The following is a 227,281-nucleotide window of genomic DNA, read 5'->3' on the forward strand; positions in this document are numbered from 1 at the left end:
CAATCCCCTTGGGGAACCAGGCCAAACCTCATTGTAATCAGCCTTCCTTTGGTGATGCGGGGCTCTGCTAGAGCGACCAACTCTTCCCCTGCTACAGTAGATTGGGGTGAACAGAAATGTTCACCCCAATCTACCGCTCGAAATGAGGCTGGACATGGCAGATTACCTCGTGATATAATACAAAGGCCAAGGCGTAAGCGCATTTGCGGCGCCGATGCCAAAAGGAGAAAGAGTGCGATAGAGGCAGGAGTGGCAGCAACTATAAGTGCACCCTCCTCCTCCCCCACTCCACCTCCAACAACAAGGGCACTTCCTGCGGTGGGCGCCAAGAGCTCCGCTTTGAATAAAGGCAAGGAACTGGCTGCCCTTGCAGGAAAGCGCCCTTTCTTAAGCACCTCCACGTAGGGTCCATCAAGAAGGCTGAACAAGCCGCGCAACGATAGTAATGTCGCTGCATCTTCCAAAACCTTCACGAAAGCTGCCATGAGACACCTCAAGGTTGCCAAAGAGAGTGTGTGTTGCGAGTCTTGGCCTTCACCTGCCTGTGACCTGTCCTCCTGGGGAGGATGTACAATGGGTCACATGTGGCCTAAGTGCTGTGGGTCTACACTCACCCTTCTTACTCTACAGATACAGATACAGAAGGGGAACTTAAAATCAATTTTTTCAAGTTCCCTATCTCTAAATGATAAAGTTGAAATACCGGTCACTAGTTTGAAAGTAAATTTTTTCCACAAAAACCTACCTATTATTGAAATCATCATCAACCGTTGTTTGTTACAGTTACTTTTTATATCGTTTCGTGTTAGGAATCACACGTTAAAAGGTAAGACCTCGTTAGTCCTTAGCTCGCACAAGTTTCTCAATTTCTGAGAGTTATCGTTCGTATGGGGGCGACAGCTGATTAACGGAAAAACAGATTTTAAACAGACAGATTTTAAACAGTGACGGTTCCTATATATCTCAAAGCTGAAGAATATTTTCAGAGTTTTTTGAGAAGGACATTTTTTGTCTTTCTACACATTCATCTTGATAAAAAAGGTGGGAATCTTTCAAAGAATGAAAAGAAGCAAGCACACACTGAAAGCAAAAGCTTTCTCAAAACAGCTACTTTCACATAAAGATTGAACTACAAGAAAAAAAATACTTTCGAAACATAAAATTCAGTATTTATATAAGAATATAAACACACAATTTTATACCAAAAAGCCTTATCTCTATTCAACTTGTGTTCCAGACATTCGTTATGGAATTGAATCAGACATCATTCACAGGATTCCCACACAATATAGTAAATGAAAGATTTCACTTACATAGAACATACATAATATTTCTCTGGTTGCGTTTGTAATTATTATAAATATAAACAAGGGGCTTTAGGAATGGAAACTTTGTTACTGCTAATAGGCCTTGTACAATTTTCAATTTCTACACCTCCAAAGACGTCTAGAAACCCTTTTCTAATGTACGGGATCATTGATTTCAAGCATTTCCAATTTATTTTGAGGCCGTGCTCTAAGGTATATTGAGCGACAATGTCTAATTCCAAATTTCCCTTTTCCATCATCCTGTATTTAGGGTAACACTCGTTAAAGGTTTAATTCCTCGAAAACTTTAATCAATCCGTTGGTGTATTTTGGTATCTCCAAAGTCAAGAAAGCACGAAGAGACGAATTAATGTATCCATTGTGTTCTGAGGATATCAATCACTTTCAACTATTTCGAAATATAATATCTGGGCTGAAAAGTTCCGGATCTAGAAAAAAAACCTGTTTTTTTCAAATTGAGGTCTGCCAACAGCCAGTAGTCGATGGGAGCCAAATCTGGCGAATACGGTGGATGTGGGAGCATATCAGAGTTCAATTCATGTAGTTTTGTCATTGTTTTGATTGACTGATAACACGGTGCGTTGTCTTGCTGGAACACATTTTTCTATTTGCCAGATGCTGTCGTTTTTTGCAATTTCACCCTTCAAACGCTCCAATAATGCTGTATAATATACATAACCTTTCCAGCCAATTTTTATGCTTCCGGGCGCTTGGACGAGGTTCACCACTTGCTCTCCACTCAGATGAAGATCGTTATGATTCTGGTCGGGGAATGATGGAGTCATGTTTTATCTATTGTGACATATCAATGCAAAAATTCCGATTTGTTATGTTCAAACATGGCCAAACACTACTCAGAATGATCAACGTTCTTGTTGTCGGTCAAAAATGAGCACGCGCGGCTCCCACTTTGAACAGAGCTTTCTTATAGCCAAATGCCAACACGTTTTTTCGATATCTTCACAATGTCAGCTAACTTACGCAACTTCACTTTTCGATCATTGAAAAAGATTTCGTGGATTTAGTTTATGTTTTCTGGTGTTACTATGACCACGTAGAAAAAAATGGCCTGGAAGAAGAACAGAATAAACGCAAATCTAAAAAGCAGAAGGAAATTATGAAGGTACAAGTGAAGAAAGTGAAAATAAAGGTTTTGGTGGAATCAGAATCATCTTCTGAAGACGAGTACTTTTGCTTAGTTTGCACTGAACCCTTTAGCAATAGCAAACCGAACGAACATTGGATTAGGTGCAGTGTGTGCAAAATGTGGTCACATGAAGATTGCACTGAGGGAAACTCTCCTTATATCTGCCATAATTGCGATTCTGATAGTGAATAAGTGATCATTATTACATCAAGTTATCTAATGTTGTTTTATTAATATGTGTTTGCATTTATATTTTTTAGAGATGTTTTTTGTAGTCGAATGTATGTTCATATTTTTCTTTAAACAATTAGATCAGACGTGTTACAACTTACCCCATATGGTGTTGCTTTTTGCCCCGGGCCGGGGCACATTGTAACAATGGGACAACTTTATTTAAAATGTGGTTAGAGGTCTATTTTACGTATATATATTTGACAAGTTGGCCAAATATTTAAGAAATAAATCACGAAAATTAGAACCAGATTGAAGAAATCGTTATCGAGAAAAAAAAATTGTAAACTTTTTTTGTTACAACCTGCCCCGATCTCCCCTATTCAGGAAACTGTTATTGAGATAAAACACCCAAGGGGTTTGGACATATCATTTATTTTTGCATGTGCAATCTACACTTTTTTCTGAAAACTTTTTATTGATGTATTTCATTATTTATTTGTAAATGGGAGAACCCCTACCAATACATAAAAATAATACAGCTTTCCTTGAAAGTAATTACAAAGTAATATACAAACCTAATGCTCAAGTGTAAATGATTTTATACCTTTAGAAGTTTCTCATTTTCTATATAATTATAGTTGCGTTCACAAGGTTGGGTCATTCCCGCCAAAAGTTTTTTGCTGTCTTGCTCGACTTATTTTGATTGAACAGTGAGAGAGTGAATAACTTTTGCCGGAAATGACATCTTGGATAAAATTAATAGGAACAAAGCGGTAAAAAACAAAAGATTTCAATTTTTACATTTACACTATTACCTGTGCTCAGAATCGCACGCTAAAAGGCGATACCCGTTAATCACAAGTTTAAACATTTGATGATTTTTGTTCGTAGAGGGCATCAGTGAAGCAGTTATTAATTATAAACGACATGAGCCTAATTAGTGACGTCTTTGACAGCATTATACTATTAATAGATGAAGTTCATCTGGTGAATAAAGAAACACGCGTTTCCTTTTTCATTTTATGGAAGTAAAGTAAATCTTTGCCACAGAATATGATTAGAATAAAGTATCTGTGAAAAAACTGTCCATGGCAATAAAGAGGAAGGAATGTTCGGACATCAGATTCATTTTATGCCAGAGTATTCAATTCTATATATCAAGACAAGAGATCCAATTGTGGTTATTCTCCACTGAATTTGTATCAATTAACACGTTATTTCATTCCCACAAAAATAATGGTAATCATCCAACGTAACTGAATTGCCATGAATTCCTAATGGGAGAACAAACTGGGAATTTCTAGGACGACTCTCAGTCGTTTTTTCAACTAAATTTGTTATTTAGTATTCCCGTAAAGTCCGTCATCCATTATCGTTTCAAAAATAGATTTCATTTCGATATTCTCGATCCTCTAAGGGGGTATATGACCGGACGAGTAATGAATTCTTAATGATTTAATATCACGGATATATTTGAAATGAACGACTGCAACTGTATGAAATCATACCACGTGATCATACTGTTGAAATATATACAGGTCGCTTGGTATGTTGTTGACACTATTTGTGATTCTCAAACAAAGAATTCTGCTAAAACAATTTAGTTGATAATTGCGTTTTTAAAAGTTGCTTTCATGAACTCAGACGTGTCGTTCAAAAGGAGTTATTTCCTGTACTGAATGTGTATATGGTAATTCACTGGGCGATGTGAATAAATGAATAAGAAAGAAGAAAAAGATAAACAAAATGTATTGCCCAACAGAAGAATCCATTTACAGGACAATATATTATATAATAATGAAGTATAAATAAAGTCTACTTGAACTAAATATATAACAAAAAATTGACATATTAAGGATTTGACAAATTAAGAAATAAATCGAATTAAGAAAAGAAGATAACATATTAATTGATTATTATTTATTTGTAAATAACATGAAATTGAGAAAGTAAGATATGCATGCTATGCTATACTATGAACAATTCAAAATTTTGTATAACATAACAAAACTTGATGAAACTAACTCTACGTTGCTCCAAGGAAGACCAACCGAATCTTTGAGGTAGTGTGGAGTGGTCAGTTTCTCTAGCAGGGTACACGCCATCAGTTCTAAATACAAGAAACTTCAGAAAACGCCTTTGCACATTTTTCAAGGTTTCCTTATGTACATTATAGAGAGGCTACCAACTCAAAGTAGCATACTCTAACTTGGAGCGAACGAGAGATGTGTAAAGTATGGTTAAGCCGGTAATATTGGTGAATGATTTACAATTACGCAGAACAAAGCCAAGCATTTTTCTAGCCGATGCCGCGACAGTATTGGTGTAGCCAACAAATGTCAGACTGCTGTCGAACGTCACCACAGCTTCTTTGCGAAGGAGTATTTCATCCTTCAAAGTATAAAACTACTCAATAATATTGACATTACGTGTAAAGGAGCGAACTTTGCACTTTTTAACATTCATTGCCAATTTATTGATTTCACACCAGTTATCTATCAGGTCTAGTCGAGACTGGAGATAAGAGCAGCTCTCTAAACTTGTGATAGATGAAAAGATCTTCAAGTAAGTTGCCACACGAGAGCTCGCATGTGAGTTTATTTATGAAGATGAGGAAAAGCAAGGGTCCCAGATTGAAGCTTTGTGGCACACCGGATGGTGATAAGTATGGTGCAGACGCAAATCGATTATAAAAAACAGCATTGGTTCTCTGATCCAAATAAGATTGTAGAAGTTGAGCTAGTGAGAGATTTGAACCCATTTGAGCTATTTTCTCTAGTAAGATGGAGTGACTAATAACATAAATCATAGACAGTTTCCTTATCTATGACTTGAAGTCGAATTTCTGATCCAACTCGAAATTCTGTGTACTAAATGATGATGAACAATTACTATCGTGTTGTCTCAATCTGTTTCTCAAAAATTACCATGTTTATCCTACATAGGCCAGAGTAAAACGTGTTCAAAACTCTTGTATTCCTTATATATATGGAATTAGGAAGTATGAACATGTGTCCCACAAGCTTGCGGAACTGAACTGGTTTAACATGAAAGATAGGTTCAAATTTCATTCATTATGTTTATTTCATAAAATTATATTATACAGAAATCCGCCTTATTTATATCGTAAAATAACATTCAGGACAGACGTACACAACATAAATTTGAGAAACAAAAATGTAATCACATATCCACAACACAAGACCGCAATTTTCCAGAGAAGCTTTTCGTATTCGAATTTTCATCCTAAAATTCTATTCCCGATTCGCTAAAACACCATAGTAATTTATATAAATTCAAAAAAGAGCTTAAAAGTTTCCTGCAAGTTAACACATTCTGATGCAGTTCCGTTTCGTATACCCCCTTTTTTTTCTATAATCTGTGTTTCACAAGTAGTTATTTATCGTTATCTCTCATACAACTTTCTTTTTTTCCACTTGGTTATTGGTGGTGAATATTCAGGTGACCCAACAAATGTCAAATGTCAAATGCCAAAAAATTGTGAAATAAAAATTTAGGTTTTAGGATTAGTTAGGTTAGTTTTCAAGTTATAATATGCTTATTTAAAATAGCAAGGGTTGAGTGGTAGAGACCCCGGGTGAACTCCCCCTTGGGATTTTTGTGTAACAAGATGAATATCATGCATTTTATTTTTCATTGGAAATAAAGACATTATTATTATTATTTTTTTTTCACCGTAGTGTGCGCTGGTCAGGCCCTATCCCCCGAAGCCCCGATACATTCGGGAGGGCGCGCCAGCATAATCAACCAATGACCACTCCCCACACCGTGGGGTAAGTGATCATTGGGTCCGAGAATCATGTGCCCTGAGCAAACACAGTGAACCAAGAATGACAGCCTTCTGCATCTGTGCGGCTAAGATTTCTGCCTTAGTGCGGCAAGCCGGTATGATTTTGAGATTCGAGAGTAGAGAAGACATCATTCCACCAAGGACTCCAATAATCAGAACGACCATCTTGACAGAGTGATCTGGATAGAGTCTGCGAAGTTCGAAGAGAAAATCTCGATATTTTATCCGTTTTTCCTCCTCTTTTCTGACGATATTCGTCTCGCCAGGAGCTGAAAACTCCACAACAAATATCGTTTTGGTCTGGTGGTCGAGAAGGACTACATCAGGCTTATTAGCTTGTATGAGCCTGAGGGTGGGGAACGAATAGTTCCAATAAATTCGGCACTTCTCGTTTCCCACAACGGATTCAATATCCGCCGGAGCGTAGGGCAACACCGGTGTCTCGTCAATACCGTAAGAGTGCCGTAGATGGTAATAAAGCACTCTTAGGGCCGCGTTATGTCGATGGATATAGGCCGAGACCGCATATGCTGGACATGCTGATAGCAAGTGCATTAGGGTCTCGGGCGCCTCGCGGCAGGCCCTGCACCTTGTGTCAGGAACCATTGCACATTTGTATATCCCGAATTTCATACCGATAGCATGCGTGTACTCTTCCACCACCCTCAAGGAATGATATTATTATTATCATTATTATTATTATTATTATTATTTTTTAAATTTGTTCGTTCTTCACTTCTACGCATATACGCGTAAATAAACTTCGTATATTAAATATTACTAGAGTTTTTCCCAACACCAAACCGTTATTTTAACACCTCAACACCTGTCGAGGTGTTAAAATAACCCCAGAGATATTCGTTACTACACCAAAGGTTCCAAGTTCGAATATTAGGTTGTTTCAAAGGGTTTGTCCATTTTTATGAGTTTACTTTAAACTGCAATATCATTTGATTCAGTACATTTTTGCCAACGTCACATGAGTCGATTATTTCAGTCAGCAAATGCTCGAGATTCGATGAAGTCGACATGAAGGCCGTTTTTGCCTGGTCCTGATTGACGAAGGTTCTACTAATGAGAAAGTTATCGAAGTGCTTGAAAGTATGATAGTCAGTTGGCGAGAGGTCTGGAGAGTATATGGGATGAGGCGAAACTTTGAAGCTCAGCTCCTTAATTTTTGGACGGTGGTTTGTGAAACGTGCGGACGAGTGTTGTCGTGGAGCAGTATCGGACTTCTTTTGTTGACCAGTGCCGGCTGCTGCTGACACAATTTCGGAAACATTTCATCGATTTCCTCACAAAAAGACTCTGCAGTGATGAAATGGCGCAGTTATAGAAAGTTATAGTGGATCTGTTACGTTATCTGTAAAATTTAAGGAAAAACTCCAGGAACACATTTCAGTTATCTTCCATATAGCATACGAGAGCTGCTGCCATCATGAAACGAGAAAACTTTCGATAGGAATTATCGGGTACAAAAAAAAATTGGAGAGTTATTTTTATTCAGAAAATGGCTCGAATGTCTTGAACGCTGAATTCTGTCGATTGAATATTTTACGCTATAGACGGCTTTAATCAATCAATGTTTCTTTCGAAAGTGATTTTTGGTTGAATAATTCGTCAGATTAGATTATCAATTGCCGGAGGATTTGAGATATCAATCTTTTTTGGTGGAATAGGAAGACAACGTCTCGCGATTATTATAGCAGGGGAGCCCACGATGCAAAATGGGGATTTACTCGAGCGTCAGTGAGACATATTAGGTTGCAAAGTATAGATGATAAGAAAAAATGTTAAATAATATACACCTTTTCATCGGTGGGGAAAGCGGCTATAGATTTTTAAATATGAAAAAAATACTGTTGCATGGACATACTCGAGCGCGTCAGATATTGATAGCATCAATGTCCTACGTATTTTTAATAATGTTGGCATGTTAATCTGATCGTTTGCATGATGTGGTGGTTGTACGTAAGGGTTAAAAGTGTAAAGAAAAAAAATCGAGCGCATCAGATTTTCTAAGAGGGTGTTAAGTGCAACAAAAAAAGCTCTCATTCAATAATCTGATGATTTCGATCTGACGCAAACTCACGGCCATTATTATAATGTGCAAAAAAAATTCGCCATTTTGAAATACTCAAGCGCGTCAGATTAAGATATATATATATATATATATATATATATATATATATAGTTCATCTTTATGTTTTAGACGTGCTGTCTCATAATCTGACGATTATCTAGAGGGATTCAATTAATTGAACTTAATTAATTGAAAAGCTCAGGAAATAGCATGCAAATAAATAAGTGTATGTGTTTTAAGTAGAATACTTTATTTTGCGCATTTTTTAAAATGCGCAAAAAATTTAATTTTTTATAATCAATTGATTAATTGATGTAGAAAAGAGAAATGAAACTTTCTATGCTTTTACCACTTTTATTTGTAACTAACGTTACTGCAGTTTAGTCCTATAATTGTATTGCATAATTGTATAAGTTTGAAAATGTCCTTATAGGACGAAACTGCAGTAACGTTAGTTAAAAATAAAAGTGGTGAAAACGTAGAAAGTTTAATTTCTATTTTCTTCATTATGATTTCCTACCACGTAGTAATGGCTACATCCATCAATTAATTGATTAATTAATCATCATCTTCATCTTCATCACGAACGAGTTTCTGTGATCAGCTGTGATGTCGTCATGGCACCAGAATTCAGAGTGGGGACGGAGTGAGAGAGTAATAAATAGAGAAAAAGTTAATAGAGAATAGAGGAATAGAAACTCGGAGAGGGAAATATAGGTATCACATAGCTGCACGCATTAAACTTTATCAATGAATTTTTGTTATTTCGGCTTGCGGAAGTCGTCAGACTATATATTTTTCGTTATACTTGACTTATTTCCTTCAAAATAAGAAAAAATTAGCTACGCTCGAGAATGTCGAAATGATGTTATTTTTTTACAACTTTGCTGCCCTCCCCTTTCTTTGCGTCACTCTCAAATTGTCAGATTACTGATATATACACTTTTGAGCAAGAAGTTAACTCACCCTACCTCAATCTGACGCGCTCGAGAATTTCTGATGATCAATTTTTTTTTACCATTCTGATACTTTATCCCTTACAGGCGGCCTTATATATGAGGCTCATATTTGGTGGAGGTACTTAACCGGGTACAAGGTATACCCCTGTAGATTAATCTTCCGCGCTTTAGTAAATCCCGAAATCCCCGCTTGGACTCCCCTATTATTAGGAAATCGGTAATAGGAGATGAGTTCTCATAATTTCACTAAGTTGAATAGGTTTTTTATATTTCATACAGCTCATATTCCTGTAATGAAATTACCACACTCATGAATATGATTTTCTCGGAGTTTACCCCTCTATATTGGAATCATCCCGAGGAAATGAAAATTACTGGTCGTAATATTGTAATATTCATGGTCGCCAACTAAATATATTTTTTAGGAAGTGAGTACCCGTTCCAGGAAGTGCTGTACTCCGTACAATCCAGTAATCGGGCTAAGTACCGCATAGCAGAATTTGTTTTTGGTCATTTATTTTGCTTTCCGTAACTTCCACGGGCCAATATCTACATTTGGTGATTAGAACTGTGAGCTACTTTCAGCAGCCGTTGAACACCACACAGTAAACGTGCCCTTTTCTGGTAAGCTTTCGCCTGTGGGAAGTGTCCGGGTGACTCATCGGTGACCAACCACTGTCCTGAACTTTTCATCACACGTGAGGGTCCGATTCAAAAAAGGATCGTTTTGGTTGCAAAAAAGAACAGACCTCGAAACGTGACAACTTCCCAGTAAGTGGAGAAAAGTACGAGTGATATTTAAACCCAAACCAGATAGGATGGACTACACCTTACCAAAAACATTCCGACCAATTAGTCTCACATCGTTCTTTTTAAAAACTATGGAGAGGGTATGTGAGCGGTACATAAGAGATGAAGTACTAGTTCACAACCCACTTCATTCAAATCAGCATGCATATACTCCGGAAAGGTCTAGTGATTCGGCCCTTCACCATGTGGTTGGTAGAATCGAGAGACCATTGGACAACAAAGAATCCACCCTGGGTATATTCATAGATATCGAGGGAGCGTTTGATAAAAAACCTTTCCAACAATTACCCAGCAACTACACTCCAGGAATATATCCCTGGTGGTAGGAGAATGGATACTCAAGATACTCTCTAGTAGAGCAATAAGTATCAATGTAGAAGACATCACAGTGAGAGGACTGGTCACGAGGGGATGTCCACAGGAAGGAGTCTTATCACCCCTTCTTTGGAACATAGTTCTGGATTCTACACAATCGCGTATGCAGATGACATAGATATCTTACAGACCGGCAAATTTGTGAATACACTGTGCGATAGAAAAAATTAATATTTCGAAAAAAATCAACATCATCAACGCATAGAGTACAAAAGTCTCTTCCGATCAGTATACACGACGATTCAGTAGAATAAATCTTTATTGAGATATGGAACTACAAAAAACATGACATCAAAACAGACAAATCTTTTGAAACAACCTAATAAATTAATCTATTTCATTCGTAGTTAATAGAGTTTTGTAATTCCACTATACCTAAGTCAAAGAACATTCAATGTCAACACTATATTTGTACCAATTAATGTGGACAAACAATTGAATGATAATTCCCCTTTTCCACGAGATAAAGTCGAATGTGAAATAATTCCATATGATTGACTGTACCACATGTGATGCGAACTATGATACTCCAAATTCTGTTTATATTTTGTTTATATTCGAATAGAGACGGTTCAAAGGCAAACAGTTTGGAGAGTAAATAATTCCTTGTTTGCCATTTTCTAATGAGTTGACGGAAAAACGTGCCACAATCTTTTGAAGTTGGCCTTTTGATATTCGTGCAACACTTGGCGTCGCATGTGCTTTCATCTCATTCGGTAGGCTGTATTGTGATTCTACCTGATGGCAATCATGTGTGTATAATAATAATTATTCGGTTATTTTTAATTTCAGGCGAGTTGCTCTAGTTAATTTTCGAGTGGAATTTGAAATATTTTTTGTTTTGCTGGCAGTGAAAACATAATCAAAAGTTGAAGCGAGATTAAAGATAGAATTTTGAAAGGACCAGTTGAAGATCTTGTGAAGTTTACAACATATTTTTTCAATACACGGAAAAATTGAAGTGATATAACGATGGGTATAATACCGATTATTCTTGTTTTTAATTATTCGTTTACAAACACTTGAATCAAAATTTCGCAGTTGAGTATTTCAAAAGTTGAGGAAAACTATTTGAATCGATGAAGAGCTTTATTTAGGCTCATTGAGATGCAATACTGATTAAGATACAAAACAATTGAGTAAAGCATTTTTGACTATCGCATTGTTGGCTATTTCAATAGGTAGAATATTGAATTTCAATCATCGTACTAGTTGCCTTGCAAAGGACGCTACAGTGGAAGACACAGGACGATTCTCTTTCATCGAACGCTGTCGAAGCTTGCAATGTACCGCCTTGGGGAGCCCCGTTTCTGTTTTGCCGTTAACCAGCTGTCGCGACCCCTATGAAGGACAACCATCAGAATTCGAAACTTGATACCAGCTAAGGATTATCGAGGTCTTACCTTTCAACGTGTGATTCCTACAATATTCGTGAAGTGAATCTTCTTTCGGACCCATAGGGTCCGTGAGGGGCAATGTCGTTGACTTTACTCTCTTAAGTATTCAAGGGTTGACTAATTTCATTATCATTTGTCTTATTACATTTTTCATCGAGCGAAGTTTTTTCCCTGAAGATTCATCGAAATGTTAGATGTACTTATGAAATTTTCATTTGCTGAAATGAGGTTTGGACAATTCAATTTTTTAAAGCTTTTATTTAACTTGACTTGTATGTATGTTAACAAATCTTGCAAGTTTAATTTGACCCACTTTCGGTATCCGATTGACCTGAAATTTTGCATGCTGATCCAGAACCGATGACAATGCAAGTTAATCATAAACGTGGCCTGATGCTGTTGCCAGTATCGGCTCCGTACGAGAGAACACCTCAGCATTAAATAGCAGGGACAACAAATTTTGTATACGCATTCTTTTATGATGGGCAGTTGGTAGGCCCACCATGAAATAGATGCCACATCCAAGGTTGGCTTCAATAGAAAAATATATTCCTATAAAAAAAAATTTAATCAAGCTTTTACCTTTAAATAACCTACTTCCCGACCCTAAAAAGAAGACAATAAATGGTGTAGTAGATTGTAAGAACCCATATTTATTTGCATTGTGAAAAAATATTATTATCTGCCACCCTCTAAGTTTACAGAGTAAGAGAGTAAGGGTCCATCACGCACAAGAGTCTTACCATGACTTGTGTAATTTGGTGAGATGGGCGTCATTAGCATTGGTTCCTTAAGTTTTTCTGTTAAAGGACTCTCCGTTTCATAGATGGACTTTCGTATTGATCGATAACTATTGATTGAAACTAAAAAATATAAAATAAAATAATGATAAAAAACTTTTATAACAAGCTTTCATTTAAATGCCCTAAAAAGATCAAAATAAAAATTTTAAATCACATCAACCACATTCATTTATGACTTTACAGAATTGAAATTATAATAAAAGCTTGTCGCGATGCCTAGAAGAAATCTCTACATATTCAGTCAGATGAAATTTAAATTAAGAAACATTCTGACAGATCAAATAGGTACTGCAATAAATTTCAAATCCGATAAATCCTATGTGTGCAAAAAAGTTATTCGAAGTTAAAGTTCCACATTTTGAGCATTCACGGCACTTTTATTTAATTACAAACATTATGAATTGCTTACAAGTTTAGTAGGTTCCTACATAATTACAAAATTTCAATTACAAATTGAAATTATCGCGACAAGCTTTTATTATAATTTCAATTTTGTAAGGTCATAAATGAATGTGATTAATGTGATTTCAAATTTTATTTTGATCTTTTTAAGGCACTTGAATACATGCTTGTTTTGAAAGTTTTTTATCATTATTTTATTAAAAGCTTTTAATCAACTTGACTTGTATGTATGTTTAATTTGACCCACTTCCCGGTATCCGATTGACCTGAAATTTTGCATGCTGGTCCAGAAACGATGACAATGTATGTTAATCATGAACGTGACCTGATACTGCTGCCAGGATCGGCTCCGTACGAGAGATCGCCTCAGCGGTAAATAGCAGGGACACAAAATTTGTATACGCATTCGTTTATGATAGGCATTTGGTGGGCCCCACCATGAAATAGATGCCAGATCCAGGGTTGGCTTCAATAAAAAAAATATATTTCTAGAAAGAAATCAAATCAAGCTCTAAAAAGAAGATAATAAATGGTGTAGTAGGTTGTAAGAACCCATATTTATTTGCATTGTAAAAAAATAGAGTAAGAGGGTCCATCACGCAATATGAGCAACAGGCACGAAAGCCTTACCATGACTTGTGTGATTTGGTAAGATGGGCGTCATTAGCATTGGTCTGCAACCCGTCTAGGAGAAGGAAAACTCCAAAATCAAACCCGGAACGGTGTTTCGTCAGGCACGAGTAAGCTCTAAGCTGAAAAAACTGGCACATCTTTCATCAAATTACCACTCAAGTCAAGGTGAGGCCGTGCCGAGGACTGAGTGGTATCAGGGCGTAAAATGATGTCGTGAACGTATCACTTCAGGGCATCGGAGCGCACCCTGTAATATATTAGCTCTTACCCTGCTAAACGAAGCTCTGGGAGGGTTGTCCAATATTTCTTTGGTACTCGTGGGAAAACTATGAGAAATAAAGAAATATCAACACAAAAGAAAAGAAGGTTAGAGAAAGAGAAATTGAAACGAAATGAAAAACTTGCCAATGAAAGCGTTAACTTGAAACGTCAAAGGCATCCTGATAGAAGAATTAGACTGTTCGAAATAAACTGGGACTTGGCCATGTAAAAATGACGCCATCAATGAAATGAATAGACTAAGAAATATAACAAGCTAATTCTTCTATAAGGTATGCCGGAGGGGTAAATACCTACCGACTTCTATAGAATAGGTATAGTTTATCCTAATAATAGTTTTTCCCGTTTCTTAACTATCGATTCAAACTAAAAAATATAAAATAAAATAATGATAAAAAAACTTTTGAAACAAGATTTTAATTGAGTGCCCCAAAAAGATCAAAATAAAAATTTAAATCACATTCATCTATGACTTTATAGAATTTAAATTATAATAAAAGCTTGTCACGATGCCTAGAAAAAAGCTCTACAGATTCAGTCAGATGAAATTTAAATAAAATTTCAAATTTCAAACCCGATAAATACTATGTGCGCAAAATAGTTAATCAAGGTTGAAGTTCCACATTTTAAGCATTCAAAGCATCTTTATTCAATTACAAACATTATGAATCGCTTACAAGTTTAGTAGGTGCCTACCTAATTACAAAATTTCAATTACAAAATGAGATATCGCGACAAGCTTTTATTATAATTTCAATTCTGTAAAATCATAAATGAATGTGGTTAATGTGATTTAAAATTTTATTTTGATATTTTTAGGGCACTAAAATAAAAGCTTGTTTTAAATTTTTCTTATCATTATTCCATTATATAGATCCAGAGGTGGAAATTCCTATAATGAATATGAAAAATACAAAAAGTGATTTATTTTCTACACGGGAATATTCATTATTTTCATTCTGCTAATGATACCATTTGTTGAGGCAGAATCTCATAATCAAACCAATTTCCCCTGAGATTATTGTCCATACTAGCATTATCAAATTCTCCTTCCCAAAAGAACATAATTTGTTAATCCTCTCCATTCTTTTTCATCCGAGTGTGAAGGCGATCGGAAGTGGCTCCTCGACCAGATAACCGGTTATGTAAAATAAAGGAATAGTAATAGTGAAGTTGTGTCCGTGGTTATCTTAAGAATATTACAGACGATTCTTCTTAAAGAGAAATAGGTAGTGATAGTGTCCTGTTTGTTGCATTAACGCAATGACGAAACAGGATTTTTTTTCAGATCAAAGATATATTTTTTATGGAATGCCAGTGGTATGACATATGTTCATTTTTTTCGTTGATGACTATAAGTATACTCAATTTCCAGTAAATGTTTTACAATTTGCAATTCACGATTCACAATTCTGAATATCCTTTTTAATAAAAAAAGTGGCTGATATTTTTCTCTGTATGGAACCGTTTTTCTACAAAATGTACTTCATATTACAAAATAAAAAAAAATCATTTGGTTTGAATACTCTGTCACTGTTGAATAAGCTACTGTGCGAAACATGTCGTGATATATTTCTCAAATGAAGTTTGTGGGGATCAAATCGTAAGGTGTAGTTTATGAAATTGAAGATGTAAGTAATGAAAATCATACAGGTTTTTTTGAGTTCAATAAAAGGATGCGTAGAGTTTATTTTGAAGTAAATTGCTTTCTTTCTTCTTCATGAACTAATCGTAAAGCCATCAGGATATTTTTTCAACATCCTGAACGTCCTGAACGTAATTTGTTCCAATCCCCAAATCAGTTTGCATGAAAGACCTGAGCAATTGATTGAGTAGATAGAATGTCAGAAGATGTCTCGTTCGTCATGAAATTAAACCTACAAACCAAAGTTATTGTAGACATTGAAGCAGCTGACGAATATAAACGATTAGAATACTGATACTGCGCCCAAGCAAATCTTTAAATGATGAAAATTGTTTTCGATGATGAGGCTACGTTCACCTCCAATGGAATAGTCCTCTTGAACGTATCTGACTGCACTGTGAAATATAGATCTGAGATGGTTAATGCTGAAGACTGCTAGAAGAGTCTACTTGAAGGAGTGTGAAACAACGGCTTTGTGTTTCAATAGTTTTCAATTTGGGCTACTAGAGTGTCATGCAGGGTAACAAATGAACTATTTATAAACTAAATTCGTCAAAAATAGTAAAAAAATGCTAATTGAACCTCTTAATTTACGAGAAAAAATTGAAATAAAAAGGTTATTTGGTGATGGTGCTTAAAGTAGCAGACAAGTTGCTCAAGAATTCAACAGAACACATCCATAACGAAATCGTATCCGACATGGAACGAGAGCCTCTGTGAAGAAATGTTTCACCAAACCTGAGGTGTATTAAAGAATCGTACAGCTTTTGACAATCCACATAAAAATCGAAGGTACCGTGGTGCAGATAATGTCTTAGATTCAATTCGTGCCAATCGCCAAATCAGGTTGCATGAAAGGTCTGAGCAATTGAATTTGAGTAGAGAGATTGTCAGAAGATGTCTCGTTCGTCAATTAATTGAACCTTCAAACCAAATTTCTTGTACACATTGAAGAAGCTGATGAATATAAACGATTAGAATGCTGATACTGGGCCCAAGCAAATTTTTAAATGATGAAAATTGTGTTCAATGATGAACAGGAACGTTGGGAGAGAATACGGCAAGCCAGTATCCCAGAAGAGTGGCTAATAATAATAGAAAAATAAATTGAAAACTGTATCAGAACTGGGGGCGGGCCGGTTGACAGAAATACAATTTGGTACTGACTTCCAATATAAGAGTTTATTTCATTTCCTGTTGAATTCGCTTCACTTATTGTCATTTGATTGCGACCGATATCTCTGTTGCATTTTAGTAATTATTAATCAAAATTTGAATTTAATGCATTCATTATTTTTGTAGCTTCTCAGTTATAACCATCATTTGGGAATCGGACTTGAATATGAACATCAAAGAACAAAAATCAAAATTCGAATTTTACGTTGATTTTCGGTATGTAGGGTCGATATAGTCAACGCGAAGCAAATTATCCAGAATTTGCCCTTTCGCAATGACGCAGTAGGCTGGTTTTGAGGCTGTCACTTGGGCTAAGTATTGCGAAAAGTGTGGCTCATGAAGGTCTATGCCTATACCAAAAATCAAATTTCTGCTTTCAAAAATGACTAAAATACAGGAGTGTCTTCAGTATGAGTGTGTCACACTCTACAGGACGTTTCAACGAAAACTTGACCTCCCCTATTATAAGTCAGAAGCGAACATGTAATCGAAAATTTCGAAGAACACGTCAATTTTTTCCTAGGGGGGATATTCTGATATGAAAATCATACCCGAAAATTCGTCCTCTGCGGTCGGCAACTACCCCCCCTGTTATTTTCAATGGCATGGGGGGTCGAGTGATACATCATTTGAAAGGTCTTTTGTACCTCTATTTCGTTATTGAGAAATCAAATATTGAACGTTTTATTTAAGAAAAAACAGAATATTCGTTGTCGTTCATTTTAATGGGGATATCAACAACAAATAAAATCAGTGGAAACAAAATCAACGGATTGATTGTTCAAAACGACCTCCACCTAGTTCCACACAATAATACAGTCTACTCTCGAAAGAGTTTCGTATATTATTCAAGATGTCCGTAGTCAGCAATCGGCATTCCCGAACAATTTTCTGTCGCAGTTCTTCTAGATTTGTAGGCTTAGTAGATTACACTTTCAACTTCAGGTGTCTCCACAGAAAGAAGTCAATCGGTGTGAGATCAAGTGATGTAGTTGGCCACTCCACTGGACCCCTTCTGCCGATCCAACGCATTGGAAAACGTTCCTCCAAAAACTGTCTCACCCGAACATCAAAATGTGGGGATTGGGGATGCACCATCCTGTTGGAATGTTATTTTATTTTATACTAAATTGTCATCATTTTCTAAAATGTGTGTAATCATAGGATCCACACAGTCTTGTAATAGATTTAAGTATGTGCCTTCAAAGAATAATGGTCCAACAATATGATTACCAAGAATGCCGGCTCAGACATTCAACTTTTGTGGAGTTTGTGATTGTGTTTCTATTACCTAATGAGGATTCACATCGCTCAAGTAACGACAATCATGTCTATTCACTTCACCATTTAACATGAAAGAACTTTCGTCTGAAAAGCATGTATTGTTTAGTAAATTTGGGTTATTGATTAATGTCTCGCTGAACACCTCACAAAACTGAAGGCGACGATCAGGATCATCTTTGTTCAATTCCTGGACTAGCCTTATTTTGAAAACTTCAACTCGGTAATTTCTGACAGGACGAGATACTTCATGTTTTCCGTTGTTAACAGAACCTGAAGTTCAAAACTTATCCATTAACTCAGTGGTTCCCAAACTGTGGTACGCGTGCCCCATGGGGGTACGCATACATTTTTAGGGGGTACGCAGCTGGCCAACAAACCATAAAATTTTAATAGAGGAAACAACGCTAAAATCCAAGGTATACGCAAGGTGGAGGTGTCCCTTAACAAAGTAAAACTTTGATAAACCTCCAGTATATGTTTCATTACATCCCTTTCGTTTTTCCCAAAATTTTTGTTTTCCTTCAGTGATGACTAAATGAAAATAAAATAAATTAATAAAATAAAATGAATTCGAAAACCAAAAGAACAATAATTTTCGATTATAACCTGAGCGGGATACGGGAACGCAGAATTCAAGTCTCAATAGTGTGAAAAGTGAAGGAAAGGGCAGGTGCGCATTGAGAACTAAGGGCGAAAAGGTGGGGAGATGGAACGTCAAAAGGAAATTATTTTCTACCTAGTAAACACCGCCAAAACAGTGTTTTTGCAGTAGTCACTGTTGCCTGTTAATTTCGTGGTTACTCAATCGTGTTTAAACAATAACGACTATTGAAAATGAGCAGCTTATTGAAATATCGTGTGATCCCACGTTGAAAAAAATATTCTGGTACTACATTGTTACTTTTGGATCTGTGTTGGTAGGGAGTACGAAGAACTGTCTCACACTGCTATTACATTTCTTGTCGGGTTTTACACCACGTATTTATGTGAGAAAGGGTTCTCAAGTTCAAGTTATCTTAAAAATAAATACAGAAATGAATTAAATGTTGAAGATGACATAAGATTGTATGGAACCAAGCTAGAACCCAATATTGAACATCTGTGCGAACAGAAACAAGCGCACCCTTCTCACTAATTGTTGTTTGAGAATTAAGCGCTCTTTAATATTTTTATGTTGTCTTGTTTGTTTTAATGCAATCAAAATTAAATTATGTATACATCTCTATAATATAAATATAATTATATAAATATGTATTAAATGTATAAATATAAATTACGTAAGCAATATATCTTTGATTTTATTCAAACATTTCTAATTGAGTTACAGAGGTTAAATCTGTACTAAATAAAGAACCTTGAAGCTTTCAATATGGTTTTATTTTTTACTACTGAGAAGGGATACTCAATTTTTTTTGCTAAAAAAGGGTACAGTGTCTAAAAAAGTTTGGGAACCCCTGCATTAACTGTTTAACGTATTGATGGCTCACGTTACGCTCTGGATGATTCGTATTATAAATTCTTGCAGCAGCTTCAGCACATTCATTATTTCGATAATAGGTTGCAACAATTTCTTTTCTTTCTTCCGTAGAATAAACCATGTTGGAACACAGTGAACAATGACTCAATAATTTGTGAAGAAGTGACAATATCCAACTATCTACTTTTTGTTCTGCGACAAAATTTAAAATGGATTGAGACTTATCTGACTGGCAAATCACAATCTGTTAAGGTTGGGCTCAAATCTGGAATATATCATTTTGAAAATCGTAACATCTTAATCGGTGTTCCCCAAGGTAGTGTCCTGGGTCCTACTCTCTTTCTATTATTCGTCAACGACATCTTCAATATTAATCAACAACATTGTACTGTACAGTTTCCTGATGACACGTCTTTCTTATTGAGTTCTTCTTCTTGTGAAGGGTTATCTGACCAGGCTGATATTGCAGTTGCTAATATGCTTAATTACTGCGCCAGAAACGGTCTCGTACTAAATAGCAATAAATCTAGTACCATTGTTGTCTTGCTTAGAGAAATGGACTGTAGTATATTGGTAAGAGCTAATACTAAATCTAGTGTGCAGAAAAATCAGTCAAATTCTTAGTGTTGAACATTGACTCCCAATTATCCTGGAATGATCATATTGACTATATTTCTATTAAATTATCCTAGCATTGTTTCGTTATTTGGAATCTCAGAAATTCTGTCCCCATTAATATTTTATTAAGCTACTACTATGCCTATGTTTACTCAAGTCTAAGTTATTGCGTAGTCTGCTACGGTAACTGCAGCAAATTGAATGATCTGTTGATTGCTCAAAAAAAGATGCTAAGAACCATGTGTTTTGAAAATATGGTGATTCTTGTGAGCAGTTATTTACTAAGTTACAAATTTTAACTCCATGTCCATGTATATTTTAAATTGTGTCACTTACATTGAGAATCATTACCATGAGTTTCAGCAAAGGGATACTATCCGCATAGTTGCTGGTTATACTCTCAGGCAAAATTATAATCTGATAAGTCCTGTACACAAATTAACATTTGTATCAAACGGACGTCATGTTATGTCTATAAAAATATTTAATAAACTTCCAACATTCTTTAAATAAATTTCAAATCCCATGAATTTCAAAAATAGCGTTAAAAACATTCCCTACAAAAATGCCTTCTATTCACTTGATGAATATTTTCAAACTGATCTGGCTGCTTGACATCACGATTGTTTGCTTGTTTACTATCCTACTGTTAATACTATGTTTTTTCAAATTGTTTTATATAATTATCTCCTACATCTGCTATTGATTTAATTTTTTTATGTATATTCCATATTTTATCACTTGATATTTTTCAACTCCAATCTTTACTGTGTATGTGACGATTTCCATGCTTGTAAAAAAGTCACAGAAAAAATAAAGTATTGTATTGTATTGTAACTAGATTCAACAAAAACTACCAGTGCAGAAAAAACTAACAGTGTCGTTCATTTCAAAACTTTAACTACTAATTAAATTAATTATACAAATCTAGAAGACCTGAGACAGAGAATTGTTCTTTGAAAATTTCGATTACACATCTATTTCTGACTTACAGAGGGGTCAAGTTTTCGTTGGAACGCCCTATGTCGCGATTAGCATTGGTCCTTGAACAGAGCCTTGAGGAACCCTAAGCTCCACCTACTTTACTGCACTCGATTCCGTTTTAATTTGAATATCCCATGTGACTATACGATATTCTGTATTTTATTACATATTCACTTTTTATCAATGTGCTCAATTGTCAAATTTCAAAGGAATAATTGAATGAAAGCAGGAGTCACTCCCCAGAAAATGGAGCAAGAGGCATGTTATCCTGACTCAACACCACCAAATTGTGACGCGTGCGCTGATTCTCTCTGAACGAAAACTCGGTGATCCCGCCGAAATTGAAGCCGCACAGTCCGCGGATGTAGTTTGCAAGGATAGCAATGTCATCGATAATGTCCTGCACAAGACGCGCGATTACATATCATCAGAACTTGTGGATGAAGGCAAAATAAAGTAACTCAATTTGTGTTTCAGTGTCGACAGTTGAGAAACAGTTCGGTTATTGAGTGAAAATTGACTTTGAGGTACTGATTTGGAGTTTTTGATCAAGATCCGATTCAACAAGTGAGTAATTTCAATGGAATGAAAAGAATTGCTTTCACTGCTTCGGTTTTCCAGAAGAATTTCAAATCGATTCCCAAATGTTCTTGAATTACCTAATATTGTTATCGTAGTAACGACTATTGCTCCAAAAATAAGAATCCATTATTCAACTGTAAAATAAGAACATGTCAGCTGTTCAAAGGTGTGTGGCGATATATTTCCTGACATCAATTTTATATCAGTACCTAATTACTTTCACTTCTTGTATCAATATTCGAAAAGCCCCGAATATTAAAACGCTATCGATGATTCAGTTGACAAATAAATACTCTCCAGCTGTATGTGATGATATTGGTCAAATTCTATATGATTAAATACAGATTCATGGTGATTTTCAAAGCTATTGAGGTTGCTTGTGATGTATTAATCTCCAGTTATATGGATGACTTTTACTGGTTAGAGTCTTGTAGCCTCAGCACTGGTAAAATTGTTTTTCTCAATACCAGCGACAATTTAATTACCGCCCAAACTGGCAAGAATCACTTTCGTACTCGGCCAAACCTTCCATGCAAAACATTTTTTTGTGATTTTGGGTGTATAATGCGTTGAGATGAAACTTGATACGATAACCTTTCGATTTTTGGAGTGGAAAGGTTTTGGCTTTTAACATCCCCATCTTTATAAAAAAAAAATGTGAGAAACTTTCAAAGAAGGAAATAAAGCAATCGATTTCTAAAAATTAACTCTATACAAAAAAGTGTAAATCATGCAAAGAAGTAACTTTCAGACAGGAACTGGAAGAAAAAGCCCTCTCAAAACAGCAGAATAGATTCAACTCATTCGTGATATAGAGTCGTTATTTTATCAATGAATCGAGTGCTTTATCTTATAATGTTATCCAGATTGGTGCTTAACAGGCAATAAGACAAGTGTTTCATTCGGAAACATCAGATATCCACCAGTGAGGATGACAGTATTCCATGTAACTGAAATTTCATCTTTCATTTACTATATTGTGTAGTAATCCTTTGAATGATGTCTGATTGGATCAGACATCTCTATTTAACACAAGTTGAATGAGGAAAAGTGTTTTTTTCTATAATTCAGTGTTCATATAAAAGTATTTGTTTTTTCATGTAATTGAAAGTTTATATGAAAGTAACTATTTCGAGAGGGCTTCTTCTTTCAGTTTGTGTCTGGAAGTTACTTCTTTGCATAATCTACACATCTTTCTATAGAGTTGATTTATAGAAATTGATATTTTCCTTTCTTAGGAAGATCCCACATTTTTTTGTATGAAGATAGAGAGGTAGGAAGCCAAAAACTTCTCTTTCGCAAAAATTAATCTCCCCTAAAAATACACCCCTTTCAAATCAACTTTGCGATACAAAAATTTATCGTGATATCACTTTCCAATACCCTAATATCATTTTAGAGTGTGATTTTTATTTTGGGGGTTTCATCATCTTCAGATACTCCATTGTAAGTGAGTACATATCCGGAGTAATTTTGAAGAAAATGACAACTTAATGGGATGTTGATTTAATCGAATACCCCACAGATATCAGAAGCCATTTTTTTCTGTAACTTCAATAATCAAATCAATCATGATGCAACTGATTTTCCTTTATTTTCAGTATTTTAATATTAACATATGTCACAAACAGGATTTGAAACTTTCTAATTTCTATTTATTATATGCGAGCGCTTTCGATAGCTGGCTGTGCTAGCATTTTCTTGGCTCTACTCAAACTGAACGTTTCATCCTCTTGTTTGTTCTTTTATGCGGTTAGAACGCGTTAGGGCAGGTACTGCAGGTAAATTTGCCTGTATTTGGGTTACATCAGGTAATATCTCTCTCTAGAGAGGTAATATCTTTCTCTAGATTCACTGTTTCTAGGAATGTATATTGTATTGTGTAGTATATTGAATATTAGGTCGTGTTGTGTTTTGATTTATCTTTGTTCCTCGATAAGTAAATTATGACTTTTAAATTTATGGATATTTGAGTTTTCCCAGATATCCATACGGTTTCCTTTATTGACTTGTTTTATGAGTTTTATGTTCTCTGGTGTGGGAAAGTTATGTTTGTTTTGTATGGCATGTAATGCAAGGTTTGATTTATATGTTATTGGGTTTATGTATGCCTTTTTGTGGTCGTCGTACCTTTGGATCAGTTTTTTTCTTGGTTTGGTTTGAAGGGGTTTGAAGATGTTCGTTAGTTTTTTGGTGACATCCTCAACATTCTGTATATGAATGCGTTATAGGCAGTCATTTTGTGTGATGAGTGGTTTGAACATCATCACACCACTTATCAATGAAGCCCGGAATAAGGAAAGGAAAATCATATACCAAATAACGAACGAGAATGGATACACCTAAAAGACAATAGATAAATTAGAAATTAGAATCAAACAAAAAATACAGAACAAGGATCAAACTACAGATATACCTATAAGGTTTGGCATTATCAGTTACTTACGAATACAAGTGGTATAAAAACATGGTTTTATTTCTCAATTTTCTTGTTTATTTCTTTGAAGTGCAATAACAACTCCTCATCGACTTACTCAGACACATTCAGTGTTTAGTTCTGATAAGAAAGCTCTCAGATTTTTTTGTGGAGATGAATGAATCTAAATATAACCAATGATACCCAGGATTATTCCATAATCAGAAATTACTTTGAATGAAATGAAATCCTATGATTCCAAATACGGTACAATGCGCCTCTCCCTTAAGATTTGGTTGAAATGTTTGAAGACAATCAATCAGCAGTTCTCTTTGTGAACCTTTCATTCTGGAATGCATGTTCATGTTATCGCCTGAGCGACTTTTGTTTTCCCTTCTCGACAGGTTAACGCTTAGGCATATCAATTAACGTAACGAGTTTCAAGCAATTTCGCGAAATTTTATGCTGTGATATTATGCATTTACTCAAGCAAATCATTGAGTATATCATCCGAAAGTTACAACATATTATGAGCAATATTGACTCTCCTTGAACGACGGCGACAGATTTTGCAAAAAGTATAATTGAGGAAATACAGTATAATAATGTTGAAACTTGTATTATATTGCCCATAAAGAATAGATGGATTCAATTAATCTTCCTACACAGGTTTTACGATAGGTTAGGCCACGTCAAAAGTAAGAGGATCTAATCGACCCCCGACCGCAACAAGCAAGGGTTCATTATGGCTCACACCTATTCAAACTCGGCCAAATAAATCCAGCTTCCTAACGAAGCCGATTAGTTTATATGGTGAGCTACAGCTTTTTCGGAATTGCCTAACTTTCAAATTTTGATATGGAGAAATCTGCATCTGTTGACAGCAGCTGCCAAAATCTATTTAAAAAAAAAATCAGAAAGAACCCTTTATTACACTGGTGACAGCGGTGGGATGTAATATATTCATTTGTTTAGTCTAGCTCAACTTGTACATGACCGCAACGACGCTCAAAGGTCCGACAGTCATAAAGTAATTCAGCGCTTTTTCAACTGGAAAAATATCGACCCTGAAGAAACGGGTTTGGATGAATGAAATAATATTTTACGGTAACCATCCCAATGGCAGTTATTACAGATCCATCTGTGAACCAATAACTAACTGCTTCTCCTTCTCCCTTCTCCTTCTCCCAGAGGATCCAGTACCCTCTACATGAGAAAAGTACTGTATGGCCCAGTTCTTAGTTGAAGGCATAATGACAGAGGTCATTCCCAGAATGCTGTGATTTCCAATGTCAACCAGCAGTGTACTCTGCAATAGATTGATTTGTGCAATTGGCGATGTGCATAAGTCTATATGCAGTCCATGTAGCCTCTTTCTCTCTCCAGAAAAATGTTGAGAGGCGGCCATATCCATAGCCGCCGACGATATGGTACTTACGGCAGTACAGATAGCCAGGCAAGCATGTCTCCGTAATCCAGAGAGCTTCGCCTGAGCCACCAGACAATTGATCCATAAGTGGATCCAAAAATGGATTTGTTTGGGACCTAAACCCCAAGTTTTACCAGAAATCCTTCGACATGTCCATAGGGACAGTCTGGGTTTGTGTAAAACTTTTTCCAAGTGAGCGTTTTAGGTGAGTTTATCATCAAGGACAATGCGAAGATATTTCACCTCGTTCCAAATGGAACGACCTCATCATTGAGAAAAAGTGTCGTTGAATTGTCTAATTTTCTCCCTCTGGTGAAAGGGATTATCACAGTTTTGCTGAGGTTGACAGACGTGGACCTTGTCAAGATGACAAGGTAATCTGCATGCGTTTGTTGATATCTGTAAATGATAACGAATCTGATATTTCATCACCTACATGTTTTTTATACAAACCTACATGTAAATACGTAAATTCACTTTCAATTGTAGGTACACTAAATGTTGATGAGAGTTATTCTCAGTTTCATTTTTGATCACGTTCTGGCAATGAAAAACTCAATGTTTCATATAAAAAAAATGTTTTCGATAATTTAAAAAAATCTGTTCAAATTAATTTCTATTGGCAACTTGAATGAATATAAGACATTGAATAGTACTGAGGAAGTGATATAGATAGAAGGGTCCCAGAAAAATTGTATCAAAGGTATAGTGTGCCCGTCTGACGAGTCAATTCGTAAAATGTTGGAAAGTCCTCGGCAATAGCTCTAATTTTGACGATTTCTTCAAAGAATTAGTTTTAAATTATCTAAAAGAACAATTCGTTCAGGCCAGTCTCAACTCCCTACACTGTAGGTTAATGGACTACTCCCCTGGCTAATACCACGAAGGGCGTTGGATTATATCCAACAGGTGTCAGTACAGGATTCTTCACTGAAGTTATTCCTGCATATGCTGATGGCGATACAACTGCCGCAATAGATTTTCAATTATTGGAACACACTTGCAGACCGTTTGCGGTCTGTGGCCACTCGTCAGTGCAAGGTAGAATATATTATCAACATGAAGCCGATGATTTCCGATAATTGAAAATCGAATTCCTTCAGACTATCATTCCTCGAACTAGGCTGAAGCAGACAACAAACAACAGGTTTGTCATCGCGGCATCTGCCTGTGAACGAGGTAACCAACTGTATATCCGAAATTTGCCCAATTCCTCGTATAAGAAAAGAACACTACTCACATATAGTCAGTGAGCATACTTGCAGACTGGCTATAAATAAAATCATCTGAAAGAACAATTCGTTCAGGCCACTGACGAGTGGCCAAACAGCCTGAAACCGGTCTGCAAGTGTGTTCTAATAATTGAAAATCTATTGCGGCAGTTTTATCGCCCAATATAAATCAACAGCGTTGGCTGCACATAATTCTATCACCTGATCCATCCAGAATAGACAGTTTTATATGAATTACCACAGTTTTGATGACCATAAATAGATATTTGAATCATAAGATGGTTTGATTTCATATTTTGTAATTCGTTCAATAAAGATTTAGAATGAGTTATTCGGAAACCGATTTTTTGTCTGTATCGTCTTGGAGAGGCAATAAAACCACTACGTGAGTTCATTAAAATGTATCTTTCAGAAAGTAGTTCCAAAGTTTAATCTGAAATATAAATCTGCGGTAAAATATAGGATGTTTCATTTGAGATAAATCTACTCCGAACCTAAACATTTTTCAACTGAATTACTTCCAACACCCTTTTTATATTTCCACTCAGTTTCCAAACCAGACGATATGAAATAGAATTGTTGCATACTACCACCATGATTTTAATTGTCATGAATATGAATGATTCAATTCAATTGATCATATTGGCCAGAAATGATAGAGTCAACAGTTTATTCAAAATATGGTAGCTTTGGTATGTTTCTGCTGATTTTTTTCATCTATTTTGTTTTAGTTCTTGTTTAATTTCATTTACAATTGAAACTTTTCAAATTCCTGCTGTAGTTGTCATCAGAAGAAGGGACTTTGTCATATTGGAAATTTTTTTGAAATAGTGTTATAAAAAACATGTTTTGAAGTTTTACAAGTAGTTCTATTACAACTTACTGCTATTGTATTGGGTTGTTTGACAAATGTGGTCCAAATTGTCTGTCAGCATGAAAATTGAGTGCTCGGGTTTCGACGAAGGCCGCTTTTGCCTCGTCCTGATCGGCGAAAGTTCTTCCGGTGAGAAAGTAATCAAAGTCCTTGAAAAGATGGTAGTCGATTGGCGAGAGGTCAGGGAAGTATGGTGGGTGGCACTGCTGCAAGCTGCAGCTCCTCAACAAGAGAAAGAAATTGTTTCATTTACTTGATGAGGTTGGGCTACAAATCAGAGATTTTCGGTTCACTATCAAAATATAATCAATTCTACAGTCCACAAGGACCGCGTCAGCATTGACAAAAGAACGAACAAAACTTAAACGCTACACTGCCGAAAGAAAAAGGCTTCGATTCATGAAAGTCGGGCCCACAAAATTTTATTATCGCTCACCGTTGTCTGGTCCCACGATGGAGCTCTCACAAGGTTGAAAATTGAGACAGCAGCCAACACAGGTAGGAATCTATTACACGTAGATGCACGGATAATCAGCCAATACCAAATCAAATGCATATAATAAGTTGGTGGTTATAACACCTGGATAACCAAACAGCCACTTGTCGGAACTTTAGGTTTGTTCTGGTTCTAAGAAATTCAGGTTCTAGAACGTCAGGAGCATGCACTGTTTATATAAAGCGTTCTAGTTTATTGAGGATAAGTTCGGATCGATAGGTTTGTTCTGGTTCTAACATCCGAAACTGTTTAGAAACTGCGCAAGACATGATGCGTACAAACAAAAAATCTCAAGCAGTCCGAAATAGTCTCGGACACTTGGTTAAACCAGAACGCATTTTGAGACGATCACTGTGCCACCTATCGTATATCGTATCAAGAGATGAAGACGAGAAAATACTGTTGATCATGTCCATTTTGTTATGTAGCGTATCCTCGTAGTCAGTTCAAATGTTATCTAACCTCAATCATCAATTATTTGAATCGAATAAATAAAAAACATCCTAGTAAAAAGCCCAAACACATTTCCACATGAATGCGCATGAGCAACGGAAATAGTTCTCAACAGTTCAGCAGTTTAAAGAACGTTTGGGGACGGTTTAAGGCAGTTTAGGATCATTTCGCAGTCGAAACCAGGAACAGAGGATTCAATCACAACTTATCCTCAATAAACCAGACTGCTCTATGTGTGCATGATCCTGACGTCGTAAAACCAGAACGAACCTATCGTGTCTTCCGCAGTTTCCAAACAGTTTCGGTTGTTATAACCAGAAGAAACCTAGACAAGGGCGGCGTTCTACACGCTGACCACCATAAAGAAACCATGGTTTTGAAGAAGAACGGAGCTTGAATCGAGACCATTCAAATCGTGGGGCATCCACTTTTCGATCTTTTTGACCTTTCCAATACGTTTCAAATCATTAAAAACCGCATGGGAGCCGATGCCCAGTTTTTTTGGCATCACAAGCTCCTTAGGCTCTGGCACCACACGCTGGAGTACGGCTCTGCGGAACTCTAAAAACCAGATTCGGTCCCCAGCGAGGCAGGCAAAAAGTATATGCTCTGCTGTTTCATCGTTAATGAGGTAGTCGGATAGTCAAGGTGCTAGATTCCCACCTTGATACCTGCGACAACCTTCCCATATGAGGATTTTTGCACATCAGCTACACCTGACGATGCCTTAAATTCAACCGTGTAGGTCTTTTTTGCATCTGGTTTTGGTGAATCATCACTTGAGTGCATTGCTAACCTGCTCATGGGGGGTTTGTTGTTCCACCTAAGACAGATTCTGCGTACGCCGCTCAAGAATTTGGTGCAGAGCGATTTCATAAGGTACTCCGCTCTTGAGGAGATGACTCAGTCGTTACCTGGCTGCACCACCAAACCTTTCTTGTAGGTTCAATTATTGCGTCAGGAGTTGGAGAGTTGAGAAGCTCCCGCTCCTGATCTAAACTCACAGGGAGATCAGTTGGAGTCGTAAGCTCGACATCTATATCCTCTGTAGACTCAGCGTCAGAAAGAATTTTTAAGTTTACTCTGTCCATGAAAGTCCCACGAGTAGCTATGGAAAGAAGGTCATTCACGGCAGAGCCCTGCATTACCATGACAAGGCAATGCTACGACGAGAGGGCGCCCGGTGTCTCGAAGGTTCCGTAGAGAAAGCTGATAGGCTCAGTGTCATTCATCCTGTCGGCACGGATACACAGACCTTAGGATAAAGCCATTGTTGGGATGCCATTCTGTTAGGAAATGAAAAAATCACAAGTGCTTCTGTCATTCCCGTATCCAGCGTGGTTACGTGGAAGCAGGCATCCGATGGCCGGTTCAACCTCCTCATCTCAAGCCAATGCGTTCGCCAAAAACAGCATGCACAGTGGTTCAGGCAGTGAAAGATGAACAGCCAATCCGCCTTACATAAAAGTAACATTTCATAATTCAGAAAACTGCAATTCGAGAAATGAGCGGAAAATTATTTTGTACCTTCATTTTATTCACCACCATTCTTTTTCCTTTATCCATTTACGGCATCAGAGCGTCGTATGATATAAATAGAGTCAGTGACTTTTGAACCCTTCGTGCCGTGTCAAAGTGAAGTCTAGTGAAAGAATTTTTACGAGAAAGTGACAAATGGGTTTGCATAGAAAAAGGCTCTTTTCCATTTATATCACATATAGTAAATGGGCAAAAATGCTGATAGTATCTTCAGTATTTTCGTAGATCTTTATATGATTTGATAACTCTCTGGCATTTTTTGAATTTGCAAATATCTTACAAATGTTGTGGCCTGGAATTTTCAGGAAAGTGGTTGAAATAAAAATGAAATATATTAGTATGTATTAATTTCAAAATTGCGTGTTTGTTGAATGTATAACTGAGTATTCCTCTTTGCGTGTTGATAATGAACGTCTTCTGGCTCTTATATATTTCTTGAAAAAATAACTGTTATAGAATTAATCCCAATTAATCTCAAATGATAGCATATAAACATTGAAATAATTCGAACAAATCTACCTAACAGATGCATTGACAGAATTATTCGATTAAAACTGATTTTTTTTATCATCTTTCTACAATCTGAAAACAAAAATTGTGTCAACATAGAATTCGCTCAGAATAAAACGTTGAATAGTGTGATGAACAAAAACAAAATTCCGGACGAGCGTTTTTTAAACCGAGTTAGCGTCACCAGGAGACGAACTGAACTATTTACTGTCAGCGCCGAGAAAAGTGTTGTAGTTCTGGAGTATGGGTGCTTGAGCAGTGCTTGGGCAAAATTTAATTTGCAATAGATATTCTTGTTCCACATTTCAGTTTCAGATAATCAAATATAAACGTACAACTTGTATTGGAAAATAGAATAAACTGCATTTTGTCAAAGCCATTTTCCAATTTAGATTTAATTACAATTACATAATCAACCAAGCTCAAAATAAACCCACGAACATTGCTGGAGGTGTCAGATCTGATCACAAAATTGTTCTTGCTCGAACTCACGAAATTATAAATAATCTGAGTAAATTTTAAACTACCTACAACTGAATTTCTTGGATTGGTCTTCTGCACCTATAGGCTTGAAAGTTCAGCTACTGAGTTCAGGAAGTACAGCTACTGAGCAGAGCACATGAATATGGCAAGTTCGATATTGCCGAAACGTCGTGATAATGTCAAAGATCCGGAGTAACACTTGAGTTTTTAGATATTGGTCCATCACAACCTTCAAATACTGAGAAAATGGCAATAAAATATCAGCAATTATTACCTCAAAAACAAAAGCAATACCGCCCTCGAGTACTTGTCACAGTACATGTTTCTTGTATCTACTATACCCTTCTCTTTCTCTCTCTCTCTCTCTCTCTCTCTCTCTCTCTCTCTCTCTCTGATGGTGATCCGTAAAAATTTTCAATTTTCGATATAAACACAAATTATATTATTCACATCACAGCACTTAGGCCACATGTGACCCATTGTGCATCCTCCCGAGGAGTTGTCCTCCTAGGTCATCGTCCATCCTGTCCTTTCCAGAAAGGTGGACAGGTCACTGGGAGATATCTTCTTTATATCGACAGGTGTAGGCCAAAACTCGCCGAATACACACTCTCTTATTGATGATAACTCCGGGCACTCGCATAGGACATGCCAGACAGTCTCATCTTCCTATTCACACATCCTGCATAGATTTGTGTCTGCTAGCCCCATATTATGGAGGTGTTTCCTCAGTTAGTGGCTAGTCAGAAATCCTACTGTTGAGCGTAGATTTTTCCTGGTCATCGTCAGATATTTCTTCGGCGCCAGCTTTCCAGGGTGATCCTGGCAAGATTGCATCATTTGATTCCATCCCATCCCTTTAGGGATTGAGCATGGGTGTAACATTTGGCTAGTTCCGCAATTGTCGGGTCCTAAAATTCTTAGTACAGCCGCTTCCTTGGCTAAAGAGTCGTATCCTTTAACCCACCTCAGGATAATGTTATTATCTACCGAGGTTTTGGCTAAATCTTGGTGACACTTCAGTACCAGCCCTGAGCTTACACGTTGTCTGTTCTAGGCTAATAGGGTTTGTCTGGTGTCAGTGCAGATTGTTATGTTTTTGCCAGAAATTCCTTTCCTGGTTATTTCTTTTGAGGCGATTGAGATGCCAGCCAGTTTTTTTTTGGAACACGCTGGTATTTTTTCCCATTCCCCACTTAATCCTTAGGCTCAGTGATCTGGAGTACACTCCACATCCTGAGCCTTCTTTGGTGTTTGGGCCGTCTATATTTGGATTAGAAGGAACTCGAGGAATATATTTCAGCGAGATCTCCAAAGTATCCAAGCAGCATAGTTTCAATAAATTGTTATCGGCCATCTAGTATTTTTTAAATTCTCTATCACCAACAGCTTTCAACTCCTTTGTTTACAAGCTTTTTGTCCGTTACTCTTTCTGTTTTCTTGCATTTTTGCATTAACAACTAGCAAAATGTATTTGTTTTGCAGACAAATATAGCAATTCTTTAGCCTATCATGGAATGGAAATGTGAAATCTGATGAAATGCTCTTTCTTTTTTATATTTCATATGCATATTGAGAATGCAATAACAAACTAGTATGACTTAAAAGTCTGTATGCACCTCGGGTATTGATAGATATTGTATGCCTTCAGACGACAATCGTCGTCAATAAATGTTATCAGAGAAAAATCTTCAATTGAAAAAAACGTTCATTCAATGTGCTGTGAACTCAAAACCAACGACGATCATCGGGATATCAAATTATTTCCATCCGAACAGATTTGACCAAAGAAAGTGAGAATATAACGAAGCAGAAAACCATCAATTAGGCAAATAGTAATTGGATGACTCCAGAAAGCCAACATCTCGCCTCGTCGAACCATAAAAAAAGATCTTGCAATGACGTGTTGTAATTGATGTTAGCAATTGTTGAAGAAATACAACCCAATAAGCTGAAATGTAGAACGAAAATCTCGAAGAGAGTGGATTAAATTGGTGTAAGGGAGAGGATTTTCCAGCTGCTATTCTTTGAACGTTGTTGTTTTTTAATACGGAATTTCGCCCAGGCGAGAAGGTGTATATACAAATAAGAAACTTGCAAAACAAATTCCTTGTCTATTTTATTTGAAATCATGTTCGTTCTCTCATCTCCACAATTACTGGTATACTCTTATATATCTTTGAATTAAGTTTCACCAGTAGAATGGTTCCAGAACTTTCTAAAACGTCCCATATATTTCCTACCATGAGCTCAAGAAAAATAATGTAATATCTGAAAATCACATTATATTTCCAGTAAGATAGGTGAGATAAAATAAAATAAGATAATTTTTTTCACCACGCTACATAGTAAAATGTTTGCAGAAAGTCAGAAAATAGCATGAAAATACTTTGTTAACAATCAAAATAAAAATCACAGATACTTCAATCAAATATTGGAATACCGCAAGGTAGCATTCTCGGACCGATTCTATTTATAATCTTTACCAATGACTTATGCTCAATGAATACCAGAAATGATCAGTTCATAACAAGCTATGCTGATGATACAAATATATTGATTAGCGGTGAAAATTTCCCAAAAATCATAGAAAATACTGAAAATCTCTTAAAAAAAACAAAAGAATGGTTTGATAGCAACAAATTAATTCTTAACGAATCAAAAACCCACACAGTATTGTTTCGCTCAAGACAGTTGCAGTTGGAATGTCCACCGACAATCAAAATAGCTACAAAAGAGAGAGAAATAACATCAAAATCAAAGTTTCTTGGTTTATATATCAATTAATTTCTGACCTGGTCAGAACATATAGAAGATCTATGTATGAAACTCAATAGGGTGCTTTATGCTATAAGATCTCTCAACAAATATCTCCACCCAAACTCAATGAAAATAATATATCATTCCAGCTTCGAATCGGTGGCAAAGTACGGAATTTTGTTTTGGGGATGTAGTCATGATGTTCAAAAAATTTTTGTAATACAAAAAAGAACCTTACGGGTTATGTTAAACATGGCCTACATAGCATCATGTAGAGGGTGTTTTCGGAAGAATAATATAATGACAATTTTTGGCATATATATATATGAATGCTTAATATATTTTTTTTAAAATAAAGATACCTTTTTGACCTATAATATTTCACACGGGCATGAAACAAGAACGAGAAATATCATGTATCCATTACACAGACTCTCTATAACAGAAAGTAGTCCTCACTACATGTGTATAAAATTTTTCAATAAACTGCCAGATCGAATAAAATCAATCAATGGCATCAGCAAATTCAAGAAAGAAATTAAAAAAATTATTATAGAAAATGAACCATATAATACTGGTGAATATTTTAATTGTAATTTTCCCACCTGATAGGCAACTCTATATGTCTTCAATATATGTTTATGAATATTTTTGCAACATATTTCATATCTACTTTATTATTTAATTTTTTTTAGATTTTATATATACAAATGTTTAATGTTTTTCACTGTGACGCCTTTTCATTCTATGTCTTCATTACTGCTTCAGCTGTATTAGTCTGCATTTTTTGAAATAAAGTATATTATTATTATTATTATTATTATTATAAAAACAAACGAGAAACACAAATACGAAAATATAAGAACAAAATTGAGTATGTATGTTGACATTATAAACATTTGAAATGATTCATGTATTCTTCGACAGAATAGAAGCAAAAAATCAAAAGATAATTTTTTATTGTTATTTTTTGGAATTTGAACATACTAAGAATTTTGAAAATACCGGGAAAATAGTTGTAGAGGTTGAAATTCAGTATGTTCTTTTGTGATTTACTCAAACGATAGCGGTTTGTCCGAAATTTGTTACAATGTCTGGTATCATAGTCATGAAGGTCTGACTGATTGATTAATGAAGTTGATTTTTTATTAATTTCTATGAGAACGTTGTACAAAAATAATGTGGGTAACGGCAATATTCTCAATTTCAAAAATAGAGGTAGACAATTATCTCTATAACCAGAATTAGTAATTATCCTGAGAGCTCCTTTCTGCAATTAAAAAATGTTTACAGCCCCAGTTGATTGGTCAATATGACAGATCAAATGCAAACACTGTTTGCACTTGATGTAGCGGCAAAGCTTGCTGAAAACTTTAACTGTTGCGTTTTGTCTATATTCAGTTTGAGTCGATTTGTCACGAACCGACTGTCTGCCTTCTCATCGAGTTCCTATGATATTCTAGATAGTTCAATAGAATTTTTGTCTAGAGTGTAGCCGTATTATGAGTAAAACTATATATGAAAACATTGAAAACATTGAAAACATTGAAAAACATTTTTGAATATACCACAAGGAACCAGTTTCCCTTCTTCTTCTTCTAAATATACAACTAGATATATCTATCTATACGGTCCTCCAACGGGAACTTCGACAATTGATAACAGACATCTTGTTACAGCTACATCTGTCAAATTAGTTGCATTTTTTCAGTCTGCTTTGCCAAATCACCATAGACGGATATAGCAATCAACAACAGCGAGACGAATATTCGCACTGTTGTGGATTAATTTGAGACCACGATCGACCAACACCCGTACGTTGACGAAACGTGAGATCTACCGAAAACATTCCCACTGCAGGGGAATCCGAGACAGTCGATTTCGCGTCACTCATAACAACTCGGCAGACCACAGATTGGCGAAAATTTCGCTGTGACTTGGGCCTGCAACCGTACAAAAGTCAAGTGACCCAAGAACTGAAGGTGAACGACCATAGACAACGACGTGTGTTCGCTGAATGGGCAACTGATCCCAATGTTTTTTAGCGATGAGGCCCATTTTTTAATGAATGGGTACATGAACAAACAAAATTGTCGAATTTGGGACGATACTAATCTACATGATATCTACTAGCGTCCAATATATTCCGAAAAAGTTACTGTTTGATGTGGATTTTTTGGGCAGGCGGCGTCATAGGTCCATATTTCTATGAGAACGACGTTGGCCAAGCCATTACTATCATCGGCGAGCACTATAGGTCGATGATTACCAACTTCTTTTGGCCTGAATTGAATGATCTGGACACAACGACATGTAGTTTCAATAGGACGATGCCACGTGCCACACAGCTCATGCCACATGGGATATTCTGCACGAGCGATTTGAGGGCATGGTCATCTTACGTGGAGGTGATGTGAACTGGCCACCGAGATCGTGCGATTTGACCTCGTTAGACTTTTTTGTGGGATTTTTCCAAGTCGCAGGTATATTCGAATGAGCTACAAACCACAGCGGTTCTCAAATCAATACAACCCATGTCAAATTCAGCCTGATTCGTGGAAAATTGGACGTTTCGGATGCTCCCCACTCAGAGAAGCAGTGACGGGCATTTGAATGTTATATTATATTGATGTTATATTCCAGACATAACGGCATCAATAAGTCGTTTTGTTCAAATTTAAAGATAGAAAGCGCTTAATGGAAGAAAATATATATCTTTCGAGGGCACAAGCACGAATCCCTGTTAGTATTGCCATATATGACTTTTGTCTGAAAGTTTCGTGTCTGAAAGTCTGAGTTGTTTTTATGTTACAATTAATGACTCGGTAATCGCAGCTCGGATTCACCGGGGCATGGTTGTTATGAGCCTTTCTTGAGGAAAATACTCCCACTTTTCTCGAAGAGCAATTTCCGCCTCATCCAAAAGGGTGGGTTGATTTTGACGGCTTCTTCCCAGTTGATCCCAGACATGTTTGATGGTATTCAGGTCCGGGCTGCAAGCGGGCCACCCAAAGTGGTGATATTGTGGGCTTGTGGGCACTGACGCACGATTCCTGCAGAGAGGGGACGGGCCCCATCGTGCATAGAAATGAAATTGTGCCCTTTTGCTTCTGCTCTGTGACGTATCTAGACATCTAACATATCATTAACGTACCTTTGGGCGGTTGGGGATCTGTTGCGGATGACACGGTCTACACGATCCCTTAATGTTATTCCACTCCACAACATTATTGATCCAGCTCCAAATGGGACCCTTGGAGGTAAGCAGCAGGGAATAAAACATCTTTTTCTTCTTTAATTATTTTGAGTATGAATATATTCAAAACATTTTACATTACCTTCACTTCGTATGCTAGGAATCTATCAGATTTCAAATCAATAAAATACGATGACGTACAACTTTCCGTTTCATTAGTAGATGAATTGAAATACCTTGGTATATATATTGACGTTCATCTAAAATGGGATGCACATATTGATTATTCAGCTACGATTCGTTACATATAGATTAAAAAATGTGAGACCATACCTAAAAACAGCCCAGAATACGAATGCCATAGTATACATTGTTCGAAACCCACGTCACATAATTGCTTGGGGAGCAGCAAACACAACTTTTTTGAAACACCTAGAACAAGCAAAATAATTAGTATTGATAATTGTTCACCTCAAAAAAAGAACTTACCTGACCGACTCATTATATAAAGAAACATCAATTCTAGACATCAGACTACTTTCTCGAAACCATAAGACAACATATTAATAGAAATGAATTAAGGAAAATAGAACACTAATATGAACCTCGACACAAAAGTAATTCATATGTTCTTAATTCAAGGAAAAACATCTTTCAAAGATCTTTCTCATACCTCGCTCCTCGATTGTATAATCTCGTTCCACATCATATAAAAAATATCAGGAGTAACAATTCATTTAAAAATAAACTCTAAACCTAGGTCTTAGGCTTACCAAGACTTCAAATACACCAGTACGTTGATATGAAAAATGTTTACTATCACAGTGACATGCACGGAAACTGATTCACATCTTCATACAGAAAGTTTGAAGATATAATTAAATTAATATTCTAAATGTTTTACTTTCAATTTATTCAGTTATACTATTTTATATTTTAATTTTTGAAATTGTAATCATCAGTACTCCAACTTCTACAGAACCCACGCACAGGTAAATCCTTCTGTAGGATTTCTATATTTATTCGGAAGTTGCCTCGTACAACTTGTGACATTAAAATATGTATATTTGCCAATAAATATCTTTTTTTTTTCAACCGTAGTTTGCGCTGGTCAGGCCCTATCCCCCGAAGCCCCTATACATTCGGGAGGGCGCGCCAGCATTATCAACCAATGACCACAGCCTACACCGTGATGTAAGTGATCATTAGGTCCGAGAATCATGTGTCCTGAGCAAAAGCAGTGACCCAAGAATAACAATCTTCTGCATCTGTGCGGCTAAGATTTCTGCCTTAGTGCGGCAAGCCGGTATGATTTTTAGATTCGAGAGTAGAGAGGGCATAATTCCCTGAATAGACCACCTTCATTACCAAAAGAGTAAATTCCAAAGGTCACATTAATATATTTATCATAAAAGTTATTCTTGTACCTGATCATTACAAAGTAGTCATCCGTTAATGGTTTTGAAGAGTGTATATATTCACGAAAACTAAGAATCACTGTTAGACAACAAATCATCTGAACAAGACAAGCTCATAAAAACTGAAAACGCATTATTTCTGTGCAATACTTAATACTATTGAATTATGTGATGCAAAGCCTTTTTGGCGCGGTAGATGTTAGTTATAAGCGGCACAGAGTCGATTTTATCCAGCTCCTTCAATAATTTGTTGTTGTCACCACCAAAATTGAAAATTGAGGAATGTTGTCCTCATCAGTGGTACTCAACTGGGTCATAAATGCCACATTCGAAATGAGCTGTTCAAAAATCGTTACCACAATAACACCTCTCGACGTCGTACGTACGACGATTGTTGTTTTTGAAACTCTCGAAACCGTTGGATTTTGCTAAATAGATTCCTTTTCTTGATTACGAATTGATATGAGTGACATTCACATCATAATGAAATGGAAAAGACAAGCGTTGAATCCGTAATGAGATATTCGATAGCTATTAAACAGTAATTGTTTGTGACAAGCTATATTTCCCTTCAACGTAATGACCACTTCAAAAATGTGATTGATATACATTTATTGAATATTAATTTGATAAACAGGACTAAGTGGAGTGGATTTGGATTTCATTACGGAAAAATTGATTGTCACTTGAATAAAGTTTATTAGTACAACTATTTTTACACTCATCTCGTTGAATGAAATTGGAAGAATTCTAGATAAAAATATTCAACCAAAGTATTGGGCAGTGTTTAACATGAAGAGAATAGAATAATATTTTTTTGGAAGTAAGATAATGTAATTGTAATAAACTGGGAAAATATTGAGCTCCACACAATTATATATACAGGGCATCTTACCTGAGCCGAGTAATATCCCCGGAAATAGAGAGCATATTTCAATTCTGAAAATTCTAGTGGGTTTTCAGGATGATGACTGTAATAAGAGTCAATTGAAGTTAATAGTCAGAAGAAAGAGAAGGTGCTGAAGCTCCAAAAATCATCATTTCGATGGCAATAACTTTCTGATATCGTATATTTGACACGGAATTGATTCTGGAATGGTTTCAATCATTTCAGCTTTTTTCATCAAGCGAACCGTTCAAGAGATGTTTAGGATTCCAAGAAATATTTTGCCAGAAAGTCAAGCCGTATATTGATAACACCAGTTTGCGAATTGATATAGAAGTTGTCGAAAAACAATTTGTGTAGGTTCACGAATTATGCATGATTTTTCTGCAAAACTTGATTTAGTGAAATTTTAGATATGCTGCATTCTCTGATTGTGAAACAAATTTTGAATGTAGTTATGTATTTTTACGTATAGAAAACAAATCAGAAATGAAAAAGTGATGCTTTTTCTCATTTCCAGAGTTACAGTCCTCCAAATTTCCAGAAATTTCAACTTTTCAGTCTTCTTGTCATACAAAAAGAAATAGAAAAACACAAGGATTTATTCATTACATTATATTACAAAATAGTTCATAGAAAAAACTTAATTCGCTAAAACATTCGTTTTTTGGTGACATCGCTTCATTTCAAGGCAATGTTATCCAGCTTGGTACTGAAGAGGTAATAAGGCAAGTGTCTTATTCCGAAACATCGATATCCGCCATTGAGGATTACAGTGTTCCATGTTTCATAAACTATATTGTATAGCAATCCTGTTAATGATATCTGGTTCAATTTCATAACAAATGTTTAGAGTACAAACTGAATAGAAAAAAGTTTTTTTGTATAATTCAATGTTCGTATAAAAGTTGTTTCGTGGGGGCTTTCTCTTACAGTGTGAGTCTGAAAGTTACTTCTTTGCATGATCTACACATCTTTGTGAAAGAGTTCATTTTAAAATTAATGGCTTAGGTACTTCCTTTCTTTGGAAGACAATAATGCATGGATCATATCTACTGCAGTGATTAACGAAGTAGTGACTGAGAAGGGTGGATCAATCTGCTTCTGCGTAGATTATAAGCACTTGAATGACGTCACTTATACGGACAGTTATCATCCATTCAAAATACCCTCCCAAGATTCCTTAGGGTAAAAATGGTATTCTACCTTGGTTCTGAAAAACGGCGAATCAAAATTGCGATAACAATGCGCGATGTCATCTTAGAAATAGGTTCATTCTTTTCTTAAAAATTTCTACGTATCTTGTATTTGGGTACTGTTTCCCACTTTTTACCAATTACCATTTTTTTACAATTATTTCAAATGAGTTGATCAAGTGGAATGACCCATCCTGGTTTTTTCTTTACATGTGATCTGAAGATTGTTCTGGTCATGTCAACCAGATGTCGATTTGAAGAGTTTTTGCAAAATCACTCTGCAGGTGTTCCCTTCAAAAAATGAAGATCGAGTGCGCCTATGGGGTTCGTATCGTATTCTTTCAGAATATTGTCTCCAAACAACCACTATCGAATATCTCCCTTAATAAACCCAATTTGCTCGTGGATACCTACCATAATTTATCCTCTTTTCCTCCAAATTGAAATTAGGCGAAGCTGAAATTTGTCTGGCAACCGCAGCTGGTGAATTTCGGGTATCGCCTCTGGGTTTTGTTCGTATTTTGTAGGAATTACAAATATTGGAGGTACATTTTATCTGATTTCTAAATGGGTTTGTCAACTCGAGAGAAATTGATGCGTCTACATAGAAGTTCACCAATGATCAATAGTTCCAGGGGTCGTTGATTCCCTGTTATGTATTGAAAAATGGTGGTTGAAACATTCGACACTTTAACAAGAAACTCGAACCTGCCTCCGTATGTTGGTTATTAATATATCCTCGTGGGATTCGGATATTGAAATATACAGGGTGTTCCTTAAACACATGCTAATATTTAGGGAGGTAATTCTTAGACCCGTTTTAAGGAAAAACGTCTTATGGACGTATGTCCTAAACGCCTTAACTTTTGAGATACAGGGTGGCAAAGTTCTCAAAAATAATCAGTTTTTTAATAATAACTGAGATAATTTTGTAGACATCTTTGCCATATTTGGTACATATGTTCCATGCCTCAAGGCGCATTTTCTGATGTACAATTTTCTTAATTTTCTCTGCCAGTGGCGTACGTATGAGTTTTGAAATTTATATTTTTGGCGAAAAAAATACTACGCCACTGCTTTATCTTGAATTAAAAATCATTTCTAAAATTTCCATAAATTTTTGAGCACATTTGATTTACTGGGTGTTCTTTGTCCGACGCATGGTTTTCGCTCAAAAAATTAAAAATCGCTTTACTTAAGGATAAATTCCTTAAAAATCTGATGCGGTATCGTGCATCGACTGAAAGCAAACTAAGAGATCAGATTTGTTGTAAAATAATTGAGGATCTAAAAGCTATTTGTTTGTTATCAGATGCACTGTTCTCAATTAAAATTACGTCATAACGCAGCACCGCTTAATAATTTTTGAAAACATAAATTTAGTTATCCTGGAATAAATGACGTGTAGCAGAATTTATTTACTGCACCTCTTGGAAATATGGAGTTTGTCGATATGTGATTTCTTTTAAAGATTTAAAGCAGAAAAAACAGCGTACCCACCATAGCAATTAAAAACGAATTCTTCAGTCAGTGGTATCTACAAAGTATTGCACTAAATCCGCAGTTTGAGACACAAATTTTGTTCACAGACGAAGCAAATTTTTCTCGGAATGCCATTCAAAATTTCCATAACAATCATGTGTGGGCTGAAGAAAATCCCCATGCAATAACCGAAACCCATTTCCAACACCAATTTTCGGTTGATGTATGGGCAGGAATTATAGGTGATCATCTAATAGGCCCATTTTTTCTACCAGGACGCCTTGATGGTCGTTCTTATTTACACTTTCTCGAAGAAGACTTACCTGGGTTATTGGAAGATGTACCACTTGCGTTAAGGAATCGAATATGGTACATGCACGATGGCGCTCCTGCTCATTTCAGTGTAATTGTCCGAAACCATTTAAATACAGTTTATCCTAATCGTTGGATAGGTCGCGGAGGACCTCAGCAATGACCAGCAAGATCCCCCGATATCAACAGTTTGGATTTTTTTTTATGGGCTCACCTTAAAACTCTTGTGTATGAAACTCCCGTTAATACTTCAGAAGATTTAAGAGAGCGAATAGTTGCCTCGTGTGAAACTATACGAAATACGCCGGGAATATTTGAACGGGTGCATAATTCCATGCGTAGAAGGGCGGAAGCATGCATACTAAGTGCAGGTGGCCACTTCCAACAATTTTTATAATCAGTTTTGGTATTATTACCAATCAACAAATTTGTGCTATTCGTTTTGGCCTGACCAACGCCTTTCTCAAAGAAATATGGACCAATGACGCCACCAGCCCAAAATCCACAGCAAACTTTTTCGGTATGCATTGGACGCTCTTGGATCTCATCTGGATTGGTATCGTCCCAAATTCAACAAGTTTATTTGTCCACGTACGCATTCATCCAGAAACGGGCCTCAACGCTGAAGATGATTTTTCGATGGGTCAGTTACCAATTGCCTCAGAGCCCATTTAGCGAATACACGTCGTTATCTATGGTCGTTCACCTTCAGTTCCTGAATCAGTTGAATTTTGTACGGGTGCAGGCCTAAGTCACGATGCAAAATTCGCCAAGTTGTGGTCTACAAAAGACCGAGCGACGCGAAATTGGCTGCTTCGGATTCTCCTGCATAGTCTCATAAACAGCGGCGATAATTTCGACAGATCTTGCATTTCGTCGACCTGCGGGTGCTGGTCGGTCGTTTACTGGATCAGTGGACTTCAATTAATCGACCACACTGTGAATAATCATGTCGGCAGGATGATTATGGCGAGCGTAAAATGGGCGAAGCGCGCAGTACGTTGCCCAAACAAAACACCCATTTAAATAAAACAATTTTATAATTTGTTGTTGAATGCCATATCCGTCCATGGAGATGTAACAAAACAGACAAAATAAAGGGCAACTAGTTTGACATATGTAGCTTAAGCAAGATGGCCATTATCAAAAGTCAAAGTTCGGAAGTGCCTGTTGGTAGCCCCAGTACAAGTCGTTTTCTTAAAGTGGAAAAAAGAATTGACAATACCGCTTTATGAAAAAACCTGTTATTCAGCTACATTTTGACTGTTGTTTCTTGGTAATATTTCTCTTAGAAGAATTTTTACCAAAAATTCAAGGATGTTCTGAATTAATGAATGTATAGAACGGGTGGTGCTAAGAGATATCAAGATATGTAAAAGTTGTTTCGTTGTTCGTTGTTTAAAGACTGTTGATATCTCAATTTTTGATAGTAATAAATCGACTTTATTCATTGATACGTGAATAAAATGGTACAACGTTAATTTTACCTGTTTTATAAATTTATCATGAAATCATATATTGTCATAAGAGAATTAAAAAAGTTCCAGAAATAACTATGTTAGTTTTTCGTGATGATTTAATAATTTTCCGTTGTATTGTCTGCTGTGAAAAGTGGAATTTCCTGAATACTTTCTACATAGTGAAAAATTAAGGGCGTCTTCAAATACCGCACATAGTTTTCCGTGGAAATTAAAACCGCGTGGAAGTAATTTATCGTTCTCAATAGATAGGATTGCTGGTAAGGTTATTTTTTCGATAATCATTTCGCGTCATACCTCTTTTGGCGCGGGGTAGATCATCAACGAATTATTTATTTTCAGTTATTTTGATCAATATGTCTAGGCACAGTCACGCGGAAAGAAGTCAATAATTATCAATGCAAACTCTTGGAAATACTGTGATCAGTGATATATCAGCTGATCAAAGAATGTCAACATTATATTTTGAATTACCGAGAAGTATACACTGCACCAAAGTCATTCAATGTTCAATTTTTACGTGTTACTAATAAAACCTTCAAGGTGTCAGGTCAGATGATCCAGCTTTTCACTATAATGGTTTAGGTTTTCCAATATCCATTTTGTTTTTCTACATGTGAAGCAAATTCCCATTCATTATTGAGATTTTTTCTACAACTATCACGACCACGAAGGCCATATTGTAAAAACTAATTTCGGCCAAACTCTACCAATTCTAGCGAAAAAGAAACGTCAGCGAAGTATTTTCTGTTACAATCTGATGCTGATTTTGGAAATAAATTACTCAGTTATCAATAAAATAGGAATTGGATCCGAATTACATCTCATGACCCAGGAAAATCGATAGTTCAATGAATTTTGAAAAACCGTAGATCTGATATGAAACTGAATCCTGATGACATGTTGATGAGTTTTGATATCGTATCTCTGATTACAATTGTTCCGGTTAGTGAAACCCCTCAACTCATCAACGGGTTTTTTCTTCCAGACATCATTGCCTCGTTTGAACATTGCTTAACATCAACATACTTTCAGTGGCATGGAGAATTGTATGAGCAAAAACAAGAAGTTGCAATGGAAAGTTCACTTAACTACTAGTTGGCAACTTCTACATGTACCAATTCGAACAACTAGCTCTAAAAAGTCAGGAGGAAGAGCAATCGAAAAAATTTTTGGGACATTAAAATCCTTGGAATTCGAAAATCCAGTTCACAATAGAGAAACAAGAGGAAGGGATAATCGCTTTTCTGAATGAATTAGTGGAAAAATGGGAGCATGGCTGACTGGCCGAAATAAAATCAGTCGAACCTCACGACCTATACCGAAACACTCCACGGTGACACTAACCTATATTCGCGGTGTGATGAACCAAATTGAAAGGATCTTCGTAAACATGGAGTGAGAGCTATCTTCAAGCTCAATAGAATGATATAGAATAGACTTAGGGCAGCAAAAGGCCCCATAGATTCATAAGGTACCCCAGGAGTATACCAAATACCGTGTAGTTGTAGTTCGTTCTACATCCGAACCACGAAATGACGCGTTGAGTTGCGCTTAACTTAGACTAAAAGAAGTGTACGCTTCAGCCAAGCAGAAAAATCGGCATGCTCCCTCAGAGAGCCATGGCATTGCCTTCGAACGCACGTAAGTTCTTGATAAAACGTAAGAAAGGGAGCTCAAACATCAACAAAACATGGATACCGGTACTTCATAACACAAAGATCATCTATTTATTGAGAAATGGTCGGACCAATCAGGTGTACAAGAGCAGTCCGTCGTTCGATACCTAGTCCCATTCGATAATGTCGCCGTAGTAGCAGATACCTGACAAAACCGTCAGGTATCTGCAGACCACGACAAATACACCAAAAAAAATCGGAAATTTGTTAAATACCGGCCGTGAATACCTACATACGATGATTAATTATTCCAAAGTTTTTCTATGAACATGTTTCTTTTGTGTCAAGGGTATTCAGCGTCTTACAAATCCAAGGATGAATATAATACGGTTTTTATATTTGTCCTGACCCATCTCATTATAGAGTGTTTTAACATCACGAAGATCCGGAATATCGACTTTAACCACGAAGTTACACTAACGAATTTTGTTACCCGGATATGAACCTGTAGTGAATGGACTGCTGATATGAATTATGGAAATGAGTCTCATACTTCACACAGTGCTTATCAAAGCTATGAAAGTGTTCTGAGAGCCACTTTATATGAGGGTGGCCCAATTACAGACAGCTAATAAATTCCAATCTGTCGACCTAAATACAAAACCATACATACCCAGACAAATATTGACAAAGTTGGTGATCTGTCTATCATTACACTACTTATCAATTTGTTAGAGTTTTATATCCATATCATCATTGACATCTGTATAGCTTATTATCATTTTATATTTTAGCATATCTCGCTTGCCTTATCGGAAAATAAATCAGTTACTGAAGAGGTACGTCTTTTGTGAAAGAAAGTTTTTGATTTTCTACTACTCCATCTTGATACAGAAAAATGTAGGAATCTTTCAAAGAAATGAAGAAAGTAATCAATTTCAAAAGAAGTAACTTTATACATAGAAGTGTAGATCATGCAAAGAAGTAACTTTCGGACACAAACTGGAAGAAAAAACTTTCCTGAAACAGCTATTTTCATATAAACATTGAATTACACGAAGAAAAAGTTATATGAACACAGAAAACACTTTTCTCTGCTTAATTTGTATTCCAAACATTCGCTATGGAATTAAATCAGGTATCATTCACGGAATGTCTACACAACATACTAGGTAGGTCTAAAGTGAGTTGGTCTATTCGATACTCCACCGCAACCCATAAGGGTTTATTGTGGCTCACACCTATTCACACTCGGCCAAATAAACCCAGCTTCTTAATGAAGTTGATTAGCCTGTATGGTGAGTGGTCTTTCAGGTCAAATGGTCAGAGTACGGATCTGCCAAACTGAAAGAACCTGATTCGGTCTCCAGCGGGGCAAGCACAAAGTATGTGCTCTGCAGTTTCATCATTTTCCAGAAAGAGGCGACACACACTGTCTTCCGACAGTCCAAGTCTCTGTATGTGGTGATTCAAATGACAGTGACCTGTAAGAAGGCCTATTAGACATCGTAGTTAATCCCTACTGTAGTCCAACAACTGTTTGGAATCAAGCTTCGAAGGGTGAATAAACGCCTTGGAGTGATCCAATCCTGGAAGATTCTGCCAGAAGTCCATAACTCTTCTTGCCATCCACGTGTTCAGTGTTTGTTTGGCAAAGCCCAAAGCGATGCCAATGAGAGGTTATGATCCAATGAAGCCGCTTGCAGCACCCTCCTTTGCAAAAGAGTCAGCACCTTCATTAGTATGGCCATTAGTATTCCAGGCCAGTATGGCCAGGAATCCAGACCAGAGACGATATGTTTATTCTTCCTATCGAGGCAGTTTGGCAGTTTGCTACCAATTTAGACGTTGCTCGGTGGGAGCCAAGAGCTTCCAACGCCGCTTGACTGTCCAAGAATATTTTTATTGACTTGTGAGTGAGGTTGGATTTGACCAATCTCTCCTCACACAATTCAATAGCGTAAATTTCCGCTTGAAATACAGTCGCATAAGTCCCTAGGCAGGTAGATAACTCTGTCCTGGGTCTGCGACTGAAAACACCTGCACCAGAACCGGAAGGTGTTTTTGATCTATCTGTAAACCAACAACTATCTGCTCTTAATATTTCCTTCTCCCACAGGATCCAGTCCTCTCTACTCGGGAATAGTACTTTATAAGGCAATTCGTAGTTTACAGTTGGAGGCATAAAGTCAGAGGTCATTTCCAGAATGCTGTGACTTCCAATGTCAACCAACAGTCCGTTGCACTCTGCATTGAATTGATTTGTGCAATTGGCAATGTGCACAAGTCTGTATGCGGTCCATCTAGCCTCTCTATCTTGAAAAATGTGAAGAGGAGGAAGATCTAGAAGGATCTCCATGAAGGTGTGGTACTGATGGCACCACTGATAGTCAGTGGTGTCTCTGTGTCTCTGTGAGCCAGAGAGCTTCGCTTGGGCCGTTTTCTGTAAAGCCTTCGGCCACCAAGCAATTGCACCATAAGTGATTATTGGTCTGACAATCATCTCCTTAATCTAATGGATTTGTAAGGGAACTAAAATCCAAGTTTCACCATAAATCCTTCGATATGTCCATAGAGACAGTCTCGCTTTGTGTAAAACTTTTTCCAAGTGAGCGTTCCAGGTGAGTCTTTTATCAAGGACAATGCCAAGATATTTCACCTCCGTTCCAAATGAAATGACCACACCATTGAGAGAAAGTGGCGTTAGATCGTCCAATTTCCTTCTCTTGGTGAAGGGGATTAACACAGTTTTGCTGCACATTATACTAAATAAAAGGTAAACATTTCACATACACGCTCACTGGTAGACATCGATGTCTACCAGCAATAATCTAACAGAGATCAAAACATGTCCTAAGACTGTATCAAGGAGAGATACGTACATAAAAAAAATCCGAAATAAAATCTGGAAATACTCCTCTCTCCCAACTATACACAGAGTAGGTTTTGATCTTCTATCCACTTGATGTTCTTTTATTCTTTGAAATAAGGTTTTTTCCGTTTGGCCAATACAAAGTTTTGGGCAAGAACCACACGTCAATCTATTTATATTCCCGATACTAGAGTTCACTTATGTGGCTCCGAAACTGTATAATAATATTCCTGAAAAAATTCGTACTTACCAAATGATTATCCTGTTGAAAAAAAAAATTTCTTTTTTTCCCGACCTAGGATAGTGGTTTCCGATTTTGTTGACAGAAAAAATACTTGAATTTAATGTACACGATTCTACCATTTCAATTAGGAAACCATACACTATATCCTCTCATTTTTATTATATATTTTATTGTGTTCCAATTATTGTGCTTATTTTTTAACTATGAGTATATAGGTATGTATTGATCTTTATTCAAAAGTTTTGCTTTTATTTTCATTGTATTTTACGTTGTATAACTGAAAATGCAACTAGCGATAGTTATCTCTCAAACTCTGATGTATCCTTACTAATTATTTTACCTTTCATTACCGCTATCTTCTAGTTCAAATATATTTTTGTGTTAACTAGCTATCGCACTCCTACGAACGACAACCCTACGAAGACGAAACTTGTACGAACTAACGACTAACGAGGTCTCACCTATTAACGTGTGATTCCTAACACGGTATTCCTGTTATTCGGATATATTGAAAAACAATGAAATGAATGAAAAAATGTTTAATTTTCTGAAACGAGAATTATATTCGTAGGGAATGTTTCGTCAAAGAACAAATGAATTTTCAATGTCACAAAACAAGTTTGAGTATGATCGCTTGGAATCTTTTCTATATGTACTTGGTTGGGTTTGGTGTATTACACGCGAGGATTATAAAAAGCACCTGTTTTTTGTTGAGTTGAGCTTTACTAATACTTAAAAATGATTTCTTATGGAACGGTCGGTCTTTATGATCGCCGTAAATAATAGTGTTCAGTTACTACAGTTCCAGTTAAATCACTCCACACAGCTCTTGCATGACGACGAGTATAACTTAATTTTCCACTGTATAACCTCGGAAAGTCTACAGAAATTTATTTGTTGAAGAAATAAAAATGCAAAATGAACAAATCTCACTTCACGTCAAGTATACATTCGATTTTCTTCCTCTATTCTACTCCCTTGTTCGAAAAATAATGTTTTTCAGAAGTGATAGGCAAACGAGAGAGTTCTTTCAAATTCAAAAATTGCTATCTTGATAGAAAATGATAAATCATCATTGGAAAGCGAATAGAAATATTTTTGTAACGATACTAAGGAAGGGGAATTTTCGAAATGACACCCTGTATGTATCCATCATCCTCCATATGGCTGCTCTCTCGTTTTCGGTAACATGACAAGTGTAGCCGATTCTTTTTTTCATTAATGCTGACATTCCGTAAACGCTGAAATATGTGGCAATATTTTCCCCAAATTTCATATCTCGCTGAATCCAAACAGCTTACCTAGCGCCCATTATTATGCTACTTTTGCAAACTCAATCAGACATTCTACAAAGAAGCAGGGGTGTCGGTGGAATTATTCATTTCACAAAACCTGGAGCCAATAAGAATTTGAACTGAAACTTTTGCACCCATAAACGGTCGACACAGATGAACAAATCTCTCGGGAAATTCAGATCATGAATCAGAACGAAAAAGGGAAGCTAGAAATTTTTCTACCTTTCAGTCTAGTTAGGGACTTGAGATTCATGTTTGGATTCTGTTCTAATATATGTTTGTCCATTATCTAACTACTGAAAATGTGAGCAATAACTAAGTCAATTCAGAATGACGACGTGTAGAAAAATGTTTTGATGATTTCGAAGTACACAATCACTCATAACATATAAAAGCTAAAAAAATGCATAAAGCTTTCCGTTAATAAGTCAAAAACTAGATACTAATACTCAAGAAATAGAAATGAAATATTTCGAATAAAAATTTTCAGTGCGGAAAAAAGTAATGTAGACTTCTTCAAAACAAATGCTTTGAGTACACATACTTGTACACTAAAACAAAAAACATATTTATCAAATACACTAAATTTTCAGGGATATTTATTGATGAAAGACTAAATTTTGAAAGTCATATTGAATATGTCTCAAAAAATCAAGTCAGGCATGTTATGCCCTCACGAAACTATATAAAAACTCTTACATAAATATTTGAAAAATTTATTTATCTCAACTTCTAAACGTGCCAGATCCGTTATTATACTTTAGGGTGGCAGCAATGAAACATTCATATCATGAGCAGAAAGATGGAACTTCTGGCGATAGTTCCTTATTTATTTATGGATATACAAAATATTCATACTAAGTGACACCAAACCTGTATCCAATTATAACTAGCGAACCGTCCCGGCTTTCGCACGGTAGCAATGGTGATACTGAATATACTACATCTTTGTATACAACGTTTACAGCTTTTTTGTCAGTAGACAATACAAACATGTTTTCTTTAAAGGTTATTCTTGAAAGCGCGACATATAATGGGGAATGTTCCTCAATTTGGGTTATTACAGCAAATGCAAGTTTGAACAAAATAAAGTTGAGTTTAATTCATGAGTTTTTCAAATTCACTTAAAAAAAATTCAAACTGATGTTTCAAATGTTGGGTTTTAATTTTTAAAGGGATTTGTTTCTAATTCACATATTGGCAACAGCGGCTATATCAAGTTGAAATAATTTATACGTACCTAGATATTCTACTTTAAAAAAGGAAAATTATCTTTGTAAATCAATTAAGGCAAAATATAAATTATAGTTGAATACCACCTAAACAACACATAAACCACATAAACAACATTGTTTTATTATTTATTTATATAGAGGAAGATAGGTTAGGTGCACAAAATGTCATAAGTCACAAAATGTCTCGGAACTCGGAACATAAGTAAACAGAACAGCACGTCTCTGAATTTATATAATTTTTGTTTGTCTCATACAGGTAACAGATTCATTGTCCTTTATTAGCTATAACCGATGTTGCCAAATGGTGAAATAGAAACGAATCCCTTTAAATGTTGAATGCATTATTTTATTCCTCTTTTTGAGTATTTAAATAATTTTTTAAAGAAAAAGGTTGAAATGATAAGTTTAAAATGCGTTGTTTTAGAGCTCTTTTATGAAAACTACTTGATTATCGCCAGGAGGAACATTCCCCATTGGCTCGGTTTCGCCGCAACCGTTATGCCGCTGCATTTTAAATCTGTAGTAACTTCGAAAATATGAAAATATTCATTCGAATTACATGCTGTAAGCGGCCATATTGATCACATTATGTTCCAACTTGGGGGCCCCGCGGCTGACGCCCTAGGTTAGGTTAGGTCCAAAGTGAGTCTATTCGACCCTCCACCGTAATCTGCAAGGGTTTATTGTGGCTCACACTTATTCACACTCGACCAAATAAATCCAGCTTCTTAACGAAGCCGATTAGTTTGTATGGTGAGTGGTCTTTGAGGTTCGGCTACGCCGAACTCTAAAAATCTGATTCGGTCTCCAGCGGGGCAAGCACAAAGTACGTGCTCGGCTGTTTCATCGTTATTGAGGTAGTCGGATAGTCAAGGTGCAAGACTCTCACCTCGATAACCGCGACAACCTTCCCATATTACGGTTTTTGTACATCAGCTACACCTGACGATGTCTTAGATTCAACCGTGCAGGGCTTTTTCGCCTATGGTTTTGGTCAATCATCACTTGAGCATAAACGTTTGCTAACCTGCTAATGGGGGGTTTGTTCCTCCCCCTGAGACAGATTCTGAGTACGCCGCTCAAGAATTCGGTGCAAGGCGATTTCATAAGGTAATCTGCACCACCAAACCTTTTTTAGGTTCAGTTATTGGATCAGAAGTTGGAGAGCTGAGAAGCTCGCGCTCCAGATCTAAATTAACAGGGAAGTCAGTTGGAGTCATAAGCTCGACATCCATCTCCCCTATAGACTCAGCATCAGTAGGAATATTTAAATTTACTCTGTCCATGAAAGTCCCACGAGTAGCTGAGGAAAGAAGGTCAATCACGGCAGAGCCCATCATTACCGTGAGAAGGCGATGCTACGACGAGAGGGCGCCCGGTATCTTGAAGGCTCCGTTGAGACAGCTGATAGGCTCAGTGTCATTCATCCTCTCGGAACGGATACACACACCTCAGTATTAGGCCATCGTTGGGATGCCATTCAAGTGATTCTGTCATTCCCGTATCCAGCGTGGCTACGTGGAAGCAGGCATCCGATGGCCGGTTTGCTCAACCTCCACATCCCAAGCCAATGCACACGCCAAAAACAGCATGCATAGTGGTTCAGGCAGCCCTAGTTGGAACATTTAAAAATCCTATTTCATTGAACTTCCTTCAATATAAATGAAACCTGCATATGAAATTTCAGCCTCCGAAAATTAATCGGTATGAAGAAACAGTGATGAAAAACCGATTTTATTTTATGGACGCGCCTTTTGTTCCCACGGCTGGCACCACATTTAAATATTCAAAAATCCATTCTTATTGCACATCTTCAATATAAATCGAACCTACATACAAAATTTCAGCCTCTGAAATTATACCGGTACGGAAAAGCAGTGGTGAAAAGGTAAGTTTCATATGGAAACGTTCCCGATTTACCACCATGGGGGGCGCCTCAGTTGGAATATTTGGAAATCCTATCTTGATATGCATCTAAAATCTAAGAAGCACCTATGTATCAAATTTCAGCTTCCTAGGACTTACCAGTACGGAGAAACTGAGATGAATGTGTTAAATGTGTTAAATTACTTTCGCATTTATAAGTATAGAAAATCCACCTTGACATCATCTATCTAGTACTAAAACGGTGCTTCAAACATTTGCACAAAATTTTATCATTTATTGTTTATAGTTAGGAATAATAGTAATTTTAGTTCAAGGTCTATCTATGTCACCTATGACATAGATAGGAATTGAATCCCGCCATTTGATAGGTCCCTATAAAATACATCATCAGTATTATTACTATAATATCCTATATCTATTTTACGATCAATACAGTTCGAGTTGTTTGCCGTATGTTTATTTATCATATTTTATGTGCAATCAAGTTATTATTATTTTCACCTTGAAAGTAGTGCTAATCGGACTCAGACTTTCAAGTTCCGACACATTCAAAGGGCGCACAAAGATCAAAAACTAATGATTACTCCCCACACCGTAAAGAAAATAATCATTGGATCCAACAATCATGTGCCCTGAACAGACATGAGTAGCCATCCGTTTTTTATCCTCTTTTCTGACGATTCTCGTCTCACTCCAAGACGAGGAGGACTACATATACAATACCCATAGGTCCAATGAATTTGGCACATCTCATAAAGCAACAGTCGGTGATAGCCGGTTGGCGAGAGATCTGGGGAGTATGGTGGATGAGGCAGAACTTCGACGCTCAATTCGTTTAATTATCGGTCGGTGATTTGTGAAAAGTGCCGACGGGCTTTGTCGTGGAGCAGGATCGGACCTCTTCTTTCGACCAGTGTCGGCTGCTGCTGACGCAATTTTTGGTACGATTCCCTCCTGCTGTGATGGTTTGGCTCGGTTGAAGATAGGTATAGTTAATCACAACAGCCGCTGACCACGATACAGTAATCATGTTCTTTTTTGGTGGGTTTTCGCCGTTTGGAAGTTCCTGGGTAGCTCTTTGATGTCCAATTACTGTCCTGAACGTCTCCTGTTGTCGCAGAGGAACTACTTTTCATAATATCGTTTCGGTAGCGCAAAAACAAATAAAAACAGATCTCGAAACGTGACATTGTCGATCATTCAAATCGTGGGGCACCCACTTTTCGAGCTTTTTGACCTTACCAATACGTTTTAAACCATCAAAAATCGCATAGGAGCTGACACCAGTTCTTACGCCACTTCACGCACTGTTTGTGATGGGTCAGTTACCACCAGCGTCCTCAATTCCTCAATCTCGTCGACCACTTCGAGGCAAAAATCTCCGAATGCCTAATTAATTTTTCGGCTGTTGTCGCAGCACTTTAGTTCAATTTGAATTCGTAGAGAAAAATTGGCCGAAAATCGGTTAACGACATCATATAGTAAAGAGCTGAAGAGAGGCAAAAAATCATAATTTGGATAAAAATAACAGCATCAATGTTTAGAGTGAAAAATTATCTATTAACCAGTATATATCAAGACAGTAGAATAAATATTGATTGAGATATGGAGCTACAAAAACGCATAACATTAAAACGGACAAAATTGTTGACATAACCTATATCTTACAACGAAGTGTTGTTACGATTCATATTCTATGTTAATTCCATAATCTCCGTTAGCTATTAATTGAAAATATCCATCCAAACCGATTCAGTACTCCTCTATATTCCTCAAAAGTCTTCTATATATTCATATTCAACACTTATTTTATTCTGGATTGGAAACTTTCCTTCAATTCACTGGAGACATTTCATTATTTCAGAGCACGAATACTGTTGAATATTTCCATCTGCTCTGTGTGAGTTCTTTTATTCATAATTGTGAAAAACTTTTTCTAGTTGACCTCACAATATATTACTTGAAAAGGCTAGATGTATTACCATTTTCAGTGGCGGATTTACAAATTTTTAAGGTGTAGGCTGTACAGTTTTTGCCGCCCTTGCCTCTACAAGTGTCATGCCCTACATTAATTTGACAATCCCAACAATTTTGTTGAAATTGTAGGTAAAATAATTTTGCGTATATTTTTGAGCAAATCAAAACTCAATCATTTGCGAGAGTGGTAATGTTTTTCATTTACACAATAAAGTAAATTAGGTAAACGTGAATAAATATTCTTCATTGCGCTTCCAAGCAGTTAAAAAAATCAATCCAGTCGAATTATAAAAGTTTGTTGCAATAATTTCTGTTGTCAAAATCATCGATGATATAGTCATAAGTAATCTTGTTCATTAATTTTTACTCTATGCGAAAAAGAGCAAAGGCATTCAATTTTTCTTGGGTCAAGGTCGATCTCAGATAATTTTTTAGCCTTTTCAGACAAGAAAGGCTTCTCTCGCTCAAACAATTCGTGAGAGGAGGAAAGACATCGGCAACATTTGTTGCAGACTTCTATCTGTAAGACATCAGACAACGGTCATCCCAAAATCTTTTTAATTCCCATGATGTAGCAAAAAAATCGTTCCCCAATTTTGCCGCCCAGAAATCTGGCGCCCTAGGCTCAACCCTACTCAGCCTGCTGGTAAATCCGCCACTGACCATATTCTCATGTCTTAGATTCGTAAAAAGGGGTATACATTTTCTCACATTCTTTATTCCAGATTTTCAACTTTGATGAACGTAACAGTAATCATTTCAAATACTGACATTCCATACTTGAAAACAACACATTCAAACTGTGTTTTAACAAAATTTGTCACTTGTAGGTTTTTTGAATAGTTATTTAAAATTGAATGTTTGCGAATGATCTATAAAATAACTGAAGTTGATTCGCTTGAAAATACTGGCCAGACTATGATTCATTCAAAAATTACTTTTTTCTAACATAGATAGTCAATGAATATTATACCATGCTCATCCCTTAAGTCATCGCCCTTATTTAATAATATTTGTTCATTTAACAAATGAGTGTAGTGTATTTCATCAGTTCGGACTTCCATTTTCTAATATAAAATGAATTGATTTGAAATGCCTGAAAAAAATTAAAAAGAAAACCGAAAATAACAATTTCATTAAACAAAAAACTGAAATTACAAAGATAGAGAGAAGAGGGGATAGGTGAAAGCACTCGAATGACCTATAAATAGTCAGATCTCGGAGGTATAAGTCCAGTTATCACCCGAAGACGTAACTTGGTTTGGAATCTTTTAATTTTAATTTTTCATTTTTTGTTGATATTTTTTTATTTTCAGCTTTTATTAATATTTCAATTTTTTATTTATTTTTTTGGTTGCTGCTTGTATGTTATCTCTTTGTAATTTCAGTTTTTTGTTTGACAAAATTGTCATTTTCGGTTAATCTTTTTAATTTTTTTCAGTGATTTCAAATCAATTTATATTATATTACACAAAGGAAGTCAAAACTGATGAAATACACCACGAAACATTGTCAACCACCTTCAAACAAAAAAGAGTGTAGTGTTACAGAAAAGAGATTTTTGAATTTTAATCAATCATAGTCTGGCAACTCGCTCGCGATTCATTTGTTAACATACTCATATAGTATATAAGTATATAGTATACTCTTTCTTTCACTAGTAGGATTTGGCGAATGCCTGTCAAAAAACAACTAACTGCCGACTACGACAGACATTGAATTATATCCTACATTTGCACAAATTTCCTCATAGATGCTTCTTTTCTATCCAACAGCAGAAAATCGCGAAAATCAATTGAGTGAACACCAAGAAACCGGTTTCAGAGTTTTGCTTTTTATCAGTAGGTATATAAAAATGTGAAATATTAAACAATTTTCCACCAATAAAATTTTATTCGTTCAATAAACGCCGGAGAAAATTCATTTTCCACCAGATATTTATCCATACGGAATCTCACCAGTTTCATAAGATAACTTGAGTAAATAAAACGATATGAATTTACCTGGAAGGCCTGATCATTCAACATTGCCATGCAGGTTGCAGGTTGTGGGGAGAGAGATGAGAATAAAAAAGGATATACGGGGTGTTTCAAATTCAATCCTCACTATTGAGATCTCGGAAACTATAAGAAATACGAATATGGTTAAATTGGGGCAAAGTTGCGCATCTACCTGAGTAACAATATGCCGTTGAGAAAGTTTCAGAATTCCGAATATATTCGGAGATATCCAGAATAAACAGAAATTTCGGAAAATGGTTTTTATTTTTTTCTGACTTTATTTTCTGAAGGATTCGAAAAAAATTGCACTTTCACATTGCCACTTTTTTCCTTCTACATAATGGTGTTTTTAGAACCAGATTTTACCTTTTCAATGATGTATCATAAGTTATCATTGATTTTCAAAAAATTGGAGTTATTGAAAAAAATTAATTCTTGTCATAATAGGTTTGCACTTTGATGTTTCTTAATTTGACTTTCAATTTTTTACACTCAATGACATTTTATTTTACAAGTCATTTAATTTTTTGGCAAAAAATGGCTTTCACGAATGAATGAAAAAGATATATGATACAAATTTATTACAAATACGATAGAAATTGTGTTATGATATCGGAAATGTATTTAAACTTGTATCCCGAAAGACGACAACCACATCGAACTATCTTCAAGTTATTGGATCAGAATCTCACCGAGTTCGGTTCATTTGAAAAGCCGAGGAAAAAATACGGAGATAGAATAGACCAGGAAACTAAAGAAAATTGTATAAATGAGGTATGTATGAGGTAAGTCAGATATTGTGTCCTTTTCAATCAAAATTACATAAACAACCACATGCAGTTCCGAGGAATTTGACCTCAAGTGCGATTTAGTATTAACGTGTTGGCAGGATTTCACAAATATAGAATTTTGGGTTCTCATTTATTTGACGGAAGTCTGAATGGAGAAACCTATCACCAGTTTTTAATACATATTTTCGAAGACTATTTGGATAGTCTACCTTTGGTTAACTAAAACAACATCTAGTTTCAACACGATGGTGTTCCACCACACACTACCAGACGAGTATCTAATCACCTGACTGAAAGGTTTGGTGATAAATGGATAAGGAATAATGGGCCGGTGAGGTGGCCAGCAAGGTCTCCAGACTTAAGTGTTATGGATACATTTTTATGGGATACACTGAAAAATAGAGTTTATGGTCAGAGGGAATATCAAAATATTGAGGACCATTAAGACAACATTGTTAGAGAGTTCGTAAGATTGAGGAGGAGAGAAATTAATCGTGCAGTGAATAATATTCTAAGAAGGGCACGGTTCTGTTATCATGAACAAGGCCAGCATGTTGAGCATTTGCTGTGATTCACTTTCGTCTTTACATTTTAGTTAATAATTGTTATTTGTTCAAAGTTCTATTTTCATTGAAAAGAACACAATGTCTAATTTACTTCATACACACCTCATTTATCAAATTTGATTGTTGATTCTGTCTCCGTATTTTTTCATCGCCTTTTCAAACGAACCAAACTCGGTGACATTTTGATCCAATAACTTGAACATAATTCGATGTGGTTGTCGTCTTTCGCGATACAAGTTTGAATACATTTCTGATGTCCTAACAATGTAGCGCCCATAACAAAAAATAAAGTTGATGATGATGGCCGGAAGACGAAACGTCGGATAGCAAATCTTAAAACACCATTATGTAGCAGGACAAAAGTGGCAATGTGGAAGTGCGATTTAATTTCGATTCCATCGAAAAATAAAGCCAAAAAAAATCAAAACCATTTTCCGAAATTTCTATTTTTTCCGGATATCTCCGGTTATACATGGAATTTCAGAACTTCATCAACGACATATTGTTAGTCAGGTAAATGCGCAACTTTGCCCTAAATTAACCATCTTCGTATTTCCCAAAGTTTTCGAGATCCCAATGGTGAGGATCGAATTTGAAACACCCTGTATAGTTCAGGGTATTCCAACTAGAAGTTAACCAAACTCGTATGTTCTGAAATTTTGCTGCTAGCCCCCAAATTTTTTAATAGCATGGGAGTCGAGTTATACAGTTTTAGATTAGTTGGATGTATAGGGCAAAGTGAAGGAAGCGATATTGAAGTATTGAGTTTATTTATTGTGATGAAATAACCCATATTTTGATAAAATCCCAAGCTTTTTACAATATGTTGTGATTGTATAAAAATTTACGTTCAAATGAGGTGATATACAACTCTCCATCGCATTGTTATGTTTTTCTCCGTGGGTTTACCAATAATTGACTACATTATATAATAATCAAACCTAATTTTATTTCACTATCAGTACAACAAAACATTTTTACTATAACGTCAACTATTATTCAAATGTCTATCGCCTTATTAGATCGCTCTGCACCGCACTGTCACTTCAACTTGACTATTTCAATAAGCGAGTGGGTCGCGTTTATATTTGGTAATCGAAGGCGGTAGAAAATTCGCCGGAATTCCATCGAAGACGGTAGCATTGTTCTCGCCACATCTAGAACAGCCGCGAGCGCAGGTCGAGTTGATCTTGATCCTGTCACGATTCACGATTCATGGCTACCAGCGGCGGCCGGCGATATTTACTTTAGGGCATGATTTACAACATTATTTTAAATTTTTGGGGGTCAATTCAAGAATGACATTTCCATTTCAAATAATGTACAAAAAAAATTAGTATTTCATTATTCTCATAAAATATGAATTTTAAATATCGGGCAAAAAATATATTTGTGTAGCACTGTTTATTTGACAAATTAATAATTCCTTCTAGATGAGCAGCAAGAGGAAAGGTGAGTTTGGGTTGGGGATCACGTGATTCGACTGAATCAATAATTACTTCAAATCGAGGAGATAAAGAAAATAAAGGACCGGCCCAGATATATTCGAGAAGGAGCAGTAAACGCCCAGTCGAGCGACCAGTCTACTCGTAGTTCCCTATATTTTCATTTGGCCTGAATTTTTTCGTAGGGGTAATCCAATATATACTTGTTTCACAGGGACATATATGCTGTACGCTCCTCGAATAAATTCACTTGAAACGAACTTGTTGAATACATTCTCTCAATTTTTATGTTGATCCCGTGTTTCTAGTTTCGTCTGCTAAATGAAATTTGCACAGCTACTTGCTTCGTTCGATCGCACGTAATGTTCGCTAAGAATATACTTCTCGGAACTTTGCGTTCTCTATAGAAAATATATCCACCTAACTAGATTAAAAGTTACGGTAGAATTGAATTGAATCGCTGCCTTGAGATACCTGTTTTTAAAACTTATCAAGTATTCCTTCTACGGAAACGGTGAATTGTTTCCAACTTGAAGAAATCGTATTCGTGCAAAGTTTTTGATTGTCTTAATTCAATTGCTTTGATACACTTCAATGGAGAATTTCAACGTATCTGCTTATTTTGTTGATACGAGATATAGGAAATTTGTCTAATAATAACACAGCTCACCAACATTTTTTTACTCGACTAGTAGACCGAAAACTCATTGCTTTGAGAAAAAGGTTTTTACCATAAACTAAAGTTTTTTTTTTGGTTGTGTGTCCCTTTTTCTCCCTGTTGGGATACTTGCTTATCTGATAGATGTTTATTGACTACGTTATATAAAAAATTACATTCGTAGCAGGTCATGAGGTGCGGACAATTTGTATGTATGAAATAGTAGGACACAGTATACACGTAGAGACAAATAATCACATAGGCATAAAACATTATACGTATAGATAAAAGTTGCCAAGCAGGCAATCAGACAGGTAAACTATTAGCGGAGTTTATTAGCAAAATATGTGGGAGACAGATCTGTGAATGTGTATCATAAGTGTGTGACAGAAAATATGACAAAACTTTATATACAGGGCTTTTCATGATGAGCGTTAATTAGCCGTTTCTGACAAACTATTTAACGGATCAACCTGAAAATTTCACAGTATGCATAAATCAAATGACCTACATGCCTAAAATATTTCAGACGAAGCGGCGTTGTCGCTTCTACTATAAAGTAGCGGCTTCTTTGATTTTCCAAATGGAACACCCCGTATATAATATCATATTATGATTCATTATCACTTCGTCAACAAATTCATATACTATTTCTCTATACATATCTATTACCGTTTAGAAGATATAAATTAATTTCGATATTTTTTTTACCAAACATGAACTTTTATGAATGCTGATAATCTTGAACTCTCTTGCACTAAAACGATCAAATTTGAAATGGAGTGGAGTGATACTATGAGGATCTTCACTCCGAGTCATATTTTTATTTGCCTCATACAGGGTCTTCAAAAAATGCAGATACTTTGATCTCATGAAAAAATGAGTGGAACTCATTTTTTTCAAATGGAACACCCTGTATATTTCGAAATTTTTGTGCTCTACATTCAATTTTAGATCAACTTTGTTCAGATAATACTATTTCTATTTTGAACCGTTTAAGAGATAAACTGACGTGGTTTTCTTGCTCGTTTTTTTGAATTCATCACTTATTTTGGATATTCTCCTTTTTTTATAATTAGTAATATTTCTTTTTGATCCAGTTTTTTAACTGTCTCAGATCAGTCAATTGGAAATTGGTATGTACCTACCTTAGAAAAAGTTACAATTTGTATACATTGAGGTATTGGTCTCTAACGTACAACAGGACACATTGATATTTTTTAATAGTGTGCTTTGGAAAAATAAGTAAACCAATTATTCAACGTCAGACTTTCGTTGGTGGTTTTGACTGATAGTAATAGCTACCAATTATAATAGAATAATGTCAAGATTAGGTTACAGTAATGAAGATTTCTTGAATTTATTGATAATTTATGGTGAGTGCAATAGAATTGCAAGTAGAACATGCCGAGTATTTCATGAAAGATATCCACAACTTCCGAGGCCGAATAATAATATGATAAATCGACTACTAAAAAACTGTAGGTTAAATGGAACCTTCCGTCCAAAAATCATTCGTAAGAAGACTAAAGGGGATGATGATGACTATGGTATAACAGTTTTGGGATACTTTCATGCATTTCCAAATGCTTCTCTGCACGAGGCTGAAAGGGAGATAGGTGTACCCTACTTGACAATTTGTGGAATTCTTAATAAGCATAAATGGTATCCCTATAAGTTCTACTGTGTCCAACATTTGAAAGAGACTGATTTACCTCGTAGAGTGGAATTCTTTGAATGGTTACTTGTCAAGACTCAAGAGGATGAACATTTCCTTGACAATATCATATGGACAGATGAGGCCAAGTTCACAAAAAATGGAGTTTTCAATAGACACAACAGTCATTATTGGGCGCCAGAAAATCCCCATGTTGTCCGCCAAAGGGATTTTCAAGAAAGATGGAAATTCAATGTATTGATGATAATTTTAATGCATCAAAATATGAAGGTTTACTGAGGAATGGAATTCAAATGATTTTAAATAATAGACCAGGAAGAGAACGTGTATGGTACCAAATGGATGGTGCTCCACCCCATAATTCTCATTCAGTCAGCGAAGCTTTAACCGAAATCTTCGAAGACAGATGGATTGGTAATAATGGACCTTTTCGTTGGCCTCCTAGAACACCAGATGGCAATCCATTAGATTATTTCGTATGGGGTTTCATCAAAAATATGGTTTACTCTATTCCAATAACAACAATGGAAGATATGAAATCGAGAGTTACAACTACTTTCAATAGTTTGAGTCCAGACTTGATCAGAAGCGCTACACATGACAATCTTTTGAAGAGATTACATGTTTGTTTAAGTAGAGGTGGAGATGTGTTTGAACATATTCTGAAATACACTGACGATTAAATTAACTCACTAATTCATGGGTTTATTATTTTCAGTTCGTGTTTCAGCGTTAAATAAACTATTGTCTGAAGATAAGTTTCATTCGATGGTTGAGGTGTATTTTAATAATTATCTTTTCATTGTATGATCTGTGACTGATTGAGAAACATCAAACGAAATCTGTTTTACAAAAATGAGTGATGAACAAGGAAACCATGTCAATTTCCGTTTGAAACAGTTCATCTCGAAAACGGTTTAAGATAGAAATAGTATTATCTGAACAAAGTTAATCTAAAATTGGATGTAGAGCTAAAAAATGTTGAAATATACAGGGTGTTCCATTTGAAAAAATTTTCATGAGATCAAAGTATCTGCATTTTTTAAGACTCTGTATAAGGCAAATGAAAATATGACTCGAAGTGAAGATCCTCATAGTATCACTCCACTCCATTTCAAATTTGATCGTTTTAGTGCAAGGGAGTTCAAGATTATCATCATTTACAAAAGTTCATGTTTGGTAAAAAAAAATATGGAAATTAATTTATATCTTTCAAACGGTAATATATAGGTATAGGGAAATAGTATATGAATTTGTTGACAAAGTGATAATGAATCATAATATGATATTATATATATATATATATATATATATATATATATATATATATATATATATATATATATATATATATATATGATTTGACAAATCAAAGAAGCCGCTACTTTATAGTAGAAGCGACAACGCCGCTTCGTCTAAAATATTTTAGGCGTGTAGGTCATGTTGACTTATGCATACTGTGGAATTTTCAGGTTGATCCGTTGAATAGTTTTCCAGAAACGACTAATTAACGCTCATCATGAAAAGCCCTGTATTTCAGGCCATGAATTCGTCAACTGTGTAGAAACAGTGGTGGAAGCATATTTTCTTGACTTCTGCTTTGTAATGATTATAATTTAGGTTTTTACTTTCATCAGGTAATTTGTTATATATCCTAATATGAACAGAGTTTCTGGCAGACTTGTTTGGTTTTCTTTAAATTTCTAATTTTAATTTCTGATATTGTAGTTATGGAACTCCGCATTAGTTGAGTTGGCATTTTAGTTTTTATGTATATAAAGTAGTGAGTGGTATATGTATAGGGAAGGTACAGACATTATTCTATACACGGAAAACAGCGGCCGGCAGTGATCCGGCTATAAGAGTCATGTCCCTGCAAAGGGACATGACTCTTATAGCCCGCTTTTGAAAAGTGAAGACTTTTTTGAGTTTGGAGTATTACCCCATAAAATGATACCGTGCTTCAAATGGGATTATATGAGACCATGAAAGGCACTCAATAAGGTTTCTATGTTTGCACGCAGAACATACGTGAGATTTGCGAAAAAGTTCAGTTTTGTGTTTTGTTTTTGTTCCGACAGAGTAGATTATTACTATACTAGTAATCTGCTATATTTTCCCCCTCTTCTTCAATGTATTTAAGAGTGTCTGTTAATCAATATCGCATCATCAGACTACATGACAATAGTGTTCAGAAAAAGGATCATTGATTTAGATAATGAACAAAAGGGGTCCCGAGACATACCCTTAGGACACACCATATATTATTTGACGTAAGTCGGATAGTTTTCTGTTATCGGAGACACGCTGAGTTCTTCCCGTAAGATATGATTCAAAAAGTTGGAGAGATGAACCTCTTACGCCATAGTGTTCAATTTTTTTTATTAAACTATTGAATAACTATTCAAGTATTTGTGTTAAGAAAAAATTGATAATAACTTAGGGGTCATTTTTGACATAAAATCCCAACTATATTTGAGTATAAAACGATTTAATATGTTCAAAACACTAATATACTCGTATACAGGAAAGAAATCACAAAAGATAAGTAGAGCACTGATTACACCAACATAGCATACAAGACTACTAATAATACTTTTAAAAAATGGCGAATCCAACATCGACAAGGACAACAAATCGGGTGCCTTTCAAGCTTAAATGTGGCCCGTACCTAAAAGGTAATTCCGGAAATAGATACATATAGACATTTCAAAACAAGAATCCCCAATCACAAAAAAGTTTTGATCCAAAGAAAACCAATTCAATTCATACAAGGCATCTCTAAGAAAACAACCACAAGTTGTACACAGGGTGACTATACTACACAGTATAAAATAAAGTCGATTCCCGCTGTCTGTCCTCATGGCCTAAGATGAAAAACAGAGGTTGCATCTTTCGATGCAACCAACTTCAGCCTTTCCCGTTTCTGTAAATGTCCACATTTATTTTTTGTATCTTTCTAGGAATAAAGACCTATTATTTTTTTTTTCACCGTAGTGTGCGCTGGTCAGGCCCTATCCCCCGAAGCCCCGATACATTTGGGAGGGCGCGCCAACATTATCAACCAATGACCACTCCCCACACCGTGGAGTAAGTGATCATTGGGTCCGAGAATCATGTGCCCTGAGCAAGCGCAGTGAGCCAAGAATGACAGCCTTCTGCATCTGTGCGGCTAAGATTTCTGCCTTAGTGCGGCAAGCCGGTATGATTTTAAGATTCGAGAGTAGAGAGGACATCATTCCACCAAGGACTCCAATAATCAGAACAACCATCTTGACAGAGATCTGGATAGAGTCTGCGGAGTTCGAAGAGAAAATCTCGATATTTTATCCGTTTTTCCTCCTCTTTTCTGACGATATTCGTCTCGCCAGGAGCTGGAAACTCCACGACAAATATCGTTTTGGTCTGGTGGTCGAGAAGAACTACATCAGGCTTATTAGCTTATATGAGCCTGAGGGTGGGGAACGAGTAGTTCCAATAAATTCGGCACTTCTCGTTCCCCACAACGAATTCAATATCCCCCGGAGCGTAGGACAACACCGGTGTCTCGTCAATACCGTAAGAGTGCCGTAGATGTTAATATAGCACTCTTAGGGCCGCGTTTTGTCGATGGATATAGGCCGAGACCGCATATGCTGGACATGCTGATAGCAAGTGCATTAGGGTCTCGGGCGCCTCGCGGCAGGCCCTGCACCTTGTGTCAGGAACCTCTATACCCATCACGCGACTGCGGTAGACTAAGGTGTCGAAGACACCATCCTGGCAAGCCATGATGAACCCCTCAGTTTCCGACTTCAGCCCACTCGACCTGAGGAAAGCGAACGTCAGGCGCTTTGATAAGCCAAGGTCTCCAATGTTATTGAAGAAGACCCCGTGCATTGGCTTATCCTTGTGTCTCCGCAGAAGTAAGGTGATCTCTGCGGCTTTTATCTGAGCTTTTTGCTGAACGGGTTCCAACTCGGTGACAGAGTTGTAGTCACCTCGTTCAGAGTCGAAAACTATACTGAGTTCATCAGCTGCTCGGGCAGCTGCCCTAAGGAGAAAAGCTCCAATTCCTGCTCTCTCATGGTCACGGACCATGCAGAGTGCAGAGTACAACCGTGGAACGGACGATTTGGGATGCAAACTCCTATAGAGATGCATCATTTTTCGGGTCTTTACGTCGAGTTGATACAGGTCCTCCCGAGTCCACTTCACTACTCCAAACGAGTGGAGTAAGATTGGAACGGCAAGCATTTGTTGCAGCAACTTCGTTCTTCCCCGACAGTTCCGATGACCAGATCTGTCGAAGTTTGTGCTGATACTTGCCGCGGAGAGAGTTTTTCACTGCAGTTACCTCTTGTGAGTGGCGTTGTTCCACCCCGAGGTAAGTATACGTCTCTCCGGCATCCAGATGGTGTAGGATGCTTCCATCTACGAGCTGCACATCCTCTCCGTAGTCCCCGCATCTTCCTCTTTTGAGATGAACCATTACACATTTGTCTATCCCGAATTTCATACCGATAGCATGCGTGTACTCTTCCACCACCCTCAAGGACTGATGGAGATCCTTCTCTCCAGAGGCATGAAGTTGAAGATCATCCATATAAAACAGATGGGTAACCTTGTGCCTCCGGTTTCCGGGGGTGCCACAGTTATACCCTCGAGTCTTTCTGAGCGCAACGGATAATGGCAATAGTGAGATGCAGAATAGAAGAGGGCTGAGGGAATCACCCTGATATACACCCCTTCTGAAAGTGACCCACCCTGTTTGGACTCTTGCTTGACCAGATGTTATGGTGAAGCGAGTTCGCCAAAGTGGTATCAGTTGTTCAATGCATCTCACTATGTTGTCGGGTACCGCAAGGCATCTGAGCAAATGCAAGATGAGCTCATGCGAAATTGTATCAAATGCCTTACGGTAATCGATCCAGGCCATAGAGAGGTTACGCTTATATTGTATCGAGTCCTGCGTTACACATCTATCGATGAGCAGGTTCTCTTTACATCCAGCGACTCTTCTCTTCGACCCTCTCTGCTCATATATCCGTTCGAACACTCGGTCAACTGCGGTGAGTATTCGTGTGTATAAGATGCTTGTAAACAACTTATAACACGAATTCAAGCATGAAATCGGTCTGTAATTCTTAGGAACCGACAAATCTCCGCTTTTTTGGGATAAGAACGGTCCGCCCCTCGACAAACCAATCCGGAATCGGCTGCTCTCCATCCAGCCATGAATTGAAAACTCTGGCCAGATGGCGGTGGGTACTTGGTAGTTTTTTCCACCAATAAGTGTTCAGCCCATCTGGGCCTGGAGCAGCAAAGTTCTTGGAACCAACAAGGGCCCTTCGAACGTCATCCGGGGTTATCGGGTTGCGCAGTTCATTGGGCTCAGGCTGTCGAAGCTCTCTGTTGAAGTGTCTAAGTTGAGTGGTTGCGGGTGTTCATAGATATCCTTCCAGAAGGATTTCATAACACGTGGAGGCTCTTGGAATAAGCGAGAAGGTTTCTCGCGGAACCTAAGGTTTTCTGCGAAACTTCTCGCTCGCCTCACTAGTGACTTCTTAGCAGTCACTAGCATTCGTATCCTATCAAGGCAGTGCTGTTTGGTGGTCAGCAGCACGCCTTGGCTTAAAGTGTGATGGATATGTCGTAGATTGGCGGATTCGCCGCATTGCGGGCATGAAAGGCCTGTTGGCCGCCCTGTAATCCATCACACATTGGATACAAGACGCGTGTTGTCTCGCCGACGTGATCTTAGCCTCCCTCTTGTGTACACGCCGTTCAATCTTCCGAACCGCAAGGCCGGGATTTCGTCCTTCCGATTCGGAAAGCGATTGGACGACGTTATACACGGCGGTGTTGATTTGCCAGATGTCAGCCTCCTCTGTTAGAACACTATGAACCTCCGCATCCAAACGAGCCAGTTCTTGTGGCTTCAGGGGCTTAATCCTGTGGAGCGCCCTGCGTGTTCTGATTGTCGTCTCCATTGGTGGCATGATGCGAGTCTCCTCTCCAGCCGTGCCAACGGGTGGTAGAACTGTCACTTCTACCACTTCGTTAGCAGGCTGGGAAGGAGCTAAATAGCCCTGCCGCTGAAGATAAGATACATAATCCCTAAGGTTTTGGGCGGAAAAGGCGACATGCTCCGGATGTGTTTCACACCACAGAGCATGCAATCTCGCCATGTACCCTCTTCGCACAGGCTCACTACTCTCGTAGCAATGCATAAGGCTATCTCATAGCTCATGCGTCCACTCAAAACGTCCGTTTTTATTGCCAGGGTTGTCATCAGTAGACAAATCATCGTTATGGGCCCCACCACCTTGCCTCTGACCCCTCCGAGCGGGTCGATTGTGGGGACCCCTTCCTTGATTATTGGGAACCAAGTGTTGGATCCACCGGGTGGTTAGCCCTTTGGACCCACGGCCGGCACCAGAGGGAGAATGGAGTTCTCCTTCCCGGGTGCGCCTGGGCTGCCGGTCCGGTTTTGCACCAGACTATGGTACTTTATGATTAGCAGCAATCGCAGACGTTTATACGTATTGTACCCGTACGGAGCCAAACAATCAAATTTCTTTCTGAACGGTTAACAAGAAGTTAATCTCCCACCACTATGTGAATTTGTAATTATTATCATGAGTAGTGTTTTTCATCAACTAATGGCCCAGTGTATTGAACAAAAAACAATTGAGAGATACGCTTCGCTCAGACTTTTGAAGGGTTGTTTTTCGTTGCAAAATTAGGATACAACTAAAAATTCACCCAGATGGAAGTTTATCAGCAGCAATATTCTGAAAGTCCTGGACTACATGGATCACAATCTAAATAATCACAGATCATTTCAATTACATTAAATGATATATTCTTCCGGTCGACAAACAAGTGATTCTTTATCGAGCGTCTATCGACAACTTCTGATAATTTCCTAGCGATTTCGGAAGAATGTGCGTCAATGGAGCCACGTTCGTGCAATTAAGTTCTAAAATGGATAGAAGTAATCAAATCAGCTCGCGACATTGTTCAATCTTAATCGTTGCCTACTTCGGCATGATGGTTTATTTATAAACGAACAAGAAACCTTATTAGTCGAAACGCTGACCTTACATTTTTTGGCTGGCCATGTAACATCGACATGAAATTTGTTGGCCCATTCTTTTTTCGCAACGACTACTACAAGTGCCAAAAACGAATTTGGCAACGTTTCGACAGTTCTCAAACATGAATTTTTGTAGCCAAGTTCTGTGGAGAATTTGAAGCAAAATATAGAAAAATTGAGTGTTGAACTCTTAAAATGCAGAGTGTTTCCTAACTAAAACACGAAACTTCAGAGGAGGTAACTCGTTGAGTACTTTCGAAGGAGGAATTTTCTATGAACAATGTTCAGAGTTACTTCGTTTATGACATTGAAGTTTGAAAAAAAAAGTTTCCAGACTGATTTGGTTGAGAATTGGTACAGTTGTTCAAATTGATAAGGTGTTTACTGAATCCTAACTTAGTATAGTGAAATTATCATTTCCAGTGGCGTCGTTTCAATTATGTTGAGAAAGAATACGCCACAGCAATACTTTGGTTTTGTTGTTTAGATCAAACAACTTCTGAGTTTCTACTTCTCCATCTCTATACAAAAAAAAATTGGGAATCTTCCAAAGAAAGGAAGAAAGCAATTAATCTCAAAAATTTAATTCTATACATTTTCTATATTGTGTGGCACTCCTGTGAATGATATCTGATTCGATTCCATTATCAATATTTGAAATATAAAATGAATAGAGAAAATGTTTTTTTGTGTAATTCAGTTTTTCAACACTTCCAAAATTCAAATCATGAAATTATAAAACAACAATAAAAACTAATTGGCGCTCCGGGGCGACTTCATTGTTTCCAGTGGCGCATTTGCTTTTTCCGCTGCAGGAATATCCGGAAAAACCTGCAGCACCACATCATCTGAAGATCTTGATCTGCCAATGTCCTTTCTTTCATAAAACAAAACGTAGGGTGTCTCCAGAGGGTTCAATAAATTCAAACCATCGTCAGAACACTTCGTGACACGACTATCGTCAAACTTAAACGAGTCCGTTTCTTCTTTGACCAAGGCGTTGACCAGATTCAACGCCAGAACCACAGTGAACAATGATTACATGAAAATTATAATAGTGGTCTACTAGATTGAAGTGTTCATCTATTTCGAACCTTCGTAAGAGTTTGGTACTTCCGTCAGAGGTTGAGTTATGTTTGAAGATCATCAGTGTTGTTATTAGATTGACTGGTGCCTCAGCTATACTTGTTTTCTTATAACTGTCACTTAGTTTGGCGACTAGGCAGTCGATCATTACCTGTTGAATGTTCCATTTTCAGATGATTCAACAATAAGCTTTGCATGGTATTAGTCATCTTGGGAAACGATTCTTGAAGTTCCAGAAATTCACATACGTTTTCGCTACCTCTTGAACATTTACTACAAAGTAAACAAGTGAGGATTTGCCAGCAAATGATTTACAAACACAAGACGAGATAGTGTTTATATAACTGTAGTTGTTTCGAAAGTAATTCAATGTTTATATGAAAAGAGCAGTTCTAAGAGGGCTCTTTCTCCCAGTTTGTCTGAAAGTCACATCTTTGCATAGAGATATTTTTTTAAATGGATCGCTTCCTTCCTTTCTTTGGAATATTTTTACATTTTTTTGTATAAAACCTTTCTTTCCCAAATATTAATCTCTCCTAAAAATATACCCCTTTCAATTTAAGAATACAACTTTTTGATCTCTCGCATTTTCTTCATATCTAGATTCGTTTTCGAGAAAAAAATAGAAGCCATATCATGAAGAAGTAAACAATTTTTTTAATAATATTGAAAAAATATCTTTCCCATTTGTTTAAAACGTAGTACTTACTTTTTGATTCGAGCTCATTAATTTGACTCAATCAGTTCAGGAAAGCAACTGACTTGAATTCTCTGAATTGAAATAATAATAATAATAATAATAATAATATTTATTCTTTCATGTTGCATACAAAATAGAGTTAACATCTTGAAAATAATGATGAATAAATTGCAAATCCACTGAGGGTTAAACCCTGTGTGTGAGTCACCAACAGATTTCCAACAGTTTGTAAATCGTTGTCAACGCGCATGTCTGTTAAATATTGGTTTCTGATTAATTTGAAATTTCTGATTGGAACAGCTGATAGTTCAACTGAAGTTTGGCATGTAATTTCAACATAACCTCAAAAAATAAAACGAATCAAGTGTATTTCGGGAGAGTAAAAGAAGGTTGCAGTATTTTATATATATATATATATATATATATATATATATATATATATATATATATATATTCTATTTACTAATCAATCAATTTTAGGTTCACTTAAAGACTTCCTAATTTTTCCTGCGCAAACAAATACATAATTTATTTTATAAAAATTTTTGCAGGTTATGTTATTTGCAAGTTGCATGAACATAAAACAGAAACAGTAATACGTAATACGCATGCGTCAGATTAATGGTTAGAAGATAATCCTCAAACCATTCTGATAGATTTCGAACATGTTTGAATCTTGGATGGAACAGAAAACTGATAGTTCACTAATGGTTGGAAACTCACGTTGGAACGCAATCACATTACTGCGCAGAATCCTAACTGTCAAACTATTTCTGACGCTGGTTGGAACGAACCTAGTAACTACATTAACATTACAATAGAGAAAAATCGACTTCCATAATAAGTTTTGAGCCACAGAAAATAAATTAAGATCTTGTTCTAAAATTTTAATGGTGTTTGAGAATGAACTATAGCATTGTTTTTATGACGATTTCAAGAAAATAGTCAATCAAATCAATAGTTCGGCAGTTAAAATATAGGTTTTGCATGATATGTTTTCAAAAATGATTGAGATAATAATTTATCAAAACACCGTACCTGCCTTTGCTCCGTTTTGAAATAAGAAAATTATTTGCAACTGGAGCACAGTAAATGACTTCACTTTGTTTTGAAGTAAGAAAATTAGCTTTAGATGTTTGACTTTTCGCAACATCAAACATATTATAAACAAAACAGACACTGGTAAAATACGATTTTGATTCTTAATTTCAAAAATAAACTCAACAAAATTTTTTCAAACTTACAAAAATAACTCAAACTTCTATAATTGTTTTAACGGAACAAATATCAAAAATTAAATCAAATGTAATCCACATATTCAAATGTTAGAATCTATATCTGCGACTTCTTGTTCAGCACTGACCAAGTCCATAGAAGCTTCGGATTCTGGCATTGTTTCCCAAAACACCCTTCTGCTAGTGGGCATTAGTGGTACCAGATCTTTGAGCAGTTTTGCTTTTTTGGATGCTGCAATGCCACGGTTGGGAGGAGTTTGTGGCCTAAAAGTCATAGGGTTATGCTTTTTCTGTATAAAATCCAACACCTTATATTCATCTGAAAAATCTGTTTTATATTGCAAACACTGGCTTCCTTTTGTGAAACAGACTTCAACTAATTCATTCAGAAGAAAAGTATTCAATGGATCATCTTGCTTTCTTGCACTTCTTTTCTTATTTGGCCACATGTGAAACTCATTCCATTGTAGAACTTCTAATTTCGTTCCGAATGATTCGACGGCTTCTACCAATTCCTGGAAATCATATATGTTTCTCTTCCGTAAGAGTTTCTGCTCGATATTACCGTGGATGCTGTTTGCGCTCATATGGGTATGGCCTTTGGTGAGATATCGAATCACAATTTTATTCGGACCAGTTACACGATTTACTTCAGTCATAAGTGAGGTGTGCAGAACCCAGTTCTTATTCTGAGCAGTATAATTATCAGCTCAAAATACAAAATTCATAGAATCCCTTTACTTCTCAATAACTTTGAACATAGCATCAACAAGCTCTTCAGCTCTGCCTCCTCCTAAGGCTTCGTACTATAGCACACAGTAACTTTTGTCAGAGTGATTTTTGCCTAGAGTGGCAAAAGTTTGATCGAAAACCACCAGTCGACTTGTGAAGAATGCAGTCTTGATTTGGGGCATTATGGGTAAAATGATAACTTTTTGTAAATCCATAGAGTAAACCCGATTACTTGTTGAACATGCATCTGTTGTTTCATCTGAGTTCTTTTTATATTCTAAATTTGCTTTTGCAGCTTTGCACGGTGTACATCGAATTTATTTTTGATGTTTTCACTATCTTCGTTTTCCAAAATGATTCTTAGAGATGAACACTCTTTACAGGCATCCGACTTGGGTTGACGAAGAGAAATATTTAATTTTTTTCATAACCTGCCTATAAACCTCAACTTTACATATACGTATTCGGATGTTTTAGTTCACGAACTGCACGATGCAACAATATTGCTCGGCGATAACATCCTTTCACGACGCTTGGTTTGTCCAGACTGACCATAGAGCAGTGTTGCTAGAAATCATTTTTCTATCGAGGTAGATTTCTGGAAGGGAGCGGGGTAGAACCGGGGTCGATCCACATTCACATGATGACACCAATCACAGTGACGCATTGACGTATATCTATGATTGTCGCTCTTTGTTCTATGATAAATTTGACGATCGTAATCAAAAACATGTCAAATGTCATTGCATCCAAATTTGGGATCGATGTGTTTTCAAACCATTTCTCGAAAATATTAGCTTCCATGTTCTTATGATAGTCAACATTGCAGTCCTCAATTTTTTTCCATATCCTTTACTTCCTCCGCAATGCACAATGATTAGTCGCGATCTTTTGTTTGCAGGCTTGTTTGGCGTACACATTCTCGAACCATCAGTTTACCCTTTCGTAACTGTGTCGTTAGTGTCATACCAAGTTTCGTCCAAATAGAAAATTTGCCGTTGTTCTTGTCTATATTTAGTTATTCGTTCTAAGTATGTGTTACGCAATTCTACTATTCTTCTGCTTTCCATAACTGCTTGACGTTTGTTAATTATTTTAAATCTGAATCCTAGTTTCTTTATCCAACTCTGAAGAGTTTTGTCACAGCAGCTCACGTTATGGCCGGAAGTATTCAATTTATTCCTTATGATTTCAATGTAGGAATCTCATTGATTTTGTAACAGTCGTATATTGTTTTTTCAATTATTTTATTAGATGAAGATCTAAAGGTTTTGGTAATCCTGTATCACATCGCGTCTTGCATCCATAAGGTTTGTTTTTGACCATTTCACGAACAGTTGAGACAGGAATTTCGGTCAAATCTGATGTTGCTTGTAATAGTTTGTTTTCCTCGAAACCAAACTTGAGATGTAGATTCTTATATACATGGAAACATACTCTCTGTGTTTTAATTTTCAAATGCATCCGAATCTTATTCCCTGGTATCTCTTTTTCGCATTGTTCACCATCGCTATTGGAATCACTACACTGGAAAAAGTCTGCGTTGTTTATCACACTCGTTATTACTATTAGTACTTGTCCAAAGACGCCACATTTTAAATAGATAACAAAAATTTTGAGTAAATATAACTGCACCAATATCGAATTTCAAAACTCGAACTGAACATTGACAACACGACTCTTCTAACCATCCTCACATTTCATTGGTCACCGTAACATGACTTCAAATTTTGTTTTATGACTCTTCAGCCAATCATCAAACTCGGTTAGTAAAAATTATCCAATACGCACCGCCAATTCTTCATACGCACCGCCAATTCTTCAGTCCACGTGGACTAATTCGTAGCGGCTTCATTTCTTTGTATTGGTTTTTTGACCTTCGACTTCGCCGATAGCTTGAGGAATTACTATATCGGTTACTTCGACTATACCTGTTCTATTATGATCACCTGAAACATATTACCTCACATCTACATCAATAATAATTCTTTCTCGATTTTCAAGTTCAATAATGGTGATCTATCCAAATCTAGTTGGTTATACTCATTGAAATGTTTGAACTTTTAAGTTCATTAATTTCCATGGTAAAGTGTTTTTGAAAAAATATAGCTCTTTTGTTTAGTTCCTGAACTGAACACGACGGCGATAACCATGATTTCTATTCATCACCGTAACATGACTTCAAATTCAATTTTATGACTCTTCTGCCAATCACAACTCGGTTAGTAAAATTTATCCAATACGAAACGCCAAGTGTACAGTCCACACATAGAAATGCTGCCGGTTCATTTCTATGTGTTGGTTTTTATGACCTTTGAGGGTGCCGACAACTTTAATAGTGTACAATATCGGTTACTTCGACTATACATATACTTAACTACATTTATATCACAAACTGAGATTGCACATAATATAAACATTTCCACATTTACGTTCTCAACTTTAACTAATAATGTCGAACGTCATGTCACAAACATCAAATAACATTTCACACGCACAGAGCATGATCACGGCGATCGGTATCATTGAAAGAGCAGAAGAGCATTGTAGTGTAACTCAATACTCAGTCCCTCGGACTCAGTACTCAGTCACAGAATATCGGAACTATCGGTGTAAGACATCGACATAACCTTAATGGTGGTGTAAGAGTCTTACACTAAGACACAACTCAAGGAACCGTCGCCAGCGGCGCCAGACAGTCTACGTCAACGTTGGTACTCGGTTCGTGTAACGCGGTAGATTCAAAATCAAACCTAAATATTTGTTCATTTTTTCAATTTTTATTTTACATTCTTTTGTTTTATATCTGAGCGGGGTTGATTTACTTGAGGGGAGCGAGAGGGTGAAATTGAGTTCAAGAGGGGTAGAACTACCCCGTACGGGGTAGCTGTGGCAACAGTGCCATGGAGTATAGAAACTGACTTGCACGTGCAGTTAACTTCTGAATTATAATGGTGGGGATACCCCACTTGATACCGAATTCTACAAATTTCCCACAACAAAACACAGTAACTACAAAAACCGTAACAAAACGTAGTAACTGCCCATCAATTACTGTGTTTTGATATAGAATTTGATGAATACTGTGTCTTGTACTGGTAAAACAGGTTTCAGGGAGCGGTTGCTGTGTTTTGAATGCATTGTATTTTCATTATTTATTGTACGACTTCAATTCGGAGAAGGGTGCACTTATAGTTGCTGCCACTCTTGACCTCTTCGCTCTCTTTCTCCTTTTGGCCTCTGCGCCGCAAATGCGCTTACGCCTTGGCCTTTGTATTACATCACGAGGTGATCTGCTATGTTCAGCCTCATTCCAAGCGGTAGATTGGGGTGGATATTTCTGTTTATCCCCAGCCACCGCCTTAGATTGAGGTGAGCACTTCTGCCCAGTCTCGGGATTGGTTTTTTGTTTTTGTTACTTCTGTTTTTGTGTTTGTTTCATTCATGTGTGTCCCCACGAGTAGCAAGGGAAGAGTTGATCACCTCTGGCAGAGCCCCGCATTACCAGAGGTAGGCTGATTACAATGAGGTTTCGATCAGTTTCCCAAGGGGATCTTTCGTGACCGCGTATTACCCTGCGGCCATTCAGCTGTCGGCACGATTCCTCACATCTTAGCTTGGGTAGGCATGTTTTGCAAAGGCTCGTTGTATTTCAATAAAATTTTGAGTTGTCAATTATCAGTGATTTCATCAAGAATAATTTTGCCAACACTGATATGACTGACATGCATTTTATTTATGGATTAGCAAATAGAAATACGGAAGAAGCACGGAAAAGTTACCAGGACGGATATCCTAATAGAGTAATTCCATATGTTAAAACATTTCAACTGAGCGTTTCCATATAAACGCAGGTGGAGAAAAAAACACTTGGACTAGAAGAAGCTGTACCCGATGCGATAGAGAAAAATCCTTCAAATAAAATCGGGAAGATTGTACTGCAGTCATCACCCAAACTATTTGGAAAGTTCTGAAGAAACCTCTTAAAGCTATATCACATTCAGAGAATTCAAGTTCCACTGCCTCAGGATTTCAACCTAAAGATTAATCAGTTGGTTGGGTAACAGGATCAATTTTTAAAAAAAAAACATTGTTTTTCTGTCCTTCTGTGTTCATGTTTTCTCGAAAATTTGGTTGTTGCAATGTTTTTTATTTTTTTTTAATGTATCTAATATGTGTAATGGTTTTAAAAAAAGTAATATTAACACGAAGAGACTACTGTTCGAACCCTGGAGAAGAATTCAGTTAAATTCGAAACGTTGGCAAGAAAATAAATGTTTTTTCAACAAAAAATTGATCCTTTTACAAACCAACCTTTCTTCACCAAAGATTAATGTTTGCAGGTGATTCCTTTTTACCAAACATTTCATTCACGAACGAAACAAATTTCTCACTATATACTTTTATGAACTTCCACTACGACCACCACCACGTTATTAAAGAATGTCATTTTCGGTACGTTTTTCATCAACAGATAAATCCTTCATGGACTTTTTGTAGGATCGTTCATACATTTCGTTGAAAGAAACACCCGTACTTATAATACTCAACATGTGTTTCATGAACAACCGGGCTCCAGCGAATTTAGTATTCTTGCTCGTCATCATTTCGACATCAACTATCATAATCGCTGGATTAGACGGGAAGGACCTCAAAATTGGCCTACTCGCAGTCCTGATATGAATCCCTTTGATTTTTTGTGGTGTTATCTGAAGGTTCGTGTTTTTAAAACTCCTACACTCGAGATATCGAATAATTTTCAATTGAACTATCATAAGGAATTCTGTAGGAATTTTTAAAAGTGTCAGGCAATCAATGACAGATCGTTTGCAGTCCAGCAGGTGAACATTTTGCTAATTTACTTCAAGGTCGAAATTCTTTATTTTTGGCATTCATTTTTTTTTAGAATGAGTTAGGTATGTTTTTGTCAAAATTGATGAGGAAAATACAAATGACCGACATGGTGAAGTCAGTTGCTTGGTATAAAAAATAAAAAACGTCAAAAAACAAGGCAGTACTTTTTTTCAATAATATTGGATGTGGTATCTACTGAGACGCCATTGGACCTGATGATTTCGAGTTAGAACTGAATATGCTCTTTCTTACTTCAAACAACTGTACCTACCAATTTCCAACTAAAATCAAACGAAATGTCCTTATGGTAGGAACGTTCAGAAACGTTAGTTACAAATACAAGTGCTATAAAAACAAAGGAAGTTTTAATTCTCATTTTTCACCATAATTTTCGATTCAGGTTGACAAGGATTCATCTTCTGGCTACTACTCTGTAAGACATAGAATTTATATTGCATTTCACTCAATAAAATTATTATTAATTCATTTACTTGAAAATAAGATACAAGTTTGTTTATGTACTATTCAAAATTCGCTATTTTGAAGTGAAATTGACAGATGAAACTTTCATGATGGCGACCGGGCGCCATCTGGAAAAAAAATTAAATGAAAAGAGGGAGGTCTTATGACACATCATTTTGAAGCTCCTGACGAATACTTCACAACCCTAGAATATGAAGTCAATATCTTCACCTACTACAAAATGGCGGAAAATTTAATCATTTCCTGAAGACAAACAAATTGATATCGGATAGGCTGTTCAATGTCAAGAAGTTCAAGGCAACTATTTCAAGCATCTTCTGAACTGATTAAATTTCAATGTATTCAGGCAATTATTAAAAGTTCCGCCATTTTGTAGAAGATATTGACATTAAATTCTAGGGTTATGAAGCATTTGTCAGGAGCTTCAAAAATGTTTGTCACAAGACCCCCTTTCCATTTAATTTTTTTCCCAGATGGCACCCAGTCGCCATCTTGTAAGTTTCATCTGTCAATTTGACTTCAAAATAAAGTATTCATGCAATAATTTAATTATCCCAAATTTCAGTTTTTGTTGACCCCTTCAAAAAATAAAAGGGGTGGGACATAAAAGAAATGCACTGTATAAGCTTCTGTACAAGGATTTTAATCATGAGAAATAGAAGCTTTTTCAGCATAGATTTCTATAGTCTGAAACCGTAAAGAATCCCACTTTACTTTTCCACATGTAACTATTTTGGTTACGGCTACAACACTTTTACTTCGAATTCAATCCAACAAATGTGCCTTTTACGATCGAAATATATTTTCCAGAATTTACTGCATGCTTTACGATATTCGACGTGAAATGATTGAAGCGGAAATCTAAAATGATGAAACGGTGAAAGTGATTCGTTTTCAATGTTAGTGAAGTAGTAGAGGTCGAGGGTATCATCAGGGACAGAAAAGTTAACGCTCCAAAATATTGCAGAGATGTAATCTTTGAAATTAGAACCTCTGTATTTTGGATACATTGTGAAAATCTTTCATTAAACTCTGTGTTTTTGTGAATATTCCATAGAGACTGGATTCCTATGATTTCGTTTCTTTTCAATTGTACAAAGACAAGAGAAGGATGTTTGATTTCAAGAGTACCTTACTTTCTGAAAGTCCGCGTTTTATTAAAGCCGAACATCATTGATGTTTTTATGTAAAAATATTTTCAAACTATCTGCTGACTTTAAACAATTACTCATAAAAAACGGACTGTTTGGAATCGGACATTCATTAATAAATTAATAATAAAAATTTCAATATATACAGTTCGATGCATGAAAACGGCCACTTCGAAATGTTAACAAATTTCGGTCTTGAATATCTTTTGTTGTGAATCATGCCCGAAAGGAAATAACACCGGTCACCACGGGTAACCATGAACCAAACGTGACGTAGCTGAGAGCGTGGGAATATCCAATGTTACCTGCCGCTCGAGAAGCAGCAAGAAACATGCTACCAATGTCAATGGAACTTCGGCGAAAATTCTACGATGTTCCATTGCGATATTTAAACGCTAGCTATAAGTGTATTTGGACAGTCAAGTACACAGTGAAGTGGACGTTACAGTGCGGTACGCGAAGTGATCTAGGCGATAGACGTTACTTTTTTATTTCAAGCCGGTTTCGATAATTCTTTCGATGAATGAAAACAAAATCCAGAATAATTCACATCGAACAGATTTTCTAATGAAGTCCGATCTATAAACATTATTAAACGAAAGAAAAAGCTGTTTCTATCATGTAGGTTCATAACACTTTGTGCTGAAATACAGATCTTAAGTGACAGTCAAAACTAGCCTTCATGCAGGCTCAGTTAATTTTTTATACACTATCTCTTCATCAATTTTTTTAACATGGCTAGTTTTGAATGTATGACTCTTTGCACTGAGTATTGCATTTTTTCCATGTGTTCGTCAGATGCAACGATCAAGCATTCTGCCTGGATGCAGATCCCATGTCTGGGACTATCTAAAATCTGGGTAGACGTGTGAGAGATAGCGAAAAAACCACCTGGGAACAAAAATTAGCTTTGTGTTGCGCTCGTAGGAGTGGAAAAACATGTCCCAGAAGTATATATGCCTCGGAAAATGAAAGCTATAGTCCAAGCTATAGGGGCGGGTTGTCTGTCCTTGTTCATCTTTCACTGCCTGAACTACTGTGCATGCTGTTTTCGGCCAGTTCATTGGCTTGGGATGTGGGGGTTGAGCAAACCGGTCATTGGATGCCTGCTTCCACTTAGCCCCACTGGATAAGAGAATGACAGAATCACACTGAGCCTATCAGCTGTCTCTACGGAAGAGATACCGGGCGCCCTCTTGTCGTAGCATCGCCCTGTCACGGTAATGCGGGGATCTGCCGTGATAAACCTTCTTTCCCTAGCTACTCGTGGGACTTTTATGGACAGAGTAAACTTTAAAATTCTTTCTGGCGCTGAGTCTATAGAGGAGATGGATGTCAAGGTCACAACTCTAACTGACCTCCCTGTAAATTTAGTTCAGGAGCGAGTCTACAGAGGAGATGGATATCGAGTTTAGGACTCCAACGGACCTCTTTGTGAATTTAGTTCAGGAGCGAGTCTACAGAGGAGATGGATGTCGAGTTTACGACTACAACGGACCTCTCTGTAAATTTTGTTCCGGAGCAGAATCTGTCTCAGCCACAATGAACCATTGCGGGTTGCGGTGGAATGTCGAATAGACCCACTCACTTTGGATTTAACCTAACCTAACCTAAGCAAGCTAGAGGAGGCAACACTCCATTTCAAAAATAATATAACTTTGTTTTTATTCGTATTTGATGTGAATTGATCTGGAAAAATTATCTACCTTATATTAAAATAGAATTCAAAATTGGGTTGAAAATAAAAAAGTTATTCTAGGTGGCCGTTTTCATACCTCTGAGTGTATAATTTACCAGGCGTCCCAACAAAAACTTGACCTCCCCTGTAAGTCAGCAACTACCCCCCTATTATTTTCAATGGCATGGGGGGTCGAGTGATACATCATTTGAAAGGTATTGTATCTCTCTATCATCTCTATATTTTTTTTCGAAATTGGTTCATCCGTTATTGAGAAATTGAATGTTGAACATTTTATTCGAGAAAATCAACAAAAAACAATATCAGTGGAAATAAAATCAACGGATAAATTGTTCGAAATGACCTCCACCTAGTTCCATTCATTAATACAGTCTACTCTCGAAAGCGTTCCGTACGTTATTCAAGATGTCCGGAGTCAGCAATTGGCATTACCGAACAATTATCTGTCGCTGGCTAATACCACGCTGGGGAAGTAGTTGTTTTTTGACAGACGTACACCACCCCTACTTTGTAGGTAGTTGGGAGAGATTAATATTTAGAAATTTATTTCAAAATATTTATTAACTTATAAAAAATCAAAGTTTATAAAGTCCATCAATGGTATTGAAACTACTTTAAATAAAAATACAATTTTACAAATAATCTCTCCACTGTCAAACCAATATTTACCCTACACTGAGTATACTCTTAAAAATCAAACATCCTCATGCCTCATTTTCATGGTAAAACATCGAACCGACCTCTCTACACGAAATTTAGTTAGTAATCCTATTTCAAAATTCAAGTAATTCCATGACATGACAGATTCTACATATCCATGTAACTGAAAAGAACCCTGCAGCAAGAATTCCGGAAAAATTTAATAGATAATACCTCTTCCGAAGAATTACTTCTAAGATTTGGTCTACAATAGAATTTCGTCGTCGATTTTGTATAAAGTTTCGCTTCCCTGCTGCATTCCTGAATAATGAATCTTTCAGATTACTTTCGAAAGTTTGTTTCCTAATATTCCAATTACGTGGTAATTCGTTCTCTTGAAACGTTGTCATGAAATAAACTACTTTGAAGATTTCTAGGTTATACACCTACGTAATGAAGAAACTTGTTCGATTTTTAAACAATGGTGAAGTTTTACAAGAAATGTGTATTTGTTTGACATCAAATTGTTTTCATCTGACTAAATCACTTTTTTCTCAAATACGTTTCGTCAACACAGTTAGCATCATCAGTAGATATTCATGAGTATTCTCTTGAAACTTGAAACATCATCATCGATCTTTGATTTTCCGTTCTACAATTTTGAATATGAACAGTTTTTCTGAAACTAGTGTTTATAGCTCATTCAATTTGAAAAAAATTCTCTTTCAGGATGTTTGCGTTTGATTTCATGAATTTCTCAACAGATTCCTTATTGAACTTATCAGTTTTTCTCATCTTGAAAAATAGATTCCTCAGAACAAGACAAAAATAGAACCATTGTTGGCGAGAACAAAAACTTCCTTTGATATTTGATAAAATTTAACTTTTTGGAGCAAATGCACAGAATCGACTATCCTTTGAAAAGAACACGCCCCCAAGAAAATAAACTTTCTATCCAACTATCCACTTATCACGTCAGACTGATAGGCAGCCACAAGTATTCTGCTAAGAATCTGAAAGTACCGTTTGAGCAAAAAATTACATTATTTATTTTCATATTCATTTCTATCCATCCTGGTTATTGGCCTGATAACGTACTACAAGGGCTCTGAAGAGTCTGGGACCTAACACATTGATGACGCTAGTCTCATTGCATTCACCTTTTTTTCAGTTAGTACTAACCTTTAAAAAAATCTGTTAAAATTTTATGATATTCTACTCGTAAGTTTGTGAGTTATTGTGCTAAGAATGACACTACTTTTGTTATTTTCAAAACAATGGATTAAAAACAATTTTGTCTTTTGATTTTACACTGCTTCTTGATGGGAAAAAATACCGTTCAAGTGAAGCAATGATTGAAAAGTGTTATAAGGACTCCGCTCCATCGGGCTAATGAGCCCGAAACCGGTCTGCAAGTGTGCCCGACTCTTTCAGTTGTATTGCCAATTGCATATGCAGGAAATTTTCTGTGAAGATTCCTGAACTGACGCCTGTTGGATATAATTCAACGCCCTTCGTGGTTTTAGCCAGGGGAGTAGTAGTTTTCTGAAAGGCGTCAGTCCGTTCAACCTACTGTGTAGGTATATCCGAGACTGGCTTGAACGTTTGAAGTTCATTTCTTTAGATTTATGGATCATTCACCATAACTGTAGGGAAAACAATACAGCCTCAGACATACGAGGTGTTCCCAAACTGGAGAAAATTTCATGTATTTTTCATTCCTATAAGGCTGGAATTCAGAATCCATGCTTTTTAGTGCCCTATACTCAAAGAAGTGTATCTGTTTTTGGGAAAGAAAGTTTTTGGCTTTCTACTACTCCATCTCGATACAAAAAGAAATGAGGGAATCTTCCAAAGAAAGGAAGGAAGTAATCAATTTTAAAATGAGTAACTCCATACATGGATGTGTAGATCATGCAAAGAAGTAACTTTCAGACACAAACTGAAATAAAGTCCTCCTGAAACAACTACTGTCATATAAAAATTGAATTACCCGAAAGAAAAAAAATTCTTTCGAAACAAATACTTCTATATGAACACTGAATTATACAGAAGATACTTTTCTCTACTCAGTTTGTATTTCAAACATTCGTTGTGAAATAAAATCAGATATCATTCACATGATTTCTACTTTGAATGAATGGTAATAAATTGCACTTACATGGAACACTGTCATCCTCACTGGTATACATCGATGTTTCGCCGTAAGACATTTGCCCTAAGTACAAAATTGGATAACATTATAGAAAATACACACAATTCATTCATGAATTACGATTTTTAATATCATCGATGTATACCAGTGAGGATGATAGTGTTCCATGTAAGTGCAATTTGTTACCATTCATTTACAGTAGAACTCATGTGAATGATATCTGGTTTTATTTCACAACGAATGTTTGAAATACAAACTGAGTGAAGAAAAGTATTTTCTGTAGAATTCAGTGTTCATATAAAAGTATTTGTTTCGAAAGATTTTTTTCTTTCGTGTAATTCAATGTTTATATGAAAGTAACTGTTTCAGAAGGACTTTCTTTCAGTTTGTCTCTGAAAATTACTTCTTTGCATGATCTACACATCCATGTATAGAGTTACTTATTTTCGAATTGATTACTTCCTTCCTTTCTTTGGAAGATTCCCTCATCTTTTTTTGTATCGAGATGGAGTAGTAGAAATCCAAAAACTTTCCTCAAAATTTATCACTCCTAAAGATATAACCCCTTCAATTCAAATAAGATTCCTCTTGGCTGGAATTAAATCAAATAGGTGAATGAATGTCATTACGATGTCATCGATGACATGAGCAGATCAAGCTTATTCCGTGACATTGAAATCGTAATTCATGAATTAATTGTGTGTATTTTCTATAATGTTATCCAATTTGGTACTGGAGAACCTTAGGGCAACTGTCTTACAGCGAAATATCGATGTATACCAGTGAGGATGACAGTGTTGCATGTAAGTGCAATTTGTTACCATTCATTTAAAGTAGAACTCATGTGAATTATATCTGATTTTATTTCACAACGAATGTTTGAAATACAAACTGAGTAAAGAAAAGTATCTTCTGTATAATTCAGTGTTCATATAGAAGTATTTGTTTCGAAAGATTTTTTTTCGTGTAATTCAATGTTTATATGACAGTAGATATTTCAGGAGGACTTTCTTTCAGTTTGTGTCTGAAAGTTACTTCTTTGCATGATCTACACATCCATGTATAGATTAACTTATTTTCAAATTGATTATTTCCTTCCTTTCTTTGGAAGATTTCCTCATCTTTTTCTGTATCAAGATGGAGTAGTATAAGGCCAAAAACTTTCTTTCCCAAAAATTAACACTCCTTAAAATATAACCCCTTCAATTCAAGTGTATCTGCTAAACAACATTTTTATATATAATAGAATCGAATGACATAAAATGAAAATAAAATATAATATATTGAAATGAAATGAAATTGAATTAAATTACATCAAATTGAAAAAATAAATTGAATAAAATTAAAATAAATAAATGAATCAAATTGAATTAAAATAAATTAATTCAAATGATTCTTCATCAAGCGTTTTCATATTCGCTATTTCGACATAGCGACATAAACTTCAGTCGACAAATATTTTCAGTATCATCACCTGATAGGCTCCTAATTTTTTGAATTGTATTCATTTTCAGACAAATGCAACATGTACGGATTGTTGATAGAAAACTTGTCAGAATACATCAAGCAAACGTACGGGGAAGAAAAATGGGAGGAAATAAGAAGAGCCGCAGCAGTTGAACAACCCAGTTTCAGCACTCGCCAGGTCTATCCCGAAGGGTTCATACCACGACTGTCGAAAAAAGCTATCGAGGTGAGCATTCAATTATAATTTTGTGAATTCAAGACTCATGGTTTTTGAAAAAGTCGCATCAATTTAATTTATTCCAATTGAACGATTGCGTCGAATTAATCTTGAAGGTATTAATATAATAATAATCTCTATTCAATCCTCACAGATCACATACAGCATGATATAGGATACGTCACAAATGAAGAAAAGTGTGATGGTAGACAAATTTACAATTAACAATTTTAAAATTTCATTATTCAATAGCTTTTTACACATACACATGAAAACATTTATATTTTTATTTGTGAAATTATAAAACAACGATAGAAATAAAAACAACAATAAAAATTAATTTGGGCTCCGGGGCGACTTCATTGATTCCAGTGGCGCATTTGCTTTTTCAGCTGCAGGAAAACCCGGAAAAACCTGCAGCACCACATCGTCTGAAGATCTTGATCTGCCAATGTCCTCTCTCTCATAAAACAAAATGTAGGGTGTCTTCGGAGGCTCCAATAGGTTCAATACATCGCCAGAACACTTCGTGATACAACTATCGTCAAACTTAAACCAGTCCGTTTCGTCTTTGACCAAGGCGTTATAATAACCAAATTCAACGCCAGAACTACAGTAAACAATGACTGCATGATTGGTCTGCTAGATTGAAATGTTCATCTATTTCGAACTTTTGAAAGAGTTTCCTGCTTCCGTCAGAGGTTGAGTCTTGCTTGAAGATCATCAGTGATATGATTAGATTGACTGGTGCCTCAGTTATACTTGTTGCCTTATAACAGTCAGTTAGTTTGGCGCATATTTGGCAATACAGTCGATCATTACCTGTTAAAAATTCCATTTCCAGATGTTTTAACAATAAACTTTGCACGGACTGGTTATTAGTCATATTAGGAAACGCTAGATGAAGTTCTAAAAATTCACATGAGTTGTCACTACCTCTTGAACATTTACTGCAAAGTAAACAAGTGAGGATTTTTCCAGCATTTATTACATTTATATTCACACATATAAGCAAACACATTTTCACTTTGCATCAAGAAATTATTTGATACTATAGTAACATTTGTCTTGCAAATGTACTTTCAATTTTGATTTGAAGATGTTTTTATTCCGTTGCTCTCTGATATTTGCGGGAAGATGATTGAAAAACTTTATACCTCTATATGAGGGGCTTTTTTCATAGAATGATGAGCTGTGTGCAGGAATTCTGATGAGGTCTCCGTTTCTAGTTGGGTAACCATGGCAATGAGAAACTGTTTGATACATCTCAACATGTTGCATAAATAATATTATACATTTGAAAATATAAATACATGGAACTGTTAAAATTTTATATTTTTGAAAATATGATCGACACGATGCATCAGGTTTTAGATTGAAAATGAGTAGAATAATTCTTTTTTGGGAAACAAATATTCTGCTTGAGTTACTGAAGCATCCCCAGATGTTGATGTTATAGGATATGTTGCAGTAGATCAGAGCATAATATACATTGATGAGTTGATTGGTATTGAACATATTTTTCAATTGTGATATAGCATAGTAACATGTGTTCACTTTTTTGCTTATGGCATCAATATCATTTTCCCAACTCATTCCACTATCTATATAAGTTCCAAGGAATTTCGTAACTTCAGAAAAATGGATAGTGCTATTTTTGACAACCACTTGAATATCATTCACAGGTCTCCATCTAGAATGGAAATGGAATGGAATGGAAATACAGACTGTTCTCTGTATTCACTATCAAAACACTATTTCATTCAAACTTCAACTCAATCCCACTGCATGTAAATTTGATAAGACGAGTACATGTTGCTTGCACAATAAAAAATCAGATCTCATAGTTAGCCAAACTCCTTAGACGTTAGAGCGTGTAGAAACGCCTTAACTCTGCAAACCCTAATGCTTAAAATATCACATAGACACAACCACAGTTTGTTAATGTTTTACCTTGAATGAAGTAATGGCAAAACCACATATTTGAACCAAAAGGTAGGATACAAACCCTAATTAAGTCGTGCCTGCACGCTCTAACGTAGGAAACTTGGCTCACTATGAGATCTGATGAGTTTTTTACTGTGCAAGCAATATATACTCGTCTCGACAATAGTTCACATGAGAATGTCTTAAGTGGTAGTGTCATCAATTGAACAGGTACATCAAACTATTCTACAATGTCTCTTATACAACAAAGAATCCGCATATATTCTTCCAGCAGGTAACAAGTGTGTCCAAAAAACTCTGTGGAAATGGATCGTACCTGGTTGTCATTACTGAGAAGAGAGGTTGAAAACGGAAATATGAACCTCAACTGAATTCTCAAAAAACATCCAGTATATGCATTCATGTAGGCTGTAGGCTATCGCATATGACATCTGGACATTTCATCGTTTTGACATATGTGAAAAAAATTAGAGCTATTCATAATTTGAAGCGAATATTTTAAAGTGATTTTCAGATTTTGAAAGCGAAAAAAGATAGTTTCACGAATCGTCGATCACTAAAGAAAGCTAAGTATAAATATGTATTTATTTTCAATTGTTGAGTAAAAATTATGTATACTAATTGACTTCTTCACTGGTTTACACTTCAGCGTATTCCCTATTGATTGAACTTAGTTAATTTTTCAGATTATGGAAGGTTCAGTAGAAGTTTTGGGAAAATTTTACTTTATGGGATACTCACGGATTTTTGCGATTTTTTCTGTGATGATACTACGTGATGGTAGGAATTCAGAACACTTTTTATTTTTTGTCGGACTAAATTAGTTTTCGAGATATAGCCTGTCAAATTTTTTATTATTTTTATTCATCACATCTTTTTCCATATCATCGCACTTTTTTCTATCCCTTTTCATTCACTTATTGCAAAGTTTTTTGAAATTAGATTGAAATTCCATAATTTGTCACATGCTAACTCAACCTAACCTAACCCGACCTAACCTAACTTTGGAATTCTAAAAAACTATATATCCTCAACATCTAACCTAACCTCCAAATTCTAAAAGGAACGTATTTTCGAATATTCAGTTTTGTAAAATCTATATTTCCCCAACATCTAACCTGACCTCCAAATTCTAAAAGGAACGTATTTTCGAATATTTACTTTTGTAAAAACTATATTTCCTCAACATCTAACCTGACCTCCGAATTCTAAATAGTGAAACTTAATGCAATTTATAAAAAGTGATTTGTGTGTACCCACTGACATAACCTAAAAGGTTATGTCGATGTGTGCACAAATTATGGAATTCAATTCTAATTTCAGGAAACTCGACAATTACTGATTGAAACGGGACAGAAAAAGGTGCGATGATATGGAAAAAGTTGTGTTAAATAAAAAAATATGTGAATTGCAATCGTTTATTGCTTTAAAAAAAAGGTAAAATATGACGTCATACAAACTTTGACAGACTATATTTCGAAAACTAATTGAGTTCGACAAAAAATAAAAAGTGTTCTGAATTCCTACCATCATGTAGTATCATCCCAGAAAAAATCGCGAAAATCCGTGAGTATCCCATAAAGATAATTTAGCCGCTTTTTTTTTTCTTTTTCCAGTAAAAACCTCGTCCTTTGCGTTGATATTGTTTCTTTAGGAACAGATCAAATCCTCGAAGTGTTTTGCGTAGGTAAAATCCGGAATCCAAATATTCCATAGCTTTATTGTGATGTTATTCTTCTTCGAGATTCTTTTTGGCATTTTTAGCATCAACTACAGTTTTTGCGATAGCGCCTGCTCCACCTGCCAACGAACCCAAAGCTGAAAAGGTAGTGAATAGGTATGAGTGGTAGGATTCCTCCAAAAAAAAAAAAATTAAAAAAACATTTACATGGCAATATCACTTCTAGGAAAATAGGTAATTTGTGAATATGTTAATTCTTGCCATTTCATGAAAACAAGTTCATCAATAGTGAGTGACTATCTTCTTGTTAGTCGTTTGAAAGGAAATTTGTATGTTTGCATTTATTGATAGCCAGAGACACCAGAAGGTATAATTCTTGTCCTTTATTTTCAGTGTGTAATATGTCGTAGTATTTTTTTGAAATTACTTATGTATAAACTTTTGCCACGATCATCATATTAGTTTGTATACACCTGATTTTTTATCTTTGTCCATGTTTGACTTGTTCTATATATGTCTACCCAAGGATTTACCAGTCTTATATGCTATGTTACTGTTCTCTTTTGAAGTAGTATTTCTATTTCATTTGATCATTTTCCCGTATATGTGAATGTTTTGTAAGCATTAGTGTTACTTTTAATGTAGTGGTATACTCGGTTAATGGTCTGTATGAAAAGTTTGTCAAGGATTTCATGGCGGATTGAAGTTGTTGTTTACTACGACTTGTTTTATCAAATTCATTTCCTGATTAGTCATGAAAATATGCATACAAATTGGAATTCAAATTAAAAATAAAATAATACATGGTATTCTCCTTAGGCTACTTTGAAATCCCAAGGGGAAGTTCACTCGAGGTTGCTCTACCACTCAACCCTTGCTGTTTTAAATATTATGACATAATTTAAAAAACTAATTCTGAAACATGAATCTATATCACGAAGATTTTGGCATTTGTCATCAAAAAACAAAAATAGAAAATAGTAATATGGAAGACAACGCGAAATCAATACTTTTTGAACACAGGCTAGAGAAGAAAAAGAAAAAAAGAGGGATATACGAAAAAGAAAGGCATCAAATTGTGTTAACTTGCAGAAAACATTCAAGTTTTTTTTATATTTATCAATATTATTGTGTTGTTTTTACGAATTGGGAATAGAATTATAAAGATGAAAAATCGAATAAGAAAAGGTTCTTTACTGAGAAAAATTGTTTATACGACATGCAATAACAAACGTCATCAAGATGACGATCATATACACACAAAATATAAAAATAATTTTTATAATCCTCTCGTCACGAATGTAATTGTTTGAAACTATTTTGGCCTATTCACAGAGATATATTCTTGCATATTAAACATTTTCTATTCAATATTGTGCTGAAGCCCTAGGAGTATGCATCTATGTATTTCTGTTGAATTATATTTCATTTTCTTTTCTTACATGTTTGAATCAATAGTTGTGGTGAATACGTAAGCGAATTGTTGTTAGCTATAGATAAATTTTTATATCTTGAAATTGTATAATTTTATATTATTATAGTACCTTAATCCATTTGTTTATCGCTACACAAGCTTGCTTAAGGGGTCTTTTTCGCATTTATTTCTACTTCACATCGTATACATCAATTACTGTCTAAAATTAAGATTTGTTTTATGGCCGATATTTTGGATTTACACTGCTTCAGAATGAAGATGGGCTAGGGATTTTGAGCAAGTCAGTGAGAAGAACCATATTCTATTTTCAAGGTCGAGTTAGAGATCCAACCCCCAACACTCGGGCGAGTACTCGGTAGGTGCAATTAGGCTCTAAAGAGTCTGAAGAGCCTAATCGCACTAACAGCCAACAGTTTCTTGGAGAAACAGAAACAAAATAAAACAATGTGGGAACCTTTCAAAAATGGAGAAGTAGAAAGCAAAAAACCTTTCATTCTCGAAAATTAATCTCTCCTGAAAATAAATGCACTCTTTTCAATTTGAACAAGATTCTGTTTCAGATCTATTTACATATATGAGTGTCTTATGCCATATGATGACTTTGATTTCAGTGGGTAATTCCGTGTCATATTATGTTGAAAAATATCATTTATAATCCTATGTTAAAATTTGCATGGTTTTTCTATGTGTAAACAATGCCAGTGAAAACTCGGCTTTCTCTTTATTACTCGGTAGTCCTTGAGCCAATTATGACGAACTTTGGTGTGTTTGATATGAGTGATAATAGACTTTTTCATGAAATAGGATACATAATATTTTCAGTGGCGTTGAAGACGATCATCTGATTGAAACCTGTTCCAAATCTGTTTTTTCGTTAACCAGCTGTCGCACTTTTACGAACGACAACCCTCAGAAGTCGAAACTTGTGCGAGCTGAGGATTAACGAGCTCTTACCTATTAACGTGTGATTCCTAATACAGGTTGGACGATAGCAAGTGAAAATAGATCGTTCAGACTAGGGCTTGAACCACCGACCAACACGGCAGTCAATTCGAGTGAGTGAACAAAGCACCCTCGTCGAACCGCCTGGCTACCGACCGCCTGGTTGGATCAACAGCAAATATTTTCGTCACTCTCTTCTAACTTTGAAATTATCTCATTTTCAGATCGATTAATCAAAAAGTGAACTTAAAAAAAGATTCCTTTTTATGTACATAAGTTAGAAAAGAACTCACTGAAAGTTACTTGTTAATTGATTCCAAAAATTCAAAGATACCCCCAAATAACATTTCTATTTTTCACATCAATCGACATTTTGTGCTGAAATCCATTTCAAGAAAAGTTTCTCTCCAGTATTCTGCTTTTCACGTAAATATAACTTCAATCAATTCTACTCACGAAAACAAATTAAAAACTTTCCAGAGACCTGTTTTCGATAAATCCGAGAATATTAATTGGATTGTAGAGCGACAAACACAAACATAAAACTGTTCAAACAATTGACTGAATTTTAATTTTTCTCAAAGAATATTTATTCTATTTAACCCTTTGAAAGTAGTCCCCTTCAGATATAATATCCTCGTACCAACGTTTTTTCCAATCCTCTAAGCAATCCTGAAAAGCACTTTTTGGTATGGCCTTTAGCTCTTTTAGCGATTCGGTTTTTAACGGCAAAATGCCGTCCTTCCATTGGTCTCATCAATCATGGTAATGGAAAAAAATCACAGGGGATCAAATCTGGTGAATCCGGTGGCTGAGGAATGATAACGGTGTTATTTTTTGACAAAAAATCACGAATAAGCAATGACAAGTGAGCAGGTACATTATCGTAATGGGAAAGCCATGAATTGTTTTTCCTCCGTGAGTTTCCTTTCTACTGCACTTCGCAACGGACGCATAAAAAGAACTCCTAATGCGTTACGCTATGTTAGTCGAAGACAACAGTGAACAAAATCTGGTTATTTGATCGAACTTGGCGTGCATCTTTTGGTCTTGTCTCTCCTAGACTCTGCCATTGACGATTGGAATTCGATGTCATAACCATATATTCATGATTTGTCACCAGTTATTACACAAAATATTTTGCCCATTCTTTGATGTATTTTTTTCGAAAGCAGAAAATCGACGAACTCGCAAAATACCTTATTTCTCTCACCAAAAAACTGAAGCTGTATGTGCGAAACAAGTGTATAAACATAAGCAACGTTTGATAATTTATAAAGCTCAGATCAGACGACCTCTTTTGGAGTATTGTTCTCATGTATGGAGATCTGCCCCCAAACATACCCTGAAGTTTCTGGATTCCATCCGGAAAAGAGCCTGTCTGATTGGCGATACGAACATCACTTACAAACTTGATAGTCTGGAACATCGAAGAAACGTTGGAGATTTGTTTCTCTTTTATAGATACTTTCACGGGAAATTACAAGTGGTTACTGGTATCGAAATTGTACAGGTACGGATTTTCTCTGACCCTGATCCAACTTTTCATATCATACTTCCCTGACAGGCGTCAGTGAAGTCAGTGGAATATGCAGCTACCTCGGGTGTTCCACAAGGAAGCAACCTAGGTCTACTTCTCCTTCATAAACGCCTTCATAAACGACATAGTTGAGGTCATTGACATCAACTGTTTGATATACGCGGATGACCTGAAATTATATTGTGAGATCCATGTCATCAAGGAATGTCTTCAACTCTTCCTCAATCTGAAACGTGTTGAGCAATGGTGTTTTCGCAATAATCTTCCTTTAAACGCAAGTCAATGTAATGTAATGACGTACACACTGAAAAATGTTCATATCAATATTTAATAAACGATACTGAAAATATTGAAAGTTCTGAAAGAGTAACAATAGATATTCATTCATGTATTTCATGTATAAAAATTATTTTTTTATCGTTTCACTGATATGCATTTTTACTTTATGATCATCTAATTCATTTATGTAATAATTCAAAATCACAACTGAACACTGTACCTGTAATTACACTGGATAATTATCAAACTCATTTCACTTATTCGCTATCACTTGTAACCTCGTAATTTATCTGAACTAATCTGTATTTCCAAATGATCTCCGAACTATTCTAATCTGTTTGAGGTCAACGCCTTTGTATTTATCACTGAATCAAAGTCACTCGTTGAGTTTTTCTAACATCGCAGAATACTGAGCGCGTTGTTATAGTGATAACTGACGTCATAATACGTTGATCGATCACCACATCGCAACAACCTACAGTATAACAACAGTATTTTCCTGTATTTCTTTTGCTTGGCATCCTTCCGGTAAGAAAGAGTTTCATGGAAAGAATCTTAGCCCATCTTTATTGATTTTCTTGTTTATTGCCTCTGAAATATTATATAGGGTATCTTCGACTTCATGAATATTTTCAGTCAACCATTTCTAAAAATATCATGAATTATTTTCCATCCATTGTGTTTCATTTTGTTCTATCATGTTGTTTCAAAGTTTTTTCCGTTTCAATGTCATGTGTTTTCTGTAGCTCTAAATCTCAATAAATATTTATTCTACTGTGTCGATAGAGAAGTCTATACTCTATACAGAACTGCTGTTCATTTTTTTTCAAATGTTAATTTCTTGCCTCTTTTCATTTCATCACTATATGATGTCGTTGACCGTTGAATATTATTTGAATTGAGTTTATATTAATGAAAAACTTTTTTGATAAATTTTTAATCTAATCTGATTTGGGTTGACGAGCCTCTATCATAAAATCGGTAATGCTTATCAAAAGGGCACCAAGGGACATTTGCGTAGTTTCGAGAAAACGCCTTCTAAAGTTGCAACATTGAAGACACTTACTTAATTATGATTGATATAAATGATAAAATTCACTTAATTTCAAAGTACGACTTTTCATATAATTTTGAGACTTTTGTCGCTTAGTTCCTTTCTAATAAATAAGCTTAAATCTATTTTACACTAAGGAAGATGCTGTACAAAATGAAACGTCAGTTGTTATAAAATACTTATTTTAACTGAAACAAAACTCTCAACTGAACAAAAATTGAGTTTAATGCAGAAATATTTCCAATTGAAATGTTTATTCATTGTTATTTTCCTCCTGGTACTAATTTTCGAAGTCCAAATCTGGACCAAATCCCTCCAAGTCATCTTCGAATTCTGCTCCCTTCAAATTTTTATAGAATTGTTTTGCATTCGCCGGAATAAAAGGCATCAAAGCCTTAAGATCTGCAAGTTTTTTTAAATCTCCTTTCCTTCTGGCCAAAGCATTTCTAGATTTGTTTGAAATTTGATTGCGTTTTTTCAAATTTTTCTGAATCTTAATTTCTTTGAATTCATCATTATTGTTATGAGTATATTTAAAAAAGATACTGAAAGCCTCCCTTTTTGTTATTTTTATAACTCTGGTTTTGAGCCAACTAACTTTTTCTTTGTTTTGGTCTTGTTTTATGTTAACAACTGTATGTTCTACTGCTTGTACAGAAAAAAGTCTTCTTTCCTCATTTTTGTTACAGTCAATGGTTTTTTATGTCAGCAATGCTTCGTTATGTTTATATAATCATCGCTAGTATAAATCCTTTGATTCATCTTTATTGCTTTTTCAATAAACGAAAAATCTGAATCATTTGGTAGAAAGCTGTGGCCCGGTACTAGATACTCGAAATAAACTGTTTCTGAAGTTTGATGATTGCTGAGAATTATTTTCATCATTAAAACTATCCTTATTTTGCGATTCTGTCCTCCGCAACTATCTGACCACATTATCAGCGTTTTGTGTTTGGACTGAGATAATTTCCAATGAACTTCTTCAGTACAGATCCAGCTGTCCCCTCTTTCCATACGAAGCAGTATCAATTTTTTCTACAATGGACAGCTTCATTGTACAACCAGAGTTGCCTTTTATAGAAAACTAAGTTTGTGAAAGATGAACAATTATGAACGAAACTAACCGACAGTATAACTAGGAAGTGAACAATGATCAGAAGAGAACCAAGTCACAAGGAGGAGTCCAAGCGACATTGCTACTCGTTTCGTTGAATATCTAATCGGAACCAGGCGTTTAGGTCCTTTCTGATTTATTATATATCTGCAAATATCCACTTCGTTTCCAGTGCAAGGTCATTTTTCAAGCGTTAACACACACCTGGCGCTTGGTTCTATTCAGAAACATGACCCGAGAGTACTTACTTGTCGTATAGTGCCGTAAACTCATTTTCACAAAAATATCGCTAATTGGGTAATGCTTTCTGAGAAGCATTACCCAATTAATGACAGGTTTATAAAAACTGAATATAATAGCAGCATTCAAACTGATGTTCACTTGAACTAGTGTTTGATAAACATAAGTACTGGAGTTTTTCCCCAAAACCAAACCGTTATTTTAATACCTCAACACGTGTTTCGATCACCAAGTGATCATCTTCAAGAAGAATATTAAACTGAATTTGAACCACGAAGTGGTCGACCCAAAGTAATCCAGTACAGGGATTTGAGGACCTTGGTGGTAACTGACCCATCACAACCAGTTCGTAGGATGACGGAAGAACTAGCCGTCAGCTCCCATGCGGTTTTTATTGATTTAAAACGTATTGGAAAGGTCGAAGAGCTCGAAAACTGGCTGTCTTACGATTTGAACGATCGCCAGAAATTGTCACGTTTCGAAGTCTCTTCTTCTTCTTTGCTTATGCACAACCGGATCGTCACATTGAGATTGATTCGCGGTGTTCCGCAAGGATCTATATGTGTGCCTTTACTTGTTAGTTTGTATACCTCAAATATACTGACTAAGATCAATCTCTGTATCATGCTTACGCTAATGATAACCAACTTTATGTATCGTTTAAACCAGAATTGCTGAATGAAGCTGTTATTAACATCAATACTGAACTTCAAAACATTCATGATTCTTCTGTGAAACACGAACTGCAACTCAATCCTAATAAAACGCAGGTTCTTATGTTTGGTCCCAAGTTATTATGCCAAAGGTATTGACCTTAAGTAAATATTTCTCTGAATGCTACAAATATTGGCTTGATGTTGGATAATAATTTCAGGTTCAAAAAGCAAGTTTCATTATATATCCAGAGAGCTTACGCGAACTTAACATTAATTTACCCCCAGCGAGCATACCTAAATACTCAGGCAAAAACCAATTTATGCCAGACTCTTATCCTTTCACAGTTCACCTACTGTTCCACCTGTATATTTTCTCTGTTTGGATAGTCTAGATTTATACAGGATACAAAAAATCCCAAAACTCCTGTTCACGCTACATCTATGGCATCCGTAGGTTCCAGCATATTTCTCATAAGCTTTCTCAGTCGCAATTGCTGTCAATGAAAAATCGTTTCTTATTGCAATCTCTAACCTTATTTCACAATATAATCATCAACAAATCACAGCAGTATCTTTATGATAAAGTTCGATTTCGTGAAAATGAACATGAAGTGAATATCCGTCACAAAAATACAATAACTGCCCCCCACCCCCCCCCTACAGAACAGCACTGTTTGAGAGATCGTTCAGTTTTTCTATCTACGTTCATTACAATAGTCTTTCCAAATACCTAAAAAAAATTGAAACTACCACTTTTCTTTTCAAGCTACAGACTCGTAACTGGCTATATGAGAAACAGCTATCGTGCAACTAAAGTCTCGCATAAAATGCAAAAATTCAAATCATTCTGTAAGCATTGCCAATAACCCCTTTTTTATTCCTTTCATTTATTATTTTTTCTCCCTCTTACTACAGAAGCACTATAATTTTTTGTACATTATAAGTTGATGAATACTTTAAGTTTTGTATACTGTAAAGAAGTTGAATGGAAGAGCAGGATTCCTCATGTTGCACACGCTTGTCTCCTGAATTCCGCTTCGAGATTTTACCAAACCCATTGTATTTTCCTTTGTGTACTTCGTTTTTTACCTTGGTAAGTAAAGGACATTATTATTATCATTATTTGATGAAAAGTGGATCCTCTACGACAACAGTTGAGGACAGTTCTTGGATACCGATGATACACCCAGGCACTTCCTGAAGGCGAAAACCCACCAAAAAAATCATGGTTACTTTATAGTGGACAGCGGCTGGTATGACTCACTACAACTTCCTGCTATCGGTCCAAATCATCACAACAGAGTCCTAAAGTGAGGAAACGACCTTCGTTGACTCCGTCGAATCCCGAGCGCAAATTGTGCTTAGTTCGATTATTTACTGAGATATTACAGATCGAAGTAGAGAGAAAAAAAAACGGACAAAATTCTCGAAACAAACTAATATATGTTATGTATTTTGTTCTTTCTATTTCCTCTGGGTTGGAGTAACGAAGCATTTTGGTTCCTACTATCCCTGCATTATCATAATTGGAATGAAGGTTCTAGTTTCAGATTTATCACTTCCATGATATCAAGGACGTCTGAAGATTTATGACCGCGATAATTTCTGCATTTTAAGGCCGGCCATGAACTTCACTGAATTCAATGATGGAGTTTTAATACCTTTACCAGTCTATGCTTCGGCTTTTCTGCAATCTGCTACATTATCTGCATGTAAGGGCATGAAGGTACTTCAAGAAATCATATTTTTTCCACAGTATAATTTTTCGGAATCTCTGTCATGATCTGTTGTGAGTTGAAATAAAAGCTAAGTAAACTTCTATGGTTTAAAGGACAATTATTATGTTCGAAATGAACTAGTTTAAATACCTAATATCTTAAATTCTCAAAACTATTCTATCAATCCTGCTACAACTCAGTCACAAAAATACTCATCAAGTTCAAGTAAATCTATCTTCTGTAGGCATTTATTCATTTCAACGTTTCACAATGATTATCTCTGCGACTAAAATGTTTCCTTAATGCAAATGAATATTAAACGGAAGTTAACAGCGGGCTAGACGTCAACTTTGCCTGGTTATCAATTTAATTCGTGAGGATCTCGAAAACTGTTACATAGAAGGTTGACTAGACGCAAAGTTGGTCTCTGTTCTCGGGTATAAGGTCATTTCCGAAAAATAAAAAAAAATTTCAATGAAAGTTCGATTTTCCTTCATTTAAATGAAATGATTCACAACACTCTTGGATAATTCGTAAAGAACATTATAAAGATTCTGTATTCCGAGGATTATTTGAAATTTTCTTACAAATTTATGGAAATCAAACTCAAATCCAAATGGAACTCAAAATCAAGTTGCAACAACTGTTTCCAACATCAGCATGCATGCTACCAAACTGCCAGGAATAAATTCGACCTTCCGACGGCCCTCAAAGCCGACAAAAGATATCTAATAGTTCAGCCTACTGAAAAGTTCGTAGGCTAAGATAGACTTTTTTTGCGCTTTTGGTGCTTTAGGGAAAAACCGACACCCTGAAGTTAGCTTCTTCTTCTTTAATGTATATGGTCATTACTTCTCAGTCGAGCGCATTTGGTCAGACTCCTCCTGCCCATAGTGAACAGAAGATTCGTCCGGGGCAGCTGTCTTGCACGGGGCAATGCTGCCATCCTAAGTTTTCTCATTCACTTTCTCTTCAATAAAAACACTTCATTTTCTACTAGGGGGCCGCCGGCCCTCCCAATATGACTTTCTGATGAATAAATTGAATTACCATTGTCCGTAACCCATATTAAAGCATACTTAGAGTTGGTTTCATTAGAAAACCAGCTAGCAACGTACTGATGACAATGTAAAAGTTTCAAGAGACATTTTACCACAAATCTCGCTATATAAATAATAACTTGCTTGCCAACTTCAGACAATTGGCAAAATCGGGCAATTTAAACTGACCAGTACTGGAAGCAGAAAGAATCGACACGATAGTGCCCCGCCCCCCTATATCTCAAACCCCTCATACACTAATTGAAAAATCCGATAAGTGTATGAGCAAGGGGTTTAAGATGTAGGGGGGTACTGTCGTGTCGATTCTTTCTGGTTCCACTACAGAATGTTCGAAGGTGATAGACAATGTTTCATGATGAATTTCATTAGTTCGGACTTCCATTGTCCGATATTATATAAAATGATTTGAAATTCCTGAAAGAACTAATAAAAAAAAGAATTAACAAAATAGCTGAAAATAACAATTATATTAAGCAGAAAAACCTGAAATGATATAACAGTGAAATAAAATACAAGTGAAAATAGAACAATTGAACCAAAACAAAAATAAAAAATTAAGATATTCCAAGCCGAGTTACTACACGACGTTTCGATTGTTAGTCCATCTTCCATTAACTACCAAAAGTGTTCGTTCAGAATGTGAAAGTAATATAAAAAATAGCGTTATACAGGGTGTAACTAAATGAACGTAAAACATTGAAGGAGGTGATTTATCATCGAAAAAAAGATAGGATCTTTCATATGAAGACATTTCATTGGAGCATCCCTTGTTAAGATACAGCCCCTTAAAGGAGGTACATAAAATTTGTATAACAATTTTTTTCACAAGAACTGAAAAAGTTACAATATTGAAATTAACCTGACGTTTTGGACTACCAAAAAGACACTTAGTCAGTAATTTATTTGGTTTACCCCATGGTTGTAAGGGGTGGAAAACGCAACCCCTAAAATGTATTTCCAATGTAACTTTTTGTCTTATCATTTGTTTACCATTTAAAAATTTATTTCCGATAGCCTGTTTCATTCTAAACAAAAAATGTCTCTTGGGTTTTTTGCCCAAAATAAACCAGTTCGCAGCAAAAAATTATTTTACGAACAACTACAGAGATACATCGTCATAAATGCGAAAATACGAAAATCTAGTAGGTCGCTATTAACGATATTGACAATCAAATTGGTATGACGCTGTCAGTTTGTGAATTTTCGAAATTGAATTAATAATAATTGTGTGTTGTTGTTCTGTTCTTAATTTGTTACTATAATAATTCACTTGTTATTAAAATGGCATACACAAATGAGGATGGCTGATATGCATTACGTTTACGGTCTGTCGCAGGGGAATGGGTTAGAACCTTCTAGAAGATATGCTGAAATGTATTCTCAACAGCAGCATCCTTCACATAGAATATTTGCTCTACTTCATCAACGATTACGAGAATATCGTTCATTCGACAAAAGAATGTCGGATTGTGGTCGCCATCGAGAAGTACGAACACCACAGCTTGAGGAAGCAGTACTTAATTTGATTGAAGAACAACCTACTACCAGTACTAGAAAGATTGCTTTCCAGCTATGACGGTATTTCGAATTTTAAAGGAACAACTCTTATACCCTTACCATCTGCAACAAGTACAGGCACTGTTACCGCGAGACTTTCCGAATCGTCTTGAATTTTGCAATTGGATGCTGGAAATAATTTTAAAAAAATTGTGACTTTCTGAAGACGATAGAATTTTTCTCGGGACAAGATTATTAATTTTCATAATTATCACATATGGGCTGATGAAAACCCTCACGTTATTGTCGAAACTAACCATCAAGAACAGTTTTCTCTCAACGTGTGGCTTGGAGTTATTGGGGATGATTTAATTGGTCCTCATTTTCTACCTTCTTGATTAAATGGTGAGGCATACGTTCAATTTTTAAGAGAAGTGCATCCAGTACTGCTGAAGGAAGTTCCTTTGGGTTTCAGAAGGGATATATTTTCATGCATGATGGGGCTCCTGCCCATTTTAGTCAAGTAGCACGTCAGCATTTAACTGAAACATATGCAAATCAGTGGATATGTCGAAAAGGACCACAGAACTGGCCCGCTCGATCTCCGGATCTCAATCCTCTCGATTTCTCTATTTGGAGCCATTTACAGCATTTGGTTTATTGTACTCCTGTTCGCGATGTGGAGGACTTAAGAAACCGCATCATCGATGCGAGCAGGGTAATCAGAGAGACCCCAGGAAGATTTGAGCGAATACGTGGCTCAATGCGCCGACGTCTAGAAGTATGCGTAATGTCTGAAAGTAGACATATTGAACATTTACTATGATTTCTACATCTTGTGTGTTTTGTTATCAATAATATATACCTTTAATCACCCTTTCATCGTTTACCCTTTAATCGTTTAATGCAGGTACTAACTACAAAATAACAATAAATCCAGTTCGCATTTATGACGATGTATCTCTGTAGTTGTTCGTAAAAGAATTTTTTGCTGCGAACTGTTTTATTTTGGGCAAAAAACCCAAGAGACCTTTTTTGTTTAGAATGAAACAGGCTATCGGAAATGATTTTTAAATGGTAAGCAAATAATAAGACAAAAAGTTATATTGGAAATAAATTTTTAGGGGTTGCGTTTTCCACCCCTTACAACCATGAGCTAAGTGTCTTTTTGGTAGTACAAAACGTCAGGTGAATTTCAATCTATTGTAACTTCTTCAGTGCTTGTGAAAAAAATTGTTATACAAATTTTATGTACCCCCTTTAAGGGGCTGTATCTTAACAAGAGATGCTCCAATGAAATTTCTTTATATGAAAGATCCTATCTTTTTTTCGGTGAGGAATCACCTCCTTGAATGTTTTACACTTATTCAGTTACTGAATAAGTGTAAAAGTGTATATGCAAACTCGCAGTAAATAATCCGATTCGAATAACTATTTCAATACGATTTTCATGTATGTGGAGACCCGAAATGTATTGAATGGCATATTACAATGGCGCTGATCAAAGATACATTCATGATAGCGAAAATTCGAAACCATATAGGGGTCGTTTGTGAATCGAGATAATGAGAAGCTCGAGGCAGTTTAAAACTAATTATCTGATATCGGGTCTTGATAAAGGATCAGAATGTTCGGATGTACACAAAAGAAGTGAATATGTGGTTGATTTGGGAAATTTCCACTCAAGAGAAGTCAATTATTCATGTAGCTTTTAAACTTGTAGGTTAATTTCTTCGTCAATCAGTGTTGAATCAAATTTCGAAATACTGCAATACTGAGATCTAAATTTTTGAAAACATTAATTTCATTTGCTTTACGAAGCATGGTTGAGAGAGAACTCAGAGCACTTATTTTTTTACTTACCTTGGATAGTTTAAAAAGGTTTGGACTTCTTGTAGGACACTGAGGAATATTAAATTCTATGAGTTTGAGTATGTTTATATCTGGAATATTGTTGTTTATTACCTCGTATAAAAACATTTGTGTTACATGTCATCTATTATAAACAGATGATATTTTGAAATGCTGCCTCAAATCCATTGATTCAAGATGGAGGAGAGAAGAGGGTTTTGATTTTACGATAACTCCTAAAATAATAATTTGAATTGTATTTTGTAAAGAGCAGTTACCAATTTGTATGTGACCATTATTTCAAACATTGAAATGAGTTAAGTAAAGATATCTCTAAAAGATCTACATATGCCGTCGTGGACTTCAACATCACCACATAGTATAAAACAAAGTTGCTTTTCGGTGTCTGTACCTATGTATGTTTAGATCTTTAAAACTACGCAACGGATTTCGTTGCGAATTTTTTCAATAGATAGAGTGATTCAAAAAGAAAGGTTATATGTATATAACATACGTAACAAAGTAGAGAAACACTGAACATTTTTGAGGAATCTAATGTGATGTCGTAAATAAATCCATTTTTTGCATAATTGAATGGAACTGGCCTTTACTTGATGAAAATCCATATTAATACTTATTAATACAGTTTAATGTATGATTTTACAAAAACCCTGGACGCCCCAGCACATCAACAATAGATGAAAGTTGTTGTGGAGAATCGTCGAATCACTATTAGAGAAATTGTTGAGGATGTCGGCATATCGATTGACTCATACCATGTATGTTTTTCGTAAATTTTGAGCATGAAGCGTGTGACAGCGAATTTCATTTCAAAATTGCTAAATTTTGTTCCAAAAAACTGTCGCATGAGCATCGCTCAGGAATTATTGAATGACGTCAACGGCGATATACATTTTCATTAACGGGGCATAACTGCCAGTGCTAGTACTATAGTGCCACCAAGATTTAACCAAAGCCTCGGTAGATAATAACATTATCCTGAGGTGGATTAAAGGGCACGACAGGAGTAAAGGTAAGCGCATTACCGACTCTTTAGCCAAGGAAATGGCGCACCTATGGCCTGATGACTTCGACAATTGCGGAAATAGCCAAATGTTATATCCATGCTCAATCCCAAAAGAGATAGGATGAAATCAAAGGATGCATGCAATCTTGCCGGAATCACCCTTGGCGACCCTGGGAAGCTGGCGCCGAAGAAATATCTGGCGATGACCAGGAAAAATCTACGCCTTACAGTAGGATTTCTGACTGGCCACTGTCAGCTAAGGAAATACCTACATAATATGGGGCTAGTGGACACACCTCTATGCAGGATGTGTGAACAGGAAGATGAGACTGTCAGGCATGTCCTGTGCGAGTGCCCGGAGTTCTCGTCAATAAGAGAGTGTGTGTTCGGCGAGTCTTGGCCTACACCTGCCAATATAAAGGAGATGTCTCCCAGATACCTGTCTACATTCCTGGAAAGGACAAGATGAACGATGACCTAGGAGGACAACTCCTTGAGAGGATGTACAATGGGTCACATGTGTCTTAAGTGCTGTTGGCTTACACTCACCCTTCCTACTCTACTGATACAGAACTGTTGACGAATCATGGGTAAGTATATGGTTATGACATCAAACCAAAGTCCAATCGTTCCAGTGGAAGAGCCCAGGAGCGCCAAAACCAAAAAAGCACGCCAAGTTCCATCAAATCTCAAGGTTTTGCTCACTCTTTTTTACGATTACCATAGCGTAGTGCATCAGGATTCTTGTCACATGATCGTACGGTCAATAAGGAGTATTAGTTTGATGGTATACGCCGCTTGCGAGAAGAAATATGAAAATAACGTCCGGTATTGTTGAAAAAAATAATTGCTTTTGCATCACAATAATGCATTTGCTCACGCGTCATTGCTTGTTCGTAATTTTTTGGATAAAAACACCGTAATCATGCCTCATCCACCATATTCACCAGATTTGCCCCTCTGCACCTTTTTTCTATTCCATACAGTGTATATCGTGAGTCTGTGAGTTATTTCCTACGTCCCTGATCCTATAAAATATTTTTTCATTCTATAGAGAACCTTTTTTTAGGTATACCCGTCGTCTGTCATCCATAAAATAAATAATTGTGAAAATTGTATTCAAGAGAAATTCAACAATGATTAGAGAGTGTACAGACACATAACTTTTGAATTTTCCACTGTGCTTCTGCTTTTGATTGTTCACGGACATTTCCGATATGTAACCTTAAGAGGACAACTATCATTTAATTCATTTGAAATATTCCGATGACATATTATATCGCTGATGTATCGTCCATGTATTGATATTCGTAACCTGTATTCCAGGTTATTTATCAATGATTCCATCTTTCTATTATTTTAATCTTCTTTATTCGATTCGCTCCTTCATATAGGTCAACATCTCACCGAGCTCTGTTGAAGCCATATAATGTGAAAAATAACTTCTCTTCTCCAACGAAATCCACAATAATGACTCGGCTTTTATTTGAGTAGCCAGACCCTAGTTTATCAAAAATGGATTTTCTCTTCAGCGAATTTTCTAGAGTTTCCAGTGGTTTTACGGATATGATTCGATGAAAGATCAAATGGCCATCCTGGAACAAAGTATTGAACTGGGACTTTTCTCATTATCTTTATATATGATTTTGGAAATTCAACAGATATTCATCAAAAATACTATTATTCATTAGCCTCGTTGAGAAAATCTCCCAATCCCTTGACAACAAGGAGATTGCGGTTGCTGTATTTCTTGATATTGAAGGAGCATTCGACGATGCACTACCTAAATCTATAGGAGTGTCTCTGGCTAGGAAGGGTATAGAATCGACCATAACTGGCTGAATCTTCTGAACCTGGTAGCTCCTCTTCAAGGAGGAGCTACCAGGTTCAGGGTCACTAGGGGCTGCCCTCAAGGTGGGGTACTATCTCCCCTTCTTGTGTGCGTTTAAATTGGTGGATACTCTGCTTGATAAGTTGATCTGCAAGCTTATGTAGATGACCTCGTCATCCTGGCAAGGTCCACACCGGGAAGGGTACCTTGAAATATCATTCAAAGCACGTTGGACGTTGTTCACAGTTGGTGCCTGAGGGAGCAGATGTCTGTCGACCCTATCAAAACTATGTAAATCCCCTTCACCGAGAGAAGAAAATTGAACGATCTAACGCCACTTTCCCTCAATGGTGAGGTCATTCCATTTGCAACGGAGGTGGAATATCTTGGCAATGTCCTTGATAAAAGACTCACCTGGAACGCTCACTTGGAAAAAGTTTTACGCAAAGCCAGACTGTCTCTATGGATATGTCGAAGGATGTGTGGTAAAACTTGGGGTTTAGGTCCCAAACAAATCCATTGGATATATATGATAATTGTCAGACCAATGATCACTTATGGTGCAATTGCTTGGTGGCCAAGGGCTTTACAGAAAACGGCACAAGCGAAGCTCTCTGGCTTACAGAGACAGGCTTCTCTGGCTATCAGTAGTGCCATCAGTACCACAACGTCAGCGGCCATGGAGATCCTTCTAGATCTACCTCCTCTTCACATTTTTATGGAAAGAGAGGCTAGATGGACTGCATACAAACTTGTGCACATTGCCAATTGCACAAATCAATTCAATGCAGGGTGCAACAGACTGTTGGTTGACATTGGAAGTCACAGAATTCTGGAAATGACCTCTTAATTTATGCCTCCAACTGTCAACTACGAACTAATAAAGTACGAACCTTATAAAGTACTATTCCCGAGTAGAGAGGACTGAATCCTCCGAGAGAAGGAAATATTAAGAGCAGATAGTTGTTGGTTCACAGATGGATCTAAACACCTTCCGGTTCTGGTGCAGGTATTTCCAGTCGCAGACCCAGGACAGAGTTATCTACGTGCCTAGGAACTTATGCGACTGTATTTCAAGCGGAAATTCACGCTATTGAATTGAACCTCACTCACAACTCAATAAAAATCGGACAGTCAAGCGGCTACTACCGAGCAACGTTTAAATTGGTAGCAAACTGCCAAAAACGACTCTCCTCGAGAGGAAGACTTAACAGATTGTCACTGGTCTGGATTCCTGACCATATTGGCCTGGAAGGCAATGAAGCTGCTGACTCTCTCGCAAAGGAGGGTGCTGAAAGCGGCTTCATCGGACCAGAACCTGTCATTGGCATCGCTTTGGGCTTTGCCAAATAAACACTGAACACCTGGATGGCAAGAAGATGGCAGAATCTTCCAAGATTGGCTTACTCCAAAGCGTTTATTCACCCTTCGAAGCTTGATTCCAAACAGTTGCTGGACTACAGTCCAGGATGAACTACGATGTCTAACAGGCCTTCTTACAGGTCACTGTCATTTGAATCATCATATGCAGACACTTGGACTGTCGGAAGACAGTGTATGTCGCCTCTGTCTGTAAAATGATGAAACAGCAGAGCATATACTTTGTGCCTGCCGCTGGGGACCGAATCAGTTTTTTTGAGTTTGGCAGATCCGTACTCTCACCATCTGACCTGAAAGACCACTCACCATACAAACTAATCGGCTTCGTTAAGAAGCTGAGTTTATTTGGTCTAGTATTAATAGGTGTGAGCCACAATAAACCCTTGTGGGTTGCGATGGAGGGTCACCTACCTACCTACTATTTATCAATCCAGAGGGCCAGCTCCATTTTTCCGCTTTCAATTTCATATCGTAAAAATTTAAGTGGAATATTCGAAAGCTCATATCCCTGAAAAGCAAATTGACCTCAATCCTCAAGCCATCTTTTGGAAGACAACCACGACTTCAATGTAAACGACGACGTACTGCATATAGAAAATAATGGACAAAAATTAAATCTGCTGAAGTCGTTGGAAATAAATGAACGTAAAAAATCTAATTATCTATTGAACGACCAACAAGAAGTTAGTTCCTCTCCACTTGAATTAGTTTTTATGGAAAAAATCGTTAGTAACAATAATTTACCTGAATTTTACTAGTTCGAACTTCCATTGACTAATATGATTTGAAATCTATGAAAGAAACAATGAAAATCAGAATGGATAGCTGAAATATTGATTATATTAAGCAATGTATCATAAAATAAAAGTACAATGAAACGAATAAAATAATCAAGATAAAAAATGAATATGACCACAGAGTAAAAAAGGAGAAATGAAAATAAAAATGAGCAAAACATTGAAGAAATAAATTGAAAAAATTAAAAATAGATTTCAATCCAAGTTACTTAACGACATTTCGATTGTTAATATCCACAATCATCTTCGGATGATGAGTGGACTATTCTCCCAGTAACCATTCCGTTGAAGATATTTTCTGATGATGCCTAGTTCCCTACCGAGACCTTCCTTCGTATTACATAGCCCAAAAGCACGATCCAATAGAGTCTTGAAATATGAAAAGAAATTACAAAGAAGTCATGTTCCATTTGCTATCTTACTAAAACTAATCATACGTATGACACTGGCCGGCAAGGGGCTTATCGTAATCCAATAGCAATTTAGTTGGGAGAGTCTATACCTTTACGATCGCTCGCCATCAGCCGTGGCGTGTACTGTAGTGTTATTGGTTTTCACAAAGTAACGGGTCACTGTATTCAAAATTTCAAGCTCATATCCCTGAAAAGTAGATTGACCTACTTCTTTATGCCATTTTTTGGAAGACAACCACGACTTTAATATAAACTATGACGTACTGCATACAGAAAACAAAGGACAAAAATTAAACCTGCTGGAGTCGCTGGAAATCAATGAACGTGAATGGATAACCTACAATAACCATATTTTATCTTGTACTTTTTCACAAAGCAATTTCTAGCGTTACAGCATTTATCGTTATCCAATTAAGTACCTTAAATACATTGTGCATTTAATATAGATCAATATGGCACTCCACAGCATGTAATTTTAATGAATATTTTCGAAGATATTACAGATTTAAATTGCAGGAACATAGCGGTTGTGGCGATATCGGCCGGGGGGGCGGCGGCGCATGCCTATAAATAGAGCGTCGAAGGCCGTGCTTCGCACTGTAGTACTTTATGATTAGCAGTGATCGCCCACGTTTATGTGTATGTTCAGTATCAGCATTGCACCCATGCGGAGTCGGGGCAAATCACTAGTAAATCTATGAAATAAGAAAATGTGAACTGTGTGTTTTATTATATCTTAGAGAATATTACTGGAGTTTTTTTCCCAACACCAAATCATTATTTTCAACACCTTGATACGTGTTTCGATCACCAAATAATCATCTTCAAAGAGGAAGATTAAACTGGAAACTAACGCGAAAGTAACGCTATTTATGCTATATAGATATCCCATACAGGTAAACCTTTCAGGTGTACCACCCATACAGGTATACCAACCTAAATAAATTTTACAATTTTGCCTTATCTATTATTTTACAATATATGTTGACCTGTTATAGCTGTATATAAAACAATTTTCAGCTATATAAAAATTAATTTCACAATATTGCCTATCTGAATTTATTTTTGCAATGTGTCTTTATGTAGTAATCGGTAAACCCAACTACACTATTTCAATAAGTTTTGGTATAGGTCCGTCATCGTTATTCATAATATTATTGTGTTTACTTATTTCTACACTCTCATAGGCATCTAGTTGCCTGTTGTTGTTAACTTGTCTAACTAATCTTAATTTCACATCAATTTTTCACATTCAGACAACCAGACAGACAGAAACGGCTGCTCTTTCGGCAGAATGAGAAACGAAGGTTTGCACAAGCCCATGTAACCCGCATATAGCAAGAGCTTTAGTGGTGGTTACATTGAAAATGAGTTTGTGCGCATGGTGGCGGGCTCGCCATCACGTTTGGCGCTTGCTGTTCTTCACAATGCAATTTGTACAAATTATCAACCTTAATTATTAGAGATTACTGATTGGTGACCAGGTAGTTTCAAGAACAGGTGGAGGCAGGGGAATTATTTGTTTGGAAGTGGTTGACAGTTTCATGGTGATATTTATAATCCGGTCAATCTAGACATTGGAAGGTACATAAATCTACAACAAGCTGCAAACGCGTGTAATTGTTCAAAACATAGTTAAAAATGAGATTTTGAAATTCCAAATGATTGCGATCCCTGGAAAAAAAATTTTTTGAGGTCAAAATTGGTTTTTCACGATTTTCTGAAAAACGGTAAGTTTTATCATGAAATAACTTCAGATAAAAATTGAAGGTCATAAAATTCTCTACAAAAAATCTATCAATACTTTTTTTTCTTAGAGCCACCGTTTCTGAGATACGACGAGTCAAAAAGTTGGAAAAGTTGTAATCGTCATTATGCCACCTATGAGGTAGTGTACTTAGCGTGTTTTTTTAACGTGGTTTCCCCAGGAGGCCTATTTCATATGTCTGTTGTGATTCTGTCAAATTGAAAACTTGCATAATAAAATATATTAGGAAGGGTTGGAAATTATAAAAGCGATTGAAATTTAAAAAATTCAAAAATTCATTCATCTGAGTCATAACCTTCAAATACTTCTTCTCATCGTTCTTCTTCTTGTTCTTCTTGATCTTCTTCTTCTTGATGTTCATCCTGAGTGTAGGCAAACTGCGTCAAGAGTGATGTATCACATGTTTCCTCGTTGGTATCAAATGAATCCTCCACTATTGGTGATTCAGCATTAGAACATGACTGGCCTTGACAATGTGTACATGCCAGAGAACACAACAGTCCAACTTTTTCACAACCACATTTAGCGCTGCATCCCTTTTTACAGTTGCAAAAAATTGTGTTCAGCAGTTTTTTCGGCGCAGGTGGGAGTAAAGTCTGAATAGGTTCTAATGCATTGTCGACCAACTTCCACCAACGACCAAATAATCAGTACGTCGGCATCGTTATTAGCCTGTATAACCAATATATTTTCGCCAATAAACTTATCCTTCAACATTGAAATGAACCGACATTTGTTGTGAGTATTTGCAAGAAATTTCTGTTGACTGGTAGGAACTGTCATAAGTTCATCAAATAGAATATCTGAAGATGAAGATGTTGCTAAAGTTCGACGACGTTGTTCTGCAGCTTTAATATTTCTCGTGCAATCATCATAGCCATCAAATACGACCGTAATTCTGGCACCAAAATGTCTACGTACATACTGAATGTATTTATCTAAAATAATGCTAAATGTTTCTTCACTATCCCACACACACGATGTAGTAAGTATCCACCGTCAATGATGTATGTCGTATTAGTATTGTTAATTTCAATATTGACATGTTGGAAACAGGTCAGACTTCTGTGTTTTACGCATCCCGAGGTCATCAAACAACGATAAAGGGTAGGGAGCCAATTCATATTCAAAACATTTCTCAATTTCATTTTGAAATGCTGCAGTAATACTCATGCGCTGGAACAATAATACAGGGTCAACAGGTACTTTTTCTTCGTGAACTTTTATAGTACTACTCATCGCTAAAAGAGGAACAACTTTGTCTGCACGTTTAAATTCAATATCATTGAATGTTAGTCCTGTTATTTTCGCCATAGAGGCAAGTCCAACTTCACGAGCTTTATAACAGTTTATTTTATCATCACCAACGACACCACTTGCAATAGATATAATTTTGTTTTCCTCTGGAAAAGGGTCATGTATTGAGAACCACTCTAAAAGTTTTCGGATGTCTTTAGCATCTTTTTTTACTCTTGAGTCACTCGCATCAACATGCTGCTCGGTCGTATCCATCCTAACATTAGCGAGATCTTCTAATTTTTCACACACTGTATTCATTGCATGCATACTATAAACCCATTTACTTATAACACTCTCTTTCGTACTTCTCCCTCGAGCAATACCTCCATCGGTAAATTACAACTTCAGAAATGTATATACGTGGCATACTTATGCATATAATGACGATTACAACTTTTACAACTTTTTGACTCGTCGTATCTCAGAAACGGTGGCTCTAAGAAAAAAAGTATTGAAACATTTTTTGTAGAGAATTTTATGATCTACAGTTTTTATCTGAAGTTATTTTATGATAAAACTTACCGTTTTCCTGAAAATCGCGAAAAACCAATTTCATTCGAGATTTTTGACCTTTGATCTCTAATAATTTTTTTTCCAGGCATCGCAATTATTCGGAGTTTCAAAACCTTATTTTCAACTATGTTTTGAACAATTACACGCATTTGCAGCTTGTTGTAAATTTATGTACCTTCACTCTTATTTTTTAGTCTAATTTGACCGGACTATTACTACTCCGGACTTTCATTGTCTGATATGTTTCTATGAAAGAAACAAATGAAATTATAACGAATAGCTGAAATATCAATTATATCAAGCAATGAAACGTGAAATGAAAATAAAATAAAACTAATGAAAAAATGAAAATGACCACAGTGTGGAAAGAAATGAAAAGAAGTATCGAAATAAGCAAAAATATAGAAAAGAAAATTCAGAACTAAAAACTCACCGAGAGGGAAATATCTGAATACCGAAAACCCACTCACACGGGACAGTATCTGAATCACGAATCCAACCACCATCAATCTGCCAGAAGAGGAATCATCAAGAATCTATTGGATCGTGCTTTTGGGCTCTGTAATACGGAGAAAGGTCTCGAGAGGAAACTAGTCATTATCAGAAAAGATCTTCAACGGGAGAATAGTCCACTCATCACCCGAAGATGATTGTGGATACTAACAATCGTGAAGTAACTTGGTTTGAAATCTTTTCCTTTTTCGATTTTTTCAATTTCTTCTTTGATTTTTTGCTCATTTTTATTTTCACTTCTTTATACATTTTTACTCTTTGGTCACTTTCATTTTTTATCTTGGAACTCCGAACTAGTAAAATTCAGGTAAATCATTGTTACTAACGATTCGACTGACTCTAGGAATTTTTTTAATGAAAATAAATTCAAGTGGAGAGAAACTAACTTATTCTTGGTCGTTCAATAGAATATTAGATTTTTCACGTTCATTGATTTTCAACGACTCCAGCAAGTTTAACTTGTGTCCATTATTTTCTGTATGCAGTACATCGTAGTTTATATTGAAGTCATGGTTGTCTTCCAAAAGATGGCTTAAGGATTTTAGTCAATCTGCTTTTCAGGGATATGAGCTTTCGAATATTCCCCTTCAACTTTTCCGATATCGAATTCAAAGCGAAAAGATGGAGCGGACCCTCTGAAGTAATATATAGTAGTATTTTTGATGAAAATCTGTTGGATTTCCATGATCGTATATAAAGATAATGAGAAAAGTCCCAGTTCAATACTTTGTTCCAGGATGGTCACTTGATCTTTCATCAAATCATATTCGTAAAACCACTGAAAACTCTAGAAAATTCGCTGAAGAGAAAATCCATTTTTGATGAACTAGGGTCTGGCTACTCAAATAAAAGCCGAGTCATTATTGTGGATTTCGTTGGAGGAGAGAAGTTATTTTTCACAATATATGGCTTCAACAGAGCTCAGTGAGAGGTTGACCTATATGAAGGAGCGAATCGAACAAAGAAAATTAAAATAATAGATAGATGGAATCATCGATAAATAAATAAAGGTTACGAATATCAATACATGGCCGATTTATCAGCGATATGATATGAATCATCGAAATATTTCAAAAGAATTAAATGATAGTTGTCCTTTTCAGAGAGAGATTTCATATGATCAGGGACCTAATAAATGACTCACAAACCGACGGTATACACTGTCTGGAACAGCAAAAATCGCAGGGGGGCAAATCTGGCGAATACGGTGGCTGAGGCATGATGACGGTGCAATTAATTTTTTAACAATACCAGGCGTATTGCCTGGTGCGTAACATCAAAATAATTACACCTTATTGACCGTACGATCATATGACATATAATTTTCTGAAATAATTTGAATGAGAATGAGGTAAGCTGGGTTCGTTCAATTTCCACAGAACAAAAATATTCATGACAATCAAGGTGAAAATTGTCGAGCTAAAAATATAAAATTGACGCATAGTAAAAGAATTACTTAGTTATTAAAAACACAAATCCTTATTTTCAGATTCTGAAAGTGAGCGAGAAGGACTTCTTCGAAGAGATGGGTGTGTTTTTCATAAGCTTCGTCGGCCAATATGGATACGATAGGGTTTTGTCTGTGCTCGGCCGACATATGCGGGACTTTCTCAATGGCCTGGATAATTTACACGAATACTTGAAGTTTTCCTATCCGAGAATGAAGGCGCCTAGTTTTTTCTGTGAAAACGAATCTAAACAAGGGCTGACATTGCACTACAGAAGTAAGAGAAGGGGCTTCGTATATTACACCATGGGACAAATCAAGGAGGTGAGTTAATTAATGTGTATGTGCATCCCTATGGATGTGCTTGGAATCAATTGAAGATGTTCTGAGACAAATTATTCACTATCGAAATTCATGATGTTCAACATGTTTCTCCTGCATTCTGACCCTCAGGTTTGATACACCCTGTATATATTATATTCACGCCTATCCTGAACATTATTCGGTCATATTCTTCATAATTTTCTGCTCGGTATATTCTTTTTGTAAAGTCTGTTTCAGACATATTTTTCAATTATGAATTACCATTTGTACTTATGTTTTTAAAAAGGTCAGTACAGCTCATTATTCTTTTTTTGAAATATGGTACACGTAGGATATCTTTTATGTCATTTATACCTTGAAATTTCTGATACAAGGTTGATCCCAATTAGTTGCATGGCATAAGACTTTGTTATCATACGGAGTCTATTAAATTGATGAACCAGTGGCATTTTTTCTAATGCAATGCTCTCTAATATTTTTGATAGAATATTATTAAAGTGTAAAACTTTTTGTGACGTAATGTTATGAGAAGTAAATAGAAGATGGCTTCAGTATGTATTGGATCATTCAGCTCCATCGCAGAATGGTGTTGACCGTGTCGAACTACTAGTTCAAATGTCGGCCACCGATGTTGCTCGATGAGATCAACTTCGCTTGGGAATTTTTTTTAAGAAAACATTTCTCGATCTAATTATTCTATACCCAACATTAAGTGGATACATAAAAACCTATTCTCTCGCAACCAGAATGCCGGTTTTTTCTATTGGAACAGATGAATTTGTCGGACCATCAAGCATTACGGAAATAATTCACATTCTGTCAATATCAACTGATATCAATGACCAAAAAAGTATCTCGATGCCTGAATTGGCCCATAAGAATATTTATTAGTGATAGCTAGGTTTGTATTTTTCGAAATTATCTGTCTTATTTTCACCTTCTGACAAATTAGAATCCTTAGGAGTTATACAAGAGTACACATTCAAAAGTATCGTTGATCTGGCAGTTCTGTAGTTGATATCATGAAGAAAGTCGTAAACCACCATACACTCAGATATTTGGAAAGCTTCAACATCTTGAGCGATTATCAATATGGCTTTCGGAAACAAAGATCAACAGGCCACCTTCTATCGTATGCCAGCCATATCTGGAATAACGAAATCGAGTAACATGGAGTGTCAAAAGCTGTTGTGCTTGATATTTCCAAGGCCTTTGACCTTGTGTGGCATGAGGGTTTGCTGGCCAAACTTCGATGCTATGGCTTGTCCGATCATTTTTGTGTGTGGCTCTTCAGCTTCCTGAAAGAACGTTCTTTGCAAGTGACCGTCGATGGATATCTCTCGTATACTTTCACCATCAACGCTGGTGTTCAGGAATTCCATATACCACCTTGCTGACTTGTTTCATCATTCCATTTGGATTCCAGGACATCAGCTACGGAGGCACATCTTCACCGGCAGCAGGAGTTTGCATATGAGGATCTAGAAGTGATTTTGAATTGGGATGAAAGTAACCAGGTTCAATTTCACAAAAACCCAGGTACCAGTTTTCTCCAAGACGACAAATGTCTCCGAACCGGATATAATAATGTTAGGTCAGACAATTCCACTTTCTGCTTCGATAAGTTTGTTAGGGGTTAAAATGGACACCAATATGTTTTGACACAATCTCGCTGAAATTGCAAAGGCTGCTTCTCAAAAGCTTGAAGAACCAAACAACTGTTCACACCTCAGGAACGTTTGATGCTTCATAAAGTTCAGATCAGACCTTCTTTGGAGTGTTGTTCTCATGTTTGAAGCTTTGCCCCAAAAATACCGTGAAGTTGCTGGATCCATAAGCCATAAGCTTGATTGGAGACGCTAACATCACGTGCAACCTTGATAGCCTGGAACATCGAAGAAAAGTTGGAGATTTGTCTCTCTTCTATAGATACTTTCACAGGAAGTGTTCAAATGATTTGGCACATTTGATTCCACCAAGAGCGGTACATATCAGAAATACGCGACGGACTATGGCTGCTAATCGTTTTGAGGTTGAACTCAGTACACCCCGAACTTCACTGTTCAAGAACACTTTCATCCGGAGAACTGCGTTTATGTGGAATAAACTTCCTGAGAACATTTTCACAAATGGATTGAATCTCCAGCGATTCAAATTCAATGTGAATCGCTACTTTTGCACAGGCACCGCTCTGAGAGCACCTTGAGGATTTTCCTATAGTGCTTGTATTTTGTCCTTAACAAAAAACGTAATTAGGCATAGCATGCCAGGAGACGAAAAAAACAAACAGTTTTCTTCACCTCCTGAAAACGCCAACTTGGTTGGTGAAACGCGCATCGTGGTGATTGGGAAAAGTGCTTGTTTTAGATCCCTTTCACCCTGGAGGTTCTCGTTCAATCTTTCAATAGACGCACTCCTTTATCGGATTCCGTAGCCCCAGAGCTGGTTCAGGGCCTAAATTTGAAGTTGGTGATCCGTATCCCGTACACTAATCAGCTTTTTCGATGCCTTTGATACCTGACACCCAGTATATAGTAATTCTATTTCTGTCCGTCGTCTTCCTCAGACGGCATTTCCAGACTAGTCTCGAAGTCACTTTTGTGTTCATTAGTGCCCCCATAGCAGACCGGCTGTTGTGGTAATATCAATCCGCTTATTCCGTTGAGGCGTTAAATTATTGTTCCTTCTCCGTTGCAGGACTTCTGAAATGAAGATTTCTTTCTGTACAGTAAAGTATCCTTTCATATATTCGGTTATTGACCCGTGCCCAGATAACTATTCATTCACTCGTGCGGTTGAAATATTGAACTGCGAAGTTTGTGATGAACATGTATTTCGATATCATGTGGTCTGGGAACATGTTTGAAGTTCATTCCTCGACATGTTTCAAAACTTATATTTTGACCAAACCCATGTAACTTGGTGTGTAGAGCCAATACATTTTGTCTGGTTTCAGCCCCCATGGCTTTTGGTAGATACGTCTGGTCAGCAAGAGTGCTACCTCTGTCTTTCTCTTCACTATTTCTAAATGATGGTTCAAGTTCAGCTTGGATTAAAGTATCACTCCCAGATATAAGACCTACCCTGACAGATATTTCTCTCCACCTCGAAATTTTAGAGGTACTCAGCCCTCTGTTATGTTTTTTTCGAATTTGTTGTGCTTATGTTCAGCCCTGCTTCATGCGCTCCATGCGTTTCTTCACTATATTATTGTCCTCCACCTCATTATTACTTCATCAACAGAGTGCATCCAAGTTTTTGGACAGTAATTCCTTTCTTGCTTCTAGTTCAAATCTACTCATGAACAGGTTAGCTAGGAAAGAAGACACTTAAGAATTTTTCATTGCCGTGGTGTTCTGTTATCTGAAGAAACAGTTGTTTGACTGGAAGCAAATCTGTTTCATCCAGATTGAGTTGTTGAACACGTACGTGATACTAGATTCTTGGATCTGATTTGAAGTCTGAAAATAGTGAAGTATGGTACGAGAACTATCAATGGAATTCCTATTCCAAACAGCATACTATCATTAACCCTTTTCTTGAGTCACTTTGCATTACCGGGAACTTTCCCCACAAATTTCTTGCGTTTTTGCGCTCAGGAATCAATGACACGTGACTGAAACTAAGGTTTCATTCTGTTAGATGAAAATTAAAGAAAATGGGAATAGGAAATTACTACAATTCATTTTCCTGATAACACCAACTTGGTTACCGAAATTCTCGTTGAGAGTAATGTTCATCCATTCAAATGTGGATCCATTCAAAGCCAAAAATCTCCGTTCTAGCTTTCACATCACGTAGTGTGTTCACTTTCTTTTCGAAGGTTAGAAACCCAGAAAAATTCAAAAACGTCACGATCATCAGTTTATCGCTCACTAATATTTACCCTGTGTAAGTCTGATCATTCTTTTATCTTTTTCTCCAGTTCCTTATCGATATACAATGGTTTTTCAACAACGCATACTTCTTGAAAGAGATTCGGTCTGACATCTCTTCATTCAGAAATCAAACATGTATTGTTCTATTCGGATTGACTTTCTCTGTAAGTTATTTGTACCTACGATAAAAACAAGTAGTAGAATCTTTGATTCGTAAATTGAAAATGCGGCAAGAGAGTTTCTGTATGTTATTACTGAGGGGATTTGATATACATCAAAGAAAATATTCCGCTCCACTTATCAATGTTGGATTCGAGCAATATGCAAAATGGAGGATCAACATGTGTCTGGATATATCTGGATATTACTTGAGATGGGGAAACTGAGGAAACTAGGATAGTGTTTCAGTTTTCGAAATTTGTGTTTTTCCTAGTTGTTATTATAATTTCCTGAATATTAGCATTATATTTTCCACACCATTATCACTCATATAACCAGTGTAGTGTTCTCTTAAAGTTGCAACTTTATGAAGAATCCCCTCACCTGCGGTTACTTGACCAGCACTTGAAGATATTTGACAGGCTTACTGAAAATGCTCAAAAACATCAGACTACAAGTTGAAAACCCTTCATACGTTGAATGTATAAGAAACATAAGCACAAATCTGAAATGTCTGAATAAATGATCAGAGCTATCAGAAAGGGAAATATTGCTAGTGACTTGAATCTTTATCTCGTCGTTTTTATCAAAACATTCTTGACTCTCTCAAAAATACTAAGAATAACATTTTCAAATCCTGCACCTGATATCAGAGACCACTATACCCATCAAGTGACTACGGTAGACTGAAGTGTTACTAGCACCATCCTGACTTAAAATGATCAGCCCTTTAGTTACCGACTTTAACCCACTCGACCTGAGGAAAGCGAAGGTCAGGGACTTCGATGAACCAAGGTCTCTGAAGTTGTTAAAGAATAACATGTGCATTATGTCGCCGCAGTGATGAAGTAATCTCTGTGGCTATTATGTAGACCTTTTGTTGAATGGGTTCCAACTCAGTAACAGAGTTGTGATCACCTCGTTCAGTGTAGAAATCTAAACCGACTTCATAAGCCGCTCAATCAGAGAAAAGGATCCGAACTCCTGATGACTTTAAAATCTCTATCCAGTACCACTCTGTCTATGCCATGCTGGTAAACAGAAAAGCAACTACGACTCTTCAAGGCGAGGCCTTGTGGTCGCTCCTGATGGATAGTCTACTTGATGCCCTCGACAGAAGAAAAGTAAATATGCAAGTTTATGCAGATGACCTTGGCAAGGTCCTTGTCCTTGATAAAAAACTCACGTGGAACGCTCACTTGAAAAAAGTTTCACAGCAAGCCAGACTGTCCCTATGGACATGTCGAAGACTTTGTGGTAAAACCTGGGGTTGAGGTCCAAAACAAATCCATTAGATTTATGTGATGATTGTCAGACCAATGATCACTTATGGTTTTGCACAAAACCACCCAGGGGAAGCTCTCTGGCTTACAAAGACAGGCTTGTCTGGCCATCAATGGTGCTATCAGTACCACACCGTCATCGACCATGGAGATTCTTATAGATCTACCTCCTCTTCACATTTTTCTGGAGAGAGAGGCTAGATGGACTGCATATAGACTTGTGCACATTGTCAATTGCACAAATCAATTCAATGCAGAGTGCAACAGACTATTAGTTGACAGTCACAGCATTCTGGAAATCACCTCTGACTTTATGCCTCCAACTGTCAACTACGAACTGCCTTATAAAGTACTGTTCCCGAGTAGAGAGGACTGGATTCTCCGGGAGAAAAAAATATTAAGAGTTCACAGATGGATCAGAAACACGTTCCGGTTCTGGTGCAGGTGTTTTCAGTCAGATATCAACCTGCCTAGGATTGTCACTGGTCTAGATTCCTGACCATACTGGCCTGGAAGGCAATGAGACTGCTGACTCCCTTGTAGAGGAGGGTGCTGCAAGCAGCTTCATCAGACCAAAACCTGTCATTAGCTTCGCTTTATACTTTTCCAAACAAAGATTGAACACCTGGAGGGCAAGAAGATTTATGGACTTCTGGCAGAATATTCCAGGATTGGCTCGCTCCAAGGCGTTTATTCGCCCTTCAAAACTTGATACCAACCAGTTGTTGGACTACAGTAGGGATGAACTACGATGTCTAACAGGTCTTCGTTCACTGTCATTTGAATCATCATATGCAGAGATTTGGACTGTCGGAAGACAGTGTGTGTCGCCTCTGTTTGGAAAATGAAGAAACAGCAGAGCACATACTTTGTGCCTGCCCCGCTGGGGACCGAAGTAGGTCTTTAGAGTTCGGCAGAGCCGTACTCTTAACATCTGACCTGAAATACCAATCACCATACAAACTAATCGGCTTCGTTAAGAAGCTGGATTTATTTGGTCAAGTGAAAATAGGTGTAAGCTACAATGAAACCTTGCCGGTTGCGGTGGAGAGTCGAATAGACCACTCACTTTGTACCTAACCTAATCACTCTGTTATGTAGACGCTTCAAAATCAGTATTACTATTATACATTTTTCCGAATGTTGAGCTGGTCGGGCCCCGATATATTCGGAAAGACGTACCAGCATCATCAACCAAAGATCACTCCCTATACCGGGAGGTAAATTGATCTATGGGTTTGAGAATAATATACCTAAAGCAGGCGCAATGAGCCAAGAATGACTGCATTCTACATATGTCTGGTCAAGATTTCTGTCTAAGTGCAGCAAGTCGGCATGAGATTGAGAATCCACCAAGGACTTTAATTATCAGAACAACAACCCCAAAAGAGTGGTCCGGACAGAGTCTACGGAGTAAGTGAAGAGAAAATTTTGTTGGAAAAAAAAGTTTTTGGCTTTCTACTACTCCATCTTGATACAAAAAAAGAAGGATGAGGGAGTCTTCCAAAGAAAGGAAGGAAGTAACTGTATACATGGATGTGTAGATCATGCAAAGATGTAACTTTCAGACACAAACTTTTGGGCTCTGTAATACAAAGGAAGGTCTCGAAAAGGAACTAGGCATCATCAAAAATGACCTTCAACGGAATGGTTACTACAAAGCGATGGTAGAATAGGCCTTAGCTAGAAGACAGCAAGAACTCCACAAGGAAGAGAAGCCGCCACAACCAGTACTTGTACTTCCCTTTATCAGATCTGTTTCAGATCTGGGAACACTATCCATAGCAGCCTCACGAGAACCAGGCCACCAAACGCGGACTGCGATTCCAAGAACTGCATTTACCGGATACCCAGCGAGTGCGGAGAATCATACATCGGTGAAACTAAGAGGCCATTGAAAGTTCGCATTGCTGAGCACAAAAAACACACACATCGAGGAGAAACCAGCAAATGCGGAATAGCAGAGCATGTTTGGACTCATCAACACAACATCAAGTGGGCTCAAGATGACATCATCCACAAAGAGGTACACTGGCTTAGGAGAAAATTCGAAGAAGCCGCGTATATGTTATCCAACAATGCATTTAGTCAAGCTAGCGTAGACATACGTAACATATGGAAACCTCTAATCAAGCGAAAAACGACCAACTTAAGCCAAACGGTCATCTCCCGCCAAAACCAATGAAGCGGAAAGAGGGAAAAGGGGATAGGTGAAAGCACCCGAATGACTTATAAATAGTCAGATCTCGGAGGAATAAGTCCAGTTATCACCCGAAGATGATTGTGGGTACTAACAATCGAAACGTCGTGACATACTTGGTTTGGAATTTTTCAATTTTTATTTTTTCATTTTTTGTTAATAATATTTTTAATTTTTTCAGCTTTTATTATTATTTCAATTTTTATTTTGTATGTTATTTCTTTGTAATTTCAGTTTTTTGTTTAATAAAATTGTTATTTTCGGGTAATCATTTTAATTTTTTTCAGGGTTATCAAATCAATTTATATTATATTAAACAATGGAAGTCCGAACTGATAAAATAGAGCTATGAGAAATAAGTAAATGAGTGGTATAATTCAGTCATCTCCTGATAATGCTAACTTTTTTAGCGAATTGTGTATTTCTGTTTTTCCAATAGATTCAATGAATCATTTCAACAAAAAACAGAGTTGAAATTTTATTCTTGATAATAACCGATACATTCATCATTTGAAATTTTTTCAATATTAATCTTCCCAAATCGACTACGATGAATAAACATATTTCTTTTGTTGTTCTTATCATATCCTATGATAATAAACAGAAAATTGAAAACAAACATTTGCATTCACGATAATTCAAATAAAAACTTTCGTTGTGGATAGAAGCACACAATGAAACGAATGAACAAATTATGTCGACACAGCCGTAAGCAAAGCTCATCCTATTTGATTTTCACGCATTCCCACTTTCATTTCACGAGCTTGATGTTTCACTTCAGGCTAGCAGAAGGCATTTCATTTAACACCGTGAATTATTTGATTAGATGAAGAAAAAAGTAGCACAAATAAATTTTCACAATGGGAAATGAAAAACGTATAAGCCTGGCAAGGCGAATATGCATTTTGTTTCTGTGAGAATTTTTAAAATGGAAACTATTTCTCGAATATTAGTTCAACCAAGGATTAAATGTGTAATGAACGTTGTTGTGTGAAAACAGTTATATTAAGAAGTTATTGAACATCGAAAATTTGTTTGAAAAAGTCGAGAAATCTTGTTATGTATTTAATATATGAAATACTCGTGTCATAGTGTTAGTTGCCATACTCCTCGGGAACGGCTTGACCGATTTTTATGAAATTTCTGTAGGTCTGAGAATAGGTTTCTGATTATATCCCATATCCCAAAGTCACAAGGGTGCTCTGCCTCAAACATTTTTTTTATTTTTTAGTCAAAATTTTTGACATTGTGACATTGAAAAATACATATTACCCATAATGTTTATCCTTCCATCACCATCCCCTATTTTTCAATAACCATTTCAGTAAGCATGCCAACGCATAATTTACAATTGAAGATTGGATCGCTCCGTAATTTGAATGCACCACGGCTGTTCGACGGCACGCGATTAGTCATTGAAATACGTTGTCGAAGCCAGCATTTGAATGGCAAGGTCCAATAATACCACGTATCCCTATTATACCTACAGTTGTGCCGATTTATTTCAAACGTGTGCAATTTCCAATTAGATTGACATTTGCATTGACTATTGATGAGTTCCAAGGCCAAACAATGTCGTCTGTGGCTTGCATTTGAGCATACCATGTTTTCCACACGGTCAATTATACGTGTGTTAGGTAAACATGGATTGACGAAATAAATTGTACCCTCTATAGCATCAACATTATTTGTTAATGTTATTGTTCTGAGTTCGGGTTGAACCGTGTCTGAAGTTTAGTATTCGACGTTTCGGCTCCCATTTTGGAGCCATTTTCAAGAATTGTATGTGACTTGACGCCGGGGCCTCAATCTGCCTACTCCCCAGTTCTCTCTAAGGTCTCAATCTACCTACTCCTTGGATTGAACTGAGATGTCGATGGGTGTTCAGTGGTATTTATATCGGCGGAAGCTACTGAAGGGGAAATGTGGGGGTGAGGTGATTACCATCACCGGACGTCTTGGTGGGAAGTAAGCATCGAGAAATTAGAGGTTTCCAGGCAGTTGGAAGTCTCTGACCGTCATCGCGTTTGTTCAGGCAGAAATGTCGATTATCAATTTCGATGGCCTCGCGAATTATCCGAGCTTGTAATGTTTTCGCTGTCGCGATGGTCTTAGTGTTCGCAAAGACTATCTCTTGGTGATGTTTGGACAGGGCTGAGGATGGATCTGACTTTCAGACAGCAAGTTGACGTTCGCATACTCTACTTGTCACACGTCTGTTGGTCTGGCCTACATATGTTCTATCGCAATCGAAGCATGGAATTTCATATGTACAGTGGGATACATTAACAATTTATTCCTTGGGGGATCGGAGAAATGTGGAAATTTGATTGTTGGTGGTGAATATCGTTTTTATGTCCTGTTTTTTGAGAATTCGGCCAATTTTGTTACACCTTTGATGTAGGGAAGAAAAACTTTGTGGGGAACGTTATTGTCTTTTGGATCTTTGGGACTGGACGAAGACGTTTGTTGAAGACGGATGGACCTGTCAATTTGATGGTCTGTGAATCCATTTTGAAGGAGAGCTAATTTGAGTTGGGCCAGCTCTTGTGGTTTGTTGTGGTGGTAGTGAGGTTGATAGATCTATGGATGAGAGAATTCAAGACGGAGTTGGTTTGTGCTGGATAATGGTAGGAGTTTGCATTAAGGTATCTGTTTGTGTGTGTTACTTTCTTGTAGACCATGTGGGTGAAGGAGTTATTGGATTTTCTGATGAGGACATCTAGGAATGGAAGGGAGTTATTGATTTCAATTTCCATTGTCAATGTTATATTTGGGTGGAGGTCGTTGAGGTGATCAAGGAAATTATGACGAGCTTCGGAGCCGTGGGACCATATGAAAAAACGGCATCTACGTATCTGAACCAGCAAGAGGGTTTGTGGTCGAACCTGTCAATAGCCTTGGTTTCGAAGTCTTCCATGAAAAGTTTTGCAAGGACTGATGAAAGAAGAGAACCCATGGGGGCGCTCTTTACTTGTTTGTAGAAGGTACCTTGGAAGAGAAAGTATGTGCTGGACATACAGTGACTGATGAGGTGATGAGGAAATTTGGTGTGTAATATTTACTGAATTCAGGATTTGTGGGATACCGAAAAATTGAGAACAAAGAAGTATCATTGAGGGAAATTGCATATCATAGTGCTATAATGACTACGTCAGTTTGAAAATTTTTGAGAAAAAATAAATTCAGACCTTGAAGAGTCAGAAAAATCCACCATCTACTTTTAACGGGCTATGCTAGGAGATTTATATTTTGTAGATGTCAGTTAAGACAACATCGCCAGGATAATGAAATATGTAATAAAATTTCATGGTGTGGTGAGAGTAGATTCACGAATATTCATTATCACTGGCGACAAGAAAATTCGTCCCTACATAAAGCTACAAATTTCCAAGGGTGATTTGGATTTTATGTTGAGCTTGGGGTGCTATACACACCTACTTTTCTGAGACATTTTTGACGAAGCAGTGATATTTCTAATTCTTGTCAAAGACTCTAGTCGAGTTGTTGGAAAACCTGCCTTTGAATATTCTGTGAAAATTATCAGTATTTTCAACATGATGGAGATCTGCCACATCGCAGAACTATTTGCAGATATTTTCCCAATACGCATATGATAGGACGATGGATAGGAAACAATGATCCTATTTAATGGCCACCACCTTCACCTGACCTGACCCGTCTGGACTTTTCATTTTGGGGCTTCATTGAAGACAAGGTATTCGGCTCAACTTTTGGCAATATTGACGAATTGTGTGTTCAAGGAACGATGGAAAGCAATTTGAACGTTTAATGAGAAATCGTGAACGATATAGATGGTAAGGAATATTTTGACATATGTGATACGGAATTGGCCGGTACTTGATGAAAATTCATAACGTATTCAAGAGAACACTTCATTCATTCAACAGTTTTACAAAAATGCAAAACATGTTTCGCTATAGAATAGCTTCTTCAGGCGTATCACGTATATAGACACGCACACCGAAAATTTAGTAATGCTGTTGAAGTACAAGAAATGGGTTTCTTATCAAATATTTTAGACATATTCTAGTGATACTTTATTGTTAGATTTTTTGAAATTATTCCTATGAACCCATAATCCCCTTCACAATTCAAGGGTCCTATCACATCCCACCCTCTGTTGGAACTAACAATGCTGAAAATAAGTTCGATATGATTTTTCCCTCAAAATAAAATTCGACAAACCTAAGCGATTATTTTCCAAACACCAACTATGATGAAAAATCTGCTCTATTTCTGGCTCACCCTGCATGTCTAACAACTTTTTATGTACTGATTGCAACATAGTAAATATTGTTGTCAAATTGTTTTTTCTTATCTTTCAGGTAGCTAAACACTTCTACCACAAAGAAATGAAAATTGAGTTGGTCAGAGAAGAAATCCTGTTCGATATGGTTCACGTCACTTTCCAATTGACATTCGACAATAGAGCTTTCACCATAGCCTCATTAGCGATGACTAGGGAGGAGAAACATCTTCCAATCAATGCTTCAGTTTTATTCGAAATATTCCCATTCTGTATAGTATTCGGGTAAGTTAAATCGACACTTACTGATTTCATCTGCGTTCAATAATATGGGAGGCACACAATTCTCATTCGCTTGCTCTCAAAATTTACATCAAAAGATTTCAATTACATCAAACGTATGTAAATTCGGGATCTTTCGGGACTTTCATTTAAGTTGAAGTTACACGTAATTCTGAAATGAATGAAATATTCATTCCTTTCAGCAGTAAAGGGCTCTGAACCAAACGAATAGAAAGGTGGTTTTATGTAAATCGGCTTATCCTTGGAAATGCTACAGTCCTTAACTGGATCCGATTTTGTTCGTTAGTGTAATCTAACAAAATATCCCTCTTTATATGAAAAGACAACTAATTTATTTTCTGACAACATATATACTGGCCCCTCTTCACTATCCATTCCATATCTTAAAAGTAGCGGATTGGTTGGCTTTCTACCTCCAATAAATTTGTGGTACTTCAGTTTGACATGTTCTGTTTCCAAACGATAGGAAAATATATGTTCTCTTCAGATCATGTCAACAGTTTCTTCAATTTATTTGATTTTCATAACTCGAATATCTGAGCTATTCTACTCAACAATTCGCGCAATTCCGAATTGTTGTTAATCTTTGACATGAGGATAAACAGTCTCAATTCACGTAGTTTTATAAGGTCATTATTATTCTTCAAGGAGAAAAAAGCAAAGGATCCCCGGGATCCTCGGGACTTTTGTTTATTATTTCCATTTAATTTACTACTACATTAAGCATTCAATGGTGTAATGAACTACTAGTTTCTTAATTAAATTTGTCAAAGAAGAAACGGACTGGTTTAAGTATCTGTATCTATAGAGTAGGGAGGGTGAGTGTAGACCCACAGAACTTAGGCCACATGTGACCCATTTTACATCCTCCCGAGGAGTTATCCTCCTAGGTCATCGTCCATCTTGTCCTTTCCAGGAAGGTGGACAGGTCACTAGAAGACATCTCCTTTATATTGGCAGGTGTAGCCAAGACTCGCCGAACACACACTATCTTTGGCAACCTTAAGGTGTCTCACGGTGGCCTTTGGAAGGTGCAGCGATCTTACTGTCGTTGCGCGGCTTCTCCAACCTTCTTGGGGTTCCCTCCGTGAAGGTGCACAAGTGAGGGAGCAGCCAGTTCCTTGCCTTTATTCAAGGCGCCGCAGAAAGTGCCCTTGCTGTTGGAGGTGGGTGCACTTATAGTTGCTGCCACTCCTGCCTTCTTTGCTCTCTTTCTCCTTTTGGCCTCGGCGCCGCAAATGCGCATACGCCTTGGCCTTTGTATCACATCACGAGGTGATCTGCTATATCCAGCCTCATTCCAAGCGGTAGATTGGGATGGACAATTTTGTTCATCCCCAGCTGTAGATTCCAGCCTCGGGATTGGTTTTTGTTTTTGTTGTTTCTGTTTTTGTGTTTATTTCATTCATGTGTGTTCCCACGAGTAGCAAGGGAAGAGTTGGTCACTTCTGGCAGAGCCCCGCATTACCGGAGGTAGGCTGATTACAATGAGGTTTCGCCCATTTCCCCAAGGGGATCGTTCGTGACCGCATATCACCCTGCGGCCACTCAGCTGTCGACACGATTCCTTACACCTTAGCTTGGGTAGGCTGGTCAACGGTGGCATATTTTGCAAAGGCTTTTGGAGAGTTTCATTTCCCCTCACCCTCCTTATTTCTGCCACTGACCAGGAGTCCGGCGACCCCGTCCGTAAGGCCACATTGGCTTCCCGGAAAGGGCCTCCAGTCCCCTGGCCGTTCCTCTACCCGCCACCTGGAAACGCGCCCGCTCGGTAGCCCAATCCACCAGGGAATATTTTAATTATGACGATAGTCGTGTCACTAAGCGTTTTGGCGATGTCTTGAATTTATTGGAGCCTTGGAGCTCCATTGGCAGATCAAGATCTTCAGACGATGTGGTGCTGCAGATTTTTTCAGGTTTTCCTGCAGCTGAAAAAGCAAATACGCCACTGGAATCTATAAAGTCGCCCCGGAGCGCCAATTGATTTTTGTTTGGAAATAATTAGGTTGTTTCAAAAGTGTTGTCTCTTTTATTGTCATGTGTTTTTGTGGCTCCATATCTCAATAGAATATTCATTCAACTGATTCGTAGTATAAACTGATCTATAGAGAAATACATTAATGCTATTCGTTTTTATCCAAATTTTATTTTTTTCATTCAATTTTTTAATTCAAATTGTACTAAGGCGCTGCCGAAACAACCCGAAAAATTAACCTGGCATTTGGCAATGACAGTGTTAATGAACCCTTTGTTCGACATTGGTTTGCGAAATTTCGTTCCGAAGATTTACGCCTCAAAGATGAGCTCTGAAGGGATCGACCTACAGAAATCCAGGACGAGGATTTGAGACCCTGGTGGATACAAGTCCACCACAAACTGTAAATGGGATGGTGGAAGAACTGGGTGTCAGCATCCATGCGGTTTTTGATGATTCAAAACGTATTGGAAATGTCACAAAGCTCAAAGAGTGAGTGCACCACGATTCAAACATTCGACAATAATTGTCACGTTGCAACGTCTGGCAAAACGGCCCACCAGTAAAAACGGAAGAAACTTGGTATACAGATGGAGAAAAGAAGAAGGAGTGGAGGCGGTATATATGGAGGCAGAGCAAAGACGAGAATCGCACTCAGCCTCGGACATAATGCAACTGTGTTCCAGGCAGAAGTAGCGGCCGTCGAACACCATATTGGGAAAATGAACAGGCAGAAAGTCACATATAAAACCATTGCCATCTTCTCCGACAGCCAGTCGGCAATTAAGGCGCTCAGCTCATTTCAAGTCTTCTCAAGACTGGTGGGAAGCGGTCTAAGCCCACTCAAGGAGCTAAGTACCCAAAATATAGTCACTTCAACTTGGGTACCACGACATGAGGCTCACAAGGGCAATGATAAGGCCAATCTTCTAGCCCGTGAAGGCGCATCCAAGGCCATGATCGGCCCAGAACCCTTGTGCGAGGTAGCGAAAGCATGTATAACGACATCCATAAACTCATGGATGCACGCCGAATCGATAGATTGGTGGAATAAGCTTCCAGGAATGAGGAAGGCGAAAGAGTTCATGAAGAAACCATCGCCCAGATTGACGGAAGACCTGCTAAACCACAACCGTGAGGTTGTAAGGGTGGTGGTAGGTCACCTTACGGGGCATAGCCAATCAGGAAACATATGGGAAACATGGGTCTGACAGAAGAAACTCAATGTAGGTTATGTCAAGAAGAGGAAGAAGCCGCACTGCATGTTCTCTGTGAATTCAAAGCGATAGCAAGGCTGAGGAACAAAGATGCGGGGAAGAGGACCCAGAGGCTGCCAGCTATATGAAAGGGTCAGTGTCAAGGCTACGGAGTCTCATCAGAGAGAATAAGCTAGACAATGAGCTTTAACAACCAAGAATAATCACAATAGATCTGTAAAGGTTGCAGTGAATCAAGCAAGGAGCCAGCTCCTCAACAATATATACTAAGGTAAGTTCTTCTTTGCTTTTGCACAACCAAAACGATCCTTTTTTGGATCGATCGTCACGTATGATGAAAAGTGGATTCTCTACGATAACAGGAGACATTCAGGACAGTGATTGGACACCGATGTGTCACTTCACAATGGCGAAAACCCACCAATAAAGATAGTTCAATTGGAAATAAAGACCATCTTATTCATGTAATGTTCAGAATCGATTGGTACGATCAACTTTTTGTGAAAAATGTTTATTTTTACGGAAACTGTTAACTTACAGGTTTTGCATCTAGTAACTGGCAAACGGACTGTATCACCTTAACGCGTGGAAGAATAGGATAACGGTAAAACTCCATTTTTTTTTGTTTTCAGTTCAGATATGGTAGTTCGTAGTATAGGAAATTCACTGATGGTGATTTTACCAGATCTAGTGGGAAAAAATATAACGAATTGGTTCGACCTCGTACGACCGCTAATAGAGTTCAAATTTACTTCGGTAAGTATTCCATCCATGTGTGATATATACTACCAGATAATGAGATTTTAATCCAATACTTAGGACTTAATTAGGTAAAGTACGACAGGCAAGTCTGTAGTTTTCAGATGGTGATGTTTATTTAATGAACTAGGAATAAATCCAAATGATTTCAATGACAGTTTATAAATATTGAAACCGACATTGGGGATACTAATTCTATTTTCATTAAATCAATATCGTGGAAATTAAAGATGAATCTGTGAATTTTCATTCGTTTGTACATGGATTTTCATTCTCCGAAACTCAAGGAATCATGATAAGAAATGTTTTGGTGTTGAATTGATCTGTATAGACAGTGAACTGGATATTGTGGATTCTAAATAGTGTGAAATTTTCGCAGTTCAAGTTCATTTTCCACACTAACCATATTTAGGTAATCCAAACATGTTCTCCTATATTCTCAGATCTATACAACATAACGTAGGGGAGCAGAGGGCACGTTGTTACAATTTTCAGATAATTGTCAATATGCTATCAACTAATTGATACATTTGAGTTCTTCTATCGTTAGTATGTCTATTCAGCTATCAAAATATGATCGAGAAGTTATTAAAATTTATGTAATTTTTTCACAATGGACAATTTATCGAAAAAAGTCGATTGTAACACCTAACCCCCAATTTGGGGCTAGTTGTTAGATCTTTGGGGCACGATGTTTGAGATCATTATTATTATTATTTCAATACGTTATAAACAAAATAAATCACTTTGAATAGACTTCTAACATTTATGAATAATTATAATATTTATATCGTTTTATTTAAAGAATTTTTTTGTAAAAAAATAACATAATTTTGGAGTAATCCTTACAGTTTGTCAAAAAAATCTTTAACGTTGGTTCTGTTGAACGACGTTGCTCTACTCAAAGATGTAGCTTCTGGTGTACGTAGAGATAGTTGAAGATTTCTATCCATAAAACTTGTAAATCAGTCAGGCCAGGCCATTTCATTTTCAAGCCTGCTGGGAGGAATATTTTTCAAATCGAGTTTTACAGCACATTGGTGGGCTAGTTTTCGGACTTCTTTTGTTAGTGAACCAAAATATATTTCTGAAATTTTTAGTATATAAGAAACTAATTTATGTTATGTGTCTTGTGAGAATATCAATTCAGATTTAACGTAGCCCAATGAACAACTTTCTTTGTTTTTGTTTCTTTGAAATACGTAAATAAGAACATCGGACACAAATTAAAAATTCCGCTGGCTTTTCGAATGCTCGTTTCATTCTGTAGCACTTCTGCTGCAACAGATTCATAAACTTCTTGATTAGTTGTACCTCGTTCTGTTTTCCTTTTATAGTTTCTCACTCTGAAAAAAACAAAATATATTCAGAATTCAATCAAAAACGTTTTTAAAAGAAGTTTAAAAACTACAATATTATAAGAAAACAAATGAGTCCAATCATGTCCACCAAATAGTTTTAAATCCCGGTAAAAAAGACGTGTAACTTCTTACCCCTGTAACAACGTGCCCTTCGCTCCCCTAATCAGTTTTCTTCTAGGTTTCTATTATGGATGGATTGATCCGTTACAAAAAAAATGAAAATTAATAACACTATATATAAATGATAATGATTGAACAATTCTCACAAACATTTTTCATTTTTGGACACCGTAGCTTCCTCGATAGAAACGCGTCTAAAAATAAAAAATGTTTATAAAATTGTTCAATTATTATCATGTATTGGTTTTTGCGTTTTTTTTTTTCAATTTTTCGATATTTCGAACATTGTTACCAATAAAACTGTTCGCATTGGAATAATACGTAGATTTGAAAATTTGTCAATTGTTTTTTTTTTCAATGTAAATTGATAATACTTATGTATACTTTTGTTCAGTTGGATGAGTCTTACAAATTATTAGTCTTGTACATTTTGCCTGTTACACAATAACTGTATGCTTCGATAGAAATCAGTTGTCGTCTGAAGAAGCCAAATTGTCAATAAAACCGTATGTTAGGGTGTTGAGAAAAGCCAATTTTCATTCATTTCAGCAGATAAAAACATTGAGCCACTGAGTGCACTACAAATCAAACAACTCTTTCAATATCCCAAAACCCTGTAGTCGGCAATCCAATAAATATCAAGAAATGAGGCATTGCAATCAATCAACTGTGGGAACTGAAATAAAAGCAAACTCATTACGATACAGAAATAAAGTTCCGTACAAAACTTCTGAGAAAGTATTTCAACGCAACAAAGCTCTTTGACGAAACCTATTAGCACTAATTGAACTTGTTCATGTCGGTTAAAATGAAACATGAAAGAAAGAAAATGGAAAATATATTTTATTTTCTTCATGTTGCCAGAGCTTGGGTTCAATTCTTAGCTACTGTTTTTGACCTCTCTCCGTTTATATAGAGTCTTTCATCAGGGACTTCCGAACTTTGACAGTTGATGACGATCATATTGTTGAAGCTACATCTTCGACAGTTGCAGTTGTCATTTATTCAGTATGTTTTGTCAAATCTCCATGGATGAATATAGCATTCAACAACAAGTGCAAATAGTGAAATTGTTTTATCAAAATAGGTGTTCCGTTCGGGCAACGTACCGCGCGCTTCGCCCATTTTATGGTCACTATAATCATCCTACCGAGTGTGCAGGAGAATCCGAGGCAATCGATTTGGCGTCGCTCACAAAAACTCGGCCTTTCGCAGACCACAACTTGGCGAATTTTGCGTCCATACAAAATTCAACTGACCCAGGAACTGAAGGTAAACGACCTTAGATAACGACGTGTGTCCGCTGAATGGACTCTGGAGTAGTTGGCAACTGACCCTAATTTCCATTGGAAAATTTTTTTTCAGCAATGAGGTCCATTTCTGGACATGACATTTCTGGGTACATGAACAAACAAAACTGTCGAATTTGGGACGATACCTACCCACATGGGGATCCAAGAACGTCCAATGCATCCCGAAAAGTCACTGTTTGGTGTTTGGGCTGGCGGTGTCATCGGTACATATTCCTTTGAAAACGACGTTGGCCAGGCCATCACTCGAGCACTATAGGTCAATGGTTACCAACCTTTTTCAGCCTGAACTGAATTATCTGGACACCAACGACTGGTTTCAACAAGACGGCGCTACGTGCATTAGATATTCTGCACGAGCCATTTGAGGGCATGGTCATCCCACGTGGAGATGATGTGAAGTAGCCACCGAGATCGTGCGATTTAACCCCGTTAGACTATTCCTTGTGGGGTTTTCTCAAGTCGCAGGCGTATGCGAATAAGCCACAAACCACAGCGGCCCTCAAAGCCACCATAACCCATTCCATGGGTCAAATGTCATATTCAGCTTCATTTATGCGCCAGAGTCATCGAAAATTCGACCTTTCGGATGCGTTCTCCCCAGAGAAGCCGTAACGGACATTCAAACGATATTCCGCATAAAATGATATTGTAACAGATTAATGAATTAACTTGTCTCAAATAAATTTATTTCAAAAAATATTTCAATAATCACAAACTAATTCATTTACACTTAACAACTAACGCTTAATTGATTTCCACTATTTGAATTTCTTGTTTAGCCGCTCGATTCACTTTTTGAACTGCCCTTTCTAGAAATATGTAGACGGTTCGGTCCTAGAATTTCACCGGCGATTCCCGACTGCATTCTTTCGCGGTGATGTCATGTGTTTGTTCGCTGAGTCGGCCGGCATATCGGTCTGGGGCGGCTTCAGATTCATAACATTGCCCCCTTCTTAAAGACGTTTCGCCCCGAACTGTCATCCTTGGCGTGTGTCGATACCTCGAACACTCCACAGTCTTCGTGCTTGGTCGTGGAAGATGGTTACCGCACATCAAAATCTTGATGCCGCTGGATCTGAATTTAGTTTTCAACATGCTTCTCAGAATTCTCCAATCTAGCCTGTCGAGCCCAGATGCTAATTTCGGGATTACCAAGTCCACAAGATTCTGGTCGAGTTTCGTGTCCCTCATTCTGGTAAGACTCCTCCAGACATCTTCGCAGGACGGTTTGTCTCGAAAATGCTTTTTGGTCACCAAGTAGAAAATGTTTCTCTGGTTTTTCAACTGTAGCAGTCCTCCGACTACTGAATTCTGTTCTCTCAATGTTTGGAGCTGACCGAATTTCATGTTGAACACCACAGTAATACCCCTGGACATTTGGAGATCCTCTGCCACGCAGTGAGCTAGTGCGTAATCAACTGGAACTTCGAAAAGGTCTCGTGACTCTTCTTGTGTTACCCCATGTACCACCTTCTGTCCGTTTGAGTATAAAGACATGAACATTTGGAACGTTATTTAATCCTCTGGTGGTCTGAGGGTGCGAACTTGGTAGCGATTTCCAGCATAAGGACCCAATCTATTAAAATGAACAACCCAAGGCTTTCCTCGAGGTGCCTTATAGATTAGATAGACGAGGTCATTTATCTTCTTCATGATTTTGTACGGACCTTCCCACAAGTTCCGAAACTTCGGTGATAAACCACGGCGTCGCTTGTTGTTGTATAGCCAAATTGGGTCACCGGTTTAGAATCCTCCAGCATTTGCCTTGATGTCATTGGCCTTCTTCATCCCATCGCTGGCACTCCGGATGTTCAGACGGACTCGTTCATGGATGTCGTACATTCCCTGCCAAAGCTCGCTGACATAGTTTTTCCCCGCAGTATCTTGTTCAGACGCCATCCCAAATTTCAGATCGCAAGGAAGCCGCAGCTCTCGGCCCATTATAATACTGGCAGTGATTTGGCCGGTTGACTTGTGCATTGATGAACGATAGGCTAACAGGAACAGGTGGAGGTACTGGTCCCAGTCTCTTTGGTGGTCAGAGACTAGCTTGGACAAGTGGCGGTTTATGATCTTATTCATTCGTTCCACCATTCCATCAGGTTGAGGATGTAAGGCTATGGTTCTGGTCTTTCGAATGTCTAACAGTTTATACATTTCTTGGAACAGGTTGGACTCGAAATTTCTGCCCTGGTCCGAATGCAGCTCCAATGAAACACCGAATCGACGTATTCATTCCTTTGTCAGGAAGTCCGCGACGGTGAAGGCTTCCTAGTTGGGCAGGGCATAGGCTTATGCCCACTTACTGAATTAGTCCATGGCTACCAGGATGTTTTTTGTTCCCATGGATCTCGTATCCGAGATCCGTTACTGGCACCACTTACATCCCACTTCTAACAGCATTTGTTACAAATTAATAAATCAACTGGTTTTAAACAAATTTATTTCCAACAATATTTCACTAATCACAAACTGATTCATTTATAACACTATTTCCACTATTTGAATTTCCTATTTAGCAGATTGATTGGCTTTCTGAACTGCCTTCTTGTGTCGGGAAGACGTGCTTATATCGGTAACGGTCCTTTCTAAAAATCTGTAGTCGGTTCGGTCCTAGAATTTTACCGGCGATTCCCGACTGCATTATTTCGCGGTAATATCATGTGTTTGTTCACTGAGTCGGACGGAATATCGGTCAGGGGCGCCTTCAGATTCGTTACAATATTAATAGGTCTTTCAAACGAATACAATAGTATTTTTGTTAAAACCTCACCTATGCACAGCTGGAATTGAAGAAAACCAATAATTTATTTCAGATTCACTCAAAATATAAGAGGTTCATAATGGATTTTTAATGAAATCAAATTCAGCCTTCCACCTGACTCAATCTTCACTAGATAGATGCAAATGAAACTTAAAATTCACTTAACGTTATGAACACAATTTCAAACGAAGTGAATGTAATCTAGAAAAAAGGTGTTTCCAAAGAAACCAAGAAGACGGCAAAGATTCATGACGATACGTACTACTCCTTTTCAAGGCTTGTACTAAATTTTGAGGACTTCTGTTTAATTGAACAACTGCTTGAGAGTAAAAACGACTAGTGAAACCAAGCTCGCTCTCCGGTTTGGCGAAGTCGCCAATGCGACTAGAACGTTTTGGCTCATTCGCCAATTTTTTTGGTGGGCAACTTGTGTCAATTTAATGTTATCAACTTTCCGTTGGCAGAAACGTACTTACCTTCTGGCTCTATTTGTAACATTGTCTTTTCGATTTATTCTATCCCAAATATATAATTCTATCGTATCAAATTAGAAGAATCAATATCCAATACACGGAAAACTAATTGCCTTCTTGAAGATTTTCAAATGACTCCAAAACAAGCACTTTTTCCAATCACCAGAAATGCAATACTCTTACTCTTTTCAACGCGCGTTTCACCGACCAAGTTAGCGTCTTCATCTCCTGAGGATGGACCAATGAAATCAAAATCGTGTCTGCAATTTGAAGAAGACTAGTGGAAATTTCTCCTCCACGATATATTAAAACGTGGAGGCTGTATCTCTTCTCCTTCAATGCTACGTGTGTTCACTGAGTCGATAATAATTATGCTATATTTGAGAGAATAACTATAGAACATCATCTTAATTCTCCAATGAGATCTCAATAACACAAATCCACGCTTCGATTGTAACGTTGATAAAATTTATATTGAGAATTTTTCTTAGCAAATTTCATTTTATAAATTACGTCATAAGGTTTCGCTCCACCTCTCATTTCATTTGAAAATTAATTGCTAGATTCATCCCACTTAGGAAATAAAATTGACTAGGTTGAGAATATGCCAAAAAAAATCCACCACATTGTTTTCGACTGATGAATCTATTCCTATTTTCTTTCTCAACAACCAATCAAGAAATGTTCGTCAACAAATAAGGTGTTTCTCTGCTTCCTTATGAAAGACATTCAGTTTCAAAATTATTATGACAATATTTCTATAATGCTAATTTGATGATGCACATTCCCGTACAATATCGTTGGTTCCAGATATATAAAGGCATTAATTCCCATAATGTTTAAATTCAATTGGAACAAGTTCCAAAGCGAGCCTTTTTATATTCTCAGTCAGTTATGCCGTTGAAGATTCACGTAAATATTTATGAAGAAGTGAAAAACTGAATCTAAATGCAAATTTTTCCGGCACAAAGTTTCCATATTTCGATCAGTTCAATAACTCTGGAGTCATCCATGAGTTCACACTGCCTATAAATATACGTATAATTCAATGGTTTCGCATCCCTCCATTGTCGCAAGCAGCAAGAAGATAATGGGCTTAGGAAGTATACAAAATTCATTAACTCACATCACTGCCATCAAAAATATTACAAAAGACTCACTGTTATTCAAATAACACTTCATTGTGAGAATTTCACTGGGTAGTTTACAAAATCCCAACACGTGTTTCGCTATACAACTTCACTAGTTATTGTTGAATATAAGTCAATGTCCATCGTGGTATTAGCCAGGGAAGTATGCTCCTGCTGCGAAAATCTGAAATATTTGTAGTGGGTTGGCCTAAGTAGGTTAAGATTCTATTTTTATCCTCTTCTCTTCGAATTGGGTAAACTTCTCTCAAAGCTTGACCGTATAACATTTTTGATAATAAAGAATGTACTAGATCGCTATCGTAATCATTGTTGACGGCGGTTATTTGCTTTATTATATTCAGTTCTTCATTGAAATTCGCCTCTGACAAGGGCACATTTATCAGTCTGTGGATCATACTGTTGAAACCTGCTACCTTGTGCTGATATGGGTGGGTGAAGAAATTATAAATGATAATATCTGTATGTGCCGGTTTACGATAAATTGAAAAATCATGTTTGTTGTTAACTTTTGTTATTGTCAAGTCCAAAAAATTTATAGAGTCGTCCTGTTCCATCTCTATTGTGAATGTGATAGAAGGGTGAAGAGAATTGATAAAATTCAAAAAGTTAGTCAACTGTCTGTTCGTTTCTGTGAAACATACCAGGATATCATCCACATATCTATACTCTACCTTATCTGATAAATCTATTCAATAAATTCAATTCTCAATACACTTCATTGTCCGACGATTAAATTCTTGTTGACAAAACCTGGTTAAAAATATAAATGAAATATAAATGCAATCACACAAAGTAAATGATGACATGAACTGAAAAGAGACTTGTGAATGACAATAACCTGATAAAAACCTTCAGAATACGGTTATCAAAATCAATTTTATTTGTCAATAAAATATCGTAGCTATCAAAGTTAGTCATACTCAATGAAAATTATCGTCGGAGAATTCTGCTTAGCTATAATAAGTTTTCACAGAAAGTTTTTCAACTCTCTCTAAAGATCGCTAAGGCCATTTATTGTTCTTATAGCTTGGAAAAGTTGATTGAACATTTTGAAACCGTTGTAAATGATGGAATTTTTAACTAGGGTCGAAGAAGGCAGCAGTAATTTGAAGTTGAATCTTTTCTTGGTTTTATACACTGGCTCGCCCAAGTTGTTGATCAAGTTCCTATTTTTTCATAGAGAAGGGAGATTGTTTCGTAAGGAGGCCACAGTTAGACGAAAAGAAGCCGAGACCCTAGGCTTGGTTTTACGTATGCATTGTATTGCGCGTTTTTGTATCAATAATGCTGATTGAAGGCATGTGGTAGAATTCACACCCTAAATGCAAATACCATAACGAAAATTGGATTCAAGGAGTGAATAATAAACCGTTTTAGCTACTGTAAACCCGATCTCTGATGCAGTTACTCGTATTGCATAACATCCAGAGGAGAGCTTGGATGGAAACTATCAAGTTCTTAGGTGTTACTCTGGATAGTAAGCTATAATGGAAAGCACACATAAACACTCTATGTTCAAAACTAAGCATTTTATGCTGTATAATGAAAAACCTGCGATATATTGTACCAGCAAACATTCTGAAACCATTATATTCTAGTTTTTTTTTATTTTATTTTTTTTCTTTATTTGAAAATAGGAAATCCTAATATGGATAAATACAGGTCCAAAAAGGTAGAAATAGTATTTAAAAAATATTGAAATTGTATAAACATTTTTCTAACAATAAAATACGTTTAAATAATATATCTAGACAAGAAGCTAAAAAGCAAAAATAGAAATGTGTTCCTGGGAATATTTTCCCATAACACAGAACAAATCAGAAGTATTCAGAATAGTCAGTTCCATATAACAATAATACTAGGGCATAAAAACAATTGTTCGAGTGGGTAGGTAGTGAAATATTTAACATATCACCTAGTAACACAATGTATGCAGAACACATAAAAGCTCGAACCAATAACACAATTCGATGATGTGAAACATAAAAATGTAAAAAAAAACAGAAAATTCATGGAGTACGTGATGTAATATATATTTTCAGCTGAGCCTTGAATGAATATAAAGTAACAGAATCTTTAATGTGGCATGGTAATTGGTTGAAATCATTGAATCCTCTGAAAAACAACGATTTCATAGATTGCTTTGTTCTTGTCCTGGAAATGTGGCATTGATTGGTGGTTCTTGTGTTGTATATAGTCATGAATTTGATTATTGTAAGTAATGAAGGAATCAAAATATTTTTGTAATAAATTTCTCGTTATTGGTTCAGTCTACTCTCTGCAATATGGCGTGATTTTTTGGGGGCCATCTTGTCACTACGACAGGACATTTTTATCTCAAAAAAAAGATAATAAGAACAATGTTTAATGCTCATCCAACTACAACATGTAAATCATTATTCAAGAATCTCCAAATACTAACCCTACCATGTTTGTATATTCTTGAGCTGATTATGTACATTAAAAAAACCAAAATGAACTGATGAGGAATGAGGATACCCATATGTATAATACTAGGATCAAATAAAGATTTCGACAATCCTATGCAAGGTTATCAGTCTATGAAAATTTACCAAAGCACATTGGTATCAAATGTTTCAATGCAATTTTGAGATATAATAAATGTGAATCTAAATGACATGCTATTCAAAAATAAATTGAAATATTTCATTCTTGAAAAAGTATTTCACAATGCTGAAGAATTTCATATTTCCTGATACCTTACTATTGTGAAACTAAATATTGTATCAAAATATCTAAATGAACAATTCGTTCAGGCCAGTCTCAACTCACCTACACAGTAGGTTTATGGACTGACACCTATCAAAAAACAACTAGTCCCCTGGCTGATACCACAAAGGGCGTTGCAGAATTCTTTACAGAAGTAATTCCTGCACATGCTGTTGACGATTCAACTACAGGAATCTATTTTCAATTATTGAAACACACTTGTAGACCGGTTTCGGCCTGTTTGGCCGACCTAAAGTCGATGATTTAAGATAATTGAAAATCGAATTCCTTTCAGAGTATCATTCCTCGAACTGGGCAAAAGTGAACGTCAAACATGTTTGTCATCGTCCCATCTGCAGGTTACAATCCAACGCCCTTCGTGGTATTAGCCAGGGGAGAAGTTGTTTTCAGATAGGTGTCAGTCCAAAAAACCTACTGTGTAGGTGAATTAAGCCTATCCTATATGAATTGTTCATTGAGAAAATTTGATTTGAAGTCAGTCTTCAAGTTTGCCCAGGAACTATACGAATGAAAGACTATTGTATTTTGGTTTGTTTTGCGACTATACCTACACTTTCTCAACAATTTATGTGTAGTATTTTTGACCAGTAGTAGTTTGACCAGTTTTAAATACGTGTGTATATATATGATGCATTGTTAAATCTTTGATCGATGAGTAAATTCTGTTTACTATTATTATAGTACTTGTTTTTCGGCTTTCACCACATCCTACTGGAAGGAGTGAATGTGAATTTTCCCAACACCCCACTAACTGTTCGTAGTTTTCGATTTTTGAGGTATCGTCTGTTGGAATTTGTTGAAACGTCAGGAAAATTTTCCAACAAACGTCGGACCAAAATCTTGATGCCACGAACAGTTTCACAAGTGCCCCAAAAAAATAATCTTCTGCGACTTCATTATTTTTTTCATGGGATGAAGATAATTGTGACTCAAAAAGAAGATGTTTCAGATTCTAAATCGGACCAATAATATTTTCGAACTGCTGACAGTCCAACCAGTTTTGAATGAAAAACCCCATTCGGAATTCAATATGAATGACGAATTGCTACATGGTGATGAGACGGAAGTCAGTGAAGATAGATTCATAAGACTGAAAGGTAAGATTTCGAAAATATATATTTGATAAATCGCATATTAATCTTCGTAAAATACTTGTATCATCAGATATCGTTGTACACCATGAAAATAACTCAACAGGTAGAATTGAAACCTCTACAAAATCAATCTTATGACCCGGAAGAAATTTATTTGTTAAACACGAACATTGAAAATAAATTATCTACAGAAAAAGGGAAAAATCGTACATTTGTTCAGAAGGTATTGAACGCCGTTATACTTTTTATTGTTACAAATTTTCATTCCTCAATTTATTCACCTAACAATTCATTTGTTTGAATTTAATTGATTCTTGCATTTGTTGGACACATTTAAAACGATTGTTCGCAAAATTTGTTCTATTTTAAATTACACTTGATTTAAAATGTATTGTTTCAGAGTATTGGAAAATGAAACGCCAATTTACTATATATTATGCTGAAAAATAATTTATACATATAGTTCAACTCAGCAATGAACAAACATTGTTATTCAACAGTCAATGGAATGTATTATTCGAATAAATTCAACAAACGTTTCAATTCCGCATACATATAATTTTGACCTTCGAATAAAATGCTAGTTATTTATATGACTGTTGAATTATAATGAAACTTTAAATTCACTTTCTAACAGTAAGTTTGAAAATACAACTTCAATGAATATATTTGAATGACTGTCAAAGTTTTCCCATGAAACATTGTTGGTAATAAAAATAGACTTTCGTTTGTCTGAAAATATAGCAAATTAACTTTCCATACTGAATATTTTTCTATAAATAATAAAGATTGTTATATTTCAATTTTATCGAAAGTTTGTGATATTTATGACTTATTTATTTTGTGGAAATTCATCTTCAATTAAATGATATAGATAAAAACCTTTGTCTAATTTCCACTCACTTAATGTATTGATATTAATACGACCAAGGTTTCGGTTTTCACACCATTCTCAAGTATCTTAACAATGTTAAGATACTTGATGATACTTGAAGATACACTGTTAAGATACTTGATAATGGTGTAAAAACTGAAACTTTGGTCGTATCAATATCAATACATTAAATAAGTGGAAATTAGACAAAGTATTTTATCTATATTATTTAATTTTATTGAAAGTGTTGAATATTTCCAACATTCACTTCAATGCATTTAATTTAAAATTTGGTTACAACTTTCGTGCAAAACATTCTCAAGTAAGTATCATTTTATTTTAGTCAATTTCTGACAAAGAATTAATTTTTTTTATGATTTGAAAAGTTTGTTGTATTTGAAAGATACTTTTAAAACGATTGTTGATAATTTTAATTCGGCGCTGGTATCGAGCGGATTTATCAAGAACTTCAAGTGTTACATATGGCAACATGCTAGTTCGTTTATAGTACGACAAAACGCCCTTCAAACGTGGCGCCGAATAAAAATTATCCAACTATCAATTTAATTCATGTATCACTGAAATTCAACAAACAAAATAATCCAGCTCATTTCAAATGAATATGCCATGCCGTTTTACTTTTTATTATTATTCCTTTGGAAAGAATTGAATTAATTTGTTTGTTGCATTTCAGTGATACATGAATTAAATTGTTTGTTGATATATTTTATTGGCCGCTGCAGTCGAACGGATTATTACCGTACTATGACCAACGCCATACATATATGCAGTTATGTAGTTCCACAAAAATACGCTCGACGTTAGCGCCGAATAAAAATTATCAACAATCAATTAAATTCATGTATCACTGAAATTCAACAAACAAAATAATCCAGCACATTTCAAAGGAATATTAATAAAAAGTAAAATGGCGTGCCACGCCGTTGGTATTTTGTAGAAATGAATCGTTTTGATTGTTGCTTTTAGGTGATACATAAACTAAATTGATTGTTGATAATTTTTATTCAGCGCTGCGGTCGGACGGAATATTGTGTTATTATCACTAGACTATCATGTTGCCAGATTCAAAAATTCAGCTTCTGCAAAAATCCGCTCGACGCTAGCGCCGAATTAAAATTATCAACAATCGTTTTAATGCATGTAACTATAATTATCAACAAACAATTTTATTCATGTTTCATAGAAATTATAGTAAATTATTCGATGGTTACAAAAAAAGTATATATGACAAACATTTACTCCAAAAAATTTCAAACAGTGAATCTAAATTAAAACTGTTCGCAACTTTTCATCAAACAAATTAATTCATGTAACATTTTAAATCAAGTGTCATTTAAAATAGAACAAATTTTGCGAACAATCGTTTTTAATGTGTCGAAGAAATGCATGAATCAATTAAATTCAAACAAATAAATTGTTAGTTGAATAAATTGAGGAATGAATATTTGTGACAATAAAAAGTAAAACGGCGTTCCATAAGAAGGGGTGATCTCTTACATATAGAGAAATGTTAGCCAGTCACACTACCGATTTATCAAAAAAATTTCAGTATTGTTTTTAGATCGTCTTAATGGCTTTTTAAATCTTCATACAATATTGAGCAATAACTGAAATAGTCCGATTCTACCAGTGAGAAAGTTATCGAAGTGCTTGAGAATATGGTCAGTTGGCGAGAGGTCTGGAAAGTATGGTGGGTGAAGCAGAACTTCGACGCTCAATTCGTTTGATTTTTTGACGGTGATTTGTAGAACGTGCGAAGGGGCAGGATAGGACATCTTCTGCCAACCACTGCCGGCTGCTACTGACGCAATTTTCGATACATTTCGTCTCAATAGGACTCTGCTGTGATGGTTTGGCCTTTTGCAGAAAGTTATAGTAAATCACACCAGCCGCTATAGTAACCTTGTTTTTTTTTAGTGTGTTTTCGCCTTTGGAAAGTGCCTGAGTGGCTCATTGGTGTCGAACCACTTTCCTGAACGTGTCTTGTTGTTGTAGAGGATCCACTCTACACGTAACGATCCGATCCAAAAAAAGTATCGTTTCGGTTGCCCAAAAGCAAAGAAGAACAGAATTTTTGTCGATCATTGAAATCGTGGGGCACTCTCTTCTCGAGCTTCTTGACTTTCCAATACTTTTCTAACCATTAAAAACCGCATGGGTGCCGATGCCCAGTTCTTCCGCCATCCCACGCACCGTTTATGATAGGTCAGCCTCCACCACAGTCCTCGAATCCTCGTCCTGGATTTTGGTAGTTTGACCACATCGGGGCTCATCTTCGAGGCTAAAATGTCCGTGAATAAATTTCGTAAACCAACGTCAAACACTGCGTTCATTAACACTATCATCGCCAAATACCTGGTTGATTTTTCGGGATGTTTCTGCAGCGCTTTGATTCAATATGAATTCGTGGAGGAAAGTTGGTCAAACATTGCTTAAGGACATCATATAGTGATAAACTGAAAAAAAAAACAAAAAATTAAAATTTGGAAAAATCAACAGCATCAATGTATACAATACAAAATTTTCTATAGATCAGTGTACAGGACGGACCAAATTGGACACTTTTAAAAGGAAAATTACTGTTTTCAAACTAGATAGATGAGAACTGATGGCTGTATCTGAGGATCAAATTTTGTAACAAACTTAATGGTGAAAACGGCATGTCGATATCTACCATCGTTTCTGAGTTACATCGTGTTTTCGAAAATTTGCATTTTTGAAAAGTTGCTGTAGCTATTTTTCTGTCAGAACTTTCTTGTTTCTCCTTGATGTTTTGTTAGTGTAATCTTCGAAATGCAGAGCTTTCAGGTTTTTTCATGTAGACTTTGAAACGCACACTTTGGTTTTTTGGACGATGCGGCGATAAAACAGAATGCAAATCTTCACTAGTAGCTGTCAAATTTTGATTTGACCAGTTAAGACACTCTTCAATTCGTGGTTTTTGTTCAATTTTCGAACACATTCGCAATGAATTATGAGAATTATGAGAAATAGGATATGATAATCTGTTTTATACAAACCGGGGAAAATGCAGAAGCGGCAAGCAATTGGTATCAAGAGAGGTATCCAGAGAGGTATCCAGAGAGAATATTACCTTCTAGAGACATTTTCGCAAGATGTAACTCAACTTGATTGATGGTAGTCAACATACAGGGTGTTTCATTAAAAAAGTTTTCCATCAATAACTACTGATATCTCATTTGAATAAATAAGTTTTTTACACCATTGAATTCTACGTAATAGAGTGCTTTGGAAGCTTTCCATAGAAACAGGAAATTTTTGACAGGAAACAAGTTACAGCAACTTTTCGAAAAGGCACATTTTCGAAAAATATGATGTAACTCAGGAACGACAATAGATATCGATATACAGTTTTCACTATTAACTTTGTCATAAAATTTGATCTTCAGACAAAGCCATCAATTTTCATCTCTCTAGTTTGAAAACAGGAGTTTTCCTTTAAAAGTGTTCAATTTGGCCCACTCTGTATATCACAGCGAAGTAGAATAAATATTTATTGAGATATGGAGCTACAAAACACGTGACATCAAAACGAACGAAACTTTTGAAACAACCTAATAGTTTGGAATACATCTTTACTCAACAGTTCACCCTCAAAATCTCGCGAAACATATCCCTGATGTGAATCTATGCAGTGAGATTCCGTTCAGGAAATATCTTGGTTTTCTCTTCCCATCTGATTGCTTTTTTGGAAAATTGAAATACCTATCAAACGAGGTATCACAAGAAAAACAGTTTGTAGCGCCCTCTCGGCCACGAATTATGCTACATTTTCGTTGTTTTTTTTAAAAAGTACTGAAAATGACACCTTTTTACATACATACTTCGTTCAAAAGAGGGGGTGTACGCTGAGAAATAAGGATCAATGAAATGTAAAAGCTACTGGTTCGTTATTCATTGTACGAATGTATGACAAGATTTTTCTCATTAACTTCACGAGATTCAGGATCACCAGACGCTGCCCTCAAGAAGGGGTACTACCCCCTCCTGTGGTCGCTCCTGATGGATAATCTGCTTGATGCCCTCGACAGATGAAAAGTAGATCTGCAAGCTTATGCAGATGACCTTGTCAACTTGGATTTTAGGTCCTAAACAAATCCATTGGATTAGGGTGATGATTGTCAGATCAATGATCACTTATGGTGCAATTGCCTGGTGGCCGAAGGCATTACAGAAAACGGCCCAGGCAAAGCTTCCTGGCTTAAAGAGACAGGTTTGTCTGGCCATCAGTGGTGTCATCAGTACCACACCGTCAGCGGCCATGGAGATCCTTCTAGATCTACCTCCTCTCCACATTTTTTTGGAGAAAGGGGCTAGAATGACTGCGTATAGGCTTGTACACATTGCCAATTGCACAAATCAATGCAATGCAGAATGCAACAAACTCTTGGTTGACACTGGAAGTCACAGCATTCTGGAAATTACCTCTGACTGTATGCCTCCAACTGTCAACTACGAACTGCCTTATAAAGTACCGTTCCCGAGTAGAGAGGACTGGACCCTCCGGGAAAAGGAAATTTTAGGAGCAGATAGTTGTTGGTTCACAGAGGGAAAAAACACCTTCCGGTTTTGGTGCAGGTGTTTTCAGTCGCAGACCCACGACAGAAATATCAATCTGCCTAGGAACCTATGCGACTGTATTTCAAGCGGAAATTTACGCTATTGAATTGTGTGCGGAGAGATTGGAAGAATCCAACCTCATACACAAGTATATAAAAATATTTTCGGACAGTCAAGCGGCGTTGGAAGCTCTTGGCTCCTACCGAGCAACGTCTAAACTGGTAACACATTATCAAAAACGATCCATCTCGATAGGGAGACTCGACAGAATGTCTCTGGTGTGGATTCCTGGCCATACTGGCTTGGAAGGCAACGAGGCTGCTGACTCCTTTGGTCACTACAAGGCGTGTATTTACCTTTCGAAGCTTGATACAAAACAGTTGTTGGACTACAGTACGGATGAACTACGATGTTTAACAGGCATTCTTACAGGTCACTGTCATTTGATTCATCACATGCAGAGACTCGGACTGTCGGAAGACAGTGTGTGTCGCTTCTGTTTAGAAAATGATGACACAGCAGAGCACACACTTTGTGCCAACCCCACTGGGGACCGAATCAGGTTTTAAGAGTTCGGCAGAGCCGTACTCTAAGTATCTGACCTGAAAGACCACTCAACATACCAGCTAATCGACTTCGCTAAGAAGCTGGGTTCATTTGGTCGAGTGTGAGCCACAATAAACCCTTGCGGGTTGCGGTGGAAGGTGAAATAGACCCAGTCACTTTGGACCTAACCTTACCTATCCCTTCACGAGCCACCTAGGAAGCACCATGGTTATTCGCTAGCAGAATAAATTCACCTGATGTAAAATCAGATAAATAATCGCGTGAGTGGTAGTGCCTAAAAATTACCGATTTATCGCGGTAAAAATTCTTCACTTTTTCAAAGACCAAAAATTCTATAAACTTGTTTTGTAAACTTTCGGAGAAGTCAACGTTTTTTCTGTTAAACTAGTTTTTCAACCTTTCACAATCTGAAAAATAAACAGAGATGCATTATCAGAGAATATTCAAATATAAAAACCAAGTATCCAAGCGTATTATATAATCAAGTAAGTTACAAGGAAGTAAGAGAAGTCGCTTGAGAAAAATATCTTGTACTATTCCCTACACTTTTCGTATAACCGTTTCTATACTAATTGCACCTAATATCCGGTCAAAAAATAGAAGTGAAGGTAGAATTATTCAAAATCATGAATGAAATCTGAAAAATACTTATCGAAACTATATCTGAAAAAAAATAACTCAGGGTTAAAACGCTTCGCTTTATCATAAAATTAAATCAAACAGAAATTGTAGATCTGACAATAATCTATAAGTTGTAATCGAGTTGTAATCGTCGTAATATGCACATGTTTACACGCCATCTTTTATGTAGTGTACTTAAAGCGTTTTTTCAACGTGGTGTTCTCGAAAGACCTATTCCACGGATCTGTTAGAATTCTGTTCAGTTTGAAACTATCGAAATATTAGAAGATATTGGCAATTGGAAAATTATTAAAGCGGTGTAAATTTGAAAAAATTGGGGAAATTTATTCGCCTAATTCATAATTCTCTAATACATCTGCTTCCCTTTCTTCTTGTTATACGACTCTCGCGATGTAGGGCTACAAAAAAAATTATCTGGACATTTTCTGTAGATAATTATCTGATCTACAATTTTTGTCTGAACTGATTTTTTATAAAACTTACCGTTTTGCTGAAAATCGCGAAAACCCCATTTTTACGACTTTTGACCCAGAGTAAGTTTTTTCCCAGGTATCGGATAGAGAAAGATTTTTTAGATTTCATTTATAATGGTGTATTGAATAATCCTACCAACTTTGAAGCGGGTGCGAATTTTTGTACCCTCGAATGTCTAAATTGACCGGATAACTAGTTCAAATTTCAAACCTAGAATTTCCAAATAAAAGTTGATAAACGAACAGAAAATTCAGTTCTGAGGAACTGAGTCATTCAATGCTACTTCATCATAGCTAACTAATTGTTTTATAGTCGTTATGAGTCAATAAAAAATGCCTTTTTTCAGGTCAGATGATTTACATGGAAAAATGGAAACTGATGATGTACTTAGGGACTCCTGTGATGCCTGATCTCAACTCGCTTATAAACTCTGGCCTTTACATCAACGATCTTTCCATGCACGATTTCAGTAGGTACGCCACTATACCAGGCGACTTCGCCAAAATAGCATATCGGCATCAAACCCATATACACAAATACACCGCAAGCACACTTTACGCTAGTTGCACACACACCGATTTTGGACGGCCGACTTTGTACCGGTCGTCCAAATTCCAATAGTGAACCACATGAGGGAACGGAACCTTGCACACATGCCTACCGGTGATCGGCGTCGATCACCTCTTCAAAATGAATGATTTCCATGGCACTGAAGTGAAAAATGAGTTTCAGCCTAATGCCGTCAGCTGGAAGTGGTACACGTGGAAATCGTATAAAAATGAAAACAATTCATGTGTGGGGAGGCGGGTGAATTTTCAAAACGTCTTGTACTGCCTTTATAAATTTAGATACAATTACGCAGAGATAATTTCTTGCTGAACGTCGTTGAAAAATGTGACATCGGCTACGGAAGCACATCTTCACCGGCAGCAGGAGGTTAAATATGTTAATGAGGATCTAGAAGTGATTTTGAATTGGGGTGAAAGTAACCAGGTTCAATTCAATTCCACAAAAACCTAGGCATCGGTTTTTTCCAAGAAGATGAATGTCTCCGAACCGGAAACATTCTGCTTCGATAAGTTTGTTGGGAATTAAAATGGACGCCAATATGTCTTGGCACAGTGATGTCGCTGGAATTGCAAAGGCTGCTTCTCAAAAGCTTGGAACATTGTTTCGAACCAGAAAATTGTACGCACCCAAGCAACTTTTGATGCTTTATAAAGTTCAGATCTGACCTTCTTCGGGGTATTGTTCTCATGTATGAAACTCAACTGCCAAACATACCCTGAAGCTGCTGGATTCCATCCAGAAAAGAGGCATTCGCCTGATTGAAGACGAGAACATCACTTGCAACCTTGATAGTCTGGAAGATTGGTTGGAGATTTATCTCTCTTCTAATAGATACTTTCACGGAAAGTGTTCAAGTAACTTGGCACATTTGATTCCACCAACAGCGGTATACATCAGGAATACGCGACGGACTGTGGCTGCTCATCGTTTCAACTCAGTACACCTCGAACTTCACTGTTTAAGAACTTTTTCATTTTGAGAACGGCGTTTATGTGGAATAAATTTCCTAAGAACGTTTTTCCAAATAGAGTACCTGTGTTTTGTCTTTAAAAAAAAGGAAATAGGAAAGCATTTTCATTTTCGGAAAAGTGATCAATAATGCAAAGGTGATGAATTCCGGTACGGCTTTTACAAAATTGTTCATTCGTAATTCGATATGAATTAGTTGGTACATGTGGTGATAAAAATAAGATCAATTCTCACCCTTAATTTATATTAGAGTAGTAATTTGATTACTCATCAAACATAGCTATATTATAACATTTTCGCCAAACAGTGACTTTTGTTGGTGCAGGAATGATCGCAAAGCTGTAATGTGAGTGAATCAAAGTGATTTAGTGATCTTGAAAAGCTAAAATTATCCAAAACATCAATAGAGACTATGAACTTGATGAAGCAGATGATCAAATCGATTCGTCATAGAACAAAAAAACAAATAGAATAGGTTAGTTTAGTGTAGGATATCGTAGGAGAGGATAGGAATCACAAGTTGAAAGGTAAGACCTCGTTAGTCCTTAGCTCGCACAAGTTTCTCAACTTCTGAGTTGAGATTTTTTTAAACAGACAGATAGGATAGAATATAGAATAGGATAGGATAGAATAGGATAACTGTTGCTATAGAATAGGTTAGTTTAGTGTAGGATATCGTAGGAGAGGATAGGAATCACACGTTAAAAGGTAAGACCTCGTTAGTCAGACAGACAGATAGGATAGAATATAATAGGACAGGATAGGATAGAATAGGATAACTGTTGCTAGTTTTTTTTAAACTCAATCTGCTACCATAACGTAATTTTTGTGAGATCTTTTTTTGAGGTTTCTTAAACAAATATGTTATATAGTAATTTCTGTCACTTTCTCAATGAACTCTAATATCTTGTTTCGTTAGTGAAGATATTACTTCACTCAAAAGGTCAAAAAAGCACACACAGTTGTTTTTTACTTCTATCTTGTTTTATGAAGCTCAGGTCAGACTTTTTTGGAGTATTTTCCCCATGTATGGAGATCCGCTCCCTAGCATACCCTGAAGCTGCTGGATTTCATTCAGAAAAGAGCCATCCGCCTGATTGGAGACGCGAATATCACTTGCATCCTTGATAGTCTGGAACATCGAAGAAAGGTTGAAGATTTGTTTCTATAGATACTTTCACGGGAAGTGTTCAAGTGACTTGGCACATTCGATTTCACCAAGAACGGTACATATCAAAAACACGCAACGGAGAACGGCTGCTCATCGTTTTGAGATTCAATTCAGTACTCCTCGAACTTCATTGTGCTAGAACTCTTTCATTTGGACAACTGCGTTTATGTGGAATAAACTTCCTGAGAACGTTTTTCCAAATAGATCTCCAGCGATTCAAATCCAATGTGAATTTGTAAATCACTACTTTCGCACAGACACCGCTCTTTGAGCACCTAAAAACGCTGATAGTTTGCCATTGAAACGATACAGTATCTCCAATAATACAAAATTTACCGAATGTAATCACCTAATTTGGAATATCCTGTATAATCATCACGAATCTTCATGAACTTATTATTTTTCAGAGACCTTATGTTGGCCGGAACCCAACAATCTGTAGAACTTAAGTTAGCTTTAGATCAAGAACAACAAAAGAGTAAGAAGTTAGAAGAATCAATGAGGAAACTGGATGAGGAGATGAAGAGAACCGATGAGTTATTATACCAGATGATACCCAAACAAGTTGCCGACAGACTAAGGAAGGGAGAGAACCCGATAGATACGTGCGAGGTAACAAACAGGTTGTTAATGAAGTGAATATTTTATCAACTTGTGTCGTCACAATCTATTATTTATGAATTTAAACAGTTTGGAGTCAAAATTAGTACATAATAGAGTGTAAACATTCACAACCGGAGATAACTGCCCGAGTTTGTTGGTTGTGGTCTGCAGGTAGACATTATTGAAGGCGATAAGGCAACGGACGAAGTGCTCTTATATTCCTTACAGCGGATACTACGTTAATGGTTTGGGTTTCCGGTTTCATCTCATTGGTGGTGGGGTGGCTTCGTTCCTGTTGGTTGAGTTAAATAACCTTGAACATATGCAATTAAGTTCAGGTAGCCAGACTTTATCGATGTTAATTACCTGTTTCTTGCTGTCTTTTTGAATTTCTTTCACCTGCTCATATAGTTTCAAATATTAGTTCCGGATTCTATCGAGTTGAGTTTCTTTAAACGCGATCATGTGGGTGTCATCTCCGAGTGCATAGTCCGCCGTTTTTGTTTCGTTGGTATGCCCCAGATAGGGTCAGAAATACAGGTATTCATACCTCACGTCGCGGCTCCAAACTAGACCAATTCACAGCTCCTGTATTTTCTTTCCTAGATAATGCTATCTTCTCGATTGCGATTTTGCTATACTCACCCCCTTCAAAGGCATTCTGTGATTCTCGCAAGTTCACAGATGCGTCGGGCATTATCAACTAAAGTTTTAATTACTTCCCTATTTTTTGGTGGCTGAAGATTGGAGTTTTTATTTAGATCCAAAGCAGATAGTTGTTGGTTCACAGATGAATCAAAAACACCTTCCGGTTCTGGTGCAGGTGTTTTCAGTCGCAGACCCAGAACACAAGTCGATAAAAATATGATCGGAGAGTCAAGCGGCGTTGAAAGCTCTTGGCTCTTACCGAGCCACGTCTAAAGTGGTAGCAAATTGCCAGGATCGACTCTCCTCGATAGGAAGACTCAACAGATTGTCTTTGGTCTGGATTCCTGGCCATACTGGCCTGGCAGGCAATTAGGCTGCTGATTCCCTTGCAAAGGAGGGTGCTGCAAGCAGCTTCATCGGATCAGAACCTGTCATTAGCATCACTTTAGGCTTTACCAAACAAATATTGAACACCTGGATGGCAAGAAGATTCATGGACTTCTGGCAGAATCTTCCAGGATTGGCTCACTCCAAAGCGTTTATTCACCCTTCGAATATTGATACCAAACAGTTGTTGGACTACAGTAGGGATGAACTACGATAACTAACAGGCCTTCTTACAGGTTACTGTCATTTGAATCTTCATATGCAGAAGAGAGTGTGTGTCGCCTCTGTTTGGAAAATGATGATACAGCAGAGCACATACTTCGTGCCTTTCCGCTGGGGACGGAATTAGGTTTTAAGAGTTCGGCGGAGCCGTACTCTTACCATCTGACCTGAAAGACCACTCAACATGCAAACAAATCGGCTTCGTTAACAAGCTGGGTTTATTTGGTCGAGTGTGAATAGGTGTGAGCCACAATAAACCCTAGCGGGTTGCGGTGGAGGGTAGATTAGACCCATTCACTTTAGACTTAACCTAACCTAGATCCAAAGCTGTGATCGTGAATTATTGTTCCATCTTCAAGTTTTTCTACCAGTACATCCAAGAATGCGATTATTCCTTGGGTGCCATTCATTTGTTCCTAGAAAACAAGTCAATAATAAACAGTGAGTGAACAGGGAGGCTATGTCTGATGGAAATACTTTGCTAAATAGTTGTATAGTATTTTTCTAACCATCACATATAAGGATAACATGTCGAAGCTCACTAGTTTGTCTCCTGGATTCAACCTCATATCTTTCATCTCATTGATCAAAGGGACATTTCATTCTTTCAGTCCTGAAAGAGTGAGTCTGTTTCTCTACAAATCGTGTTTCGCTAACTAACGAGTAGGTGAGCCTTTCGTATTCTTTAACATTTCCTTCGTGGATTCTTGTTAGGCCATATGGATGTAGCGAAAAAACCGTCCATTTTTGAAGGAACTTTTTCTTGTTATCATCTAAACCTTATGAGGGGGCCCCAAGTATGGCCTGAAATATGATATAAAAACATAGACTTTCGCGGTTGGAGTTACTAGACGTTTCTTTTGCTACTGCGACAGACATCTTCAGTGCTATCTATATGCGTACACTGCTAGGAAGAAGGTAGTACCTTGATGTGTTAGCAACGACTCACTCAGTCTTTGCTCAATTTCTAATCTCTATTTCATTGCTTATGTTTGGAATAGAATGTACATTGCACGCCTCTACTCCTGAATGAAGAAATTAAATTATCAACTCACGTCCTCTTTCTCCATCATGAAATGGAAAATAAATATGTATTATTACATTCTATGAGATCACGTTAATGAATAAATCATATTTTTGTAGATGTTCGACAACGTTTCCATTTTATTTTCCGACGTCGTTACTTTCACGGAAATATGCAGCAGGATCACTCCCATGGAAGTAGTTTCAATGTTAAACGAAATGTATTCCATTTTTGATGAGCTCACTGAAAGAAACAGGGTGTACAAAGTGAGTATTGTATGGAATTTTGGTTATTCTGCATCCAATGTATGTGTTTTGTGTTGGTGAATAATTATTCGAATGCAATATATAATTTTGACGTCTGCAACTCTCATTTTTCTCATTTCTTTGGTTAGAAGAGCCCTCTGATTGAAAAAAGTGATTTGACTTCGATTTCCAAAGAAATCTGATGTGTCCACATTTTTCTTTCCTACATGTCGAATTCTTCAATCAACGGTTATGTAATTAAGTAGAGTAGATAGAAACTTACATAGATTAAACACAGAATGAGATGTAGGGTACGGAGAATAGATATAGTGGAAAATTCAGAAAAACATTTTGAGAAAAAATCTTTTTGATTTAGTTTGCCTGTGAATGATATCAGTTTCAATTTCGTAACGAATTTTTGGAAAAAAACTTTTTTCGTGTAATTTAATATTTATGTGAAAGTACTTGTTACGGGAGGGCTTTCTCTTCTAGGTTGTGTCTGAAATGAATGTATAGGTATGATCCATTCATCTTTGTTATGCATTTTGAACGTAGTTGCTCTTTTTCGGACGTTTCCCACATTTATTTTTTTGTACAAAGACGGAGATATATAAATCTCCCTTTTGAATAGATCTAAACATTTTCAACTTTCTGAAATTTGATAATTTCTTTGTTTCAATATCTGAGAAAATTAATTTTTACAATTAAATTAAATGTTCAAAATGACCACCATTATTCACTTCTTGACAATAACCTGATATATTAAACAGACCATCCCTATAACACGCTCCTTACTAACCTTGAATCCTGGAAAAAATCCTTGAAGATACTAAACTATTAGACAAAAAGCCAAATAAACAATTGATATGAATCTAGTAGGCTGCTGTCATTTAGGTATTTGAAGTTATAAAAGACGTCAGTATAATATTTGTGGGCGTATTAAATTTAATTGTGGCTCATTTGTCCGAGACTCAAAGAATAGACATTTTAATTATGATTGGGTTGTGGTAATAAAACAAGAACTCAAAAGAATGTTTGTGATATTTTTAATAATAAATACCCTGGTCAACACGTGTTGCAGTCTACAGTTAGCAAAATTGAAAAAAAGTTTCGTGAAGCTGGACATGTGAAAAATATCGGAAAACCAGGTAGAAATGTTCAATTTACTGATGAAAAAAGTTAGATGTACTTCTAGAGATTGAGGAAAATCCGCATAAGACAACTCGAGAACTTGCCGCCGACAATGATGTAAGTAAATCATCAATTTTGAGAGTTCAGTTGGTTCAGGAGTTAAATGAAAATGATCCTGATAGAAGAAAAGAATTCTGTGAATTGATAATGGACAGAATGAACGCAGATTTGCAGTTCATAAACAAAATAGTGTTTTCTGATGAAGCGACGTTTCATTTGAACGGAACAGTTAACAGACAGAACTGTAGATATTGGAGCAGACAAAATCCTCACTGGATGTGTGCGACTCACACTCAATATCCTAAAAAGTTAACGTTTGGGCTGGTATCATTAACAATGAAATTATTGGCCCTTATTTTTTTGAGGGCACTGTTAATGGTGAGGTTCATCTAGATTTTTTGATTAACTTTTTAGTGCCTACATTACAAATACATTTTCCTGATGTTAATCATCCAAATGAGATAGATCGAACTATTTACTACCAACAAGACGGAGCTCCACCGCATTTTAAATGACGTTTTTCCCAATAGGTGGACTGGAAGACGTGGAACGATCGAATGGCCGGCTAGATCCCCCGATTTGACTCCTCTCGATCACTTCTTATGGGGTTATTTAAAATCTAAAGTATATTTCAATAGACCAAACAATATTGCTGATTTAAAAGTTAGGATATCGGAAGAAATTAACAAAATAACCCCCGAGGTCATACAAAATGTTGTACGAGAATTCCAAAATTGCCTCGGTTATTGTCAAGAAGTTAAAGGTGGTCATTTCGAACATTTAATTTAATTGTAAAGTACATTGAAAAATACATTCTAAATATTATGTGGCATTATTATCTTCATTCTACGTACTTTTATCAAAATTTTACATCCTAAAAATCAATTTTCTCAGTTATGATTGCACCAAACTCAAAAAACTTCATATTGTTGAACAGAGGACTAAAATCCCTCTCCAACAAGGTGCCACACGACTCCCTTTGCTATTCAAAATGTTCGAGGGGTTGCTTATAATTCAGAAGGGGTGCTGGAGGGGGATAATATTTTCGACCTGTTTCATGTTTTTTTCACATAGTACATAATAACGCTAAAAATGAATTTATTCCATACAAATGGACCGCACTGTATAAACACTTCCATATTATGGGACTAGTGGACACATAATGAAACTGTCAGGCATGTCCTATGCTAGTGTAGTGCCCTGAATTATCGGCAATAAAAGAGGGTGTGTTCGGCGAGTTTTGACTTACAACTGACAATATAAAGGAGATGTCTCTTAGTGACCAGTCCACCTTCCTGGAAAGGACAGGATGAACAAGGGCCAGGAGGACAACTCCTCGGGAGGATGTACAATGGGTCACATATGGCCTATGTGCTGTGGGCCTACACTCACTCTCCCTACTCTACAGACAGACTTTATACTGATATACTGTCACAAGTTGTCATAGTTTGATTCAATTTGCAATTTTCAAACACCTTGAACAAGCCTTTATTTCTTACATTTTGAAACAAAATAATTCACTATTAGTAGTCTTCTTCATCTTCTTCTACTCCATTCATGCACTTTGCCTTGCACTTGCACATCTTGCTGCACGGCACCCTCGGTGGCTTCCTGTAGCCACAGTGCTTCGTGCCGCAGGCACAAGCTCCATATTCGGGACATGACTTGGGAATAGGTGACAAAGTCATCAAGATTGAGACATACAGTCCATCAACAATTTTCCAGCCGCAATTAATCGGGTCTGGTAAATCAAGATACTGATCATGGGCGTTAATCCACACTAGTACCTAAGAAGAAAACAGAATAAAATTAAAATCCCTCGATTTTTTCTATTTTCTTGTTTTTTTTTTTGTTAATATTACTTGGAAGTGACACAGAAGAATCTTTTGACGGAGGATATCAGGGCTAGGTGGCAAAAACTCTATCATTTGCACTGTCCCAAAAATTGCAACACGCAAAATTGCGTCTGCCGTTGTAAGGTCCAGTCAAACCTGAAATAAAAATGGTATTAGTATTAAAACGGCTGACAGTTTTTATTTACTATGTGTCTTAGAAAAGGGACGCAACGAACCTTGTATGAACCTTGCACCACAAACTGTTCAACCAAACGGAGATCCTCGGGGGCCAGATCAGGAGTCTATCAAATCTGACTGAGGAGTTTAAATTCCACCCTCCTGTTTTTGTTACTGACACTTACTTAGATATAGTATCACATCCGATGATTGCGTGGAAAGCCAACAGGTTTTTGATCTGTTGTGGTGTGAGCTTCTTACACAGTTCGTGAATTGGAATATGATTTCTGTCTCGGAAAGTACCACATATCACCAGCATTCCTTGCATTTCATTTTTTCTAAGTGATAGACAGCAGACAACTGTGGGCTGTTTTACGTTGTTGTTTGGCACATTCTATCAGCTTGGTTGCACCCTGACTGGACAAATTCGAAAGATGTTTTTCATCATCTTTACCTTTCCTCGTCTGACAAATAAGGCACAAATTGCAGGTAACTACAGACGGTTCTTCTGAATTGCAATCGTTGTCGTCCATCCTGAATATTGTTACATCAAAATCTAAAAAGAAAGCAATTTTTTTGCCTTAGACATCCATATGAAAACCTAACCTCGAATCCCTAGGCTAGTCGTTTATTGTCGTATGTGCATCCGTCGAAGTACTATCTTTACTGCCGCATGTATATCACTTTGCACTCCTAATCAATTTTTTTACATACCTTGAAGCACTGAAACTTGTAAAAGTATACATATGAAAATACTGTATGTTTCACAATACTATATTCCGGGGAATCACCGGCACCTGACTCACGGCCATCTCGAAAACGCTCAGTTGCAGACAGTGCATGGCGCCAAATTTTAAACAGATGATGTGTAGAAGAAAGGCAGAAAGGAAACGCGGTGATAGAATTATGTACGACCAGTTTATTGAACAAACAACCCCCCCTCCCCCATATCATGAAGAGCATTAAAATGTTGGAATTTAATGAACGTTAAATGTACCAAATTATTTTTGAAGGGCGAATACGCATTCACCGCCCTCCAAAACATATGAAAACATATGGAACACGTTTTCACAGTTTAATTTTGGCCCATTTTATCAAAATTTAATTATATACTGAACTTTTAATGTTTCAATTTGATTTTTAAGTATCTTATCGTGTTCCACTGCTCCGAAAACATGTGCATCGACACATTAGTCATATGGGTGACCAAAAGTAAAAAATAATATGATTTTAGAGGTATTTTGGACGCCATCTTGAATATCCCACTTCCGGTTCGAATTTCGACTTGATAAACGGTATTATCGGATTCAGCGTGGCCGAAATAGGGGGTAAATACTTATGGGATTGTAACGAGGTGCTTTTTTGGAATTCAGCCCCAACTAAAAACACTTCTAACTTTTATGCTTGTCAGCAACAAACTAAATATGTTAAACAGCTGAAACTGAGATCCTAATGTTCGAAACGAGTTCACCAACATAAAATAATAAAAAAATTGCTAATCGAATATACGTAGCCCGGGAACTTTGAACATTCACCTTATTTTTTTAACACACCTCGAATTCAATTAGAACTTTTTGAGATCGAAAACTATTGATGAAGCTATTGCATAACGAAACACGTGTTACAGTTTTGTGAACTGTTATGGATTTTCATCAAGTTTAGGCCAATTTCATCTCATATGGAAAATCTTATACTATCGATCTCGTACATAGTAGAGACATCAAACAGATAATCGTAAAGGGACTCCAACTGACATTACTTGAAGAGTATTTTTTTAATTCGCATGCCTTTTTGATTAGTTCTGTGTTTATTATGCATGATCTATAACTTTTCCAATCTATACGAGCGGACTGCTTATTTTTTGTGAAATGATGTTTTAAGCATGCTGTGATTTTATGTATGTTATCAGTGTTCAATAAACTATTTTGATTGCTTTCTGTTTTTGATTATTAACGACGAGCATTTTCCCTCAAGGAGTGTCCTAATTATAGTAGCTGTTAGAGCAGAGGAAAGCAATATTACTAATTAGCCACTATGATGAAATCCTGAAGCAAGTGACGCATTTTGTTGAACCGTTCTCCCTAGGTTATTCGGTTCATCACCAATGCGGAAGTTTCTATAATGAGGCAATCAACTGCGAAGTTATTGTAACTTTGACAGAACTTAACAGAAAAATACCAAACAACGAAGGATTCCTTCATATTGTGTTTACCAAAAATAAAAATAAACTAATCGAAATAATATCAATGAAAATCTTTGAAGTTATGGAAACAATCTTATTACACTAGGCTTTTCCTGTTGATAATATCTCAGAGAAGACTCAATTAGACTTTCATTTTCTAGAAATAAAACTCTCATTGATGAATTCCTATTTTTTGACGATCATTTTTTTCAAACCGATAAAATAGTAAAAAAATTGAAGGTCAGGCCACCAAGACAGAGTTATATAGCAAAAACCATGAAATTAACATCTTAGGTGTCATTATTTTTCAATCATACGTGACTCTCAGGACCTACTTATGCAGCATTCTCACAATTTAAATCACCGTCACTGTCCCAATCAAATTGAATTCAACCAATAAAATCATATATAAACTCATTTTCCGTCACATATGCTTAATATGAGACTTTTTAGGTTAAGTGGAAGAACAGTTTAGCAGTTATTTGCGTAGCTGCGAAAATTGAACTTTGCATTCAACTACAACTTTATATATATATATATATATATATATGTAGTTAAAACTTAATATTGTGACACATACATGATAAATCTAAAAATATCATCATTTCACATATGATAGTAGTAAACAAGTAAGTAAACAATATATGAACACTAAGTACACTAGTACATATGAAAAAAATTAACAACCAATCATGCATAACAATAGATTTCACATTGTTTTCAAATCTAATGAAAGGAAACATCAGTTTTTCAATATAATTGCGATAATTAGTAAAGGATCTGGCAATTCTTCATACCTAAAGGAAAGTTTTCACCAGAAATGGTTTGTCTAAATGGGGTAGCAAACTTTGGAAAACGACAGGATTATAGAATATTTTGTACAACATTAATAGATCTGACATTTTCCTCCTATTTTCAAGACAAACAGGGAATATTTTTCAAAAACTGGACGAAGACTTCCATCCATTATTGAAATGTTTGTTTTACGAGCTAATTGTTAGGTTTAGCAGTTTTTGCGTTTCTAAAATGTCTCATATTTTTAATAATGAATCCCAATGAACTATTACACATATTAACGGTTTTTTCTATTTGAGATTTTAAAATCATTTTGGATTGCATTATTACTCCTAAATTGGGTACTTCATTTACTGTTTCAATTGTATGATTTCCTATTTGGTTTCCAAAATCAATGAGATTTCTATTTCTGATAGAACTTATTCTGTGACATTTATCGTAATTTAGGTATAGGCTACTATTGCCATAGAATTCTGCAAATGCATCAAGGTCATTTTGCAATCTTTTATAACCCTGAATTCCTTTGATCGTGCGATAGATCTTGAGGTCGTCTGCACATAGCAAAAATTTGAAATGTTCAAATAAATTATAAAGAATAATGGTCCCAAGTGACTCTCCTGTGGTACACCTGATGAAACCACAAGAGGTGCTGACTGATAACCGTTAACATCCACAACTTGATGCTTTTTTGTAGTATATGACAAAATTCACACCAGAAGATGCTAAATAACACACCAGAAGATTGCTTAATAACGAATTCTTCGTTGAAAAATGTAAATTTATCTATGAAATTTCAACATCATGAGGGATTACTTTCAAAAACCGTTATTTAGCAATATCATTATGGTAACCAGCACGAGTAACAAGTGGTTTTATCTACTGCTGCTGATATTGATTGATATTGCTCAAAAATACCAAAGTTTGAGTCTGAAAAAAGGAACATTCATATGAAAAAATGTTTAAGTCGAGTGGTACTCAGACAGATACTTTCCTGAAATATTTTCAGATGAATGCATCAATATCAGGACAAAATAGCAGAATAACAAAATTAGCAGAATAACAAGAAAATTCAAGAACATTTATTTAAGAGTACAATTAATCAATGAAGACGAAATGTTCGAATATATGAACAGAGTATGTGAATAACTGAATTCGTATTTTCAAACAGTATGATTTCATTGTTGAAATATATCGTGCCTTGACATAACACCGCACATCCGGCTCCCGAGATGTATCAACATTTCGATTTCAATGAGATTCCCACTATTCAGAATAATGTTTCGATTCGAATCAAAAATGTCTTATCGCCACAATTTCCGAAGATCATAGTCAAATTAATAATATTCGAAAACTGCATGGGAACCAGAATGTCATTAGTAGGTAATCCATATTGTTCCAATCAACTTCTTCATGATCAGTTATGCAAGTAAGAAAACGAATCTTCTGTAAAGCTAGCAATTTTGTTTTTTTTTACACAAATTCTATAGTAATTCACATGTGAGTTTGTTATTACAGTGGCTACAAAAATGTAATGAACGAAACGAAACAATATCGAAAGTTTCACCAGCTTTCTTATATCATCAGAAATGGAAGCGGTAGAGTAAAATAATTAAATTCGACAATTCTATTTTTTGGCGTAAACAACTAGTGATCTTTTGGATCTGAGAAGAGATATCCCCAAAATGAAAAACTTTTGTGCAATTTCATCAACCTTGTACCTGACTCCAGTCAGCTAAAAAATGGGCCTTTCAGATAAATATATCATTAAAATTATATTCAGAGACACTTAATACATCAACAAAAATAGATGTTTTATGTTATCTGGTCAAGAAAGAATAACTATCTTTCCATTTTGAATATACTGACCCGTTACTTAACAATGAAAAAATTGATAAAACTGTTCTTGAAGACCATTACAAAGTTTCACTCACCCCAGTCTGAGGATGCTACTATGTAGTTAAACGCGTATTTGAAATAAAATCTATATTGTGGAAATTTGTACTCATTATCATCATTAGAATGATCTTTGCATCACAGACATGACCAAATTTCAATAGCACTTTTTGAATTTTGTAAAAAAACACACAATATACAAAAAATGGTAAAAGTAAGAAAATCAAATTTATCTTATGCAGATAAAATTTTGCATGTCGGATAAAAATACATTTATAAAAATCTTCTTTGATAATAGTAATTTGAGAGATAATGCTAATCATGTGACAACAATTGATGCAGAAATTTATGCCAATGTCAAGTTTCGAGTAAAACGAATGATGAAAAAGTCAATTTGATAGAGACTTCACTGGTAACATAGTTGATACAAGGGAATACAACAGAACTGGTATATTTTCTTAAATTCTATTTTTACTTGCAATATATTATGGAATTGACAAGAGGGGTAAACATTTTTACAGTAAAATTGACTCCAACAATTGCAATGATGAGCATGAAGTAAGTAAACGGTATGAGGATGTATTCACTTCTTAACATAATCTCCTTACAACTCTATAGCACTCCTAGAACTGTCTTGCTCCTCAAAATAGATAATAACTACCCACATCACTTTCTCATCGTTGCAAAATCTTTGACCATTGAGCCATTTCTTAAAGTTTAGGAACAGAAAATAGTCCGAGAGGACTGAATCTGGCAAATACGGTGCATGAGGTAGCAATTCAAACTTGAATTCGTTAATTTTGGTCATTGCAATAATGGATTTGTGAGCTGGTGTATTGTCTTGATGAAACGACACCTCTTTCTTAGCCAAGTGCGGACGTTTTTGCTTGATGTCTTCACTCGAACGTTGCAATAAGTTCCCATAATACTAGCTGCTGATAGTTATACCTTTTTTAAGTTAATGAAAATTATCCCACGCGCATCCTAATAAACCGATGCCATGACCTTGCCTGCAGATGAAACGGTCTTCGCTTTCTTTGGAGACGGTTCTTTCTGTTGAGTACACTACCACGATTGTTCTTTTGTCTCGTGTGTAAAGTGATGGACCCATGTTTCAACCATAGTCATGGAACGACTCAAGAATTCTGCTTTGTTTCTATGAAACTCTGCTAAACACTCGAATGTGAGCAAACGCGGCACACAGATTTCTCATTTCCAAATTCTGCGATGGTCCACACTTTTTGAAATGCCTACCAAATCTGCTAGCTTGCGCACTTACAGTCGACGATCATTTAGTACCGCTTTGTGGATTTTCGTCAGCGTTTATGGACCCGTCACCTCATTTGGTCGACCTTTCCGATGCTTGTCTTGGCAGTTCGTATGTCCTCATTGTAGGAGAAGGACCAGACTCACCCAGAATAGATCCCATATCAGGTTTCATATTGGTTGGGCTGACGCTTTCCAAATAAACAATGACAACTTTCTTCATTTTTACAAATTGACCTAAAACGTTCGCTCTTGATGGCTACCAAACAAATAATAAACAACGCAGCGTCTTCAAACTTAAAACCTATGCTTTATAGATTGTGTACTTTCTAATACAATTATATTTTTCAAACAACTACCGCCATCTCTAGTTCAGGCCGGGTACTTATGGGACCACTCTGGTTATTTATCACTAAGATATCACAATTTCAAACTTGGAGTTTACCGATTAAAATTCCTTCTGTATGTTCAAAGTTATCTTAATTTTCATGTGTGTGTTTAATTACTGCACTGTTATGTATTTTGCACATTATGGTTATCACCAATCCCTCAAAATATTTGCCATGCTGCTGGCCCCAGGTGGAGACCATAGGAGATGCTTATATGGTCGTAAGCGGAGCCCCGGAGAAGGAGAAGAATCATGCCGAGAGGGTGTGTGACATGGCTCTGGATATGGTGGTCGCCATTACTGATTTGAAGGACCCGTCTACCGGTAGGTATGAAACAGTTGAATTGACAATATACTTATTAGTCCAAGAGAAAAAGTTATTCGCTTGCTTGTAATGGATAAACACAAAAATTATCTTTATTTGAAAATGTTCTCACCATCACATTCCATTCGAATAACATAGGCCATACGAAAATACAATAATGTAATCCAGGTGTCAAAATTATATCGATAAAAATCAATTGACGTAAAAAAATTCCGAACATTTCAAGTCTTATTTTCATTGAATCTTGAAATTAATTTCAATGAAAATCATTTGTGGTTTATGCACTTGGGGGTCGGCACTCCTCAGAACTCTGGCGCACTAACATTCAAACCAAAATTGCAATGGACCATAAGTATGGCCTGCTAGGTCACCGGACCTTAATATCGTTTAGAATATTTTCTGAGGGGGCGTCTCAAAACATCACAGTTTCTTGTAAAACTATTAGAACCCAACATTCGACTCAATATATTTTTTGTGTTTTCAGGTTTAGACTTTACATTCAGAAATGTATTCAGATTACTTCAATTTCATGAGTTTGCTATTTGGATTTTTTTTAATGAACCATCATCTAAAGTTACTCAAATTATTTTTTTCAGAGATCCAAATGAACGAATTTAATTTTTTAATGCGAATCAGATAGTGATGCGAATTTCAGAAGTAATTTCCAAAATTCATGTTGTTCAGCAAAATGTCTTTTAGTGCATAAGAGTTTAACTGAGATAGAAAATCAAGAAAATGATTTTTCAAGCCTTAGCACCCTGTTAGTAGTTGAAAATTTGGAGTCCCAAAAGAATCACCTTGAATATTATTAACTCCCTATTTTTCACTCCTCCATATTAAACAACTAGTTGTCTCTCATGCAGGTCAACATCTTCGAATCAGAGTTGGAGTTCATTCTGGAGCGGTGGTGGCAGGAATAGTCGGGCTCAAGATGCCTCGATACTGCCTCTTTGGAGATAGCGTGAACACCGCTTCAAGGATGGAATCGAGCAGCGAGGCCATGAAAATTCACATCTCTCAGTATACAAGAAAACTGTTACCTCCTAGCTACAAGGTTACAGAACGAGGCGAAACTCAGATCAAAGGAAAAGGTGAGCAAAATTTCCAAAATACATGAAAACAGTCCATGAACATAGTTCCTAATAATACCAAAGTTATTTTTGTAGAAGAAATCACAGTTTTTCATCGACCTCTTTGAATGACTTCCATCCTCCACAATTTGAAATCAATAAAAATTATAATGAATAACTTTATACGGTTGTGAATATAGAGCAAACTTTCCTGTTCAGCCCGATAAGTTTCTGCGTAAATTCGGAGTATGTTTCATAAAGAAAAATGTACCTACTATTTATCAGTAACTTATCTTATTGTTGTAAATTATTCCTTGAAAACTTAACGTCTGTCGCCGCTAGTCTTCGCCGATCGACTGGTCGTGCTCAGCCTTACTTGTATTCTCGATCCTTCTAGGTATTACGTCGCTTCGAGAATAATTCCATCGGCTACCGAAGACTACCATCCAGATATATAAGCACTACGGACAGGCAGAGAAGGCTGGTCTAGTTGAAAGTGCGCTACGAAGTAAGCTGATAAGACAACAGACATTTGAGTATCTGACGTTCAGTTAGAGTTTTTCTGTTGTATTGACAGTGGCGTGGTGAAATAAAGTTGAGTTAAATTCTACAGTGTAGCCAATTATTGTCGAAATCACGGAGAAAACGTAACAGTATTCAATAATTTTGCTTATCAAAAAATAGCTCAAAAACTGTATCTGAACGTTTTGAAGGTCATAATCTGCCTCAGTCTTCAAACTTGAGAAAAAAACCGATATAACTCGGTTTTTCCTTCGATTCGTGATATTTTCAAACTTGCACGACAGATGTCAACAGAGTTTTGAGATGTGAAAAACGTCAAAGTTGTTGATTGACTTTTAAAACAATCGGATAAGTACGAGGTGTTCTACGGCAGGAACGACCTATTTCCAAGGAGCTGTTCTCTACAGGTATTAAAATACACACTGATTCTTTGAGCTTATAATTCTCAGCGGAAAGTTCATTGGGTAATTATGTTCGTCTCGTTCCATTTTACTCGATGTTCATAGTTTGATTTGGAAATGTGTTCTGACAATTTTGATTCTGTTAATGATCCTCAATGTTCATCAGAATATTCATCTTATCAAATTGTGTGAGGTGGAAACCCCAAAAAACATCGATAAAAAACTATACTTCCTCCACAAAAAATGCGTTCTGTTAAATTTTTCGAATTATTCGCAAAACTGACTGACTGAATCAACTGTGCTATACCTGATGATGTAATCTCGATTTGGTTCTCGCACGATTCAAATCGCCTTTCACCCATGTACCTTCCATCACATGCATGTTGAAGGTTCAAGTCATGAGACACAGACACATTTTAGTAACCAACTTCAGTCCCTATTCAATCAAAGATACATGTGGATGTTGCAAACCCCATACTTGGAAATCGCGTGAAATCGTTTTTCGACGAACATTTCCCAAACATTGAAACGACAAAGTGGTCTAAAGGGGTTGCCAGCTATATAACCTGATCTCGTTGCATTTTTTCCATATGGCTAAGTTATGAAGTTTTCACTACCACTCCTGGGAAACCCTAAGAGCTGTGATACAGAATTGTTAGGGATGCCGAACAACTTCAGAAAATCGGCTGACTTATTGTAGGGTAATTGGTAGAAGTTTTCAGTCGATAATTTTGTTCCTATACTATTTTGAATAAAACGCGATCAATAATGTATTACTATTAATGTATAATGTATAATGTAATTAGTATTACTCAGGTACTGTTGAATGACATCAACAGTGATCCAGACTTACTTGAAAGGGTCATAACTGACGACGAATCATGGGAACCCGTTTATGACATCAAAACCAAAGTCTAATCGTCCCAATGGAGGAGCCCAGGAGAGCCAATACCAAAAAAGGACGCCAAGTTCGATCAAGGTTTTGCTCACTGTTTTTTTTTCGATTACCGTGGCTCAGTGCATCAGAAGTTCTTGCAATACGAAGAAAACGTCCGCTACTGTGGAAAAACAATTCAGGACTTTTGCATCACGACAACGCATCTGTTCACTCATCATTGCTTGTTCGTGATTTTTCGCCAAAAACAACACCATAATCATGCCTCAGCCACCATTTTCACCAGATTTGAACATGCCCTTGAAAGGACGACGTTTTGCAACGATTGAGGAGATAAAAACCGAATCGCTGAAAGAGCTCAAGAACATAACAAAAGGTGCATATCAGAACTGCTATGAGGATTGAAAAAAAAGGTCGCACAAGCGTATCTGAGGGGTACAAGTGTACCATTAAAATTCAGCTCTTTTGAACAGACAGCGTATACGAGTACATTGACTAATATAAACATAATTAATTTGATTGCGAGGACCAGATCTAGTGTAGTTCACATAAAAATGATAAGCAGTTCAGTAAGTTGAGAAGCACATAATCTCGAGCAAATCAAATTCAACGAGTTTTTATCCACATTATCATCAATAATAATAAATATAAGAATATTTTGCTGGGATTCTCAATTTTTTTATGTTTCGTGTATCGCGGATATAATATTGAAAGAATACTACTACTAATATTAACCCTTCAACTTTTAACGATTGAAAACACAAAACCTGTCTTTCTGCATAACAAGAAAAACAACGGTTTCACGGATCGACCATACATTGTAACGTCTTTCACTTTGTCTGTACGACTGTAAACAGAAAACCTGTTTTCTGCACCACAATGAACCAATACCTTTCGAATGTTTCACAAAACGAACCAAATAGTAAAGTGTATAGAATTCATTGTTTTCATTTTCTCGTAGAAAGCCGCATATGGATACAAGTAAAACAAAAGACGTTCTCGTAACTGACGAAAACAACTGTACATTGTTCTCCTGGAGAAACTTAGTTGTTATCTGAAAAGTTATAAACGCCAAAGTGAAGTGGTTTTGTTGGACATCAGTTTATCTCCGGTTGAAAACATATCAGAGGGCAAACAGAAGGTATATTCCCAAGAGAAAAGGTGTGGCATCAAACTGTACAGAGTTATTCAATTCGAGGAGGACTCTCTTGGGCTTCAATAAAACCTGAATAATAATCATAATAATTGATTCAGTTCTTTATTCTACCCATCTAGGGGGAAGTCCCCTAGTGGGGACTTTTTCTTCGTTCCATGTCGAATTTTTCCTTCGGCCTTCACACCTTTGGTTCGTTTCTCCTTCTCTTCTATTGCTGTTTTGAACTTGGATTTTATCCTTTTTTTTTTTCTCCATTATGTTTTTTCATTATTTTTTCTTCATCAGCAATTTTGTAGGTCAATGATGTTAGAATTTCGCTTCTTTCACTTTTTCTCTTCCGAGCTGCTGATCTTTTTACGGCAGCATCCGACAATGGTGACAATTTATGGACAATCTGAATAAACAACATCTGGATCAAAGCTCGTCGACGGCTTGGGACTGCTGATTATTGGTTCGTTGATAGATTCTCTAGAAGTAACTGCCGATTCTTCTGAGACCAAAAACGATTTGGAAGTTTCCGTGACGTCTTGCGATGCACAACTGTCCAACGAGTTGTGCATCGCAAGACGTCACGGAAACTTCCCCGCTGCAACTTGGTACGTTTACCGAAGTTTCTGACTCGTGGAATATTGGTCATATCTGCAGCCAAATAATCCACATCAGAAAATAAATGCCTATCAAATGGGTAAATTCCTATGCATCCAAACCCAGACACCGCAATATCCAGCCGAGCTACTTTAATAAACTCTTTTTTGACCAGACCAGCAATATCGTAGTCGGTTATCCGAGATCCGGTGTTTGCTCTCATCCACCTGTCGCATCGTTGATTATAAGCTTCGTGAATGTTCTGTTCAGTGGTTGGAGCTTGTGGATGATGTGTGGTGGTGAGCTCCTGACATAAAAATTGTTTTCTCGGCAAAAATTGATAACCGCCAGTATCTTGTGGCTGCAATGGCCATCCAGTAGGAGCAGCACAGAGTTCTCTTTTGTCGGGGGTATTTAACGAAAGTCTACAACCATTGTACGAAAAAATCACAATTCATCCAACCGTTTGGCTGAGCCACGCCAACGCTTTCGGCTGGAGCATTGATCATGAGCCGATCATTGATCCATTACCTAGAAAAGACAAAAACTGGCGGTATGAAGTGGCTGTTAGCACTTATACAAAACAAAACTGTTATATTTTTGTCCCTTTCAGCAGAAGTGAGCTCTCCCACTTGACAGGCAGCCTTCGGAGCGAGAACTTTTTGATATTTGTGCACGCAGCTGACTCCGGTTTCATCACATTCATAAATGTTGGAATGTACTGTGTTATTAGTCTTTCCATGTTGTCATAAAATATATCGACTTGCCGTTTATTAAACCCTATGGCTCGCATCATGCTTGTCGAGTCTGGTGCTCTCAAGGAAATGTCCGGATGTCTCTGCATGAAATCATAATGAAAATGCTTCCAGGCAGCTTGCTTCTCTTTGTTGAAACGATGGGGGATCTTCATTGCTTCAGCCAAGTCGACAGCTAATTTCAGAAACTCCTTCTTCATCAGCGGCAGACATCTATTGGATAAATCTTTCACGTGGTCCACGAAAACTTGTTCGTACTCAGGTAAGAAGGTATTAGTGAATCTACCGAGCTTTGGTTGCAATGTCACTTCTTCCCCACGATTCAATGCCGATGTTTTATCATGTAGAGTGCTTTTTGGGATATTGTACCGTAGTGAAGCTTCTCTTGAACTCATTTTTGGACAACACCTTATCTATCGTAGTTTGTAAACTCCTTTGGTCTAATTTACTTTTCTTTTTCGTCTCTTCCATTTTGATTTCTCTCCATTCTTCTATCCTCTGAAACAACGTATAATAATTATAATGATAAATATAAATGCTTAGCAGAAAAAGCAACTTGTAAACTGTCCGGTGTTGAGGGACATCTTTGTGTCCGGTACTTGGGGACACAGAATCCCCAACATTACGTGTTTTATACTAAAACTGTTTATAAAATTGAAAACTTTCATTGTTGATGAATTATAAGGGTACACTATCTTTGTTGGAAATTAAAAGAAACACTTAAACACAAAACTGAAGCAGTAATACTTACTGCTTCAGTAATAGAATATTCTCTACTGGAATTTGTCCTTCACACTTCAAACTGAGCATTGTAAAACCTCTCTTTAAAAAAGGAGAAAAGACAAAACCGGAGAACTATAGACCCGTGTCACTCATATCAAATATAACAAAAAAATTTGAAAAAATAATCAAAGGTCGAATGACACAATATCTGGATAAATATTAAATGATCTCAGATAAACAATATGGGTTCAGACAGGGAAAATTCACCCGGGATGCAATTGTGAAAATCACATAAAAATATACGAGGTTATGGAAGATGGATTAATGACAATTGGTATATTTCTCGATCTCTCCAAGGCATTCGATACAGTTAATCATGAACTGCTTGTAGGTGCCTTGTAGGAATTAGGATTTAGGGGTATCGTGCTCAAATTATTCAGAAATTACTCATCAAATAGGAAATAGTCCGTACAAATTAAAGACAAAATAAGCACTCAACAAATGATCACATGTGGAGTACCACAAGGTACCGTCTTAGGACCCATTCTCTTCACTATTCATGTGAATAAACTATTTAGCCTGAAGTGTGGAGGAGAAATCTACAGCTTTGCTGACGATACAGTTGTGTTATACAATGATGATTCATAGGGCAACCTGAAAAGCAAAATCGAGTTAGATTTTGGAAGTGTTTTGAAATGGTTTGACCAGAATTACCTCACAGTAAACTATGACAAGACCAAGTTTATGCCATTTGCCATCTACAAAAACAATTTACCTCAGAATAAAAAGATTTTAATTCAAAGAAATGATACAGTCGAACTTATCCATTCCACAATTAGTTTCAAACATTTGGGAATAACATCAGATCGACACTTAAGATGGGATATACACGCTCAGAATATCGTACTCTAAGGTACATGCTCCCAAAATTAATATATTTGGTGAAAATTTTTAATACTCACCATATGAAGGTTCTGTACCACGCATTAATAGAATCAAGGTTACAATATGGGATATTAGGGTGGGGAAGCATAGCAGATATCCGCCTGAAAAAAATTGAAATTTTGCAAAAAAGATTCCTAAAAATAATATTCAAGAGACCGTATAGGTATCCTACAGACGAATTATATAAAGAATCGAAATCCTTCGATTTGAAACAATCATTTTTTATAGCATTTTAGTTAACCTATATAGAAACAAACACGAACTGAAAACAATACAACATAAATACACAACAAAACAAAAAAGCAATTCTGATATTCATACGAAATCCTCAAAAAAAGCGATAGTAGGACAACGATGTTATACTTACCTCGCACCTAGACTTTTCAACTTCTTACATAAAAGTTTAAAGGATCTCATCACTCACACCAACTCTATCACTTCAATCAGGAAAAAACTAAAATCGTACACATTTAATCTAGACAGAAAAGCAATTCACGATATATTAAGAGTACAGAACAATTAGTTGAAAAGTAAAGGATTATTTTCCCTATGTTGACTACAATTTTGAAAAAATTATAAAATACCTTTACATCAAATAACAAAATGTATGAATAAACAGGAAAAAAACCCACGCACAACCTAGGTTTCTGTAGGTCTCCCTGTTTATTCGTGGAAATTATCGAAGAAACTGATATTCATTATTGTACTTAGAATGATGCAGAAACTTATATTCACAACAATAAGTATTAGTACTATCACAACTTAGGAGTGTTCTCTATATGCATCATCATTATTATTGTTTTACTTTATACATTATAATATTCTGCCCACGCACAAGTTTTACTTTTGTGGGTCTTCTTTTATTTATTCACCATTGTTATATTTATATATATTGTAAACTTGATTTGAAATTTTGGTAAATAAATATTATTATTATTATTATTATAACGTTACTCCATTGTCAGTCTTGGTGGAACCTTACCCTTGTTCGTCACTGACAGCACCCAAATTTTCTGGGGAAGAATTCAAATGGGAGTGCAAGAAATGGATTTTGAGAGACATGCGACATCCCATTCTGCAGTAGTTTTCGAATAGTTCTTCTACAAGTGTTTCGTGCTTTTCTTCTTTCTTCTTCCCTAAAAACTCCGAAACAATTCTTTTGAAAGAACTGTTTCGGAACTGTTTCAAACTGTCAATCGCTCAGTAGTTTTCTAATTTGTGGTCCAACAAATATACCTTCCTTGAGCTTTGCATCACTTAATTTTAGAAAAACGTGTTTAAGATATTCATCACCTCCTTTGTCTAATAATTTTACAAAATTTTTCATCAACCCCATTTTAATGTGTAATGGAGGTAACAAAACGTTTTTGGGATCAACAGGAGGTTCACTTTAGCTTGACCTGGAATATATTCATCTCTCGATAATGGCTCTGTGTCGCCCTACTTTTCCAAAAGCCAAGAAAACAGCAAAACTTCGTAAATCCACCCTGAAGACCCAGTAATAGTCCTATGACTTTTAGGTCACCACATATTTGCCACTAATACGTATCATAACTTATTGCATTTAGAATAAGTGACATACGTTCGTGTGTTTCCTTGATGGCAACTGCATATGCAAGAGGAGAGGGTATTTTGTTACCATTATGGAGCAGAACGGCTTTTAAACTTGTTTTAGACGAATCTATAAATAAACGCCATTTGTCCGGGTTAGTACAAATCCTAATTTTTCTATCACACCATTTGTATTTATACAAACACACATTTTATCCTGCATAGTAAAAAAACGAGGATAGCTCTTGGTTACGGTTCTCAAATATTGTAACTTTGGATTTAGGGGCTAGTAAATTTCATTGTTGTAATCTAGACCCTGTAATAGTTCAGCATTCTCTTTGGACAAGTGGAGGTCCCGAACTAGGTCATTTAATTCAGGCTGTTCGAATAAATGGAAAAATAAAGACCTTTTTTTTCTGGCACATCATGGGAACCTGCCTGTCATCATACATTTCCAAATCTTCCTCCCAATTTGCCGAGGGTGTTGGAACTGGTAAACCTTCTCCATGAAGAACCGGCCTTCTTGCAGAAGGAATATCCGGGTATACAATTTTGTATTTGCTCTTTCTTGAAAAACCAGACACATAGTAGAGAAACACTGTTAATTTCAGAGGTTTCTAATGGGATGAGAATAAACAAATTGTTTACGCTTACACTGGCTGATTCCTACGAGACAGATCAAAAAATGTACTGTATTGAACACCCCAGTATTGAACACCCCAAAAATGTCTACAAAAAGTCTGCGATGATATATGTTTTATCTATTAGGGATAACTCAAAATAACCATTTTTATCCTCGAGAAATAATGGCTTGTTTACGAAACGATTTTAAGCAATACAGCATTAATCTTTATCCAATGTAAGTACCTTAAATACAATGTTCATTTGATATAGATCAATGCCGCCCTTCACAGCATGTATTTTGAATGAATAATTTAGAAAATATTACAGATTTCATATGCAAGACATGGTGTGTTATATCGATGACTAATAATAGACAAGTTCAATCATCTCTTAAATTGTCTTACGACATCAAGATTATTCAGGATTCCGTGAAAACATAGATCCATCATTTTGCTGAGCTTATTTTGATATTTTGGTGACAAAACACTGGCCTTCAACCAAGATCTCTTGTCATTACAATAGCTCAGTTACTAAAAAAATTGTTCTTGTACAGTAATCAAACTATTCGAAAATATTATTATAATATAATCACATTTATCATCTTTTAGGTTCAATGAAAACCTACTGGTTACAGGAGAAAGACTGCAGAGCTCCCATTCCTAGAATTTCGAAACCTGAGTCATTTAGGAATGAAAAAGAAAAGAGACCAGAGGTGAAAGACTCTATTCCAGACTCAGCACGACCTGTAATTTACTCGCCAATTACCTTCAAAGATGTGGCAAGGAGAAGTATCGCAAGTTCGCCAATAAAAACAAATGCCAGAGGTAAGAAATGGAATCGTAACAAGTAGTAATGTGTGGAATTTATTGTTGCGGATTTACACATATTGTGTTTTCAGAACGTCGCTACCTATCGATTTTATTTATCTAGTGGTAGCAGACGAGTTTTATATTTATTGCTCAAATAAAACCAGTGACAAATGCTCGAATTGTTTTTTCTATTTCTTCCACTATTTTTTTAATGAACGCGAAAAAACAAACATACACAGAATGTGGATGAAAACTTCTGAACAAACTGAGTTATTGAGATAGGGAGAAGAGTTGTTTCAGATTTCAAATAGTAGCTACCTCATCCTTTATATCAAGGTCACTTTGTTTTCAAAATTCGGGCCATATTATCGATAGAAATGACTCGGGAACACTGATAATAACGACTTGTAATAAGGCTATTTGTCAGAATTTTTACAGTTTTTACAGTTCATATCCGTACTGAAACATAAAAGAAAATACATTTTCATACGGTATAAATTAAAAAATATTTATTTTATTTATTTTATTTGTTTTATTGATCACAAGTATACCATGGTGTCTGGATAAGTCACATAAAATACACATATATGACATATATAAAATTGTAAATTATAAATTATTTACAATGTAAAATTACAACATGATTACTAACACATTACATATGAAACAAAATTTAAAAGTTAAACATAAACATATTAAGGTCCATATAGATTATTAACAAATCTGTTAGTCATATTTATAAATAAGAGTTAGGAGTATTATGTAATAATTTGAAACAAATTTAACCAAAAGAATGAAAAAATAACAGGAATTGTAATTTAAATTAACTTAGAACAATTCGAAATCATTTACTTCGTAGTAGGCTTTCCTCAACAGAATACTCTTCAGTTTTTTTTTGAATATTCCCAGGTGTGTATCTTTCATTTCAATAGTTAATTTATTAAACAGTCTCATTCCTAGATAATTGCGACTAGTACTTGCTAATTTATGTTGTGGAATCAGCAGGTTGTCTCTATTTCTTGTATTATAATTATGATTATCACTAAGTGTCTGATAGTTGCTGATATTTTCTTTTATGAATACCAAGTTAGTATATATGACTGATAAAGGTAACGTCAAAATACATAGCTGTACAAACCACGGCTTACAACTTTCCAATCTGTTTAAACCTACAATTGCTCTTTTTTGGAGTAAAAAAATAGGCTGTAAGTAGATAGAGTGTCCCCAATTCGATAATCCATATGTCATAACATTATGAAATAGTGAATGGTATGTCATGATAGCCGCTTCCCTACCTAAATTAATTTTAACTTGTCTAATGGCCTTAGATAACCTACTCGAAAGATTGTCTGTGTGAGTTTTCCACGACAAGTTGCTTTCCAAGTGAATTCCTAAAAACTTTAACGACTGAGCATCATTTCCTTGGTTTGAGAATATCATAGAAGCTGTTTTCGCTTTATTGATTTGTAATTTATTTGCGTTGAACCAATCATTAGCTGACTCAGTTATGTCCTGGATAACGATGGTTTCCTCTCCTTGTATTACCCTCGTATAAAATGTTGTGTCGTCGGCATATAAGATAGTCTTCATATTAATTGAAGAGGGCAAATCGTTTACATATATATATATATATATATATATATATATATATATATATATATATATATATATATATATATATATATATATATATATATATATATATATATATATATATATATATAAGAAACAGCAAGGGTCCAAGAATACTGCCTTGTGGTACTCCATATTCAATTGGGGATTGTTTACTGAATTTATTGTCATGGTACACAGATTGTGTTCGATTTGTCATAAAAGATCGCATCAAATCAAGAAATATACCTCTGAGACTATAGTATTCCAGCTTTTCGAGTGAAATATTTTTTGAGACACAATCGAAAGCCTTACTCAGATCAACAAATACTGCCAAGGTTGATACTTTGTCTTCGAATCCCTCTCCTATGAAATTGGCTAGCTCAAAAACTGCCCCAGCAGTACTTTTCCGCTTTCTAAATCCAAACTGCGAACTCGTGTATGAATTATTTTGCTCTAAAAATGAGGCTATTCGTATTGCAATTATTTTTTCAGTAATTTTACCCAAAATGGGGACCAATGCAATTGGTCTGTGGTTTGATATCGATGTTATCGATTTTTAGTTTATCCGGAAATATTCCAGTTGTTAATATATTATTTATTATCTGAGTTATTGGTTTTAGTAATGCATCTAAGTTTTCTTTATATATACACACTGAGTGGTTGTAGATATTAGTTGAATTGGAATTCTTGAATGATTTTATTACATCAGTTATTTCTTCTTCTGTTGAGGGATAGATGAAAAGTGAATTTTCATTCACGGTAGTAGGGGATTTACCTAGATGTGTCGAGAAATGAGCTTTCGAGGGTGGAATTTCATTGATTATTTCATTTACAATATTCATAAAGTAATTGTTAAATTATTCGGCAGATATCGTCGTAGTTGTCTTTTTTTAGGTTTCCTTCCTGTATTGGTGTTGATGTGCTCCCAGATAGCTTTTGGTCTATTAGACGACTCGCCAATATTATTCAGCGCCACTTGCTTTTTCCTATTATTAAGTAGTTGTTCATACTCGTCTTTCTTCAATTTGAATTGTTCTTTTAATTCTTCATTATTTGGTAATTTGAACACTGTTAAATGGTTCAAGTTGGTAATTTCTGTCTTGGCTTTTATAATGCTAACATCGACAATAGCTTCTTTATTTCTCCAGTAATTATCACCCTTCACCTTGATTAACGGAAAGCTCATTCCGTGGTAATATTGAAAAATATTCAGAAATGTTTCAGTGCACTCATTGGAATCTGTTATTTCATCTAAAGCAACCCAATTTTCTGCAGAATGGATTTTTTTAAATAATTGCTTATTTTCATTGTTTTTGTTGAAAACTAATTCACTAGTGATATTCGCCCTTTCCAAAATATTTGTGAATTCAACCGATTGTGCTTTGTGATCGGATAGGTGCAACTCTATAACTTCTGCTTTATCGACAACGAAATTTGTAAAAATATTATCAATACAGGCGTGACCTCTTGTCGGTTCTCTCACGACAAATAGTCGATTTCTCATTGAAATTAATGTTAAAATCGCCCCCAACTATTATTCGATACTTAGAAAAATTTTCCTCAATTTTGTGAAGACTTTCATGTACATGATCTTTGAAAATTGTTGAATTTCCTACTGGATTTCGATACAACACAGCCACTACACATTTTAACTCGTACACAGTGCAAACAATCATTTCAAAATCTTCTTCAGTGCAGAGATTCCAAAGATACTCACCTTTCATATAAATGCAAACCTCACCATGGGTTTTATTTTTCCTAGTAAAATAACAAGCTAATTTATAGTTATTTATATTATAAAAAGCAACTTCTTCTTCCTTTAACCAGTGATCGGATAACATGACGATTTCTATATGTAGTTCATTTAGAGCCATTTCAAGTGAATTCAATTTGTTCCTAATACTTTGTATATTCTGATGTAAAATTTTTATTTTTTTCATTGACTTCATTTGGGGCTTTTCATCGGTTAATTGTCCAGAGTAATTTGAGAGAGTCTTGGATATAAAAAAATGTTCATTATTATCAGTTATCTTTTGTGTTTCCTTACTATTACTCTTAGAAACTCCGTCGTCAAAAGTACAGTTTCGCAACAATTCATCGTACAGTGTAATAACGTTCCGAGGGGATATTTCCTCAGCAGATGCTTCTGGCTGCATTACAATAATTAAAGATTGAATTTAACTTACTGGAGAGTCTTGAAATATGTCATTTATATGATTCACTAATCCTTTTCCTACATGAAATACACCTGATTTGTTTATATAATAACCATCTTTTCCGAAATTTGATCTCCTCAATACGTAGTTACAATCAAAGACACACTTTTTATCAATCAATAATAATAATAATAATAATAATAATATACCGAGTTCATCAGCTGCTCGAGCAGCTGATGAACTCGGTATAGTTTTCGACTCTGAACGAGGTGACTACAACTCTGTCATCGAGTTGGAACCCGTTCAGCAAAAAGCTCAGATAAAAGCCGCAGAGATCACCTTACTTCTGCGGAGACACAGGGATAAGCCAATGCATGGGGTCTTCTTCAATAATATTGAAGACCTTGGCTTATCAAAGCGCCTGACGTTCGCTTTTCTCAGGTCGAGTGGGCTGAAGTCGGAAACTGAGGGGTTCATCATGGCTTGCCAGGATGGTGTCTTCAACACCTTAGTCTACCGCAGTCGCGTGATGGGTATAGAGGTTCCTGACACAAGGTGCAGGGCCTGCCGCGAGGCGCCCGAGACCCTAATGCACTTGCTATCAGCATGTCCAGCATATGCGGTCTCGGCCTATATCCATCGACATAACGCGGCCCTAAGAGTGCTATATTATCATCTACGGCACTCCTACGGTATTGACGAGACACCGGTGTTGCCCTACGCTCCGGGGGATATTGAATCCGTTGTGGGGAACGAGAAGTGCCGAATTTATTGGAACTATTCGTTCCCCACCCTCAGGCTCATACAAGCTAATAAGCCTGATGTAGTTCTTCTCGACCACCAGACCAAGACGATATTTGTCGTGGAGTTTTCAGCTCCTGGCGAGACGAATATCGTCAGAAAAGAGGAGGAAAAACGGATAAAATATCGAGATTTTCTCTTCGAACTCCGCAGACTCTATCCAGATCACTCTGTCAAGATGGTCGTTCTGATTGTTGGAGTCCTTGGTGGAATGATGTCTTCTCTACTCTCGAATCTAAAAATCATACCGGCTTGCCGCATTAAGGCAGAAATCTTAGCCGCACAGATGCAGAAGGCTGTCATTCTTGGCTCACTGCGTTTGCGCAGGGCACATGATTCTCGGACCCAATGATCACTTACCCCACGGTGTGGGGAGTGGTCATTGGTTGATTATGCTGGCGCGCCCTCCCGAATGTATCGGGGCTTCGGGGGATAGGGCCTGGCCAGCGCACACTACGGTGAAAAAAAAAAAATAATAATACCGTCTTTATTATCTTCTAATACATTCAAATCAAATTAATCATGTACAGTTCATTTATTATAAGAAGACAAAAGGCGAAGTTCAATTTACATGATGACAAGTCATCATTCAATTGCTCTTCCACTTAACCTCTTGACTTAACCTCTACTATGTATTTCTTTGAATAAGGATAGGTTTCCTTCGTATTTGGCATAATTTAGTTCTTTTCAGTTTGTAAAACCATATGGTTGTGTAATTATAAGGGGACGTGTGTGTTGACTTTCATAAGAAAATTATCTACTAATTGCTCATTTACTGATTGCGGCCATAGAATGACTATGTCTTCTCGATTCAAATATTTGGAATTATCAATAGCAGTATTAATTAATTCAAAATTTGAAGCATTTGGTTTTAAAATTGATTGTACTTCAAATTCTTCTTCGGTTTTTTTCAGTGTGGAGATTAGACCTCTTCCATTTTGACCTGCCACAATAATTATTTTTCGTCTGTTTGTAACTGTTACATTTTTTACATGATAATTCCAGAATGTTCTGGCATATTCTGGAATTATCTCTGATACCCTGGAATATTCTAGAGTTGTCTAGAAGACGTAAATCGCCCTCATATCTTCAAAAGCGCACCATATAACTTTATTGCTCGTTTCACCATGGTTTGGGATATTCCAGGTTATTGCCGAATATTCCATAATATTCCGTAATGTTCGGGAATGTATTGAAATATACATCTGATTGTACAATTTCGTAAAGGTTTTTCAATCTTTGAAGCAGTTCTGATATGCACTTTTCGGTATGTTCTTGAATTCTCTCAGCGATTCGGTTTTCATCTCCTCAATAGTCATAAACTCTGTCTTTTCATGGGTTCCTTCAATCTTTCTTTCATATGTTAACGCGCCCTTTTTATCTCCAGTAGGGACACCCCAGTTGGAATATTTGAAAATCCTTCCTTATTGTACATCTGGAACATAATACGAACATATATACAAAATGTTTGCCTAACAAAATATCGCGGTATGGAGAAACGGTGTTGAAACGGTAATTTTCATATTGTTGTAAATCATGCCCTAAAAAAAATAACGCCGGCCACCACTGGTAGTCATAAATCGTGACGTAGCTAAGAGCGCGCGAATGTACGATGTTCCGTGTCGCTCTAGAAGCAGCGAGAATAATGCTACCAATTTCGATAGAACTTCGGCGAAATTTCTACTGCATTCGATTACGATACATACCTAAACACTAGCCTTGAGCATATCGACACAGTCAAGTGGAAGTTACAGTGCGGTACGCGAATTGCTCTAGTAAGGCGATAGACATTCAAATAATAATTGAAGTGCTTGTTGTATTTAAAGTGAAATAAAGTTAAGTTTGATTATTCAGAGAAGTCAATTATTGGTCAACCCACGGATAAAAACGTAACAATATGCCTCGAGCATATCGACATAGTCAAGTGGAATTTACAGTGCGGTACGCGAAGTGCTCTAGTAAGGCGATAGACATTCAAGTAATAATTGAAGTGCTTGTTGTATTCAAAGTGAAATAAAGTAAAGTTTGGTTATTCAGTGTAGTCAATAGTATACCAAATGATGATGAATGAATGAGTGTTAAGTGAGTGACTTCCGCATTTATAAGTATAGATTGGACTCTGGTTTCGCTGTCAGAACCATATACCCATCATTCGTCACCAGTTATGATCCTTCCATGCAAATCTGGATCACCATTGACATCATTCAACAATTCCTAGGCAATTCTCATGCGACGGTTTTATTTTGTTGAAACTCAGCAAATTTGGAACGAACTTCTTTACGACATGCTTCCAAAATTTACTAAAAAATTGGACGGCATGAGCCAACCGATATGCCGACAGCCTCAGCAACTTCTCTAATAGTGATTTTTCATAACAAATTTCCTCACATTCCCCTATTATTTTCCTGTATGTTAAGTGTTTTAGGTTAGAACGAATGATGGCTGGAATAAAACTCAGTATTTTTAAAATTATATTATGCTGATCTTTAGAACAACGTTCTACACAAACTTTTCACAACTTGACTAATCTTATGTATTACATAGATGACATTCGGCAGAATAGGAAAGTCACACACACTATCAACATTAAATTGCTTCATTGTTCCACATTGTATTAAAAAATTGTATTGTATAAAGCTGTTATTACTTACTATTAGAGATAATATAAAGACGTATTATTATTATTATGTTCATCGGTTGTTGATTTGCTGGGGCGTCCAGGGCGTGCGTCGTCATTCACATCTTCACGACCTTCTGTGAAAAGCTTGTACCACTTGTAAACATTTTTCTGACAAACACTGTACAAACACTGTATGCCACTTTAACATTTCAACATTTCATTTTTTACACAAAGTTTGATGCAAATTCTTCGATCCAGAAAATCGCCAAGCACACAAAACAGTTCTAACTTTCATGCCTCTCACCAAATAACTAAACATGCTCGAGACGAGTGTAATCACATAAAAAAATAAAAAATCGCTAATTGAATGTACATAGCCCACGAAATTTGAACATTCACTTTATTTTTCAACAGACCTCGTACATGTATAGGCCGTGACTTAGCTCAGTATATTTCATGGGAGCACATGAAGCTAGCAATTCATGGACCACCAAATTCATATTCAATCATGGATTCCCTACTAAATTTTCCATATGTTGCCAGTTTTGTTACTTTCACCTATTATAAAATACCTCCAAAACATAACGATGTAAAATGACGTATTCTAAAAACACTTTATTGTGTGATTTCATAGCCATACAATGGCTTCCATTGTATAGAGAAACACGTGTTGCGTTTTTGTAAAACTGTCTAGTGAAAATCACACAATAAAGTGTTTTTAGAATACGTTAGTTATGGATTTTCATCAAGTATCGGCCGATTCCATCATATATGTAAAATGAGCACATTGAAAATACTTATGATACACTGTTTGGAACCTTTGGTGTAGTAATGAATATTACTGGAGTTTTTTCCCCAACACCAAATCGTTATTTTTAACACCTCGACACGTTTTTCGATCACCAAGTGAAAATTTAATCTTCCTCTTTGAAGATGATCACTTGGTGATCGAAACACGTGTCGAGGTGTTAAAAATAACGATTTGGTGTTGGGGAAAAAACTCCAGTAATATACATTGAAAATAATTCAAAATTTATTCAAATCACAAGTTTACGGTGATAACAGTACTATAACTTACATGATACATCAAAATCGTTTCATTTTCAGAAATGAGATCGAACTCTGCAGGTGCTGTTTGCACAATGGCCGATCCCGCAAGTTTCTTTGGTTCCATTGTATTAGAACAGGATGAAAGTGAAAAGTTGTCGGAATTCACCCTTCCTTGTGCTATGAGGCATAGAAGTACTACTGCTCCACCCAGAACAAGTCATTGCGAATACCCCAAAGCAGAGGTAATACCAATGAACTATTTTATTATGGAGTTCAACCTCACAAATTAAAAATTAAATTCAAAAGTGAAAAACAGATGAATAAAACAGAGCAGGTGAATAGTTCATTCATTTTTTAACTTTTGTTTTCATACTGAAAGAAATTAAAACAGAACGGCTGAATATGCCTGCAAGTTTGAATATGTAAAGAAAAACTTTTTGATGAAGATAACATAGCTATTTTAATCAGGTATTATGGAGTACTTGGAAAGTAATCCCACATCATCTATAGTCCAAAGTTGATGAAAGCAAAAGTTGTTTGAGAATAGTTAACAAGATCACAATAATCTGTCCGTATGAAATATTTTCATACTCCAGAATAAAAAGACAATGCTAAGTGGTTGTAATTCTGATTATTCTAGGGAGAAAATATTCTGAAAAATCGAAATTTTGAGGCAATAATTACACTTTCAGATGGAACAATGTTCCCCAATACCGAAACAATTAAATCTCAAAACAGTCGGTACTGATTGTTATAAAATATTAATTTTCACATTCACTCAAATCGGCAACATCACTGAAAAAGTAAGTTAGGTTAGGTTAGGTCGGAAGTGAATGGGTCTATTTGACCCACCACCCCAACCCGCAAGGGTTTATTGTGGCTCACACCTATTCACACTCGACCAAATAAACCCAGCTTCTTAACGAAGCCGATTAGTTTGTATGGTGAGTGGTCTTTCAGGTCAGATGGTAAGAGTACGGCTCTGCCGAAATCTAAAGACCTGATTCGGTCCCCAGCGGGGCAGGCACAAAGTATACGGAACGTAATGGAAATTTCAAATCATTTCCGAAGTTTTAACATTTTATTTTCAAAACCATCTTGTTAGAAGTAATACAAAATAAAAATATTAATTATGTATGAAGTAATTTTTTTTTTCAATCAAGAATGCCTTCTTTCACGAAATAAATGTTTTCACTTGGGATCTCAATCATAGAGCTGTGATTTCAAGGAAAGCAATTTCTCGTATTGTTCATATTGAAACATTTATATTCGAATGAGTTTGATGGTTGAGAGTTTTTCAAAATATCTCAAGTGAAATTAATTTTCTGAGTCACTCTTCAGATATAGAAGTGATTCGAAATTAAAAATTGGTATTTAAGATAAATAAAACTTTCGTAATATATAAAAAAGTAGTTTTGCGAATTCTATTCTTGGACACCCTTTATATAAGATTCGCGTCCTTTTCAAACTCGTCATAAGTATGAATTGGAAATAAAATGTATGTTTGTGAGGAAAAGGATCAAGTTCAGAACATTGCCTGGCTTCCCGTCCTGATATAGAAAGATTATTTTTTTGCTGTGAGTAATTTTGAACCTAATATGTCTCTAATTCTTACTCTTCACATATATACAAGACGTTTCTACGAAAATTTTATTTCTCCTGTAACTCAGAAATGGACATATGATCAAAAACTTCAAAGAACACCTCAATTTTTGTTTGGAAAGGGCTCAATTTTACAACAATAGAAACAAACTCATCAAATAATGAGGAAGAAATGGGAATTGAAACTTTCTATGTTTTTGCCACTTTTATTTGTAACTAACGTTACTGCAGTTTCGGCCTATAAGGGCATTTTCAAACTTATACATTTAACATAGAAAGTTTCAATTATTTTTTCTTCATTATGAACTCCTACCCCGTAGTAACGGCTATATCCATCAATTTATTAAAATAATGAGCTCCACCAATTGCTGCACTCTAATACAGGGTGAGTCAACAAGATTCCCACGGTCCATTGCTATCAGAGGAAACAATTTTTGGAACTGCTTATTTTTTTACAGTCATATCGATAAAAACTTGACATTTTAAAAATTTTAAACTTTAAAATACCGTATAGATACACACCACAGGCGTGAAAACGTAAATGGCTTCTACGACACTGTAACAATGAATTCCGCCAACCGATTGCAGTTGAATCTGATTGGCCAGCGTAAGGAGGCTTGTTTATTTTACCCATTAGATGCAAATATGCGTGGTGATCATGCTTTGATCGTGCATATGTCTTTGTTTGGGTTACTTTTTTTTGTTGGATAGATATACTTTAGATAATGAATTTCAGATTTAGAAATTTTTCAGGCAGGCATGACACAGAAGTTGTTCATCAGTCAGTATTGTGACGCCTGAGGATGCTATTATTTAGCCCTGCACATACAAAAATAACTTTTTTCTATTCAGTTTGTACTCCAAACATTCGTTATGGAATTGAATCAGATATCATTCACAGGATTACTAAACAATAAAGTACATAGAAGAGATGAAATTTCACTTGCATAGAGCACTGTCATCCTAAATGGCGGACATCGATGTTTCGGAATAAGACACTTGTCTTAATGCCTCTTCAACACCAATATGCATAATATAACAGGATGAAGCTTCATATCATTACGACTTCATGTCACGGATGAGTTGAGTAGATAGCCAAAAATATACCCCTTTCAATTCAGACAATATTTTTTGTTTTGAATACACTGATCCATTACTTGATGAAAGTAATCAACACTTTCCATGATGAAAAACAATTTTTTCACTTATGACTCTATTAAAAATGCGTTTCGCTACACGGTAGCTCCCTCCTTCAGTCGACCTTGTTCGCCTGCTGGGTAGCGAAACGCTTTATTAGTAAAGTTGGTACTTTGAATTCACGCAGTAATTGTCGAGATGAACTGGAAAGTTGACCCTTTTCACACCCTGAGGAATTTTCTCCATTACATTTTTTTTGTTTTCAGATTGTGGATGGTAGGAATTCCTTAAAAAAGGTCGATAAAAAAACTCTTGAGTTTCTTCAAAAATAATTACTTTCCTTCATTATCTATCAAATAATGTATCACTCAAACTCCATTTCACTGTAAAAATGGGGGTAACTGCTATTCGCAAGAGGGTGAAGTCGGGTCGTCACGAAAAAAAATTGACGTGTTCTTTGAGATTTTTAGAGAGGGTCAGTTTTCGTTGGATAATATAACTTATAAAAAGTACTGATAATAATTAAAATTTACAGGTAAGCTTGACCTCGCAAGGATGTCTGCTTCCCCTCCCGCCTGCACCTGGTATTTTGGCGAGCAATGTTACCTCAAAACAAGAACCTGCCGTATCAAAAGTAGAAGTTGATCACGTGCCCCAGAAAAAATACGAATTTGGAAAATCCATGTACGAATTTGCGAAAAAATTAGAGAAAACCAACGAGTGCAACCACGTTGAAATGACTACATCAAAGAGTGACGGAAATCTTTGTGAAAAAAATTCAATATCGAATAATCACGTTGCAAATAGTAGCAATCCCTTTGCGAAAAGTAGACAGAGTCATCACCATCATCACCAACAGTCCTGCTCGGGTTTACACAGAAATAGATTTCAGAGTAACGCCTGTTCAATAAACTAGTTTTTTAAATAATTCAAATTGTAGAAGCTCAAAGTCATATCACATTCGCAACAAACATTATTGAAATTCAAAATCATTCCAATAGTCCATTTACTACAGAATTTTACACGGTTTTCAGACTCTACAAACTATTGTACTAGGGGATATTATTTTCCTACTTTACACTCCAAGAGCAGTGTAACTCTCCAAAGTATTGGAAAATTCTTTGTCATACCTTGTTGAAAACTTTTTTTGAAGTTCTAAATATTTATTGCCTAAAATTGGAATTGAAATAGCTTTCAATTTGAAAAAAGCCTTGTACAATTTTGATATCGTGTTCTTCAAAAGTTGAGAGGAGGGGTCTTTTCACGTCTGTATACATACAGGGTGTATAAACGATAGGTGGGTGGACGATAGCTGTTTCCCTATTAGAGATACAAAAAATGTTTTGGTGAAAAAGTTGTGTAGATAAATGAATATTATATTTCAAAAATTATTAGAAGCTTACAGGGTGTCCAATAAATGTGTGGCAGAGCAAAATTATGTTTTTGTTAAATAGAATACTCCAGATATTTTCACTCGATTTAATTTTTTGGGCAGTGTTTCTCAAAAATATAGGGTTGTTTGGGTTTATACCGGGTTGTTCGGAAGTGAAATTCATGTCAAAAAAATGGACTCATTCAACACCAAATATCTCCTACTTGATCAAATGGAATGAAGAAAAGTTTCAACCAAATGTTCTTAAGGATAGTGTATTTTCATTTCGTCTTCATAAGTTTATCGATCGGCACGTTTTCTATGCAAGGGTTTAAAAAATTCGAGATAACTTTTTTCTCAGTTTTTTCGAATAGAACACCCTGTACATAGGACCGTCCCAAAATAGTCCACATAATGAGCGTTCAGAAAATGTAGAAATTGTCTTCTTTATTTCTATAGCAAATGTATCTGATGCTTGAGGAAAATATAAAAATGTCATCAAATAGAAGCAATAATGTTTTTTTTGAGTTCTGGACAAAACAAGTAACAAAATAAAAAAAAGCAATTTTAAAACGCACAAATTCAAAATAAATGTTCGAACAATCTTCCATTTTGAACTATGCATAAATTTAGTTTATCAACAATTTCCATTCGAACTTCAATTGAAGTTTATCTTGTAATAGACCGAAAAACTTCTCTAATCATTTTCTTCATGTCTTCTGGTATCCTTTATTTCTCTCGATAGACTTCTCCTTCAACATATCCCCATAGAAATCACCAAAAGAAATCTAGCGGTGTGAGGTCTGGGGATCGTGCTGACCAGTGAATAGGTCCATTTCTTCCAAACCATCATTTTGGTAATATTTTTAGCAGTATTTGGCCTTGTTTCAATCGGTATATTCTCCTACAAATTTGATAAATCATTTCAGAAGAAATATCTATGAATTTCCCCCTTTCAGAGGCCCATCAAATGATGATCTAATCCCTAATTATGCCTCCCCCTCCAACATTCATCGACTATGTGTTTTGGTTATTGACTTATCTCATCCAATGGGGGTTCTCTGTTGAGTAGTAGTGTATATTGAGTCAATTTACCATGCCATCACATCTAAATGTGGACACGTCGGAAAACAAAACATATGAATTTCAAAATATTTGGTTCTTCGCTTATTGAATTCAATAAATGTTCGCAATACCGAACTCTGAAATTAAAATCCCATTTATAGAGTTCTTAATGTAGTTCAATTCGGTATGAATAAACTATATTTTTGATTAACATTCGGTTCACGGAAGTACGATCACATCCAATTCTCTTGCAATTTCCCTCGTACTTACATGAAGCTATTCAACTGTTGAAAGCATCACCGCTAATTCATTTTCTCCATTTGTTACAATTGTATTTACTGCTTGTCCTTTCTTATGCTTGACACTGTCAGTTTCCTCAAATCTTACTTTAACCTCCCAAGGTCGTATAGACCTTGGACCTAGTTAGGATATCAAAAAGCATACATTATACTAGCTAATAAACAATTTTTGTCACATTTGAATGAAAAAATAGTAGATATCAATTATAAATTCATCTGCTTGATAATTAAATGTCACGTTTGTTAACAATACATTTTTTTGTATATCTAAAAAGAAAGCAACTATCGTCCACCCACATATCGTTGATAGACCTTGTATATCAAAACTAGTTAACAGTCAATATATCGAGTGGTCCAACGAAAAGTATGCACCTTGCTTTTCTCCTTTTTTTGTAACTTAACGCAAAAGTACTCGGATAGGTTAATTTTGCTTTTGAGGGGGACACATTTTCGATGTATTTTTCTACCTGTGCCTTCAACCCTCTAGCGAGGGTGAGTAACAACCCTAAAATTTTAAATGGAAAGTGGGGTCGAGTGATATATCATTTGAAAGGGCACAAAATTCTCTTTCCAATGATACCTAATTTGTTGTATTTACTTGAATAATTATAAAAAAAGCAAGAACATTTACTCAATATTTTTGGTGTTAATGAAAATGCGGAAAAACGGCATTTTCATCACTACTACATTCCTCAATTTCTCTCGTGCGTTTTTTGGTTCAAATAACAACAGCAGATAGGTGTACAAAAAGAATGTAGGCAAACGTTCATTGATTCAGTTCGGTTGCTTTTGAAATTATTTCAACTTTACTGTAAAAATGGTTTATTCCATTCCTGAACGAGTTGAAATTGTTAAACTTTATTATCAACATAATAGTTTTGCTAGACTTACTGCTCGCCTCTTTAATAACAGTCATTCCGGGAAAAATGTGAATGATTCGTACGTTGCCAAGTTAGTCCAAAAGTTTGTCGATACCGGATCTGTCTGTAATGTGAAACACCAGCCACGAAAACCGATCAGAAATGAAGCAGTGGAAGTCGCTGTTTTGGGACATGTTGAAATGGATCATACTCAAAGTACCCGTCAACTTGCTGCAGTCTCCCGTTCGTCCATAATACGGATATTAGAAGCCTATAAATTTCATCCGTACAAAATTAAATTAGTACAGGAACTCAATGAAAATGATCCTGATAGAAGGCTGCAATTTTGTGAACAACTGAGCCAGCTACTAATTGATGATCCGCACCTATCATTCAACACGTGCTTTTCCGATGAGAGTACATTTTTTTGAATGGAGCTGTGAATAGGCATAATTGCCGTTACTGGGATGACAGTAACCCACACTTATTCCGAGAGGTCCATACCCAGTACCCTCAAAAAATCAATGTCTGGTGTGGCATATTAGGTAGTCATATCGTAGGACCACTTTTTATTCCTGGGAATTTAACTGGTGAGGTCTACCTGAACATGCTTGAAGATACAATTGATCCTCTCATAACAGAAATAATTGAAAATGACCAAAATCATAATGATGATCGGCTTCATTTCCAGCAAGATGGAGCACCTCCTCACTATGTTGCTCCGGTAAGAGAGTTTTTAGATGACCGGTTTACTGGACGGTGGATTGGAAGGAGAGGCCCCATCGAATGGCCTGCCAGGTCACCTGATTTATCGCCTTTAGACTTTTTCCTTTGGGGACACTTAAAAAATAAATGTTTTGCTACGCAGCGCGAATCCATAGAAGATCTTCGCCAACGAATTACAGCAGAGTGCAGAAGTATAACACCTGATATGCTACAGAATGTTAGGAATAGATTTGAACAAAATCTGTATTATTGTATGGAAGCAAATGGGTCACGTTTTCAGCACTTGCTGAATTAGGATTCTACTAAGTCAATTACACATTTCAAAGTACTGGGTTGTAGTTGTTTTTCTTCATAATACCTACATGTTTGAGTGAAATACAAAATCATTGGTATCATTGGAAAGATAATTTTGTGCCGTTTCAAATGATATATCACTCGACCCCACTTTCCATTTAAAATTTTAGGGTTGTTACTCACCCTCGCTAGGGGGTTCAAGGCACAGGTAAAAAAATACATCTAAAATGTGTCCCCCTCAAAAGCAAAGTTACAAAAAAAGGAGAAAAGCAAGGTGCATACTTTTCGTTGGACCACTCTGTATGATAATTGAATTGGTAAACAATATATATCCAACATGATAAACAGAAATCGTTAGAAATTCAATCAAGTAAACTTTCCACTTTCTCAAGTTTTGTTCACCTAATAACATGCTGTTGTTTCTTATTTAAAAAAAAAAGCGTGCAGGGAAAAAAATGTCCTTTTCTATAGGTCGAAATGATTTAACGTTTTTGAGGAGATATCAACTAGGGTTTTTTTTTCAAGAATGCATCCATGTATGCTTATTTGCCGAAAACGCAAATAGTATGCATGTTATTTCTGAGGAGTTGGCAAAAAATAATAACCAATCTGTTGCTATAAGTGAACAAAAATAAGTTATAAATTGATTGTAGCAGACGAACATGTGAAAGAATTCTGTAAAAAATCTAAAACGGACTAAATCGATATGGTTTCAGTGTTTATGATTTTAATTATTCAGATATTGTACAAACAATTATATCAGATATTTTCTTATGATTTCATTTGTAAAAGCACCACAAACAAGAGATTTCACTTTCCGTAATTCTCAAGTAGACGCTTCAATAGTTTCTGTGGTATGTCTGTGATCTACTCGTACTATACCAAATTTCATGTTTGTCATTGAAATAGAAAAGAATTTTCCTGGTTACAATGAAAAATGACAATATTTTGAACTTTATGAAGATTGATATTGCAGAATAGAATATTTTCAGGTATTCAATTACAATGAATGAAATTGTATACTCACCTATTTTCTTGTAAATATTTTTCTAAATGGTTCGTTCATATTGAGTTCATATTAAGAGTATTTATATGTAATAAAAGAAATCAATCTGAAAGTCGTTGAAAATACTCAGTAGATATTAATAAATGTGAACGTTTTGAAATTAAAAATAATTTAAATCGATCTGTACATATCTTTATTAGTAATATAAAAAGTTATTTCGACACGTTTGTTTCACTGCTAAATGTTAATTTCACGAAAGTCACATGGCACATGGCAATGGGGCATATACACGGTGGCTAACCTAAAACGAAAGACATCTGTATAATCAGCGTCAATATTTTAGATTTTTTGTAACTTTCATTTAAATTAGAATCACCTGATAGTTTTATGAAAAAAACACATTTTGAAATGTAAATTTGTTCAGCTGCGTACTTACAACTTGGTTGAAACTGATGTCAAACATTCTTGCACATTCCACAGTATTTTCAGAGAGATTCTATGAAACTTGATGCAAATCTTTTAGCAATGCCAATTGCCTCTATAGATTATACTTTTTAGGTATCCTCAGAAATCGTGAGAAGACAAATTTATTAACTCCAAAGACCAATATAAAATCAATAACTTCTCTTTCCTTAATCGAATCAACAATATGATGGGTATTTAATTTTTCAACAGAACGGTTTTATTTCGCATTATGTCTAGCAGTATTTAAACCAACATTCTCCACGGCATTGTATTGGGAGAATAAGCAGCATTGTATGATCCCCACGTTCACCAGATTTGTAGGAAAGAAGAATATGACATACTCAAAGCAATCCAGCTTTTGATGAAAAGTAATTATTTGATAACTTCGAACTGGAAGAAACAGCCGTCTCGAAAAAACTACTGTCATATAAACATTGAATTACGCGAAAGAAAATTCTGAAACGGGGTTATGCAAATTTGAAAGTGATATATTCCAACAGAGCATTTCTGAATAAAAAAAGTAAATGTATACTCTTCGATGCTTTAGTTCTTTCGCATGCCAACTACGCAGGCGTGGTGTATGGTCCGAGAATTTTGAAGAGAATCCAAAAGCTCCAGAATGCATGTATTAGGCTCATTATAGTAGGGGAGCCCACGATGCAAAATGGAGATTTACTCGAGCGTCATAGAGACATATTGGGTTGCAAAGCTTAGATGATAAGAAGAAAAAAATATTATATAATATATAACTTTTCATTGGTGAGGGAAGCGGCTATAGATTTTCAAATATGTAAAAAAATACTGTTGCATGGACATACTAGAGCGCGTCAGATATTGATAGTATCAATATCCTACGTATTTTTAATAATGTTCGTATGTTATTCTGATCATTTGTATGATGCGGGTGGTTGAACGTAAGGGTTTAAAGTGAAAAGAAAAAAAATTTAATCGAGCGCGTCAGATTTTCTAAGGGGGTATTAAGTGCACCCAAAAAAAAGCTCCCATTCAATAATCTGACGATTTCGATCTGACACAAACTCGCTGCCATCATTATAATGTGCAAAAAAAATTCGCCATTTTGAAATACTCAAGCGCTTCAGATTAAGATATATATGGTTCATCTTTATGTTCTAGACGTGCTGTCTCATAATCTGATGATTATCTAGAACCTAGAGGGATTCGCCTAATCTGACAAAAAAAATTATTTTTTTTTAAATCATTGAACTTAAATAATTGAAAAGCTCAGGAAATAGCATGCAAATAAATAAGTGTATGTTTTTTAAGTAGAATACTTGTAGTTACAAGAAAATATTTTTTTTAAATTCTCAAAAAAAAATTATTTATAATTAATTGATCAATTAATCATCATCTTCATCACGAACGAGTCTCTGTGATCAGCTGTGATGGCGTCATGACAACAGAATTCAGAGTGGGGACGAAGTGAGAGAGTAATAGATAGAGATAAAGTGAAAGAGAAATAGAAACTTGGAGAGGAAAATATAGGTATCATACAGCTTCACGCATTAAACTTTATCGACGAATTTTTGTTATTTTGGCTTGCGGGAATCGTCAGATTATATATTTTTCGTTATCCTTGAATTATTTCCTTCACAATGAAAGAAAAATTAGCTACGCTCAAGAATGTCGAATGAAGTTATTTTTTTAAAACTTTGCTGCCCTCCCCTTTCTTTGGGTCACTCTCAAATTGTCAGATTAATGGAACATACACTTTTCAGCATGTAATTAACTCACCCTACCTTAATCTGACGTGCTCGAGAATTTCTGATGATCATTTTTTTTACTAATCTGATCCTTTATCCTTCACGGGCGGCCTTATACATGGGGCTCATATTTGGTAGAGGTACTTAACCGGGTACAAGGTATCCCCCCGTATATTATTCTGCCGCGCTTTAGTGTATCCCGAAATCCTCGCTTGGGCTCCCCTCTTTTGATCTTACGGTTGGATGAAAGATCAATCTCTGCGTTTATTTATCATACGCAGATATTGAATCCTGCCATTTGATTGGTTGTAATTGTATGAAACCATCAATAAAAGGCGTTATTATTATTATTATTATTAAAAAATACTTTGGAAACAACTACTTTCATATAAAAGAAAGTGTTTCTTCTAGAGGGTTCTTTGTTCCAGTTTGTATCTAAAAGTTACTTCTTTACATGAATTACAAACTTCTGTAAAAAGTTTATTTTGATATTAATTGGTTTTTTCTTTGCTTCAGAGGATTCCCTCTTTTCTTAGAATTGAGATGAAGAAGTAGAAAGCCAAAACTTTTCTTTTCCATAAGTATATTTTGATTTGATTCGGAGTTTTCACTTTTCTGATTCGAATCTAGTAATTATTACACAACATTATTTAGAAATGTTTGCAAAACTCTAATAGTTTTCACCAGGTTTCTCAATTTCTTTGGATTTTCTAGACTTTCAAATGACATTTGAACCAAAAAATGGTTAAAAAAACAACTTCAACTTTTTCAAATGTATAATATAATGTAATTTTCTTGTCATAATGTGAGCTATTGTGAATGTAGCACAACTTCCTAATAATATATTACAGCATCTCCTTATTATTGTTTCATGCGCACTCGTTGGAAAAAGTAATGATAAAAAAATTGTCGTTTTGCATGTTAATGGACATAAGCTCTCATACATGTGATCAAATCTTAAAGATGTGAGAAAGTGAAAGGAAGGTCACTGATTCATTCATGATTTCTCAAACAAGTCGCACTTTGTACACAACCTCCCAAACCAGTTGACCGAACGGATGCAGATATGAAGAGGAATATTGCAAATAGCTTTCTGGTGATGTGGGTGTTTTCCTTTCAAGAAGTGCTACTAGATAACAGGGTAAGTTTTCTTTATTTAGAGTTCCTAAAAAAAATGTCAAAGATATTCAATTGGGTTTTATGATTTTTCCTAGTATTTTTCACCTATTTTATGGTAAAAAACTGAAAGGTCTGAGTAAATTTTAAGAGTGCTTTTTTTAAAACTCAAGTTCAAAGGTGCAAAAACTTTTTTATATTACTAGATAACATAAAAATATTTTTCACATTTTTCATTTGTTTATAAATTCTCTATAAAAAACAATATATTTCATGATAGAGTTTATCGTTTCGCGAAAATTTGACATTTATATATGATTTGCGTGAAACGTGGAATAAGTAATAACCTTTATTGTTCAATTTGAAATTTTTGCCAAGTCAGGTCTGATTAGGTACTTTTTTGTAAAGGTAACCGACCTTGAAAAATTCTGATTACAGTGAAAATTGAAAAAAAAAGCAGAAAATTTGCAAAAGTGAATGAAATATTCATTTGGGACAAAGAATTATTGCCTGCCATTTACTTTTTGAAGATTATTTCATCCGTGACCTCCAATTCTGACTTTTTCCAGCATTTTGGCCGGTACCTCCAATTCTGACTTTTTCCAGCATTTTGGCCGGTGTCTTCCAGGACGTATCACCAAAAAAAATAGTCTAGTGGGGTCAAATCGCATGATCTTGGCGGCCAATAGCGGACTGCTCCAAAACGTGAAATTGATTGATCACCAAACTCGCATAGGTTCATAGTATTGCGTGCCGTGTGGCATGTAGCATCGTCTTGTTGAAACCACAATTCAACCAAGTCAAATTCTTACATTTTGGGAAAACAAGTCGATAATCTTCGCACGGTATCTTGTTCCATTGACTGTAAGTATCGTTCTTGGAGAAGTACGATCCAATGATGCCGCTGACCCACAAACCGCACCAAACAGTGGATCTTTCAGGGTGCAATATCAGCTTTTGAACTGCCTCTGGTTGCTCTTCTCAACTTCGACAATTCTGTTTGTTCGCATACCCATTGAGCCAAAAATGAGCTGAAGATAGACCCCTAAGACCCATTCACCAAACAAATAACGTTGCGATACGTCATCTGGCTTCAGTGCTTGCAGCAACTGTATCTTGTTTGGTTTGATACCAAGGTCCTTACATAAAATCTTCCAGATAGTCAATAACACAAGCACAATTGTTTGACAACGGCGACAAATTCACATATCAAGATCTTCATTGACACTGGACAATATAGCAGCAATATTCTCCTCAGTACGCACTCTTCGCATACGGTGTATACATCTCTCGTAATAACAAGTTTGTGTGAGAAGTGTTCCTAAGTGTCATGCGAGCCGTTCTTGAGGTTCATTCCTCCACATATTCAGAAATATATTTAGCCTTCTGCAGTCCATAGGTATCCTCTAGCATTTCACATCGATCATTTTTGTAAATGGCGCATGAATGACTATTTCTAAAAACATATTTTTTGCTCAGGTGGCAGGTGGACTGCCGAAAATAAACAGTTGCTATCTAGACTTGAACAAGTAAAGTTGTTTCAATTGACGTTCTCTCAAAAATCGTATAAAACAATATTGCAGAATGCACCCTTACAAACGAAGGAACAGTCTTAAGTACTTCTTTGTGCTTTGTTATGAAAATATTTCAAAAAGTACTTACTTCTTTGAACTTTTGGCTATTCTTCTGCTGTGCATATTCTATTTTTGCTGTAACCCGTTGTTTCCATGTTCGAGTATGAGTTTCGATTCAATAACACAAACATAGTAATTCGATTATTGATTATGTATGTAGTAACTTTGACGATAATTTCATGTCATGCACTGTTATTTCTTCTGGATTATCTGATCATGAAGCTATTCACTTCAGTGTTAACTTCGATTCTACAAAACAAGGTAAAAAGTTCAAGTATGGTAGACTCTACAGTAAAGCAAACTATAATAAGCTCTATTTGAAACGTAGTCAAATTAATTGGGAACATACTCAGGATGTTATTGATTTTTAATTACTCCTTTCCCCATTAAAAGATAAAATTAAAATTAAAAAAGCACTGGCTTAGCAAAGGCATAAAAATATCTTTTTGTAATCTACGATCGCTTAACTACATTAAAAAATTCACAAATAACACAGCATTTCATAACTATGTTGAAAAATACAAAAACATTTATAAAAACCTGATTAACCATGCAAAATGTAATTTTTATCAAAAAAGGATTACCCAAGCAAGTAATAGAGCTAAAGAGACTTGGTCTATTATAAATGACTTTCGAGGAAAGTGAAAAAATAAACGAGCAGATATACCAATACTAATAGATGAACTTAATAAATATTATTGTACAATAGCCGCCACTTTAACTAATAAATCTGACGCACCGTATGATCCCCTTGAGAAATTACGGAATGTAATTTCTTACGAGAAACTAATTTTACACATGTTTGCGAATTACAGGCAATAATCGCTTCATTTAAAAATAAATTGGCATTTGGTAACGACGAATTATCCATGAAAATCTTTGAAAATCTTCCTGCTACTGCTCTAAATGCATTGGCGAAGGCAATCAATCATTCATTTCTAACGGGTTCATTTCCCTCGTTCTTAAAAACTTCGATCGTAATCCCTCTTTACAAAGGTGGTGATCTAGAGAATCCTTCGAACTATCGCCCGATTTCTCTTATTCCGTCGTTAGCAAAAATTATTGAAAAACTGATAAAAATACGTTCACTAAAAAAGTCAAAGGTTTGATGATGTTGCTCAAACATTTCTTTAGAAGGAAGAGCGGTATATCGTCATTTCCTGCAGAATGTTTGTTTTTGAGTTTACTCATTAAGAGTGCTTCTAGTTCTATCTCAGCAAAAGGATTGAGGTATATTGTGAAGTTATTGAATTGAATTTTAGGAAGATCTGTGGTTTCTACTTGAGCTTGATCAATTTTGTTAATGACTTCTGCTGGAGCATTTATGAAATAATTGTTCAGCAAAGTTGATACTTCACTAGCACTTTCATACACAACACCATCTTCAACGATTTCTATATGATTGTTTGGAGCGACTTTACGTTTACTCAATTCCGAGATGACCTTCCAGGCAGTTTTGTTTACATTAACTGAATTACTAATTATGTTTTGATAGTAAATTTTTTTAGAATTTTTTATTAATTGATTATGCCTTTTTTTAGCTATATTGTACATACTATGTAATTCAGGGTATTGAGATTGTATCTGATGCAGGTCCTTCAATTGCATACTAGATTGTTTAACGTTACAGATTACGTTAAACCCATTTCTTGTGTCGATTCTTTTTAATGTAACATTTTTTCAACGGAAAGTGAGACTCAAAGTGAAAAATGAAAATTTTCATAAAAAAGTTAAAGGCATTGTTTATGTCTAACATGTCAAAAAGATCGGTCCAGTTTTCTTGAAAAAGCGCTCTATTGAAACCAAGAATCGCCTGGTCTTTATAATTTTTCCTCATCTGAAAAGAGTAATTCTCTACAACTATCTGTTCGGGATATTCGAATAGTAAAGTTCTATGGTCTGATATATCATTATCAATTACACAGACAACCGAATCATTCCAGCTTGTAAATATATGATCTATTATGGTGGATGAGTGGGATGTTACTCGTGTAGGCCATTCATAAGATCATTTGGATGATAAGGAATACACCTCTATCGACCCAAAAGAAGATTTCAGCACCAGTTCGAAAAAAAACAGTACAGGGAGTGGATATTTTTTTAATCAGCCCAGATAAGTAAAAATGCCATCCTCTAAAATTGTTAAAGTTTTGGGTTGAGTGTATCCTCGATGGTGACATTATGTTCTCAAGAGCACACTTCTCCTTAGATATAAAAAGTTGGTATCATATCAGAAAACATCAAGCTAATTTACAACTTTCCTGAAAGTTAATGTTAATTCGAGTGGTAGAATAGCGTAAGCTAAACTCCGCCAAGATAAAAATAAAGACCGTTTATTATTATTATTTGTAGAAAAACATGCATTCATTTAATTTCACAGTATTCTCTATCGTGTGAAAATCCTCAACATATATTCGCATTGTAACATAAAAACATTGTAACAGAAAAAATCCATTTCTCTTTTCAATCGAGCAGTAATATTTCAGTCCTTCGGTCCTTGTTTGATTATTATCAAAAGTAAAATAATTGTCAATTCATTGATTTATTTTCAGGTCAACGTAGAAGTTCTTTTTGAGTCATTGTGTCCTGATAGCCACAGATTCATCAAGAATCAACTCTATCCAAGCTGGAAGGAAATATCACCATATGTCAATCTGAAATTGGTACCATTTGGAAAGAGTTCGGTGAGAATATTATGTTGGCTTCTTATTTCTCCTAACAACTATATTACTTCCTTAGAGTTTGGATAACGGTGCAAAATTTGTTTGCCAACATGGTCCTTTAGAATGTAAAGGAAATAGAATCATGACATGTGCTTACAACATGCTACCTGATCAGGATCGACAGGTGGAGTTTACCAATTGTTTCATGGAATCATTCCGATCCCAGAAGGACGACCCCCAAGAGTTTGGACAGCAGGTAAAAAAAAATGTTGAAGAAAGAAATAGGAAAACAAATCTCTAAAAGGTATTTGTCATCTGTTTTATATATAGCCATCATCAACTGTTCATGTCCATTTTGTAAATTTGGAAGTAAGTAACTTATAGTCTTCTCAGATGCAGATCCTGCTTTACAGAAGCAGATGCAGATCCTGCTTTACAGAAGCAGGATCTGCATCTGGGGAGAAATACCTCCTGAGCAGATCAGCATACGCAGAGATAAAAAATCCCTGCATGAATGAATCCGTGAAAACCCAACATCTTCATTATTGACCAATGAAATTTTTCACCAATTTACGAAGATACAAGCTATTGAATTTTTTGATGTCATTTTTTATTTCATCTTAACTGGAAATTCTCATTACAACAGAAAATGGTATTTTTTTAAACTTTGAGTGTACCTTTTGTACTTCAAAAAATGTCAAAGATATTTTGCAATTCACTTTTCTGTGATATGCTTTATTATGTGATAATAACTACTTAGTCACTTTTTTGTAAAAAAATCCATAACAAAAAATTGATGAAAAGTACTTGAATTGGTGAAAACTTCCAATTCTTGTCAAATTATATCTTTTATCACTCACTACAAGTTGTTTGGCAATATTCCCATGGATGACGTCATAGCGCCGCCATATTGAATTTGGAGAAAATTACTGATACTCCGCCCGTTTCAATAGAAATGGTCACTTGTGTTATATTGTTGAGGAGAAAATTTCATATCCTATTAAATGGTTTGGAACATAGAGTTGTTGTTGGACTACGGTAGGGATGAACTACGATGTCTAACAGACCTTCTGCTTACAGATCACTGTCATTTGAATCATCATATGCAGAAACTCGGACTGTCGCAAGACAGTGTGTGTCGCCTCTGTTTGGAAAATGATGAAACAGTAGAGCACATACTTTGTGCCTGCCCTGCTTGGGACCAAATCAGGTTTTTAGAGTTCGGCAGAGCCGTACTCGTACCATCTGACCTGAAAGACCACTCACCATACAAACTAATCGGCTTCGTTATGAAGCTTGGTTTATTTGGTCGAGAGTGAATAGGTGTGAGCCACAATAAACCCTTGAGGGTTGTGGTGGGGGGTCGAATAGACTCACTCACTTCGGACCTAACCTAACCTAACTTAACCTAAAGAGAGTTCCATTCGAAATCCTTGACTTGGGTTCATTTTCGGTTGAACTAAGTACAACTATTTGCTCGGCTTCAATGAGCTATTCTTCCTTTCCAAATGTATTTCCTAATGAACTAATGAATGGCACAGAATGGCACCCAATGGATATTAGGCAGAATTTCATTGCTGGCAAGAAAACATTTTTTCGCCCAGAGAATTTCCTCTCTTTTATAACATATTACAGTTTTTATTCCTTCAGATAGATAGAGAATTTTTCAAAAATATAAATTTGCCTATAAATGGACTTAGCAGGTTAACAAATTAGGCAAATGATTGTTTTTTGTAAATTGGTTGGGGCCAAGTCGGGGCCGATTTGCTACCCGATGGGGTACTGGGACAGGTCACTATTTTTTTATATTAATTGACATGTGAGTTTAAATCTGTCCTACGTATGTTTTGAATATATATTCATTGTTTTTCTCCACATGTTACGATGATAGGGAGTCCGACGATATTAGTTATGAATTTCAATTATAGTCTTCACGTAATACTAATTTAAAGAAGGTTCAGTGTTATCTTCATCTGGTAATATAATCTCGATTTATCCTTGAAATTTAATAATCAAAATTTGTTTTCAATAATGAAGTACTAGGTCTGTTAAAAAAGGGAAATATTCAAATTTCGCGGGCTACGTGTATTCGATTAGCGATTTTTAAATTTTTTTATGTTGGTATACTCGTCTCGAACATATATTCACAATTTAAGCTGTGTGAGGTGGAAACTCATCGTGAAAATTAAATTACTATAAGCTTTTTACTATAATGAAATGAATAAAAACACTTTTGTGTAATTACCACTAGTTAATTTTATTTATAAGACCGGCTTCGGATTAAACCCCATTATCAAGTATAAAACTGACATGTGAAATTTGAAAACTCGGGTATATTGGGAGTTTTCAGGTAAGATGGAAGTACAGGTAGTTGAACAAACCATGGTGCCAGCTTTAAAATTCAACAACACTGAAGATTATAGGGGTTGTTAAACTCATAAATTCAAGAGTGGAGACCTACATAAATCGAATTTCTCGTTTAGGGGTATATAGTTCTGGTTTTTATTTGATTTGGTAATTTCCATGGTTTCTAACAAATTCATTTTTTTTCCCTTTATTACATATGTATGGGATTTTCAGGTATATCAACTTTTCTGTTGAAATTTCGTTCAAGTAATTTGCTGAGAGAGCAAGTTTATATTATCTAAAATTTTCCTTATATTTCCTAAGACAGTGTTTCTAATTAACATTTGAAGAAATACCACACAGCTTGTAATGAAAATCTCATATTTGTAGTGTGCCCAATCAGTTGGTTTGGATGCAAATGAGATTCTTGATTGCTACAACTCCGAAGAAGGAACAATCTTACAGTTGACGGCTGAAAAAGATACAGCAAGGATTCGCCCAGTGTCAGTGCCAACAATTTTATTCGAAGGGGTAAGTTCCGAAACATTCACTGTGAAAACGTAGTTCTACTTACATATTTCATTTCAGAAACTTTCTGATGAACTTCATAACAACAGTATCGAGAACTTCAGAGGAGTGGTATGTGAGCTGGCCAGGAGAAGCTATCCAGAAGCTTGTCAGGGATGAAGATGATTCCATTCATTACGATTTTTCAAAAAATATGATTTAATAAAATTACGTGGTGGAAATGATGTATATATTTAATAAAAGAGACTATGAAAAAAATTGCAAATTATCACTATTAGCCTAGGAAATCAAAATTAGAGATCCTTCCACTGTTTCTAATTTCTATTACTTGATATAAAGTATTTAGATTTCTTTTTTGTATCTTAAAGACATAAATGGGATACGTTTTGCAGAATACATTATGGCCATCTAGTTTATATCTAGTATTGTTGGAAACAGAATATCATAATCTCAGAAGACAACATAAATAAGTTCTAAAGAAAATTAACCATACAGGTGATGAATAAATTCAACTTCCTGGCGTCAAATATACAGGGTTTTCCATCTCGGACGAGCCACCCCGTATATTTCTTATCCCATAGTGAGTGGAAAAAATTTCCCGAAACACGTTGAATGATTTTGTTTGGGGGGACATCTTTTGACGTATATTTTAGGCTTAAACCCCCTACTGGGGGGCTCTTCAACCCCTCAAACTTGAATAGGGGAGAGAGGTTGAGTGATGCTTTATTTGAAAGGTCTTAGAAGCCTCTTTACAACGGTGTATGAAAAACGAAAATTTGATAAACCGTTATCGCGAAAAATCTATTTTGCAGCTCGAACGAGCCACCTTGAATAATTTGGTTATTTTTACATGTACAAGCCCATTTTTATTAAGCGCTTTTTACAAACTTAAACAATCTTCAAAAAATCACATAGTTGAAAAAATTGAATTGTTTTATCATCATGCTTACATTCGAAAAAATCAAATCTGCGGGTTTAAATCAAATGTTCAAATTGTCCTCCATTGACTTCCATACAATAATACAATCTTGACTGAAAACCGTCTCTGACATGGTTCAGCATAATTGGAGTTATTTGACGACACTCATTCACAATTCTTTGGCGTAGTTCGTCCAAATTTTCCTCTTCTTCCAATCCAACGACCGGGGTATTGCAAATTGAGGTATTGGCGAACTGGTGCGGCGTAGTGCGGAGGAGCTCCGTCTTGTTGGAAATGCAATTGTTGTTCAAGTAGCAGAGGATCATTTTCTGATTGTTCAGTTATTAACGGATCAATCGCATTTTCCAGCATTTCAAGATAACGTTCGCCAGTTAAATTAGCAGGAATAAACAGAGGTCCAATTAGGTGGTCTCCCAAGATTCCTACCCAAACGTTTAGCTTTTCTGGATGTTGAGTGTGAGCTTCTCGAAATACATGAGGATTTGTATCACTTCAAATTCTACAGTTACGCCGGTTAACTTCTCCATTAAGTGAAAAAGTGCATTCGTCAGAAAAGCAAAAATTGTACAAGAAATTTGGGTTATTGTTGATACGCTCGGCCATAATTTCCCAAAACTCTTGCCTTCAATCTCAATCATCATTATTTAATTCATGAATTAATTTAATATTGTACGGATGGAATTTGTGTCTATGTAAAATTCTGAAAACGTTAGATTGACTAATAACGGAAACTGCAGAAAGTTGTCGTACAGATTGCGTGTTTGGCATAAGTTGGACATGTTCCAATACCACCACAGCTGCTCCTTCGTCATTCACAATTCCAATGGGTGCCCTTTTTTATCCACTACTGAACCCGTCTCCACAAATTTTGAAATCAATTCCAGTACGTACTTCTGGTGAACGCTACGTTCAGGATGGTTTTGGTTAAATATCCTTGCAGCCGCTCGGGCACAATTTTGTTTTTGGTAATAAAGGCTAACCAGCTCAACACGTTGCAATGTGTACACCATATTTTTCGAAATTTTAAACAAATCAGCAAATTAGTAACTCAACAGATTGATTTCAATTCTGAAATGATTGAAGAAACGTTACAACCAAATAATCACCTTCCAAGCACAAAAAAATTAAGGCAAGATAATGAAATATTTTGCCTTTTTTTTTATTTGATTTTTTTGATTGTAAGCATGATGATAACACACGTCTGAGATGGAACACCCTGTATTTATTTGACAACATACCGAAACAATGAATATCAAATTTTTCTAATAAGTTATACCTATATTTATGGTTTGAGAAGTACAAATAAAATAGATTGAAGATTTTTAGGTCCCCACAAACAATGGGCTAAAAACATAGCTTCGCCTGATGAGCTATAATGAAACAGGAGCTCAAAAATATCATTTTTCAGAATATTGATAACAATATGATCAAGTAGTAGATACTTGGAATATCTGCAAAAGTATTTGAATCCAGAATTTTCCCATGCATTTTTCGACTCTGAAGCAAAGTATGTACAAGCTGTTTTTGGCTGATCCAACTATTGCTATTTCAGAAATGATAAGACCTACATGATCGGTTAAATTGGACAAAAGTTACGGACCTCGAGTTTTTCCATCCACTTTTGTAGCCACTGTAACAACGATTTCAGTTATGTATTACATGTCCGTTTAAAAAAAAAATAGTTGATGAAATTTAATGAACGAAACGTCGCAACAAATTTACATTTTGTCAATTTTCCCACACCAAGATTCTGCTGTGATGGTTTGGCCCAGTTGCAGAAAGTAATAGTGAGTCACACCAGTCTCTGACCACCATACAGTAACCATGGTGTTTTTGATGGGTTTTCGTCTTTGGGAAGTACCTGGTTGGCTCATCGGTGTCAAACCACTTTCCTGAACGTCTCCTGTTGTCATAGAAGATCCACTTTTCATCATACGATCCAAAAAAGAATCGTTTTGGTTGTGCAAAAGCAAAAAAGAACAGAACTTGAAACTTGGCAATTTCTGTCCATCGTTCAAATTATGGAGCACCCACTTTCCAAGCTTTTTGACCTATCCAACAACCGCTGACTACCATACAGTAACCATGGTCTTTTTTGGTTGGTTTTCGTCTTTGGGTCGGACAAAATTTTTGAAACCATCTAACAACGCCCCATAAAAAGTGTATTACTTTGTATAGCCTTTTCATAAAAATTGATAATGAATATCGACAACAGATGAACATTGATAACAGATTTCAGTCAGAAAGATATGAGCCAAATTTAAACTTAATAGGGTCAGGAAAACAGAAGGTAAATTATAAAATTGAGAAAAATACCAAAGTGCAACACCGCATTCTATCACAATCTGAACCTTTCAAGATATAGATTTACTAGTTTTCTTCTTAGAACCACCTCCTTAAATAATACTCACATGACATTTAAGAACACCATGTATATAAGAACAAGATAAAAACACAAAGTTTTCTTCAACTTATATTAGAAAAATCTTATATCAGTCTACATTTCAAAGATATAAAACTAACAGTTTATTCAAGGAACACGTCATTCCTAACGTAATAAAATAAAAACAAGGGAAGAGATATGTACAAAAACAAATCAAAATTAGTTGAACTGAACAGCCTTGACCTTATATTATATATATAATTTTGAGACAATTATACTTAAATATTAGTACGATTAGCCAGGCAACTACACTTCAGACATTTTTCAAGTTCTAAAAGGTACCAAGTTATGAAAAAATGGGAACAGGTAAAAATTTTCAACATGGGTTGAAATAATAAAAAATATGTATCATCACATGACTCATTCAGTATTGTTCACTCTTCTGCTTCGTCCCAATCCTAGACCCCTTCCTCTGCCAAGTGCTGGAAAGTCGCTGGCATCGTCATTAAAATTCCTTCCGCCTCTTCCTCGGCCCGGAGCATAATCTGAAGCTGAACATTGACACAATTAACTGAGGAATCGTCAGAATGGCAAAGAATGTATTCAAAACAGGAAACAAAAGATGCGTTAAAAGAGGCTTTCTATGTTAATATAAAGGATGTATCTTAAATGATGTCATGTATTCTAACTTGCTTCATTTCAGAGTTACGGAGTGTCACAGTATAACTAAGAATATTGTTCTTTTATTAATAACTCACAAGGGTTATTTCATTGATATTTACGATAAAAATCATTGTATGCCACAGTTTTTGTTAACTACCATAGTATTTGAAATAGCTGAACTTTATCGAATCAGAGTTAGTGTCGTAGAAATAGTAAACATTTTTAAAGAGAAACTTTTATACAAATGAACTAAAATTGAAAAACTTTCATTGTTTGATCTAGGTTATTCTGTGAGTAAGAAGCTTGCAGCAGATACTAAATAGGTAATCATACACTGGAAGAGTTTGAATATGTAACAGAATAAACCAGATCAAATAATTGAAGAATATATTTTTTCAATTTAGTGCATTCATATAAAAGATTATGTTCAACATTTTTTTTCCATTAATTGTTCAAATTGTTATAAATACCAAACTTAGAGAAAAACAATGGCTTACAATGATTTTTACCATAAATATCAATCAAGTAACCATCTGCGACGCCACTGGAATTAATATTCCAAATCTAATTTCATGAAAAGAATCCCCTTGTTACTCATAACAAACACATGTAGTTGGATCAAAATTGGCAAAAATAATTGTGTTATTGATAAAAGAACAATATTTTTAGTACAACTTTAACACCTTGTTTCTTGGAAACCAAGCAAGTTAAGACACATGATCATACGAATTTTTTTTTCATAAAATATGACAAGTAGTCACCACCTGAAATTAATGACACACTAGCTAAATTCTACCTAATTAATGTGTACTTAGTAAATGCTACTTATAACATTGTTATTTTTATATCAATTTTAATCATATAACCTTGATACACTGTGGAAGAAGCCAATTAGGTAGAATCTAGCAAGTATAAACACGCAGTTTTGTAAACTGTTTACTGAAAATCCCACAATAAATTGTTACTTTAATACGTCGTGCTTTTTTCATCAACAATGCCAATTCCATCACATACAACATACATAACACCAAAAGTACAATCTGATTATTGTGCTATTGTTCTTTATCTGTCCATCAACAAGAGATTGTTATTCAACCTAGCTCATTCATATTACCAAGACAGTAGTTCATAATTACGATGATATTCATCACTATTACACAAGATTACACAAGAAGAATAATATTTCAGATAGTAATAGAAATAGTCTGAATTTTTCTCTATTCAAAAAGAATATAATCCAGTTTTCCAAAGAATTATAATTTTTTTTTCAATTTCAAGATGTATCTGAAAAAAGTATCCATGATCATCAATATTTGCTGATGCAATTATTATTATTGCTACTGTCAGTGTGAGGTAAACAATGTATTATATTTTTAAAAAATTATTTTGTTATTAATATGAATATATAAGAAATGATTTTATATAATTTAAAATAAAGACTACTATCATTACACAAAAACTCGTCTTGGTTTGCCTTTTCTACACTTGTATAAAGTTCGTTTTTTTTTAATTGTGAAAGATTAAAGTACCCAAAGAGAAAACTAAAATGAGGGTGTTCGATTGTTTCAAATGTTTTGTTTGCTTTAATGTCATGTGTTTTTGTAGCTCCATAAATCAATAAATATTTATACTACTGTATCGTGGTATACAATGATCGATAAAGAATTTTGTACTCAATACATTGATGCTGTTAATTTTTTTACAAATTTTTATTTTTTGACTATTTTCAGCTCATTACTTTCTCTATGATCCAATGATTTTATTGGACCCCACGGGACATTTCGGTGTATCCTTTCCGAAGCTCTGGTCTATCAGATATATTCCTCACAGTCGTAGGAGGCTTTAGAGTCGTAGGGGGCTGTAGAGAATCAATCATTCCTCAGAGCCGTAGGGGACTGTGTGGTATGGTCAAGTTGTTATCTCTATGATGTTGTTAAGCAACTTTCGGCCAATTTTTCTCTACGAATTCAAACTGAACCAAAGCGCTACCATAACAGCTCAAAAATTAACCAGGCCAATACTGGTGTTGTAAATCATACCCTAAGGAAAATAACGCCGGCCGCCACTGGTAGCCATAAACCAATCGTGACGTAGCTAAGAGCGCGTGAATGAACGATGTTCGCTGCGGCTCTAGATGTAGCGAGAATAATGCTACCGATCGCTATGGAATTTCGGCGAATTTTTTACCCCATTCGATTACGATATATAAACGCTAGCCACGAACGAGCATATCGACACAGTCAAGTGGAAGACATTCGAATAATAGTTGGAAGTTTTACTTGAAGTGTTTGTTGTATTTAAAGTGAAATGAAGTTAAGTTGGATTATTTTTAAGTGTAGTCAATTATTGGTCAACCCACGGGGAAAAACGTAACAATAGTGTTGATGAACACACTCTTCGATGTTGGACTACATCAAGCACACACTCTTCGATGTTGGACTACATCAAGCACACACTTTTTAAGCTGATGGAATTAATCGACGTGTGTTTCGTTGGCGAAGTGCACTGATTGAAATGACACTTATTTCGATTAGATTGAAAAAGTATTCACTGAGATATTACAGTTTAAAGTAGACTCATAAAAACGGACAAAACTTTTGAAATAACCAATTAAATGTTACAAATAGCTTCATTAGACCAAATGTACTTACATTTTGAAGATTCAAAATTTCTTTCCGTGTTGGTAAAAGATGATGCTGTAAAAAACATAATGTTTACATGAAAGTTGATACAAACTGCAAAATACACGTTTCTACATCAAATCAAATTTGTGTGAATTTTTACTTCATGGTACACATCATCATTTTGAAGATTCAAAATTTCTTTCCGTGTTGGTAAAAGATGATGCTGTAAAAAACATAATGTTTACATGAAAGTTGATACAAACTGCAAAATACACGTTTTTACATCAAATCAAATTTGTGTGAATTTTTACTTCATGGTACACATCATTTCAATATGGATATGATTTTATGAAGGGGGATAGTGAAAAATAAATCTGACTGGAGACAAGGAGATATAGAAAAGATCGAGAAAGGAAGAACTTGGTGGCATTTCTGAATTTCTGATATGAAACATAAAAAAATCACAACATGTGTATATCCATGTGGACGATACCGATAATCTGTAATTTGTTTTCATTGTCACTATACAACGACAATTTACAAACACAATAAAACTTCAACGTGACACTGTAAGTCTCTATAAGTTTTTGAGCATTCACATTGTTGCCGCTTACAAACAAATCAAAGAAAGAAAAAAATAGCTCGATAACTGAAGGCATTGAAATCTCTGCAACTGATATGAAAACTCTCAACATGTTTAGAAAATTAACGGCTAGTGAAGCTGTGCAACAATATTTATATAATTTCCGAACCGTCAAATCTAAAGAAAACTAAGCCATAGTCAATGATTCAAGGAAAAAGGCAAACTTCTTGTTCAAATTTCCTCAATTTTTATTGCAAAAAAATTCACATCCAATATGGCAATTAGATTACCTGAAAGATATTATAATACCCAAAAAATTTCAATTAGATCACATGAATATTTTTGAACTTTGTTCTAGCCATATTCAATTAATGTGTCCTTTTTAACTGGAATATTCCCAGATGTCTTGAAAACTACATCAGTCATTCCTTTTCAAAAGAAGGGAAAATCCTCAAACCTACGATCTATTTCTCCAATGCCATCTCTATCGAAACTCACAAAAAAGCATATTTTATTTATAAAACATTCGGCTTTCAAGCATCTAAGAATACAAAAAATGCAATTTTCCACTTTCTGGATCAGTTATATTTGTTTTCAGAAATGTATATTATAAACTGACCCAAGTAAATACTACTATTTTTCACAATTCAGTTATTAAAAGCTAGAGCAAACATTAATTCAAATATGTACTTACGCATATCCATTGCACGCTTGCTCAACCCTGATGTACCCATGGCACCTGCGTAACTTTTGACGCTAGAGGTGTTACTCTGACTGCTGTTCAAGTCATTAGAAGAGAAGTTGTTGAATGGTGATGAGGTCACTTTCTTTCTTGCTCCAAGTGAAGGAAAATTGGCTTCGCTATCCAAAGTTGCGGAAGTTGACGTTTCTGAGATTAGGGATTGATTATCCCATTCTGATTTGCTCGAAAAAGATATAACACTTTCGGAATCGTCGTCACGTGTGGATTGCTTCAAATTCTGCATTGAAAAAAAATGTTTCATCAAACGTTTAATTTTGGGCTAGTGATTACATATACAGGAAGTTATGGTCAAGTCGCCTATTTAGCTTTCTTACTTCCTTTGGAAGTAAAAAGCCCAAAAACAACATTTCTTTCCCATATCCAAATTGATACCAATAGTTTTAATATTTTTTCTGATATGGACATAATAATATATGAACACATTTTCCAAACTGAAACCACCTTTTATAGAATAGAATAGAACTTTATTGCGCCCATAAAAAATACAAATATTTTGGACAAGTCACCTATTACATTGCACAGTTACATAAAAAAGCTGTAAATGTAACAATAAAATTAAATGTAGAGTATAAAATGCATTTTAAAAATTCTTAACGTATAAATAAACAGGAATAATAAGTGGAAAAGATGCACTAGGTATCTCAAAGCGAATCCTTAAGAGTAACACTGAACTCACTCAGAGTATACAGGCTCATTTTAGAGAGGAGTTTTTTCACTGTATTTCTGAAAAGTCTGAGTGGCAGATGTTTAATTTTTTCAGGAAGTAAATTGAAGCAAGTGATGCCAATTGATTTGCTTTTGTCCAATCTTCTTAAGAGGGGCACAATATTATTTCCATTGCGTGTTTTGTAGGAGTGGCTATCCAAGTGTGTTGTGAGTGTGTGATAATTTTCTTTGACATGCAGAACATTGTCAAAGATAATTTGTGAGAATAGAGTCATGATTACTGTATTCTCAAACAAAGGCTTACAGTGTTCATATATAGTATAGTCTTAATATACATTTCTATTATATCAGTTTCAACTAATGTATTTGCATCATTCTCAGAGTCTTGGGAATATTCTGGTTATCTATATTACACAAACCTGTTAATTTTAGATAATTTTAACTCAACTACTTTTGTGAATCCCAATCCTGAAGATGCCGGTTACATATCGGTAAATGCCTTTATTAATTTTTATAGAAAGCAACAGCACAATGTTGATAAAAATTCGCTGGTTCGTTTATTATACATTTTATTATTTAATATGATTTAAATTGTAACGGCCAATCAAGTATCAGTCAGTTATTTCATATTTTTCTAGAAATAAAGAATTTTATGGATCATAGATGCTATCACTAATAACTGACAAGTCAGTATTGTTTTTATAATTGAGAAGTTTGTATCTAAAAGAAACTTATGTTCAAGATCTACACACCTTTGTAAAGAGTTTCTATTGTAGTTTTCTACATTTTTTGTTTAATGACGGCGAAGTAGAAAGCCAAAAAGGTTACTCCCCAAAAAATATTCTTAATGGCGTTCAATGAATAAAAAATGAATCTAAAATATGAAGTTTTACATTCAACACTGGAATATTTCAATATGCAGTTCTTACTAGACGATTTGTTTTGGACTGAACAACTGAATAATATTGTTGTAAATCATGCCCGAAAGAAATTACGCCGGCCGCCACTGGCGCGATGATTCCCCGCCACTCGAGAAACAGCGAGAATAATGCTACCGACTTCGACAGAACTTCGGTGAAATTTCTACAACATTCGATTACGATATTTAAAGGCTAGCCACGAGGATATCGACACAGTCAAGTGGACGTTACAGTGCGGTACGCGAAGTGATCTAGTAAAGCAATAGACATTCAAATAATAGTTGAAGTTTAGTTTAAGAGTTTATTGTATTGGTCAACCCACGGGGGAAAATGTAACAATATCATGTAGATAGATGAACCTCCATGTTGCTCTTCTGCTACACAGCAACTTGATACCAGACTCATGTTTAAAAAATTGGGGCCACACAGTTAGGGCTGGTTTGCTAATGCTTTTGCAAACATACTAGTGAACATTTTAGACTTTCTGAGTTTTCTTAATCATAATGAAACTGTATCCAAGTGATTGATTGGTGGAATAGAAAAAAACCATGATTTAGGTTTATACCTACCTATATAACATGAATAAAAATTTATGAAAATAGTAGATTGTTACCAAAAAATTCGGATATTCTGAAGGCAAGGGTTGATCTCTTGAACAAACTTTGAAAGTAGAAACAATGAATGTGGATTTATAACGTTATCGCAAGTAGAATACTATAATTTTTGCATAACTTTCAACAGGAATATTTTGAAATAAGATTTATTTGTGAAGGATATTCCGAATTAGAGTAATAACATAAAATGTTATAAGAAAAGCTTTCGGCATTTTTAACCAACTTTTAATAGTTTGAAAGTTGAGTGGAAAAAAACTGAAGAAGATTTGACTTGACCCAAGATTGAATTCAGAACCTCTGGCATACTAGTCTACTACAGTTCTAAGCTTCACGCCCCAAGAAGTTGCTTACAAATTAGTGTTGCATAAGGCTTTGAATTTCTAATAGCTTTCATTTTGTTATTAAGTGACAAACTATTGAAAAATATCCATTTTTTCACCACTTTACTCATTTCTAATGAGATACCCCAGTTGTCACTTTCCCAGTCAAGTTCCAATTCTTATTTTTCATTGGATCCTATATATTTTGTATGTATGTATGTATGTATGTATATATGTATGTGTATTGTGTGTATATAGGCAGATATAAAACTTTAACATGCTTGTTAATAATATTAATATGTCTTGTTATTGGGATTTATTCCTGTTTAGACATTTAACAATTTTTTTTTAGAACAAACTGTCAGTTCAATAATTGAGTTTAACGTTTGATAACATACTCTGAAGTAGGAATTTTCGAAATGAAATCTCAAAATATTCAACTCTCCCAACTACCTACACCGTAGGTTCTAATAAATGCCTGTCCGAAAACAACTACTTCCCAGACATTTATGCAATTTATCTCACAGAGGTTGGTCTCACAGATGTTTCCTGTTCATCCAGCAGCAAGACCATGCTGAAACTGAATAGATCACCTACAGACCGATTTCGAGGTATTACCTCTCATCATTACGGGAAAGATCCAACCCAAATAGCAAAGTTCCTGGGATTCGATTAATTTCAACGCGGCTCAACTGCACGTATGAAACTTTCGTCTAAGAGAAATATTTTCAACTAGTAACAGCTCCATCTTGTGAACAAAGCCCCAATCGGGGAAGAAACATCTCATGTACCAATACTCTAACAGAGATCAAACTGCGTCTGAAGAGAAATAGAAATAGATTTATTAGAAATAGATGTCCTAATATACATAAAGATAATACAAAATACACCAGTTACTAAACAAAATACAAAATAAACTAAAATATATAAGACCTATATAGTAGAATATAGTGTGTAAAAACGTAGCAGTAGTAAATGATGGAAGGATTAATAGAGAGAAGAATGAAGAACAACTCAATTGGAATAATATTTTGCTCATAGATATTGAGATGAGGAGCGTTTGAAGATTTGGAGGGTGTTACTTTGTTCAATTTCATCAGGAAGCTTGTTATAGTCCAAGCTGTGAAATATAGAATTAATTGTTCTTGCAAGGTTTGTTCGTGGAACAACCAAGTCATCACTTCCTCTTGTATCTTATTTGTGTATCTGATGGTTATACCTAATGAATTCATTGAAATTTCATAAGCTACACCTCACGATTTTATCTCCACAAACTTTTTTGTGGAGATCAAATCATTAGGTGTAGTTTATGAAATTCCTATGGATCTTCATCAAGTAATGGCTGAATCAATCAGAGAATTCATTGAAGTAATGTGGTGCTTTTCTAGTGAATATTTTAAATATGAATATCATAGAAAAATATTGTAATCTATCTTTTACTGTCATCCAATTCAAAACATTAATCAATGATAATATAGGAGTATACTTATGGCATTTTAATAACAAGCGCATTCCTCTGTTTTGTAAATTTTGTAGAGTAGAGATAGAATTACCATCTAGTAATGATATCACAAAAGCACAGTAATCAAAGTGTGATAGGATTATTGTTTTATAAACAGTCAAATTAAATTGAAATGTTAGTTGTCTACTAATTCCAGCAAAGAAAAACATTTTTTTTTAGAAATTTTATTACACATATACTGGAAGTGTTTTTTCAAGTTCAAAGTGTTATCAACGATAAAGCCCAAGTATTTGAATTCTTCCACAATTTCAATAGTTTTGCCGGAGATGTCAATATCAATGGAGTTGATATCAATTAAGTTATATTTATATTGGGTTGTCAATATCCTAGCTTTCATTTTAGTGGTATTCAGTTTCAATTTATGTTCGAGAACTTCGCCACGTTTTCAAGAGTCAAAATAATTTTGCGTGTATGGAAATATCATTTATTCATTTACTTTATATATATATATATATATATATATATATATATATATATATATATATATATATATATATATATATATATATATATATATATATATATATATATATATATATAATATATATATATATATATATATATATATATATATATATATATATATATATATATATATATATATATAAGAGAAAGGTTAATGCAGTCAAGCTGCTGGAAAATAATTCCATGAAAATCAAAAGATGAATAAATAAGTCCCATTCTGATCATTTCCATGTTGATTTCAATTTAGGAGCCACTGGTAGACAGCTGTTTCAGCCTATTGGGCATCGTCAATACCGGGCAGGCGGTCCTCGATTGAAGACAAAATGTGAAAAACCAAGATAAGTACTTAATAAAAATAACTGCGTAAACACAAGCGAGACATAAGTGGAACCACCTATTGGTGTGACACCCAAGTCAACTTGTCAAGTTTTTATGTCAGTGTTAGTGGTTTGACCAATCAACCGACAACTGTGTTGGCAGAAATTTGGGAAGCTAACCTGGAATGTCATCGTTAATAGAATCCACATGTTTCTAGAAATGATATGAAATCGAGAAAGGTTAATGCAATCAAGCTGCTGGAAAATAATTCTATGAAAATCTCGACTTCATATCATTTCTAGAAAAATATGGATTCGTTTTTCGATGACATTTCAGGTTAGCTTCTCAAATTTCTGCCAACGCAATTGTCGGTTGATTGGTCAAACCACTAACACTGACATAAAAACTTGGCAAGTTGACTTGGGTGTCACACCAATAGGTGGTTCCGCTTATGTCTCGCGGAAGTTTCAAATGCTACTCGACATGAATCAGTTGATTTTAAATTTGACAAAATAAGAAAGCTCTTTTATGTAAGACACAAACTCTGGAAGCAATGGATGATGTCCCCCAATGCATAATGCCATATTCATCTCAGAGATGTAAATGTCCATTGCATTGCATTCTGCCTTATTATTGTATCACTCACAGTATATTTTGAAGATTGGGAAGAAATGGAAGGCGCGGATGAAGCAGTTCTACTAGATCCTCTTCGGACCGTCGTCAGAGCAGCATCAGGTAAGTGTACTCCAGGTAATAAGGTGATACGCAGATCGGAGCAGCAATTATCGCAAATATTGAAAGCTTGCCTAACACAAATTGAACGACTGCAATATAGGGGTACATTGGTAACTTCGTGATACTGAAATAAAAAATCAATTTAGGTAACTAAAAACACATTTTCATTACAGACATGAGTAACCCGACAAATTCTCCAAATTTACTAATTTAAATACTGGTATTATTAGGTAACAAAAATTTCAATTCAAGTTTTCAATTTTGAATTTCAAATTTGATTCAAATTCAAAAACGCTATTCCTCTCTTTGAAATATGAGTAACTTTTTCACATTACAGCACAGATTTTATATATGATTCAAAAATCAACATAGACAACAAGACAAACATAATCTATACCCATTTTCTCACTACTTCAAAACAAAATTCAATAACTCACCTCACAGCAAATACCTCTAGCAAAACTGTACACATCTTTTTCTATTTCTCTCGTACTGAATGTATCGGTTGTCCAAACGTCATCCCCAGCAACAGTGTTCCTCAAAATCCTGAACATATATTCCAAACTATAAACTTTAAAAAGGGGAGTATCCTCGTCATAATCGTAACACCACGTATCTAAAACATGTTGAATCATTTTCATATTCCTTTCAGTGGTGTAAAGAATTGGCATTCTTCTTGATCCAGATAATTTATTCTGAAAAATAATAAAAATATATGAAAAACTCTTATTAGGCAAAGTAAATTTAGGAAGTCAACATTTATTGTTGATCTATATCAACAAAGATACAATAATGAACCGATTTGAATATTCAAATAAATATAGTTTAAAAAACTAAAAAACACGCTTTTAAAAAACATTAAACTAAAAAGTTAATTTATTTTTAAATAAGCTTAAAACAATAACGAACGAAAAATACTAGTATTATTGATATAAACGGTGTTGATGTTTTAGTCATAAAAAGTGCCATTGAATGCTTAACTCAACCCTTAATAGATATTATCAGTACCTGTCTAAGTGAAGGCTACTTCCCTCAGCAATTAAAAATTGGTAGAATCCTGCCAATTCATTAAAAGGTGTTACATCTGAACCAAAAAATTTTCGACAGATAGCAATACTGCCAACTTTTTCAAAGATTTTCGAACACATAATTTACGAACAACTAGTAAAATACTTTGATATAAATAATCTTCTGAGTCTTCATCAGTTTGGATTTCGGAAAGGAAAATCGACGTCTGATGGAATAAACTTTCTCACAAATAGTATAAAAGACGCCTTTGATAACCAAGAAAAATATGCGAGCGTTTTTACAGATCTTACTTCAGCATTCGACTCGGTAAATCACTCGATTTTATTGGCCAAATTAGATTTCTACGGAGTGAGAGGTGTCTGCCTGGACATGATGAAGTCATACCTTAACGAAAGTTATCAAATTGTTGATCTAGGAAATACCAAATGTGAAAAAGAAAAATATTAAGAGGAGTACCACAAGGGTCAATATTGGGGCCACTTCTGTTTCTAATTTATATCAACGAAATATATAAAATAGATGATCCTCATATGATCCATACTGACATATTACAGAAAGCTCAATCATGGTTCACACCAAATGACTTGATTCTCAATGAACAAAAAACAGAAACTCTAACTTTTGAAATAATTTGCTTAAATCGAAATAACAAAAATTCTACCAAATTTTTGGGAGTACAAATAGATTCCAACCTGAAATGGATAGACCACATAAATAACATATGTAGTAAACTTAGTAAGACGGTTTTTGCTATCAGAAGAATTAAAAAAATAGTAAATCAAAGTGCGGCACTTGCAACATATCATTCTCTTTTTTATTCAGTCCTTAGGTATGGTATAATCAACTGAAATAATGCATCAAAGGTACATCTTAATAGAATATTTGTCATTTAAAAATCTGCAGTAAGAAGAATAATCTCTGCCAATTATGATGAAAAGTGTCGACCAATATTTGTAAAACTTAAAATAATGACTCTATATTCAGTTATTGTCTATGAAAATCTGCTTCTTGCTCAACAAAACTTGTTGAATGAAATTGCTCACAAGGATATACACCAACATGGTACAAGAAATAAATCAAACCTTGTTCCTACAGCTAATAGGTTGAAAAGAACAGATAATATAAGAATTAAGCTATGCAATGCCTTATCTGCCAAATTTCGTAACTTGCCATTTAGAAGATTCAAAAACTTATTCTGTTTAAAATCTGTTTTTCTGTTAACCAGCTGTCGCACCCCTACGAACGACAACCCTCAGAAGTCGAAATTTGTGCGAGCTAAGGATTAACGAGGTCTTACCTTTTAACGTGTGATTCCTTATTGAAGAAAATATTAACCCAACATCCTTTATATGAAATTGATCAATTTTTCGAAGTTATCAAAGAAGAAAGAGACACTTTTGTGGTCACCTCCCGAACTTTTACTCAACTTTGAATATATATAATACGTTAGCTATGTGATTGGAGATTGGAATTTTATCTTGTTAACTTGTATTTTTTTTGTAAATCTAATTTATCTACAAGCATTTTTTTAAAACTATACTGCCAAATCTTACCCTCTCAAACCTATTTTAGAAATTGTATTGACATGTCTAAAAACTGTGTGTTTCTTGAGACTAATAAAAATTATTATTATTATTATTATTGGGAAAAAAGCGAAAGACGCTTGATATACAAAAAATATGGCACAGAGTGCCCACGCTTTTTTTCACAATAATACTAGTATTATTTGTTCGTAATTGTTTTAAGCTTATTAAAAAAATATTTATTTACCTTTTAGTTCAATGTTCTTTAAAAGCGCATTTTAAATATTTTTTCTTAAACTATATTTATTTTTCATTTTTTAGCTTCGTATGCTGTAAGAGCGTGTTTTTGGACTTTTTGAACTATATTTATTTTATCTAAACTTTGGGATCAATCAGCCGTATATTGTTTAGAAAAATGACTATTGATATTTTCCGTTTCCGGAAAATGAAAATTGAGAAATAGAAAGCTAAAACCTTTCTTAAGATATGAAAACTTGTCACAAAAAATTAATTGGTCAGACTAAGCAATCTATTGAAAAACTCCTTTCAAGATACTTGTAACACATAGTCCAATTCTAGTGTTGCTCTCGGAGAACAACTGTGGAATAAAATTGTTTGATAGATTATATATATATATATATATATATATATATATATATATATATATATATATATATATATATATATATATATATATATATATACTATAGCATATTTTTTAAGGAAATTTTTTGAATTCTAAATTGTATAGCATTTATTTTGTTTCCTAAAAATGTGTTTGACACCCTATTTTATATAAATGGGCTTTTAGGAATTACTTTTATACTACTTTGACATAGTTCATAATCTTTTGTCAACAAGAACTCTTTCTTAGGACAATAAACATATTTTTCTCTCTTATACAGAGCAGTATTTGTGTTGGATTCATTCCACACCAGAAGTGTCGTTCTATGTCCTTCTTTTTTACTGAAGTAAGCCAACCAAATATAGGTTTTAGGAAGTAAAATTTACATGATACCAATCATTAACTTACAGAAAGAAAGTGCTTCATTTCTTCAAAAACTTCTTTAATATTATTATCGTCCTCACCAGCCATCGGTGGTCGTAACTGATGGGTTTTCTTAGAATGTGCATTTGCGTCACTGGCATAGCCTAAAGGCAGCATTCCTGAAATAAATATTACATGCATAATAATAATGAATATACTTTGTCTACAGATTGAATATTAGCGACAAAGCTTAGTAGTTGCAAGTTTATTAAATTTCTGAATTTTATGTTTTTTTCTGAAGAATTCAGTTTTGGCAAACAAGTATGTATGGTCACTCAGTTATTACAAAAAAAATTGGTTAGAGCAGGAAAGGCAAAGATAAATGTTATAGGTTCGTAGTTTTATCGTCTAAAGTGGTGTAAAAAGATGAGAAATATATAAGAAAATATCAGAACCAAAATTTTGTATGAGTCCGAAGGTTATTTCACAATAGCGAAATAGATCTTTTTAACTTCATTTAACATTTTTATTGTAGTTACCGACATAATTTTCTAACTTGTCATGCCATTTGATTGGAGCTTATATTTTTGTTTATATATATATACTTTGTTTACAGATTGAATATTGGCGACGAAGCTTACAAGTTGCAAGTTTATTAAATATAAATATACAGGGCTATTCAAATTCGTTTCTGTACATGGGGATCTCGTAAACGATAAGAGATAGAGTATCGGTTAAATTGTGGCAAAGTTGTGTATTTTAGAGACCTATTCAATGATGTAAAGAAATCGAATGTAGCTCTTTTAGTTCTAGAGATATACAGGAAAAACCAAAAAATCCCAAATTATTTTTTTGCCTATATTTTTTTTATTCGCAGACATATTGAAAATCTGTCCACATTTTGCTATTGGCACTTGATGTGGGCTCTCAGAATATATCCATGAATCTTTTATACAGGGCGTCATCTGACTTGGGTCACCCCCATCTTTGAATTTTTTAAATACGGACCTGTATTTTTTTTTGCAGTTTTTGGATCGTAGACGTTCACTTCGTACTGAGAAATTAAATTCAATTTTATATTTCGGGTTGTTTCGGTAATATTCGATTATAATTGTGTGAATTATTCCCTTTTAAATCACAGCCCTGGAAATTGGTTGACTGAGTTGAATAAAAACACAATAGCAACTTTCACGTCTCCCAATATACCGTATGGTTTTTGGAGAGTTTTTTTTTCATTTTTAGGTACCTATTCATATTTTTTCCATGGCTCTGAGCGTTTTCTACAATGAACTTCGAATAAGAAAACCTTTTATGATTATCTGAAACATATTTACAACAAAAATATATTATATGTGTTTTGATGAGCAGAAAAAAAATGGTAGCAATAATAACATCCGAAACTCCTTTATACATTGACATGTTCTACACCCGTAAGGGTCTTTGTACCAAAGAACTAATAAAGATAACACAGGTCTGTGTTATCTTTATTAGTTATTTTTACTGAATTATATGTTTTAAAGTGAGCTGATTTCAAAAGTGATGGCCATTTTTTTCTAACACATAAGGATTTTTTGCAAATTCAAACACAAAAAATTGGTTGAAACACTCCTTTATTCAAAATTTTCAAATAATAAATATTTTTTTAAAGCAAACGAAACATTATTTTGATACATATACTTATTCATGTTCTTTATAAAACCTCTTCTTCTTTTCCTTGATACTTTGACGAGTCCTTTTCCGATTTCCATCTTCATCCTTTTCCGATTGCCATCTTCAGTTTCTCGCTTAAGCAGCCAACAGTAGTCAGCAAGCATAGTGACATCCCATCGCCCTTGGTACCTTACCTCAATATCACGGACATCCTGGTGAAATCGCTCCCCCTGCTCTTCACTGTAAGCTCCCAGGTTTTCAGGAAAATAGTCTATATGAGAGTGTTAAAAATGGACCTTCAAGCTCATCTTGCAGCCTTGAGTTTCATATGCTGCTAGCATCCGTTGCACAATGGTTTTATAGTTAGGATCCTTAGTATTTCCCAAAAACTTTCGTACTATGTCCTTGAACGATACCCAAGCTTCTTTTTCCTTCTCATTCATAGTTTCCACAAATGAAGGGTCCGTTAAAAGTTTTCTTATGTCGGGGCCGGTGAAAACTCCCTCTTTCAACTTTGCTTCTGGTATCTTCGGGAATTTTGTACATAAATATTTGAAACAGTCTCCATCCTTTTGCAGTGATTTTACAAATTGTTTCATCAACCCCAATTTGATATAGAGAGGGGGCAACAAAACCTTTTCTGGTGGTACCAAGGTAGTGTTTATAACATTTTTCTCTTCAGGTTTTAAAGTTTCTCGGGATGGCCAATCACTTTTTTTCCAGTGCTGTTCTCTGGCTCTGCTATCCCACAAGCATAAGAAGCATGAATATTTGGTATAACCTGCCTGCTGACCCAAAAGCATTGTCAGTATTTTGAAGTCCCCACAAATCATCCATTGATGGTCTTGATACTTGTTTTTTTCCAAATCGTTATAATCTTCTTTCATATGCACAGAATGTCCAATCGGAATCAAGGCAAATTTATTTCCATTGTGTAATAATACTGCTTTAAGGCTAGTCTTAGATGAGTCAATGAATAGGCGCCATTCAGATGAGTCATACTTTATATCAAAGTGATGTACGAGTTCTTCCACATTATTACAGAAAACTAAATTTCCTTCTTTTGAGAAAAACTGGGTAAATTCTTTTTCTCGGTGTCTGTACCAGTAGAAAGAAGTGCCAGGTGATAAAAGGTTTTTATTTTTTAATCTAGAACCTAACAGTTCGGCTGCATCTTTTGAAAGACCTAAATCTCTTACTAAATCGTTGAGCTTACCTTGACAAAATAGTTGAGGCCTTTCATCTTCGTCAAAAGATAAATCTGAGCTTGATTCACACGGAGGAGGCAATGTAGCTTCGTCCTCCAACTCACTAGGGTATTCATCCAAACAGGAAGGTGGCTGCGGGATAGATATTTCGGAGCATTCGGGCACTGGACGTATAGCTGAGTCAAGATTAGGATAACTTATGCTTCTTTTGTTTTTTGAATTGAATCCCTTTCCTCAACTGAGCAGAAGTAGCAGTCACAAACGAAGATCTTCTTCGCATCTTCTACACACCTTATGCGGGGCCCATGGTTTATCTTGATCACCAATTTTTAATTTAAAGTAGGCAAAATAAACTTTCCTTATAAAATCACTTATATTTCTCTGTTGACTTTCAATAGCGAATTCACCACAGATATAACAAAAACTGTTTGGAGAAATAACACAACCTTGTAGCCACGATTAACAGACAACAGCACTGTTCACTTGAATATCAGTATGTCTACTGAGAGCTTTTCTTTGTTTCAAGCGATATACACTAGGCGTCAATTGGAGGTATAAATGCAACTTAATATGCTAGAACTTATTTTGCGCCAAAATAACGGGAAAAGATTGTAGCAGAGAATAAAAAATGAGAAATCAAATCAAAGAAGAAATGATTACCGCTATTTTTGTTTAAAAATTATGTGCTTAAATTTTAGTTTGCATATAATTGTGTAAAAGTGTACGTCATTTGACTTGTCTCAACATGTTAAAACATTCCCTGTCTCACCAACAGCTCAGGTTGTTTTCCTCCATTATCAAATAAAAATCATATAGGTTTATTACCAATGAACATAGATACTGCAATATACATAAAAACTTATGTGATATAATAATTTGAATATTTTTTCTGTTTTTGGGAGGTCAAAATCTGTAGGAAAATGTAAAAAAATCCAGTTTTTTGGTCACAGACCTGTGTTATCTATCTCTATCTATCTATCTATTTAGAAATTCAAAGATGGGGGTGGCCCAAGTCAGATGACACCCTGTATAAAAGATTCATGGATATATTCTGAGAGCCCACATCAAGTGCCAATAGCAAAATGTGGACAGATTTTCAATATGTCTGCGAATAAAGAAGATATAAGCAAAAAAATAATTTGGGATATTTTGGTTTTTCCTGTATATCTCTAGAACCAAAAGAGCCATATTCGATTTCTTTACATCATGAGATCCCCATGTACAGAAACGAATTTGAATAGCCCTGTATATATCCCTAACAAGTGCAACTCTACTTTCTTAAAGGTTTTCGATTTTTTCATTATATAACATACGAAAAAACATTTTTTAGTGCTCAAAATAAATGAAACCTTAATTTAAAAAACTAAACCTGGGACTATTTTCATCATAAATAATTTGGAGATGAAATCTGAGTACATGTCATAAGGCGACTAAAACTCATCAAAAATGCATTTTTTAAAAAAAAACTGCTTAGAAGTAATTGGCTGAACTCCAGTAACTACATCAAAGGTATAGTAATGAATTTGTAGTAAAAATCTTGCAGTATCTTTCATACCAATATACGTTGTTAAAGTTACCACAGATGTGAAGAGCCAGAGGAACTTTTTTCTTGCAGTTTATCTAATGAACTGAATCCTAAACTAGATTTTCAAAAACCCTTGGAGTTTGTATTTGATTTTGGAAAAAGAGAAATGCGGTGAGCCACATTGTTTCCAGAAGAATATATGAGAAATGATTTTTCTAGCATATCAATTTGGATTTAGCTTGTTAGAGAATGATTAAAACGCCTTCATTTCTGCACATCTACGGTAACTTTGAAAGAATACGTTACTATGGAATACATCTATATTATGAACTGAAAGTCGAAATTTCTGGAAAACTAAAAAATCTCTACTCCAGTCTTCAAAACCTAAGGGTGGATTCATGCATGACTGTAGACATTATAATATGTATACTTACTTATAATATAAATACTTACTATATAATAAAAAATAAAAATATGTTTTTCTGTTAACCAGCTGTCGCACCCCTACGAACGACAACCCTCAGAAGTCTCAAGATTTGAAACTTGCAATTCAAGATTTGAGACTGATGCATGAATCCATCCTAGTCTTAAATCAAAGGCATAGTAAACAAAAAGAAAATGATTATATTCACCAGGTTTTATTATTCTATGAAAAACATTTTGCGGCAAAACACCATCCTCTAAGTTGAAACAGGCAATAGCTATTTCTGCTGGATAATGTCGGTCTTCAGAGGTACAATGGACAAATATATTGATATGTATAATAAAAATAAGTTCATCTGCAATCCTTCCATTTGAACTCGCCACTTTCCATATATAATTAATATCATTTTTCATCTGTTGAATTTTTGCCTGCTCTTCCTTCTCAATATTTTCTAATACTTCAATATCCAAACCATCGGAGGTAAATTTACCTCCACGCAAATTATTCTTAGCCATTAAAGCCATCTCTTCGTATGGTTTTCGTTGTTCCTTTGACATCCTCTGTAGAATAAAGTTTTTGTCATATTCATACATTCAAAATACCAAGAATCAAATTAGTATCCATTAATTTAAAAAATGAAATATTTCAACTTGTCCGTTGTGGTTGTGTGTATACAGAATCAACAGCTTTGTTTATTTTTCAGATATTTAGACGGAAAATAAAATCCCTTTTTACAGAAAAATCATACCATAGATACACATTCAAACTGAAGTAACCTAACAATTCAATATTAGTTAGGTAGGTACTAATAGTGAAAAATTTAGAGACAGTGATTTTTTTCAAGTGAGCAAAGATAATTTCTAGGGGTTCACACTTAAAAAATTTCCTAGCCGCATGTGTTGTGATATTGGGTTGAAATATCCATAACGGGGGGTATGAATTGGTAATTCAAAAAAGCAAGGTTCTGGTTGCTTTGACCGGGATTCTGAATAGCAAAGTAATTAAAAATCCAAACTGTTTAGATCACCTAGCAAGATTTTGTTTAGAAATAACAAATCTTTCAAAGATCTATGTTCCTTTAAAGTGACTAGATTCAGAATAGTTGAGATTGTATTATATTCGAAACTACCCTACACAAATCCCACATATATGTAAACATCGATTCTGAACTGATTCTATTTCATTAACATGTACAGAATAAGAAGAAGACCATACAATTCATGCATTTTCTAGAATTAACCTAACATAGGCAAGATATTATGTTTTCAATAAGTTTATATTCAGGTCAATAGAATTATTACTAAAAAAAACACAGTAATTGTAGAGACTCACAAATTATAAAAATCATATTAGGAATGAAGGTCAGAGATGTGTCAAAGATAGCACCCAGTAACTGAATGTTTATTCAAAGAGTAAACTTGATGGCTACTTTCATGCTCATATTTAAAGTCATTCCATTATTATTACACTAGAGCCACAACACATGAAGATCTATCTGGAGTTCCATGCAGTCATCAGAATCAACTATTTCCTTGTAAAGTTCAAGATCATCACATAACACTGGAGTATTTCATTAAGTTTTATAAGTCATTAACATACAAAGTTAACCAAGATGCGATTCCTTTTCATTGAGTGTGTCAGATTATCTGTAAACCTAAAATTATCTAATTCACCCATCAACAGGTGGTGATTCATTTGGTCAAAGGCCTTTGTGGAATCTGGATAAATTGCATCAAATTGATGTCCAAACTCAAAGGCTGGTATTATTTCATGCTAATAATCTTATCAAACTGGTTAGCGTTGATTTGCCATTAGTGAAACCAAGTTGACGATCATCAATAAGGTATTTATAGTGGTAGTGTAGACGGTAGGAGTTTCTCAAGCAACTTGGATATGGCAGACAATATAGAAATTCCGCGAATAATTCTTAAATAGAGTGAGATGTAACTAACAAGTAATTTTTTAGGAAAGAGGGATTAAATATTAAATTGGATGTATTCCAACCTATTTTTGTTCTGCATAAATAAGATAAAAACCACCAGAAATATAGACATACAATTTTATTAGGCAACACTATTTTTAAATGAAAATTTTTCAAATGTATTTTAGCTTCAGCTTTAATTTATTTCAATTATGTTATTGACTTGTGTAAAACTCAATATTTAACAGCACCAACAAACTATTCGATTCTATTCATATAAATTCATAAAACCAGTCAGAAAAACGGCATTAACTTACACTATCAAAACAATATTCGAATAGCCTGTTTAAATACATTAAGTAATACAAATCAAGACAGTGAAAAAGTAAAAGTTTTAAAATATTTACATTTAAACTATAAAAATCATATACCTATGCAAAAGCTGAATTCAATTATTGATCAATATGTAACCATATTCCATGAAACATTTTACTACTATAACCAACTATAGAAAAAATTTCCTCAAGTAAAAACAGAAGATGTATATTGAATATACTTATCTCAAATCAGTACTTTCCAACAGTTTGCTCATTTTTTTATATGTTTCCATATGTAAAAACGGAAGGTGTACATTGAATTTACTTATGTTGTGTGAAAGTATTTACTCAGTACTCTATTATAACAGTTTGCCTATTTTTTTATGCACACCATCAGTTGGGAAATATATACACTTTCTAGAGACCAAATGTTGGCTTTTTCCAAAGTGGTTTACAAGATATATACTTGGGATGTTATGGTAGATTTCTCTGTTTCCGACTGCCAACTCAAGTATAAAAATTGATAATTATTTAAATTTAATATGCATTGACATCATTTAGCAATTCGCCTAGTGTGCCATGAAAGACACTCATCCAGCCAAAGAGCACTGATCAAACACCTGCATTCACGATAGCTAATATTGTATAGTTAGATAAATATACCAATTAAAAAGTGTGTGAAGATCGAAATCTTCGAATACTTACGTTCCAATGCGGACTGGCAGCCTCGGCTACCTCTTGCATATTTTTGAAATGTCTTCCTTGTCTATTTTTGAAGTCTTGCATGAAGTGGAAGAAAGCATTTCCAGAAGTCTGTTTTTTCTTAGGAGGCATTGTAATCGTAGTTGAAGAGTTTCACAAATAAGAAAAATCCTTTAATTGAATGAATTTATTGAAAGTGATAAGTGAATAGTCTCAAACTATATTCAGTTTCTCAAAAAAAATTGTAAGAAAAACTGAAAATAAAAAAATTGGTCAAATACTAAAACCGCGAAACCACTTGCTACTCTTGACAGTAAAATTAGAAAATGCTTATTGAAGCTTGACAAAATACAAAATGGCCAAGGCCATATCAAAGAGTATAAGAGCCGGCACTCCGGGTTTATAAGAATGAAGTAGTAAATTCCTCTTGAAATCCTTGAATTACTGTCATTTCGCGTTCATTCGTGTAAATCCTAGTTTGGCTATTTTTTGACATTTTTCAAAGTGAAGATATTTTGTTACATAACATGGCTCTGATGCAAAAGTCGTATTGTTTGAAATGAGAATACTTCTAGCTATTTTTGATTTGTGAAAACAGGATACTTATATAATGTTTGTTTTAGACGTTCTCAATTGACATTTTTCAACATCATCGATTGATGTAAAACTGACAGCAATTTGTAAAGCGATTGTGTTCCTGGTACAATTAGCGATATCCAATGAAAAGTCCCTTTAGTAATTATTATTAGGCTACCAACTGTAATTGTACTCTGAAACGCTATTACTCTGTCTGCTCTACAATTTGTGGCCCGTTTCATTTACGTATTACGGTAGTTCTGAGGTTGACAACCCTGCCTGTGGATAGTAGAAATAGGAAAGTTCGTATGCATAAAAAAGTTTTATCACAAATGAGGAAAATAAAATGAGAAGTGGACCCTTTCGAAGTTCACTTTTGGGCATTATTTTCCCTCTAGTTTAAGTTGGGCACAATTAACAGTCCTCGAATAACAACACTGGTTTGTCTAG

General features: G+C 35.7%; 3 protein-coding genes across 4 annotated transcripts; 2 read left to right on the forward strand and 1 right to left on the reverse strand.

The window, feature by feature from the left end:
* The first annotated feature begins 21,748 nt into the window (after positions 1-21,748).
* Positions 21,749-191,200, forward strand: Gyc88E (Guanylyl cyclase at 88E). Its single transcript, XM_074183199.1, has 14 exons — positions 21,749-21,952; positions 85,724-85,902; positions 113,939-114,220; positions 126,090-126,295; positions 130,138-130,261; positions 141,147-141,294; positions 148,797-148,923; positions 151,568-151,772; positions 154,164-154,310; positions 164,208-164,340; positions 165,205-165,432; positions 174,177-174,392; positions 182,676-182,860; positions 185,893-191,200. Exons 2-14 carry the CDS (start codon positions 85,735-85,737, stop codon positions 186,271-186,273), a joined length of 2,550 nt encoding a protein of 849 aa, XP_074039300.1. The 5' UTR covers positions 21,749-21,952; positions 85,724-85,734; the 3' UTR covers positions 186,274-191,200.
* Positions 191,201-194,148: 2,948 nt separating this feature from the next.
* LOC111517624 (GILT-like protein 1) lies at positions 194,149-201,677 on the forward strand. The gene is made up of 5 exons (XM_023173830.2): positions 194,149-194,306; positions 198,468-198,599; positions 198,655-198,834; positions 201,315-201,455; positions 201,513-201,677. Exons 1-5 carry the CDS (start codon positions 194,232-194,234, stop codon positions 201,609-201,611), a joined length of 627 nt encoding a protein of 208 aa, XP_023029598.2. The 5' UTR covers positions 194,149-194,231; the 3' UTR covers positions 201,612-201,677.
* Positions 201,678-204,852: 3,175 nt separating this feature from the next.
* On the reverse strand, positions 204,853-226,863 carry mael (germ-plasm component protein maelstrom). 2 transcript variants are annotated; one of them, XM_074183201.1, is made up of 8 exons: positions 226,259-226,861; positions 223,524-223,875; positions 218,554-218,687; positions 215,406-215,663; positions 214,880-215,092; positions 209,340-209,625; positions 208,090-208,134; positions 204,853-205,326 (listed from the first exon to the last, which is right to left on the reverse strand). In XM_074183201.1, the coding sequence occupies exons 1-8, from the start codon at positions 226,385-226,387 to the stop codon at positions 205,196-205,198; spliced, it is 1,548 nt and encodes a 515-aa protein (XP_074039302.1). In that variant the 5' UTR covers positions 226,388-226,861; the 3' UTR covers positions 204,853-205,195. The 2 variants fall into 2 exon arrangements, with proteins under 2 accessions (XP_074039302.1, XP_074039303.1); XM_074183202.1 differs by lacking the exons at positions 204,853-205,326; positions 208,090-208,134 and adding an exon at positions 208,171-208,285 and having other exon boundaries at positions 226,259-226,863.
* Positions 226,864-227,281: the final 418 nt, after the last annotated feature.

This window comes from Leptinotarsa decemlineata, unplaced genomic scaffold, assembly GCF_025532065.1.
Source record: "Leptinotarsa decemlineata unplaced genomic scaffold, Ldec_3_MD MMD2_tig00026336_RagTag_RagTag, whole genome shotgun sequence".
NCBI classification, from domain to species: Eukaryota; Metazoa; Arthropoda; class Insecta; order Coleoptera; family Chrysomelidae; genus Leptinotarsa; species Leptinotarsa decemlineata.

Coding starts and splice junctions, on each gene's coding strand:
- Gyc88E (XM_074183199.1), top strand. CDS start 85,735: ATGTACGGATTGTTGATAGAAAACTTGTCAGAATACATCAAGCAAACG. Junction 130,262..141,146: donor TAGAGTTCAAATTTACTTCG/GTAAGTATTCCA, acceptor AAGATGTTTCAG/ATTCTAAATCGGACCAATAA. Junction 165,433..174,176: donor AACTCAGATCAAAGGAAAAG/GTGAGCAAAATT, acceptor ATCATCTTTTAG/GTTCAATGAAAACCTACTGG.
- LOC111517624 (XM_023173830.2), top strand. CDS start 194,232: ATGAAGAGGAATATTGCAAATAGCTTTCTGGTGATGTGGGTGTTTTCC. Junction 194,307..198,467: donor AAGTGCTACTAGATAACAGG/GTAAGTTTTCTT, acceptor ATTTATTTTCAG/GTCAACGTAGAAGTTCTTTT. Junction 198,835..201,314: donor CCCAAGAGTTTGGACAGCAG/GTAAAAAAAAAT, acceptor TCATATTTGTAG/TGTGCCCAATCAGTTGGTTT.
- mael (XM_074183201.1), bottom strand. CDS start 226,387: ATGCCTCCTAAGAAAAAACAGACTTCTGGAAATGCTTTCTTCCACTTC. Junction 223,876..226,258: donor CTGCCAGTCCGCATTGGAAC/GTAAGTATTCGA, acceptor TTTATTCTACAG/AGGATGTCAAAGGAACAACG. Junction 218,688..223,523: donor TCATAGAATAATAAAACCTG/GTGAATATAATC, acceptor TATTTATTTCAG/GAATGCTGCCTTTAGGCTAT.